The 284,416-nt window shown below is 53.7% G+C and overlaps 3 protein-coding genes across 5 annotated transcripts; 1 reads left to right on the forward strand and 2 right to left on the reverse strand.

The window, feature by feature from the left end:
• Nucleotides 1–501: 501 nt before the first annotated feature.
• On the reverse strand, nt 502–41,752 carry UBTD2 (ubiquitin domain containing 2). Of its 2 annotated transcripts, XM_079771351.1 has the most exons (4): nt 41,629–41,752; nt 39,342–39,424; nt 10,189–10,425; nt 502–3,510 (listed from the first exon to the last, which is right to left on the reverse strand). In XM_079771351.1, the coding sequence occupies exons 2-4, from the start codon at nt 39,364–39,366 to the stop codon at nt 3,113–3,115; spliced, it is 660 nt and encodes a 219-aa protein (XP_079627477.1). In that variant the 5' UTR covers nt 39,367–39,424; nt 41,629–41,752; the 3' UTR covers nt 502–3,112. The 2 variants fall into 2 exon arrangements, with proteins under 2 accessions (XP_079627477.1, XP_079627476.1); XM_079771350.1 differs by lacking the exons at nt 39,342–39,424; nt 41,629–41,752 and adding an exon at nt 32,584–33,003.
• A 9,045-nt stretch (nt 41,753–50,797) lies between these two features.
• Nucleotides 50,798–142,941, reverse strand: SH3PXD2B (SH3 and PX domains 2B). Of its 2 annotated transcripts, XM_079771946.1 has the most exons (13): nt 142,734–142,941; nt 112,450–112,530; nt 99,487–99,562; nt 95,071–95,147; nt 82,676–82,767; nt 80,574–80,599; nt 73,916–74,050; nt 71,234–71,338; nt 67,158–67,275; nt 63,858–64,084; nt 61,035–61,084; nt 59,996–60,121; nt 50,798–57,041 (listed from the first exon to the last, which is right to left on the reverse strand). In XM_079771946.1, exons 1-13 carry the CDS (start codon nt 142,806–142,808, stop codon nt 55,494–55,496), a joined length of 2,736 nt encoding a protein of 911 aa, XP_079628072.1. In that variant the 5' UTR covers nt 142,809–142,941; the 3' UTR covers nt 50,798–55,493. The 2 variants fall into 2 exon arrangements, with proteins under 2 accessions (XP_079628072.1, XP_079628073.1); XM_079771947.1 differs by lacking the exons at nt 82,676–82,767; nt 95,071–95,147; nt 99,487–99,562; nt 112,450–112,530; nt 142,734–142,941 and adding an exon at nt 82,012–82,669 and having other exon boundaries at nt 80,574–81,976.
• Nucleotides 142,942–259,102: 116,161 nt separating this feature from the next.
• On the forward strand, nt 259,103–282,511 carry NEURL1B (neuralized E3 ubiquitin protein ligase 1B). Its single transcript, XM_079771016.1, has 5 exons — nt 259,103–259,296; nt 276,064–276,609; nt 279,360–280,073; nt 281,492–281,617; nt 281,971–282,511. The coding sequence occupies exons 1-5, from the start codon at nt 259,266–259,268 to the stop codon at nt 282,213–282,215; spliced, it is 1,662 nt and encodes a 553-aa protein (XP_079627142.1). The 5' UTR covers nt 259,103–259,265; the 3' UTR covers nt 282,216–282,511.
• The last annotated feature ends 1,905 nt before the right edge of the window (nt 282,512–284,416 follow it).

The raw sequence follows: 284,416 nt of genomic DNA on the forward strand, positions 1-284,416 counted from the left end.
TAATCAATTTATCAGTCATTGTTTTTATCAATGTTTTTGTTTTTATGTCATGTCTTTGTTGCTTTTATTGTTTATTAAATCAATTTATATATTATTTTCATATACATTTTACTAATTTTCTTTCATCTCTGACACTTCCATTATAGAGAAAGGGCAAATAGCGATATTAAAATATTTCTTCTAATTAATTACCTTTCAATGTGCACGAATCTACATTGACTTTGTGCCACTAGCTTTACATAAAAATTTGTCAAAACCTGCCAATTTGTTCCAAAATGGGTAAGAAATGAGCGCAGTGCTTCTGAAAAACTGAATTAGAAGTTTTGATTTACAGCACGATTCTTAAAACAACCTATTTTAGACCAAGATTTCAATGCTGAAGATAAAGCATACCTATAAATGACCACATATGGTTTGGCACAGCAGATTCTAAGTCTGATGATAATAAAGTTATTTATTGAATTGAAGTTTTAAAAAAGAGAAAAAGCTTTTTAGAGGTTTTATTAGAATGAGGCAAATCACCCTTATTGTAGAGAGTAACAATAATAATAAAAAAAACACACACAGAAAAAAGGCAAAGACAAAGAGAAAATTTGAACTTTTTTTTTTTTAAAAAAAGCACAAAATCCTACATACTAAAATTGTACACATCAAGTATTGGTCCAATCTTATATCGATCTATTTACAATTAAACAGCACCATAGTTTTCTCACCTAGGTTAGTTAAACATGCCCAGTATTTGTTATTCAAAGTATACGTTCCTTTAAAATAAACTTTTGAGAGCTTAAATCTTCAACAAACAAAAAAGACCTTCCACCAACCATAGACTATTAATATCACCAAATTTACTTAAGAAAAATAGGTTTGAACATTTTTTTCCCAATTGACAAACTTTGAGAGATGTTGCTAATTCAATGTGTTACACAAATGAACGAAAACTATTTGATGATGGGGCACTGTACTGAAAGACCTTCACATACCTCCAACTCCATATATAAAGACTCCTTTGGAATTAATGCTGCTGTATCCTGTTGGATTTATATTCAATTATCAACAAACTCAAATTAAATGTAGCCACAATCATTCAAATAATTTCATTAAAAAGGGAAGTAGTTAAAGCTCTCAGAAATAGGTGTTACAATGATAAATATTATACTAGAGGCCTGGTGCACGAATTCATGCACCAGTGGGGTTCCTCAGCCTGGCCTGCAGGATCGGCCTGAAACCAGCTCTCCAACATCCCGAGGGGTCCCGGATTGCGAGAGGGTGCAGGCCAGGCTGAGGGCTGGGGAGGGACGCAGGAGAGCTTCAGGGCGTGTCCAGCCCGTCTTGCTCAGTCCCAATTGGCTGGACCCCAGCAGCAAGCCAACCTACCAGTCGAAGCCTCTGCCCCCTAGTGGTCAGTGCACGTCATAGTGACTGGTCGACTGTCTGCCCCCTGGTGGCCAGTGCATGTCATAGCGAGTGGTTGAGCGGCCTTAGCATATCATTAGCATATTATGCTTTGATTGGTTGAATGGCTGACCGGTCAACTGGATGCTTAGCATATTAGGCTTTTATTATATAGAATCTAGCAGGCTATAGGAAGTTTAATGCCATTTTGAACAGTACCTTTAGACTAATTAGCAGTTTTATTTTGCCACTGAAATGAATAATGGTGGTTCACATCCAAATAGGTGTGGAGGTTTGATTATTTCCCTGCTGCAAACAGCGTAAGTGCCTTCTTCCTCTAATTTTCCATCTCATGGATTCTCAGGGGTTCAGTGATCATGTGGTGGCCCCTTCTCTCACTAATGGAACCAACCTTGAAAAGGCTCCAAGTTAAATATAATCCTTGGCAGCTTTATTCAGTCACAGTACAAAAGAATCAGGTTATCTCACTGGATTTTTCAGTCCTCTATAATCGAGTCTGCGGATGGTTCTCAATTTGCCTCTTTGCTAGGCAAGAGGAGAGAGGAAAACGCTCATCCAGCATAACTAAGGTAAGAGTGAACAGGAAAGCACTAAAGTATAGAGCAATGTTTCATCATTTGGTCTCACTGCTGATGTTAAAGTGACATCAGTAAATCTTTCATATTAGTAATTTATGCGTTGAAATTTTCTCTAAAAGACTTGAAAATAGGCACAAATCTCCCAGGCACACATGGAATGGGTTTCCTTACACCCTTCCTGCAAACTGGGGGAGAAAGAGAATGACTTTATTATCCTACAGTGGGAATAGCTGTACTTGATTCCTGGCATTCTCTGGCCCAGTACCCATGCATTTGGGGACACAGTTAGTTCTGAAAAATTCCAAGCAGAGTAGAGAGAACAATTTAAGGTATTATATAGTGGTGATCTTCTAAGCCTGGATATGAAAACCACTTTGTTATAAACACATTTCAAAATACCTATGTAGCAAGAGAACAAGAGACTTTTCAACTGAGTATCAGTTGAAAATCAGAGATCTGATTGCACTGACTAAATTATTGCCTAGTGTTCCAGAGGGCGCCTGCCACCAATGTGCTGGAAGGCACCAAAATTTAGTGTGAATGTAATAAAAAGCTGAACATATGGGGATGAGGAAAGCAATACTGAGACACAATTTGCCAGTCTCTAATCCTTAATGACCAAATATTAATTAAGCAAAGAATTAAGACCAGAATAGAAGTAAACCTCAAATACTGCTCTTTCCAGTTTCCATGCTAAGAAGCTCAAGTTTTATCATTGTTATTGATGATTTTTGGAAGTTATAGTTTATTTATTTTTATAAAAACTCTGTATTCACAAGGTGCTTGGTGCTGTTCATTGATGCAATGTTCTATGTACAGTCCAAATCATTTAAATACAGCCATTACATAGTTGCTGAGTGTTTTAAAATAAATGGTTATCTATTTCTAACTGCCCCTCAAATTAGAAATTGTAATTACATGAGTCTCAAATGCTAGCTCTTTGTGTTTTATTAATTATTTTTGTTGGTCTCCATCACAGATGGAATTTTTCACTGGTAATTCCTCAGAACTAAATCCATTATACGGAATTCAGAGCAGTGAAAATAAATTTCACGCCATAGAGTAGGAAACAACAATACAAAGGAGCGGGAGGGATCTGGGGACCAGCCAATAGCACCAGATCAGTTCTCAACTGGTGTTGGGTTTTGCAAAGGTTGGCTCATTATAACCTGTACAACATAGTCCTTTGGGATCTTCAGCTCTTCTAACTTCATTTTGTCGGTGAGAGGTCTGCCAGAAAAGAACCACCGCTGACTGCTCGGTTCCACGCCCTCTGCTGCGTGGAGCCGCCTCTTCATGTGGTACACTGTGTCTGTGCTGCGGACTACAAGTTTGAGGTCTTTGCCAGTGGAAAGGCGCAAACGGAGCTGACATTCATATCCAGAATTAGGAGGTGGCTCAGGAATATCTAGAGTCTCTATGTCGCTCTTTTCCTCTATCATGTTGATAGGTGGTGCCAGGCAATAGACTGGAAGCTGGTATCTGTTTCCCAGTTCATCGTAGCACTCTGTAAGTGAACCTTCACGAAAAAGATATGAATAAGAATTTAATCTAAACAAATGCTCTAGCATCTCCTGCCATTATAGGGAAAAATATTAAAATAATGTCAGTCACTGTCAACTGACCATCAATAATAATGTCCCATCACCAATTATTTGAATGTTTATCTAATTTTACATTAACCAGGGCTCTAGCTCCCTACCCTCATCTCTTTTAAGTCATTTCATACCTAATTCACACATTCATTAAATAAAGGAAAAGAGAGCACACACAATTCAAATTTACTAATATCATTAATGCTTAGACCAAATTAAGGCGAGATTCAAATTGCACTAGGATATCTTTTCAAGAAAGAATCAACTACCTTAAAAAAGAAAAAGCAAAAAAAGGATATCTAAACCTAATTCACTGCAACACAGTAGTATTCTAGAGTGGTTTTCTTATTGCCTAGACCAGTGGTCAGCAAACTCATTAGTCAACAGAGCCAAATATCAACAGTACAACGATTGAAATTTCTTTTGAGAGCCGAAAACCGACTTCTGTGCATGGGCCACGAAGTTTCAATCGCACTGTACGTGCGCGCCTGCACGTGGTATTTTGTGGTAGAGCCACACTCAAGGGGCCAAAGAGCCACATGTGGCTCGTGAGCCGCAATTTGCCAACCACTGGCCTAGACTTTCTAAATCAAAGTACTTGGCCAGAGCCCTTACAGTCCAAGGAGACTACCAACTTGAGATGCCACTGGCTCATGGCTTATATATTAATCTCATTAGCACAATTACCACAGGGATAACGGAGGTGTTTTATTAACCCCAATTAGTCAATGTTACAGAGAAGCTATAGGTTAAAAAGGAAGAACAAAAGGGGTATTAAATTTATAACCAGCTGGCACTCAGAAGAAGGAAAAAAGCATTTATGGTTTAAAAGAAAGTATTAATGACTAATTTTTAAATAAAGCATGAACTGCATTATAATTACTAGAACTTATCCTTAGGGGAAGCTTGAAAGCATACTTAATAAATGTTTTATTGTAAGGTTACTCATAATGTGTCCTTTACACAAACTGAAACATTAATGTTAGCTGATTTTCAATTTGGGTAAAAAACATCTACCATACTCAAAACACTTATATACAAGCTAATAAATATGGTGAGTGGGTCACTGAGAAATGGTTATCAATGAACAAATGAGTTAATAAGCTGATCTTTATGGTCACTATCAACAGGCTGAAAATACAAAGCATCGGAAATGAGACCTCAACAGTCACCAACCCACCATGGGTTCGATCAGGTCTGTCTTCTAGTTATATAATACTAGAGGCCTAGTGCACGAAATTCGGGTGTGTGTGTGTGTGTGTGTGTGTGTGTGTGTGTGTCCCTCAGCCGAGCCTGCACCCTCTCCAATCTGGGACCCCACAATTGCTGCTCCTCTCACAATCCAGGACTGCTGGCTCCCAACTGCTCACCTGCCTGTCTTCCTGATTGCCCCTAACCGCTTCTGCCTGCCAGCCTGATCACCCCCTAACCACTCCCCTGCCAGCCTGATTGATGCCTAACTGCTCCCCTGCCAGCCTGATTGCCCCTAACTGCCCTCCCCTGCAGGCCTGGTCACCCCTAACTGCCCTCCCCTGAAGGCCTGGTCACCCCTAACTGCCCTCCCCTGCAGGCCTGGTGCCGAGAACCAATTCCAGCATGTAATAATTACAAGAGTTCTGTCAAAAGGTTGATGGGACTTGGTTGGCTCAACAAAGGTGAGCCACATATGTAGTTTACCTGTTGGAAATAGCTAAACGGCATTTCCACCAAACCTGAATAGGACAATTGTTAACTGCCAGACAGCTCAGGGCATTTTATTGCCTCCTGTTGGCCAAACACCTGAACAGCTGTAGGCTATTCCCCAAACTGATAATGCTTCTGTGTTCTACCCTTTGAAGTGTATTATCTCCACCTTGCCTTAGGATAAACCGTGTGAATAAAAGCACGGGTCCTTGGTCAAGGAAGGGTCTTCTAGCTCCTTCAGCTGAAGCTCCTCTGACCCCCAATGCCTTTCAAAAATATCTTTCGTCTTTGGACTCCTCCTTAATCATCTACGCGCAGCCCCTTTCTCCAGAATGCTGAACCCTTTGTAAGGCTGGGAAAAGAACCCCGGCATTATGATGCCCTAACGAGGGACACCAACACCTGGTCCCCCCCAACTACCCTCCCCTGAAGGCCTGGTACCTCCCAACTACCATCCCCTGCTGGCCATCTTGTGGCAGCCATCTTGTGTGTTGGAGTGATGGTCAATTTGCATATTACTCTTTTATTAGATAGGATGAGCTGGGGTGAGAGCTAAGTCACCAAGCATAACATACATGTTTGTCCCCTCCCTTTCCTCTTTTTTAACGATATTGTTCAGCCTGTGCTGTTCACTAATGAATCTGAACACTGCTATTACACTGTAGAAATGGATATACTCCAAGCACAGTTGTGATCACTAGCAGTTTCCCACACTAGTAACTAGTAACCATCACATTGCAGTAACAACCTATATATATAAAAGGCTAAGTGTCCGTTCGTCCAACCGGTAGCTATGATGCGCGCTGACCACCAGGGGGCAGAAGCTTAACACAGGAGCTGCCATGACGTGCGCTGACCACCAGGGGGCAGATGCTCAATGCAGGAGCTGCCGTGACACACACTGACCATTTAAAAATAAATGGCACCACGGACCTGGCACCCACAAACCAACACTCGGCTTCCCCCAAGTGGGACACAAGCCCTGCCACCACCCTGGAGTGACAACCCATCAAATCGTAGCCAATGCTGCCAAGACCCCATGGCACAAAATGTAGCCCACAGCCCAGCCCGGAAATGGTTGCTGTGGGCGCTGGGTAATGACATCACATAGCAACGCCCAGCTTCCTCTCCCTAGTGACTAGCTTCCTTGGAGTTTCTTCAGCCCAGGAACCCAACTTGCTTTATAGCCAGCTGCAAACATTTTACAGTTTAACCAAATGTCTGTGAAGCATTTTCCCGTGCCTCATCTCATTTGATCCTCACAGAAGTCCTGGAGTAGGTAGATAGGAGACTCAGTAGAATTCTATTTTCTTTTCATTAGCCGGAAAACAGAAATTTAGAAAGTTTAGAAACTTGACCCAACTGAAAAGAAGAAATGGTAGATCTTGAAAATGACTTCACGTTTTCTCACTGCGCAGAATATAGTCAAACACTGCTGCAGTTAAATATTTTACCCTTTGTTCTCCCTGCATGATCTACAATAATAATCTGCTTCATGTTGATACTTACTGCTGTGTAGCTGACAATTACCTAAAAGAGAAATTGGGGTGCTTCACTGGGCTGGAAAAAGTTTAGCTAAGTCAAAAAGCAGGTCTAATTAAGTAAGTTTACCTATACACATAAAAGGCTAAGTTGACTCACACATGCGTGATACACATAAAGCTCTCACTGGCACCAATCGCACGTGTGTGTTTTGATCTGTTATTGTCAATTGTGAATTTGGTTGACACTTCTATTATAGAGAAAGGGTAAAGAGCGATATTAAAATATTTCTTCTAATTTATTTCCTTTCAATGTGCACAAATCCGTGCACTGGGACACTAGTGTTATTTATAAATGGAGGTATGGTCAGTTATGCAAACTTCACTGTTTATATACTTTATGTAGCCTAGTCCTAGCGCAAAGAAACCTACCAGTGTTTTTCAGATGGGCTGGCTATCAGAAGAATAAAGAAAGGAGAGAGTTCACTAAAAGACCCACCACTTCTATTAAGTAAACACCTTCAGATACATATCCCAATGATTTTGGAGGATCAGTCACAAATGTAATATTTGTGTAATATTACATTTGGAATCAGGAAACCAAGATGAAGTTCCTAGCCTAACATATTAACTAGCTAAACAGCCTTGAGCAACATTCTTTAACCTGAAATACCTTTCTCAATCAGCAAAATGAAGCAGGATCAAATTGGCCTCTAAAGTGGTTTCCAGGTTCCCACACATGCTTCTCTATCTTCATGCACCACAACAGATAGAAAACAGCAGGACTGCAAACTAAAGCCGACAAAGGGCAACATTTTTAGGCTCCCTGGAAACTAGGACAAGAGGTGTCAGGGCAGCCGTTTGTACCATGCTAAAACAGCAGTGTGTGCCAACCTCAACACAACGTTCAATCTAACAGGCACTTGATCTCTTCCTAGATCTGAATACTCAACTACTCATCCATCACAATGGAAAGCTGAGTCTTTTCCCTTCTGCTCTTCAGCATAACAAGTTGGGTTCAATTTTCAGACCTCAAATGGGTGAAAATAAAATTCCATGGAAGTACAAGGTAGACAGCACATATTGGTGATGCTGGAAATAAGTTATCCAGACTCTGTATTGCTCAGAACCTCCAACATTTCAATATTTTTAGGAAAGGTAACTTGCAGTTTACTAGTATTTAAATACAGTTTTCTGATTTACTTTTTCTTACAAAGTATAAACTGAATTATAAGTATGTTCTAGAGTTTTAAAGTAAAACTAAAGAGGGGAAAATCCAGACCATAAAGTCAAATATGATTTCATTTCATGGTTATCCTCTCCCCAAATTAAATATCCGGGATCATAAATTATCAATAAAAATAATCTGTGAAATTGGACAAGCAACCTTTCAATGCATGGGACCCAACCAACTGAGCCACACCAGCCAGGGCAAAAAGTTTCTTGGAAGCAGAGTTCATTCAGAAAATTAATGGAAATTTAGAAAATTGGGACAGACAGTTAAATACCTTTTATTTTAAACAGAGTCAAAGGACATAAAGTAGATGATTAAACAGTAAAAGGCACTGTTCCTCTGAAAATATAGACAAAGGAAGATAATGAAAAAGGAACAATGAAGGTATAATAAAAGTAGGAAACAATGCTTACAGCTGAATATGTATATATTAGAGGCCCGGTGCACTGGAGCGGGGTAAGGGGGGTGTCCCTCAGCCTGACCTGTGCCTTCTTGCAGTCCGGGAGCCCTCGGGGGATGTCCGACTGCAGTCCAGGATCCCTTGCTCCTTACCACCCGCCTGCTTGCTGCTCCTTAGCTCTGGCTGAGCGGTGCTCACCCTGTGGGAGCGCACTGACCACCAGGGGGCAGCTCCTGTGTTGAGTGTCTGCCCCATGGTGATGAGTGAGCATCATAGCGACTGGTTGTTCCGCCATGATGGTCATTTATTATCTACTAGAGGCCCAGTGCTTTAAATTTGTGCATGGGGGTGGGGTGGGGAAGGCCTCAGCCCGGCCTGCACCCTCTCGCAATCCACAACCCCTCAGGGGATGTCCAACTGCTAGTTTAGGCCCACAGGGATCGGGCCTAAACTGGCAGTCAGACATCCCTCTCCCAATCTGGGACTGCTGGCTCCTAACTGCTCGCCTGCTTGCCTGCTCACCCCTAACCACTCTGCCTGCTTGCCTGATCGCCCCTAACCACTTCTGCCATGGCCCCGGCCGCCACGGCTTTGTCCGGAAAGTTGTTCGGCTGTCCGGTCTAATTAGCATATTAATAAAAGCATAATATGCTAGACTGGACGTCCTTCTGTATGACCTTCGGATGAAGCCGGGGCTGCAAGGGAAGCCTGGGTCCTGGGTGCCAGTGGGGAGCTGGTGCCTGCAGCTGGAGAAGGAAGGCCTACTCTTGCACCAATTTAGTGCATCGGGCCTCTAGTATACATATATGTGTATATATATATGGCTAAAGGAACTTAGAAAAATATTAACTTGAAAAACCGAAGGGAAAAATAAATTTATAAATATAGAAATAAAAAACCAAAAAGATAAAATTAACACCTAAATCTTATATAGCATATAGCATGAGCATTTTTGCATGTGTCTAATCAAGGAGACCGAGCAAAAGGATGTGCATGGGTCCAGTATATATGTGTCCCTGGAAAATATTCAAAGCTTTCACATTCCATGTCCGGTTGGTGTGGCTCAGTGGCTGAGCATCAACCCAGAAACCAAGAGGTCACCGGTTCAATTCCAGGTCAGGGTACATGCCCGGGTTGCAGGCTCGATCTCCAGCAGGGGTGTGTACAGGAGGCAGCCAATAGATAATGTTCCTCTCTTATCCAATATTTCTCTCTCTCTAACCCTCTCCCTTCCCCTCTCTAAAAATCAATAAAAACGTATTAAAAAAAACAACAACAAAAAACGGCTTTCACATTCCTAAGCAAAGGCTTCTAATAATGCTCAGAACTACAATCACAGAAACTGTCCTTAGGATCACATAAGATTCACTTCTAAGTATATGCTAAAAATAGTCTTGATGAGAAGGTATAATGACTAAAGGAGCATCCACGGAGTCTCTATGACTTCTGAGATCTACATTTGAGACTACCACTTTCGTGCAGGTGAAAACCAGTGAAGTAGAAGCTCTAGGAAATTGGGACCTTGATGGAGGACTAGGTTGTATGAAAGCTAGAAAATACAAGTTAACAAGGGAACAACAGTTCTATTTCTTGAGATTAAAAATATTTTCAAAATTAGAATACAAACATATCAAGTAAACCTATCTCTAGTTAAACATATACAAAGAAGCAAAGAGAAATACTCCCTTTTAGGAAAAAAAAAAAAGGTAGAATAATGCATAGCAAGTAAATGAACACTTCCCATTTGGTTTGTTACTATTAGATAGGAGCCCACAGGTCCCTGTTGTCCTTGAGGACCACCTACCATGTGGTAACGTTATGTTTGCACCATCAATGATTGCTTGTGCCAGTTCATGATCATTGCTCTCAAAAGCATGTGCTGCAGCCTTCAAGGCATCCCAAATCTCTTTACGGCCTTCAAAAGCTGGTGCAGTATCCCAAAATTCATCCCTTTTGCTGCGCAGCTGTCCATCTGTCATGGGATAATCGCTTTTCCATTTGGGTTTCTCCTTTTTCAAAGGCTGGTTGCGACCTAAAGCAACTGAGAATAAAAGGCTAACATCAAAACCAAAATTTACAAAAGATGTGTTAAAAATGATCTGTCATTCCTCTTTGATTCTTTTATCAAATTATAGTTAGAAATTTGCCTACTAGATAATTCTTGCATTCTGAAATTCCCCTAACCTAATTTAGAACTATAAGAGCAAATGGAGACATTAGATGACTCGACCCAAAACTTCCAGTGACAAGTTAAGAGTTCTTTTCTACTTGGTATACCTTCTCCAAAGGATGTTTAAAAAATTACCTAGAAAAATAGTATTAAGTGTTTCACGGGACAGTAACGACAGGATTTAAAAAGAGTTTAGCTGGTTGGCTCAGTAGATAAAACGTTGGCCTGCGGACTTCGGGGGGGGGGGGGGGGGTCCCAGGTTTGATTCCGGTCAAGGGCATATGCCTGGGTTGCCGGCTCGATCCCAAGTAGGGGGCGTGCAGGAGGCAGCCAATACATGATTCTCTCTCATCGTTGATGTTTCTCTCTCTCTCTCTCTCTCTCTCTCTCTCTCTCTCTCTCTCTCTCTCTCCCTCCCTCCCTCCCTCTCCCTCTCCCTCTCCCTCTCCCTCTCCCTTCCTCTCTGAAATCAATAAAAATATATTTTTAAAAATAAAAAGAGTCAAAGGGTTCCACAAAAGAGAGAGACCTTAAGATGTAAGATACTAGGGAAAACCAAATGGCAACAGTAGCTTGAATCTCAGGACCCCTGGACTTGTGAAGCCAGTAAGTAGGAACTTCTGAGAAATGGCACAGAGGGAAAAGACTGCTTTGTGGTGAGAGAACAGCTAAACTACCAGTTCCACGAGGAAACCCCTCTCTGGACTTCATTCAAGGAACTGTTGAGTGCCCTGCTCTGAAATTCATACAGGAGCTAATTTAGAAAGGGGTAATAAAAGAGGACAGAACCAGTGCTTCACTCTTTGGAGGAACTAGGACTGGAACAGGTGAGACACACCAACCACAGGAACAGAAGAACTACAAAACCCTACTCTAGTTTCCATCCAAGAAGAAAAACAGAGGACAAGAGTCCACTCCTGTTTTGCCCTAAGTGGCAGCATAGCTCCTTAGAGAATGTTACAGAGCAGAAGTGCTAGAACAAGTCCCATGCCACTTCTCTGCACTCAGATACTTACCTGACCCATAATCACCGATCTCACACTGACGTAGAGAACCCATCTTCCCTCATGCAGTGCCATACATAAGAAATAGCTTGATAGATGGAAGAATAGGTAAAAAGACTGAAGCTCACTAAAGTGTTGGCTAAGAGTGGGTGGGACATAAATGACAGAGCAGGTGGGAAGGAGAGGGTGTACGTCAAAATTCAATGCTCTATATTTAATTGTAGGAAGAACACTAATTTAGAAGAAATTACTGCCAAAATGGTTCTAAGGAATCCATGAAATTAACCACTCCCTCACTGGCCTAGGGCCAAATTAAATTTGGGCTATTCATTACAGAAACAAAACAAAATTACTCCAGCCTGGCCAATCTCTACATCCTATACCAGACTGTTTCTGGATGACAGGACCAATTAATGCTGCAAGGCATATCTAGTTCAAAACTAGAATTAAACCATGCTCCCTTTACCCCATCTAGCCACTTTATTTCCAGGCAGCACACATCAGTTCTCATCCTCTCACCGTCACAGTGGTACACCATGCTACTGGCCAGCTGTTTTTCTCTTAAAACACTCAATACTTCGACTCACTGTACTTTTTGGCCCTCTAACTTGTCCTGGTGAAATGCAAACCAGTTGAGTTCTAAAAGGGTGTACATAGCAGAGAAGGAAAATTATTTAGTAGCAGGTTTAATTAAAATGTGAGAAACACAATCTGCTAAGACTTTTCACTGCATCTTACAAAAAATACAGATAAATGCAGGTCGAGGATTATTCGCCAAAAGGTGTCTCAAATGTGTTAGAGAATCACAATTCACCTCCTACTGATCCCACCAAGAAGGTAAAATGAAAGGTAAATTTTATTTTCTGCTAATTTAATCTTTGGATGACTCAAATAGTTTGCAGAGTACAGTGAACATTAGTTTACTGAGTAGGAAGTGGGAGACAGGACGTGATGGGTAGATATGTATTTTAATAAAGTTTCAGGTCTATCTGAGTAGTTCCACAGAATTGTCTAGCCTCATCTGTATGAAATCTATTGGAGAGATAACCTGGTATAAGTCTGTCACTGTGAGAATCACAGGGAAAAAACAGCAGCAAAACCTACACAACCTCAGTACTTAAACCACAGAAACTTGAAAGAGGCCCTCAAACAGAGGAACCCAACAGAAAAACTATCCTATCCTATATAATAAAAGGCTAATATGCAAATCGACTGAACAGCAGAAAGACCGGTCGCTATGACGCACACTGAACACCAGGGGGCAGACGCTCAACGCAGGAGCTGCCTCCTGGTGGTCAGTGCACTCCCACAGGGAGAGTGCCACTCAGCCAGAAGCCAGGCTCACGGCTGGCGAGCACAGCGGAGGTGGCAGGAGTCTCTCCCACCTCCACAGCAGCGCTAAGGATGTCCGACTGACAGCTTAGGCCTGCTCCCCGCATCAGTCGGACATACCCCAAGGGCTCCCAGACTGAGAGAAGGTGCAGGCTGGGCTGAAGGACCCCCCTGAGAGCAGGAATTTCATGTACCGGGCCTCTAGTCTCATAATAAAGGTAGAAAATACTTTGTAAAAGTAAAAGCACCCTCCTTACAAATATGAGGTAGCTTTATTGCACATCCCTGGATCTGTAAAACCATAAGAATAAAGTTCCATCAAAAGAATACATGATACATTATGCTGCATAAGGATAATGATAATTCCACATCCATTTTCAAATCTATATGCTGTCAAAAGTTCCAAAGTAATTACTTTGTGCAAAAGTAAATAAAAATAAGTTTGTGACATGAAGTAATCTTGCTTTTATCTGTCTGGATCTTCATTATTTTTACCTATAGAACAAACATATGTAATACAGAATATCTATCAAATGTCCATTACTAAAATACTTTAAAAACTCTGCAACATAAAATATTATTTTAGAGAAATCAATGAGCAGTGCAGAATTTTCATTGAGGCTAAAAGCTTCATGTTAAAGAAACTAAATATAGTTTATTACCTAACTTACCTTATGTTAAATGAACTAACTGTAAAAAAAAAAACCCCACAATGTTTAGCAAAAGCATTTAAACTTTTGCTCCCATGAACCCTGGCCAGTGTGGCTCAGTTGGTTCAGTGTTGTCCCATGCACAGAGAGCTTGTTACAGGCTCAATTCCCAGTAGGGGGCGTGGAGGAAGCAGCAAATTGGTGGTTCTCTTTTTTCATCAATGTTCCTCTCTTTCTCTCTCTCCTCTAAAATCAATAAAAACATATATAAAAAAAAGACTATGCTCCTATTAAAACATAAATATTTAGGGTTGTTATGAGGACTTAATAAGTTAGTATTTGTAAAGCACATTAATAATGATGATTGGTATATAATAAAACTACAAGTAAATATTTCAGTAAACCTTCCTAATCTTAAAAAGAATTGTTCTGAATGTCATGCACTTCCTGTGCATTTATCAGAGTACATTTTCTAATAATTTGCTCACTGAATCTTGTGTTTTGATTTTAGCTGATATCACAAACCTGTATTTCTGCAAATAGTTGGACACAGAAATCAGCCCAAGGAGCTAAGTAGCTCTATTTGTACCAAATAAACCATTTTTAATTATGCAAAGACAGCTATAAAATATGTATACTCATTTAGATATTTTATGCTCTGAAACTTTCAGATGTACCTGCTTCACACAACTGACTCCTGACACTAAAACATATGTTCAATATTACTCATATAAATAGGACTAAGTACTATGCTCTGATAATGAATTTAAAGACAGAAAACAGCTCTTATTCACCATATTTGTTTCTAAACCTTTAAATTGCAGGCAAGCAACCATATTTGGTTTTATTGCATGCATGTAAGAAACAAAAGATTGGCCCTAGAATGTTTGGCTCATTTGGACAGAGTGTCGGCCTGCGGACTGAAGCGTCCCAGGTTCGATTCCCGTCAAGGGCACATGCCCAGGTTGCAGGCTCCCCAGTAGGGGACATGCAGGAGGCAGCTGATCAGTGATTCTCTGTCATCATTTTTGTTTCTCTCTCTCCCTCTCCCTTCCTCTCTGAAATCAATAAAAATTATTTAAAAAGAAACAAAAGATTAAAGAAACATAAATTTTTTTGTTAATTCTCACCCGTGTATTTTTTCCATTGATTTTTTTTTTTTTTGAGTGAGTGGAAGGGAGGAGGAGAGACAGAGAGAAACATCTATGTGAAAGAGATACATTGATTAGCTGCCTCCCGCATGTGCCCTTATCAGGGATTGGTGATAGAGCCTGCAATTGAGGTATGTGCCCTTGACTGGAATCCAACTCGATACCCTTCAGTCACTTGGGCTGACACTCTAACCATTGAGCAAACTGGCTAAGGCAGAAATCTAATTTTTAAAAAATATGTATTTTATTGATTTTAGAGAGGAAGGGAGAGGGAGAGAGAGAGAGAGAAACATCAATGATGAGAGAGGATCATTGACTGGCTGCCTTCTGCACGCCCTCTACTTGGGATGGAGCCCACAACCCAGGCATGTGCCTTTGGCCAGAATCGAACCTGGTACCCTTCAGCCTGCAGGCCAACGCTCTATCCATTAAGCCAAACCAGCTAGGGCAGAAATCTAATTTTTAAAAAGACATCTAAGAAAATACCTGTTTTTATCAAGACACATTGCCAAAAACTCATCTTCTCAGAAGCCTCTTAAGTCACATTCATCTACTCCTTACCTTTCCTATAACCTTTCAACACTTCTTCCCACTCTGACAAAGAGCTTTAACATGGAATAAAAACAAGAAAGGCTTGCTTCTCAGATTTAAATAGCAACATAATCTTAAATATTTTTACTCCACAATTGAATGCACTTTGCAAGAAACTAATTTTGACACTTTATTGATTAAAAACAATGATTTCCAAAGTGAAATGTGTTTACAGTTATTTTCCTGCTTTTGTCCCTGCTTTGAAAAATCCTGATTTAAGAATCAATTTCTTCAAATGAAGAAACAAGAAGTCATAATGTATAGATAAGGTAAATATCAAGATATAACTCAAGGCAAAATAGCTTCAGCAGACTTTCCCTAACACAATAGCCGACAGGGGGTTAAAAAAAAAAAAAAAAGAGGATATTTAAAGAGATCACCGTCAAAGACAAAATGTTGTTTCAAAGAATTCTGAAGACTTTAAAGCAGCAAAGACTAGGACTGAGATGATGCTCCCACTTTAGAAAATGAGTCTTAAAATCATGAAAATAAAAGGGAAATTTTCCTGTCACTCTTAAGAGGTAAGAATAGATCCTACAGAACCATTCCATAGCAGATTGTGCTAGCTTAAAAAGATACTCGTAAAATATTTTATTCTCATATAAATTCAGAATGCAGTATTTATACAGACATACATAAAACATATATTCCCTTAATCTAGAGCAGCAAACTGCCAAAATAAAAATAGGATATGGAGATTAAAATGCCTAAAATAAGAACATTAACATGCCAACAGTTATTATCATAACCACTACAGGCCTGGTACATGAGATTTGTGCATGGGTAGGGTCCCTAGGCCTGGCTGGTGATCAGGGCTGATCTGTGGGGCAACCGGCGGGGCGATCGGGGGGCTCCCGCTGGCACCTGCCTTAATGGCCTGGGGCCTGCGGGCTGGGGTCAGCTCCTGCGTTGAGCGTCTGCCCCTGGTGGTCAGTGCATGTCATAGCAACCGGTTGTTCTGCCATTCGATCATTTTGCATATTAGGCTTTTATTATATAGGATAGCCTCTCTACTTTCTGAGAATTTAGAGGCGGAGGAAACCTTAGATGGTACAAGCCACCTTTACTATTTTACAGGAAGTAATGTAAGAGCTATCAAGGATAAAAGACTTGCTCAAGATCAAGAAGTGCCAGGACTATGACCCTATAACTAGATTCAAAGTCCAGGCCTCTCTTATCCTTATACCAGGGGCTTGGTGCACAAAATTTGTGCAGGGGGGGGGGGCGGTTCCCTCAGCTCAGCCTGCACCCTCTCCAATCGGGAACCCCTTGGGGGATGTCCGTCCGCCAGTTTAGGCCCGATCCCACAGGCGGTCAGACATCCCTCTTGCAATCTGGGACTGCTGGCTTCAAATCGCTCACCTGCCTGACTGCCTGATCGCCCCTAACTGCCCTCCCCTGCCGACCTGTTCTTGCCCCCAACTGCCCTCCCCTGCAGGCCTGGTTGCCCCCACTGCCCTCCCCCTGCAGGCCAGTTTGGTTCTGACTGGTCGGTTTCTATGCCAGTCAGCGTCAAAAGCTCCGCCTCCTAGGCAGCCATTGGCTCCTCACAGTTGACCCAGATTTGGTTCTGATTGGTCGGTTTCTATGCCAGTCCACGTCTCTGGGCCTATCAATGGGGCCTGATCAGAAAGATGGGGCTGATCAGCCCAGATCCCGGTGGAGGCCTGGAGAGAAATGGAGGCCCAGCTGCTGGCCAGACTGGGAGAGAAAGAGAGGCAAGTGCTGATCTAAAGCTGCCACAGAGGCAACGAATCAGTCCCTGCTTCTCTTCAGGCCTCTCTCTGGCCCTGATTCACAGCCCCCTCAGCAGTCAGTGCTGGGGCACAGCACCTGCAGTGGAAGCAGTCAGGACTGACTGCAGGACTGACTTCCAGTTGGTCGAGCCTCAGTTGTTACGGGTCGTTATGACCCAGGGTTTTTATATATTAGGATTTTGGAACAACTGGATAAAACTGAATACGACTAGATTAGAGTGTCAATATGCCAAGGTTGCAGGTTCAATCCCTGGTCAGGGCACTTAAAAGCATCAACCAATGAATGCATAAATAAATGGAAAAACACATTGGTGTTTCTCTCTCACCCCCACCTCTCTCTAAAATCAATAAATTAAAAAATATACTATTTTTTAAAAGGCTAGATAATAGTCATTGAATTAAAAATAAAAAAGGACCTGTAACCCTCTAATAATCCCTTGGATATAGATTTGGGTTTGGGAGAGCAATTATGATATTAACCTAGATCCAATTTGGCCCCAAAGATCCAGGACACCATAAGGGTGTCTGGTCAGAATTAGATCTTTTGAGACTTATAACTCCATCATAAAATGAAGAGACAAACTTAAAAAGGTAAAGTACTTAGCTGGGGAAGAGGATAAGGGAGATGACAATAATATCTATTTCACAGGATTGGTACAAGTATTTAATGAAGTAATACTTCTCATACAATTAGGTCAGTGCCTATATAAAAAAAAACAATACCTAAATGTCTATTAAATAAATAGAATTTCTAAAAAATCTCCCAAATATCATACAGCTAAGTAGGATAGCTGAGATTCAAACATAGACTGACTGACTCCAAGGTTCATATTCTTAGCCACTAAGACTACCTCATGGCATTAAGAGTTACTAGAATAGTCCAGCCGGTGTGGCTCAGCAGTTGGTTGCAGGCTCGATCCCTGGTGGGGTGCAGGAGACAGCCAATCGATGATTCTCTCTCATCATTGATGTTTCTATCTCTCTCTCCTCCCTTCCTCTCTGAAATCAATAAACATATATTAAAAAAATAAAAATAAACTGTTCCCTGAGGTTTGTAAAAGACCACATTAAAAATAAAAGTTACTAGGCCCTAACCGGTTTGGCTCGGATAGAGCATCAGCCTGCGGACTGAAGGGTCCCAGGTTCGATTCTGGTCAAGGGCACATGCCTGGGTTGCAGGCTCGGTACCTGCAGAAGGCAGCCAATCAATGATTCTCTCTCATCATTGATGTTTCTCTCTCTCTCTTCCTCTCCCTTCCTCTCTGAAATCAATAAAAATATATATTTTTAAAGTTACTAGAATAAATTTTCAACATACTCCCAGACTTTGACCTACCCTCCCAAAGTCAAACTACATGATCAATCCATCTGTAAGGTCTTGGGTCTCCATGAGGTTTCAAAGATATGAACCAGTGCTTAGGATGGCATACCAAGTTGGTACTGATCCTAAATGCCCAAACAACACAGTATTTCCCAGCATACACCAATTACCAAAAGTATGTTGGTGCCAGTCCCAATCCCACTGCCAAGGGAGTACTAAGTGTTTCTTAGACAGACATTAGCAGTCCATAAGTTTCTTTTTTCAAGGTGGTCTCCCTTATCAATCTGAAAAGTCTCCATTGCTTGAGAAATTCTAAGGTTTGTTAAAGAGCCTGGCAAAAATGTGGGTAAGCACACTTTACTTAAAAATTTTGTTCACTTGCCAAGTCCTTCTCCTTGAATGGGTTTCTAAGTGCAGTCAAAACACTCTTGCTTTTTTCAGAGCAGGTAAGAATCAGAGTAGGTTCAATAGAACCATAAAACATAATAGTATTTTGGTCTGTCCAAGATTTTGATACAAAATCCATAGAGCAGAAATGGGACTTAAACATCAAATTCACTACCTCCCTATCAAGTTTTGGAGAAAGTGATGTTTGCTGCAAACATCACAACAGAAAAACTACCAGAAACTGCACTGCCCTTGGGTTAGATTCATGGGAAAGGAGAGAGGTATCTTGGATGTAATTTAATACTTCTCAATTTCATCTTTGGTTATCACCATTACAAAATCCCAAGCCTAACTTTTAGGTTATTTAACTGCCCCTTTCAGAAGGAAGTACTACCAGTAAGAAACACTATATTCTTGCAAACTGCCAACATAAAGCATTGGGAATCTTGCCCAATTACAGCAGGGATTCCCCTCACTCTAGTTGACACCATATTCATCAGATTAAGTCCTGGGATGTGCATCTCTCACATCATTGTGGTGTCTCTACTAATTCCTAACTGTAAAACAGATAGCCAAGCCAATTAAAAAAAAAAAAAATACAGGGGGTAAACCAACCCTCCAAGAATGAAAAGCTAACAATGACATTCCCATTACAGTTCAAAGTGAGAACATCAGTAAAAGTCAAACTGCTCTGGAAGCTGTGGCTGCAATGACCTCAAAAAGCACTTCCCATTTTGCTGACCATACGAGCCCATTTTGCTCTCTATCTTATACATATAGCTATACACCCTGAGTCTAGAAGGTGTACACCAAAATGTTTGTTAGGTAGTGGGAGAAGTACTTTTTCTTAAATATGCTTTTTTGAATTTTTTTCAAAGAGTTTTTAAAATGTATTTTTATTGATTTCAGAGAGCTTGCTCTATGCAGTTACATTCTCACTTCTAGTCAGTACATTGTAATGATTGTATGTAGAAAACATACACACTGAAAAACCTGTTTTGTATCTCATGATTGACCAATTCAGATTGCTTCCAAGAGTATTACCTTTTATTCAGTAACAGATAAGCAGCCTTGGCCAGTGTGGCTCAGTTAGTTGGAGTATCATCCCAAAAGGTTGCGGGTTTGATTCCTAGCCAAGGCATATACCCAGGTTTCGGGTTTGATATCCAGTCCCCCGTCAGGACAGGTATGGGAGGCAATCAATAGTTTCTCGCCCCCCCCCCCCTCCATTCCTCTCTCTATAAAAAATAAAAAATAAGTAAGTAAAAAACAAAAGCCATATAAGCAATCCCCCTTCTTAGAGCTCTTGTTACAGCTTAAATGTTTTAAAAATTCAATGTTCATTCCAGAAGTATTAGATATCATTTTATTGTTTCTCAAGTTACTTTTCAATATGTCCTACTTATTAAATGTAGTAGCACATCTCATTTTTTCAGTTCAAAATGATGAGAATTAAAAGGCATCTAAACTACTCTGAGTCAATTAGGAAGAGAGTAATTATCTGTGACAGGGTACAACCATCACAAACCTAGAGCAGCAAAAGCCAAATTCACGGAAGGGTTTGTTCCACAGGCTTTCTGTGTTAATTTTGGGGAACACAACAATGATCAAAGGCCCAAAAGCTTTTAATCACCACCAAGTTAAAATTAATTTTTTCCAGGATAACTAAAATCCAAGGCAGAAATTTATTGGTGATTGCCAGAAAAGCACAAGCTATTATAATAAAACCATATTATAGAACCACCATAGGATTCCCACCCCACTTCTGAATAAGACACTCCAGGAGAGGGATGGTGTCTGCTCCTTTAATCCTATCTAATAAAGAGGGAATATGCTAATTGACCCTCACACCATTGCAAAGATGGCAGCACCCACAGCCACAAGATGATGATGCTCAGTCTCCTCAGCCCCGCCAGAGAGGCAGGCATGGGGCAAGGCTGGGGTGGGCCCAGCCTTGCCAAGCGCCTGCCTCCGGAGTCCCCCAGTCCCCTCAGCCTCCCAGCCGCCCAGGGCCAGCCTGAGGCGCAGGCAAGCCTCGGGTGTCAGCTGCCCAGCCGCCCAGGGCTGCCCGAGGCTCAGGTAACCAGGGCTGGTCGAGGCTTGCGCCGCTGCCGGCAGTGGCAGCAGCAGAGGTGTGATGGGGCATCACCTTCCCCGGATCACCAGGTCACCTCCCTCCCCTGAGGGCTCCCGGACTGTGAGAGGGGGCAGGCCGGGCTGAGGGACCCCCCTCCAGTGTATGAATTTTCATGCACCGGGCCTCTAGTCTACTATAAAACAGGAGGTGGTTCTAAATGTCCATATGTTGATATTCTAAGTACAGACACTCCTTCACTTCCAAGTTCTAGTCCCCATCCTTTAACTGCTGGCTACACCAATCAGAGAGGACTTCCATGTAACCTCCTTCAACTCACCCCTTGTGACAATCATCACTTTATGATTCGAGGCAGATGGATTTTTCTAATATTCCACTAAGTGTGGTTTATGAGCACAGGCCTAGAAAAACTTTATTAAGCTTCCTCCAGATTAGACAAAGCCTTCTTTTCTTGTACTTCAAGAAAACTTGTTTCCCCAACACAGTTCAACTACTAAATTCAAGTCAGGCTTGAATAAACTGAGTTTTAAGCTGAAAACATTCAGTCTGGGAGAGGCAGCAGAGGCAATGACAAGAAGAAGATAACTGAGTAAAGGGACACAAAAAAAGATGAACATTATTACTTTTCCCCATTTGCTCCAGTTACATGATTAAGAACTCAGTTCAAAATTTCTATCTTGTGAGATGCAATATAATTTGTTGACTAAGATCGAATACAATTACCCACTTCATTTTTTTATTGCTGCCATCTCCACTTTGGAGTATGAACACAAAGAATCCTTAAGAACCACACTCCATTAACTTCAACTCAACTGTGTTTACTGCCATGAAGGGAAACACCCATGCACATTTCTGCTGCAAGGAAAGAAAAGTCAACCAAAATCCCTCACCATCTGTGGAGAGAATACTGAATTAGAAAACAGAAGAGAGAGCTTACAGTTTGGGCTACTCTTTTTATTCCTTACTTAGATTAAAACTTCTCTATGCCTCAGTTTCATTCTCTGTAATATGAAGATATTAATATCAGCCTTAAGGTCAGAGTCCTCATAAGAATCAAGAAAAAGTATGTGAAGACGTTTTAAAAACAAAAATTTACAACAAAAAGCCTATCACAATCATCGTTCTTCTCACGTGTTCATCCTATATAATACAGGTAATATGCAAATTGACTGTCACACCCTCACAAGATGGCTGCCTACAACCAGGCCGGCAAGAGGGTTAGTGAGGGACGACCAACGACTGAACAAGCAGGCTGTGTGGGGCAACCAGACTGGCAGGGGGATTAGTGAGGGACGACCAAACGACTGAACAGCAGGCTGCGTGGGGTGACCAGGCCGGCGGGGGGGCTGTGAGGGGCAACAAGGCCAGCAGGGGGGGCAGTTGGGGGCGACCAGGTCGGCAGAGGGGGGTAGCTGGAGGCTGGGGGTGACCAGGCCAGCAGGAGGGGCAGTAAGAGGCGACCAGGCTGGCGGGGGCAGGGGGGGGGGAGAAGGGGAGTTAGGGGCGACCAGGCAGGCAGGCGAGCGATTAGGAGCCAGTGGTCCAGGATTGTGAGAGGGATCCCAGACTGAAAAGGGTACAGGCTGGGTTGAGGGTACCCCCCCAATGCACGAATTTCGTGCACTGGGCCTCTAGTTAATTATATTTGTAAACCTTAAATGACCGAAAAGCTATTATCAAATCATGATGCTGTACACTTTAATATAAATTATATTTGTCAATTATTCCTCAATAAAGGAAACTGTCGTTTGACAGTTGGGGGGAAATGGGAGAAGGGAAATAGTACTCGAAGAATAGTTCTATGAAAGTTTAGCAGGGGTAGAGAATCTTTTTTCTGCCAAGGGCCACTTGGATATTTATAACATCATTTGAGGGTCTATACAAAATTGTCAACTTAAAAATTAGCCTGCTATATTTGGTCAAACATTTAACTCACCCCTAATGGCTGGCTGGGCCAGACCAAATGATTTTTCAGGCTCAGGCTTATTCACTAATGAAAGGCTATCCTAGTGTGAAAGTTAGCAGAAAAGAACTGGATAAAGTTTGGATTTTGGGACCATTGTAACCTAGAAATAATCATATTCTATTAGAATTAGATCTACCTGATTTCCAGTTTAAAGAAAATACAGAGGCTAGAGGAATACACTAAATGATCCCACAGAGAAACAATCAAACAAATCCAGAATGTGGTACATTCCACAAGACTCTTCATAAAATCAATGTTGGGGGTGGAAGAGTCAATGTCATAGGGAAGGAAAGGGAGAGGAGTTGTTTTAGATTTTAAAAGATTAAAGAGACAAACAGATGCAATGTCTAAATGCTGATTAGATCCTAGTTTGAAAAAAAAGCTATAAAACACTTTTGGGATGACTGGGGGATTCTGCTTATGGACTAGAAATCAGGAAATAATAGTTAATCTTCTTAGGAGCAATAATGGTATTTAGCTGTTATGCAGGAGACAGCGGTTATGTAGGAGAACCCTAATTTTCAGAGATGCATGTTGAAGTGTCATGATGTCTGTGCTCACTTTCAGTTAAGCAAATGTATATGTGTATGTACACACACATTTGTTCAATCTAGGGGACAGATATTCAAGTGTTTATTGTACTAGTCTTTCAACTTCTCAATATACTTGAAAATTATTTTAAAATGTGTCAAACAAGAATTAGATATAGCCGTGATAAAGATTATCTATTTTTCCCTGGCCGGTGTAGCTCAGTTGGTTGAGTGTCGTCCCTTGCACTGAGAGGTCACTGGTGACCATGTGCACTGGTCAGGGCACATGCCCAGGTTGTGGGCTCGATCCCCAGTAGAGGGCTTTTGGGGGGCAGCCAATCAATGTTTCTCTCTCATCAATGTTTCACTCTCTTTCTCTTCCTCTACCTCTAAAAAAATAAAAAGAAACGTATTTTTTTTAAAAAAAGATCTAATTCTCTTTTTTTCAACAATGGAAGGAACAGAGTCCAAAGGACCACTGCTAATAAAGGCCTTTTCTCAATAGAGATTAAAACTCAGGCAAGCTGCAAAACTTAACCCAAACTCTTTCCATGTGCCAGAAAACTGGGACCCAAGAGACAAAGACTGATCTGGAGCAAACACATATATGTACACGTAAAAAAAAAAAAACCTAACAATTTTTATGCTTAATATGTGACAATCCATTAAAATTACAAGATCTGTTAAAGACCATGACAACCTAGTACATCAGAAACTTGTATAAAATAACCTCAGAATGTAGCAGTGAATGGAAATTAGTATAACTGTTAGATGTACAAAAAGAAAACAAAAATTTAAAGCATTTAACCAGTATTACCTTCTAGAGGCCCGGTATACAGATTTGTGCACCAGTGGGGTCCCTCGGCCTAGTCTGCGGGGATCGGGCCGAAACCTGCTCTCCAACATCCCCTGAAGGGTTCCGGATGGTAAGAGGGTGGTTCTCAGGTGACGGACCCTGGAATCGGGCTTCCTCCTCTCCCGTTCCGGGTACATCACCCGAGAACCGCAGATGCCAAGTCACTGCAGCTGCCAAGTCATCACAGCTTGGCAGCCCCTGCATTGAGCATCTGCCCCCTGGTGGTCAGTGCACGTCATAGCTACCAGTCAGATGGTTGAATAGTCACTTAGGCTTTTATATAGAGAGAAGGCTTTTATATATATACTAGAGGCCTGGCGCACGGATTCATGCACCAGTGGGGTCCCTCACACTGGTGCACGATCGGGGCTGGGAAGGGACTGTGGGAGGGCTCCAGGGCGTGTCTGGCCCATCTTACCTAGTCCTGATCAGTCCGACCCCAGCAGCAAGCTAACCTATCGGTCGGAGCGTCTGCCCCCTGGTGGTCAGTGCATGTCATAACGGCCAGTCAAACGGTTGGACATTTAGCATATTAGGCTTTTATTATATAGGCTAGGATAGATAATATTATCTCACGACTTGGTCCAATTATCCTAACTATGCCTTCCAAGGTTGACAACATACCTTAATAACTTCAAATTTCACCTATCCACTCCCCAAGCTACTTGCCAGTCCCCCCAAATGCCATGTGTTGTTTTTTTTCATATTTCTATACAAGTTATTTCCTCTGCATACAGAATTCCCTTCTGCCTTTTCTACATCTGCTCCTCTTTCAAGACCAACTTCTTATGCCACCTCTTTAGCTAAGTTTTCTGGCCCTGCTCCCTTACTACTCCTTGAACTTCCCAATACTACTTTTTGCATCTATAGTGACTTAAAACTTTTCCTAATTATTTAAATGTATGATTCCTCCATTAGACCACAAACTATTTGCTTTCACAGAGCAGAAATCAGAAATAATGGAGGCTGGCTATTTTTTAAGTTTCAGAAGAACCATCTTAATTCACCTAAAAAATAAAGTGTCTGCCCCAAGTTGAACATGAGTTTATCATGAAGCAGATTTGTAACTTAAATGTTCTGGACTATTTGTTACTCTGTCCCTTTGATATAGAAACAAAGCACTATCTGAACCAATGCAAAAAAGCAGTCTGACTTGCTTATACCTACAAGCCAATTACATTAAATGCAAAAAATTATCTGTAGGGTTTCCTGTGAGGGTAAGAATTTAATCAGAGAAGCCCCAAACTCACTAATTCATTTCCTAGTGAAGTCTTCAGCAAATATATACCATTAAGACCCCACACAAGTAAAATTCATTTTAAATAATTTTCACACATATTTTTTCTTTGATATCTAACTTCAACAGAAATTTCATGTCTGAAAACAGAACTACAATGGAAACTTCTACAAGTTCTATTGCAAACATGCAAAAATATGGTATAATACCCAATGTATACTCAGCAATATTTAACCTCTCAGCTCAATATATGGATGGAATATATTCAGAAACAAACTTGATTCTTGCTGACTGCAAGTTAAAGTAGCTGATGCAAGATGAATACATGCTGATTGTTTTTGGCCAACACACATGCATTTTTAAGTACATACGCGTTAGTAAAGTCTGAACCTATGGTCCTTGAACTACCAGTGAATCATGAGGAGCTTACTGGTAGCCTAGTACTGCCCGATAAGTAGAAGCAGAAAGCTGGGTAAGGATGGTGAGGGGCGACGGGAGAATCAGGTGCAGTGGTCCACCAAATGAAGATAAACCATTCAGGTGGTCTGCAGTAAGGAAAAATGAGAGAATCACTAAATCAGCAAATTGATCACCATGCCCAATTAACATGATCATGCTGCTTACCAAAACCAACCTACTGCTTTCTTGCAATGAGAGAAGAATGTGTTTTGGTCAAAAGCCACAAGAGAGATAACTAACCATTAACATAAAGGCAAAAGTTCCTTATTGATTAACACTCAATAATCATTCTCATTAGGAGACTCACCTGAGTACAGTACTACTCAAAATTTGCTGCCTAAGTTTTGCATTTACAGTAAGAGAATAGGATTTTAAAATAAAATCTATTAAAATTTCTCCATAAGAAAGAGAGGTGTTATAGACTAAAGCTATCAAAAATCAGAGGAATGAAGACTCCTAACATTTCTAAAGGCTTAAAGCTTCTGCCTAAGCACTAGCAACTGATTCCTAAATAAAATCAGAAGTAAAAAAAAAACACACCCCCAAAACAGTACATTTAATATCCATAGTAAGAATCTTCTTTAATAATGAATGCCTTTCCAGCTCAGCCAGCGTGGCTCAGTGGTTGAGCGTCAACCTAAGAACCAGGAGGTATGGTTTGATTCCTAGTCAGGGCACATGCTCAGGTTGCAGGCTCCGTGCCCAGTAGGGGGTGTGCAGGAGGCAGCCTATGATTCTCTCATCATTGATGTTTCTATCTCTCTCTCCCTCTCCTTTCCTCTCTGAAATCCCTTCTAACATAAATTCCAATATAATCTTAACTGGGGGTGGAGTGGGTGGGAGAAATCTCAACCCTTTGTGTTAAAAATATAAAACAGAGTGGAAAATATAGAAATCCATATATATAAAAGGCTAAGTGACCAACCATCCGTCTGACCGACCAGCCGGTACATATGACGCGCACTGGCAATTTAAAAATAAACATTGACTAGTACATGCGTGATACATATAAAGCTCTCGCTGGTGCCAATCGCATGCGTGTTTCGACCTGTCATTGTTGATCGTGAATTTGGTTGTTTTTGTTGACATTCTGAAAAGAAGCCGGCGTCATCGACAGAATGTATCTGAAGACCAACTATTGGCACAACTATTGGCACAATTAATTTCCTTTCAGTGTGCCAGATCCGTGCACTGGGCCACTAGTATAGTTATAAAAATATATTATCCTACCTAATAATAGAGTAATATGCAAATTGACCATGCCTTCGCTATATCCACAAGCCACGCCCACCAGGAAACCGTTGCAGGGACGTTGGGGTGTGGCGGAGCCCAAGGCCGGGAAAGCCTCGGGCACCAGCAGGGAGCCTGCACGGATTGAAGGCAACGACCAGGGGGTCGGCTCCTACGATCCATAGCAGGGACGCTGGGTGCGGCCGAGCCCAAGGCCGGGAAGGCCTCGGGCGGAGGCCTTCCCGGCCTTGGGCACCAGCGGGGAGCCTGCATGGATCACAGGCAACCACGGGGGGGTCGGCTCCTATGATCCGTAGCAGGGAGGCTGGGGTGCAGCAGAGCCAAGGCCGCCGCCCCGGGCCAAGCCCCGACCCTGAAAGAAGGCAGAAGGCGGTGGCCACAGCCAAGGCCTGGGTCCCTGGTGCCGGCAGAAAACTGGTGCAGGCAGCCAGGTGAATGAAGGTCTATTGCACGAATCTTCGTGCAAACGGGCTGCTAGTACTTTATATAAGTAGAAAATATAAGAGTACCAATTTGGGGGTAAAAATTAAAAAGAGTGGGACTAGCCCAATGGAAGGTAGCTTATTAAGCAGGGGCACAATATCCTATGGCAATTTGCAATGTAAACTCGAATGCTTTAATCTCTTCCCAAAGAAGATTCAGCTTTTCACATATCCCAATATTTTCCAACTCAGGTTTCCCTGACCTAAATTCAGTTCTCATACTACCACATCTACTCACCCAGGATATCATTGTATTTCCAACCTACACCTACTTGCTGCCTATTTTCCTTCTGGTCTGCTCTTCACAACTCCACTCCTACTAGTAAAATCAGCCACCCTCTGCTTTACATCAAATAAATGCCTCCGATTTCACAGGATGTCTCTCTCCAAATGGTACGAAATTTTATGCCATCAACTCTCATAAAGCCCCAGAGCTCAACAATCCAGAAAATACGAAATAATTTTACTTCTCTTGTCACACTAGGGATAGAAGGAGACCAAATCTTCAGCCCTCCTCCTTCTCAAAACTGCTTTCTTTTTTTATTATAGGCACAGCCCTAAGAATAGAAGCATAAGAAAAGTCAATAAACAACCAAGTGAGGTAATGTGTAGAAGTAATATATGGGACACCGAAAATATATAAGGAAGAGATAAGCAAGATATTCTTGGTGAAGAAAGTAGCTCATGTCTCACAGAGAATGTGTTTCTCTAAAGGACACCAACCTCAATATACAAGGGCTATTGGTATATTCTGGGGCTGGATGTCCAAGAAGTCTAGTATTATTAGACCATGAGTAACAAACCATGGCTAGAATTTCTGCAAATACCCATTAGAATGAAAAGTTAACAAATCATCTTCTGAAATTATAAGAATGATCTTTTCAAATACAATCAGATCTATCAGTTTCAGAGTCAGACCTATTTTCCTGTTTCCCGATATTTCAACAAAATTCAGTTTACTAAGGCACTTACCATGGTCAGGCCCTGAGAGGCGATTTCTCATTTCTCCACCTTTTATGAAATTTTCATGACTAAATTCTTAGCACTTTCCTTTTTTCACTTACTTATAGCAGTCATTCACTTTTACACCTTCAGTTAACCTCCCCCAGATGACTGTGTGCAAGAATCATTGGGAAACTTGTTAAAACGCGGATTCTGATGCATTAGGCCAGGGTTGGGGCCTGACATTCTGCAGGTCTAACATGCTCCCAGGTGATGCTAATGCTGCTAGTTGAAGAACCATACCTCACACCTTTGAGCAGCTGAGATAATTTTGTTTTCCTTTACACCTTCAGCACTTTCACAGTTTATCCTATGGTATATTTATATGTTTATATAGTGCTTTATAGTTGTTTCACGTGTGCATATTCTATTATGCTTTCCTAAAAAGTGATTTTTATATACTCAAGAAATTGGATCATGATTTCCATTTTTAGAACAGCAACCAATACAACGTTAGGCATACTGTGGGTAGTCAATGCTTGCTGAGAGTAAAATGCATCCCTAGGAAACACACCATCATCTCTGGATTAAGAAAAAGTTGAAGTGGGTTTATAAATTACCTTTGTCAACTTTTTAAAAACCATTTCAATGCTAATCAACCTTTTTACCAGATTAGACAGAGGAAATAAACTTAAAATAACTTTCTATTCATAGTTAAGAATGTTAGTTAAAAGATTTGTGAATTACTGACTACAGAGTTATTCTTTCCCAATAAGCAAAGGATTAAATATATACAAAACTAAAGCTAGAAGCACAGGTAACAAAAGGAAAAATATATTGGACTTCATTTTAGAAAGTAAGACTACAACCTACAAAATGAGAGAAAATATTTGCAAATCGTATTTCTGACGAGGGCTTAATATGGCAAATTTTATGTGTCTTTACTACCATTAAAAAATGAAACTAGCGCCCAGCCTCAGTTGTTGAGTGTCGACCTATGAACCAGGAGATCATGGTTCAATTCCCAGTCAGGGCACATGCCTAGGTTTCGGGCTTGATCCCCAGAGGGGGCGGGGGGAAAGGGGTGCGCGTGCAGGAGACAGCCTACCTATGATTCTCTCATCATTGATGTTTCCATCCCTCTCCCTCTCTCCCTTCCTCTACGAAATCAATAAAAATATATTTTATAAATTAAAAAATGAATGTCCATTATTCTGTTATCCTCCTGTAAACCTGGAAACTTGTGACCACCAAGGTCAGTCCTTTTGGAATATCACAATGTATGAAATAAATGACACACCCAGCAAGTAAAAATCTTTGTACATCACTATGGTCATTAAAGAGAACAAAGAAGCGAGTTGGCTGTCTCCAATTAATTTCATTTTATTATTCCCCCACCCCATAGTTCTTATTTTTAAAAATCGTACGAGATTTAATTCCTTAGCAAATGCCATGAGCTAAAACCTAATCTAGAGGTCCTAAACATCACAATGTCATCATAATAAGGCAGACAACCATACAGAACGTGCTATCTAAAAATGTCAAAACAATAGAAAATCCTAGGAGCATGAAATCGTGGAGAGAACTGTTAAATAACTATCAAAATATACCTGTCTTGACTAACATTAGGCATTAAAAGATGGTCAAAGTAGCTAAAACTCAAAAACTGAATTCTAGGCAAGGTATGCCAAAGTAAGATGCTAGAAATGATTTCAGATAACACAAATCTTTCATGAATTAAATCATTTCTACATTCTACAGTCTTTTGCAAAAATTTCTCAAATTCCTTCAAACAAGTAATGCACCTAGTAAGGAAGTTTTTCTCGGTATACACACAATTATTTGCCATTCTATGATGTTTGCATGACACTGTGAATGTAATTATATCTGTCATGAAAATCTTAAATCTGTCATGAAAAGCATCAGAAGACTGTACTTTATCCCATGTTGATAAAGGACATTTTCATAACCAATATGTCCAGATTACAACTACTAACCACTACTAAATGTCTGAAATGCAAAGGGTGTGCCAACACCCTTAGGAAAAATAGTCTTTCCCTTCCCACCAAAAACTTACTGTAATCAGCAAGAACTATTTAATTTGTTAACCTGAAACACTCACCTGAACTAATTCCTTTAAACCACAATTAACTCTTAACTATCAGGACAATAATGGAAAATAGAGGCTTCCATAATTAAATTCCAGAAATAATCCTTTATCCCACACAGCTCCTTCCTCCACCCCAAGGCCATGCCTTCTCTCCAGAAGAAAATAAAGGTTTATGTTCCTTTTTTCCTAAACTTTAATTTGGAAAAATATGGCACTGCTTAAGGTCCAGGGAACTCAGTTTTCAAAGAAACTGATACTATAGCTATCTAACTAGATACCACTGGTAATAAGTAGCCAAAACCCAAGACTTCATGCTCTTAAAAGCCCACACTAGCATGCATGGCTGGTCATTAAGTCACACTATCACAAGAAATAAACTAGCTCAAGTTTATTACCAAGAAGAGGAAAAAATGTTTATTTGAATTTCAACGTAAGTGTAAAACAATTTAATTAAAACTAAACAGCACCTATAACAAGTACCACTTTAAAGGCAAGAAGAATCACTGTGACCCCCAATTTGACCTTAACCCAAGGCTGTTTTGTGGTTTAAATCATACACTTTTTATCTTCCTGCTTTGTTGTCGCTGAGGATCTCTGTTAATATGCCACCAAAAAAGACTGGTATGACTTTAAATGCACTCTAAAGTAGTTTTCCTGGACAATTTTTTCAGAAACGCTCCACTGACCTTTCCAACTATTTGCCCAAGATTTAGCCATCATACAGGATACCCACAGACTTTAATGAAGTGGCAAGGCTAAGCATCATGCAATTCAGGAAACTCATTAACGGAAAGTGAGGTGTGTGCACGGTTTATAGATGGAGCTGAAGTGACAGGGCAAGCAACAACTTTTAGTCTAAGAAAAAGTTGTAAACTCTTTTATCCCCCAACGATTTAATTTAGTAACTTATACATATGCCCCACATGTGAGACATCTAACATAAGGTCGCACCAAAACCAACACTGTCCTTCGTTATTCCTAGATGTTTCCTCTTTAAGTAAAACATTCTAACCTGCACACAAGCTATAGCATGAATTCGGTAGAAGGTCACTTAAGTAAAGGCAGAATTAATTTTATTATTACACTGCTGTACTACAAGACCGACTGAATTAAAATACCTTTCCTCAGCAAACTGTTTAGGATACAAGCAAGTAGAAGTGCGTTCCGTGTTAGAAAACTTTTGAGGTACCGGTCCTACCGGGAAGTCGGACACTTATGCATTTGTACTTCCATCCTACATGTTTCCCTTTACGTAAGCGGGATAGGAATTTGACTAGCCCACCCCGAAGGCAAGCTGGCCCAGCACCCCGAGCGGCAGCCGGATCCCCACCCGCGTTAAAGTAATGCCTGTGGCCACTGGAGGCTCCCCCAGCCGGGCTCCAGAAACTTGCAGGTTTAAATGGCCAAACTGGAACCAACCAGGCAGCTGTCATCTGAAACTCGGGAAAGCTGAGCCCGGCCAGCTCGGCCGCACAGGGCAGGGTGCGGAGCCGCGGCGGGGCCCGCGGAGGGAGTGCAGGAGCTCCCCTCCCCGCCCCCCGCGCCGCGCTCCTGCAGCCCCGGCGCCGCCATCCCGCTCCTGAATAATTGAACGGGCCGGAGAGGCAGGAGGTGGCCAGGGAGGCAGTTTCTTGGCCGAGTTTCCCGGCCGAGGCGGGAGGGTCGGGAGGCCGAGGGCGACATGCCCGGCGCGCGGAGGACTTTCCTCGCGGGGCGGGGAGCGAAGGGGGCGACCCCGCGGCCTGCGGGCGGCCGGAAGCGGGGCGCGGAGTGACGTGGAGGAGGGGATGACAAAGGGGCGCGGGGACCCCGGCCGCGCTCCCCGCGGGCTCGCAGGGGCCGGGACAGGTGGCCGGGCCTGGGCCGGGAACAATGGGGGGCCGAGGCTGCCCCCTGGCGCTCACCTACCTCCGGTGCCCTCCGAGTTCTCGTTGAGGCTGCCCGAGGAGTCGTGCTGGGCGCCCACACACCCGCCCATGGGGGCCCCCGGCGCCTCGTCCGCCACCTCCGGGCGCTCGTCAGGGCCCGCCGCCGCCTCCGCCTCCGCCTCCTCAGGCGCCGCTGCCGCCGCCGCCGCCGAGCTCCGGACAGGCGCGCCGCTCCGCTCGCCCGCTGCGGCCCAGCCTCCGCCCCCCTCGCCGCTCCACCCACCGTCTTGGCTCGGCCCCTTCCTCCGCGCCCACTTCTACCTCAGCCCCCGGGCGGGCCGCCCGCCCCGCAGGCCTGGCCCCGCGCCGCTCTCCCCTCCGGCTCTGCCCCGCCAGGCCGGGGCTGGCCCATGCCGGGCAGGCCGCAGCGCCCGCCTCGCCCTCACAGCCCCGGACACCGGCGTCCCGGCGAGCCCCGCGCCCGCGCCCCCCGCCCGCCAGGCCCCATCGGCCCCCGCCCCGCGGCGCCGCCCTCCGCACCCGCGGCCTGGGCTCAGCCAGGCCCGCCCGGAACCACCGGGGGGCGGGGCCGCGGGCCGCTGCGCGCTGATTGGCCGAGAGCGGGCCGCGAGCGGAGAGAGGGAGGAGGAAGGCGGTGGGGAGGGGAGAGGGGGCTCCGCAGCGAGGAAAGAGGGCGGAGGGGGAGGGTCGGTCCGGGGGCAGGGGCAGGGGAAGGAGGTGAGGAGGGGGGAGAAGGGGAGACGCAAGGAGAAAAGGAAGGGAGGGAGAGGGAGCAGGAAAGGAGGAACGAAGTGAGAAAGTGAAAAGGGGCGCAGTCGAGTTCCGGCTCCCCTCGGGAGTCCGCTCTTCCCGGCGGGGGCACAGAAGTCACGGAAGACTCGCAGGCAGGGACCGGGCGGTTCCCAAGTAGCTGGCAAAGGGGGATCCTGGCTGAAGGTTGAGGCCCCAGCACCGTAAGAGTTCGTGTAGAATTCGGTGGGCTGGTACCCCGAGTCTGGGCTTTCCCTTGCCTGCCCCACCCGCATGCCCCCCAAAATCGCTGTGCCCCATTATTAGAAGCGGCGATCACTGGTTGCAAACTGAACTCAGGATTTACCGGGGCGAGGCACGGCCCGCAGGAGAGATAAGACTTGACAGTAGTTCTAGGGGCGTGGGTTTGTTTCACTTGCACGGGATTGATTATTCATACACAATGCTCCTTCTCCTGCCTTTCGGTATCTTAAAAATTGTCTTTGGAACAACGTGAAGTGTAAATAAATAAAATACACTCCTTTTTCTAAACTGGAATTTGGTACATTGACCACACCCGACTTTCTTGGCGGCTGCTATCCCAATCCAAGCCAAATTGTTAATGGTCCCTTCAGAACTGTGCTTCTTGTGATGATGCCTTAAAATTTTTATCATCCTGCTTGGGCCTTTCTAAAGCTTATTTCTGCCTAAGAGCTGTTTTAACTATCTGCTCCCCTTTTATATCAGACTTCCTTTTTTAACACCCGAGGTCAGGTTTTGCTTAGCAATAAACAAAATTTTAAGTGAGATACCCAAGAAGGAGCCTCTCTGCAGTTTGGAATTTGCATTTAAATATATTTTCATACACTGCTGGTGGGAGTGTAAATGGGTTCCATCTTTTTGCAAAGCAATTTGGCAATGAGGTTCAAGAACCTTTATAAATGCTCACACCCTTTGACTTGGGATTATTTCATATATGGGAATCTATCACACAGAAATAATCCAAAATGCAGACAGAGATTTTGGTCCTTCTCTTCATTTGATGATCAGATAAAAATGAGGGCTCAACAAACAAACAAATCCGTATACTTAAAGCACAGAAATATCTTGTGAGAGAAAAGTATGCTCTATTAAATCTATCCTGATGAATTAGTGTTGCCCTGGATAGTCATGAACATTCAGAAGAGCTTACATGTGGCTGTTCTCCTGAGTTTGCACAGGTTGCTCTGACATCCAGGCACTATGTCACACAGCCTTCTATCTTATTCTCAGCTGAGTATTCCTGTAGGCAGACATCACTTCCCTGGAGGAGAGAAGCTGCATGCTGAATATCTTCAAAGGGATTGCTTTGTCCTGATTTTTGCTCTAGAAATTGCTGAAACCAAGACTTCTGGGATGTCTATTAAACAGATGGTAGGCACCCAAGTGATGAGTGCTTTCTGATGAGCACTGGAGTTGGCGGCAGGGAGAGAGAGCTAGCTCACTGAGATTCACAGCCATGGATGTTCTCCATTCTGCCGTTAGCTGAGAGCAGGGACACAAACTCTGGCATCTAGCTCCTAGCTTGGACTCTGTCTTCCATCCTGTACTAGCTATGTGACCTTAAATTTCCGCGTAGCTGTTTCTCCTGTAAAATTCGGCCATGACAATGATCCAAACTCTGTGGGGGCTCTTTACGTCGAGCTTCACTTATCTACACTTATGGTGAGGCCTAATCCACTTAAAACCTTCCACAGAAAGCGCCTTCATGGTGTGTGTGCACTTTTCTATTATTTGTAACATCTTTATTGAGATACCAGGGGCCCAGTGCACAAATTGGTGCACCTTAAAAGGAACTGTGGGCCTCAAGGCTGCAGTGGGCACAGGGGCGGGTCTCAGCCCATCCTCTGCACCCCTACCCGGGCCCCTCCTGCCACAGCCCCGGTCCCCTGTCTGCCCCCCTGTCTGCCGGCAGCCCCACTCCCACTGCCACCACTTCCATGCGCTGACCGCTCAGGCCCCGCTCGCACTGCTGACCGCGCCAGCCCCAATTGCTCCACTCCGTCAGCAAGCAGCAGCTGCCAGCCCTGATCGGCCCTGAGGGCTTCTCTACCTCCCCCTACCCCTGAGGGGCCATCCAGGCTGGCAGCAGGTGCAAGCACCGTGCGGGACCATGGGGCGGGACCCTGGCACGTGGGAGCAAAGAATTTTCAGTAACCACCAGAGGCTCGCCCCGATGACAGTGACCGGCGCCCTGCCTTGATCTGGCGCCCCCACTCACCTGCTCCACCATCCTGCCATGGCCGACGCCCACCATGTTCTGTGCGAGCTCCCTGGTGGTCAGCACACGTCATAGCGACCGGTTGTTCTGCCGTTTGGTCTATTTGTATATTAGCCTTTTATTATAGAGGATCAGTCATGTGCCATATATTCCACCAATTTAAAGTGTATACTTTGATGGTTTTTAGTATATGCACAATCTGTCATTTTCAGAACATTTCATTACCCCAAGAAGAAATCCCATACCTATTAGCAGTCACTCCCCACTTCCTACCAACACCCAGCCCAGCCCTAATCTATTTTTTGTCTCTACAGATCTGCCTATTCTGGACATTTTGTCTAAACAGAATCTTTTGTGACTGGTTATAATGTTTATGGCATAATGTTTTCAAGGTTCAAACATTTTGCAGCATCAGTACTTCATCCTTTTCATGGCTGAATAATATTCCACTGTGTGGCTAGACTACATTTTTTTAATCCATTCATCAGTTGATGGGCATTTGGGTGGTTTCTACCTTTTCACTATTGTATAATAGTGCTGTTATAAACATTTGTGTACAGATTTTTGTTTGAATACCTGCTTCCAATTCTTTTGGGAGTAGAAATGATGGGTCATGTGGTAATTCGATGTTTGATTTATGGAAAAACCACCAAACTGTTTTCCACAGGAGCTATATCACTTTACCTTTCCATTAGCAATGTGTGAGGGTTCAAATTTCTCCATATTTTCTTTCTTTTTTTTCTCTCTATTTTCGAAAACACTTGGTATTTTCTGAATTGTTATTGTTCTTGCTACTATGGCCACCTTATTGAGTATGCAGTGGTACTTCACTGGTGTTGATTTGCATTTCCTAGTGACTAATGATGTTGAGCCTCTTTACGTGTGCTTGTTGGTCTTTTGCATATCTTCTTTGGGGAAATGTCTATTTAAGACCCTTTGCCCATTTTTAATTGGCTTTTCTTTTTTTGTTTTATTGTAAGAGTTAGATGTAGGTCTTTATAGATGTCCTTTATTAGATTGAGGAATTTCTCTTTCTTTCCTAGTTTATTGAGTTGTTTAAAAAATCAAGAATAGGCCCTAACAAGTTTGGCTCAGTGGATAGAGCGTCGGCCTGCGGACTGAGGGGTCCTGGGTTCGATTCCGGTCAAGGGCATGTACCTTGGTTGCGGGCACATCCCCAGTAGGGGGTGCGCAGGAGGCAGCTCATTGATGTTTCTCTCTCATCGATGTTTCTAACTCTCTATCCCTCTCCCTTCTTCTCTGTAAAAAATCAATAAAATATATATTTTAAAAAAAATCAAGAATGGATTTGGATTTTGCCAATGCCTTTTTGCATCAATAAGATGAAATGTTCTGAAAATGACTGACTGTGCATATACTAAGGTGATATGGCCTTTCCATTTTAGTTTGTTATTATGATGAATTACACTGATGGATTTTCAAATATTACACTAATCTTGAATTCCTTGGATAAATCTGACTTGACCATGTTTGTCCTTTTTAATATGCTGTTGTATTCAATTTGCCAAAAATTTGTTCAGAATTTTTGCATGTACATTTATGAGGGATATTTGTCTATAGTTGTTTTTCTTTAAAGTTCTTTCTTTAGTTTTGATATTTCAATTTCATGGAAGGGAAAAGGAACTCTGAAGTATAGAAGGTGCTGACTAAGCAGCAGCCATGCCCCCAGGGCTGAGACGGTACACTAAGGGAGGCGTCCTCAAACTACGGCCCGCGGGCCACATGCAGGTGTTTTTGCCGTTTTTTGTTTTTTTACTTCAAAATAAGATATGTGCAGTGTGCATAGGAATTTGTTCATAGTTTTTTTAAAACTATAGTCTGGCCCTCCAACAGTCTGAGGGACAGTGAACTGGCCCCCTGTTTAAAAAGTTCGAGGACCCCTGCTCTAGAGCAAGCATGTCAAACTTGGGGCCCGCGGATCACATTTGGCCCACAAGGAATATTTTTGCGGCCCAGCCAATATAATGGTGTGTAAGAAACATTTTAATAAAATTTCGTAACTTAATTTTTACAATATCCTGTTATACATAATTATTAATAACAAACTACAACATTCACTAATGACTGATGACTATAATCGTGTTGCATTAATTTCCCTTACGCGCAGGCGCACCATTTCTCTCCACTAATACCAGCAGCGAATATTTTAGCAGCCGGTTGCCACGTCATTAATCTTGTAGTGACTTGTTTGGTGTGCGCAACAGGAAATATTTTGCTTTTGGAGAACAAGAATAATAGGTTTATTTGCATTACGCTTATTAATTTGTGCAGTTATTCAGTGTCTGGTAAGTGAATGTTCAAGAAAAAATATTGTTATTAAAATGTTCTATTATTTTATGCTAATGATGACTCATTTATTTCAGCCTTTTGTATTCAGCACGTCTCTATCAGAACAAACCTATGTTTCTATGAAAATTGAAGCTTTTGTTTTTTTTTGCGGCCCACATACACCTAAACCTTTTTATTTGGCTCATGTTAGCCTTTGAGTTTGACATGCTTGCTCTAGACCAGTGGTCGGTAAACTCATTAGTCAACAGAGCCAAATATCAACAGTACAACGATTGAAATTTCTTTTGAGAGCCACATTTTCTAAACTTAAACTTCTTCTAACGCCACTTCTTCAAAATAGACTCGCCCAGGCCGTGGTATTTTGTGGAAGAGCCACACTCAAGGGGCCAAAGAGCTGCATGTGGCTCGCGAGCCGCAGTTTGCCAACCACGGCTCTAGGGTTAAGAGCCAGACCTCCTCAAAGAGGACATGGCCCTGCTTTGGTGAATAGTAGCGAGACATCAGTGAAATTGCTGGAAATCCACCCTGTAGGGCGCTGGAAAGATATCATAGGCGCTATCGCACCAGAGCTATTATGCCGTAAAACTACCTGAGGGGCTCTTGTGTCTTGCAGGAGCTGGGCCTTGGAGAAGCCGCTGCCGCTGCAGGAGCCTGCTGCTAGAGCAGCCCTGTGTCCTGAAGTTGCTGCACAAGAGACGCCGTCTGCGCTGCAGAAGATGGGCGGACAGGCTGCACACGTCCCAGGAGCCTGGCCCTGGAGAAGCTACCCATGCTGTGGGAGCCTACTGAGCGAGCAAATGGGAATTCCTCGGGCAGTGTCTCTCCGGTGCCCTCTACTGTCAAAGCTAAACACTGTGCCAACTGGCAAAGGCACAATATTTAAAGGGCCCATGTCCATTTTCACAGAGCAGGCAATGAAGAGTGGGTTTGGATCTGAAGGAAGTGCTGGAGTGGGAAAATCATCATTTGTCAACCATAGTAGTTGCTATGAACTGAATGTTTAGGCCCCTCCCCCCATTCATATATTGAAACCCTGACGTGATAGTATTTGGAGGCGGTGCTGTTGGGAGGTAATTGGGTCATGAGAGTGGAGCTCCCATGATGTTATTAGTGCCCTTATAAGAGGAAGAGAGCCTGTCCTTTCCCCCTCTCTCTCTGTCCTGTGAGAATACAAAGAGGAAAGGTTTTTTTACCAGAACCTGACCATGCTGGCACGCTGATCTCAGATTTCCAGCCTCCAGAAGTATGACAAATAAATGTTTGCTGTTTAAACCACACAGTCTATGATATTCTGTTATAGCAGCCTGATCTGACTAATACATTAGTAAAGACTGGTTCAGGCAAAAATCCCCAATGAATGTGAAATACATGAAGGAATTCTGATGAGGCAAAAATGGATATTTGCATTATTTTAAACAATCACCCCACAGACGTCACAAGCAGAAAATAGTAATAACACAAGAAAAAATGCACAGTACCTTGACCAAATGACCAAGTGGACATTGTTTGACTCCAAATGGGATTCCTTGAGAATGACAGCGCTTCTTCTGTAGAACTCTGACTGGAGATGAATGGAATCATGAGGAAATGTCAGTCAAATACAAATGGAGGACATATGATCATAAAAAGAGAGAGGCTGCATTTAAAAAAACACACACACATCAATGTCATTAAAGCCAAAGAACAGCTGAGAAACTGCTCCAGATTACAGGAGACCAAAGAGACATGATTCTATAAAGGACATTATTGGGCCAATTGATAAAATTGGAATGTGAATGGTAGAATAGATAAAATTATCAATGTCCAATTTCCTGCAGTGAAAAATTGCTCTGTGATTATGAAAGAGAACGTTTTTATGCTTAGGCAAAACACAGTGGTGGATTTAGGGGCAAAACACGATATAGCCCTGGCCGGGTGGCTCAGTTGGCCAGAGTGATGTCCCATGCTCCAAAAGTTTTTGAGGTCAATGCCTGATCAGGTTGTGGGTTCCATCCCCAGATGGAGGCAACCAATTGATGTTTCTCTTCCACATCAATGTTTCTCTCTTCCTTCCTTCCTCTCTCTAAAAATCAAAAGAACATATCCTCAGGTGAGGATTAAAAAAAAAAAGATACGGTACAGTACACATAACTTACCTTCAAATGTTTCAGGAAAAATTACATATAAGGAGGGCAAATATAAAGTAAATGGGGAAAAATGTTAACAACAGGTACATCCACATAAAGATGCTCTTTGGCCTACTCTTGCAACTTTTCTGCAGGTTTGAAAATCATCCTATATAATAAAGAGGGAATATGCTAATTGACCCTCACATCATCGCAAAGATGGCGGCACCCACAGCCAATAAGGAGGGAATATGCTAATTGACTGCCATGCCCTCTAAGATGGCAGTGCCCACAGCCACAAGATGGCGGCACCCAGTCCCCTTAGCCCTGTCGGGGTGCCTGTCTCCCGGAGTCCCCCAGTCCCCTCAGCCCCCAAGCTGCCCAGGGCTGACCCGAGGCGCAGGCAAGCCTCAAATGTCAGCTGCCCAGCTGCCCAGGGCTGCCGGAGGCTCAGGTAACCAGGGCCGGCCAAGGCTTGTGCTGCTGGCAGTGACAGCAGCAGAGTTGTGATGGGGCATTGCCTTCCCTTGATCCCTGGGTCACCTCCCACCCCTGAGGGATCCCAGACTGTGAAAAGGGGCAGGCTGGGCTGAGGGACCCCCCTCTCCAGTGCATGAATCTTCATGCACTGGGCCTCTAGTTTCCAAATAATTGGTGGTTCCCCCTGTGTCTTTGGGTCAGCTGGGGCTAGCTGATACAGCTGGGGTCAACTCGTCTTCACTCCTGGCTGAGGGCTGAGTCAAGGGTTGTCTCAGACGTCTCTCATTCTCCTCCGAGCAATATGCTAAACAGGGTACATTCTTTTCATGGCTAAGGCAGTGGTGCAAGAAGACAGCCAACTGCACCAACACAGGTTGAGCCCTTTGCTTGCATCATGCTTCAGTCCATATGATTCTGATGGAGCCCACTCCATCCCCTATTCCAGGTGGTCCAAACACATGATGGGTTTAGGATGCGCATGTGACCAATCACTGTCAGATTCAGATTCCTTTTTTTTTTTTACTTTTTAGAAGAAAGTATCCTTTTTTTTTTTTTCTGAACATGAATTGGAGGGGGGTGTTGTAAATTTGGAGTTTTTGAGAGCCCTCAGGAGGGGGAAAAATTGGGGCCACTTTGCAAAGGGAGAGAGCCTGTCCAAAGGGGAAGTCAACACGGAGGGAAATATAGCTGAGAAAGAGGAAACAAGCAAGTCCTGAGGATCATCTGAGCTGGATCCAGCGACGCCTGAGTCTGCTCCCTGGGAATTTTCAGTTCCCTAAATCAATGCATTTCCGTTTCAATTCCTGTACGCCTGTTGGAGTTGGGTTTCTCTTGCTTGCGGGGGTAGGAAGCAGGTTTTACTTAATTTTGTCTCCCAAGAGCCTATAGAACAATGCTTGGCGCACTCGCTGAGGGCCCGTGAGCCGGGGAACGGGCTTAGCCTTCATGCCCCGCAGGTGAGGCCTGGCTGCAGGGCTTCGAGCAGCAGGGACCCGCCAGGCACCTGTGTCCCAGAGCTCCAGGGGGTGCAGCTGGGCATTTCTAGCTGCATTTTAAAGCAAGCGGTGCTGACCGCTACACCCTCACCTTCTAGCCCACCTAGCTGAAATGCACATTCCTTCAGGGGGGAGGGAGTATGATGTAATACTTTCAACAATAAAGATTCAAAAGACAAACATACCTTCTGCCGACAGGAAGACGGAGCCAGAACGGCTCCCTCTGCAGGTACGTGAGCGATAGGGCCTCGGTCTGGTTAGTCCCCGGAAATGCCGCCCCACCCAAAACGGCACCTGGGAGAGGGCTGTGCCCAGAGGGGAGGCCGCAAGACCTCCAGGCAGAGAAGAGTTCCTCTTCCTCAAAATGTCCGGCAAAGCTCCTGAGGGGGCGGCTCATTGGCTTGGCTTTGAGCCAATGGGAGCCAGAAGCCTGGGCTGTCCTGATTGGCCAGGCCTGGATCACGTGCCTATCGTTCTCAGCCAATGAGCGAAGCCCATCCCTTTCCAATCACGAGGATGGAGAGGAAGGGAGAATTGGTTCCCGGAAAAAAATGAAGAAAGGAAAGTGGGTTACAGGCAGCTGCACCTCACAATGTCCACTCCATTCAAGCAAGAAAATTGGGCCCGGGCTGGCGTGGCTCAGAGGTTGAGCTCCGACTGAAGAACCAGGAGGTCACGGTTTGATTGATTCCGGGTCAGGGCACATGCCCAGGTTGCGGGCTCCATCCCCAGTAGGGGGCGTGCAGGAGGCTGCCGATCACTGGTTCTCATCATTGATGTTTCTCTCTCTCCCTCTCCCTTCCTCTCTGAAATCAATGAAAATATGTTAAAAAAAACAAAACACCCACAAACAACCATGATAATTTGTGTGTGTGATTATATGAATAACAACAAAATAATGATAGTTACCAACAACGGAGTGTTTACTATGTGCTAGCACTGTGCTAATGGCTCCACGCCTATCAGCTCATTTAATCCTTACACCAACCCTGTGAGGCAGGTGCTATTCTTCTCACTTTATAGGTGAGAATTTAGTTCTGTCTAAACTCAAATTAATTACCATACTACATTGTCTCACATTACACTGGAGTACTTGTTTGATTTTTTTTTTCTTCGCCTCCCACTACCCTAACTGGGTGGGCGCATTCAGACAGCTGACACTGAGCACTATAATAATGCACCCCCACTCCCATCTTTACCACATACTCAGGAGACAGAAAAGTAACAGATCCCTTGCCCACAGGGGTGCCAGCCTGGTGGGGAGACAGACACATAAACACAGGATTACTGTGCAATGTGGTGTTATAGCAACATTCTCTATAAAAGAATTCTTGCTTTTGTTTCCTTCCACACAAAGGGTTTAAACAATTTTACTATAATTCAGTAGTGTCGTGAAAAGAGGCTCAAAGAGTGGTAGGCAGTTAGACAACGTGAGCATAGTGAGGACAACAGGCCAGGTATGGAAGGTTACCAGCGTGGAAAGCCCTGGGTACCTAGCAATGGGCAAAACTGGGCTGGAACCTTGCCCCCAGGGTGACCTTTCCTCCCCTAGCATATCCCTGGTCATGCTTATACCCCGAGACCTGTCCTATGGATGGTCATGTGGTTCAGACCCTCCCCTGACCTTTCCTCCCCTGCCATGTTGCTAGTCATGCAGGTTATACCCCCTTAAAGGGGAAATGAACATGTGGACCAGGCGGAACATAGCCCTTAAGTATTAAGCCCCCAGGACATGAGGTTCTGACCAGAATCAAATACATCTAGGCCCCAGTTGTTTTAGCTCCAGGCCTAGAAAAACTCTCTCTCTCTCTCTTCCCCCCCCCCCCCCCCTCTCTCTCTCTCTGCTCTCCTCTCTTCTCCTTTCCTTCCTCACCCTCCTCTCTCTCTGCCTATCTCTTGCCTTTCTAAATTAACTTCTCTTATAGTTTGAGTCTGGCCTCTGAATTCTTTCTTAGCCAGAACTCAAGTACTGAGGTTGCTGAACTGAGGTCCGGGCTGACTCCACCCGTCTAATGCCTGATGCCGTTATCACTGCCAACAAAAGACTTTTTTTATATTTTATTGATTTTTTTACAGAGAGGAAGGGAGAGGGAGAGAGAGTTAGAAACATAGATGAGAGAGAAACATCAATCAGCTGCCTCCTGCACACCCCCTACTTGGGATGTGCCCACAACCAAGGTACATGCCCTTGACCGGAATCGAACCTGGGATCCTTGAGTCCGCAGGCCGACGCTCTATCCACTGAGCCAAACCGGTTTCAGCCAACAAAAGACTTTTAATTAAAATCAAAATTATTTCTAGCATTATGAAAGCATTATTAGATCCTGAAAAGGGTAATCAGATGGGGTGGTCCTGTTCAGATTTCACTTTGCAGCTATGAAAACGTACTGCTTCCCAGCGCCCAGAGTGCCGCCATTACCCTTCACATTTCTCCATCACAGCTGGTCTATGCTTGGCTTAAATTGTCTCCTGCCCCCTAGACCTAACAAAAGCATTCAGATGAATCCAGTGTGGGAAAGGCGATTTGGGTGGTATTTTCACATGCATGAAATGACATCAAATTACAGTGTACAAGTTAGTGCCATTTTTTGTACTGCAATTCTTTTCCTTTTAGAACTATAAAATCTCAGTTTGGTGTTAGCTTGTCTTTGACACCTCCTTAACACATGCTAATCTCCTTTTGAGAGAGAGAGAGAGAGAGAGGGAGGGAGAGAACTCAAGGTCAGAACTTTCTATAGGTAACTAACTGGACCTCGCTGACACCATTTCACTTCCACTCATTACTTTCAGAGCTACCAACTAATAATGGAAAACTATACAACTTTTCAATTTTCAATGGAAAACTATACAACTTTTCAAAAAACTATACAAGTTATCATGATAGAATGCTTCCCTTCAAAGAACTATATTTAACTTTTGAGTTAGTAAATTTATTTATTTATTTTTTAATATATGTTTATTGATTTCAGAGAGGAAAGGAGAGGGAGAGAGAGATAGAAACATCCATGATAAGAGAGAATCATTAATCAGCTGCCTCCTGCACGCCCCACACTGGGGATCAATCCTGCAACCTGGGCATGTGCCCTGACCGGGAATCAAACCGTGACCTCCTGGCTCATAGGTGGACGCTCAACCACTGAGCCGCACTGGCTGGGCTGAGTTAATCAACTTAAAGAAAAATATTAAGTAAATGCTGAAACAGGTGGGATGTGGACATGGCAACATTTGCGAGGGTGCTACTCAAACCGCTCAAGCTTTGAAAACACTGCCCTCACCTTGAGGGTCCCCGATTTTGGGCCTTTCAGGAAGCTTTTCCTCATCCTCACCCCGAGGCGAGTTTCCCTTCCAACATTTTGTGTAGCTGCTCTCTTAGGAGTCTCCCCAGTTTCCTGCAGTTGTTTGTAGGTCAGCCTTTGTGGCTAGACGATACTTCTCTTAGTCATATCTCCATCCTCCGCTCCCAGCACCACGCCTGGCCCAGAGCAGGCCCCAGGACTCCGGTGGCCGTTCCCGTGCTCTCACGCAGGAAGATAGTTTCAGGACGTCCATACGGGCTCTAGACTCAGTCGTCTTGTGCCAAGGCAGTTCTGTCCCTTGGAAGTCTGTCTGTCGTGGGTCTGCTGGGGGCCGCAGGGATGCCTGTGCAGGCACCTCAGCCAGGGCACGTTGCGTTCATAACTGACGTGAGCGGCGAGTGTGTGTGTTCTTTGCCGATGTTACTGACCCACTGTTGGGGTGACGGGCGGACTTTGGCTCTGCAGGGAACATACTGCCCCTCCAGGCTGAAGGAGAGCAACAGTCTGAGGGGATGCTAGCTCTCTTCTCCCTGCCCCCAAAGCCACTTGCTAGCCTACCACAGGGCAGCTGTCTTTCAGCCCACACAGAAGGGACATTTTAGTTATTGTTGGACTACCCAGCTTTCGATGATGAGTGATAAGCACAGAGGTGGGAACCCTTATCCTTTTCCCTGAACTCGGGCCTGTGAGCGGGTGAGGATAGGCAGGGGATGGCGAGGTAGCACCTGAACGTCACTTGGTCTTACATGAGTCCCAGGTCCTGATGCTAAATGTTGGAGGGGCACTGTGGGCATTCAGGTCTTCCCTTTCCGCCCCACCCCACCCCACCCCACCCCACCCCATCCCACCCCACCCCACCCTCAAACTGGTACTCCTTAGCTGAAAAATTAACAAGTTGTTTTCTTTCTTTTTAATAAATTGCATGTTATATTCTTTTTTTAAAAAATATATATATTTTATTGATTTCTTACAGAGAGGAAGGGAGAGGGACAGAGAGCCAGAAACATCGATGAGAGAGAAACATCGATCAGCTGCCTCTTGCACACCCCCTACTGGGGATGTGCCTGCAACCAGGGTACATGCCCTTGACTGGAATCAAACCTGGGACCTTTCAGTTCGCAGGCCGACACTCTATCCACTGAGCCAAACCGGTATTGGCCAAGTTTTTTTTTTTTTTTTATAAATATATTTTTATTGATTTCAGAGAGGAAGGGAGAGGGAGAGAGGTATAGAAACATCAATGAGGAGAGAGAATCATTGATTGGCTGCCTCCTGCATGCCCCACCCTGGGGATCAAGCCCGCAACCCGGGGAAAAGGCCGAGACTGGAATCGAACCGTGTCCCCCTGGTTCACAGGTCAACACTCAACCACTGAGCCACGCCAGCTGGGCCCACGTTGTTCTCTTTAAGGTAATTAAATAGAGGTAACTAGACACTCCCCATGAAGTGACCAGAAGAACTGAAAGTTTTGAAAAGCAGGAAGTTCTCAAAAGCATCTGCTTTGAGAAGCAATAAGCACTGACATGGAGTGTCCTGTTTCCTGGGGACACTCTAAGCTCCTCCCCCCTCCGTGGGGCATCTGGTTTGGATGGAAATTAAGACCTTCATGGAAGGAGGTCTAAAGGGCTCTGCGCTCCTTGCTGATGAATCACGTAGCTTCTCAAACTTGACCTGCTCAAGTTCCCTCAGGGGCTTGGGGCCTGGGGCCTGGGGCTGACCCCGAGCAGCCCGGTGAAACCATTTCTTCACAGTCTGCAGTTTTCTCTTAAAAGCGCAGGCAAGCTTTATATTCTATTGCACAACATATCCCTGTTTAGTATAAACATGTGTCAAATAACTTGCTGGTCAAATTGCTTAAATCTTGACTCCCAATTCCCTCCCCGACCCCCTAACGAATGTTGGGGTAGAAATGCAGTTTCAGAAGCGGCTTTGGGTATCTCTCAACACACTGCTGCCCTGTGCTCCCCAGGAGCCAGCCCCGGCGTGGAAGTGAGGCACTGGGTGATCCCGGCACTTCTGAGTGCCTTCCAGAACAAACCCAGCGCTTCTGTGCTCCCTCCTCCACACGCCCAGGGTGCTGACGGGAAGTGGAGAGGCTGGTGGCGAAAAGACTTTCCAACCGAGAATGTCTGTCTGCTCAGCCCCAGGGCCTGGTCCAATGACGAGGAGGGTTATGATGAAACAGGGAACCAGTGTTTCTTAACTTGGGTATAAAACTTCTCTGTGGGAACATTTACGCTCTGCATTTCCATTTTGGTGATTTTTTTTTTTTTTTTTTTAAAGAGGAATAGGCACATGAATGCCAACCTCCACCACTGCGTTCTATAAACAAGTGAACTGGCGCCCCGGCTTGTGCTCCCAATATCATGGGCTGATGAGAAGAGAACCAAGTTGGACTGAACACATGTTATGGACTGAATGTCTGTGTCCCTTCAAAATCCATACGGTGAAATCTAATCCCCAATGTGGTATTTGGAGGCAAGGCCCTCAGGAGGTGATTGGGCCATGAGGGTGGGGCCCTGATAGATGGGAATAGTGCTCTTATAAGAAGAGGCCAGAGAGCCAATTTGGTCTCTTCCCACCACGTGAAGATACAACAAGAACTGAGCAGTTTGCAACCCACAGGAGGGCCCTCCCCAAAACCCGACCATGCTGGCGTCCTGGTCTCAGACTTCCAACCTCCGGAAGGGTGAGAAATCAGTTTTCGTTGTGTGTAAGCCACCCAGTCGATGGCACTTTGTTAGAGCAGCCCGAACGGACTAAGATGGTACGGAAGCAGTGTATTTGACCACAGTAAAAAAAAAAAAAATACATGGAAAGCAGCTTAGCAAGTCCATGTTCACAACTGCAAGGACAGGACCTGGCTCTCCAATCTCCTCCAAGGACACTCAGTGGCTGCTGCTTACTTCCCACGGTGCCCACGTGCCCTCTCAGGCACCTTGACCCTTCGCAGAGGGACCTCCCGATGCCCTCCACGTGATCCCGAGATACACCCAGGGAGAAAGGTGCAGTTCCTGCCAAAGGAAGACCGAGTTGGCCCGGTTACTCCGCGGAAGATCCTAAGACACACCGCCCAGGTCACAGTCCTCAGATGCTCGCTTTATGGGGCCTGGACTCAGTTGTACACCGTGACATTCTGAATAACGATTACATTCTGGGATCTACAACGGCATTTTCCCAAGTACGTTCTGTGGGATGCTCCTCAGCGTTAGGTGGAAAAAAAGAATTCCGTTGTCAAATACAATTTGGAAACGCTGGGTCAGCGCGGGGTCACCGGGTTCGCGATGGCAGCTTCTCAGGGCCTTTCACACGCGGCGTGTGACACGGATCCCCAAGGAGGAGGCTTGGAAGACGCTCGCACGGTGGTTGCCAAGTGGATTTGGCCACACGAAGCTCTGCCACGATCATGTGAGGGGCCGATGTTCCATAAACACGCGGTGGAAAAACTTGCATTTAGAGAAAAGTAATAAAGTAGGAGATGAAGCTACCCTGGGCCAGGCGGGTTGGCAAACTACCGCCCCGGGGCCTCATCCCGCCAGCCGCCTGTTTTTGTACGGAGCTAAGAATGGTTTTCACAGGCTAAATGGCTACATTTTAAGTAGTTATGTAAGTCCTTGCATAACATTCTGGTTTTGCCTCCTGGCTCCCAAAGCCCAAAATATTTACTATCTGACTCTTTAAGCAGCTTGCCAACTCCTGCACGGGGCAGTGAAAGCGTTTGAAGACTATTAATTCTGCGTGTGAGGCGCACATGACTTCCAGTCCCCTTCCCAGCTCCGTGGGAAAGGCCTTCTGGTCCCCGTTTTACAGATGAGGATGCGAGGCCTCACAGAGGCGGTGTTTACGAGAGCCAGCCCTCACGCCGAGCTCTGTCTAACCCCAGCGCCCATCACCGTTCCTTTGCCAGTGGTGTACAAAGCGGGGTCCGTGCGCCCTAGGCGGACGCCTGAGACTGGCCACTGAAGCACAGTGGAAAATTAGATCTTTTCATTATAAGTGTTTTTTAGCTTATCCTTTAGACACTCTTAATTTTGTATATCTATTTTGTTATAATGAATCAGCTGAAACGAGCCTAGTCAGCAGCCAACAGACAACGGGGAAATCCATTCGGATTTCTCTGAGTCAGACCAATAGCAAATAGACTTCCACGTTCATGTGCAGCTGTCCATTCGAAGTACAGTGTCCTGTGATGCTGTGAATGTTAGTATTAAAGACAGGATTGCCCTGAGTGGGGAGAGTGACGGCTGGACTTAGGGGGAGGGATTGGCTAAGGGTTGTGGTTCAGAGAGAATTCAAGGTAGAGTTGAAAAGTAAAAGGTGACGTTTTCCAGCTTTTACATTGCATGAAACACTGCTCCTGTGAATGGCTTCACGGTCAAGTACGTCTGAGCAACCAGGTAGAAACTGCTTGCTATTATATAATAGGCTTCGAGAAGCCCTGCAGTAAAGAAACCGTTTATTTCCTAAACGAACATGTCCACGGAACACTGCCTTCAAAGTATTCATTGGCATTTATTCTGGGAAACACACTTTGGAAAGTGCCGAGTGAAGGGGATAGACTTGGGAGATTCCAGGTCTTTTCATGTGAGGGGTTTTGGAGTTAGACTATCTGAGTTCATCCTCAGATTAGCTATGACCATGGGTAAACTTAGTCTTGGACTATCAATTTCCATCCATAAAATGGGTATAAGAATTCCTACCTAGAACTGTTGTGAAGATTAAATAGATATATCTACAGGGTCCCCAGCCAATAGCATGTGCTCAACGAAAGCTTTTCCTTTTTACGGACTTGGGTTTTTGGAAAAGGAAGTATTTCTTGAGGACAATCTTGAACCCAGGAACTAATCGCATCAGGGTGAGATCGTGCTTCGATTAGCACGTGGGAGGGGCACCGTGTGCGGTACGAGAGCTTGCATTGAACCATATGCCACCCACTAGTTCTGGGAGACCTTGACCCAGGCCTTCTTCACGTGTCAAATGCAGGTATCGACTTCACGGAGCACTTTGAGGATGAAGTGCAAGTGTACGCAGTGTGCCCCACAGGCCTGGAACACAGCAAGTGCTCAGGGAATTACGGGGGACGTTGGTAAGAATTGGACAAAGCACCCTCTTTGAACACTCTCGATGCCGCCAGGCAAGGTGCTGAGCCTGGCGGTTCCTCAGCAGGAGCGCTCGGACTACTTCCTCACAATGTGCTTTTTAAAGGGTACAGAGTCCTGCGGATTCAGACTTGGAGGGGTGCAGCCCAGGAGCGGGCTCTTGGACAAGCTCCCTGGCTCATCCTAGGGTCACTAAAATCCGAGAATCACTGGCTGGGAAGCCTGGGCGGCAAGAATGTGAGGACCAGGTGGACACGGAACCGGAGAAGGGATGGACGTTAAGGACCCTGGACTCAGAGGAACAGCCCCACGGTGGGCGCTGGTTCCAAGTGAGACCTGCCGGAGGTGGGGGATGAGCGTCCTCGGAGCATAGGTCAGGCCTGGTTCCTGGCCATGGTCCAGTTCCCATCCCAGGAGGCCCGGTGCCCCCCTACACCTGTCAGGGGCGCCCAGGCTGCTTGTATCCTAATGGCTAAGCACTCCTGGTTTGGACGATTTGGGAGAAAATGCTTCCAAGGGGGACCTGAACCACCTAATGCTTTTCCTCCTCATGGGAACAGAGGTAACACCGCAATGAATGACCACTACCCCTAAGCAAGGTCTGCCAGCGGGCCCCGATCTCTCTGCAATGTTTCCCCCGAGGAGGATGGACATTGTATGTAAACCCCGCTGGCAGTTCTGTTCAGGAGGACTCCGCCGGTCCTACTCTTCTCGCCCTAGGAAGGTGGGTGTCATTTAGTTTAAAGACTTACCTGGAAGCAAGAAGGCTGCACACCGGGGTTGGTTTTGTCTTGGCTCTGCCTCTGGGAAGTCACAGAAGCTCAGGCAATGCCCTCCACCTCCTGGGAGCAGATGACCTGGGCAGTCCCTGCAGACCCCCCCGCCTGCACCACACACACCTGCCCGGCAGGCAACACGAGAGCTTGACTCCCTGGCCATGCCACGTGCTCCAGCTTAGGCGGAGCTAACATGTGGGAGACACAGTTTTCCCTTGGTTTCTGGACAATGCTGTTGGAAGAATCAAGGTGCACCAGGGCCCAGAGAGAGGTCAGCCCTACTTCTGGGCAATGCCCACACAGAAACGCTCACATTCACTTCTATTCTCGGACCTCAAAACTGCAGGCCAAGATGCCAGGGCAAAAGCTATGCACCCGTTCCGCAGCCCAATAAATCCACAGACACGGCATCTTCACAATGAAGCTTGAAACCAGTCAAGCACTATTTTTTTTATTAAAAAAAAAAAGAAAGAAAAAAGTCTAATGGTAAGTATAGTCTATACATGCTACAGCTAATTGTTCACCACCACCCCCCTCACATTATATATCCTCACATATTTTTTTTGTGTTAAAAGGAAACAAAAACCGCCACCAGAATTTGTCCATTTGCCGAGAGGGGACAGGAGTGCTGAGTGTCCAGAGATCGCCAGCATCATCCTGGGAGCGGACACGAGGTGGCGGGCAACAGCGCCGGAGCCCGCTGCTCCTGGAGGGACGCAGGAATGGCCTACTGACGTGGCGGCTCCCTGATGCAGGACACGTGGGCTGTGGCTAAGGTGACCATTGCTCCTCACCACCCCCGGAAGTGAAGGAGGCGCCATGAACAGTGAGATGGGCACAAAGGCATGGGCAGGCACACAGAGGGGTGAGGTATGGACACCCCTGTGGCCTCAGAATTGCTTATTGCTCTCACAAGCCTGGCGGGGCACCTCGAGTCTATAGAAGACCCGAAAAGTGCTGGCTGTGGCCCTGGGTTTGGCTTCTTCCAGGAAAGAGATCGAGCCCCCTTGTCCCTGGCCGGAACTAGGGAGGCCTCCTCCGGAGCACAGGGTAGAAATGGGAAGGAGGATGGAATGTGGAAACATGAGGCGGGGCTCAGGGTAGCGCCAGAAACAGACATCACCCCGCGGAGCCGGAGGGTCGCGGCGGTGGGAAGGGTCCTCAGCAGGTGGCCTCCTGGCTTTAACTGTGCAAAGTCAGAACAGTGTCTACGTTTGGAGCAATTCCTCCAGGCCAGGGGAGGGCGCCCTGCCCCCTCAGGCCTCCGCGTGAGCCAATGACCACTCATTCGGGCCACAACTTGACACTAGGTCATCTTTGGTCTATGGCAGGGTATGGCTGCTTGCAGCAAAAGCCCTGAAGGATGGGCCTGGATAACTCAGGGGGCGCAAGATGGCCCATGGATGGCTAAGGCTGTTCTGTGCCCACTGTCACAGTCCCAGGACAAGGGCAAGACCTCCCAGGAGTAGGTGGACCCAACAGCTGGAGACCTGGCACAATGGAAGGATGAAGGCCACGCCCTGGTCCTGCTCTTTCTTGATGTCCAGTTCCGCTATGTGAGGGTGGGAGCTCTCAAGCTCTCAGTGCTGGTACCTGGTACAGGCTGAGTACACACTAGACGCCCATCCCTAAGGCCTTCCAGACCCTGGGAGAGCCGGCACCTGCCCTTTAATGTGGCCTTTGCTCTCCTCTTCCACCCGGGAATGAAATCTCCCGTGGGCTCAGGAATGTTTTAAGGCCGAGAACGCAGCCTGAGAAACCGTGGCGGAGGCTCACGAAGGCTGGAAGCCTGATGGGGCCCTCGGGTTCCGCAGAAGGCGAGGGTAGTAGAAGCGGTTCCAGCCCTCCCCACGCCTCAACCCGGGACAAGGACATAACCCCACCAAATGGCAAAGACATTTTGAGCGGAAAAATTTCAGCAAAGGCCTATTTCATCAAGTGGTAGCCCTAAAACTCGGATTTTCCAAAGATTTGGTGGCACCACGAGCTGTAGTTTTACCCTAAGATGCGAGATGAAATACAGGAAGTAAGCAGGGGAGGCGGTGTCACTGTCTGCCTTCAGAGGGGCATTGACCTGTGACCCACTGACCTGTAATCGTGGGGCAGGCGGAGGAGAAACTCAAAGTCACAGGGAGGGACCCCCGTTTCCCGGGGGCAGAGGAGGTCCCGGGCGTGGGGAGACAAATCCCGGGATCCCAGTCTCAGCTTGGCCACTGCCGCTATTTGGATGGAGACAGGAATGTGACCTCATGCCCTGAACCCCGATTTTCTCACTACAGACCGGGACTGACCTCACGCACCTCCCAGGGCTATCTCGAGGACCACGCTAAAGGGGGGAGCGTGTCTGAGCCCCGGGGGCCTGCCGGAGCTTGGTGTGGGGGCCATTCCTACAGCCCGAGGCCGATCCCCACGGCAGAAACTCCAGGCGAGCTCTGCATTTGCTCTGTCAATTGCTCACAGGATAGAGGCCACCGTCCTGGATGGTGTGAACCTAAGTCCACAGTCAAGGACAGCTAGGGAGAGCCACTGCCACCAAGACCCCCACTTCCAGGTGCCAGGGGAAGTGTCCGCCCCTGGGGCAAAAGATGCTGAGAGAGGGGGCCTCAGGGCACAAGTGTATCCTGAGGAAAGAACAGTGAACTAGAGGAATGTGGCTTCAGTACCTTCAGTTCCCATCAGAATAATAACAATAACAACAATAACAATAATAATAATAAAGGCAAGTTCTTTCATTTGCAGAAAAACTTTCTGCCCAGAGAAAGAACGAGTCCCTCCCCACCCGGCTGATCCCCCGGAGGAGGGTAATGAGGTCAAAGACAAGCACCTTCAGTGGAATCAGCAAACGGAAAGCGAAGCTCCTACACCCAGGCAGGGGGCAGCGCGCAGCCTGGCTGCCCAGCGCCTGGCGCGGTAGGAACTCAGGCAGAACTTGAAAAGGTCCATGAAAGTGAATCAGGAAAAAAAAAAATTTAGAGTTCTGTCTTGAAATGTAGTCAAATCCTGCATAACAGCCTCATCACAGGGGTGTAGACCAAAGTGGATCAAACACTCAGGAAAACATGCTACGGGGCCTCCTCCCAAGTGTGGGGACCGGGAAGAGTGGGCAGCCCTCTTCCAGCCGCCTCCCTTCTCCCCCCAGGGGCCAGGGGGCGAGCAGGGGCAGCGAGGAGTACCTCGGGGCCCTGCCCCCGGGTTTGCGGGGATGGGACTTACAGGCGGACTGAAGGGACGAGATGGTCTGGGGTCTGAGGAGGCTCCTTCTCCCGCAGACTCAGCCAGAGCCCAGGTGGTGGTGGTGGTGGTGGTGGGGCGCCCTTTGGCACTGCAGGTGGACAGCGAGCACCCCCAGGAAGCTGGCTTTGTGGTTCCAAAGGCATGGCAGCCAATGAACACCGACTCGGAGCCTCTGGGGCAGGACAGGGCCTCGTCCTCTCCTGCAGGGTGGGGGTGGGGGTGGGGTGGGGAGGATACTGCTCTCTCACCCCCAGGCAGCCCGGCCCACAGGCAGGAGCTCTGGGCCAGGAGCTGGAAACCCTGGGTCCTGGTTCTAGTCCCGTATGTGGCCGTGACTCCATGTGAACCAAACCATCAAAATGGGTGGGAGGGCTGCCCTGGGTTCCTCCCAGTGAGACAGACAGGGAGCGTGCGGTGGGGGAAGGGAGGGGAAGGAACTTTGAGAGCCAGAGAGGAGTGAGAAGCAGCAGCAGAGAGCGACAGGAGGCGCTGCCCGGCCCTTGGGTCCCTGTCATCTGAGGGGGCCACTGCTTGCTATGCTCAGCCTGATGGAGAACCAGCTGCTGGTCTCTGAGCCACCTGGGCCCCTCCAGGCTGGCATGGGAGACCACCCCAGCTCCCTCTGCTCCATACGCTCTCTCCCTCCGGGACACCAGCTCGGGAGCAAAGAGCAGGGCTCCGGCACCCGAGGCTCTCCCTCCCCCTGCCTGGATTCAAGGCCTCTTCCCCCTCTTCCTAGCTAATGTGCCTCGGGCACACTGCGCCCAAGTTTCCTCATCTGTAAAACGGGTATAATATTACAAGAGAGGGTTGCTGTGAGGGTTAAACACGAATGCAAAGTGCCGCGTACAGTTTGGCACCGACTAGCTACTCAGCAAAGGGGCGCTCAGCACGGAGCATGGCTTGTTAATGGTCCTCTTCTTTCCAACAAACGTGGAGATTCTCGGTCTAAGTGGACAGAAGCGACGTGCCCCAGGGCGGGGCGGGGATCGTCCGGAGGCTGGCACTTGCTCCAGGCTGGACCCGCCCCTTTAGGACGGATCAGGTTCAAAGACAGAAGCTGGGAGGCCCACTCCCTCGTGGGGCAGTTGCATCTGGTCAAACCTGAGAGGCCCAGGGGCCTGAGGCCTCGGACAGAAGGACAGCCCCCCGGGATTGGCCACGGAGCCCCCTTCTGTAGAGTGAAGTCCTTTCTGGTACCGGGCATCTGGGAAACGGGGTGAATCAAGTCACTGGGCTTTTCGACATGGAGCAAGCTGTCACGGGCTGCGGGCTGCCAGCGACTGCCCCTCACTGCGCCGGGTCCAAGCAGCGGGAAATCCTTCTGCAGGTTCTCCCCGCGGCGGGTCCCGGTCCCGGAGGCCTGGAGGGTCACGGTCCGGCTGCCGGGCGGGCAGGGAAGTGCGGGCAGGGAAGTGCGTGGCGATGCCACTGGCCTTAAGGCAGGGATACCGAGGGGAGAGAAAGCAAGGGCGTGGCCGCGGCGCCCCCAGGGCTGGCTCCACCCACGGGAGGGAGGAAACCACAGCCCCCCAGAGCCTGCCTTCCTTGGAAGCCGCGTGGAGGATGATAAATTAAGAGGCATATTAAATACGTGGGTGAAACCAGGGGGGCACGCGGGGCCTCCACACGGGGAGGCGGGAGGCTAGGGCTTCTTGCGGAGATAGTTGGAGGGAATCCAGCCTTCCCAGGAGGGCGCCCCGCTGAGGACCTGGCAGAACCACCAGCCGCTGCTGTTCTTCTCCCGGACCTCGAACACCGTCCCCTCCTGGAAGCTGCTGGTGTCTTCGTCCCCTTCGAAGTTGGCCATGGCCACGTACAGGTCCTTCGGGCTGTCGGCGCCGGGGCAGGGGGCCGCGGCCGCCTTCTCCCTGTTCTCTCCCATCTTGCCCGCCATCCGTGGGCCCAGCCCGCCTCTCCCTCGGAGGTCTTCCAGGCCCCCCGAGGAGTTGGCCAGAAAAGGCTTGGCTTTCGGAGGGACCAGCAGGGCCCGGCCGGGGGCAGGAGCTGCCCTGCCCTCGCTGGCCTCTCGCTGCGGCCCCATGGGCTCCGGGAGGGGCCTGGGTGAGGAGGAGGTTTTCTTGGGGGGAGGCGGTCGGCGGGGCGGGATCACGGGTCTCTGCTGGGGAGCCTCTTGGGGAGCCTCTCGGAGAGGCGCGGGCACGTTCTTAGGCGCAGGATCCGTGGTCTTGGCTGGCTTCGGAGGGGGTCTGCAGGGGATCTCCTTGGGGCTGAGCCCGTCCTGTTTGCCCGTCCTGTCCGGAGCGCGACCAGGCCCCTCCCCCGGGAGGAAGCTGCGGCTGAAGGCCGCGTCTTGGCCCCCAACAGCCTGGAGGCTGCTCTCTCCGTCCGGCAAGGGCTTCTCGTGGGGCTTGGCGGGCCTGAGCTTGCTCCTGAGGTTGCAGATGTCCACCTGCTCTTCGCCCTGAGGTGCCTCGATCCTGGGGGAGGAAGCTGGTTTTGGCCTCACCTGAGGTTTGGACTTCAGGAAGGGGTTCTGGGGTATGGCTTCCGGCTTCTCCTCCGGCGGGTCGGCTTTGGATTTGGAGATGGGCCGGAGGTTGGGCTTCTTCACTTCCTTGGCCAGTACTTTATGGCCACACTCCAGCCCCATCTCATTTTTCAGCTGGAATACCTTGCTTTTGTCAGGTTTGGGCTCTGGCTTCTTGCCGTCCCGGGTCGGGGGGCTGTGTTTAGCTGGAATCATTGGCAAAATCACGCCCGGAGGCTTGGGCGAGGAGCCCCTGAGCTGCTCCAGCCTCTGCCGCTCGCGCTCCTGCAGCTCCCCTTCCGACTTGATGATGGATTCTTTCCGGGGAGGGAGGCTGGGCTTCTCCTCCTGGAGGAGGTCGGAGATCTCCTCGTAGCCTGTGCACGGCACGTCGGGAGGCGCCCTTCTCAGGACCTCCTTACCGCCCTTCCAGTCTCTGGACCTCGGCATCCCAGAGTCCACGGCACCGAGCGGCGCATCGGGCAGGGGCCGAGAGGGGCCGCCGGCTTCACCGCCCGTGCTGGTCTCCATCGCTGCGTCCCCCAGCCGGAGCTGGGCCATCTCACTGGGCAAGGGAGCCAGGAAGTTGGGCCTCGAGGCACTGCTGGTCTTCTTGTACTTGTCAATGAAGGTTGCTGGGGCCCACCCTTCCTTATCTTCAATCTGAATGTACCACCAGCCACTCAGGTTCTTCTCGATCACCTGGGCGGGAGGAAGAGGAGAGCACTTAGTAGGTGTGGTTCCTGAGCCAGTGGACCAGGGCGGTGTCCCTCCCCCTGCCTGGCGGGAGGAAGAGGAGAGCACTTAGTAGGTGTGGTTCCCGAGCCAGTGGACCAGGGCGGTGTCCCTCCCCCTGCCTGGCGGGAGGAAGAGGAGAGCACTTAGTAGGTGTGGTTCCAGAGCCAGTGGACCAGGGCGGTGTCGGAGACCTACGTGCACCTGAGTCCCGGAAGCGGGGATGGGCTCTCAGCAGGTTCCCAGACAACATCTATGGTGGATAGCAGCCTATGGAGACTACCGTGTGTCAGCAACATCTCCCATGCGGGTGGGTTCCAGTCTAACTCTGAATTTCCCCAGAAGCAGTCCCTGACCCATGGACATGGGCACAGGCGCTTAGTTTGGGCGATGACCTCAGGAAGTCACAGGTGAGGAAACAGGGAACGTGAGGGCCTATTACGAACAGGTTTTGCTCTGGGCCACCGGGGCTTCATCCACCAGGGACCCTCCGAGAGACCATGCAGAATCAGACCTCCCCATGGGGGATGGGGACAGTTACCCCGGGACTCACAGTCCTTTCCCCCAGGGGTTAACTCCCCTCTCTGCGGGTGGTGCTACATGGGAGGTAGGAAGCTGTCAGCTGCAGGGACCTGGATGCAGCTGCAAGTCAACTCAGGTGGTTGGGACGCAGGACGGGCCCCCCGTGGTGTCTGCTACAGTTCTAAAGTTCAAGGTGAAATGCATAGGCAGCCCCAAGGAGCCCTGGTCACTGCTCCTTTGGCTGAGCACAGATACAGTGGCTGACGGGTGATCACGGCCATGCTGCATGAGAAATGTGTATCCTTAGATGTGGGCACCTCACTCAGCTCACGGGTACACAGAGGGGAACTGGTGATGAAGGAGGCAAACACACTTTCATCTCACCGCCTTCCCCCTCTGGGATACACACTCACTGAGGGGAACGGTGGGTGGAACCCCCTCCGTATTTAAGATCTTCTGTTCAGTCCCATGGACCTAAATTGACACGGGCGAAAGGTACCCCATGCTGATTGCTAGGAGCGGAGTTGGATCTGCCCAAAACTCATGTCGAAGCCCCGGACCTTAGAATGTGACTCTACTTGGAGAGCGAACCTTTAAAAGGTAATTAAGTTAAATGGGGTCATTAGGGTGGGCCCTAGTCCCATACGACTGGTGTCCTTAGAACAAGAGATTAGGACACAGGAGAACATACAGAAGGAGGGACAAGCATGTGAGGACACGGTGAGAAGAGGGCCCCTGGCAGCGAAGGGGAGAAGCCCCAAGAGAAACCAGCCCTGCGGACACTGTGACCTTGGACTTCCAGCCTCCAGAACCGTGCGAAAATAAATCCGTTGTTTAAACCAGCGGTCGCCAACCTTCCGGACCTCACGGACCACCAGGGGTCCGCGGACCACCGGTTGGCGACCGCCGGTTTAAACCACCCCGACAGTGGTCTTCTGTGATGGCAGCCCAAGCTAATGAATACCCGGTTCTCTGGCAGGCTCTGTGCATGCCATCTGACTCATGCTCACAACTGCCCCACGAGATGGGGTTACGATCCCATTTCACAGATGCAGAACTGAGCCTCAGGAGAGCTGAGGACTCGCAGAGGGTCAAGAGAGCCCACAGTGGAGGCGGGAGTTCCAGGCAGGCTGAGCCTTTCCCACTATCTGGCCCTGTCCCGGAAAGGGGACCCTGCCTGGGAGGAGCTGTGCCTGGGGTAATAAAATGCGGGCAAAGCGGGCGGCGGGCATAGTCTGCTGCTGCACGCTGCGCCGAGCTCCGAGAGGGGGCAGAGGCTGGGCTCCGGGGCCTGCAGTCCTGGGTTCTAGTTCTGGCTTCACCACTTACTGACCAAATGGCCCTGCACAAACCACATTCCTGAGGTTCCACACCACGCAAAACAGATAATGGTAAGAACAATGACACCCACCGCAGGTTTTCACGATGGCCACATAAGCTAATGCATACAGCAGGTGGCTGGTGCTGAAAGGTAAACGTTACCTGTTATTAAATTACAGGAGGGATTACTGAGAGAGCAGGGTGCACGTGACAGGCATATACTTAAGTCCCATTGGACGCTCTCCAGAAAAGGGCGCTGATAAATGTGAGCCCTTCACCTGAGGGTGACTGGCATCTTTCCAACACTTGGTAGCTATGGTAACAATTAAAGGCGATTTTGGGCATACAAGTCATTGCGGGTGCATCCGTGAATTCAACAATCGTTCATACTAAGAATAATCAAAATGAAATACATCAGTGAGGATTTGCTAAGCTTACACTCTATACAAAGTACTATTGTGAAAGCGCTAAACATTTGTGTTCTTAATTATGGCTTGTGGGAGTTTTCACTTCCTAGAGAGAAGCTCAGAGCTATTATGAATAAAAGCAAATTCAAAATCAAAAGAATGAGGAGGAAAGAGAAGAGCCTGGTCTTCAAAACCAAAGACACCCAGGTTCAAATCCCCGCTTCACTACTTACTAGCTATGTACCCATGAGCAATGTACCTAGCCTCTCTTTGTCTCAGGTACATCTGTAAAATGGGCTGAAGATACTGACTTCTCTCGGAACTTCTGTGAAGATCAGTATGTAACGACCTGGCACAGAGAGGTGCCTGTATCATCATCATTACACACGTTAGGAAGAAACGTAGACCAGGCAAGGAGGTAGGAGCGCCTGGTCGCTCCACTGCTACCACAGTGTGGTTCTACTCATGAATTCTGAAGGCTAATGCGATACCGAAATGAACCAGGAAGCAAACGAGAGAAGAGGAAAACAGAGGATGTAGAATCTATCATAAGAAAAAAAAAACAAACTTGGTTAAGCCCAAAACTTTATATGATGTTATTAACCAATGTTACTACAATGAATTAAAAAGAAAGAGAAAAAGAATCACAGGTAGGACACCAGGTTCACTCACCTCGACCTTGAGGCCCGCCTGGAAGCTGATGCCATCAGGGATGGTTGTCTGGAACTCGGCAATGGTGTAATACTCTTCCTCCACTTGGGGTGGGATGGGAGGCTTGGGCAGGTTGAGACCCCGAGGCTGGTAGGATGAAACACAGTGCTAAGTCCCATGAAGCCCATCACCAGGGCGCTGAAGGAGGGGAGATGCTGTGTGTGTGTGGGTGTGCGCACGCTAAGGGACTCGGGCACACAATCATCCTCGAGGGGGCGCTGGTGGACCCACGGACCAAACAAAGAGGACCACTCCGATCATCATCTCCTAGATGGGCCACTGGCCCTTCGGCTTGAGAGCAACGAGAAGAAACATTGGCCAACAATCATGAAAATGTGAGGCAAGGCACTATTCCCTGAACTGAAGAGGCAGCGAGGGTGGTGGAAAGAACACAGGTTTGCAGATCAGACCCATCTGGGTTAGAATCTAATCCTGATTCTGTGTGTGACGGGGGACAAACCACACGCCCTCTGGAGCCTCAGTCTCATCTCCTGTGGAATGGAGATGATATCAGGGTCAACCTGGTGGGGCCACTGTCACCATCCCACAAGTGAATGGAGTGGAGTGCCCAGCGCACTGCATGGCACCCACCAGGTGCTCACTAAGTGGCAGACTTGAAAAAAGGATGGCCCGTTTTTCAATGTATTGGTTAGAAAGATACCTAAAGAATTAAAAAAAAATGTATGCAAGTCAAACATTAGAATGGCACCACAAATGATATTTGTGTCTCATCGCAGTTCCGGTCTCAAGTGACCTTGTTTGAGGAGACGGGTAAGACAAAGGGAGGTGGGCTCAGGAAGCAGAGGGCACATCCTGAGGCCTGTCACAAAGCCACGGGCAACCTGTCTTTCCACCCGTCGAGGGCACGTGCCACCTGCCCAGCCTGCTTCTCGAGGCCGCTGTGTGCACAGGAAGAAAGCATCTTGGGAAAGGGCGAGGTACGTGTGAGGGGCTAGTTCCAGGTCAGGGACTGTTTCCCCAGAAGCAAGGGGCCACTTACTATGGTCATATCCCGGCGAGGAGGGGGTCTCTGCCTCATCTTGGGCGATCCTATAAAGAGAGGAGATCTTATTTCACACACGTGCAGAATTCTACAGACAAAACTCCCGAGGGGGACACCAGGGAAGATCTGTTCCGTCCTACACAAGATAAGGCATAACGGTCTGCACCGGCGTTAGGGAGCCGCCTTGACCCTTCCCGTGAGAAGAGCTGGATTCGGAAGGGGCTCAGGACAGCCGTGTGCTGGAGCACTGGGAAGCTTTATAGGAAGGGCAAACGTGTAGGCTTCTGAATAACGCAGAGGCGGGCTGCAACAAGCTATATGACTCCCTGAGCCTCAGGACCCTCACCTGCCGAAGGGGAATAACGCCTACCTCCCAGGGGCAGTGGTGGGGGCTAAAGTAAACAGTACGTGTGAGGCTCCTGGCACATGGCAGACATGCCATACATGTTACTGCCCCTGGCTTTGTGCTCCAGAACCGTGGTCGGCAAACTGCGGCTCGCGAGCCACAGGTGGCTCTTTGGCCCCTTGAGTGTGGCTCTTCCACAAAATACCACGGCCTGGGCGAGTCTATTTTGGAGAAGTGGCATTAGAAGAAGTTTAAAAAAATTGGCTCTCAAAAGAAATTTTAATCGTCGTACTGTTGATATTTGGCTCCGTTGACTAATGAGTTTGCCGACCACTGACCTAGAACAAACCCACTTTAAACATGTAAACAGAACCAAACCAACTCAGGCTGAGGACTTCAGGAATTTTTACTCTGGAGTTGGTGTTGCCCTCCCTCTGGGCCTCAGGGTCAGGAAGAGGGTGACTTTGCAGTGGTCCAAGGCTCCTGGCTAAAGGCAGAATATTGAGAAAGGCACCTCATGCGTTGCCAGAGCTGGTTTAGCACGGGTCTACACAGAGGCGTAGTTTGACAGGTGGGTTGTGGAGATGACTGCTCATCTCTTAAATAACCATCTCCTCTGCCTTCTCTTAGAATAAACAGCAAGAGTTTTAGCCAGACACTTAGCTGACTATATAAAGACTACATTTCCCAGACTCCCTTGCAGCTAGGTATTGCCATGGGACTGAGTTCTGGTCAATAGAATGTGAGAGAATGGGAATAAGGCAGCTTCTGAGTCAAGTCTGCCACTTCTCTCTGCCTCTTTTTCACTGGTTGGACTAGTGGTGAACCATCCTAGACTAGAGGGATGAGGGCAACACACAATAGATGCAGTGTAATAAGATTCTTGACTTCACGCAGTTGTTATAGCAGCCCGTGACGTATATCTGAACTCTTTTTCAAGAAATAAATAAACATCCCCCCCCAAAAGAAAGAATAAAAAATATTTTTAAAAAAGAAACAAACATCTAGCCGAAACCGGTTTGGCTCAGTGGATAGAGCGTTGGTCTGAGGACTGAAAGGTCCCAGGTTCGATTCCGGTCAAGGGCATGTACATTGGTTGCGGGCACATCCCCGGTGTGGGGTGTGCAGGAGGCAGCTGGTCGATGTTTCTCTCTCATCGATGTTTCTCGCTCTCTATCCCTCTCCCTTCCTCTCTGTGGAAAATCAATAAAATATATTTTAAAAAAAGAAAAAAAAGAAACAAACATCTAAATTATTTGAGCCACTGTTACAGGGTGTATGTGGGTGGTGGGGGGTGTCTTTGTTTAAGCACCTGAACCAATCTCAACACGAGGTTTCAGGTTTCCATTTGCTCCTCTAGGTTCATGGGAATCCTCCTGTGCTCTTGGCCATGAAAGAACAGAATCACAGAAACTAGGTGCCGGACAGAACCCCTGCCATGGCTTGCCAGTGCTTTCTCAGAGCGGGGAAGCAGAGAATGTGAAACTCAAGAAGCTCTTGGACTAAAAGAGCCACTATAAACAGCTGGAGAAGCCCAGCCAGGGACAAGTGACTTCATCTCTACAACTAATTTCTGCTCTGGACACCCAGACAGAGCCTCGTGCGTGCGGAGGGAGTCCTAGGGATGCGGCAGACAGGAATGAGCCCTGGTCTCGGGCGTGCTGGGAATATTAAACGGTAAACTATACATGGGGAGGCTTCGGAGAGCAAGATGGATAAAGAAATGTTGTTGGAGTGAACCCAACTTAAAAGGGCCAGCTTTTTCTTCCTCTAGCTCAGAAATGGGGCTGTGTAGAGAGGGCACTGGTGCGGAGCCAGGTGGGCCTGGGTTCAAGTCCCAGCCCCACTGTTTACTAGCTGGGGGGGGGGGGGGGCTTGGACAAACCACTTCATTTCTCTGTTTTCTAATCTGTAAAATAAAAGCTAGTGCCCGGCTGGTGTTGCTCAGTGGTTGAGCGTCCGTTGACCCATGAACCAGGAGGTCACGGTTCAATTCCCGGTCAGGGCACAGATCCAGGTTGCAGGCTCGATTCCCAGTAGGGGGCATGCAAGACGAAACCAATCAATAATTCTCTCATGTTTCTCTTTCTCTCCCCCTCTCCCTTCCTCTCTCTGAAATCAATAAAAATATATTTAAAGAATTATTTAAAAATTAAAGTAGGAAGCCCCTCAGAGGTGGTTATGCGGAGTCCATGAGAATGATGGTAAGATCCCGGGCACACAGTAGGGGCTTGAGAAACAGTAGCTATCCCGACCATCGTGAGACAGTGGGGAAATAGGATCTGGAGCAGGAAACCAGTTTTCTCCACTCAGGTTCTGCACCTTGCTGGCGGAATGATCTGGAACAAGTTACCTGGGGTTTCTGAGCCTCTGCTTTCTTATCTACAGGAGGAGGGACAGTGCATGAGGAGCAGCGAGCCCAGAGCCTCGTCCCCCAGTCCCCCAGCCTCCGGGACCCGGTGGGTGTCACTCACTCTGCTTGACGTCGCCGTCTGGCAGCGGGCGGCCTTCAAAGCGGCCGTCCCTCTGGTTGCTGAGCGGCTCCTTCTCCCTGCCCACGGAGTTCGGCGGCCGGGAAACTCCATCCAGGTCCAGGACGCCCGTGTGGGCAGGTGAGCCGGGGCCCAGCTTCAGGGAGAAGGGCTCCCCGCTGCTCTTCTTTAGGTACGAGGCTGGGGCCCAGCCCTCTTTGCCCTGGTACCTGGGAGGAGGAGGGAGGATGCTGGTCAGGTTGCTCTGCCAGGCCCACGGGAAGCAGCCACACGCCTACTGTGAATCACATTTCCGGGCCCAGATGGCAGGGACGAAGGGTCGCAAGTGCCCAGGGCCAGAGGCTGGCACACTGCTTGCTGCCTCCTGGCAAAGCCTAAGCCCTCAGAGCTCGGCATTCAAGACCTTTCCAACTTGGCCTCTGCGTGCCTCCCAGCAACCCCCGTGTCCCACCCACCCTACTCGGCCTGCAGCCTCCCAAACGCGCTTTCAACTCCCATGCCCCCCCGTGCCCCCCCGTTCTTGGGAGACCCTCAGCCTGCAAAGCCCCTTCCCCCGCCCCTCCCTGCTTCTCTTTCCCAGCTCTGCTTAACACCATGTCCTCTCTCAAGCCTTCCCTGAGCCTCACGGAGAACGAAGCCCTCCCTCCATGGTGCCCAGTGGCCTGCACATGCCACAGTTCCAATGCCTGTAACACAACTGCACTCGGCCTGCCTCCCAGTTAGAACGCAAGGTCTGGGCAGGCCATGTTGGCTCCATCTCTGTGTGCCCAGGGTCTGAGTGCCAGTGAGGTGAATCAATAAAAGGGAAAACTGCCAATGGGCTTGGCAAGGGGAAGTGGCCTCCACTAACGTGGCTGTCCCCTCACAGCCATCGCTGCAGTGACAACAATAACGATAATGATAACTGGCACTCAGAGGGCCCTTGCTGTCCTGTTCTGTGTACTTCGGAGCTGTTGATGGATCTCATCCACCCGATGCCGGGAGGTGGCCGGCAGGCTCTCAGACCTAGGCGGCTGGCACCTGGCTGTGCCCCTAACCTCCATGCTCTGCTGCCTCTTCCCCGGCGGCTCCGGCTCCGGGCACAGGGAGGGCGGGGCTCTGTTCCCGCTGGTTACACACGCATTCCTGCATTCCGATGGGGATGAAGCAAGTGGGGGCTGGTTCCTGGTCACCAGGGGTCAGCCGGGTGTCACTGGACTGCGGCGTGACCGAGACCCGGACAGACCAGCTCACTGAATTCTCTTTAGAATCACGTAATTCTCTGCGTGGAACTCAGTTTAATGGCATGACCCACGGGGTTGGTCTGCATCCCAGGTGTCCTAGAGCCGCTCACACTGCTTGTGATGGTCGCCTGTGCCCGTCTCTTCTGAACTCCATGTTCAGTGACATCACACTGGTGCTTGAAATTGACCACGGTGGGAGTATTTGTACCATGGACATTAGCACGCAACTCCAGAGCATTTTCCCCTTGGAGAGCCAATGGTTAAACATCTACCTGCACGCGCTGGTCTGGTCAGTGGAAATTAGGTGCCCACACCTTTGGGGGAATTAACACACCTAACTGACCAGCAATGACAGATGATAGGGCCAAGTATCTTATTAAGAATTACTGTAAAAAAGAAAAAAATAATTACAGTAAGGCCCTAGTCAGTTTGGCTCAGCGGGTAGTGTGTCAGCCTGCGGACTGAAGGTCCCAGGTTCGATTCTGGTCAAGGGTACGCACCTCGGTTGGCCCTGGTCGGAGTGCATGCAGGAGGCAACCAATTGATGTGTCTCTCTCACATGGGTGTTTCTCTCTGTCTCTCCCTCTCCCTTCCAATCTCTCTAAAAAATCGACGAAAGAATATCCTCGAGTGAGGATTAACAACAACAACAACAACATTACTGAAAGAACTAAGCAGAACTGTGTTTCAGTGAAAAAAGGTCCTTGATAACTGAAAGCACATTTCTTTATAAGGAGATAGAAATCTGCAGAGTTTGGTGTCCGCCAATTTTAAAATACCCACCCTCTGCGCAGGAATAAATCTTGTCTGAGCTGGAAAATGTCAGCTACATACCATCCTCGCCCTCAGCAGGAGGCAGGCCATTTGAGGGCACGAAGCCCCAAGCAGAGAGGCAGCACACGCCGTGGCGCGTGGGCTCTGGGGAGAGGGAGGCACGGGTTCGAATCCTGACTCTGTCCCTTTCTAGCTCCGGTGGAACCTTCAGATGGCCGCAGCCCTCGCTGGCATCACGCTGCCGCCTCAGGAGGGACCCGGAGCCAAGGACGCCATCCCTGAGTCCCAGAGCCACCAGGTTTCAGGACGATGTGTCGTGCGATACGATCGCATATACGCTCAAGATGTTATGTACCGCTGCCATTACTCCTCCACAGACCTAATTTCCGGGGTTCCCCTTCCTCAGGAAGCCCCTGTGCGGTGCTCCCCCGCTCCCCCGTGCGCCTCTCCAGCACCCTGTGCGCCACTCTGGCCTGCGACTATGGATGCGTCTGTCCCCTGCGCCTGCCGGTGTGAAGCAGTGTCGTTCTCCCTGCCGACTCCCCAACGCCCAGGACGGCGCTTGGTGTGTGTCGTGGAATGAATGTATCAAGTGCCACACGCTCAGCCCCACATGAGCAGCCCTCATGTCCCGCCCCACAGCACAGCACGGATGCTGGGTCACAGGGACCCCAGGCTTCCTCTCTCGCCCACATTTCCTGCAGTCACAGCCTGGTTACTGGGGTGAGCAAGGAGGGGGCTCCCAGGACTCATTGCTGAACCTGGGAACGGAACCAGGCAGACCAGCACGAGCTGGCCGCTCTCCCTGCTCGTGGGTTCTGACGTGGTCACACCGGCGAAGGTGCTGGGCCGACGTGTTTGAAATGCCTCCCCCCGCCCCCTCCCCTGCCCCCGGACTCAGAGACGAGGGCTAACGATCGGCTCTAGGATGAGTTTCTGTCTGTGTGGGGTTATGCGCTGTACTGGCCGCAGGACGGGGCTGAGGTGGGAAACCCCCCACACGGCGGCTCAGCCTCCAGGGACTTGCGAAGAGGAACATCTGGAGGTGGAGACCAGTCTTGCTCAATAGGGTGATTGCTATCTGCGGTTCGTGGTATTTGGAGGAGGTTTTTGCTGATGATGGATTTTTAGAGAAGGATCTGAGGAGGGAGGGGAGCCAAATAGCGCAGAGGAGAAACATCCTCTCAGGCCTCAGGCCAAAACCTCACCCCATCTGCCCTGGCTTCCAGACCTCGGTGCAGCTGGAGCCCACGTGACCTGAAGCCCACCCAGCCGCCGCGGGTACCTGATCTTCCACCAGCCTTCCAGGTTTTTCTGAATGACCTCCACCACGGCCCCTCTCTCCAGGTTCATTTCATCCTGGTCACGCGCCGTGTACGGGTAGATGACCGAGTACTTCTCCTCTGCGGGGACAAAGGGGTAACGGGGTAAGTCAAGGACACGAAGGTCCCGGGACACTGATGGTCAAGGCTGTGATCCGTGAGATGTCCTTGCCCATCAGAGGGACAGATTTCCTCCCGAGGTTCCTGTGCACCCCCCAGGCCCTCACGTAGCCCCCGATGACCCTGCACATGCAGCAACAGGACCCAGGACCCAGGGCAGGTCCCAATCCCTTAGCGTCACACATTCACACATTCCTCTCGCCTTCTTCAAATCTGTGCTTCAAGGTCACCTCCCATGACCTTGCCTCATGCAATATTCAGTCCCACTGCATTCTCTTCCCTCTTACCCAGGTTTGTTTCCCCCCCACACAAGGAATTCCGTCCTAACACACCATAAACTTATTCTTTCTTGTGTTTTGGGTCTGTCTGCCCTGCTAGTATACGCATGCCCTTGAAGGCAGCGATCCGTGTGTCTGTCTTGCTCATTCCTCTGTCTCCAACACGGAGTCTGACACCAGGAATGCTTAGTACCTGGTGAGTGAGTGAACGGGTCCCGGAGGCCTGGCGGGAGCCACCTGCTCACGTCAGAGGGGGTTAAACCGCCAGTTCTCGCCGCGAAGGGTCAGGGGTGAGCCGCTCTGGCAGCTCCCGATCTCAGGCTGAAATCGCTACCAAGCAGACGGCTGGTCATTTTCATTACGAGGCTGGGAACTGATCTTCATTTCCCATCGAGGACGCTCAGCCTCTGGAACCGACCATGCCTGACGTTCCATTTCACTTTTTAAATTAACGTTTTTATTAAGATAAAATTGGCGTCTAACACTATCAGTTTCAGGTGTACATCATGATGATCAGATCTATACCTATAGACATACGTATCTCGCAAAATGACTGCCTGCTTCCATTTTCATTACTATGACAGGGGCGCCTTCCACCCCCCCTCTCTGGTTCCCCGCCCCCTCCCCCCAAGCCAAGGGAACATCCCTGGGGCCCCACCTTCCTCCTGCCTCCTCTAGAGCTGCCTCCAGCCGTGCCCTCCCACCCCTGCTGCAAGGGTGGCTGTTGTCACACTCGGGCAGGCCCTCCAGAGAGCGAGAGAACAGCTTCCTTCCCCAGCACTGCGGCTCCGGCTGCTGAGCCAGACGATGGCTGCTGAGCCAGGCGACAGCTGAGCCCCAGGGGAACCCCGGGGGAGAGGGCTTTCCGGTCTTGGTTACATCCCGGCCCCTGGGGAGTGGCGAGCCAGCTGTGGGCTGGTGGGGATGGTTGGCGTGCGGGCGCTGACTCTGCCTGTGGGAAAACACCGTGGTCTGCCCGGGGCCTGCCCAGCTGGTGCAGAGGGAGGCGGAAGACACACAGGGCGTTTATTTATTTATTGATCTAGCCCACTGACCTGCTCTGTGGGGCTGAGCTGACTCGAGTTGCACATATCCTGTGCGCAGCAGCGTCAGCTGTTCCCCTCGCTCCCGGCGGCTGCGGGTGGGGGCGGGGTAACTGAACCCTGTCTGTGCACAGACGTGCTGCTCGGTCGGGTCCCAGACTCAGTGCAGTTAGTCCTACGGGCCCTGGACTCCAGGGGCCAGCACCCAGAGTGAGCTGGATCACACCAGGGGGTTCTCTAGCACCCAGAGCCTCCGGGGGCCCTAACAACGCTTAAGGTAGACCTTCGAGACTGAATGGTGGCGCCCGATGGCACCGTGGCTGAGCGCCCACCCACCCTTCCTACCCACTCCACCCACAGGGTGTGGGTGAGGCTGACTTCACCACCTCCTGGAGGGAGCGGGGGGCTGTGACCCTGGCCTGGCATCCCCCGACCACCGTGACTGATACAAGGACGGTGTGGGACCCACGTGGGCCAGCGGGCACCCTTCCTGGGATCTGTGCTGAAGGAGAAGCACCTTCCGCAGTGGGTGTCCCTGGAGGGGCCCGGAACGACGCTCGCCGTGAGATAACGGTTCCGGCAAGGTAGAGAGCAGAGCAGAGAGGTGGCGAGAGTGAGTCTCAGGGCCCCAGGATGTTTTCCAGCCCCTGGATCCAGCCATGCCTGAAGCTAGTCCTACCCTGGGCTTTTCAGCGATGAGTCGATACACTTTCCTTTTTGTTTACGCCAGTGTGACGTGCGCTTCTTTTCCTTACCCTCAAATGTGCCCAAGGAAAGGAACAGGCCACCGGCTCGGTATCACAGAAGCCCCCAGACATCATTTCTTAACCCCAGGCTCCCTCCTCCCAAACCTACATGCCAACACACACACACGGCACAGACACGATCCCTTTCTCACATGCAAGCAGGCACAGGCTGCCCAGAGCAGGAGGCGCATGCAGACGCAAGGAACCGGGAAGAAAACTCCGCGGTGGACAACCTTGCCGCCAGCTGATGGCATACAAGTCCCCCAGGGTCCGGCGGCGGCCCATGGGCCGGGGCAAAGACCAGTACCTCCACGAGACTGGACGGGCAGCATGTGGAGGTGAAGGGCAGAAGGCAGAGGTGAGAAGAAAGCACTCCCAGCGTCTCCAGGCAAAAAGGGCACCAAGCGCGCCTTCCCGTTAAAGAGCACTTACTTCAGCGTCGACGCCAAGCCCAGGTGTCGCCCAAGGCCCAAGGCCCTGAGCATTAACCCTGAAGCTGAGCGAAGAGGCACCCAGCAGACATAATGCTAGCCCTGGCGTGATTACAATGAGGCCCTGAGAGAGGTCCTTATGGCAGAGGGAAGAAAAGGTACAAATCCCGGGGAAGCTGTGGTCTCTCTCCCCCCCACTTTCTAGCTGTGTGACCCCAGGCAGGCGTTTCTACCTTTCCGAGCCTGTTTTCTCATCTGTGAAATGGGGATAAGGACCAGCCCCTTCCAGAGGCATGCGGCGTGGCCGTCATGAACTGTTTAGGGGAGCTGAATTTCCACGCGGTGTACCCCTGCCCCCTACCCCGAGCTGATTCCGTAGTGTCCCCAGGTTAGCCTGGTCCCTAGTGCCTCCCGGGCCCGCAAACACAGGCCAACCTGACAGACATTTTAATTTTACTCTGAGGGCTGTGGGCCGTTACACAACTAATCGCAAAGCCACATGTCATTCTTGTTGCTGACCGCTGAGCACAGAAATATGCCGCTTCTTCTCACCCTGGGTTCTGACTAGTATATACTTACCAGGCTTTGCGCTTTCTCAAAAACAGTCAACTAAAGCCCCAAGCGTTCAACGCTTAGGTCAGGCATAGCTGTATGATAACTGGTCCTCGTTTTGTATTACTGGTTGAGGCTCTGGGTCAAGGGCTTTGCAGGTGGATCTCATTTAGTAATAAAAAGGAAAACCTCATGACGTAGACGTCACGTCCGCTTTTGGAAAAGGTGGTTGAGCTGCAGAGGTTAAGTCGCTGGCCCAAGTCCCCTCAGTCAGTAAGTGGGCAGCTGAGGTTCGAATTCCCGTCTGTCTGACCCTCCCATCCTCTGTTTACCAGCTAAGACGCACGCATCCTCTCGCTTTCGAAATGCTTTTGGGGGGAAGGGAGTCAGGGGGCCTCAGCATTTCTGACACGGCAGGAGCCCCGCTTCGGGACGCCCGTGGGCAAAGTTCTCGGGAAATGGAAGCGTGTGTGGGGGTGAGGGGAGGGGGTCAGCCCTAATCCTGACGCCCAGCCAGGGCTGTTCCGCCAGCAGAGAAGGCAGAGCGCTTGGCAGATGGCTTCAGACGGCCTGCAAATGAGCGGGAAGCGGCCCCAGGACCTTGGCCACCAGAATCATTCCAGGGAGGAAAAGTGACCCTGTGGACAGCAACCGGGCTGGGGCCTCCTGGGGTTCCACGGGGGGGTCAGGGCCCAGCTCCCACAGGCCCCCGAGGAAGGGCGGGCTTGCCCACCAACCCCGACCCCATGCCTGGCTTCAAGCCTTCTCGGGGGCAGACGTGAAGAGAAGGTTCTGGGGGCGGCGGCCCCCACGCGGTGACGGCCAGCACAGGGCTCCCCAGCAGGTGCGAGGCTCGAGCTCCCGCTTACCTTCCTCCGGCTCCAGGGAAAACTCATCCTGCCCGCCGTCCTGCCCTTCGAGGCAGGTTGCGGGCACCCAGCCTTGCTCTTCCGCGGTGCTGACGAACCACCAACCTGGGAACACAAGCGCAGACGGATGTAAGCGGGTCAGGTGTGAGGTGTGGGCGTCGGTCGGAGTAGGGTGACACATCCAGGCACTGTGTGCGTCACCCTCAGGCTAAGGCTCACAGGCACCCTCTTATTGGTGGACACAGCTAGCCGTGCCCTGTCAACTGACTGCTGCGGAGGGGCCGGGGAGGGCAAGGGCGTCCTGAATGGCGAGGGTCATTCACTAAGGTGCGCCCGGTACGATTCACTGTACTTGCATCGTCTTTTACCATCTTCACGCGATCGTCCTCACTGCACAGACGAGGAAACCGAGGCCCCGAGAGACGAACAGACTTGTCCAAGTTCTCACGGCGACGGCAGGGCTGCGATGTGCAGCGGGCTGTCTGATGCCGAAGCCACTGCCCTCGTAACGCACCGGGCTGTGCATCTGTTCACGTCAAGGTCAGGCCGGCTGCAGGTGTAACTGCTTGAGAGGCCTCTCACCCAGACCCAGGCCCTCCCTCTTCAGAGAAGTCTCAGGGAGCTTGTGGTGGGCGGAATAATGACCCACCAGAGAGAACCCACATAATCCCCGGAGCCTGTGACTACATTAAAGGTTGCAGATGGGATTAAGGTTGCTAATCAGATGACCTTCAAACAGGGAGATGATCCTGAATTATCTGGGTGGCCAATGTCATCGCCAGGGTGGGGAACGATGGAAGAGGGCGGCAGAAGAGGCAGGGCTGACACACACACACACACACACACACACACACACACACACACACAGGCACACCTCGCTTTGCGCTTCACTTTACTGCACTTTGCAGACAGTGCATTTTTTTTTTTTTTTTACAAATTGAAGATGAAGACCCTCCACCAGCAAAAATGTCACTTGCTCACTGAAGGCTCAGGTGCTGGTTAGCATTTTTTAGCAATAGATTGTTTTTAAATTGAGGCATGTGCATTTTTAAGACATAATGTTACCTATTGACTATAGTATAGTGTAAACATGACTTTCATATGCCTTGGGAAACCAATTTGTGTGATTCGCTTTACTGTTTTATTTGAGGTATTTACTGCGGTGGTGTAGAGCCAGACACGCAATATTGCGAAGGTGTGACCTTACGCACGCACATAGGCACACACACATATATGCGTGCTGTGTGTATACAATTACCAAGAAGAATTCATACCAAACAGATTAGGGTTAGGGCTATCTGTGGTTTGGAAAGGGACTAGGGTTGAAGCTAGTGGGAAAAATAGACTTTCACTTTATCAGGAATGCTTCCAGAAGAATGTGTCCATGTGATACTTGGATAAGTAATAAATCTTGCTTGAAGATTTGACTATCTGCCTTCCCCCCTCCCCTCGCTGCCCTCTGGACACACCAGGCTCGTCTCCGACCCCTTCCTGGCTCCCCCTCTCCTCCTGCAGTGCATTCGTTCTGACTTCACTCACGCAGGTGGCCCGGGGGAGTGGGTGTCCCCAGGAGCACCCAGACACACCAATAATCTGCATGAACTCATCCCCAGGGATTGGAAAGCCACATGGCTGTGGCCAGCTGGCACTGGGTAGGAATTCCAGCTCCGAGTCCTGCCGGGAGACTGTGGGTGAGCGACCAAGTCACCGGGAGTCTTGCCCCTTCAGCTGTGAGGCAGGGGTAGCCATCGCTAGACTGAGTCATTAGAACTTCTGGCTGGCTCACCCGATCTCATGCGAATGGGAATGGAATCCACATGCTGCGAGAAACGGAGCCTTTCCCTTATTTTTTGGACTTTAACGAGCCCTCAGGGTATCACAGAGACTGGTCTGCTATTGATATTACAGCCAATGTCACATTTTAGTCACCACAAAGCCAGCAGACTGATGTCACTTTTTCCTAGAGGGGATCCACTCGCCTCCTGCTCCCCACTCTTTGCCTTTAACTGTGCCAATGGCTGCTTTGTGGCTAAGGAAGGCAAAAGGGAAGGAAGCTCACTTTTTAAAGTACCTACTGTGTGCCCAACATATATTATCTCAACTATCCATATGTTATCTCATTTTCCCCTTTGCTTTACAGATGAGAGAACTGGTGGTGAGAGAGGAGCGGCCACCTGGACTGCTGTGAAACGCAGACTTCAGACGGAGGCCCAGGCCAAGTGTCTCGATCGTACCCCACCTGTCCCGGACCTGGCCAGGGCACATGACCCGTGGTCGCTGCGAAGGGCAGGTGCGCTGGGGAGACAGGCGGTGTGCCCAGTCCACACCAGAGCCCCCAGCTGATGGAGCCTTCGTGGAGACTCCCGTAGTCATCAAAGGAAATCAACAGGGCAAATTCTCAGCGGAACGCTAGACTCTGTGTCTCCAGGTGCTCCTAAGCCAGAAGGAATGTTCATGAAAGGTGAACCTCAAAACACATCGGTAACATCTGACCCGACAGGACGCTGGTGGGTTGGGACCCAGCAGGAGATCTGAGCACTGGGACCCAACAGGGGTCGTCCGCCAGACCTGCGGAAACGGACCAGCCTGACGGGCGACAGCCGCTGCTGCGCGTCCCAGTGTTCCTGACCGAGGGGCCTGGGGAGGGTGGAGGGCGGGGAAGGGGGTGGTCTGGGTGCCCACCTGACTCGTTCTTCTCGATGATGTCCACCACCTGCCCCACGCTGAGGCTGATCTCCGAGCTCTCCTGCTTCTGGTAGTCTGCCACCACCACGTACTGCTCCAGGACCATGGGGTCCGCCGAGGTCGGGTCGCTCCCTGTGGGTGTAAAACACCATCAGATGTCACATCTGGCCACCACTCGGTGTACAGGAGCAGGAGCTGGGGAGGAGGGGAGGTGAGGGGAGCATTCTAAATAGAGACAGAAGCTGTTAGAGGACTTGCCTCATCCATTCATTCTTTTATTCATTTGCTCACTCGACCACTACAATTTACCATGTGCCCGCCCTGTGCAGGCACTGTGCTAGGCACGGGAGGTTCAGAGCAAGATATGGTACTTGCCCTGAAGAAGCAGACAGCCTACTGGGAAAGTTCATTCATTCACATCTACCCATTCAGCATCAGCCACTATTCACCCATCCGTCATTCATCCAACCAAACATGTATCCATCTACCATCCATCCACTCATTTTCCCATACATTCACCAACCATTAAGCCATCCAAATTTACTCATCCATTAATTCATGAAATCACCAATGATATTCCAGACACTCTATTAGGTGCTATTTGGGGGTGCTAAAGTAGACGAAAGAGATATGACTCCTGGCATCCTTGAACCTAGTCTAGTTGTGGTGAGAGACACATATTCAGTATATGTGATCCATAAGCATATAGGGAAAAAGTATTCGTTTTGGATACGTGCGATTCGGGGAAACACAGAATAAACAAGATAGGGGGTGCTAGGTTAATGGGATGGTCAGCAGACCTCCCCGGGAAGTAACATAAAGCAGAGACCCGAGGCAAGGAGCCAGGAAGACAATGGGGAAAGAACGGGGCAGGCCGGCAGTGCGGGTGGGGGGGGGGGGGGGGGGAAGGCCTGGAGCCTTCCAGGGCCGGGAGGGAGGCCAGGGTGGCTGACGCCCAGAAGGGAGGACCTCAAACACTTTTTTTTTTTTTAACCCCTGAAGTAGAACCGAGAAACCGACTTAAGAAGGGAGTAACTCGTGAAGATTTGCATCTTTAAAAAGATTACTCTGGCTGCCTCATAGAGAATGGGTTAGAGGCTGGCAAGGAAGAAAGCAGACCAGCCCTCACCAGTTTGGCTCAGTGGACAGAGCATCGGCCTATGGACTGAAGGGTCCCGGGTTCAATTCCGGTCAAGGATACGTACCTTGGTTGTAGGTTTGATCCCCGGCCCTAACCAGGGCTAAGTGTGGGAGGCAACCAATCGATGTGTCTCTCTCTCTGTCTCTCACCCTCCCTTCTACTCTCTCTAAAAATCAATGGGAAAATATCCTTGAGTGAGGATTAACAAAAACAAACAAACAAACAAAAAAAAAAAAAAAAAAAAAAAAAAAAGGAAAAACGAAGAAGCAGACCAGATGGAGGTCACGGAGCTGTTAGGCCAGAGCTTTGTTCCAGGGCAGGGCGGGGGGGGGGGGGGGGGGGGAGGGGAGGAGCCCTAGGAGAGGCATTTCCCAGGCCGCAGTGACCAGTGTGGATGGTGAGCTGGGCAGCCCTGGGGAAGGTCTCAGACGACCTGATAAACACATGGAAAGAGACCACAGAATACGAGTGACGTGAAAGATCAGACGAGTCCAGACGCTCCCAGAGAAGCGACAGCACTTCGAGAGCAGCAGCTGGACGTGGTGGGAGGGCAGCGTGACATCTGTGGCCACCGGGCCCTCGTGCCCTGCACATTCTGACTCACAACATTCCCTCCTATTGTTTCCATAAACAACAGGAACCCCCACAGTTCTGTCCCAACACTCCCGCAGTGGAGGGGGGTGAGGGCCGGCTCACACCGAGCCGGTTTCGTGCTCCTCTTCCCGACTCTCTCAGGTGGCATCCCGTTGGTCGCCTGAAACGGGCCACGGTGGGAGCGTTTATACCACGGAGCTGGCACATGCTACAAAGCAGGGGTGACCGCCAGAAAGCTGCCTGTGAAGTCGCTCCCAGCATGCCCCTGCACTCCAGCCCCGGGGGCCAGAGCAGCACAAAAGCCCTCTGTTAGAGCCAGGCACTGCGGGCTCTTGATGTGGAAAACCAGAGCAGGGCGTGCTGGCCCGGTGAAGGGTCACCGCTCTTTCCTCCAGGGTGGGAGAAAACGTCCCACATCTCGTTCACCTTCACATTCCCAGGGGACCTAGAGTACCGTCAGGCACACAGTAGGTGCTTTATAAACATCCTATATAATAGCCTAAATGCAAATTGTCCCCTTGACCAGGAGTTCGACTGCTCACTATGACGAGTGCTGACCACCAGGGGGTGGCGCGGAACATGGTGGGCACAGGCGATGAGGCACCGGCAGCGGACAGCGGTGGAGGTGCTGCCGGCCCCAATGGGCTTCCGGGTGAGCCGGGCCGCAGCCGCCAGGACCGCAGGGGCCAGTCGGGCTCCCCGTGGGTTCACACAGGAGCTGGTCTGAGAAGCCGGCCGGGAGAGAGTGCGCTGCCTGCCCAGCTTCCGTGTGGCACCGCTGGGCGGCCCACGGCGTCCGGCTGCACTCACTGCATCTCTGCGTGGGGACTTGGGCGCCGTGACTCAGGCGGAGGGGGGCGCGTGGGGGTCCAGGAGCTGCCCAGGGTCCAGAGGTCAGCTGGGACCTGCCCTTCCAGGCCAGACACTCGCGCTTTGATCACCAGCCAGGCCTAGGGACCGCACTGTGCACGAATTTTGTGTACTGGGCCTCTAGTGGAATGAATAACCATGGTCGTCTTGTTCACTCAGCACTTAGCACAGACATATTCAATGGACATTTGTGAAGTGAATGAACAAAGGGCAAATGGAAACTTCTAGAAACTCTCCATTCTGCACCAACTCTCCTAAAGCGGCTGCCAATGGGATCTGGGATAACTACAAGCAGTGACAAAATCGGGGAATTATGGGACTCACTGTGAACAAGAGAGTCGTTCCCTGCCAAGGAGTGGTTCAGAAGAGGGTGCATGGGGTTGCTTTTTCTACACCAGCTCTTCCAGAACTGCTGCCTGCATTTCACCCACAGCGCTCAGCGTATCAAAACCAGGCACACCAGGATTTGAAATACCAGCTTCTCAAACTAGGCTCCAGGCCATTTAGGAGTTATGCAGAGACACCTGCTGGTGGACTGTGATACTGCAGCCAAGCTCTATAACGCACAGTAAGGGCAATGCCTAGAAGTTAATGTGGTAGCTCAGCCCTAGGAGCTAAGTGTGAGAGCAAGTATTCCTAGGTTAAGCAATGTCATTCTTGTGGTCCCGCAGGACATAGAGAGAAGGAAACGGCGAGCAGAAAGGAGGAGATCCCACAGAGGAAGGGTGATTTCATCATCGAGGAAGTGCTATAAAATATTCTCAAGAGGCAAGTGCCTAATCCCCAGAATTTTCTAGTTGGCCATGGTTTGTTTTGAAATATATTTTTATTGATTTCAGAGAGGGGGAGAGAGAGAGAAACATCAATGATGAGAGAGAATCATCAATTGGCTGCCGCCTGCACGTCCCACACTGGGGATTGAGCCCGCAACCCAGGCACGTGCCCTGACCGGGAATCGAACCGTGGTCTCCTGGTTCATAGGTTGACACTCAACCACTGAGCCACGCCGGCTGGGCCTAGTTGGCCATGTTTTGATTCAAGATGACATGTTTTGAAATTTAAAAATAACTGCTATGGATAAAACTGGACTCTTCCCCCCCTCCCCCCGTCCCCGCCCAAAGCCATCTGTTGAAGGTCTAACCACGATGTGATGGTCCAGGAGGTAATTAGGTTAAATGAGGTCATGAGGATGAAACCCTCATGCTGGGGTTTGTGCCCTTGTACGAAGAGACCCGGGAGCGTGCTCTCCGTCTCTACATGTGAGGACACGGCGAGAAGGCAGCAGGCTGCACGGCAGGAAGAGGCCTCTCTCAGACCCCAACCATACCCTCCACATCTGTGAGAGAGCAAGTTTCTGCCCTCTAAGCGGCCCCAGCAAACCAGTACAATGAGCAATAAATAGCAAAGCAGAATATTCTTTCCAGAACTGCAGCATAACACTGCCGGTCTTGCTCCGTGTCAGTGCATGAGAGAATACCTCAATAAGAAGAGGGTAGAGCCCCAGCCGGTCTGGCTCAGTGGATAGTGTTGGCCCGGGGACTGAAGTATCCTGGGTTCGATTCTGGTCAAGGGCATGTACCTCGGCTGCAGGCTCGATCCCCAGCCCTGGTCAGGCTCATGTGGGACACAACCAATTGATCTCTCTCTCCCATATCAATATTTCTCTCTCTCTGTCTCCCCCACTCCCTTCCACTCTCTCTAAAAATCAATGGAAAAATATCCTTGGGTGAGGATTGACCAAAAAATAAAAATAAGATAAATAAGAAGAGGGTAGGAAAATCAGGAAGCAAGACGCTCCTTAGATAATCACACGACCTGTTAAAAGTTGGTGGAGGATTTTTTCTGCAGGATGAGCGGAACTGGAGACCACGTTAGCCAAAGTCTGCAGGAGCCAGCCAAGCCAGCCAGGCCTGGGAAATTCTGGAGACAGATAAGCCTTCTCCAGCTCAGTTCTGGCCCAGAAATCTCAGGGCTTGGCTGTCAATCTTAAGTCCCTTTCAAATTCCAGCAAGAAGGCTGGGTCTCGCCCTAGCTGGTTTGGCTCAGTGGACAGAGCTTCGGCCTGTGGACTGAAGGGTCCCAGGTTTGATTCCAGTCAAGGGCACATGCCCGGGTTGCGGGCTCGATCCACAATAGGGGGCTTGCAGGAGGCAGCCGATCAATGATTCTCTCTCATCATTGATGTTTCTATTTCTCTCCCTCTCCCTTCCTCTCTGAAATCAATAAAAATACATTAAAAAAAGAAAAAAGAAAAAAGAAGGCTGGGTCTAACATCAAGGGCGAGTTCAAAGGTCAGCTGAAAAACAAGGCTAAGTCGAGCATGGGCTCTTCGTCTGAAGGAAGGAAGATGCTCTTTTCCACCCGGTGGGACTATAAATAAGCCCGGCCCCCATCATTGCAGGGGGGGGATGTCACAGCGGCTGCCGCAAATTAGAGCTTCTTCTCTGACTTCCAGACCAGTCCCCTCATCAAGCCTGCCTGACGGGGGAGACACTTGTGTTTTCACAGGCCGGAGCCGTCTCTTCTCTGCCTCCCGCCCGCCCTTCCAGGAAAGGCCTGCACGCCGGAAGCCAGAACCACTGTGACCAGCCCGAGAGCGGCCACTCTGCTCTTTTCTAGGAAACGTGTCATTACCCTCAGGCTCTGGGGCTATTTGCAGCCGGAGCAGATGCCACGGCGTGGGCCAGTGCCTATTAGACCAGACAGGAGCGGTAAACAGGCTGCTGGGGACGAGGCCAGAGTTCACGCCACTGCCAGACCTCGAGGCAAAGAGAACACCCTTCTCCACGCTCCCTGGCAAGAATGGCGTCGGGGCCTGCACGGGGGACCAGAGCTGTTGAAGCCGCTGATGCTGCTTTGAAGGACACCCGCGGACTCTGAATTAACAGCAGCAGAATAAAGACAGCAGCAAACATGTATCAGCTACAACATGCCGGGCACTGTTCTGAGTGCTTTAGAGGTGTTACTATCTATAATAATAATAATAAAAGCATAATATGCTAATTAGACTAGGCATCCTTCCAGACAAAGCTGGGGGAAGGAAGGCCTACTCTTGCATGGATTTCGTGCATTGGGCCTCTATTAGGTGGATCACTGTTATTATCCCCATTTTTCAGATGAGGAAACTGAGGCCCATGGAAGGAGGCATCCTTTTTTACTTTTAGGACCTCTGCCAGGCCCTCTTTCCCCATTTTTATCAACCTCCTCAAACTTCCTGGAGCCCCAGATAAACAAAAGAACTTAGAATTCTGGGAATTCTGAAGAACACGTTGGCTCAGGTGTGGGGTGGGCTGGGCCTTTGCAGAGGTGGGGCCGTTAACACACTACAGAATGCTTAGGAAGCTGTCTCCCCTTCACCTCCAAGGTGTTCTCTGGGAAAGATAGGTCTCATCCACTTTGTAATTTTTTTGTATAAGATGAAACCACCCTGGCTGGTGTGGCTCAGTTGATTGAGCATCGTTCCATGCTCAAAAGTTCGCTGGTTTGATCCTGGTTTGATGCCTGGGTTATAGGTTCAATCCCCAGTAAGGGGCGTGCAGGAGATAGCCAGTCGACATTTCTCTCTCACATCAGTTTCTCTCTCTCGCCCTCTCCTGTCTAAAATCAGTAAAAATAAATACATAAAAACCTCCCAAAGATGAAACACCTTCCAATCATTACTTTTTTTTGGGGGGGAAACAGGATAAGGTATCAACCAATCAATCAGGCAATCAAGTATCCAACCATCCATCTAACATCCATTCATCCATCCATCCATCCATCCATCCAGCATCCACTCATCCATCCATCCATCCATCCATCCAGCATCCACTCATCCATCCATCCATCCATCCATCCATATGACCGCATCCCCAATGTGAAGCGCATCATCCATCCATATGGCTGCATCCCCAATGTGAAGCGCATCATCCATCCATCCATCCATCCATCCATCCATCCATGTGGCCGCATCCCCAGTGTGGAGCCCAGGGCCTGGCACACACATCACAGGTGCTCAGTAGGGGTTCGCTGAACATTGGATGAATAGGAGAAAATGGAAAACATTCTTACCAGATTTCTTTTTCCCAACATGCTCCCTGTGCAGGAAAGAATGGGGTGAGAAAGAGTCAGAGTCAGTACCTGTTGTGTATTGACATAAGTTAGTCTGTTAGAAAACTGAGATTCTCCAGCTCACAATATCTCCAGGGAATGAATAAAATTTAAGCCAGCCCCAGGGACCCAGATTCCTTTAAAAAAAAAAAAAAAGAATTCCTCTTAATTTTCTCCCTTTCTTGGAGAAGTGCTCTGGTGCCCTGGGGAGGAGCTGATGGGTGGAGGGGACTCAGCCTGAAACAGGAGCCAGGCCTCCCTTTACCCCGAGCTGGTGCCCACCTCGCCAGGCGCAGTGAGGCCCTGCCCCGGTGCTCGGCCCCCTGAGACAGAGACGTGGAGGGAAAGCGCTCGGTGGTAAGTGGCACACAGAACACGCTAAGACTGGGTAGCAGCCTGGGTAGCAGCGAATGCAGCACATCTCCCTCAGGGTGACGGGGGCACGCCTGCGGGCGAGGATTCACACGGAATCTGAGCGATGGTGACTCCCTCACCCCGTCAAGCATGTCAGAGTTTATGCACACAACTGCCTCACAGATGCGGGATCACAGACCAGGGTTTGCAGAGTACTTTTCGGTAACACGTCCCGTCAGTAAAAAGGTTTCCAGAGTTATAAAGAGACAAAGCAAGGTGACAGGAGGTCTGGTTGAGACAGGTGTTGTGGTAACAGTGACATTAACTAGCAATTACTTAATATTACCCTACGCCAGTACCCCGCTCGGTACTTTCAATTCACCCAGGTCTACTCAGAAGAACCCTAGGGAATGGCTACTATTTTTATGCCAGTTTTACAGATGAGGAAAATAAGGCACAGAGAGGTTAAGTAGCTTGCTCTAGGCCACACAGACAGCCAGGGTCCGAACCCGGGGCTCTCTTTTTTAAAAGTTGAGATATAACTCACACAGCATAAAATTCATTCTTGTAAAGAGTACAACTCACTGGTGGTTAGTATAGTCACAAGATTGTACAAACACCACCACCATCTAATTCCAGAAAATTATCATCACCCCCAAAAGAAGCCCCCACACCTACACGCAGTCACTCCCCAGGCCCTTTCCTCCCAGCCCGCCGCAACCACGAATTGGCATGCTGTCTATCATGACTTGTCGATTCTGGACAGCTTAGAGGAATGCCATCACACAATAGGCGGCCTTCGTGCCTGGCTCCTGTCACGCAGTGGAATGTTTTCGAGGGTCACCATGCTGTGGCCTGTGTCAGCCTGCATTCCTTCGGGGCGGGGCTTCCCTGGGCTTTCAGCATGGGTGGCCGCTGTGGGGAGATAGCTGGGGAAGGAGGCAGCTGAATGAGCTGACGCCGTCTTTGTTGGGGGAAGGGAGGGGCATGGGAGGCCTGGGAAGGTGCATCTCCATGTGGGCCCCTCCTTCCAGAGACTTACAACTACGGAACGGGCCCATCAGCTTCTCTGTCCCCATCTGTGAGAGACTGCAAAACCTAAACATCTTGGCCCCGACAGCCGAGGAGCTGCGAAAACTGGCTGCGTGCCTACTATGTGCCAGGCCCTGTGCCGAGGACATCACACACACAGACCCACGCCTCACCGTGACCCTGTGAAGTACGTATTACGATTATTCCCACTTACCAAGTGAGGACGCGGGCTCTCCGGAAAAGTATCAGAACAAAGCCCCACCGCCAGGAAGCGGAATTATCAAACATGACAGCCGGGGTGGGAAGTCACCACCATGTCCGCTGCAAACTCAGAAATCCCTAATTCTCTCCTTACAGCCTCCAATAACCCCATGATGTGTGTGTGTGTGTGTGTGTGTGTATGTGTGTGTGTGTGGGGGGGACAAGGGACGTGATCTCGTTGCACAGATGAAGCAACTGAGGCAGGAAGGGAGGGAGGGGTAGGGGCCCAGGGGCCGGCAGCCAGCGTCCTTCCCGTGAACCCTGACTGTCACTACCCACCGAGTGTGCGTGAAGGCTGCGCGGAGTGAGGGCCAGGGGGGCTCAGACCACAGCATCAGTCTGATTTTCCCTTTGCTTTCCTCGTTCCGCCTGGGGCTGGCTGGGCACGCTCCGGGGAGGTCCACAAGCCAACTTACTCTTTGGGGGGATTCAGGTCCTCAGGTCTTGTCTCAAAGAACTGCAGCACCTCGTCACACTGGGAGATGTAGGGGGGCAGCTGGATCAGGGCCTGGAGAAGAGACAGGGGTGAGTGAGAAGGAAGGAGGGGTGTCAGGCCTGCTCTAGGCCAGGGGACTCCACCTTGGCAGGCAGCAGAAGCAGGGAGGAAGGGGGTGCTGGTTAAAGCACAGATCACGAGGGCTTCACCCCCAGATGTCCTGATCCAGGGCCTGAGAACGTGCATTTCTAACGGTACCTGGTGCTGCTGCTGCTGGTTTGGGGACCCCCCCACCCCCACACACAGTGGATGTACAGGGTGGGGGCAAAGTAGGCTTACAGTTGTGACCACGCAAAAACAGTTTATTCTTCTACTATCATTATTATTTTCATTTTTTCTATTATTATTTATTAATTACTAGAGGCCCGGTGCATGAAAATTTACGCACTGGGGGGTGGGGTGTCCCTCAGCCCGGCCTGCCCCCTTTCACAGTCTGGGAGCCCTCAGGGGCAGGAGGTGACCCGGCGATCAGGGGAAGGTGATGCCCCCATCACACCTCTGCTGCTGCCACTGCCGGCAGCGCAAGCCTTGGCTGGCCCTGGTTACCTGAGCCTCGGGCGGCCCTGGGCGGCTGAGGGGACTGGGCGCCGCCATCTTGTGGCTGTGGGCACCACCATCTTTGTGAGGGTGTGATGGTCAATTAGCATATTTCCTCTTTATTAGATAGGATTGTATTATGTTCCATCCTAACAACTGTACACCTACTGTTGCTCCACCCCATGTATGCACATGTACATTACAGGCATGTTTGTAACACACAATGCGCACATATTTAGACAAAACAAACCGTGAACGTTATGCCATGTCATTGTTCTTCCCCCACCCCAGCTTCCCTGGGTGGTGGGAGTCTACTGCTTAGACAGTACCACACTTGACTCAGCTCACTGCCCACCGAGACCATTCCGATTGTTTCCGACGTGCCGGCATGTCCGTCCCAACGCCCGGGTCTGCAGTGCTAACCTGCAGGGGCTGTTTTGCGAGTTAGGCAGAGGCTAGAAGGTCCCAGGTTAATGAGGTTGAAACCCCCAGGACCTCCCACTGCCCAAGTCCCTGCTATTTGGCCACCTCGGCTCATCGGTGGAGGGAGCCTCGACCACCTCTGCCAGCAGGAGGGTGAGGAGGTGGGTGGGGGGCACAGAGCGGGACCAGCCATTCCCTGTGCTGTTGATCTTCCAACGGGTATTCGTTCACTCGGCGACTCAGGGGTCCATTCCCTGACGCCCAGCACCGCACGGTTTCTGTGCCAAATGGGAGAAGCACAGGTGACCACGAGAGGACGGGAGACGCCGGCACGGCTCCATCACGAACCCACAGCTCGGGTTAACCAACGTCCCCCGAGGGCCCCGAGGGCCCGGGTCCCTCGGGCCCAGATCTGAGCGCAGCAGAGTTGTCTCACGCACACACTTTATTACACACGTCTGTGCAGGGACGGCGCCTGTGCGTGTGCACACATTTAAGCAGCAGGGCGGCTCTGCCAGCCGTGTCCCCCACCGGCCGGTGCTCGGTGCTCGGGAGTGAGGTGGGACCCTGCTCTCTCTCTCTGTCTCTGTCTCTGCAGAAGGCCTCAGTCCCTGGCACCTCCCACGTGCCTTCCTGCCACGCTCAGTGTGAGCCTGGGACCGAAAAGGCAAGGCCTGTATTTTCTATATAAAAGCTCCGCTCCCCTCCCCTCCCCTCCCTGCAGAGTGATGCTCCAACCCTGCTACTGGGCGATGATGGACCAACGGAGAGATGGAGGGGTCTCCAATGTGGCACCTTCTACAGGACTCGGGTGTTCTGACCCTATACAATTTACTTTCCCGTTTTTAAATACATACACATTGTGCAGCCACCACCACCATTATCTCCAGAACTCTTTCCATCTGGCAAAACAGAAACGCTGTCCCCATTAAACAACTCTCCGTTCCCCTCCCCCAGCCCCTGGCACCCACCACCCCACTGTGTATAAATCTGACAACTCCAGGAACCTCAGAAGTGGAATCCTGCAGGGTTTGTCCTCTGGTGACCAGCCCATGCCACGGAGTGCCCTGTCCTCAGGGTTCGTCCATGTTGTAGCGTGCTGGAATTTCCTCTCTTTTCAGGGCTGAACAATATTCCATTGTATGGATGTAGCACACTTTGGGTTGCTGACCCCCATATGACCTTTGAGTTAGGCTCTGAAATTAAGCCCCTCCTACCCGACCCCCGTGTGATCTGGCCCAGACCTCAAGTGGGAAAACCTGTGAGCTGAGTGCACCTGTTTTAGGGGGGTGCCTTCCCTGGTCACTGCCGACTCACTCCGGGAGTGGAGGGCGCTGACCCGGTAGGTGTGGTTCATTCCCTTTTTTTATTAGCTTTGCCGTGACCCCTGTTCTGCAGCAAACCCCAGACACCGAGCTTTCCCAGGCCAGAGGCAGAGAGCCCAAGAGGGAGAGAGCTTCCACCCCCCTCCTCACTGCCCCCGCTTCTGACCGCCTCCCACTTCCGCCCCCCTCTCTTTCTGGCTCAGAGCAGCCTGGGTTCCCGCTCCCGCTCAGCGTCCCGGGCCGGGGGTGTCTGTCCTCGGAGATCCTGCAGCCCTTGCAGTCGGAGCCGCATAATGAAGGCGCCGATTACACGCTGGACGGGGTGCGTCCCGGCTGCTGTGTGGGCAGAAACCGTGCGGCTGCCCCCAGACGGCAGCAACATCCTTTACGTTGGCTCAGCACGCGGTGGCTCTGCACTGCGGTCGCCTGTGCTGCCTCATGAACTCCCGGGAGGGCTGGCCCCTTTTAGAGATGGGGAAATGGACGCTCTGGGGCCATGCCCAGGACTTCTACCCCAAACCCAGAGAGGGCAGGGGTATGTGGCTGCCCCTCGCACCTCCCCTACATGTCCAGACGCTGCTGGGGAGACCCGGATACCGGGTCGAACGAATTCACTGGGTAAGTGACGTGGGGGAGAGGCCCAGATGTGCCCACGCGGCCCTGTTTGGGGCCAGCTGGGTGGGCCCGGAGGTGGCCATGGTCTCCGCCCGGGGGTGTGGGGGAGCCTCCCAGGGTGCTCCTCGCTGAAACAGGCGGAGGCCCTGAACGGGACAGCGAGGCCCACGGAAACCGCCCCACAGTGCCAAGTTCTCCTTCGGTTTTGAGCGGTTCCTAGGAAGCAAAAGCCAAACCAAACCCCAAGCCATGCAAGGAGCCAAGTCACTAATGCCAGGCAGCCCTGAGCGCTGTGATGTGCGCCCCGCCGCGCTGGAAGGACAGGCCGACAGTGACAACATGGCCCGGGGCAGGGAGGGAATTCCGCTTCTGGGATGGTCCAGGACCGTCTGTGGTTGGTCAGCGATGTCCAACCACCGTTCCCCAGAAAACGCTCTGTCCTGGGTGGGATGCTGGCCCCGCGGGCAGAGGTGGCTGGTCGACGCAGGGAGGAGAGGAGAACAAGTCCCGCTGGCCGAGGGGGATCTGGAAGGTCAGACAGATCCAGCGCCTGATCCTGCTCTGGCCATTCCCGTCGCCTCTCTGACCCTCAGTGTGCTCATCCGTAAAATGGAAATAACTAACCCATCTCGGGGGCGGGGGGGGGGGGGTTGTGCTACAGAACAGGCGAGGAAGTGGCGGTAAGGATCCCATCGTACGCAGGCTGCTCGGCGCACAGTTCGTTAACCCTCTGGCTTTCTGTACTGTAGCAAGTACAACGCTGTGGTGATTTCCAGGGAGGACTCTTGAGTCAGCAAGATGATGGTGTTAAATAACGAGGCCTGGTTTCCCAGGGCTCTCTCGATCCTCTTTAACTTCAAAAAGAACGCCCCAGATGGTTAACACTTCTCTCTCTTTATAGCTGAAAACCTTCTTCTATTGGGGTCAGAACACTTAGCATGAGATCTTCCCCCTTAACAATTTTTTAAGTACACAGCACTGTGCTGTTGGCTGTTGTACTGAAAATCTCGAAGCTTATGCATCCTGCTGATGGAAACACTATGCCTGTTGGTTAGTAACTCCTGTTGTCCCCTCTCAGCCCCCAGCCACCATTCCACTCGTTCATTCTAGGAACCTGACTCTTTTAGAAGCCACAGACAAGCAGAACCCCACAGCATTGGTGTTTCTGTGACTGGCTCATTTCACTCAGCATAATGTCCTCAACGGCCACCCAGGTTGTCACATGTGGCGGGATTTCCTTCTCTTTTTTAAAAAAATTATTGTTATTATTTAATCCTCATCCAAGGATATGTTTCCATTGACTTTAGAGAGAGAGGAAGGGAGGAGGGAGAGGGAGAGAGAAACCTTGATGTGAGAGATAAACATGGATTGGATAGGCTGCTTCCCATCGGTGCCTCGACCAGGGATCATGGGACCGGAAGTCTGGGTATGTGCCCTGACCGGGGATCGAACCCGAGACCTTTTGGTGTACAGGACGATGCTCCAACCAACGGAGCCACCCGGCCAGGGTAGAATTTCCTTCTTTTCAAAGGCTGAGTAGTATTTGAGCGCATGCATATACCACGTTTAGGTTTCTCCCACATCCTGGCTGTAGGGAACAATGCTACAGAGAACACGCGCCGCGAGCTCACGGAAAGCCAGGCAGACGGGGGGACATGGCCGAGCCAGAATCAGGAGCTGGATCTGTCGGACCTTTTAGCATCGCCCTCAGCAAACAGTTTCTCCTCGAGACCCTGATTTCAGTTCTTTTGGAGAAACAGCCAGATGTGGGATGGCGGGGTTGTTGGCGGGAAGTTCTACTTTTAACTTTTGGAGGCGCCTCTGTGCTGTTTTTCATAGCAGCTGTACCACGGTGCCTTCCCCCCAACAGTGTGAGCAAGGGCTCCCATCTCCCCACGTGCTCACCAACACGGTAAGAAGACAGCCATTCTAACAGGTGTGAGGGCACAACTCACTGTACTATTGATTCACATTTCCCGGACGACCGGCGGCACGGAGCTGTCTCCTGTTCAGCTATAGGTACCTGCTGGTCACTTGCGTACCTTCTTAGTGAAAACGTCTGTTTGATTCTTTAGTCCATTTTTTAATCCAGTGGTTAGTGTTTTTGCTGTGGAGATGCAGGAGGAGTTCCTGAGACACCTTAGAGATGGACGCCTGATCAGATGTATAAGGACTCTCTCCCCTTCCACAGGCTGCCGCGAGACCCTGCTGGTGGTTTCCTTTGTTGTGCAGAGCCTGTTGGTTTGATGCAGTCCCACTTGTTTTTTTTTTATTTTATTTTTGTTGCCTGTACTGTTGATATCACATCCACAAAATCACCGCCAAGAGCCCAGAAGTAAATGCACGCATTTGCTCAGCTGACCGTTAACAACGGCGCCAGGAAGGCATATGGGGAAGGACAGTCTCTAACAAACGGTGCTGCGAACTGGATGTTCACACAGAGAGTAAAACTGGGCCCTCACTTTATACCACACACACAAAACCACCTCCACATGGACTACAGGCTTCAACGTAAGACCCGCAACTGTCCAATTCCCCGAAGGAAACCCCGCTCCAACTTGCTGCCCGCGAGCAGGACCAGGCTCTAGAGCGGCAGCAACAGCAGGGGGCTGGATTGGAAAACTTTTGTTCCTCTGGTTTCATTTTTATTTATTCCTACTTTTATGGCTCATGACACCAGTTTTCTCTTACGGACCTAATATAATATAAAATGTCCTCTAAAAGATACGTTTTATAAGAAGTTAAAAAAGTGAGTTCATGTAAAGAAAAATATTAGTAAGACAGGTGGTAGCATTTGGTAAAAATCTTGAAGGGCGGTCTCAAGTGCCCGGAGTCTGATAAACACTATGATATTGGCTATAGTTTCCTTTAAAATACTGTGACAGCCTGGCCAGTGTGGTCAGCAGTTGAGCGTTGCTGCTTGATTCCCAATCAGGGCACATGCCTAAGTTGTGGGCTCGATCCCTAGTGTGGGGCGTGCAGGAGGCAGCCGCCAATCAGTGATTCTCTCTCATACTGATGTTTCTATCTCTCTCTCTCTCTCCCTCTCCCTTCCTCTCTCTGAAATTAAAAAAAAAAAATCAAAATACTAAGGCATGGGCATACAGTCCTGTGTGTGTGTGTGTGTGTGTGTGTTAGCTTTAAGCTGCACCCTAGTGATGGCTGGTGAATGCTGCAGTCCCCTCATTGGGAATGAGCACGTTAGCAAGTAAGACGCTCACAAGTCCTCACTTCAGAAGAGTCTCCTTCAGAGCCTTTCTCCACCAGCATCACAGCTGTCAGAAGTGACGTCCTTCGCTGGGGAAAGGAGGGGTGTTCTGGAACTATTCTCGGAGGCCATGGCCCTGGCATGACCAGAACGTGGCGAGCCCAGCATCGCACGCCCTGCAGGATGCTGCCCCGGGTCTAGGACTCCACATCCTCTGAGTTCTGCCTCTGCGTGAGGTTTCCCTGTCGGACCCCGGTCAGGATCCCCTGATCCTGCCACAAGCATGTTGCTGCATCTGTCGCCAGGAAACGTCCATGCGAAGTGGTGTCCGACGGGCAGCTGGTCGGTCACGCGCGTACAGAGCCGCCGGAGGGCTGTTCAGGTTGCCGCTTGATAACAAATGCTTGCAGGTGCGGCGGGATCTTGTTCTCATGGCTTTTTGATGAACAGAAGTTCTTACATTTAATGGAGTCAGAGAAGTCAATCATTTTGTGGTGGGTGACTTTTGCGTCTTTAGAAATCCTTCTATACCTAGAGATTATGAAGCCACCTCCCTACTTTAAGCCTTCAGAACCTTTTATAGCACGGCCTCTCTCAGGCAGGTCTTTCATTTCCTTGGAATTACATGTGTGGGGTGAGGGAGAGGTTGGCTCTTTGTTTTTTTTGTTCTCATGTGGAGGCGGCCAACCTCTCCTCAGTGCTCTGCAAGGCTGCCTGGGTCAGTATCAAAGTGTCCAAACACACATGGGTCTCTCTCTGGGTTCCCCTTTGTAGAGGGGAAGGGAGAAGGAGAGAGAGATAGAAACATCAGCGATGAGAGAATCATGGATCGGCTGCCACTCGCATGCCCCATACCTCCTGGTTCATAGGTGGATGCTCAACCACTGAGCCACACCAGCTGAGCTGGGTTCTCCATTGTGTGCCATTGGTTTACCGATCCGTGTGCCAACAGCACGCTCTGTTAATTACCGTAACTTCCTAATAGGTCTGGTGGAGCAGCGAGCTTCTTCCATTGTGAGCTACACCTGGCAGCTGGCTCTTGGGCACCTACAGCCCTCATCCCTCCTGCCCTCCCGGAGACCGCCCACTTCTCGTGAATGAAGGCAGCGGTGACAGGCCGAGCTGGCTTACGTCAGCCAACAGCGAGGACATTAACAGCTACCAAATGCGATGGAAAAGCGGATGCAGACTGCGCAGACCTTGTGACCAAAGGGACAGTTTCAGCTCCGTCCAGGAGGGCAGTTCCCTTGCAGCCAAGCCCAGGGAATTTGGCCAAACCCAAATCCCAAAATATCGGCCCTGCCTCTTACCCAGCATCCTCAGCCGGGGGCGGTCACGTCCACGTGGCTCCCAGAACCAGCAGTTTCTTCCCTGCGCTTGGTCCGGGCGAATTCGTGATCTCTGTCGGGCCCCAGCATTGGTCCGATGCAGGCAGCTGCTGCTATCCCTCACCGCTTACGGATCCTACATTTCCTTTCCCAAATCAAATGCCCGGAGCTCCTGCCGCCCTGGGTGAGGGAACGGGGGCTCTGGAGAGAAGCTGGGTGGGCTGGGGGAGAAGCAGGAGTGTGCACGCTGGGCTCAGAGACCAGTTTCGGGGGAAGGTACCGGCTGGAGCTTCCCAGCTGGCCAAGGTGACCCAAGGTCCAAAGCAGAAAAGCTGGGAACTTGGCTCTGAGACTGGGGGACAGGAGTAGTGTCTGCACCTGAGTGCCTGTCCCTGTCCCTCTCCCCCACCCCCAGCCCCTTTCTAAGGAGAGTGGAGCCTGAGCGTATCTGCCTCTATGAAATTCATGCTTAAATATTCTGGCCTCTTGAATTTTTACTTTCTAGAGAGGCCACGAGTGGTATGTGAGGGCTAAGGCCTAAAAGGCCCGATTCATCGCCCAAACCCGCCAATACTGTTACTGTGCGTCACTGTGTTGGGCCTCCGTGTCCTCCTCTACGCAACGGAACAATAAAACCTACGGGTCAAGGTTCCGGAGAGAGGAAACGAGGTCGTGTCTGGCAAAGAGCAGACAGGCAATCGAGAGTGATTGTCTACCCTCCCACGACTCCTCTGGCCACGAGAGGGGCTCGATCCCCTCACGGCCCCCCTTCACATTTTTACATTTATTATTATTATTTATTTAAAAAATGTTTTTGGTAAGGGATTATAAATTTATTAGGTCGTCTGGGAAAGCAGATGGGCTGAGCCCCAATTTAAGTATAATTTATGTACCATAAAAATCAGCCGACATAAGCACACTAAATTCAGCGATCTTTAGTAAATTACAGAGTTGAGCAACCATCACCACAGTCTAGTTTTAGGTCCTTCCAGCACCTCAGAAACTTGCCCCAACCTCATTCGCATCGGGTCTCCACGTCCACCGCCCAGCCCAGGAAACCACTGGCCTGCTCTCAGCTCTCCCATTTTGCCTTCTCTGCACATTTCACACAAATGAAATCATGCACTATGCACTCTTCTGCATCTGGCTCTTTCCACAGAGCGTCATGTTTTGTGAGACCCACCCATGTTGCAACATTTATCAGTATTTCCCTGCGTTTTATCTAGTCACCTAATGATGGACATTCGAATTGCTTCCGATTGTGGGTTGTTAGGAATTAATACTGCTGTGAACATCTGCATCCGAGTCTCCTTGTGGAGATAAGCTTTTCATTCTCTTGACTATACACCTAGGAGTGGTCATGTGATAAATTTTCCTTTTGAAGGAACCGCCAAGCTGTTTTCCAAAGTGGCTTCCCACCGCGGTTCCAGCAGCACAAAGGCTCCGGGTTCTGCGCCTCCGTCCCTCTCGGTCTTGTCTGTCCTGCCGATTACGGCCGGTTAGTGGCGGTGCAGGTATCTCCTTACGGTTTTATGTTGCGTTGTCCTAATGATTAATGATGCTGAACACCTTTTCATGTGCTTATTCACCAATGGAGAGCATCCCTCTATTCAAATCTTTTGTCCGTTTGTAAGCTGGGTTGTCTTCTTACTACTGAGTTGCAAGAGTTCGTTATATAGTCTCAATGCAAGTCCCTTATCAGATCCAGGATTGATAAACATTTTCTCCTAACTTGTGGCACATCTTTTCATTTGCTTCCTGGTATCGAAGCACAGAAGTTTGTAAGTTTATCCATTTTTGTCTTTTGGTGTCACATCTAAGAACTCTTTGCCTAAACTAAGGTCACGAAGGTTTTCTCCTATGTTTCCTTCCAGAAGTTTTATAGTTTTAGCTCTTATGTTTAGGTCTGTGACCCACTTTGAGTTGATGCTGTCTGCATGATGTGAGGGAAGGGTCCAACTTACTGCTTTTTTGCATCTGGATATCGCATTAACCCACACTGTTAAGAAGATTATTCTTTCCTATTGAATTTCGTGGTACCTTTGCTGCAAACCAGTTGCCTATAAATTTGTAAGAATTTAGACTCTCAATTCTGTTCCACTGACCTGTATGCCTATCCTTCTGATAGCACCACACTGTCTTGATCACTATAGCTTTTTTTTAAAAAATATATTTTATTGATTTCTTACAGAGAGGAAGAGAGAGGGATAGAGAGTTAGAAACATCGATGAGAGAGAAACATCGATCAGCTGCCTCTTGCACACCCCCCACTGGGGATGTGCCCGCAACCAAGGTACATGCCCTTGACCGGAATCGAACCTGGGACCCTTGAGTCCGCAGGCCGACGCTCTATCCACTGAGCCAAACCGGTTTTGGCAGCTTTTTTTTTTTTTTTTAAATATCTTTATTGATTTCAGAGAGGAAGGGAGAGGGAAAGAGAGATAGAAACATCAATGATGAGGGAGAATCATTGACTGCCTGCCTCCTGCACGCCCCCCACTGGGGATCTAGCATGTGGCCCAGGCATGTGCCCTTGACTGGAATCGAACCCGGGACCCTTCAGCCCACAGGCTGATGCTCTATCCACTGAGCCAAACCAGCTAGGGCGATCATTATAGCTTTGTAGGACGTTTAGAAAATGGGTAGCACGAGCCCTCCAATTTTGTTCTTCTTTTTTCAAAATTGTTTCTGCTATTTTGGGTCCCTTGCATTTCCCCATACACTTTAGGGTCAATTTGTTAATTTCTACAAAAAATGTCTACTAGGATTTTTTTATAGAGATTGTATTGACTCTGTAGAGCAACTGGGGGAGAAATGCCATTTTAACACTACTGAGACTTCTATCTCATAATATGGCATGTCTCTCCATTCATTCAGAGCTTCTTTTGCTCAGCAATGTTCTATAATTTCATGTACAAACCTCGCACTTCTTTTGTTAATTTATTCCTAAGTAGTTTATTCTTTTCGATGTTATTGTGAGTAGAATTATTTTCTTTTAAAAAAATATATTTTTATTGATTTCAGAGAGGAAGGGAGAGGGAGAAAGGGATAGAAACATCAATGATGAGAGAGAATCAATGATTGGCTGTCTCCTGCTCACCCCCTACTGGGAATGAAGCCTGCAACCGAGGCATGTGCTCTGATCAGGAATCAAACCGTGACCTCCTGGTTCATGGGTCGACACTCAACCACTGAGCCACACCAGCTGGGCTAGAATTATTTCCTTAGTTTCATTTCTGGGTTGTTCGTTACTACTGTATAGACATACAATTGATTTTTGTATAGTGATCTTATATCCTGTGATCTTGCTAAGTGGGTTTATTAGTTCTGATAGCGTTTTAGTGGATCCCTTATAGTTTCCTACAACAGAATAATGCCATCTGTGGATCAGGGCATTTTTACTTCTTCCTTTCCAACCTGTATGCCTTTTATTTTTCTTTGTGTGTGTGTGTGCCCTTGACCAGTATCGAACCTGGGACCCTTCAGTCTGCAGGCCAATGCTCTATCCACTGAGCCAAACCAGCTAGGGCTATTTATTTTTCTTGCCTGCTCACCCGGGCTAGAACTTCAGAGTGGAACAGAAGTGACAAGAGCAAAAGCACTTATTTTATTCCTGATCTCAGGGGGAGAGAGCATTCGCTGCTCCATTTTCAAGACATTTCTTGCTGTTCCTACTTACCCTTTCCCCATCACAACTGCTAGTGATTTTAAGTTAGAGAAATAAATACTAAAGATAAGGGAAGCTAAGCAAGCTAAAAAAATATGCTTCTCTCCTGACCAAAGCCTCAATTCAAACAAAATATAACCAAAACCCAAACCCCTTGTTCTTTAAAACATTCAAGCGATTGGACGCCAGCTGCCATATGCAACAACAGGGGTTGGCTCAACAGCTTTTGGGATACTATGCAGCCACTAAATGTAGGCTCAAGAAGATTTTTAATTGCACGGGAAATTCTTATCCTATATAATAAAAGGCTAATATGCAAATTGTCCCCTTGACCAGGAGTTCGACTGGGAGTTCGACCAGAGGGTGGGGCTGGCCGGCCAACTGCGTGGGCCCCTCCCCTTGGCTGGCCCGGCCCGATCGGCCCCAATGGGGGCGGGCTGGCTGGACCCCACCCGTGCATGAATTCGTGCACCGGACCTCTAGTATTACAGTATTAAAGGAAAGAAAAAGAGCCCTGGCCGGTTTGGCTCAGTGGATAGAGCGTCGGCCTGTGGACTGAAGGGTCCCAGGTTCGATTCCGGTCAAGGGCATGTACCTTGGTTGCGGGCACATCCCCAGTGCGGGGTGTGCAGGAGGCAGCAGATCGATGTTTCTAGCTCTCTATCCCTCTCCCTTCCTCTCTGTAAAAAATCAATAAAATATATATAAAATAAATAAATAAATAAAATAAAAAATAAAGGAAAGAAAAAGAGCAACAAAAATAACACCGATAGGATGGTCTCAACACCATAACAGGCGTCCTCAAACTACGGCCCGTGGGCCACATGTGGGTGTTTTTGCCGCTTTGTTTTTTTACTTCAAAATAAGATATGTGCAGTGTGCACAGGAATTTGTTCATAGTTTTTTTTCAACTATAGTCCGGCCCTCCAACGGTCGGAGGGACAGTGAACTGGCTCCCTGTTTAAAAAGTTTGAGGACCCCTGCCATAAAGAAACACATGCAGGAGAGAAAAGAAAGAAAATATGTACAAACCTTCATCCTTGTTGCCTTTGAGTTGAAAGATCACGGATGGTTGTTTTTTTCTAATTTCTCTACATTTCTTGCAACTGTACAGATTTTCACAACAAGCATCTTACAGCCAGAAAAGAAAAGAAAAAAAGCTGCCCACAGGGCAGACGCAGGCAGGGGGACGTTGGCCGCTCTCAGGCTTACCTTGCAGTATTCATCGATGGGTATCAGGCGTTTGACGGCCACGTCCCGGATGTGGCTTCGTCGGAAGAGGATTTTGCCTGCAGAGAAGGAGAGCACACAGCATTGGCAGGGGGCGGCGACCAGCTCGCAGCACGGGAGGTGTGATGTGCACGCCTCTGGTAGGCCTGAGTGGTACCCAAATCCCTGGCTGTCATCACTACCCCCTGTTGGATACCCACGGGGCCTGATGACCCCAGGCGTGGTCCCCCAAAGCCCGGCTCACAGTTCTAGTGCAAAGGCTGGAGGGGTGGGGCCCGGGGGAACGTTCCGATGAGTTAAAGGAGGCAGGGACTGACTGGAAGGAAGGCGCTCCTGCCCGTGGAGAAGGAAGGTAGACCGGAGGGTCTGAGGTCCTCTGTCCAACGTCTCAGGCTGCCTGGGCAGTGCAGCGAACCGCAGCTAAGCCCTGACCCAACAGTTCAGGCCCCCTTCCTCCTCCTGCCTCCTCCACCTTCTTCCTGCTCTCGGCTGTGTGCCCAGCACGCCACGCTGTCTCACGATTCTGCCCCTTCCCTCTGCCTGGAATAGCCAACCTCACCCGCCATCCCCGGGGGGAAACTCGGCTCACTTCTCTGGGTGACAGCTCCTGCCATTTCTGCCTGCACACACCACGCTACTGATCTACTCGTCCTCCTCCCTACCAGGCACGGGCCCTGCACAAACAGGGACCGACGGGGCCTTTGTCCGTGTTGTGTCCTCACCGTGGGGCTGACAGCTAAGGACAGAGGCGCAGGCTCCGCCAGGGTCCCCGGGAGGGGGTGTGTGTGTGACACAATGACAAAGGCCTCCCCCCTCCCCCTGGGCAGCGGCCGAGGGACAGGCGTCTCTGGGCACCCGTCAGGTGTGCGGCCAACGAGGGGGACGGGGAGCCTCGCGTCCGTGGTGCTGCCGTGGGAGATGGGCAGCCGCATCGCTTCACGGAGACCATCTCCATTACAACCCCGCGCAGGGCTTGGCCCTCACGAGAGGGCCGTGACTTTCTGTTTTTCCCCCCAAACCGTTTAGATGATACTGTGTCACACTCTGCACCGAGCTCTGTTTCTTTTCTTCTGCTTTCTTGTGTGTTTTTTCTGTTACTCCTCACCTGAGGATCTTTTTCCATTGGTTTTTAAAGAGAGTGGAAGGGAGGGGGAGAGACACAGAGAGAGAAACATTGATCTGAGAAGAGACCCATGGATTGGTTGCCTCCCACATGAGCCCTGACCAGGGCCCGGGATGGAGCCTGCAACCTAGGTATGTGCCCTCGACTGGAATCGAACCTGGGACCCTTCCGTCCGCAGGTCGGCGCGCTATCCACTGAGCAAACGGGCCAGGGCCCCAGCTCTGTTTCTTCAGACGTGCCACCCGCTGGCTAAGTCGCCGTGGATGGGTGCAGGGCCGGGCCGTGAGCAGCAGCACGTCGTGGCCGGTACCTCCCGGGTGAAAGGCTGATGGGGCCGGAGCCCTTGTCTGCATCTGATGTGAAGCGTTTCTGGGCCGAGGGCTGAGTCACGGGGAAGAGGGCGAACGCGCGCCCCTCCCTCGCTGCGGGCCAGCCCGCCTGGGGCGGAGAACAGCCTTTTGTTTTCCGTGGTGGAGGAGGCCAGACTGTAATTTTTAATTTTCAAGCTGCGGCCTCTGCCAAGTTGGCTGGCCCAGCTCTGGCCGGGGAGGAGGCCTGAGCAGGCGGCTCCCCCTCCCCCTGCCTTTGTGCTCACAGGAGACTTGCTTTGTTCTGCTGACGTGGCGGGCTTGGCAGAAAAGTGACCCTAGGAGAGGGGACGCTCCCCCCCCACCCCCGCAGGACCCTGCCCTCGGCCTCCGCGTGGAGGAAGCGCTAAGAGGCGTCCTGGGCCCGGCGGGACCTCTCCAAGCTGCAGTGGGTGCCGTGAGCAGGGACGCTGGGCCGCGTCCCTGAGAACAGCATTTTCATGAATTCGTGGGTGGAAGAGAATTACGTAATCATGAAAGCTTCCAGGGGCTTGGGGGAGGGTGGGCTCAAGCTCTTCCCCGTCCTGGGAAGTTTTTCCAGAGCTGGGTTTGCCTTTCATCCGATAGTAAGACTTACACCTCACCGCTCTGGAGGAAAACCTACATTTAATTTTTGTTGTTGTTGTTGTTAATCCTCACCCGAGGATATTTTTCCATTGATTTTTAGAGAGAGTGGAAGGGAGGGGGAGAGACAGAGAGAGAGCAACATCAGTGGGAGAGACACATCGATTGGCTGCCTCCTGCGTGTGCCAGGACAGGGCCGGGGATCGAGCCTGCAACCAAGATACGTGCCCATGACCGGGATGGAACCTGGGATCCTTCAGTCCACGGGCCAACGCTCTCTCCACTGAGCCACACTGGCTAGGGCGAGAAAAACCCACATTTAGAGCCCAGTTCAATGTGAGTATTCAGGCTGAGCATTTAAGTAACGCCTCCAAGACATGAAATACCAAGAGATTCCAAAGGAATGTCACGGGACCCTGTTTCTGCCTTTACTGAGAACCTACTACGTGTCCGGGAGGGAAGCCTGTGAGGCAGGATCATGTCCCGTTTTATGGATGGGGACAGCGCGGCCCAGCGGGGACCGGGTGGGTGGCGTCCGCCTGTCACAGGGCTGGAGCCCGGACTCTTGGCTGCTGCAGCTGGCTCTCCGGGTTTTCTCCAATAGGAAAGAAAATTCCAGTGTGATTGCACACTCTCCCCATGGAAGAACTCAAACACTCGCTGTTTTAGGCAAATGATCCTCCCAGCGGACGGGGGTCTGGCAAACGCCTCTGCCCAGGCTCTAAACCCACTCACCGTGACGGCGTCTGGGAGAGCCCACTCCTGTGCCCACGGCAGGACCCTGGAGTGGGGGAGGGGCGCCTGGGCGCCTGAGTGACCCGGGAGCCTCCCCCACTGTGGGGCCTGCTCCCTCTTCTGCAAAATGAGAAAGGTCGGAAGGGTCCTTTCCGCTCGAAGTACTTGTGATTTGGGGTGGTGTCACCTTGCTGAAGATCTGTACATCAAAATGACGGTACGTGCCCGACTGCGGCCAGTCTGTGCCGGGCACTCGCCTACCCTCGCAACAACTCTCATTGCAGCGCCACGATCATCTCCTGAGTGCAAAGGAAACTTCGTGTGCTGAAGTCATTCACCCAAGATAGCACAGGGGAGGAGCCTCGATGTGTGCGGCTGAGAAACGGGCACGTAGTGCCCACCCTGCCAGGTTGTTCTGAGGACTAAGTGACGTAATGAATGGAAAGCGCTCAGCCCAGCGCCTGGCACACAGCAGACATCCAATCCGTGGTAGCTACAGAGACCGTGACACTGGCTTGGGTACAACCTACTTTCTTTTCTCTTGTCAATCCTCACCCGAGGACGTGTCCATCGATTTTTACAGAGAGTGGAAGAGAGAAGGAAAGACAGAGAGAAACATCGATGTGAGAGAGACACATCAATGGGTTGCCTCCTGCACATGCCCCGACCCGGGCCCGGGCCAGGGAGGAACCTGCAACCGAGGTACGTGCCCCTGTCCGGAATCGAACCCAAGGACCCTTCAGTCCGCAGGCCGACGCTCTATCCACTGAGCCAAACCAGCTAGGAATATAACCTACTTTCTGAGCTGAAGCAAGGAATGTTTTTAGGAGGGAAGGGACATGAACGCCTTTACTACATTAACTCCTCCACAGTGCCTGGAGTGGTGCCTGGCTCTCAGAAAGCCCGTGGCAGGTAGGCAGGTGGAATTTCTATAATACCCCCTCCTCCCAAGATGGCCCACCCGGACCCCTGAGCTGGTGGCTATGATGGGATCGCTTCAGGCCACGGTTTCTTTACAAGATTGCCCTGCATTAGCCAGGAGGGTACGACGCCATCACATGAGTCCCTCAAAGCAGGCAGATCCCTCTGCAGGGGGGGGGGGGGGGTCAGCGGGGCAGCTGGGGCAGCTGGAGGCATTTAAAGCCCAAGAAAGACTCGGTGCCTCACTGCTGGCCTGAGGATGGAGGGGCCACAGAGGGGGGATGCAGGCAGCCTGGCTGACGCGAGCAAGGAAACCGGCATCGCATCTCAGTCCTGGAGCGGCAGGAACTGCATTCTGCCCCAGATCCTCCGGATGAGAGCTGGGCCCAGCCACGACCTTGATGTTGCCCTGTGAGACCCTAAAACAGAGTACCCAGTGGAGGCCTCTGGAACTTCTGACCAAAAGAACTGGGAGATAATAAATGGGTGCCACTGTAAGCTGCTAAACGGGTGGCAATTTGTTACGGAGCAATAGAAAAATGATACAGTAGCCATAAGAGATGCCACGCGTTATAAAACTTGACGCGCTTAATCATTCCCATTTTAGAGGTAGGAGAAACTGAGGCTCCCAGAGGTGAAGTGTCTGGTCACGAGCCGAGAGATCCGGGAGCAATGAGTCCCACCCACCTGGCAGGAAGGGGATGATCCGCTGTTTGGGGTCCTTCTGTCCTCCTTCCATGGGAAATTTGTCCAACATCTGCATCTGTCAAGGGAGAAAAATACCGAAAGATATGACACGTGCACCGCTGACATTGGGGGGAATTACCTGACACGTGCGACCGGACATCCTAAAGCTCGCTTCGCTCAGCTCTTCAGAGGCCACACTAACGGTAAGTCCGTGTCCATGGGACCGAGGGTCTCCGTGAAGCAATTCCTCACGCCCACAGCTGCCCGACCGGTGAAGGCCCAGGGCTGGGAGTGGCCACTCTAGGTGCTCCCAGGGGTCTCCAGCCTCAGGGCCTGAACTGTGACAACACCCCCAGAGGTCCACGGATGGCAGGTCGTCCTGCTTCCTAAGAACGGCTGGGTGGTGGCAAGGACCGAACCATTGAGACCCAATCGTGACACCCCCGCCCCCGAGAGTTCCCCAGGCTGGCTGTGCAGACAGCTCTGTGCCCGGCCCGCTGGCCCGCGGCCTACAGCAATGAAAGAGGCGGCTGAGAAGAAACGGACCGTTCCAGGGTGGTGTCGGAAGCGCGGCGAGAGGAAGGCGTGGGCTGCCGTGGGACAGGGGAGGAGCGGGAACAGAGGTCCCGAAACGAAAACCTCTCAGAGTGCAAGAGACGCCTCTCTGACCTTGGGAGGACTGAACGGGAAAGATCGGATCTGATCCACAAAACCGCAGAGACCTGCTGCTCGGGGTCCCGGGGAAGTGATACCAATGTGCGGGGCGACTTTTATTTTAAGAAAAAAAAATATATATTTATTGATTTTTTTACAGAGAGGAAGGGAGAGGGATAGAGAGATAGAAACATCGATGAGAGAGAGAAGCATCGATCAGCGGCCTCCTGCACGGCCCCTACTGGGGATGTGCCCGCAACCAAGGTACATGCCCTTGACCGGAATCGAACCCGGGACCCTTCAGTCCACAGGCCGACGCTCTATCCACTGAGCCAAACCGGCTAGGGCTGCAGGGTGACTTTTAGATGAAAGCCGGGCTGCGGGGTCATGAGCGCTGCCGTCAGGTATCTGGTCCTTCTCCTGAGCACCTGGCAGATGTGAACGTCCCACCCCCTCGAAGTGGGATGTAGTCAAGTAAACGTGAGCAGCCGAGGCATGCCACTCGGGGTGGAAGAGCCATGAACGGAGCGTGACTCACCACGGTCCGTCTCCTCCTGCCCTGGTGACGGGCCACACTCCAGACAGCGGCTTCTCCGCCTGTGCGGGTCCTGGAGTTAGGATCCCAACAACCTTTGACGGACAGGTCGCCCGCGTGAGAAATAAACCCTCATTACACAGCGAGGCTGTTGATCGCAGCAGCCTATCCTAACCCAACCTGACCGGTCCACGCGCCCAGGGTTCCAGCCGAGGGGGAGCTGCCTGGCACTCCAGACGTGTCGCTGTGGCGGGATGGAAGGAGCTTCGAGGAGCCTGAGAGGGATAAGCACAGCTACCGTGCAGGCATCGGGGGGGCGGGGGGGAGGGCCTGAGGCACATGAGAAACATGTGTATGTGCCAGGCGGGGAGCAGACTCGGCAGACACGTTCTCGCACTAAATCTTCAGAACACTCCTTCGAGCTGGACATGGCTATCCAGGAACCCGAAGCCCAGAGAAGTGAGGAAACGTTCCGTGAGCCTGGAGCCAGGAGGCGGGGCCAGAGGCTGCACCATCTGCTTCCCTGCGGTCCCTCCACCTCGGAGATGCTACGAAGACACTCAATCAGGACCGCTCCTCCGCGGGGGAAGGGGCCATTTACCCAGGCTGGCGCCCCTGCCGCCCCCTCCTGGCATGTGCCGCCCCTGGGTAGGGGCTCGGGCTCAGCGTGGCCAGCACCGTGGAAGGCTGCCCGCCGCGGCTGTGGTTTCATTGGTGGCTTTCTGTCGGCCCCTCCTCTGTGCTGCGTGGTGATGGGGAAATGCTCGGTCCACGTCATCCAGCAACCGGTGATGCCACCGCGGGCCTGGCTGGAAAAGGCAGGCTTCCCTGTTCGAACCCGGGAGCTTTTCAACACCAGCACATAGTGGGCACTCACTAAAAACCGACTAAAGCAATGAATGCAGCGGAGTAAAATTGGGGTCGGGGGGGGGGGCAGCTTTAGGAGATGTTTGCCAAGGACCCCTGATGAATGACATTCGTGTTACTAATCTTGAATAATAATGAGCAATCCCTACTGACATGTGACTGGCAGCTGACTGTTCACAAGCCTTCTCCTACACGTGGCTCTACCTGACCGTCATCAGAACCCTGTGAAATAAATGTATGATCCCCAAGTCACAGACGGGGAGACTGGGGAGCAGAGGGGGGCAGTGAACCGCCTCAGGTCACACAGCCCAGGGGAATCTAGCCAGTTCGAGTACCTTAATCTAAACCCCATTCTCTTTCCCCAGCATCACTCCCTTAAACAGTTTTGGAGTCACGTGAACATGAAAAATTGGCTTGAAATAAGGCAAGCTTACTATTCCGCGCACAGGTGAGCAGCAGGGTGATTAAGCGGTCTCTGCTGGAGTGTCTGAAGGATTTGTCTAACACCATCTTCTTTCCCTTCTCAGTTTTATTGACAACGATGTTTGCCAACAGTGAGCATCATGAGAGCGAACTTTTGCCCTCACGCCTTGTCCTGACTTGCTTTCCCCCACAGAAGCGTGGCCCGAAGGGCGGAAGTGTTACTTGTTAATTTGAGGCCGCAGACCTGGGTTAATGCTGCAGCGTCTAACCACAGATACTCTACCCCTGGGGCCAGACAGCCCCGAGCTGCAGCCGGTGCCTCCTCATGCCAGCGTGCCCTTGGCCGGATCCCATCCGCAGAGGGCGGCACACAGCCCGCTGGCAGGGTGCGGTGGCAGTGAACGCTTGGGGGGGGGGAGGGGCTCTCCGGGACATCCTAGGTGAAGAAGAAAGAAATCCACCTTGCGCTCTGCCCACAATACATCTACATTTTTTAATTGAATGTATTGGGGTGACACTGGCTAATAAAATGGTATCGGTTTCAGGTGTACAATTCTATAATGCATCACCTGTATATAGTGCAGAATAAATTTCTTCTTCGGAAAGTTATTTGGGAACAAGTTTGAGTGGTTTGTGAGGGTTTTTTATTAAGTATATGAAACATAAAATTCATGACCTCAACCATCTTACGCGTTCAGTGATGTTAAGTCCACGCACATTGTTATGCAGCCATCGGCACCATCACCTCCAGAGCCTCTTCCTCACTCCAAACTGCAGCTCTATGTCCGTGAAACCCAGGCCCTGGCAGCCCCCATTCCACTCTGTCTCTCGACATCTGTTCTAGGTCGCGAGTGAGTGGGATCCCACAGCGTTTGTTCTTTGTGACTAGCCTGTTTCTCTTAGCGTGTTTTCAAGGCTCATCCACGTTGTATCACGTGTTGGGGTTCCCTTCCCTTTTAAGGCTGAAGAACATTCCACGATGAGGCTGTGTTTTAAGACTGGCAAAACTCAGGCCACCCGAGCCCCCTCCGTGGCTGTCCCATAGGACTGTCTGCCGTGACGGACATGTCCTCCATCGGCCGTCCCTGACGGCGCCACCAGTCCCCGGTGGCGACTGAGCACGTGAAATGCGGCTCCTGTGACTGAGGAACTCAACCGTTAATTTCACGTAATTTCACTGACTTTACACCTGCCTTCATTTAGCCTCCCGTGGTAGCCCTGGTGAGCAGGGCTGGGCTGGACGCTGACACTCATCCTCTCTCTGCGCCACACCCCGTCTTACTTCCTTTTCTTTATCATCCGACCACTGGGCCCACTGTTCGCACCAACGGGCGATCGGAGGCCTGGGAGCTACTGGGTCTTCGTGTGCCCAGGTTCACAGGCCACACGCTGCTTCTATCCGGGGGACTGTCACACTGGCAGCCACAGGCTTTACGGCAGACCAGGCAGCGTTCCAGCCCCTCCCCGGGGACCCCAGCCCCTCCCGGGGACCCCCGCCCCAGGCTGTGTGTAGCAGCAGGAACAGAGGCATGCATCGCCAAATCCGACCACAGACCCTGCCCGTGGAAACCAGAAACCCCACGCGCCTCTTCCTAGATGATAGCAGGAGGCGGTGCTCAGGGTGAGGAGGACTGGAGACCTGGGAGGAAAGTGAGTCAGTGTGGGGGCAGGGAGACGGAGCCACGTCCAATGGACACAGCCCAAGCCTCCAGCAGGAAGGAGAGAACACTCGTCAGCAGTTTCTAAGACCCCAGCCTGTGACATCTGTCCAAGGAAAATGCGTGGAGGCTGGCGTGGGGGCCGCACGTGGTTCATGCTAGTGGCGGACTGGACTTGGTACCCTCGGTCTCCCACAAGCCCCGTGTCCCAGGACAGCCAGAGCAGGCGGCGGAGAAGGCTGGGGGGACTCTGTCACACGCAGCTGCGGGCTGCTGGGGAGCCACGTGGTCCTCAGAGCAGGCGTGGCAATGCCCCTGGACCTGCTCTACATCCGTGGGGGGTTGTCTGTGGAAATTCCGTCCCCTCGAGGAGCTGATCTGCCTAACGGTGGGCATGCCCTGGTGTCCTGTGCCATGGTGCACCCCTCCAGTCTGTCCACTTCTCTCATCCTTCCTGCCCCGCCCCAGGCCAGGTCAGCATTTCCTCAGCCCGACCCCCTCCATCACCTCCTCATTGGTCCATGGTAGGTGCCTGGTAGATATCTGTGCAAAGAAGGAATGAGTCAATGAATGAGCAAATGAATGAAAAAAGGGGGTTCGCGGATGTAACCAGCCACTGTCTAAGAGCAGAGACATTACATCCCAGGAGGCGGCAACAGGACCTGGTTGGGGCTCAGACAGACCAGGCAGCATTCCTAGTTTACACATAAGGAACTGCTCACTGTGGGAAAAGACCACTACCATATTTTCTCAGCTACACGTCATCAACATGGCAACAGCCCTTCACTGGGGAGGGGAAAAACATTCCATTAAGCGTGTGTAACACCCCAATTTCAGAAGATCACGTCTGGCGAAAAGACTGTGTCGGAGGGTCCGGCAAAGGGAGTATTTGGAGAAATATGGTTGGTGCACCCTGAGCAGGGGTTGGCTAGGGTCTTCCTGGGAACCTGCGTGGGGGAGTGAGAGTCTTCAGTTCTGCCAGCCCTCTGCCTGCCTCCGGAAAAGATGGGGGGACACACTCCCTGCCCTTTGGCTCCTGCGGCGGAGCATGGGGGCTCCGGGCAGACAGTCCCCAAAGCTCACAAGTGCACTTGGGTTGTCAAAGTCGTGTGAGCGAGACAGGTCAGTCCTATCTCAATCAAAACAGGAAACAAATGATATTTACGGCGCAGCTTGGGACAGCCTCTCCCGTCTCCAGATCTCAGTCCCTCCTCCGGGGAGAAACGAAGGAGCAGATGAAAATGCTGCTGCAGCATGGCGTAGGCTCTGTGAACTGATGAGTCTAGGACAGCGACATTCGAGCGGCGTGCCCCAACAATTTTTAAAACATGCGATACCTGACTATTTAGTCAGGGACACTGACCTCTTTTCCCTTAGATTGTCCAATAAAAAAAAAATTATAACAGCCCGGCCCGTGTGGCTCAGTGGTTGAGCATCGACTGATGAACCAGGAGGTCACGGTTCGATTCTCAGTCAGGGCACATGCCTGGGTTGAGGGCCTGATCCCCAGTGGGGGATGTGCAGGAGGCAGCCAATCAGTAATTCTGTCTCATCATTGATATTTCTCTCTCTCTCTCCATCTCCCTTCCTCTCTGAAAATTATATATATATATATATATATATATATATATATATATATATATTTTACAAATAAGAAGTATATATACATATACATATGTATATACACTGAGTGGCCAGATTATTATAACCACCTGACGTTTGTAGGCAAATTAGCCGTACACTGCATCGTATGGGATATGGAAGCCGAAGGCCTGTTCGAACACCTTTGCTGTCTGCAGTTACCAAGATAAAACGTCTCCAATTCGCACAGGAACACAAGGATTGGACAGTCGAGCATTGGAAAAAAGTCATGTGGTCCGATGAATCACGTTTCCAGTGCATCATGCAGATGACAGAGTGAGAATTTGGTGGAAACAGCATGAAAGCATGCACCCCACATGCATGATACAACCCTTCAAGCTGGTGGGGGCAGTGTTATGGTTTGGGGCATGTTTTCCTGGCATGATTGGGGCCCTTTAATTCGTGTGGAACAACATCTGAATAGCACAACATACCTAAGTATCGTTGCTGATCAAGTTCATCCTATCATGTTGATGGCGTATCCCAATGGAGATGGCTTCTTCCAACAAGACAATGCGCCATGCCACGGTGCTCGTATTGTGCAGGAGTGGTTTCAAGAACATGAGGGAGACTTTACCTTGCTTAGGTGGCCCCCACAATCACCAGATCTCAATCCAATTGAGCATTTGTAGGACGAAGTTAAAAGAGCCATCAGGCAGCTGGTTCCACAACCATCCAATCTCACAGAACTGGACAGTGCTATTCATCATGCATGGTGTCAGATTCCTCGCATCACCTTTCAACATCTTGTGGAGTCAATGCCAAGAAGAATCGCCGCAGCATGGAAGGCAAAAGGTGGCCCAACGAAGTACTGATGGGGTGGTCATAATAATCTGGCCACTCAGTGTATATATAATAGCCAACACAACAACAGCCGTCTGGTATGAATTGATCAAAATTATACCTATTTTTTTTGTCAGATCAGCAAAAAATATATTTTTTGGTGTGCCTCGGAACTTTAGTAATTAGCCTATGTGTGCCAGGAGATGAAAAAGGTTGAAGAATCGCTGACCTAAGAACCAGCTCCTCCCAAAGGAAGTATCTCTCCGGGTCCCCACAGCACGCGGTGTTCCCACTTACAGGACACCCGGGCTGGCGCTTCTCCGCGGGCCCCCGGCCAGGCGCAGCGACCAGCTGGCTCCGTGCCCCGCTGTCGGAATTCTGCAAGAAGCCGAGCTGCCGTCCCGCTCCCTCACGCCCCGCACCTTCGCACACCTGGTGTTCTCCGTGTGGAATGCCCTCCCCCACCCTGTCTGCGGGTCAACTCCTTACTCATGGTCTAGACCCTGCTTAAATGTCACCTCCTCCAGGAAGCAAGCCGGGCCTGAGCTCCCTGGCCGGGACAGACGCCCCTTTCTGAACCCCTGGAGTCACTCGGGCTCAGCAAATGCTTACTAGTAGCTGTGCTTCCCCAGGGAAGCCCTGGCTCCGGCGGCGGCCATGACCCTCGGCCTGGGAGCACACGGAGCCCGTGGGAAAACTCAGAGGGCAAAGGTCGCCTGGCACAGAGTACAGGAGACCCCCGGACCCCTGCGGCCCCTTCGGGAAGGGATCGTGTACGGCCCAGGGCAGCCCTCTCTGCGGGGTAGACTGCCCGCATCTGACAGGGAGGTGCCACCTGGGCCTTCAAAGGGCAGCGCCAGGCAGAGCTCCAGGAGGCAAATCTATCTTAGAAAAGCGATTCGGGGGCAGTACTGGGCCTCAAGAGCGCAGCGGGGTGCAGCTTCCGACTCGGCCCCACGTGGGCTTAAATCCCAGCCATGCTGCTCTCTGGGCACGTGACTGCCCTCTGAGCGTCCGCTCCCCCGTCTGTGGCGTGGACACAATGCTCGCTTCCTGCAGGTGAGGACCAAACGAGAGGACGTAAAGCGGGCACCTGTGCGTGTCAGGAACCCGTCCTCCAGATCTTTAACGACATCCCTCAACCAGCCCACGTTACCTCCAGGCGTTGCCCTCAGCGCCACGGCATCCGACCATCTCCGGTGCCCCCTGCCACAGGCTGACGGAGCCAGGCGAGGGCAGACCGGGAGCGGCAGAGAGGCCTGCCCAAGGCCACACGGCCGCTAAGACAGCCGGCCGGGCCCTGACACCAGGGCTTCCCATTCCCAGCCCGGGCTCTGTGGCCTACACCCTGACACGCGTGGCCAGCTGCCAACCAGTAGTGACGGCTGACGATCGGGGTCCAGGTTTTCCAAGACAAGCGAGTCAGGAAGTCACGTCAGAAAGTGCACGGTCATAAAGGGGACATTTTCGCTAGTGTTTGATGTTAAGTCTCTTTGCCCACAAAGGAGCCTGAGCCCCGCTCCCTTCTTCCCCGAGGCGGCCTCTCTGCAGACCGTTCCCTCTGCCTGAACGCCCTGCCCCCACCGGAGGGCACAGTTACTGCCCTCTGTTCCCCACAAGCCCCTCGCCGTTCCGCGGAAGCGGTTCCCTGCTTTCTTCTGGGGAACCTTCTCTGTGGGTTACACACATTGGCGGGAGGCTGATTTCACTCATGCCTGGGATGGCCCTGACCGGCTGGCCACGGACCCACGATGAATCAATGAGGCTTTTGCTTAAACTGTTGGGTGTTCTCTTTTCCCGGAAGGCGCTGAACGGAACTCACGGATACAGCGTGGGCCTGTGGCCACCACGTGCCTGGACGTGAAGACAGCCAAGTGGAGAAAAGCAGGCCCTGATTGACACGGTGGCGCCTAGATCCAGCCAGACCTGACGCCAACTCCCCTTGGTCTCTCGGTTACATTTAGCTCATCCATGTTCTTTCCGAATAATCCACCTTCACCGGGTTTCTGTCATCTGCGACTAAAACAGTTCTGACTAAAACAAGATCTCCCGACCAGAAAGTGGACCCAAGCCCAGGGTCTTACCCACTCTATTCAACTGGCACCAGCCCCTGCTCGAAACCCTGCCAATTCCCGATAATCCCAACAGCTGACATTTGCTCGGGGCTCAACAGCCCAGAAACTGCTCTCACACACATCATCACTTCAAAAAAAAAATAAAAAAAATCCAGATACACTCCACATACCAGAAAATTCACCCTTTTAAAGTATACAATTCAGTGGTTTTTGGTATATTCAGAAGGTTGTGCAACCATCCCACGATCTAATTCCAGAACATTTTCCTCCACCCAGAGAGAAACCCTGTACCCATCCGCCTCTCCCACTCTCCCCTCCTCCCAGCGCCTGGCAACCGCTCATCTGCTCTGTCTCTGTGGGTTTGCCTCTTCCCAACACACATCATCGCTTTTAACTCCATAGGAACCTGGGGAAGTAGCCGCCAGGGGCCTGGACAGCAGAGAGGCCAAGACTGTGGTCCGTGCTGTCGCCCGCCCAGCTTCAAACCCTAGCTCCGATGCCCACTGGCGGTGTGACCTGGGGCAAACCCTGTGGCCTCTCCCAGCCGGGGTTCCTTCATCTGTGCGAGGTGATAAGCTCGATCCGAGGATTAAATGAGTCACGGCATCCAGATGCTGAGCAGTCAGTCCGACTCCAGAAAGCCAGCTGTTTCTGTTATCATCACCCCATGCCACCGATGAGAGCGGTCAGGCACAGAGGGGTTAAGGGGCGTGCCGAAGGCCACACAGCACAGGTGGCTGTGCCCCAAGTCTCCTGACTTTTTCCATTACACCCCACTGGCTTGGCTGTTCCTCGGCGAGAGCTCGGCCCTCCCCATGCTTTCTTTTTTTTTTGTGAAGTGATGATGTGTGTGAGCGCCAAGTTTCTTCTGAAAAAAACCGAGGCTACTCGCCAGACAGGAGGGAGGGGAAGGGAGGGCGGAATCGTGAAATCATCGCCCTTGAGGGTGTTGCAGCCCCACACGGGCTGGCCTCCTCGCCGGGGCCTCGGGAACAGCTGACTCCTGCCCTAACTCCTTCCGGCTGCCCGCTCTGGGCTGCGGGGGCAGGAGGCCGGCGGTGCCAGGAGAGGGGACCCTCTGGAACTCCACGCCTTTCCCGTCCAGCTGCCCATCTGGGACTCTTTAAAGGCGGCTGAAGCGCCGTCTTTCGATGACTTCCTTTCAGGAGGGCGGTCTGAGGCCGTTACTGACGCCACAGCAAACCCCCAATTATTACCAATCGTGCTGAGTGGGGCGGAAAAACTTCACTTTTAAATTCTGGTAGAAATCCGAAAGTTGAGTCACAGCAGGAGAGTGGAGCGAGCAGAGGCTTTGGGGCAGGGAGCCGGCATTCCCAGACAGGGTCCCCTCAGGCAAGTCCCGCTGAGCGGAGCGACAGCAGATGACAGCTGACACGCTTACAGAGCAGGGCACAGCTCTGTCATCCCCGATGCACGCGGAAAGTGCTTTCACTCTCCATGTGCAGGCGGGGAAACTGAGGCTCGGAAACATACAGCGGCGTCACCGAGCTGAAACCTAAAGAGGCAAAAAGCTGAGCTCTGAAGCCATCTGTCTAACCCTGACGTCAAGGTCCGAAGCCGGGGCTATCCTGGGACAGGAAGCCGACGACAGCCCACCTCCTCAGCCCCTGCCTTTGCCCCTTGCTTCGGGGCCTCCTCCCCACTCTGCTCCGCCCTACTTCTCCAGCTCCTGCTGCACCAACAACCCCACGCTCCCGCCGCAGCCCACAGGTCTCTGACAATCAGATTCTCAACCCTGGAGCCGGAATCGGCACCTGGAAACCCCAGTGCATCGACAACAGGAAGGACACCTCCACTCGGGGGCCGAAGGCGCTGTGTGGGGGATGTGGGCCACAGGCACGTGGAGGAAGCTGGGCTGGAGAGGTCGCTGGGGAAAGGAAGCAGGCTCCATGGCAGATCCTGCGGCCACAGCGACACGCGGCCGGGGAGCCGCCAGGCTGCGCAGGGTCACCCTGCTGCGGGTCCTGAGCCCCTGCAGCCAGGCTGCACTTCCTGCTGTTTCCACGGGGCACACCTGCCTCTCGCCATCAATCCGCCCCCTCCTCTCTGCCCGTCTGAGCTGGCTGAGCGGATGCTTGGGCTGTGGGTGTCAGTGATCCCTAAGCCAGCCATCATGCCTGGCCCTGTTCTCTGCCCCGTGTCCTTCCTTGGAGGCATCACACAGACAAGAGGCCTCTGGAAGCCAAATACAGGCGCCCTCGCCCTCCCTGTGCAGACCCTCAGGGCATGAGAAGTCAGTCAGCAACTTGCAAAATGTGGACTCAATTCTCACTCTCTGAAGACCTGCCGCAATGAATCTGCATAGACACCCATTGACCTGGAAATTGGGTACGAGGGTGTGGCTCTCGGTCATTATCACACAGGACCGTGCCTCCTGCTTCCGGCGCTGGGCATCACCGCCATCATCTGCCTTCCCTGCCCCGGGCTGCTCCTGCCAAGTCCATTGTAGATGGAATCCGGCCCTCTGGCACACACTTGTCTATTTACATTCAGAGCATGCTTGCTGCAGACCAGAAGAAACACATAACTTGTGTAGGATCCTGTTTGGTGTTGTTACACGGTAAACACAAAACCTCACCACATTCATTCCACGTTCAACACCGAGGTCACGGGTGTCTCAATTGCTTCACATCACACGTGACTCTGGCAGCTACGGAAACAGGCCAGGAGAGCTTTGCCATCCCCGCTCCCCCTTGGAAAGAATGAACACAGGCTCTGACTGTTCCGTTGGCCATGTTCAGGAACAGATTAGGTCCATACAACCGCGAATGCCTGTGGCTAACATCAGCCAACTCCCAGAGAACATGTGAGGCCAGGAGACGGGCTGGTGTGTGGAGGACAAGGGCTCTCTCCTGCCGGCCCGACAACGCCTACTTTACACCCGATCACAACTGTTCTCTCCGGCTCTCAGTCCCCGCCCCCGACTCCAGGGGCAGGGCAGGAACCCGACCACCCCACTGGCCATCACATTCTTTCACCATCGTGACAGGCTTAGAGATGAGCCTATGAAACACAACCCCGTGTTTGCTGGAACTCTGGGAAGTGACCTTTCCCTCTTTCCTGCTGATTGTGTGCCCAGAGCATTTTGCAACCACGTGGGAGCTGAGGATAAAGCCAACGCGATGGAAGCAGAAATGCAGAATGAGAGGAAAGAGCTGGGTGAAAAGACACAGATAAACCCTGGATCAAGCGGTGCCTGAAGCCCACACGGTTTCTTCTCCTAGGACCGTGGTCGGCAAACCGCGGCTCGAGAGCCACATGCGGCTCTTTGGCCCCTTGAGTGTGGCTCTTCCACAAAATACCAGGGCCTGGGCGAGTCTATTTTGAAGAAGTGGCGTTAGAAGACGTTTAAGTTTAAAAAATTTGGCTCTCAAAAGAAATTTCAATCTTTGTCCTGTTGATATTTGGCTCTGTTGACTAATGAGTTTGCCGACCACTGGCCTAGGACATGCACTTCCACCAGCCCCGAACTCCCCACTGACTTAAGCCCGTGTGAGTAGGGTTTCCTGCAACTGAGGCATCCTGACAGGCACAGAGGAAAGGGAGACAGCTCAGCATGGTCCCTCACTACGCAGCAGGGAGGACTTGCTGGTTCGGGAAGCCCCGTAAGTTCTGGAGGCCTGTGTTTTCTATAAAGAACTGTATTTGTCATATTGGGCCCTGTGACTTCTCATGCAGACACGCTTGCTTTGAGTTGCTGGCCTTTGGTGACATCAGGATAAAGCGACGGTCCCACAGACTGTAGTTCTTTTGCCCCCGTGGGGGTGAGCTGACACTGAGCGGTCCACACTGGCCGGGTGCCCTATGGGACTGGTGGCACTCGCGGCTGTCAGTTCATTTATTCATTCATTCATTCATTCACCAAAGGTGACCGGACACATCTGAGTCCTTGAAGGAAACACAAGTTCAAGATCTGCACGCCAAAGCCACACCAATTCCCAGGTCATGCTCCACTCTGGAGCCGTCCACACGCAGCCTTTCTTTCATTGGGGAAATACTGACGATCACAGCATAAAGCAGTAGGTCCCCAAAGTGATGGACATCTTTTTTCACTTTTTAATGCGGAATGTCCACAAATGTGCATGTCACCCTGTGCAGGAGCCATGCGCACCTTTTCCGGATTGTGCTAATTTCAGTGTACGTGCCGCTGAAGCGGGCACACGGACGGCGTTTTTAATTCTAGGGGTGAAAGAAGAGCACCGTCCGCCCACTGTGGGCGAGGGCCTGGGCTCTGAAGTCCAAACGGGAAGTGAGTCCAATGGAAGTCTTTCCTGCCCGCAGCTCCCTGGAGGCCCCGAGTCCTTACCTGGAGGTCAAAGAACTTGCTGTAGCGCCGATAGATGGCCTCGGTGGAGCCGCTGGACCACGTGACCCGGATGATGTAGACCTGCAGAGAGGAGCAGGGGAGACGGGCGTTAACACCAAGGGGCCCTTTCCAATGCCAGGGGGACTCGGGGGCGAAGCACAAGGTTCAGCGTCAGAAAGACCCGGGTTTGAATCTCAGCTCCACCACCGACCAGCTGGACGACTTGAAACAGGTCACTTGTTCTCTCTGAGCCTCTGCTTCCTCCTCAATGAAATGGGTGTGATGACCTCCACCCCTGAGAGTTGTGCACAGAGTTGAGTGAAACCAAGCATGGGAAAGCGTTAGCACCCTGCTCAACGCAGGAGGTGCTGTTATTGTTGGCAGCACGAGGATGCCTTGCTCCCCACTCGATTCAGAGAGCCGCGGGGCTGGCTCTTTTTGTCAGAGTCATTCTTTTATATTTTTAGATAGAGAGAGGAAGGGAGAGGGAGAGAGAGAGAGAGAGACATTGAAACACCAATGATGAAAGAGAATCATTGGTGGGCTGCCTCCTGCATGCCCCCTACTGGGGATCGAGCCTGCAACCCAGGCATGTGCCCTGACCAGGAATTGAACCCAGACCTTCTGATTCACAGGCCGACGTTCAATCACTGAGCCACGCCAGCCGGGCTATCAGAGTCATTCTTAAAACATTGGTTTTGACTGAAGTCCCAGGAGCCTTAGCCTCCTTATGTTTCTCGTCAGCTAAGCCATGACACCATTTCCTCCAGTTAGGGTTCGGTCATTTTCTCCCTCCGCCTGTCCGTGTCTCCATCTGTGAAGTGGGCCGCCAGCGCCTGCTCAGTGGGGCAGTGTGAGGACGGAGAAGGGGGAGCCACTCTGTAAACCGCCGGGCCACGTTCCCACCTTTGTCACGAGTCACGGCACTCCGAAAAAACACACTGACGACGCATTCGGGCAAAGCGAGGTGGCGGCAGGAAGCCAGGGGCACCTGGCTGGGACTCGGGTGGCCTGGACACTCACAGGCTAAGGGATCAGCACCCACCACCCAGTCCCGGCTCACACCAGTTATCTGTGGTCACCAGGCAGTTCTGACCATTACAGAGTACGTATCTATGTGAAAGCTCTTCGGAAACAGAGAAATGCTGTTTGAAAAGGAGGGGCTCAGGGTTGTTAGAGGCCACGGGGTGCACAGAGGGCCCTGGCCCTCCACGCGCCGAGGGTTGGCTGGGAAGACGACACATCCATGAGTGAAGATAAGTAACGTGCGTGCAGTGGGTATGTTGTTTTTTGCCCGGTAGGGATTAATTTTTCTTCCACGCAGAGCCCCGTTTCTTCCTCCCGGGAACCCCCTCCCCGACCTGGGCGATAGTTTCTTAGGTGCGGAGGTGGGTACTATTCCTTACCCCCGGGGAAGCAGTTGAAGAGTGAGCACGTGACCTGAGCTAGGCCAGGCAGAGCCAGGGAGACTCGGCCCTGGACTTCAGTTCCAACTCTCAAGACAGCAGCCCAGAAACTAGCATATCAAAGGCTGCCATCCCTGGGGATGTTTAGGCCAAGTTTGGATGACCCTCTGTCAAGAACAAAGCCCATGTGGATTCGTCCTGTACAGTAAAAAGGTTGTGGGTTCAATCCTAGGTCGGGGCATGTATGAGAGGCAACCCACGGGGGTCTGTCTGTCTGTCTGTCTCTCTCCCCTCCCCTCCCTTCCCCTCCCACTCCCTCTCCTTTTCCTTTAAGTCAATGAAAACATATCCTCGGGTAAGGATTTTAAAAATACATATTAAAAAACAAGGAAAAAAAAAGAGAAAATGTCATCAAAGATTTTTATTTTTTCTTAAAACCCATAAAAAGCATACACTCATAAACAGGGGGAAATTCTGCTTACACAGTTCATTCCTGATCCCCGTTTGCAAAGTTGAAGTCCTGCACGTACAGCGCAGGGCTCTGCACAGGCCTAATTGGTTTACTGGAGCCAACCGCTGAGCACAAGTGGATGGTCTGCGTTTTGAGGCTCAGACCTAATTGTTTTAACGAGAATTGTCCCGACCAGGGCTCTGGCTCTGCCCGGCGTGTGGGGGCTGGTGAAGGAGCACGCTCCCTGGTGCCAACGCCCGTTCTGCTGCTGGGCGAGACTCACAGGGCACAGTGTCCCTTTCTCTGAAACGGGGACAATGACCTCCCCTGACTCACCACCATGACGAATGTCCATGGGGCCGTGCCACACTCGCCCTGACAGCACTTGTTCCGGCTCACCTGGTCCCCCTTCCCTTCTGTTGGTCAGCGCGCCTGATTTCCTCGGGGGCCGCCCCTCTCCCTCTTCCCGTCTTTGCGAGAGGGGGTAGGGATGTGTCCCAGGGCTGGCCGGCCACGCGATGGAGAATAAGACAGGCCCCCCAGGGATGGGCCGAGGGGACTCCATTCTGGGACCTGGGATGGCCTGATCAGGGCAGAGACCCCTTTCCCACGGCAATGGCTGCTGGGAGGAGAACGCCCCCCAGGGGTTACTGTGTGGGAAGCACCTGCACCCCGAAGCAAGCAGGGTGAGAGGGACAGAGGGCCCGCGTCCTGGGACATCACGGGAGCCCCGATCCAGCATCATGGACATGTCGCAACACAAGCCAGAACCTCCCCCTTCTTTTTAAGCCGATCGGAGTCAGCGTCTGTTACTTGTAACCAAAGCCGTCGTAACACAGCGCCCTGGCTGTCAGATAACAGCTCCACCCAAGGTGATACGCAGGGGCCTGGTGTGAAGAAATGTAACCCAGACTTCTTCACGCCCAGTAGCCAAAGGGTGGGACTAACTGGTGTCCAGTGATGGATGGATGAGAAAGCACAATGTGGTGCATCCGTACAAGGGAATACGACCAAGTTCAAAAAGGAGGGAGATGCTGACACATGCTATGCCCTGAATGAACCCTGAGGGCACTGCGCTAAGGGAAACAGGCCCGTCTCAAAGAGACAAATTCTGTGTGAGCCCACTTACAGGAAGGACCCAGACTAGCCAGATTCACAGAGACAGAAATATACATAATCTTCTGGCAGATAGTGTCAACAAAATGTTTAACCTGAATCTCAAGCCTCTTGACCTAAGTTCCAATTTATTGGAAGTAAAGGAGTTAGAGGAATGGGCTAAATGGCACCAGAAAGAAACAACCAGACAAATCCAGAATGTGGGGCATTCCACAAGTCATAGCTTAGATGCTACTTCCTCCAGAAAGCCCTCCCGGACTGCTCCCTCCCCACCAACATTGCTGCACGTCTCCTTGGCACCCACTTCCCCATCACAAGGTCAAGTACACTTTGCCTGCAACCGCCCGAGAGCCTGCTTTCCACGAAGGCTTCAAGTTTCGTGAGAGCAGAAACCACGCCGGTCTTATTCACCGAGCGCTGTACGCCCAGCGCTGAGCACGGCGGAAAAATCTATGCTTTCTGAATGAATTCATGAGGAAGAAACCCAGACACCAGGTCAGGCCTGAGGTCTGTGGGAAGGGAGCCGGGCAGTGTCTCTCAGGTCGCCCCACCCCCGGCCTGTCCTCTCTGCCCACTGTCCTGCTTCCCCACCACCCCCACCTCCGCCCAGAGCAGCGAGTCCCAGGGAGCAGCGGGGACCTCCCCTGGGAATGAGGAAGCAGGGAGACCACAGGGTGTCTGCGGGCCTCGGAGGCTTCCCTCCTGCTCCCCCACAGGAGGCTTTGACAGGAATGAGCCACCGCTGAAACCCCTTCTTACACAACCTCGGCCGCGGGGCCTGTGTGATTTTCAAGGCCCAGACTCCCCAGCCCGCGTTCCCTTCTCGGGCTCAGTGCCACCAGGCCCAGAAGTCTGGGTTTCTTTCTCCTCCGAGTCCTGGAGAGGTGGACTGGTGGCGAGGGGCTGTGGGGCGGGGCTGAGCCCAAATCCCCAGGCCAGCCGAACACTCCCCACGTTTTCCTGGCAACAGATGGAGCCCCAGGAGAGCAGTGACGTGACCGAGGTTCCCTCGAACCTTGACGGCCTTGCTGCACCAGGCATCGTGCCCCTGCCCCAGCAGCTGGGCACAGCTGGACTGGGGCCAGCGAGAGGTGCCCGCTCATCCTCCTGTAGTTCAGGCACTGTAGCAGGTAAAAGGGACAGGCGAATACAGTGTGCCCTCAATCTCAAACAAATTACACGTGTGCAGTTATGTTCTATAGAGTCTGACAAACAACTGACTTAGCGAATACTGGACTACTGCTTCTAGGGGAAATAGAGTGTCAGGCGCCTGTTTAAAGACACCTCATTTAATGTATGTTAATTCAGTATCATTGACCTCATGGCCAGCGGTTGCTACAACTCACGCCTGAATGAAACTCATGGAACACACGTGTTTCTCCGTGAGGCCCAGCCAGCCCTCCTGGGCTTGGGAATAGACAGCACTTCAGGGCTACGTTGGGGGCCATTTACAACAGTGCAATGGCTGACAGAAAGCACAAACATGTCAAGATCAACGTGGCAGTGAAGAGAGCACGAAAAAGGCACTTGTTCGGAGCATAGGAGCTGAAACAGGAAGGCAGAGCGTCGCCTCCTCAGCCTCAGCTGGGAACACGCACAGCGGCCCACACCAGTGTTTTGCTGCTATGCACATGCCGTGTCCACAAGTGACAGTATTGATGTTGGATTACAAACAGATTCTAGCAAGCAGGCAAGTCCCCAAATACGGAATCGGCGAACAACGCAGATTGACCACACTGTATATACGTGTGTACGTATATAAATCACTGAGATCTATACACTAGAGGCCTTGCGCACAAAATCGGTGCGTGGGTATGGTCCCTAGGCCTGGCCTGCGATCAGGGCCATCTTCCCTGGCTGCCCGCAGCTGGCCCCGCCCTCCCCCCACCTCCCACCCCCCACCCCTGGTTCCCTGTTCGCCATTGGTTGATCAGAGCCTGCCGGCCGGGGAAAGGGACCGAGAAGTGGTCAGTGTGCCTCATAGTGACTGGTCGAGTGGTCGTTCTGGTCATTCTGCCGTTAGGGTCAATTTGCATATTACCCTTTTATTATATAGGATAGAGGCCCAGTGCATGAGTGGAGGCTGGCTGGCCTGCCCTGATGGGGGCCCCGGATCGGGGTGGGGGTCCCCGCTGGGGGGCAGGGCTGGCCAGGGCGAGGGGCTGTGGTCGTTCTGGTCTCTGGTCATTCTGCCGTTTCGGCTGCTGGGCTTTTATTATATAGGATGGTTTGCTCTGGGTTAGTAAGAATAAGTAGGACTTGAAAAAAAATTCTGTTCTTGAAGCTTTCTTGTATTTTCCAGATTTTCTACAATGTATTTCCTTTTATAATCAGGGGAAAAAAAGTCACTTTCCTAAGAGGACAGGAAGAAACATGTCTGTGGCCTTGAACCCCAGGCCACCTTCTCTCGCTGCCCCGGCTCATTCGAGGGACCGTCCCTCTGCACGATCCTTCCAGGTCACGGAGCACCTACTGGGCGCAGTCACAGCTGATGGCTGCACCGCCCTGTCTGCCCGCTGAGGACGAGGTGGGAGTGTGGGAGTGGGGCCTTGGCCCTGACCTCATTCTGAGTTGGGGTAAGTCCCCTGACTCTGAGCTTCTGCCTTCTCAGGAAAATGGGATGCCTGTCCTTTCTACCGCACTGGGGGTTGTAAACACAATGAGATTATTTTTAAAGCTCCAGAAATGGAATGCACATTGGTTAGGATCTCTGCTTATGGCCGGACTGCAGGGAGGATGTTCGATGAATGCGTCCTAACCCTTCATCCTCAGCTCCCTCGGCAGGGCCCACCCAGCCCAGTGGGATGGGGCTACCAGTGCCCTTAGGTTGGGTCCCCTTTTAAGCACGGGGGACCGTAAGTCCCATTTCCAAGTGACCACAGCCAAGGGGGCAGTTCATCCACAAATAAAGATTTGAACCAGAACGAAGCTCAAAGGCCCTTGAAAAACACCAGCACCAGGCCCGGGCACAGCTAAGCGGTGGATGGGCCGGAATTGGACCAAGGCCCGTGTGCCCCCAATAGCCCTGATAAACGAATATGCCCTGTGCCCGCAGACCCAGATCTCTGCCCACGGCCGCAGCTCTGGGACAGGCCCGAGAACTCCGCGGACACAGGCCCCAGGGCGGGAGACCATGACACAGCGGCGGCCCCACCTCTGGAGCGCTGTGATCTCCTATGCTTCCATCACGTGAACTTGAGAACATGAGAAGGTGTTTCTGCCCGTGCATAAAATCTCTGAGGCTCGGGGAACGCCCTCCCATCTCACTGGTTTGCAAATCGAGTTGGTGGGGTTTCTAGGGTTGGCAAAGGACCAGCTGAAATTCCCGGGTGGTGTTACCAAGAAGGGTCGCCGCGTGGGTCACATGACAACGGGTTACATTTTGGTCCCTACTGCAGTGGCCAGAGGTTTGATTTGGGGGGAGGGTTTGGGAGTGGGGGTGAGGAAGGATCTGGCCCAAGGGCTTTTCAGGGTGATGTTCTTTCCTTAATCCCTGGGTCTAGGAATGTGGGAGCTTGGAGTAAGGGAGCTGGTTTTAGGTGACACAGGGACTCAGCACTAAATGCAGGGAGTTCCATAGGGAGAGCTTCCGCCAGGCCCTTCTGTCCTCAGAAAGGTGACAAGAATGGCCTTTCCACACCCACTCCACCACTTGCTGGCCTCTTTTCTTAAAGGGACAGAAGGCCCGGCCGGCGTGGCTCAGTGGTTGAGCGTCAACCTATGAACCAGGAGGTCACGGTTTGATTCCTGGTCAGGACACATGCCTGGGTTGTGGGCTTGATCCCCAGTGTGGGGTGTGCAGGAGGCAGTCGATCAATGATTCTCTCTCAACACTGATGGTTCTCTCTCTCTCTCCCTCCCTCTCTGAAATCAATAAAAAATATATATATATATTTAAAAAAGGAATGAACAGAAGACCTCAGGGCAGGGAACACTAGCGAGGAAGAGCTTTAGCACACTGATTTTCTTTCTCCTTTGTATTTAGTTTCCTGCTGTTTCTAGCAAGGGCTATTGGTTTTCCATGTATGGTAGATGGCTCGTTTCCCTTTAAAAATAACCTAAGCTAAAAAAGCTAATCTATTGGAACAAAAACACTAAATTAAGAACATACAGTCCAGGGGGTTCCCAGATATACAAATGCCAAGATGCCGAGATGGCGCCGGGAGGAGGCCCGGGAGCCAGGACAGCGCTGTTTTAGTGGAATTCCTTGCCCTTCTCACTGCATCTGGAGTTCTGTTGTTTACAGGCCAACGAGCCCACAACCGTCTCAAGACGCAAGCCCTCTCCTGGCTCTACGGTGCTGGCGGCGGCCTGGAAGGACCTGGGAGACAGAAGAAAACACCTAGAGAGGGCACCAGTGGGGCGGCGGGGGCTGGGGCTGTGAGAAACAGCATCAGCAGGGCAGAGTTCTGTGATCCATTAGCCATGTCTGCCACGGGCAGCAGAATGGCAGGATGTGTGCTGAATACCCAGCAGCCCTGACCTAGATCAATCCCATTTTATTTATTTATTTAAAAATACATTTTATTGATTTGTTACAGCTAGAAACATCGATGGGAGAGAAACATCGATCAGCTGCCCCCTGCACACCCCCTACTGGGGAGGTGCCCGCCACCAAGGTACATGCCCTTGACCGGAATCGAACCTGGGACCCTTCAGTCCGCAGGCCGACGCTCCATCCACTGAACCAAACCGGCCAGGGCTTAAAAATATTTTTTAATTGATTTCAGAGAGGAAGGGAGAGGGAGTGATAGAGAGATCAATAATGAGAGAGAATCATTGATTGGCTGTCTCCTGCACGCCCTACACTGGAGATTGAGCTTGCAACCCGGGCATGTGCCCTGACTGGGGAATCAAACTGTGACCTCCTGGTTCATAGGTCGACGCTCAACTACTGAGCCACCGTGGCTGGGCAATCCCCCCATTTTACAAATGGGGAAGCAGAGGGGCCGAGAGGTACAGTGACCCACTCAGAGGTGCACTTCCCATGTCCACGACCGAGTCCACATTCCCTGGCAAGATCCTCTGCCCCTCCGCGCCTCCCGCACAAGGACGTGCCCACGTGACTTTAAACTGGGGGAGTTCTCGGGATGATCAGGCCGGCAGTCTAGCTGGCCTGCAGGCAGCCCCAGGAGCCTGGTGAGGCGGGTGGGGGGCTGGCCCTCTTCCCTGGTTTCCACCGGGCAGCACCACTCTGAGCTCTTCTGTATGTGGAAGAGGGTATCACCCAGCAGCCTGCAGGCCCCATCGCCTGACCTTGGGGGTCCCCATGGCCGTAGGCAGCCGTCGGCGGAGCCTTAAGACAGAGCCTGGTCTCCTCCATCGCCCACAGTCCTCCGCGGCCTGCACAGGCCGACAGCAGGGTTGCAGGACTTAAAAATATTTGAAAACCCTGCTCTAGCCCATTGCTCATTTTATAGATGGAATGACGAGGTCAGGGAGGCCACGCCGCAAGCAGGGAGCAGGCCTGGGACCGAGCTGAGGAACAGCAGAGCCCTTTGGATTCGGAGGGAGGAAAAGGGGCTCTCAGGCAGCACACGGAGGGGCGGCCGCCGCTCACAGGCCTCGCAGTTCCTGCAGCGAGACCCTAGCCCGGGACAACTCACGCCGTCCTTCGCCACAGCCACAGCGACGTACACACCACAGCACGGGCAGCCCCGAAGCCAGCAGCAGCCGCAAGATCCCGACGCACCCACTTCCTGCAGAGAAGGCTCCCAGGAACACGTCCCAGGGTGCCCAGGGGTTTAAAAAGAACCCCTTTCAACCGCAGGTGCGATCCCGCCCCATCCCCATCAGGGTCCTGGGCTGGCTGGGTTCCCGGTTGGCAGATCCTGGGAGCAGCCTGCGAATGACTGGCTGGGCTCCAGATCACCTCCCTGGCAATACGCTGCTCTGGCCGAAGGTCGCTGCTCTGGCCGAAGGTCGGGGAGAGCGGACTGAGGGGGTGGGAGGCGGGGAGGAAGGGAAAGAGCAGGGGGGAGGAGGAGAGAGAGAGGGGGAGCCGAGAGCACTGGCAGTTGGAAGGCTCTGCTGGCTTCACTAACGGGAAACATGATTGTGCTGGTCCCCGTGGAGCCCGCGAGCTCCCTTCGGTTTGATCTGTGGTCTCCCCAGCTGCCTGCCCACATCTGGCCCACGTAGGTCAGCGCTCCCAATCTCCTTTTGGAAATGCAACACCCCTGCTTCGTGAGTTCCCCCCGCCGCAGAGCCCGCCGCCACCGAAGTGCTGGAGAGCACGCGTTTCTCTCTTACAGATTTTCCCGGAGAAACGCGCCGAGTGCCAGGGTGCCGGGGAGACCTAGGAGGGAATCATGGGCGGCCAGAGTGAGGCGGGACCAAGGTGACTGAGGACCCAGGACAGAATCGGCGTGGAACGTGCGGCCACGCGGGCACTGTGCGGGTGCTTTACGGAGATAGAGTGCCATCCCCGTGGAAGGCCAGCCGGCCGGGGGGGCCCGCCCTCAGGGTGCAGAGGAGGAGACCCAGGCAGAGAGGGCGGCGAGGCCAGGCCTGAGGTCATGCAGCTGGGAAGCGGGTGACCTCAGACTCCATTCCAGCCCCTTCAGCCTCTGCGATCCCCGCTCCTCCGCCCAGCGCCCCGAGGCCCGGCCCTGGGTGCCCTGGCCCCGGCCAGACTCTCCTGCCCCGGCAGCCTCAGGAAGCACCCAGCTCCGGCGCCACAGCGAGTGCCACACGGGGGTGGCCAGCTGCCAACTGCTCTTTTTTCTCTCCATCTTTTCAATTAAGTGAGTGCTTGGAATGCGGCCCAAGCACAAGTGCTTGCGGTGCGAGTGGCCGAGGAGATGCCGTGGTTCAGGGCTGTGGTCTCGGCTCCTCGTCCGTGGGGCACGCAGGGAATGTGCAGGTGGACGGTGGAGCCGAGGGCTGACGTGCCTGCGTGCAGAGGGGAGCCAGGCGGGGAGAGGCAGGGGGAGCACTTTCTCTAAAGTGAACATCGAATTGAGTCTCGGTGCTCCATTGAGACATTCCACTCCTTCAGCCAATAGACTGAGTGCCTACTGCGTGCCCGGCTCCCTTCCGAGGGCTGGGGACATGGCTGTGAATGAGGAAGACAGAGGCCCTGCCCTTCTGGAGCTTTCAGCCTTGTCGGGGAAGACACAAAGGCCTCTTCCTGCCCCGAGCTGGCCAGGATCTCCCAGGCCACCGTGCCCTGCACACACCACCGTGCCCTGCACACAGCACCACACCACGCCGTGCCCTGCACACACCACCGTGCCCTGCACACACCGCCGTGCCCTGCACACACCACCGTGCCCTGCACACACCACCGTGCCCTGCACACACCACCGTGCCCTGCACACACCACCGTGCCCTGCACACACCACCGTGCCCTGCACACACCACCGTGCCCTGCACACACCACCGTGCCCTGCACACACCACCGTGCCCTGCACACACCACCGTGCCCTGCACACACCACGCCGTGCCCTGCACACACCACGCCGTGCCCTGCACACACCACCGTGCCCTGCACACACCACCGTGCCCTGCACACACCACGCCGTGCCCTGCACACACCACGCCGTGCCCTGCACACACCACGCCGTGCCCTGCACACAGCACCACACCACGCCGTGCCCTGCACACACCACCGTGCCCTGCACACACCACCACACCACGCCGTGCCCTGCACACAGCACCACACCACGCCGTGCCCTGCACACAGCACCACACCACGCCGTGCCCTGTACACACCACCACACCACGCCGTGCCCTGCACACACCACCACACCACGCCGTGCCCTGCACACAGCACCACACCACGCCGTGCCCTGCACACACCACCACACCACGCCGTGCCCTGCACACACCACCATACCACGCCGTGCCCTGCACACACCACCACACCACGCCGTGCCCTGTACACACCACCACACCACGCCGTGCCCTGTACACACCACCACACCACGCCGTGCCCTGCACACACCACGCCGTGCCCTGCACACAGCACCACACCACGCCGTGCCCTGCACACACCACCACACCACGCCGTGCCCTGCACACACCACCACACCACGCCGTGCCCTGCACACACCACCACACCACACCGTGCCCTGCACACACCACCACACCACGCCGTGCCCTGTACACACCACCACACCACGCCGTGCCCTGCACACACCACCACACCACGCCGTGCCCTGCACACACCACGCCGTGCCCTGCACACAGCACCACACCACGCCGTGCCCTGCACACACCACCACACCACGCCGTGCCCTGCACACACCACCACACCACGCCGTGCCCTGCACACACCACGCCGTGCCCTGCACACAGCACCACACCACGCCGTGCCCTGCACACACCACCACACCACGCCGTGCCCTGTACACACCACCACACCACGCCGTGCCCTGTACACACCACCACACCACGCCGTGCCCTGCACACACCACCATACCACGCCGTGCCCTGCACACACCACGCCTCGGGCGGGAATGCCTCCCTCTTGGCCGGCTTAGCAATTCCTTTCGCAGGTGTCAGCTTCCGTTCCTGGTTCCTTCCAGCGCGCATTCCTCTGGGTGCTGTTCTGTTTGGGTGACCGGCCCCCCTCCCCTGGGAGCCCGCACGGGGCAGGGACTAGGTCTGCCTAGCTTGCCGCCGTCCTCCCGGGGCCTGGTGACACTGGGCCCTCGGGAAATGTCTGGTGGAAAACACACTGGCAGATGGACAGACGGGCAGATGGACCAAAAGCCAAGACAGGGCCCGCAGCCAGAAGTCCAGGCGGCCTCCCGGGTCTCCGGGGTCCGGAGGGGCCACGCTCTTACACGGCTGAATGCACAGCTCGGCTGCTCAGGGCCCTGGAGACAGAACCGCGTTGTGACAGGCGGATGCAGGCCGGCCCGACCCTGGGAGACAAGTCCCCGCCCCCCGGGCTGCTCTGAACAGGCGAAGGAGAAAAGGACGGCCACTCGTTGGCCAGGCCGGCCCCGGGGACCCTTTGGGGGTGAGGGCACTGTCCCGCGTCCCGGCTGTGCTGTGGTCACAGAGCCTACGCCGCATAAAACCTCCTGCAACGCTGAACCGAAAAAGGGAATGTTCCCGAACGCGTGCCAATTAAAAATTTACATAATGCTCATTCTTAATGTCATTCAGGAGAAAGAAAAGGACAAGCACTAGCTTCAGGGCAGCTGGGCACCTCGGCTCTACAGCTTGAACAGCCTGTGTGACTTTGCAGGTCCCTTCACGGCCCCGAGCCTCCACTTTCTCATCGGTGCAATGGGCAGAACAAACAGAACCTGCGTTCTCGGGCTGGCTGAGGATGAAGTGAGCGAGTGCACAGCAGGCGACTGGCACTCTGTCCGACTCCAGGCAGCTGGCAGTGCCGTCACTGGTGACCCCGATTCACAGGGGGCGGGGGGCACCAGAGGCTCGGACGGCGTCTGTTTCCCCTGGGCCAACGCCAATCTTTCAAGATAAGCTGTGTTAACAGGCAAAGTCAGGAACGCCACGCTGTGACGCCCGATCGACTGCCCCCACCCGTGTACCCACACACACAGGGCTGCCCGCCCTTGGGCCCCTGCCTGCCAGAGTCTCAGAGTCTCATGCAGATGGCGGGCGGCGGGGACCACTTCCAGGGCGGGCCGGCCGAGCACGTCCATTCTCCTAAACATGGGACGGGTGGAAACACCCTGGTCCGGGCGTGCAGCTCCGCGGGGACCTCTGGCTGCCAACTCCTGTCCGCGCACACATCTGGCCCAGAGCGGCACGGGAACTTTCCGATGGCAAGCAGAGGTGCTGGCAGCAGGAACCCAGGCTCGGCCGAAACCAACCTGCAGGCTGGCTTTCTAGGAAAGCCTCCAGGGCAGGCGCTCAGGCCTCCCTCCCTCCCAGGAGCCCAGGACAACACAGGAAACAGCTGGGAGATTTCAAGTCGGGGCCTCGCCTGTGTTCACAGCGCTGCCTAGAGAGAACTGGGCAGCCAACAAGAGCACCCACTGTGTGCAAGGCAGACAGGTGGCAGGGGCACCGCTGTCCTAGCAATGAAACAGAATCAAAAGCGGTTAACGAGGGGGAAAGGAGGACCTATGTAATACTTTCAACAATAAATATTAAATAAAAAAAAAGAATCAAAATGGGCCACATCGATAGGGCTGATTGGGAACGACACTGAGGACTTCATTGATGTTATGTCACGGGATCTGGAGACGCAGAAAGGGTGGCTGGCTTACCCAAGGTCACACAGCCAGCATGGAACAGCCAAAAACTAGCCCAGGCTGCAACATGGTGGGAAAAGCCCAGGATACAGGGTCTTATGGGTCTCAGTTCTCACCTAAAGGGCCCAGCACAGTGCCTGGCGCATAGTAGGAACTCAAGAGAAGACATCAGAATTCTCTCACAGGCCGCAGGTCCCCTAACAGCACTTTACAGCCACCATGGGAGTCCGGGGGTGAGGGGGCTATTTCTGCAGGTGGAGCTCGGAGAGGCTCCAGAGGAAAATCAACACTCTGGGTCCTGAGGGGTGAGCAGGACGGTGCCCCTGCTGGGTGACAGGCAGAAAGAGTCCAACTAAGATGGTCTTGGATCCTCGCTAAACAGCCACCCCTCTCCCCAAGTCCAGCCTCAGCTTCCTGCCGACTGGGCTTGGGGACAGAAGGAGGAGAAAAGAAGTAGATGTGAACGTACCGGGACTGAGCCCCAAGATCCTAGGACAGCTGCCCAGTAGGGGCGTCATCAGGGGATAGGGATTCCTGCACCAGACAAAGCAGGGGGGCTGCACAAACGGGTCAGCCAAGGAGCCCCTTTTGCTGCAGGAAATCGTCCATGGCTCCAGGGGGTCAGGTTCTGTGGGGACCTTGGCCGCCCACCCCTGCACCCATAGCCCGCTGGGCTCCTCATCTGGCAGAGGCTGTTCCCCCCCGCCCCCCGCCCCGGCCCAATCCGAGCCCCCGTGTGGGCTTTCTGTTGGCGTCGCAAGCTCCAACCACAAGCCTGAGCAAGGCAAGCAGGCCCCTTCCTTCTCCTTCCCTCCTGGGCGTTCCTGACTCCGCCCCGGCACTGTCCCCTCTCCTGTAATCCATGAAAATACAAATCAATCAAAGCAATGCAACTGCTCACAACAACCGACCGACCGACCGACCGACCGACCGACCGCCCACATGGGCTTCCTGTCAGGCCACGCTGTTCCCGCTCTGCAGCCCAGGGAGGTTGGGGTAGGAGGTCAACCCAGCGGGTGACCAGCAGCACCCAAGGTTCGACCCACGGTCCACGTTTCCACCACCAGAGAAGGCGCTCTGGGCAGGTTTCTCCCCAGAACCCTTTTCGATATACACATAGGTCCTCGGGTTACTTACGTCGGAGACCCGTTCCTATGGCGACGTAACGCGATTTTCCCCGTAAGCGGGAACCCACCTACATAAGCACCTGCGTCACTCACACGGAGCACACACACAGCAGCAAGGAAGGGAAACAGTAAAAAACATTTAAAAGAAAGGTAACAATTCCTGACCTTTACTTGTGGTAAATAAATAATAAAAAACATAAAGCACATATGTACATACGTTGAAATGATGGAACTTTTAAAAAATAAATACTGTAAATGGGAGATGGCCATGTAACCATGAAACGTCGTACGTCGACTCCGACGTAACCCGAGGACTGCCTAGTGGTGAGGTGTTTTTCGAGATTAAGATCACATTGTACATACGATTTGTCTTTTTCACTTGTATGTCCTCATTTCATTAAACATTTCTTTGAACAAACCATTTTTAAAGAATCCTTAATAGTGCACTGTAAGACTATGTATCCTTTACTTTTAAAAAATGTGTTTTTATTGATTTCAGAGAGGAAGGGAAAGGGAGAGAGAAACATCAATGATGAGAGAGGGTCATTGATCAGCTGCCTCCTGCACGCCCCCTACTGGGGATCAAGCCTGCAACCGCAACCCGGGCACCTGCCCCGACCTGGAATCGAGCCCAGACCTTCTGGTTCAGGGGTCGATGCTCACCCACTGAGCCACACCGGTTGGGCTGTATATCATTTACTTAATCATGTCTCCAATAGCCTACACATATAGGCTATCTTCAACATTGTTTTAATCACCAAATATCCAAATATGTAAACCTTCGGTGGAAATAGCTTAAAATCTTAGGGGTGCATCCTGGGCCAGCCCCTTAGAGTCTGTTTCTCAACATGTGGTCATTCCAGACCGCCTGTGTCAGAACGTCTGGAGCTGCCTTTAAACACGCACATCATGCCTGGCCGGCGGGGCTCAGTGGTTGAACATCGACCTATGAACCAGGAGGTCACGGTTCGATTCCCGGTCAGGGCACATTGCCGGGTTGTGGGCTCGATCTCCAGTGTGGGATCTGCAGGAGGCAGCCGATCAATGATTCTCTCATCATTGATGTTTCTATCTCTCTCTCCCTCTTCCTTCCTCTCTGAAATCAATCAAAAAAAGATTTTTTTAAATGCACACCGTTAGTTGTGTAATGCTGTTGATGATGGTGAAGGTAGTACTAATAGGTAACATTTATTCAGCACTTTTATAAACATTTATTCGGCACTTTTATAACATTTATTCGGCACTGCTCTAAACCCTTTATGCGAAGTAACTCCAAGCAGGTACCATTCTTACCCTCATTTTACAGATGAAGAAACTGAGGCACAGAGAAGTGAAGTCACTTAATCAGGTCCCACACTCAGCCGGTAACTGGCAGAGCCAGGCCAAACCCCTGCCATCTGGCTTCCAAGCCCCAGTTCTGAACTTCTACCCAGAAGTCTCATCTATTTCTCTGCCGCACACCCTTCTGGCATCTGACGAACCCACGGACCCTTCCTCAGAATCATTTAAAATGGGCAAAATACAGCTCATGGGGTTTTAAGTGAAACTAATTACACTGAATTATAAAAAAAATGTTTCAAAAAACAAAATTACAAATATATGTACACCACCCTGGTCGGTGTGGCTTTCATTGGCTGGGCATTGTCCCATGCACCAAAAGGTTGCCGGGTCAATTCCCGGTCAGGGTACATACACAGATTGTGGGTTCAACCCCAGGGAGGCTGCATATGGGAAAGAGGCAGCCCATGGATATTTCTCTTGCACATCGATATTTCTCTCTCTCTCTCTCCCCCTCTCCCTCTCCTTCCTCTATAAAAATCAATAGAAACACATTTTAAAAATATGTACACATTTATTACTGCAATAAGTAACAAAATCTAGCCGTTGGTCAAGTAACATCACAATTCTGAAGTAACGATGAGTATAAATGATCTACTGGGATTTACGAAACAACCATAAAATGACATGAAAATATCGGTGAATTTCTATTGGTGACAAAGTCACAGGTCTCACTAGTATCACCGAGGGTGTTGCCTTCATTTATAACGAAGGCAATGCTCGGTTACTGTTGGAGGTTAGACTAAATATATACTTTCCCCTTCCAGTCCAAGGACCCTCTGAATTCTACCCATATTAGGAGGCCCTTTACCAGTCAGCTTTCCCACTCCCAGATCCACCATCTCCTTTGGAGCCCAGCTCAGTCCCAGCAGGGAATGCACAGTCCAGGGCTCAGACCCCTGCCCTGTCCCCACAGCCCGCTAGGCCCCGTCACAGCCTTATGCTATAGGTGACACATTCCAGATGGTGACCTCGATGAGGACAGACTTCCTGGTCATCACAGCCTCTCTGGCTTAGGGCCAGGCCTGGCCGAGGACAAAAACCCCACATCTGTGCAACTGACGGGCAGCCAAGGGTGGCCCGAAGCCACAGGCTGCTGATTCACACCTTGGCTGGGGAGCAGGAAATGGTGACGCCACTGCTGGGTTCCTCGTTTTCTTTGCCAGAGCCGTCAGCAGGGGTCCATGCAATTCTGCTTAATGAGGCAGCAGAGGAACTATTATCCTCATGTGCTTAAAGGCAATGTTTCCCTTCCAGTTTTGGGGTGGGCTGATTGCACCCTATTTAGAGTCAACAACAGGCAGCAGAGCCGAGTGTGATCCTGGGCAGATTACTTCACCTTTCTAAGCCTCAGTCTCCACATTTGTGAAATGGGCCAATAATGGTACCCATGTGGCAGGCATCTATTTTTTCCACCTGCCCAGGCTCCACGCCCTTCCCAACAACAGTGCCCTGAGTCTCCCGCAAGGACTACCCCTCCCTCCTGCGACGTGGACTGTCTATCAAAATGTCCCAGTCTTGCTGGGCCACACGGATTCCCTGTTTCTGGAAATGGACTCTTTTGTGAGTGGCCGTGGGGACTGAGGGATGGAGCAGCCGCCTGCCTCTGGGGGTGTCCCGATGCCCCCGGCACTTCCTACTCCCTGGATGGGGCCGGCTGCCCAGGCCCTTTCCGTGACGGGGCGCTGACTTCCCCCTTGATCCTGTCATCGCTGTAGCTCCAATACATCCCCCATGGCTTACGTTAACCAGGTCCGTTTCTGTCGCTTGCAACCCAAGAATCCTGGCGAGTATTTCTTATCTGAGAGCTGCTGCATGGATTCCGTGACATATGCATGAATGGCCTTGAGCACATAACACTCGGATGAAGAATAGCAAGTTAGTAGTATTAATAAAAAGTATTACTAAGCCTTCCTGGTCATCTCCGCCTCCCTCTGGCTTAGGGCCAGAAAACAAGTCTGGGGACATTCAATCCCTCCCACATGTGAGAATTCCTACTGGATGTCATAGTCCCCTCTTTCTTTCGAATCCTGATTTTCTCTGTCCCCACACGGACAGGTGCTCTCTACCTCCAGTGTCCCGGGTTGGTCTGTGCCCTGCCCCCTCCACTTCCCTGTGAGAGGCCTTCTTACCCACCCATGGGGGTGGGGGGTGGGTGTACCCTGAGAGTAGGCTCCTCCCAACTATTCCAGGGACTTCCATCTTGGACACCTCTGGTCCTGAGCCCAGTCCCCACGTGTACTGGGGCCACGGTCCTCCTGAGGGTGGGGTCCGTGCTTTGTATTCTTTTGTGGTTCTTGGCCCAGTCAGGAGCCCCCAGACCCTTCAGGCCCCCCCCCCCCCCCACCTACCTAGCAAGCTTCACCTCTGCCACTCAAATCTCTTCGGCTTGTTTCCAACAGGCCACAGGCCACAGTTTCCGCTTCTCTGCCCTCATGTTCTCTCTCCGTGAAATTCCTTCACTTTTCTCCACTTGGCAACATCCCTCCCGGGATCTGTGATCCGCCCGGGGTCACCGCTGTGTGCCACCTTCTCCAAGTCCTACGCCCCAGAAGCCAAGGGCACAGGCCTCAGCTCCCATCACAAGTTCCAGACCAGCCCTGCAACTGACGCCCCGTCTACCTGTCTCCTTCAGACCACGGACCCTGAGGTCTGAACCCCCGGCGTGCACACCTCTGGATCACCCCTCTGCTTAACAGCGCCTGGGCCCGGAGGGACTTCTGTTTGTGCAGTGAACTCTCCTGGAACATGGCTGATGTTAAAAAGTACAAAGGTTCTTGGTTACTGTTGATGTTTTGAAAGCGGTGGTTCTGGGAGTCTAGGATGTCCAGTAGAATCTGAATTTCAGCCCTGGCCAGTTTGGCTCAGTGGATAGAGCGTCGGCCTGCGGACTGAAAGGTCCCAGGTTCGATTCCGGCCAAAGGCACATGCCCGGGGTTTCGGGCTCGATCCCCAGTAGGGGGCGTGCATGGGGCAGCTGATCAATGATTCTCTCTCATCATTGATGTTTCTATCTCTCTCTCCCTCTCCCTTCCTTTCTATAATCAATAAAAATATATTTAAAAAAACACACAAAAAAACCTGTTTCCTTTAAAAAAAAAAGATCTGAATTTCAGATAAACAATGACTACCTGTTTCTAGCGTACGTCCCCAATACTGCCTGCTCATCCGAAATTCAGATGTAACGGGGCTTCCTGCGTTTTCCTTTGGTGTCTGGCAACCCTGAGCCCCGCGGCAACCCTGGCCTACGACCCGCGGCAGAGGCAGGCGGCGGAGCGCTGCCCACACGCCCAGGACACGCACCTCCAGGCCCTCCTCCCCTCACTCCCTGAAGACGGCCCTGGGCTTGGGCTCACCGCCCGCGGGCTTGCATGTGGGCCCGCAGGTTCGGGGAGAGAACACCCTGCGGCTTGGAGCTCGGGGCGAGGATCAATGGCCTGCGGGCTCCCGGCAGGGGCAGCATGGGGAGCAGTGAGCCACACCAGCCCTGCCCACTGGCCAGCTGCGGGAACACTGCGCCTTCTGAGTCCATCACAGCGGCCGGTTCCCATGTCACGACAGGGGGCAGGGATGCCAGCGCCACCCAGGCTCTGGCTGACCCCGCCACCGGGTCCCCGGGGCACTGCCCTCCTCCGGCACGCTGCACAAAAGCTCATTTACTGTCCCCACGAAAGCCACCCACTCCCCAGAGGAGAAGGCTCAGTGCCAACAGCGAGTGAATGACGGAACCAGAACAGAACCTGGTCTCTGAGGGCAGGAGCCACGCTCGCAACCCTGCGGCCACATGGCCTCCCTAATAAACCCGTCTCTCTCCCTCGGCCAGGCGGGTGCTCGCGACTCAGCTCGCACCCACCAGGCTGACGGGACGCTCGGCGGGCGGGCAGCTCCCTTCCCGAAGCTGCAGTGACCCACAGCTGCCCCCCCTCACCCTCCAGGGGAAGGAGGAAACTGAGTCACGCAAAGCAACGCCTCAGCCCACAGCGTCTTCTCCGAGGACAGAGCGCGCACCACGGCACCAGGATCTGCGCGTCCCGGACGTGAAGTGAGTGACTGCTGTGCCCTCGTCCTGCGGCAGGGTGTGCGGCTGGCTGACTCCCGCGCACCCCCGGGTGGGGGACACGAGGATGTACGAAACGCCCAGGGACGTGGGGTGTGGGACACAGCTCTAACCTGGACGACCTTCCCGGTGCCCCTCTGACCTTGGCGTTGAAGAGCATTGAACTTAGACAAGCAATTCTTTCCAACGCTACTGAGCCACAGGGGCTAAGAGACAGGGCCTGGGCCGCTGAGCGGGGAGCATTTGCACTGGAAAAGCATCTGCTCAGCCCTTCCCTCGTGGTATTTTAAACTCATTTCTTTCCACTCCTGGGGCTCGGAGATGGGAAAGCCACAGGCAGAGACCTCCCTCTGCGGCAGGAGTGGGGGAGGGCCCGGGAGGCGGGGCCTGGGAGGACTGGGCTCAGAGGAGCCGGACAAGCCCGCTTTAGGGCAGGCCTGGGGACAGGATGTGGCCCGGGCTGGGCCCCACCGCCTGACACTGCTGCTTTTTTCAGATGAGCACGCGGTTTTTTTTATTTTTATTTTTACTAAAAACAGGAATGTGTCTTCCCAGAACGTTTGGAAAACAGAAAAGCACAGACAAGCAAAAAACAAAAGTGACTTATTTTCGCAGCTATATTTCTGTGCTCACGGAGGCAGATTTCCACCCTTAATGTGGAATCAGGCGGGAATCAGCCTGTCTGGCGTTTTGCAGCCAGCTCTTACTATGACTATTCCCACGACAGGAGCCGGAAGCCATCTTCACCGTCGGATGGCATTCGAGCTGTGGGATAGGACGCAGTGGCATCCTTCATCTCTCTCATTCCCTACTGATGAGCGTGTCCGCGGTCACCCCCTCTTTACGAGCGCAGATGATACTGTGCTTGCACGCTACGTCAGCATGCAATTACACTGCCTTACAATAGCGCATAGTTACCGGCCCTTACCACACGCGAGCCTGCTTCACCCTCACATCAGCCCCATGAAACTGGCATTACAGGAAGCCCTCGATTTTGCGGGCCCCGGCTTAACGGACTTTGAATTTAATGGACAACATTTCTGCTCTGGTGTGTCGTATGTGAAAATTAACACCCTGTTAACTTTAAAGTGCTTTTAACCAAGATTTGCTTTTAATTAAATTAACAGGTTATTTTTTGTTACTAATTCACTGTTATTTTAAATAAATTTTAGCCAATAGGCCATACGTTGAAAAATAACACTGTAGTAATTTATTTTTATTTTTAATTGATTTCAGAGAGGAAGGGAGAGGGAGACAGAGTCAGAAACATCAATGATGAGAGAGAATCATTGATCGGCTGCCTCCTGCACGCCCCTGACTGGGGAATCGAGCCCGCAACCGGGCATGTGCCCTTGACGGGAATTGAACCCGGGACCCATGAGTCCACAGGCTGACGCTCTATCCACTGAGCCAAACCGGCTAGGGCGTGTAGTAATTTTGCTGAAATAAATAAATATTACACATCTCCGACGACAGCCTACATATTTAAATCCAAGAGTCGCCTCTTGTAAGCAATGTTCGGTGCGTGATTAGCACACGATCACGCCACATCGCGTGAGCTGACTGGTTCTGTGGTCGTGTGGTGTGACTTCCTGCAGCTGTTTTAACGCGTGCTGGCCGATGTCCCCACACACACTGAGCCACACTCCGCCATGTGCATTTGTTTACTTGCGGTGACTGGTGAATGAATGCATATACTATTCAGTATAAATTTAAAATTACAGCAATACATACAGAAAACTTTCCTGTGAAATTCAACTTTTCATATTCATACTTAATTTTAATGACACAAACGTGTCTACATAAGTAATTTGTCAACTTTTTAACATATGCGTTCAGAAACAGTACTTTAAAACAGACTTTTCGGCTTTAACAGACACCCCCCCCCCCACCCCCGCTCCTGAATTAGTCCCTTATATTGAGATTTTACTGTACTTTTATTCGCATTTTACAGGTGAGGAAACTGAGGCACAGAGAGGTGAGTAATCTGTCTGAGGTCACTGTCGGTAGGTAGCAGAGCCGGGGTTTGAACCCAGGCTGTCCGGTGTCCTTCCTCTGCTTATCAGAAGCAAGGAATGGCACACGAAAAGTTTGGACTAAAGTGACATTTTGGTAATGTGACGATATGAAAGGCCTACCCCATCCGATCGTGAGACAACTAACTGCAGGAGCCCGGAGTGTGAGAGAAGCAGGCTGGGACATCTGCTGGGACGGCCCGTCAGGTGGGGGCGGCCCTGGCTCCTCGCACCCACAGCCCAGGGACCAGGGCGGCATCTACTATTTTTCAAGCACAAAGAAGCAATAACTCTGTTAAAAAACCTGCCCGCAGGGCCTTCCCGTCCCCTGAGGGCACTATCCCTGTGACACAGCCCAGGACAGGAACACACCTGTGGGCGGGAGGACAGGCTCTGCCTTGCTCACGGCTTCTCAAACGGAAGCACATGGAAACCCCTAGCACACCCCCAAGACAGCCGGCAGGAAAGCGGCCGAGATGTGCATCATGGCTACTGCTGTCATTAATATTACTTTTCAGGACTACCACCACCGAGTGCCTTTATTTATTTATTTTTATATATTTATTGACTTCAGAGAGGGAGGGAGAGAAACATCAATGATGAGAGAGAATCATTAACCAGCTGCCTCTTGTACTACCCCCACTGGGGATCGAGCCTGCAACCCGGGCATGTGTCCTGACCGGGAATCGAACCGGGAATCGAACCGTGACCTCCTGGTTCATAGGTCCACGCTCAGCCATTGAGCCCCGGGCCCGAGTGCCTTTTACACAGGAGGCATCACGCGCGGTCCTGTGGGGCATGAGTCGACCCTCGCAGTGCCCGAGACTTGCGGGTAAGCGCCATGACCAGCCAGGTCAGCCGGCCGAGGAGCGCTGGAAGGAGAGGACCGCAGCCAGGCCTTCATCCGGAAGGTCCCGGTGGGTCCTAAGACCTGTGCTCGTGGCTGGCATCCACGCCCCAGCAGGAGGGACGGAGTACAGATTGAGGGCCCATGTTATAGAAGGAGAAGCACACAGCCCCAGCCGGTGTGGCTCAGTGGACAGAGTGTCGGCCTGCGGACTGAGGTACGATTCCCGATCAGGGCACATGCCCGGGTTGCAGGCTCGATCCCCAGGAGGGGGCGTGCAGGAGGCAGCCGATGAGTGATTCTCTCTCATCACTGATGTTTCTATCTCTCTCCCTCTCCCTTCCTCTCTGAAATCAAGAAAAATATACTAAAAACAAAAACAAAACAAAGCAGCACACAGTAGTGTTAGGAGGAAGACCCTGTCTGTACTCACGCTACAGACACGGAAACGAAGTCTGGGGGTTAAGTGCCCAGATATATTGGTCTCGAACGCCCAAGTTCTTTCCACTCGAGTTTGCTGCAAAAGGGGGTGCCGGGGCGGCTGGGAGAGGCAACTGGTGGCTGGGAAACAGAAGGCAGCAGATTCACAGCCTGTTCCAGACCCGCGAGCTCTCCAGCCAGAGGCCCCCAGCGAGAGGCCCCCCACCGACCAGTGGAGAATTCCAGCCTAAGAAGGTGTGACCGACCCTGCAAATCTCAGCTGCTCAGAGCCTGACCGAGGGAGGAGGGAGGCTTCAAGGTCGGCGATACAGGGCCTGCAACCCATCACTCCAGGGGCACAATCAACCCAGAGCTCCCCTGCAGCAAGAAGACTAAAGGATGGCGGCGGCTGGCGTTTCACCCATCCAGGCGCGGGGAACGGGGGAAGAGGGGAGGGCCAGGAGGGGGAAACTGGCGCCCAGAGCTTAAGTGACCCACGGAAGGTCACGTGGCTCAGAGGTGGGATCCCAGGGCTGCTGCCTCTCCCAGACACACTGCCGGTCCTTGCTGTGTGACCTCAGGCAGCCCTCCACCTCTCTGAGCCTCCAGTCACAGTGGGGAACGTGGGAATGCTAATGTAATGCCCTGAAGGGTCAGGGCCCCAATCTATAAATACATTGTACAAATTAAGAGAACACAAATAACTCAATATCCCCAAATAGGGGGCAAAAGAGAAAACACTCAAATGGCTGATAAAGGTGTGAAAAGCAAACACCCCCACGGGATCCTCTTCTGCACCCCCCAGATTGGCAAACACTGAAAAGTCCGACAATTCAAGAGTGTTCTTAGCAAGAACACAGCCAAGGCACCCACAGACCCTGTTCCTGGCGATGTAAATGAGAAGGTGAACACGCAAACCCCAGGGCCCAGCACCCCCCGCCCCCCCGCCATCACTGTGCACGGAAGCAGCTCCAAGGAAGTGAGCCGCTGAGAACACCCCAATAGGAGCGCCCATAAGTAGCCGCCGAGTCACGGGTGGAATATTAAACAGCAGATAAAAGGACCTGGAGCCACCGGAGCAACATCGACCTCAAAAGTGTAATGTTTTTATGTAGCTTAAAAACGTTCGCCACATGCTGAAACCGGTTTGGCTCAGTGGATAGAGCCTCGGCCTGCGGACTGAAAGGTCCCAGGTTCGATTCCGGTCAAGGGCATGTACCTTGGTTGCGGGCACATCCCCAGTAGGGGGTGTGCAGGAGGCAGCTGATCGATGTTTCTCTCTCATTGATGTTTCTAACTCTCTATCCCTCTCTTTTCCTCTCTGTAAAAAATAAAAAAACAAACAAACAAACAAAAAAAAAAACACGTTCGCCACAAGACTTTTGGAAGTGTTAAAAACATGAAAAGGTATGGGGTTGGGGTGGAGGGGATTGATTGCAAACAGACACAAGGGATCTTTTTTGGGGGGGAGGGTGAAGGAAATGTTATAAAACTGTGGTGATGGATGCACAGCTCTATAAATTTACTAAAATATTGGTAAACTGTACACTTAACAATGGATGAATTTTAAGTCATGGTAATTACGCCTCAATAAAGCTGTTAGAGAAAAAATCCTAGCTAATGGTCTATACTTTTAAAATATATTTTTAGTGATTTCAGAGAGGAGGGGAGAGGGAGAGAGAAACATCAATGATGAGAATCATTGATTGGCTGCTGCCTCCTGCACGTCCCCTACTGGGGATCGAGCCTGCAAACCAGGCATGTGCCCTTGACAGGAATCAAACTCGGGACCCTTTAGTCCCCAGGCCAACGCTCTAACCACTGGATCAAATCAGCCAGGGCTAATAGTTTATTTTAAAAAGTGCATGGACCCAGCCTGAATGGCTCAGCTGGTTGAGTGGGCATCGCAAGGTTGTGGGTTTGATTCTTAGTCAGGACAGCATACCTGGGTTGTAGGTTGGATCCCCGGTCTCTCTCTCTCTCTCTCTCTCTCTCTCTCTCTCTCTCTCTCTCTCTTTTTCCCTAAGCATGTCATCTGGTGAGGATTTTAAAAAAATGCATGGGACTGATAAACAGCAAAGGCAGGACATTGTTGTTGTGGTTTTTTTTTTTGGGGGGGGTAGTGTTGTGGAGGGTACACAACACTTTGCATCTGCAATGTTTTATTTCTTAAAAAATAAAAATGATCTGAAACAAATAAGGCAAAATGTAAAAGATCTTACAGCTGGATGATGAGTAGGTATTTATTCTATGTATCCATATATTTAAAATAGTGTATTGCCCTAGCTAGTTTGACTCATTGGATAGGGCAGTCGGCCTATGGAGTAAAGGGTCCCGGGTTTTATTCCAGTCAAGGGCATGTACCTTGGTTGCAGGCTCCTCCCTGACCCGGGGCCCTCAGGGCTCATGCAGGAGGCAACCAATCGCTGTGTTTCTCTCACATTCATATTTCTCTGTCTTTCCCTCTCCCTCCACCCTCTCTAAAAATCAATGGAAAAAATATCCTTGGGTGAGGATTAAAAATCTAGATATATAAAAGGCTAATATGCAAAGTGTCCCCGCAGGAGTTCAGCTGGGAGACCGGGAGTTCTATCACTCACTATAACATGCGCTGACCACTAGGGGGCGGTGCGGAACGAAGGAAGGCCCTGGCCAGCAGCCAGCAGCTGGGGAAGGGAGGCCCCGGCTGGCTGCTGGAAGGCCCCAATTGGCCCTGATCACCGGCCAGGCCTAGGGACCCTATCCGTGCACCGGGCCTCTAGTGTGTGTGTGTGTGTGTGTGTGTGTGTGTGTGTGTGTGTGTGTATTTTTTTTTTTCCAAAAAAATAAAAATAAAATAGTGTATCAATATAACTAAAGGGCTGTTGTGATGACTAAATACACAGAGAGCTTGATCCAGGGCCTGGCCACAACTGATTCGCTTTCAGCTATTATAAATATTGCTGCTCTAACTACAACCATCATGCTCTTCTTCTTCTTTTCAATTAAATATGTTTTTATTGATTTTTTAGAGAGAGAGGAAGGGAGAGAGACAGAAACATCAATGAGAGAGAAGTATTGATCGGCTGCCTCCTGCAGGATCCCCCACAGGGGATCGAGCCCGCACATGCCCTAACCCGGAAATGAACCAGTGACCTCCTGGTTGCTGGGTCGAAGCTCCACAGAGGAGCTCCACAGGTGGGGCCATCATGCTCTTCTTAACATCTAAGGAACTCATGACAGGGCAAGCCAGCACCTGGGGCCCTGATGATTAAGCCTCTTCTAAACCCAAGGCTTCGGCTACCCCACTCCAGTGCAGGAAATGGGGCAATCAAATAAACCCGCAAAACCCACAGGGGGCACTTCCCCCTCCCCTCAAGCCAGAAGATAACCCAGCCACGAGGTTCTCTATGGCGAGGGGCGGAGGGGGGGGCGGGTGGGGTAGCGGGGGAGGCACCCTTGCAGAGCCCTGGCTCCGGGCAGGAAAGGTGCCTGCGGAGAAAGGCAGGGGCTCCAGGGAGCCTCCCCAAATAATATCATTGACTTTATCACCAAGAGTAACGCTACCCAACCTCTGGGATCTCAGAGGCCGAGGATCTTCTGCCCCTGCGACCTTCAGGCCTGGCCTGTGGCTCTGCCCACAGGTGAAGAGGCTGGGGCAGGGCATGGGAAGGAGGCCGCCCCGATCGTGGCAGAGATGCCATTGCAGGAGGAAGAGGTGGCCCAGCCCTGGTGGGCAGCCCCACGCTCCAGGCGCAGTTCCCCAATGATTATCTCCAGCACCAGTGACCAGTCCCCTCCAAGCAACCGAGTGATGAGCAGGAGGCGGCCGGACCAGCTACAACGCAGGACAGGGCTGGAGGGGATGGAGGGTCTCGGTGACTGGAGCCTCCCTAACCGAGCCGTACGCTCTAATGCAGTGGCTGGAGGTAGGGATGAGTGTGGTCTGGACCCCCTGGGGAGCATGAATCCTGGACACATTTCTGGTTGTCCCAACTGGGGAGGGCGACGCTTCTACCATCTAGTGGGTAGAAGCCAGAGATGCTACTAAACACCCCGAGAGGGGCAGAGACAGGACACTGGGGACCGGCTGTCATTGTAAGCAGTATTCATCATGCTCTGTTAACTGCGACTGCTTTGTGCTGATTAAAAAGGCACATTCTGGTCTGGCTGGGACCTGGGAGCTCACCTGGAAATGCAGCCATCCTCCCCATCAGGGAGCTGCCTATTAGGGTGGACAGATTAACCACCTTGGTGCAGAAACCAGAGCCGCCAGCCCTGTGAAGACCCCCAGCCCTTGCATACCTGCAGGCCACGGCAAGTCTCCAACCCCCATTACCTATAAACTTTCCATTTGGCATACCCTTCCCCATGGGACAAAGATGTTTGTCCTTCTACCCAATATAAGCAGCTGGCTCATGGTGGGGGGCAGAGCAGATTTTGTGGGTGACCCACTGCTCTCCCACACTGTCGGCGTATTGGAATAAACGCTCATGTATGATTCAACCCTGTCTCTGCTGAATGGGCTCAAGCAGTGACAGGCAGCCCGGACCCAGTGATTGTCCGGTTATAACCCCACAGCGCACAGGACGGCCGCACAGCAAAAAAATCACCTGGTCCACCCGTCAGCAGCGTCGAGGTCCAGACATTCTGCCCTTGAGGCAAGTGGCCGTGTTTACAATTTACAGATTACCGGCGACGGGGCCAAGGAAGGTACATGATGTCACCAGCCCAGGTCACACAGCAGGAGGCAGGGGAGCCGGGGACTGCTCAGCGCCCCAGCTCACACCCTCTCCAGGCGGCTGGTCCAGGCTCAGAAAGGAGGCTACCGAATGGAATGGAAGTGCAGACCCAGGCCAACAGCTGCCTCCACACCCATTCCTCCCGGGGCGGGGGGGTGGGTACGGCCTGAGAACAGGAGTGGGGGCGGCGGCGGTTTCTGGTGGGTTCCAACCCCCTGCCGCCGTCCCGGCATTAAATCTGCCCCATTCTTGCGGGTGACTCAAACTGCAGTTCAACCCATCTCCCTCTGAGGAACCCAAAGGCTGCACAGAAGGGAGGGGAGGCCACCTTGAATCACAAGCGTGACTAAACCCACACACAGAAAAACAAGCTCCCTCCTCATGTGACTTTAGCATGTTCCCAATCAGAGTTACATGGACACCACGGGGCAGGGAGGCAGGCATCTCCGTGTTACGGAAAGCCAGCCGTGCCAGTCACATGGTCCCTCCCCCTAGGAAGGGGGCACCCTCACCCCACCGAGCTGACAGGGGAGGAAACTGAGGCTCTGAGAGGCCACACAGCTAGCAAGTTGCGAGGCCAAGATTGGAGCCCAAATCCACATTTGAACATTTAGAGACTTGTCCTGAGAGGCTCCTAAAAAGTGGTTGAAAGCTTAGAAAGACGCCTCTCATAGCTGCAGAACCCTCAAAAAAAAAAAAAAAAAAAAAAAAAAACCTGGCAGGAAGGGATCTGACTAAGCAGAGACGGAAAGCCTCAGGGTGGTCACAGAAGACGGCAGGCTTCCCGGCGTTTTAGGGGACTCGGCTTAGGGGAACTCTGGGGGTGTGGGGTCTAGGAAGTGCTGTCACCTGGTGGAATATCACTTTTGGGGCCCGGCAGACTGGGATTTATATACCTGCTCTGCCCCCGACTGTGAGCCCAGGCGCAGGACCTCACCTTTCCGAGCCTCAGTTTCTTCATCTGTAAAAGGGGCTCAAGGCCCTCTGTCTGACATGCCCGTGGCGGGAAAGAGCGGGAGAGAGTGCGTGGCCGCTGGTGCCCGTTCCCGGTGGCTGCTTCTACTCTGGTTTTGCCAGCTCACAGGTCTGGTGGGAGGCAGCATGGGCATCTCTGACTTCCGCCTGTTGCCATGTTGGCGAATCTGTCGCCTACCGAAGAGGCCCGGCGGGTTATACACTTAACAGGCTCCAACAAGAAGCCCAAGGTTTGGCAGCACTTGAAACCGTTCACACACAGAAAGGGGGAGGGGGAAGCAGGCCATTGAGCTCGGTTCTGGGATCTGGGGAAACTTTACTCTATTTAAAGATGCCACAGGTCCAGGAAATAGCTCCCCACCGCCTGGCGAAGGGCTGAGTAACGAGCTGCCCAGCCAATAACAATACGGACTCCCACAGCACAGCCTTCCCCGCAGCGTGGACCCAGCTATCTCCTTTCAGAATTTTACAGGCTGCGCGCGGAGGGCACGCCGATCTGCGGTGCAGGAATGAGCCTCTGAAGAAAGCGGATCCAAAGACGGCTTGACTTTCGGGGAGGCCAGGGAGCCGAATTTGGCCAGCCAACGCCCTTTGCTATTCATTGTTCTACTCTTCTTTGTTAGGGCTTTTTCCCTCCCTCTCGCTCTTTTTCCCTTCCTGGTGAACTTCTCTGCAGCTAGGCGCTGCCACTGCCCCCTTCTCACCACCAGAGACACCACAGCCCCCTTCTCTCCACTAGGGAGGCCTCCCCAAAGCCTCAGGGGAGGCCCAGCCTCCCACAGCCCCATTAGCCCTCTACCCCAAACCTCTGGGGTGGTCCCAGGGCCCCTTGGGCCCCCCAGATTCAGCCCCTAGGCTGCTCTGAGAGCCATTTCCCACCTGCGGGTCACTGTCTGCCCCAGGCGCACCTCCCTGCGGCAGGGAAGACCTGAATTCAGCACCACCTTCCAGAAGGTCCATTCTGCAGATGGGAATGCGGCCTCTTAGAGCCTCAGCCTTCCCATCTGCAGAATGGACCTACTGGCCCCTTCCCGCAAGTCCTCACCAGCCCTACACAAGAGTCCCACTGCACAGAGGGAGACACGAGGAGGAAACTTTCGTACATTTTAAAACTGAAGTTATTGGAGAGAGGGGGCAGGGGCTGCTTTCTTTTTTAACCTTCTTAGGGTGCAGGCGCTCCAAGCACCCCTTCTCAGAGACCCCCTGCGTCGCTGAGGCTGGCTCCTCCGAAAGGGCGCAGCCGGACCTGGCGATGCCGGGCGGGGCTACCTGTGGCTGGTCCCCGCGGTCCGAGAGCCTGCGGCCGAGGAGGGGCCCGAGGGCAGGCGCCCCTCTCCGTCCCGCCGCCGGCTGGGGCCGGGCCACACTCCCGCGGACGGGCAGGACCCGAGTGGAGGGGGCCGGGGGGAGAGGGAGAGGGGGAGAGAAGCGGCGCAGAGGCGAGGAGGGAGGATGGGACGCCGGACGGGAACCCGGCAAAGGCGAGGGGGGAGGGGAGAGGGAGGAGCCGGAGACCCGGGCGGCCGGCGAGGTGGGGAGCGCCGGGGGCAGAAGTTCCCGGGGCCGGGGGCCGGGGGCCCCCGCCGCCCCGGGGCACGGGCTCGCGGGGCGTGCGGGCCGCGGCACTCACATAATGCTTGTTGGGCACCCGCCGCTTCTGCACGTCCAGCACCTTCACCTCCACGATGCTGCGCCGCGGCGGCATGGCTGCTGCTGCGCGGGGCCGAGCGCGCGGGCGGGGCGCGGGGGGCCGGGGCTGCGGGGGGCGCGCCGCCGCCGCGGGTCGGAAGCCGGGGGCCGAGTGCGAACCGGAGCCCGGGCCGAGCACGAGTGCCCGCCGCCGCCGCCGCCCTGAGCTCAGCGCGCCCTCCGGCCGGCCCGGCCCGCCCCCCGCCCCCGGCCCGCCCCCCGCGCCGCCGGCCCGCCCCCCGCCCCCGGCCCGCCCCCCGCGCCGCCGGCCCGCCCCGCTTAAAGGGCCCGGCCCCGCCGCGGGCCCGGCTGCCCCACGTCCGGCCCTCCGCCGGGCGGGCCTTTGTCCCCGCGCCCAGCCGCCGCGGCGGGGAGGGGCCGGGCGCGCACCCACCGCGCGTTCGCCGGGTGACGCCTGGGTTCCCGGCGCTCAGCTGGCTCCCGGAGCCGCGGTCCAGCGCCGATGGAAGCGCCGGGCTTCCCGGCTCGAATTCCGGCTCTGGAACCTTGGGCCCGTCGCTTAGCCTCTCTGGGTTCCGGTCCTCATCCATAAAATGGGCCTGGTGGTACTGCCCACCAACCAGGGCTGTCCTGGCCTTGAACCTCAGCCTTCCCATCTGCAGAATGGACCTACTGGCCCATTTCCGTATGTGAAGCCAGTGGCAATGCATGCATGTTGACATTGTTAAACCCAGCCCAAGCCCTAGGGATTCGGGGGGCAGCTGGGGATGGAGGGGGAGGGGGTTCTTCTGGGCTTACAGTCAGAGAGAGGGGGAGACAGGGAGAGAAAAACCGCAACAAAGGCAAGAACAAAATAACTGCAACAACAGTGCGAAGCAGGGAAAGGTGTGTGTGTGTGTGTGTGTGAATGAATGAGGGGCCAGGGGTGTGTGTGTGTGTGTGTGTGTGTGTGTGTGTGTGAATGAATGAGGGGCCAGGGGTGTGTGTGTGTGTGTGTGTGTGTGTGAATGAATGAGGGGCCAGGGGTGTGTGTGTGTGTGTGTGTGTGTGTGTGAATGAATGAGGGGCCAGGGGTGTGTGTGTGTGTGTGTGTGTGTGAATGAATGAGGGGCCAGGGGTGTGTGTGTGTGTGTGTGAGTGTGTGAGTGTGAATGAATGAGGGGCCAGGGGTGTGTGTGTGTGTGTGTGTGTGTGTGTGAATGAATGAGGGGCCAGTGGGAGGGTGTGTGTGTGTGTGTGTGTGTGTGAGAATGAATGAGGGGCCAGTGGGAGGGTGTGTGTGTGTGTGTGTGTGTGTGAGAATGAATGAGGGGCCAGTGGGAGGGTGTGTGTGTGTGTGTGTGTGTGAGAATGAATGAGGGGCCAGTGGGAGGGTGTGTGTGTGTGTGTGTGTGTGAGAATGAATGAGGGGCCAGTGGGAGGGTGTGTGTGTGTGTGTGAGTGTGTGAATGAATGAGGGGCCAGGGGTGTGTGTGTGTGTGTGTGTGTGTGTGTGTGAATGAATGAGGGGCCAGGGGTGTGTGTGTGTGTGTGTGTGTGTGTGAATGAATGAGGGGCCAGTGGGAGGGTGTGTGTGTGTGTGTGTGTGTGTGAATGAATGAGGGGCCAGGGGTGTGTGTGTGTGTGTGTGTGTGAGAATGAATGAGGGGCCAGTGGGAGGGTGTGTGTGTGTGTGTGAATGAATGAGGGGCCAGGGGTGTGTGTGTGTGTGTGTGTGTGTGTGTGTGTGAATGAATGAGGGGCCAGGGGTGTGTGTGTGTGTGTGTGTGTGTGTGTGTGTGTGTGTGTGTGAATGAATGAGGGGCCAGTGGGAGGGTGTGTGTGTGTGTGTGTGTGTGTGTGTGAATGAATGAGGGGCCAGTGGGAGGGTGTGTGTGTGTGTGTGTGAGTGTGTGAGTGTGTGAATGAATGAGGGGCCAGTGGGAGGGTGTGTGTGTGTGTGTGTGTGTGTGTGTGAATGAATGAGGGGCCAGTGGGAGGGTGTGTGTGTGTGTGTGTGTGTGTGTGAATGAATGAGGGGCCAGTGGGAGGGTGTGTGTGTGTGTGTGTGAGTGTGTGAGTGTGTGAATGAATGAGGGGCCAGTGGGAGGGTGTGTGTGTGTGTGTGTGTGTGTGTGTGTGAATGAATGAGGGGCCAGGGGTGCTTGTTAGCCAAGCCGTCAATCCGGGCCAGGTGCAGTGCCTCCCTCTTTCAGAAATGTTCTGTGAATCCTCAGGGCAACTCTTGGAGGGAAAGGGTGCTGACCCACCCAACGTACAGAGGACGGGACCTCCAGGCTGTGAGCGGGGCCTCCGGAGTCCCAGAGCGATGGAGGCATGTTTCACAAGCTGCAGTTCGGGGTGCTGGGCTGCTCCCCACTCCATCCAGCGCCTCCTAGTCCTGGCGTGGCCGGAGTCAGTTTCAGGAGAGGGTAGCTGAGCCCAGGGGTGAATGAAGGTACACGTCACCAGGCGGACAGGAGGGTTGGGCCCCTGGCGGAGGCTCTCACACTAGTAAGCAGGGGTCTTTCCAACAAATCACATAGCTCTCCTCCCTGCCTGAAAGAGGTGGGGCGGGGGGGCTCCCTCTTATCCTGGGTCCAAGGTCAGCCTTTGGAAGAGGGTGGGGGTCATGGCCAGGCCCAGGCATAGTTTGGTTGGATTCTCTTTGGATGAGTTCCTCCATTTGCCCCTCTAGCGTCATCCAAGTCTTACCGTTGGCGGCAGCGGCGGGAACGGCACCAGCTGTTAGACCGGAGGGGTGAGGCCGGACCTGGGTTCAGCAGCCTCGGTACTTGAGGAAAGAATTCAGAGCTCAGCTTCAAACCATAAGAGAACATCTATTTGGAAAATCACGGAGGTAGAAGGAGTAATTTGTAGGGAAATAAAAATGGGCTTAGGAGACAAATTATGGAGGTAAAGGAAGGTCACGGTGATGCGCCTGCGGGGAGGCAGAGGAGGAGGGGAAAGGTGAGCCCTGCTCCCAGGAAGGAGAGCTCGCTGGGCCCCGGGTCCTGTGGCTTTAAGGGTGGGGACCCCACGGGGAAGTTTTCATCGACTCTGTAGCAGTAATGGACTATTCAGCAGCTTTCCAGGTGTGTCCTTCAGGGCCTAGGTCTCCACTGACTGGCTGGTGCCAGGGCAGGGGGTCACGATTCCGTGCAGCCGGTCCTGAGGGCAGCCATGGCATTGCTTGTCTGGTTTTGCAGCTTCTCCGGGCCCGGAGCGGAACCACGACCGAGGCCTAGATGTTATCGTAGGGAGGGAAGGCCAGGGGGCCCACCTGCAGGACCCGCGATCTGCTAGGGGAGGAAGACTCACCCTGGGGGCGAGGCCCCCCTACAACTGTGCTTTGCCAGGCACCCGGGGGCTTTCTGCCCTGGTGACCTTCTGGACCCGGCCCCTGGCCCTTGCTCGGCTCCTGTCTGTCTTCGCGCCTACCCGTCACCCCCCTGTCCTGATTCGCGGCTGGCCCGTGTGGGTTTCATTGATGGGCCCCCTGTTCTCTGGGGGCCCGCTGGGTTTGGCCAGTGGCAGGAGAGAGGTCTGGGTATTTGTTTCCCCAGCTCCCTTCCTGCAGGGACACCCTTACCAACGGCACTTCCCCACGCTGGCTCCCTCGGGGTTCCCTCACCCACTTTCCCCGCTGCGGGTGGGGGCAGTCCTGCTGGGCCTGCTCCCTGGGCCCTTTGGGTGCCCCAGCCCTGCCTGCACCTTTGTAAATAGCCTCTCAGGGACGTTTCCTTGGTGGCCAGTGGGAGCGCGGTGTCTGTCCCTCGCCGGGACCCTCGCGGATAGACTTCCGGTACCGCACGTTCTCCTGGCGCCCAGGGGTTAGTCACAGGATTGGGAATGTCCGGGGTGACAAAGGCCTGGCTCCTCTGTGCCCGTTACCTCACCCTCTCTCTGCACGAGCCCCGCCTTCCTAATAAGGCAGGGCCGCAGCAGGCAGACGCTGGAGGAAATCTGTGAAGCAGCCGGCTTCCTCGGTTTTCCCAGAAAGGCGGAGACCTGCCCCCAGCGGCACGCGGAGCAGCACAGCCCGTCCTGGGCCCCGAGGTGCTCGCCTCCTCCCTGCAGCAGGCCTGGCCTGCGAAGTCCAACTGCCCTCCCCCACCGGCCGTCGGTGAAGATGCAATAGCTACGCGTGTCCAGACCCTTCCTTTGTCTTTCTTTTTACTTTTTGAAATATATTTTTATTGATTTCAGAGAGAAAGGGAGAGGGAGAGAGAGAGAGAGAAACATCAATGATGAGAATCATTCATCTGCTGCCTCCTGCACGCCCCCTACTGGGGAATCAAGCCCGCAACCCGGGTATGTGCCCTTGGCCGGAATGGAACCTGGGATCCTTCAGTCCGCAGGCCGACGCTCTATCCACTGAGCCACACCGGCTAGGGCTGTCTTTCTTTTTAAATTGCAATAAAATATACATGACTTAAACGTTACTGTTTTAGCCACTTTTTCAGTCTACAGTTCAGTGGCATGAAGTACATTCACATCATTGTGCAACCATCACTACCATCCATCTCCGGAACCTTTTGGATCTTCTCAAATGAAAACTCTGTACCCATTAAACATTAACAGCCCTTCCCACCATCCTGCCCCTGGCAACTGCCGCCTGCCAAGTGTGTGCCCTTGGCCAAGTCACTGACCGCTCTGCACCTCCCCCTCCCCATCGGGAAGATGGGGTAAGAATAGTCCCGACCTCTTAGGCTTGTTCTGAGGTCTAAGTGAGATAATACAGGGAAAGCACATGCATTTTTATGTTTTCTTATTATTGTTGGTTTTTTAAAAAAAATCCTCACCCAAGGATATATGTCTGTTGATTTTTAAAGAGAGAGGAATGGAGAGAGATAGAGAGAGAGAATGAAGACAGAAATATTGATCGTCTGCCTCCAGCATGTGCCCTGACCGGGGATCGAACCCCCAACCTACCTATGTGCCCTGATGGGAATTGAACCTGCAGCCTTCTGGTTTATGGGACGACCCTCCAATTAACTGAGCCACCCAGCCAGGGCACATGTTTGTTATTCTGCTATTAGTCAATCTAATATAGTTAAATGTTTTCTTTAACTGCATTCAAATTCCAAACCGAATTTAATCCTAACTCTGCCTCGAAGTACAGCCACTCTCTCTGAGTGCTGACCATTTTAGCCCTCGCTGGCGTGTGCCGCCTCATCTCCCATCAGTTGCCTCCACTTTCCTCACGTACCAACGATAGAAATGCCTTGCCATAAGCTACTAGTATTCATTTCCCTGCATTGCCTGCCGGTGACCTCCTATTCAGCCGTCAAAGCCCAGCTTGGATGTCACTCCCTCCAGGAAGCCCTCAGCCCAGGTATGCTTCCTCCCTGGCTATCACCCTGCCTCATCACAGCCATTATTGCCTTTTTATTTGAGCTGGCTCCTCTGCCGGGCTCTGAGCTCCCAGGAGCTTGAATGGGTCTTACTTGTCTCAAATCCCCTGGCGTGTGGCACAGACCAGCAGGGAGAGGCCCCAGGGAAATGCTTGTGAGAGGGCTGAGCCCATCTGCATCTCCATTACTCGGACCTAAGTCCTCACGGGTGGGCTTGTGCTTGTCCCTCCCCCTCCCCCAGGGATCTCGTCACACCAAGCTTTGCCGCGTCCAAAATGCTTCTGAGAGTAAATATGGCCTTCTCCACGATGGGGTGTGGAGCAGACCGGGCAGAGGAGGAGGCAAGTCTCTGCCTTCGCTGCTTCATTCTAAAGTCCTCTTCTAGAAGTGCATTGTGCACGCCGGAGAGCGGCTGACCCTAGGAAATCAGTCCCGGAGTTGACACAGCGCAGCCTCCCACGCGGCAGGACTAGCTGGGAGGAGGTCTGCGCTGTGTCCGAGGGGCCCCGCATCCGTCAACCTGGTTAGGTCCTGGTCTTTTTGTGATTCCTGGTGTCTGCCCGGCTGGCCGGCTGCACTTCTCCCAAACCCCAAGTTCGCAGGACGATGGCCAAGCCCAGCAAGCCGAGGCCTGCTCCTTCCCTGCCGCTCCCCGCCCACTGCCTCCAGAAGGAAGCAGGCTGCCGTCCAGGACGAAGGCAGGGGACTTGGAAAGAGACGCGTTCCCTCCAAGACGGCTGTCTGGTCGGCTGGCTTGGCAAGATGCTCGTAATTAGCACGGCCAGACCTGGAAACGCTTAGTGGCCAGGCACACCGGGTCCTGGGAAATAGATCACGGCTGGAAGCAAGCAGGCCTTCAAGCGAGGCTCCAGGTGCCCGGGCTGCAGGACAGAGCTCAGGGGCGGCGCGGAGGATGAGAGAAGCGGCATCTCAGAGGCGGGAAGGAGGGGATCACACTTTTCTTCCTTCTAGCTTCTCCCCTTTCCTGGCTGCCAGCAGGGTCTTCCTCCTAAAAGGGAGCTCTGTTCACGCTAGCCGGTTTGGCTCAGTGGATAGAGTGTCGGCCTGTGGACCAAAGGGTCCCGGGTTCGATTCCGGTCAAGGGCATGTACCTTGGTTGCAGGCTCCTCCCTGGCCCAGGTCCTGGTTGGGGCTCGTGCAGGAGGCAACCAGTCAATGTGTTTCTCTCACATGGATGTTTCTCTCTGTCCTTCCCTCTCTCTCCCACTCTCCCTAAAAATCAATGGAAAAAATATGCTCAGGTGAGGATTAAAAATGAAAAGGAAGCTGTGTTCATGATCCTTCCCTGCTCAGAAACCCTCACTGGCTCCCACTGCTCACAGAGGCTCATGTGCTTTAGGTCGGCATTCAAGGCCACCACACCCGGTCCCTCCGGTACTGATTCCATCTCTACTTGATGTTTATCACCTGGGGATACATCTATCTTTCTCCTCCTTTGTAAAGGGATGCGTGTGTGTGTGTGTGTGTGTGTGTGTGTGTGTGTGTGCATGTGTTATAATATGACTTCTATTGAGCACCTACCATGTACAGCACCAGACATTCCATATTTATTTCTCTATCTAATTTGCCCAACACATCTGCAATGTATTATTTTTCCCCTTTTTTAAGTGAGAAAAGCAAAGCTTGGAGAAGTTGCCCAGGGTCATGATACGGGAAAGTGGTGAAGCCAGGATTTGAACTCGGACTGGGCTGCCTGACCCATGACCTTCCCACTGGAGCAAGAGCCCCCTTGAGGACTGGACTATTGTCTTCTAAATGTTTGCATTCGCTCCCCTCCATACGTAGGGGCTCCTCTGCTATAGGCGGAATGTTGGCATCGTCCCAAGTTTCATGTTAAAATCTACCCCCCCGATGTGATGGTGTTAGGAGGAGGGGGCCTCTGGGAGGTGACTAGGTCGTGAGGGTGCAGACCTCATGGATGGGATTAGTGCCCTTATAAGAGAGACTCCACAGGGCTCCCTTGCCCCTCCTTGGAATTCCTAGCCTCCAGAACTGTGGGAAATAAGTTTCTGTTGTTTATAAGCCAGCTGGTCTGTAACATTCTGTGATGGCAGCCCAAACGGGCTAAGCTACCCTCTGAAGCCATTCCCTGCCTCCAGCTAGATGGGTCTTTAGGAAAGGCAGGTTAGGTCATATCTATGAAGGCCAAGTCCTCTCCACAGCCCTCAGGCTCAGCAGGATCCGGCCTCTGCTGACCTCTTGACCTCACCCTGCCCTCCTCCCCCAGGCACACTGCCCTCCAGCCACTCTGGCCTCTCCATTCCTAGAAAACTCAGCGCTTAGCACCTCTGCTTCCTCTCCCCGGGGTGCTGCTCTCTCACCTGGCCCACTCCTACCTATCCAGGCCTTCGTGTAAATGTCACCTCTTCGGAGGCCTCTCTAAAGCGGAAACGTCATCTCTCTCCCAGGTGTATTTCTTCACACCTGTGTTGCCATCCTCTTATTTATCTGCCAGCTAGCACGTCAGCTCCATGCGGGCAGTCCTATCTGTCGCTTTAATTATCATCCCCAAGGCCAGCTCAGTGCAGTGGGCTCTTAGGAAATAGTTGTTGAATCAATGGGTGCTGTTTTTTCCATCCCTCCAAGAGGCAGGGCCTCGTCCTTCTCAGAATGTCTGGCCCCCTTGTAACTGCTGGGCAAATGTTTGTTGGGGGAATGAGTGGCTGCGTGAGTCTATGAAAGATCATGCCGGTCACAAAAATGTTCGGGTTACATTTCAGGTCAATGGGCACGTGCTCGACAGGACTCTGAGAGGGCCACACTGGTGACTCCCATCTTGTTCACAGAAGCCTGGAGAGGCTTGCAGAAAGACTCAGTGTGTCAAAAGGTAGAGGATACTGTCAATGAACAGTATCCTGGTTAGATTGGGTGCATTTCCTCATTAAACCACAAGGTGGCAGCCTGTCTTGGCTGCCCCCTATACACCTCCGTACTCCGTCCCCAAGGAGCCACAATTATTGTTTAATCATCTCCAGTGCCTCCCACTGCCCACATTCCCAAGTGAGGCTAACTGCTTAGTTATCCCGTCAGTTTGTTCTGTTGGATATGAAGGTCATGGCTCATTCAGCCTTGCCTACTCAGATAAAGTCTATCAGAGTGTAATCCCGAAGTGCAGGGAGCCGTTAGGTGTTCACTAGTATCTATTTACCTAAGTAGTGATCACTTGTATACATAAGTGTTTATTGAGCAACTACCAGGGACTGTACGAAGTGCTTGGGATACATCAGTGAACTAAACAGTAAAGATCCTTTTCCTGTGGCTCACATTCCAGTGGGGAAGTAGACAATAAGCAAAAACATAGGATATAAGGAAACTGTACAGCACATTAGAAGGCAAAAAGTGTTATGAACAAAATAAAAGTAACAGAAGCTAATGGGGACTGGGAGGTGGGATGGGAGGAGCAGAGGCAATTTTATTTATCTATCTATCTATTTATTTATTAATTATTATTTTTAATCCTCATCTGAGGATATTTTTCCATTGATTTTTAGAGAGAGTGGAAGAGAGAGGGAAAGACAGAGAGAAACATTGATGTGAGAGAAACACATTGATTGGTTGCCTCCTGCACACCCCTGACCAGGGCCCTGGCTGGGAGGAACCTGCAACCAAGGTACATGCCCTTGACTGGAATCAAACCCGGGACCCTTCAGTCCCCAGGCCTATGCTCTGTCCACTGAGCCAAACCGGCTAGGGTGGGATGGCAATCTATATATATAAAAGCCTAAGCGACTGTCCGACCAGTAGCTATGATGCACAATGACCACCAGGGGGCAGATGCTCAACGCAGGGGCTGTCGAGCTGTGGTGACTTGGCAGCTGTAGTTCTCGGGTGACGCACCCAGAACCAGAGAGGAGGGAGCCCGATTCCAGGGTGCGTCACCTGAGAACAGCTTTCTTGCAATCCGGGACACCTCGGGGGATGTCAGAGAGCCAGTTTCGGCTTGATCCCTGAGGGACCTCACCTATACATGAATCTGTGCACCAGGCCTCTAGTTTTAAGGAAGGTGGTACAGGTAGGCTTCACTGAGAAGGTGACTTTGAGTCAAGACTTGAAGGAGGTGAGGCAGTGAGCCGCGGGTGCCTGGGGGAAGAACCCTCCAGGACGGAGCAGCAGTGCGAAGGTGGGAGCGGGATTGGCCTGTCTGAGAACAGAAGGGAGGTCAGTGTGGCTGGAGGGGAGCAGGGAAAGGGAAGAGAAGCAGGACAGGTGGGATCAGAGAGGTGATGGTCCCCAGGGTGCACAGGGCCTCGTAGGAACCATGGAAGCTCTGGCTTTGGCCCTGAGAAAATGCACAGGGGCAGCGTGAGCTGACGTATGTTTTCACAGACATCACCCTGTCCGCTGGGCTGAGATTAATTTCTAGCTCCGGGGCACCTGCTTGGATTGCAGCCTTCCCCCCGCTAGAGTTCAGAGTGGGTCATGTGACTTGCTTGGCCATCGAAATGTGAACAGAAGTGAAGTTTCGCTTCGGCAGAAGGCCCAAAGGGCAATCGGGCCCCTGCTCTGCCTGGCAACGCTCCAGGCTGCTCTGCCAGCCTGGGTCCTGGAACCGTCATGATGATGCTGTGGTCTGAATTTCTCCAATTCACATGTTGAAACCTACCCCCAGGGCGATGGTATTAGGAGGTGGGCCTTTGCAAGGTGATGAGTCATGAGGGCAGAGTTCTCAGGATTAGGATTAGAGCCAAATCACAGAGGCTCAAGGGAGTTCCCTCGTCCCCTTCTACCATGTGAGGACACAAGTCTCCTGACCATGCCGGCCCCCCGATCTTGGACTCCCCAGTCTCTAGGGCTGTGAGAGATAAATTTCTGTTATTTATCAGCTGACCATGCCGGCCCCCCGATCTTGGACTCCCCAGTCTCTAGGGCTGTGAGAGATAAATTTCTGTTATTTATCAGCTCAGGCCAATTGGACTGAGATAAGCAGAGCCCCTCTCCAGGCCTGTGTTGGAGGTGAGTGTGGGGCAAAACCTTTGCTGGTTAAGTGACTAAGCAGTGGTTCTCAACCTTTCTAATGCCGCGACCCTTTAACACAGTTCCTCATGTTGTGGTGACCCCCAACCATAAAATTATTTTCGTTGCTACTTCATAACTGTAATTTTGCTACTGTTAATGAATCATAATGTAAATATCTGTGTTTTCCGATGGTCTTAGGCTCTACAGCAGCGGTTCTCAACCTGTGGGTCGCAAACAGTATTAAAGGGTCGCGGCATTAGAAAGGTTGAGAACCACTGGACTAGGGTTTTTGGCATTATTTGTTATTGCAGCACAGCCTGTCCTGTCCTGACTGCTAGGAGCAAGGAGAGAAGGAGAAGACCGACTGTAAGTGTTACTGTAATCAAGATGAGAGATGATGGTGGCCCAGATGGGGTGTTAGCAGTGGGGGTGCTGAGGATGGTGTGTTCTGGATATGATGAATGTTACCTTGTTGGGTGCTGGAAATTGTCAAGTTCATTAAAATGTTCTTCAGCAGCCTGGCCGACGTGGCTCAGTGATTGAGCATCGACCTATGAACCAGGAGGTCACAGTTCAATTCCCGGTCAGGGAATATGCCTGGGTTTCGGGCTTGATCCCCAGTGTGGGGCATGCAGGAGGCAGCTGATCCATGATTCTCTCTCATCATTGATGTTTCTATCTCTCTCTCTCTCTCTTCCTTCCTCTCTGAAATCAATAAAAAACGACTTAAAAAATAAAATGTTTTTGAGCTTTGTTCTGGGATACAGTTGTTTGGAACAGTTTGATGCTTTAGATCTTGTCTTTATGTGTCTTAGGCAGTACCAGGCTGCATTTAATGTGGGTTAATTTCCCCCACGACTGAGGCAAGAGCCCTCTTAGACATTCCCATGATGCTCCGGGCGTTATGAGGGTTTCCACTCTTGCTGTGGAAATGGGCACCATTCCCAGGCCTGTGTGAGCTCTGTGCCCGTTCCCCGGGCACCTTTCAAGGTGATTCTTCCCCCAGCCGTGGGGGGCTTCGTGTGCATGTGCTGATAACATCCAACCGCATACCCCTCTGCAGGTCTCCGGAGTTCCCTCTGAGAGTCTTCCTCCTCTCCGACTCTTCGCCCTGCAAGCTGCAGCTGTCCCGGCTCCTCCCCTCCTCCCAGCTTCTCTCTGCGCCTCGGAAAGGCGGCCAGGGCGTCTCCTCCCCCAACTGCGGGCCGGGCCTTGGAGGGCTCCTCTCGTTTGTTTCTTGTCCCTTAAGAGCCACTGTCCTTTGTTGTTTGTGTTCATTGTCTTGACTGCCACGGTTTCCTGCATTTTGGCCTATTTCTTAAATTGCTGCAGATGGGAGGGTGAATCTGGTCTCTGGGGTTGTGTCTTGGCTGGAGGCCCTGCATTACAGTTTGATACTGAGATCATGTGAGGGATTGCCCACCATTCACCAAGCAATGCAGCGGGAAGCAGGGGAAAGTGAGATACATGTCAAAGCAGCGAGAGGCTAATGTGACTATGGCAGCCTGATTTAGTAGAGCATCGAATGATGTCTTTTTTTTTTTTTTTTTTTTTTTTACAATGAATGGCACTTTGGAGTTGATAAAATACAGTATTTCGCAGCCTGTGTCTGAGAACTCCAGCATCTGGAAATCATTGGGTCTATTTCTGTGGTCTGTTGTTTCTGCTGTTTCTAGTTCATTCTGTCTTGTCTCCTCCTATGTTTGATTTACTTCCTCTCTACACCTTATTTGAGGAAGTAATTGTAGAAATAGTTTGAGGCCTACCATGACATTATCTTCCTTCGTGTAGGATTGTGGGGTCGTTTAGCCTAAGTTCCAGGCTTGATGCTACAGAACCGGGCCGCAGTCTATCCCATAGCTGGCTTCCTTCTGATTCACCCTGGTTCCTAGAAGGCAGCCTGTCAGAGTCTCAGACCGAAGGTGGCTTACTCAACTCCCTGCCCGAGGCAGACCGATTCTCCGGTATGCAAGCCTAGCACGTTGTGGCTGACAAAAGGGCAATTCAGCCTCCCAGCTACTCAGATTAGCAAACGCCTCCAGGTAAAGCTCCTCCTGAGTTGTTTAGTCACCTGGGCCTGGGGACACTTCCACTGTTAGATCTTTGATGCTTTTGGGGATGATTTAAAATATTTCTAGCTTTTTATTTATTTACTAGAGGCCCGATGCACGAAATTAGTGCAAGAGTAAGCCTTCCTTCCCCCGGCTGCCAGCACCGGCTTCCCTCTGGCACCCAGGACTCAGAAGGACATCTGGTCTAATTAGCATACTATGCTTTTATTATTATAGATTTTTTTAAAAAAACATATTTTATTGATTTTTTACAGAGAGGAAGGGAGAGGGAAAGAGAGTTAGAAACATCGATGAGAGAGAAACATCAATCAGCTGCCTCCTGCAGATCCCCTACTGGGGATGTGCCCGCAACCAAGGTACATGCCCTTGACCAGAATCGAACCTGGGACCCTTGAGTCCACAGGCTGATGCTCTACCCACTGAGCCAAACCGGTGAGGGCATAGATTTTATTTTTAAAAATATTCTTATTGATTTTTAGAGAGAGGGGAAGGGAGAGGGAGAGAAACATCACGTGAGAGCAAAACATTGATTGGCTGCCTCCTGAACACCCTACTAGGGACTGAGCCTGCAACCTGGGCCTGTGCCCCGACCAGGAATCGAACTGGCAACCTTTTGGTGCATAGGACTGTGCCCAACCACTGAGCCATTCATGTCACAATTGTATTTTTATTTGTTTGCTTATTTACACAAACATTATATTGCACTTCTAAACACTGCACATAACAAGTCAACCCTTACAACAGGCTATGGGATAGGTACTCTTTTTGTTCCCATTTGGCAGACAAGGAAACTGAAGTACAGAGAGTTTCAATGACTCATCCAAGGTCTCACAGCCAGTAGTGGCAGAACCAGGATTAGACCGGAAACAGCCTGCCTACGGAGTTGACGCTGTTATGTCCATGGCTGTGCAGGAACTCAGGGCAATGTAAGTGGCTCATGCATGAAGGAGTATGATGTGACCAGTCTAACCTGCTGGCTATCCCAGGAGGTCATGTTTAAGTGGAGAACTGACAGATAAGTGGGCGTTACTTCATCATGAAATTGAGTGGCAGGCTGAGGAATGGCATTGCAAAGGTGCAGAGGCGGGACAGTCAAGGAATGGCGAGAAGTCCGTTGAAGAGGAGAGTAACATCAGATATTGCAGGGGAGATGGTAGGGGTGGGCTGTGTCAACCAACCGATGGTCCTTGGCGCCAATTCACCACCGATAGGAATCCCCAATCTGGGGTGTGGTGAAGATGGAAACTTTCAGAGCCAACGGGTCTATTGTGATACAGTATGGCTACCAGGCCTTCTGGGAGGCCAGGAGGCCTCGGAGTGAGGCTGCCCCCAGGCAAGGACCCTCTCCTGCAAGACCTCTGCTCTGCTCTCCTCAGGTCTGCTCCTCTCTGGTAGACAACACACTTCAGGGGTCTGTGCAAAGGCAAAAAGCAGCCCTGGGAGGGAGCTGACTTATAGAGAGAGAACTCCCCGCCCCTGGTCCCTGATTGGTCTGTACTCACAGTTTGATTGGTCCAAAACCCACTGTCCTGATTGGTTGAAATGAAGCTGCTCTGATTGGTCAGTGAAGATGCTAATGAAGCTATAGCTACCATGCTTCTCAGATTGGAAAGTCTCCCTCCTATTGGTTCAAACGGGATTCCAGAAACTCCTTTATAAGGGTTGGCTCAGCATGCAGGCAGGCAGTTCAGTACAGGCTTCTCCCGGAAGGGAAGGTTGCGGGAGGAGCACCCGCTTATCCGTGGCTTCTAGGCTCTGTTTAGACCCGGGGCCCTCAAACTTTTTAAACGGGGGGCCAGTTCACTGTCCCTCAGACGGTTGGAGGGCCAGACTATAGTTTTAAAAAAACACCTATGAACAAATTCCTATGCACACTGCACATATCTTATTTTGAAGTAAAAAAACAAAACGGCAAAAACACCCGCATGTGACCCGCGGGCCGTGGTTTGGGGACGCCTGGTTTAGACATTTGAGCTCAGTTAGCCGCTGGGAGCCCTTCTTGTTAGGTCTCTTCTTTCTTGGGGTCGGCAGTGGTGTTCAGCATTTTGGGTTTTATCCAGAGGAACCCGAGAAGCCTTTGGAGGGTCCTTAAGGAGAGGGACATGGTCAGATAAACATGCCAGTGCTTTGGCGGAGTAGAGCAACCATGTATGCCTGGGGTCTGGGGAAGAAATAAATGCCCGCGGATAAAAGGGGGTCCATCATCACCCCAGGTCACACCAGAGAGGGAGGACCTCTTTAAAGGAAGTTGTTTGGGGGTTATGTTTCCCTTTTCTTCTCTGGTTCTCTTTCTACCCGTAAACCAAGCAAGGGGGTAGCCTTCAAGACAACTGCTTATAGAGAGTGGGGGTGTCAACCAGGGGGAGACTGATCTCTCTTTCATCGCCTCCCAACAGCCTCACGTTTGCTGAGTTGCTGGCCCTGGACGTCCCTGGTAGGATGGGGTAGGAGTCCCCTGGAGAACACAGCCTGGGCCTCCTGGAACAGGTGGGGCCCAGAGCCACTGAAGCCGGTCTCTCTTCTAGAAAATGCCAAGGGCTATGGCTGGTTGGAGCAGCTCACAAGGCAGAGCCATGCAAGGGGGCTCATGAGGCAACAGCATCCACTTCCGGAACCAGGCAGGGCACACACTGGGAAGGGAGCGGGGCTAGAGCCTCCCTACAGCCCCCTGCCCAGGGTCAAAGGTCTCTGAGGGCTCTGTGCCCGGTCACTCCCACTGGATAGAGGCTGAGGGGTAGGTAGGCCTTCAGAGCAGGGTTCCCAGGGGAGTCATAACGAGACCAACGCCCGGGACGGGCAGAAAGGGGCCTCGGTAGGGGAGGGAACCTTGGAAGACCCTGCCAAGCTCACGCCGAGAGAAATAGCTACAGATCTTCCGGAGATATGGCTGGGCGGCGGGTCGGAGGCCAGACGGTGGGTTTGAAGACCGAAGTGGGAGGAAATCGGGTTGCATCCTGCTCGCCTCCTAATGAGTCCGGCTCCTTTAATATCCCAGGTGAAGCGGCCAGCTCCAGTCGAGCCAGAAATGAGGCAGCCACAGCCAGCTGCCTCCCGCCCCCTCGTTGGAGTAAATTTCCAGGCCTCACTTTCCTCCTCTCTACTCACGCCCCTTGGGGAGAGAAGGTCTTTGGGAAATTTCTGCTCGGGGGCCCCCAGGTTTCTAACTACATCTGCAATCTCATTTTCCACTAGAAACGTTCAGTTCAAGGGTATTGAAATACCTTCTGAGTCTGATAAGTATTGAACCTATTGCAGGAACTGCCGGCTATTTTCCAGAGTGGCAGCTATATCCTTTTGCATTTTCACCAGTAATGAATGAGCGATCCAATTTCTCTGCATCTTCTCCAGCATTCTATTGCCACTATTTTAAATTTCTGCCGTTCTAATAGGTGTCCCCGGTATCCCAATGGCATGGGCATATAAGAATGAATGTTTAATCGCTCATCAGGTGATGGGCATTGGTTGTTTTCACCTTTTGGCTGTTGCGAGTATGCCGCTATGAACACAGGAGTAGACGTTTTTGTCTGAGCGCCTGTTTTTAATTCTGCTGGCCGCTGAACTGTTTTTCCCAGGGGCTGTGCCATTTTGCATTTATTTCCATCACAAAGCATGAGATCTCCACTTTCTCCATATCTTTGCTAACATCTATTCTTTTCCACTGAAAAAAGTTATGATCGCCCGGCCAGTGTGGCTCAGTTGATTACGCGTTGTCTCATGCACCAAGAGGTCACTGGTTCGATTCCAAGTCGGGGCACATGCCCAGGTTGGGGGCTCAATCACCAGTGGGGGGCATGCAGGAGGCGACCCATCGGTGTTTCTCATTGATGTTTCTATCTCTCTCTCCGTCTCCCTTGAAAAGCAATAAAAAATATTTTTTAAAACTTTATGATTTGCCCTAGCTGGTTTGGCTCAGTGGATAGAGCGTCGGCCTACGGACTGAAGGGTCCCAGTTTCCATTCTGGTCAAGGGCACATGCCCAGGTTTCGGGCTCAATCCCCAGTAGGGGGCGTGCAGGAGGCAGCTGATCAATGATTCTCTCTCATCATTGATGTTTCTATCTCCCTCTCCCTCTCCCTTCCTCTCTGAAATCAATCCTATATAATAAAAGGCTAATATGCAAATCGACTGAATGGCGGAATAACCGGTCACTATGATGCACACTGACCACCAGGGGGCAGACACTCAATGCAGGAGCTGCCTTCTGGTGGTCAGTGTGCTCCCACCGGGGGAGCGCTGCTCAGCCAGAAGCGACAGTGGCAGGAGCCTCTCCCGCTTCTGTGGCAGCGCTAAGTCTGTCTGACTGCCATCCTGCGGACATCCCCTGAGGGCTCCTGGACTGAGAGAGATGCAGGCTGGGCTGAGAGACACCCCCCCGCCACCCCCCCCCCCCCCCAGCGCACAAATGTTGTGCACTGGGCCTCTAGTATAATGAACAACATAAACTGATGAACAAAAATAGAGCCAGAGGAAAAAATATTTTAAAAAAAGTTATAATCATAGAGGATGTGTCATGGTATCTTTGTGGTTTTGATTTGCATTTTCCTAAGGATGAGTGATGTGGAGCATCTTTTCATGGGCTTGTGTAGTGTGTGTGTTCATATTCTTTGTCCATTTAAAATTTGCTTTGTTGGTCTTTTGTTGTTGAATTGTAGGTTTGTGTTTTTTTTTAATCTGTTCTAGATATAAGCCCCTTCTCATCTACATGATTTGCTAATGCCTTCTCACATTCTGGAACAACAACAACCAGAAAACAAAAGCCATCCTCTTACATAGATTTTGGACCCAGGAGGAAATCAATCAGTGGGCTATTACGTGATTAAGAAGCTGTCGACGTTCCTGCCTCCTGTCCCTGGGCTCGGGGTGCCTCCGTTTCCCAGTGCCCGGCACCCCCAGGGCCATCTCCTTTTCTCAGGAGGGTTAAGGACAGGTGTTCGTCACCCCCAGGGCCATCTCCTTTTCTCAGGAGGGTTAAGGACAGGTGCCCGGCACCCCCAGGGCCATCTCCTTTTCTCCGCAGGGTTAAGGACAGGTGGTGGAGGTTCCAGCAGCCCTGAGAGGCACAGAAGGACCCGGGGACCAAGGCCAGGGTAGAAGAGCCACCTGGGAGTGGAGCCAGGAGCAGGATGGCTGGGACCGTGGCAACGGGCCCTTATTGTGAAGTTAATCAGAAGGGAAATGGATTCAGGAAGACAGAAGCTTTACAAATGGATGCACTAAATGGCGCTGGGGACAACTGGGAAGTACTACGTGGCATGGAGATCAATATTTGTTGCTTTCAATTGAATAGGCCAGGAAGCAAGAGTGGAATTGGGCCTAGATCATCAAGATTCTGCATGAGAAGCAAATAGAAATAAGATAGAAAATGGGGCGGTTGGGGGGTGGGGGGGGTAATTAGAAAGGAAAAAGGAACACTTCAATTAGGGAAAGATTAATAATTGAGCTGTATTTAAAAGCCAGCATAGGAAGGGGCTGGAACAACGGAAAGAACGTTGAAATAAGGATGGCTATGGGTTGAAAGAGACCGGACTGGAAGAATGAAATGGCATCAAACCAGTGTAAACGTGCCCGAGGCATTCCGAATATCAGCTTGGCACCGCTCACACGAGGGGTCACCCTCGGCTGTTCCCTGCAAGGCTTGCATTCTGCCTGGGCTGTTCCTGGGGTCGTGGGCCTGCAGCGCCTGTGGTCCTGAGTGTAGCGCCCAGAAAGGGGCGGGGGGAGGGGAGGGATGTGGCCATGCGCTGGGCAGGCTGGGCTATGGGACTGAGCCTAACGCCTCTGCTCTCAGACACAGCCAGTGGGACCTTTTGTGCACGATAGTGGATTTTACTGGACACTTCATTGTTTGAGCAAATTCTTTTTCCTATTTGCTTCTTTTCATAATTTTTTGGAAGGGGGGGGGGCACATAACTCTATTTCTGTCTCCTGACATTCTATGAAGCAGAGGTATCCCTTACATTTAAATATTTTTCTTGCATAGGTATTATGTGATACAAAATTTAAGAAGTACAGAAAATGTATATTGTGAAAGTTAAGTCCCAGTACTCAATTCTCTTCCTGGAGGCAACAACAGTTACCAGTGTTACATATATTCTTGTAGAAATAGTACTTTTGGTAATAAAATGGTAATATGCAAATTAACCATCACTCTGCTACATAAGCCACACCCATCAACCAAGGCACGCCCACCAGCCAATCAGGGCGAGTATGCAAATTAACCCCAATCCAAGATGGCTACAGCCACAGAGAGCAAGGTTTCCCAGGTAACAGAGCAAGCCAAGCTTTCCATAGCCGTTGCAGGCCTAAGCCTCCACTCAAGCTACAAAGTTTCAATTATAGAAGGTAAACAAATTCAAACAAATGGTGGCAGAATGGAGCTTGAGAGAGCAGGCCAGGGTTGCCGGCGGCAACAGGGGAAGCAAAGCTTTCCGCACACCCTGGCCGGGCTCACCTGCTTAAGGCTACAAAGTTTCAATTGTAGAAGGTGAATTAACTGCCACAGAAATGGCTGCCGCCCCAGGCTACAAAGTTTCAATTGTAGAAGGAAAATAAATTCCAGATACCAGGGCCTCTGCTTGGGTTGCCAGGAGGCGTGGCCGGCCTGCAAACCACCACAGGCCCCTTGCTCAGGCCGCCCCACACCCCAAGGGAACCCCCACCCTTATCTGTGACACCCTTCAGGGCAAACCAGCTGGCCCCCACCCGTGCACCAGGCCTCTATCCTATCTAATAAAAGAGTAATATACAGATTGATCATCACTGCAACACACAATATAGCTGCCCCCATGTGGTCAAAGATCCTGCCCCCATGTGGACACAAGATGGCCACTACAAGATGGCCATCAGGAGAGGGCAGTTGGGAGGCACCTGGCCTGCAAGGGAGGGCAGTTGTGAGGGACCAGGCCTGCAAGGGAGGGCAGTTGAGAGGGACCAGGCTTGCAAGGGAGGGCAGTTGGAGGTGATCAACCCTGCAGGAGAGGGCAGTTAGGGGTGACCAGGCTGGCAGAGGAGGGAAGTTGGGGGCAAACAGGCTGGCAGGGGAGCAGTTAAGTTTCAACCAGGCTGGCAGCAGAGTGGTTAGGGGGTGATCAGGCTGGCAGGCAGAAGCGGTTAGGGGCAATCAGGAAGGCAGGCAGGCAAGCAGTTGGGAGCCAGCAGTCCTGGATTGTGAGAGGGATGTCCGACTGCCCGTTTAGGCCCGATCCCACCAGGATCGGGCCTAAACGGGCAGTCGGACATCCCTCCAGGAGTCCCAGATTGGAGAGGGTACAGGCTGGGCTGAGGGACAACCCCCCCACTGTGCACGAATTTCGTGCACTGGGCTTCTAGTATAGTATATATAGCCTATAATGTATCTATACATAATATATATATATATCTATGTATATAAAAGGCTAACATGCTAAGTGTCCGAACGTCCAACCAGTTGCTGTGACATGCACTGAACACCAAGGGGCAGATGTTCAATGCAGGAGCTGCCGTGATGCGCACTGACTGGCGCCGGCCCCGCTCGCACTCGCTGACTGTGCAGAGCTATTGGGGCCGGCACCAGCAGCGGGTGCGAGCGGCGGCTGCTGCCCCGATCGTGCCTCAGGAGCAGGGGGAGATAGAGAAGCCCTCAGGGCAATCAGGGCTGGCAGCCACCGCTCGTACCTGCTGATGGTGCTGAATGATCGGGACTGGCACCGGGCACCGGCAGCGGGTGCGAGCGGCGGCTCCAGTGCTGGCTGCGGGTGCGAGTGGGGCCGGCACTGGCAGCAGGTGTGAGCACCGGGCAGAACTGCATCGCGTGGGAGCAAAAAATTTTCAGTAACCACCAGAGGCTCGCCCCGATGACAGCGACCAGAGCCCTGCCTTGGTCTGGTGCCCCTGCTCACCTGCTCCACCATCCCGCTGCGGCCAACGGCCGCCATGTTCCATGCACATACCCTGGTGGTCAGCACACGTGATAGCGACCGGTTGTTCAGTTGTTCTGCTGTTTGGTCTATTTGCATATTAGCCTTTTATTATATAGGATAAAATGATACATGATATACATATATATACAAATATACATATATGAAATATATATTACACAAATATACGTATATGAAATATACATTAAATACTGTATACTTTTTTTCACATAAGAGAGGCACCAAATATGTAAAGCAAATACTAACAGAACTAAGAGGAGAAATAAACAGCAGCGCAGTAATAGTTGGGATGTTACTCCTCTCGCAGTGTAGATAGGCCACCAGACAGAGTGTCGATAGGGAAGCAGAGGGTTTGGTCAACACATTCCAGCAAATGAACCCGGCAGAAGACAGAACATTCCACCCCACAGCAGCGGAATACTCCTTTTCCTCAGGCACACACAGAACGCTCTCTAAGCTACATCATACAGCAGGCCACAAAGCACGTCTCGACAAATTCTAAAAGATAGACATTATATCAAGCATCTTTTCTGATCATAATAGTAAGAAACTAGGAATTAGTAACAGAAGGAAAGGTGAGAATGTCACAAACACATGGAAGTTAAACAGCACGTCAATGAACAACCAATGGATCAAAGAAGAAATCAAAAGGAATATTAAAAAAAATATCTTGAGACACATGAAAATGGAAACACTCCATACCAAAACTTATGAGGTGCAGCAAAAACTGTTTTAAGAGGATAGTTTATAGAAATAAAATGTATACATTAAATAAACAACCTAACATCACACCTCAAAGATCTAGAAAAAGAAGAACAAACTAAGACCAAAGTTAGCAGAAGAAAGAAAATAATATGATTAGAGCAGATATAAATGAAATAGGGAACAAAAAACAATAGAAAAGATGAACAAAACAAAGAGGTGGTTCCTTGAAAAGATAAACAAAATTGACAAATTTTTAGTTAGAGAAAAAGAGACTCAAATAAATAAAATTATAAATGAAAGAGGAGACATTACAACTAATACCACAGATACACAAAGTATCATAAAAGACTACAATGAATAATTATATGCCAACAAATTGGACAACCTAGAAGAAATTAATAAATTTTTAGAATCAGACAACCTACCAATATTGAATAATGGTGAAATAGAAAATGGGAACAGACTAATGATGACTACGAATATTGAAATGTAATAATAATGACAAAAAACTTCTAACAAGGAAAGTCCAGGGCAGATGGTTTCACTGGTGAATTATACCAAACATTTAACGTATAACACCAATCTTTCTCAAATTATCCCCCAAAAATTGAAGAGGAGGGGACACTCCCAAACTCATTTTGTGAGGCAGCATTACCTCGATACTCAAGCCAGACGAGGACACCACAAGGAAAGAACTACAGGCAATGTCCCTGATAAATACAGTTGAAAAAATTCTGAACAAAATACCAGCAAACCGAATTAAACGGCACACTCAATGGATCACACACCATGATCAAGTGGGGTTAATCTCCGAGATGCAAGGATGGTTCAACATGCAGAAATCAATCAATGTGCTACATCACATTAATAGAATCTATAATAATAAAAGCGTAATATGCTAATTAGACCAGACAGCCAAAGGACCTTCCGGACGTTCTTCCGGACGACCTTCTGGACGAAGCTGGGGCTGTGAGGGAAGCCCGGGTCCTGGGTGCCTGCTGGCAGCCGGAGGGAAGCCTGGGTCCCAGGTGCCGGAGGGAAGCCTGGGTCCCGGGTGCCAGAGGGAAGCCGGTGCAGGCAGCCGGGGGAAGGAAGGCCTACTCTTGCACGAATTTCGTGCATCCGGCCTCTAGTGAAACATAAAACGCATATGATCATCTCAGTAGATCTAGAAGCAGCATTTGACAAAATTCAACATCCTTTCATGATAAAAGCTCTCAACAAATTGGGTGCATAAGGAACGTAGCTCAACCTAACAAAGGTCATCCATGACAAGCCCAAACTCATATTATGCTCGGGGTGAAAAGTGAGAAGCCTGGGCTTTGGGACTCTCAGGTCTGGGTTTGACCCTGCTTCTGCTACTGAATGACTGAGTGACCTTGGCCACCGTAGCAAACCCCTCGGAGCCTCACGTTCTCGTCCGTAGAATGGACCCTCACAGGGTTCTTCGGAGGATGAAATGCGATGGTCGATGAAGAGAGCCTGGCCCGGGGTGGTGGTCCTTCAAAGGTGGCTTCACTAGCTCGTGTGCCCGCTTGGGGCTGTTCGGTTGGGGCTCTTGGCTCTTTACCGAACCCTACATTCCTGATTCCTGCCAGATGAGGGCAGCCTCTGCTTTCTTATTCCCCGCGAGCTGGGGCACACCTCCTCCAGCAGCGGGCTAACTTGCCACCAGAGGGCTGGTCACCTCTCTTAAAAGCATCCTTGGGTGGACGGACGGACAGACAGCGTCCCAAATACCAGGCGAGCCTATCAGATTCTAATTTGCTTCTCAATCAACTGCTTCCTCACCTGCTAAGCGGGGTCAGAGGGCCCATCACTTTAAGGTCCCCGTGGTGGGGACTGGCACCCCCACTCCAGGCCCCCTGCTCCCCCAGATACCCCATGCCAAAGGGAAGTCAGCTGGCGGCAGCGCGGAGCAGGGAGCTGCACAAAGATGCGCACTCAGCCCGTTCATCTGCCTCCCGCTCCCTGCGCCCCGCGGATGCGGAAGGTGCAGGGGGAGGACTCAGCTCCAGCCTCAGCGAGTCATTCACAATTTATGATGGTGCCGCGCAGGGCCAGTGTGCCTGCAGCATGCTGGGTGAGCAAGGCCTGGCTGCAAGGTGAGATCGGAAGCATCATGGGCCAAGGCCAGATCCCGGGGGGGTGGGGCGGTGAGGCCAGGGGGGAATTGGGAGCTTACTGTTAGTGCCAGAAGAAACCACCGCATGATTTCAGAGCAAGCGGGGTCACGAGGTGACCCGAACTTGCCACTGTCCAGAGTGAAGTCCCTCTCCGAGCTCTCAGGGGTGGGGACCTTGGTGTGGCCCTGGTGCTCGTGGGCCTGACTTCTGGTCTGGACGGCGCGTCCATCCTGCCCACTGCCTCCTCTGCACCCTCCATGCTGCCTCGAGGGGTCCTTGTGAAAAGTAGCGGCGCCCCCCACCCTGCGGCTCCCATCACCCCCTGGATAAAGTCCCGCCACGTTAGCCTGGTCGGTGGGGCCCCCATGACCCAGGCCCTGCTCACCCCCCAGCATCGCTCCTTGCCCCTGCCACTTACTCTCACGTGCCTCCTGGTCCCGGAACCAAGGGACCCTGTCCTGTCAGACCTCCGGGCCTTTGTCCTGCTCTCACCACTCTGGAATGCTTTCTCCCTCTGGCTGGTCAAGTGAACTCCTAATCATTCACTGAGGCCCCGCTTAAAGCACCTCCTCTCAGAAGCCTGCCCTGATTTCCCAATGTTGGCCAAGGTGCCCGTTTCTGTGAGTGTACGCTCGGCAGAACGTAACCGAACACGCAGCTAAAAGCAGGCGAAGCAATGAGAAATGTATGTTACGGAGCTAGCGGCAGTCTGGAAACAGGGCAGTCCTACAATTGGTCCTTTCTCAAGCCCCTGAGGTCCCCTCGGCCAGGATTGGGTCATCTGCATGTCCCAAAACAATTCCAGCCCGGCCGGTGTTCCTCAGTGGTTAGGTGTCGACCTATGAACCAGGAGGTCATGGGTCTATTCCCGGTCGGGGCCTGGGCTGTGGGCTCAGTCCCCAGTGTGGAGCGTGCGGGAGGCGGCCGATCAGTGATTCTCTCTCATCACTGATGTTTCTATCTCTCTCTCTCTCTCTCTCTCCCTTTCTCTCTGAAATCAATAAAAATATATTTTTTTAAAAATAAAACAATTCCAGGTAAGGGATATGGGATTACCTGACGCACTCCAATCAGTCAGACTCTCTTGCTGGAGTCCGTGAGGAATCGTCGGATGGAAAATGGGTTTTTATCAGCAAGGGAGGAGGAGAGGTTACCCCTGAGTGTGGAGTGGGCCCCTGAGGTGGCCCCAGAGACCCCGCCTGCTGGCATTCACCCCTGAGTATATGTAAACGCCCCCTCTCACGTTGTCCTGGTTGGCCCACGTGACAATACCGTAGGGCAGAAGCGATGGCCTGTCTGCCTCTCCCTCCCCTCCCCCCACAGGCTGTGAATGCCGGGGTTTCCCACTGGCCCAGGCTCAGGGGTCTAGCGTGTGAGCGGAGTCGCCAACCTTCTCCCGCAAGGCTCCTGGGACTCAGGAGTGTCCCGTGTCCTCCGTGGGTCCGGGCTGGCACGGCCTCCGCACAAAGTGACCTCAGAGAACACGGAGGGAGTCCATGAAATTAACAGGATGCGGGGTGGGTGACACCCACTTGGCTGCCATGGCAACTGCAGCGTAGAGAACGCTGAGCAGCCTGGCCCTTCTGAGGCGCCGGGCGGCGTGGAAGTGATTTTTCTGTGAAATGACTCAGGAAGGGAGGGGACGGCAGTTTCTGTGCTCAGCATCTTGGAAAGAGGGCGCCGGAAGCACGGGGGCGGCTGGGGGGCGGCAGACGAGGGCCCCTGCCAGCTCGATGCACTCCCAGGCAGCCAGCCCGCTCCTCGCCATGGGCTCAGCTGCACCTCCAAATCTGACTTTTGTTTACTGAGCACCTACTATGTGCCGGTCTCTTAGCTGACGGTTCTCTGCCCATCTCTGGTCTATAAGCCTCATGAGGGCAGATGCTGAGTCTGTCTTGTCGATAACATTATGCCTGGCGCATAGCAGTTATGTGCATTTTACATAAAAGATAAAAGGAACCCAACAGTGTGGCTCAGTGGTGGAGCAACACAGTTCCATTCCTGGTCAGGGCACATGCCTGGGTTGTGGGCTTGATCCCCAGTAGGGGGCGTGCAGGAGGCAGCCAATCAATGATTCTCTCTCATCATTGATGTTTCTATCTCTCCCCCTCCCTTCTTCTCTGAAAACAATAAAAATGTATTTTTTTAAAAAAGATAAAAGGAGGTTAGCCATGGGAAGAATTAGGCACCAGGGGGAAAGGCGGAAGGGTGGGTAGGATGGGAGAAATATTCCAGGCACAGCATGTGCAAAGGTCCTGGGGTGAGAAAAAGCTTGTGACCGGAGCCCATGCCTCTTAGGCTTCATAAATGGCTCTTCGCTTATGCCCCGTGGTCCTGTGGGGTAAGTCCTCTTGCTAGCATCACTCTCAATATGAAAAGTTCTTCCGTCCCCTCCAAGGGGTGCTCATGGGGAGTGTAGACTGTCGTGGTTTGTAGAACCGCCTGCCTGGTCCTGGTTCTGCCACCAAGTAGCTGTGCTCACCTGGGGCCTTACTTCAGGCTCCTCATCTGCCAAATGGGGAAAACAGCAGAAGCCACCCCATAGGGTCTCTGTGTCATAAACGAACTTGTGGGTGTAAAACACTTAGACCACGTCAGGAGTTACCCTGTGGGGGATGGAGCTGTGCACAGGCAAACCACACTGGGTACCTGGGAAGGCAGCCCTGTGGGGGGCAGCCGGGACGGGGGGAGGGGTGACCGCCCCCTGTGGAGGTGGGAGCATGCAGTCAGGCCTCCCTCTCCTGCCTGAGTCCCCCTCCTCGGCACGGATCAGAAGGGACTTTTAGCACCTGTCCTTCGGCGTGAGAGCCCTAGTTCCTGAGAGTTGGAAACGGTGTGCAGGGCCCATTGTCTCCCTTTCCAGACAGTTCCAGACAAAACCAAGCGTGACTGCTTCATGCGAGTGACACAAAGCTACTATTTTAAGGCCACTGAGGAGCTCCGGGGTGCTGCGTGTTCTCTTGTCACAGGCTTGTGGGAGGAGCTGGGGCGGCCAACGGGCTGGGGGAGGGGTGGGGGGAGAGCCCTCCGCTGGGCTGATTCTCACAAAGACCCCAGGAAAGCCCAAGTTGGAGAGGAAACTGGGGGGACCCCCCGCGGGGCATGCTCACAGCGCAGAGGAAATGTTTAAAATCACCAAAGCCCACAGGATGCTCATCAAGTCAAGCAGGATGGGCTCGCTCCCAAGGGCACTAGAGGGGGACTGCGGGGCAGAACCTCAGTGTCATCAGAACCGTTTGAAACTCTAAGTGAATCTTTTCATATATTACTTGTGTAATTAAAACACAGAATAAAAACATCTTTAAAATAATATGTTTCTTTACTGATTTCAGAGAGGCAGGGAGAGGGAGAGAGAGAGAGAAACATCAATGATGAGAGAGAATCACTGATCAGCTGCCTCCTCCACGCTCCCTACTGAGGATCGAGCTCGAAACCCGGGCCTGTGCCCTTGGCCGGAATTGAACCTGGGACCCTTCAGTCCCCAGGCCGACGCTCTATCCACTGAGCCAGGCTGGCTAGGGCCAGAATAAAAATGTTTTTAAAAATATTACGAAAGTTTTCTTTGACCCTGGGGTTGGATTTGTCTAAAAAACATTTCTCTTTTGGGTATCAGACCTCATAAAACCCGACCTCTCTTCTCTGGGGCTTCCTCTCCCTACCCCCACCATGTGTTGTTGAATTTTGTGAAAAAAAAAAAAAAAAAGATGAAAATGCTAATGAAGACACCCACACACTCCCTTTGCCCAAAGGCCGTGAGAAGATGCTGGTTCTCATGATGTCTCGTCTCCAGGAAATTCCCCAGCCCTGGAGGCAAGGCTGATGGGAGCCCCGCCCCCAGCGGTGATGAGAGGTAGAGCCCCATGGGGGTGGGGAGGTGGATAAATGCTCCTAAGTGGGGGTGAGTGGGGTGTGTGCCCCGTGGGATCACCCTGGGATGTCTTTTCATTGTCCTGGTGGGCTGGGGAGGGTTTGGGGAGCAGGCCGGGTCCTCTCTAGTCTGATGTGGCCCCAGGCCCTGGCCACCAGACTTCCGGTGACTCCCCCGTGGGCAGCCCCATAAACTTTCTCCGAATTCTTGGTGCTGTCTATCTGGTGTCATAGAAAGGACGAGGAAGTAGAGCCAGACAGATCTGCTGCTTGCTGCCTCCTGAGCTGGATAAGGAGACCACCCACCCCTACCTCTCCAGGGGGCAGGGAGGAAGGAATGAGATAAGAGGTGTGAAGTGTCCGGCACGATGCCCGCCCATGGCCAGTACCCAGTCACTGTGCGTGGCTTCCAGGGGGGGTAACAGAGGGACCATCCCCGGGCACAGGTGTGCACTCAGGGCCGCCCCAGGCTTCCTCCTAGGGGGGAATGTGGGTCCTGCCTGGCCTCTGCAGGTGGGCTGGAATTGTTTCTAGAATGATCCAGGCCAGCCTGGGCACACCACTCCTGAGGCTCGGTCTGCCCACTGGCCACCCACACTCCGGGCAGACTCTTCCCGGCCCTGCCTCTGGGGCTCCGAGGGGAGGCCTTAGGCTGCCCGCCGAGATGAGCGGCAGGATAAAGACTGGGTGACTCATGGCAGAGAGGGAGGCCAAGACTGGGGATCCAAACAAGAGGGAGAAAGACTTCTTTCCCCCCAGGGATCGTGAGAAGCTCCCAAAGAGACCCACGCTTCATTCATTATTCATGGGGCCTGAAGGAACCCCGCGGAGAGCCCAGCTGGGGAGCAGGGTGGAGCGATGGGGTAAGAAGCGGGAGAGGCCTCGGGCCGTGGCAGCCCCTCCCCGGACTGGGATAAGCTAAGCTAAGGCTCTGAGGTGACTCGTGTCACCCATTCCAGAGGATTTGCATGGGGAGGGGCAAGCAGTAGCAGGTCCACAGAGCAGCAGGCCTCTCCACAACCGTTGTGCTGTGGCCATCCCCCTGCATGGGTATGATGGACGGTTAGCCCCATTGTATGGATGAGAAAACTGAGGGGCAGAGAGAAGTGACTTGCCCGAGGTCACACTGCTATGAAACGGCCAAACCAGGAATGAATGAAAGGAAATCAAATATGAAAGGGGATCAATATTTGTTGAGCATCTACTATACTGGGTGCTTTTTATTTGCGTGGTGACACGCAATAAACAATCAATAAAGAAATGTGTGAAATAATTTTGAGTAAAGATATGTGCTATGAAGTAAAACAAATGGGATTGAGGGGATAGAGAATGAGAGACAGGATGGTGTGCAGGGATAGGCTGCCATTTTAGAGGGAGAGACCTGGAAGGCCTGAGGAGGTGGCATTTGAGTTGAACCTGGTAAAGATCCAGAAAAGCATTCCTGTTGGGGAGAACAGCACGTGCAAAGGCCCTGGGGCTGGCGGGTACTTGATGTGTTCAAAGCATTGAAAGAAGGCTAGTGTTGTGCAGGGAGGGCAGGGTGGTAGGAGACAGGGTCAGAGTGGGAGACAGGGTCAGAACGTGGGGGACCTTGAGAGCCATGGCAAGGACAGATATTTATGGATGAAGACCATGGAATTCTACTGCCCACAATGAGCCCTCCTCCCGAGCACCATGAGGGAAGCAGGAACGCTCAGCCTGCAGAAGAACATCAGGCGTTCACAAGTCTCTTCACCACCATAAGAGCCGCTGCCACCATCCTCCGCCTGGCCCCTACCATTTCCTCAGCGTGGCTGCCAGGACCCGGCCTGGGGCGTAAGCACATTGTCTACTTGAGTGTGTGTTTCGAGGCAAGAGGCACCCCTATGTTACAGATGGGAAACTGAGGTTCATCGGGGCGGACTTCCCCAAGCCACGCAGCTGGAAGTGGAGCCGATCTGAGCCCAGATAGGAGAGATGATGCCTTTAACTCAGGCAGGTCTTTGAGGACCCTGACCCGGCTGCTTCTGGCCCCCCACCCCCACCCCGACCCAGACCAGGGGCTCCACGCCCCCTCCCTGCCCTGGCAGAGCACCGGATGCTCCCATCTCCAGCTTCCCCTTCTCACACTTCTGCAGCGACCTCCCACCCCATGAGCCATTAGCATTATCAGCTCCGATAGGGCACCGCCAGGCCTGCCGCCCAGGGAGCTTCTGGTGAGGAATTCCGTCCCAGCGCCTTCCTGGCCCGCCACGATGGGAGGATGGAACCCGGGGTCCCTTAGAGGGAGAGAGAGGCTGCAGCCATTTAGAAGCAGGTGTCCAAAGTCTTCAAATGCCCGCTTATCCTTTGGGCCACCCAGAAATCCCGCCTCTTGGAACTTCGCCAGGGGAAATCTCAGGTGTGTGCAAAGGCGGATGGACACGCAGTGGGGTCACATGCTGTGGCCACATGCCCTGTGTGACCGCTTCCCATTCCACGTCCAGACCGTCCAGGTGTTACAGAGTTTGAAAGTCACCTCTGCATCTAACGATGCTCCTTGCGTCCCTGACGTCCATAGGGAGGAGCCGGAAACAACCTAAGTGTCCAACTCGAGGGGATCGGCTAAATGAGTGGTTTGTGCATGATTTCAAATGCATAGCGATGAAAAACGACGCTCCTGAAGAATGTATAGGGTCCTGGGGAAATCATTATCATCTATTATTAAATGAAAAGGGGTTACAAAACAGCACGCGCCCAATCTTGAAGAAACCGTGTCCATTTTTCTGATCCTGACAACACAGCACACTGAGCTGACAACCAAAGTATTAAAAACACGGTGCTCCACTTCAATACAGGGAAATCCCCTTTGGGACCCGAGACATGGCTTGACACGCGTGTGGTGTGTGAGGGTGGGGGTCGGGGAGGGGTACTGAGAGGCCTTGACGAAGTAGGGACCTCAGCGAGGCGTTGCCTTTGCACTGGTCGCTCATATTGCTCAGCAGATCTTTCCAGAGCATCTAAATGCCTGTGCAGAGCGTGGCTGTTCCATCCACCCGGGGCCCCTGCATGAGGACACGTGGAGCAGAATTCCCACCTCCCTGACAGACACGGAGAGGAAGTAAGAAATAAAGCTGTGAAGTTTGGGCTTGTTTATTACCCCAGTATAACCTCGCCTGTCCTGAGGCCACAGCCCTCCGGGGGGCGGGAGGGGGCTTGGGAAACCTCACTCCAAATATGGCCTCAACTCCAGGCTCTGGGTAAAAATAAAAAAGCATTCCTGAGAAAGTGAAATCGCAGGCCTGTGCCGTGTGAGCGAGTGAAGACTGAACTAAACTACCCGACGGAGGCAGGAAGCCGGGACCAAGACAGCACTGTGAAAATGGGTCTCGTGAAAGCCCGGCAGCTCCAGAAAGAGCAAATGGAAAAGTGGCTTTCGAAGACATTTCTCCAGCCCGGGGCGCACGCGACTCCCCTAGAAATCACAGCCCTGGGGACCGACGAGCTTCCAGCAAAAAAACTACACACTGCACAGGGAAAGCGGCCAACCGTAGGGGAGGGGAGAGTCAGCCCAGAGAGCAAGCTAGGAAGACGGATGTCACAGGTGGTAGGACGCTAGGACAATCCGAGAGAGGCTCACATACATGTTGTTGCTGTTTTCCAAAGAAGTTGGAAAAACGTAGCCTTAAATTTCTGTATGTAATGAAGTTAAAAGCATGATGCCAAAGGCACGGTAAACTCCTGTGGTCAACTTTGGGCCTAAAAATACCAATGCGCTCACCTTAGGATTTATACATACGATTTATAGATCGATGACTTCCTGGCATTTCTATGTAAGGTTTCAGATTTGTCCTATTCCTAATATGTCATTTTTGTCATATCCATTAAAGAGATATGAGTATCTCTTGATGTTGAGAACAAATAAAATAATATGCCTGAGTGTTTATAAGTGTGTAAATGCCTAGCAAACATTTAGATATATGAATACACGACTATACACTGAGTGGCCAGATTATTATGATCTCTGGATGCATAATAATCTGGCCACTCAGTGTGTGTGTGTGTGTGTATATATATATATATATATATATATATATATATTAGAGGCCCAGTGCATGAATTCGTGCATGGGTGGGGTCCGGCCAGCCTGGCCAGGGGGAGGGGACATGGGTGGTTGGCTGGCCTGCCTGCTGGTCGAACTCCTGGTCGAGGGGACAATTTGCATATTAGCCTTTTATTATATAGGATATACACTGAGTGGCCAGATTATTATGCATTCAGAGCTCATAATAATCTGGCCACTCAGTATATATTTCATAATGGTGTATGTGCATGTGTATAGGCTGGTAAATAATACTTATACAACAATGGATGCATAATAATCTGGCCACTCAGTGTGTGTGTGTGTGTGTATATATATATATATATATATATATATATATATATATATATATATATACTAGAAGCCCAGTGCACGAAATTCGTGCACGGCAGGGGGTTGTCCCTCAGCCCAGCCTGTACCCTCTCCAATCTGGGACTCCTGGAGGGATGTCCGACTGCCCGTTTAAACGGGCAGTCGGATATCCCTCTCACAATCCAGGACTGCTGGCTCCCAACTGCTTGCCTGTCTGCCTTCCTGATTGCCCCTAACCACTTCTGCCTGCCAGCCTGATCACCCCCTAACCACTCTGCTGCCAGCCTGGTTGATGCTTAACTGCTCCCCTGCCAGCCTGTTTGCCCCCAACTTCCCTCCTCTGCCAGCCTGGTCACCCCTAACTGCCCTCTCCTGCAGGGTTGATCACCTCCAACTGCCCTCCCTTGCAAGCCTGGTCCCTCTCAACTGCCCTCCCTTGCAGGCCTGGTCCCTCACAACTGCCCTCCCTTGCAGGCCGGGTGTCTCCCAACTGCCCTCTCCTGATGGCCATCTTGTAGTGGCCATCTTGTGTCCACATGGGGGCAGGATCTTTGACCACATGGGGGCAGCTATATTGTGTGTTGCAGTGATGATCAATCTGTATATTACTCTTTTATTAGATAGGATAGAGGCCTGGTGCATGGGTGGGGGCCAGCTGGTTTGCCCTGAAGGGTGTCCCAGATCAGGGTGGGGTTCCCTTGGGGCGTGGGGCGGCCTGAGCGAGGGGCCTGTGGTGGTTTGCAGGCCAGTCACGCCCCCTGGCAACCCAAGTGGAGGCCTGGTATCTGGAATTTATTTTCCTTCTACAATTGAAACTTTGTAGCCTGGAGCGGAGCCAAGCCTGGGGCTCCCTCGGGGGTGGGGGCGGCAGCCATTTCTGTGGCAGTTAACTCACCTTCTACAATTGAAACTTTGTAGCCTTAAGCGGGTGAGCCCAGCCAGGGTGTGGGGAAAGCTTTGCTTCCCCTGTTGCCGCCAGCAACCCTGGCCTGCTCTCTCAAGCTCCATTCTGCCGCCATTTGTTTGAATTTGTTTACCTTCTAAAATTGAAACTTTGTAGCTTGAGTGGAGGCTTAGGCCTGCAACGGCTATGGAAAGCTTGGCTTCCTCTGTTACCTGGGAAACCTTGCTCTCTGTGGCTGTAGCCATCTTGGATTGGGGTTAATTTGCATACTTGCCCTAATTGGCTGGTGGGCGTGGCTTGGCTGGTGGGTGTGGCTTATGTAGCGGAGTGATGGTTAATTTGCATATTACCATTTTATTAGAGAGGATATTAGAGGCCCAGTGCATGAATTCGTGCATGGGTGGGGTCCGGCCAGCCTGGCCAGGGGGAGGGGACATGGGTGGTTGGCTGACATTTTTATAATTGTAAATGTGCAGATCATACATATTTTTAAAGTGACTTAAGATGGCAGCTTTCAGAATAAAAGAGGAATCGTGAGAAAAAAACACAAGAGACCCTGATAGCACAGCCATCTGCATAGAAAAAAGACTGGAAGGAAGTACCTTCTCATTCGCATTCTAATATTACTTCTGGGTGACTTTCATTTCCTTCCTTATGTTGTTCTGTGTTCAAAATTTCCATTACGACTAAAAACAATGTGTGTTTTTTTCCAGTTTGTATTAAAAATTGGCTTTGTTTAACCACGCAGGTAATGCATATGTACAATTAAAAGAAGTAATACAATGAAAAAGAAGTTAGAGTAAAATATAAGGAAGCAAATTGTATTACTTTTTCAAGCCAAGGTTTCTTTTCTTTAAAAATATATATTTTTATTAATTTCTGAGAGGAAGGGAGAGGGAAAGAGAGAAACATAAATTATGGATTGAATTCTCTCCATCAATTATGGAGAGAATTATGGATTGGCTGCCTCTTACACGTCCCCTACGAGGGATCAAGCTGGCAACCCAGGCATGTGTCCTTGACCGGAATTGAACCCAGGACCCTTCAGTCCGCAGGCCGACGCTCTATCCATTGAGCCAAAGCGGCTAGGGCTCAAGCCAAGGTTTCCATTTTCCAGTGGGTGCATTGTTATTCTGGGGAGGGGTTGAAGGTGATTCTTGTTGCTGAAGCCAGCCACAGCTTCCCACACCAAGAGCTGTGCTGCTTTCCGGGGCAGTTAGTGACCTCAGGGGGGAATTGCCCGTGGAACCCCACCCCTCCTGAGTGTTCCAACAGAAACAGAGGATCTGGGAATCAATGGTCACTTCATGGTACTTTTTGAGGCTTCTTAGCTTATTTCTTTAGAAAAAAATGAAGCCATACAAGTCAATTGTAGAAAATGTGGAAATGGACCAAAAATGCAAAGGCAATAATGTCCTGGCCTCAAGGGTCTTATCATCAGCTTGAGAGAAGCGGTCGGTTCTTCTGGTTGCCACAACAGAAACAGACTGCCCAACTTCAGCCCAAAGGAATGTGCTGGAAGAATACGGTGTGGTCCCCAGACTCCACGGAGCAGCCGGAGCCTTCAGAAGGGACAGGAGCTCTAGGGATCCAGGCAGCAGGAATAAGTGGGTTCTCTCCCAGGAATGAATCAGCAACAACTATCATCTGTGGGGTGTCCCTCTGCTAGGGATGCGGGGTCAGGGGAGGGGGAGGCACCTTGATTGACAGCCCCGCTGGACTGCGTGTTGGCGGTGGGTGACCCCACAGGAAACCAGGCTGCAGGAACCGGGAGGAGGGTAGTAGGTGCAGGAAGGTCACCCCACGGCTTCCTCGACCGGGCTCCGAATCCAGGCTCTGATTCCTAGTAACCACATGGGACCAGCAGGTTGCTCAGCCCGGGGATACTTCTGCTCTCGTATCTCTAAGACGGAACGACAGCGCCAGTTTTCTGGTTGGGAGGGGGATGACCTGAAGGTCACATAAGGATTCTGTGCAATGAGATGAGCAGGCAGAGGAGTCTTGCATTACATCCCAGAAACCAGGGAGGGAGGAGCAATGAAGAACCCTTGAACCCAGGCTGAGTTGCAAACTCGGGCTCCAAAGACCCAGGTGCCTCAGGAACTGGCCGTTTCTCAGCCGTGGGAGCTCCGGCAAGTCCCATCCCCTCGGGGCGGGGGGGGGGGTCGGTTTCTGTATCCAAGGTGGCTGTGAGGATCCAAAGAGAAGCCCGGTCAGTGTGGCTCAGTGGTTGAGCATCGACCTATGAACCAGGAGGTCACAGTTCAATTCCCGGTCAGGGCACATGCCCGGGTTGCCGGCTCGATCCCCAGTAGGGGGAATGCAAGAGGCAGAAAATCAATGATTCTCTCTCATCATTGATGTTTCTATCTCTCACTCCTTCTCCCTTCCTCTCTGAAATCAATAAAAACATATTAAAAAAACAAAGTTGTCAGAGCAGATACCTATAATAATAAAAGCGTAATATGCTAATTAGACCAGATGTCCTTCCAGAAGCCAGGGCTGAGGAAGCCACAGCGGCTGCGATGGAGGGATCCAGGCAGCCGCCGCGGCTGCAAAGGCTTACTCTTGCGCGAATTTCATGCATCGGGCCTCTAGTTATTATACATTAAAAAAAGGTCCAAAGAGATCCAAAGCCTTGTAAATGGTACCAAATGGGGTGTGCGTCTTAGGGAAGAGGAAAGAGAAGGACATGCACTGTAGGGGCCCTGGCAGGAGCAAAGGATGGAGGGGAGAACGCCCCAGCTACTCCTCCCAGGCTTGGGGGTGTGTGCTAATCCTTCAGCTCCTGCCCTGTGCCAGGCTGGGTACAAAGTTCTGGGGCCACAGAGGCAATACAAGGGACACCGTTCCTGGCCGCATAGAGAGAGCCTAGGAGTGGGACTGGAGCTCAGATAATCTGAGAGGCGCTCTGAGGAGGCTTGTCTGAAGTCAGGGAAGGCTTCCTGGAGGAGGCAATTCTAAACTGACAGCTGGGCATGACGGTGGTCACTGAGCCTGGAGGTGGAGGAAGAGCACTCTGAGCAGGGGCGGGGTGGGGGGAGAGGGGGAGGGGGGCCAGGAAGGAGGGTGGCGTGCTGGAAACCAGCGCAGACTGGGAAAGTGCGGGCTGGGATGGCCAGAGGGAGAGCGGCTGCCGCGAGGCCCGGCAGGAAGCACAGTTTGTTGTTAGGATCAGGACAAGCCAATGAAGTGGAGGCTCTTGCCCTCCCAGGGCCCGGTCCTCAGGGAGGCTGCGTGCCTTGCCTGGAGGCATTCGGCTGAGGGAGGATTCTGATTGAGGGGGGCATGTGGCAGCGGAGACCCCTGGGGGCGACGAGGATGTTGGAGATGAGGTGGCCGTGCTCGTCTGGGGAACAGGGAGCCATAGAGGTCGCAGAGCACAGCAGTTTCCTGGGCCTCACAGCAGCCATTTCCTGGGGTCAGAAGGCTTATGACGGTTGCCAGGGACGACAGGACGCGGCCTGCCACGCCACATGCCACGTTTCGTCACGGGCAGCAGTAACCTCAGCGCCCCCTCAGCAGTCAGCGGTGCTGGGGAGGGAGCGGAGTTTAATTGGAGGTTGCTGCTGCGGCCGCTGTGCCCTGGGGGATGTCTGTTCCGGGCAGGGGGGCCGGGGCGGAGCTCAGGGTTCGAGCACCCACTGTGCACCAGCCCAGGATGTCGCTCTGTGCTCCAAAGGAGGTGGCAGGATGCCCAGAGCTCCCCGGACCTGGCCTTAGATACCCCAACCTGAGGTCAGGAAGGGGTGAGTGCGCGTGAGGCCGGCCAGCGAAAGTGGGTCTTGAACACGCAGTTGCAGGAGTCACTGTGCAAATACCTTCCCTTTATGGCAGGCGTGCCTGGCTTTCTTTGGAAGGCCGAGCTAGGAGCTTAGGTTCAATATATTTCCAATGAGTAGATTTGAATGTTAAACCGGGATCCCTTTAAAGAAAAACACCACCAGCGAACAACGCAGAGGAGACGTGGGGGTGCTGAATCCTGGCCTGTGACAGGGGCATGGCGGGGGTCCGGGAAGCGTACCCCCTGATAGCTCTGGAGTGGGGACTGCCACCCCATTTTATAGCCAGGAAATCTGAGTCCCGAGAAATAAACTTCCCCTTGCCCCACCCCTGGCAAGGGCCAAGCCAGTTCTGGAACTTGGGCGACCCCTGACACCTGACCCTCCCCTCCCCCAACCCCCAGGTTGGGCTTGTCTGGGCTGTAGGAAGCCTTCCCACCTCTCGGCCGCTCTAGGGCAGTTCAGAGCCCTCCTGACCACGAGCTCTCACCCAGGCCCCGGCTCCACCGTTTAACCTTGGCCTTGGACAGCTATCGCACTCTCTCTGCGCCTGGTTGCTCCTCTGTAAGAGGGGGACCATGCTCGCACCTCAGAGACTGTTAAAAGGATGTCATGAGATGATGTCTGTTCTTTTCCCGGCTTAATAGTGAGACAGGAGAATGGGTCAATACGCCGTGGTCCTGAACATGGATGTTGATGGCAGTAGAATCTAAGTGCACGGGAAGCTACGTGCCCCAGACCACGCAGGAGGCGAGACGCGGAGCAGGACATGACTTTGGGTCGGTCAGGTTCCCAACCTGCTGGGCTGGGAGAAGCCGGGAGGGAGGGCCTGCCGTGGATTAAAAAAGGTACCTGAATGGCGTGTTCATGGGGAGTCCGGGGACTCTGCCAAGACCCCCAGGAGAGAGGAGGGCGCTTTCCTGTGGGAAAATGTCAGGCGTTTCCACTTATAGCCTGAACACAGGGCCCCGAGGTCCTGAGCGCCGATGATGTCATCCATCCTCCGTGGCCTTTGGGGTTAGGGAGCCTCTGGGGACAGCGGTCAGGAGGAAGGGCTGGAGGGCGGAGAGCCTGCAGAGACAGATAGAAACGCGCCTGGACGGTGGCCGAGGGCGCACAGGAAGGCGGATGCTGGGGTGACAGAAGGAAGGGGTGGCCCCTGCGTGCATGGGTGGCTATTCTGCAAAGCCGAGGAGTGGAGACAGAGTCCTTTAAAAAACTGTAATTAGGACTAAGTTAGAAAATATAAGGTGTCCCCAAAAATGTATACACCCTTTGTATAATTATTAATTCCAGTGGGTTAAAGCTGAAAAGAAATAGCAATTGAGCGATCAGAAAAAACTGTGTGTGTATTTTTTGGGACACCCTGTGTATGTAAAACGCAAAGCACCCAGTAGGTGCTCAAAAGTGGTAGCTGGTTGTCTTTTCACCATGAACTTTAGGGGTGTTCCCCGGAGAGGGGGAGGTGGTCGGAAGACTAGCTCCACTTCCCACTGTGGCACCCACTGTGTAGGTCCTGCTGGATGCGGTGCCTGGGGCTGGGGAGAAAATACACCAGGCCTTCGCTCTCCAGGATTTAATAATCCACCCCAGGAACCGGGCTACCACCATGGACGATGCAGCATCACCGTTCACGCATCACATGGGGAAGGGGAGCCGCTCACTCCGTGCGGGAGGGGATGCGAAATGGTACAGCCGCGTTGGAGGTTTCTTATAAAACGAAACATACTCTTAGCGCATGATCCAGCAATCATGCTCCTTGGAATTTATCCAAATGAATTGAGAACTATGTCCCCACAAAAACCTGAACATGGATGTTGATGGCAGCTTTATTTGTAACTAGAGGCCTGCTGCACAAAATTTGTGCACAGGGGTGGGGAGATGGGGGTGGGGGGGCATCCCTCAGCCCAGCCTGCACTCTCTCCAACCTGGGACCCCCTAGGGGGATGTCCAACTGGCCTGCGGGATGGGGCTTAAACCAGCAGTTGGACATCCCTCTTGCGGTCCGGGACCGCTGGCTCCTAACTGCTCACCTGCCTGCCTGATTGCCCCTAACTGCCGCTGCTTGCGAGCCTGATCGCCCCCTAACTGGTCCCCTGCTGGCCTGGTCGCCCCTAATTGCCCCCTGCTGGTCTGGTGGCCCCCTAACTGTCCGGAAGGAAGTCGGATGCCCAGAAGATGGCCAGTCGACCTGGTCTAATTAGCCTATTACCCTTTTATTAGTATAGATTGCCAAAACTTGGAAGCAGCTGAGATGTCCTGCAGGAGGTGAATGGATAAACACACTGTGGCACATCTGGAATACTATTCAGTGCAGAAAAGAAATGAGCTATCAAGTCATGAAAAGCCGTGTAGGAACCTTCAATGCACGTGGCTGAGTGACAGGGTTAGCCTGAGCAGTGTCCACACGGGAACATTCCAGCGGCATGGCACCCTGGAAAAGGCAAAAGCGCGGAGACAGTGAAAGATCAGCGTGGCCAGGGCTGGGTGTGGGGCTGGGGAGTGCAGCACGGGCAGAGCACAGAGGATGTTTGGGGTAGTGAAGGTATTATGTAAGACTAGTGGCCTGGTGCACGGAATTCGTGCATGGGGGGGGGGGGTGTCCCTCAGCCCAGCCTGCACCCTCTCCAATCTCAGACCCCTCAGAGGATGTCCAACTGCTGGTTTAGGCTGCAGAGATCGGGCCTAAACCGGCAGTTGGACATCCCTCTTACAATCCGGGACTGCTGGCTCCTAACCGCTTGCCTGCCTGCCTGATCGCCCCCTAACCACTCCCCTGCTGGCCTGATTGCCCCCAAGGCTTTTCTTAGTATAGATATTATCATGATGGATGGATGTCATATATTTGTCCAAGCCCCTCTTGTATACAGCACCCACAGTGAACCCTAAGGGAAACTCCAGGCTTTTGGTGATAATGACGTGTCAATGTAGGTTCATCCTTGGTGAAAAATGTATCATTCTGGTGATATTGATAATGGGGGAGGCTGTGCACGTATCGGGAAGGAGGTACATGGGAAATCTCTGTACCTCCCTCTCAATTTTGTTGTAAACCTAAAACTGCTCTAAAAAAATAAAATAAAATATTTAGCCCTGGCTGGCGTGGCTTAATGGTTGGAGTGTCGGCTCACGCACCGAAGGGTCTCAGGTTTGATTCCCGGTCAAGGGCATGTACCTGGGTTGCAGGTTCGCTATCCGGCCCCTGTCCGGGCACGGCAGGAGATAACCAATCGATGTCTCTCTTTCTCTCTCTCTCCTTTTCCCTCCCACTCTTTCTAAAAGTCAATGGAAAAAATATCCACAGTTGAGGATTAAAAACAATAAATAAAGTACTTAAAAAAAAGATTCAAAGGCAGGGAAAGCAGGGTCACTGGGCGGCAAGAGGAGGGGCTTTCTGGGGTGGGAACAAGTGTTCACTGGCCTGCACCGGGCATGCCCACACGGGTTTCTCCTGCAACCTCCTACCAACCCTGCGAGGAATGGTGCCTGCTTCCATTTCATAGGAGAGAAAACGGAGGCTCGGAGGCCTCTCCACGAACACACAGCTAGACCTATGTCTTACCCATGTCTCCCTAATCGCAAAGCTCCTTGTCTCCCCTACTCCACCATGCCTGGCAGGACCTAGAAGGACCTGTGTGGTTGACTAAGTGAAACAGGGTAAGTGGGGGGGTGGGGGTGGGTCAGGACAGGAGTAGCAGCATGAGAGTGACCCCTTTACACGTGACAACCAGCCCCTGGTGGTCATGTGACTAGTTCCCACCAATGCAATGTGATGCTCTGCACTTCCAGGGCTAGGTGCTAAGTGGTGGCAAAGCCATCCTCTCCTTCTCCCAGGGTGGTGTGTGGATGACACCAGGCCGACCTTGCAACCACACGGTGGCCTAGGAGCCACGGAAGGAAGGAAGGAAGGAAGGAAGGAAGGAAGGAAGGAAGGAAGGAAGGAAGGAAGGAGGGGGCCTGTGTCCTGGAACCACCATTGGAGAAAGGCCCCCCAGGGGTGCAGGGACCAGGAGCGTGAGCACTGGACGTTGTGTGAGTGAGAAACAAACATTCGTCCATGTTTCAAATTCACCAAAGAAGTGGGGGGCGTAGTACATCAGCCCACTTTATCCACCCACGGTTCAGCTTTGATGTTACCATCTCCCAGTCTTCTTTCATTCCCGACTCTCGCCTTATCTCTAAAATTGTTTGCTGGAGTTTGTGTGTTTTTTTTTTTAACATTTTTATTGAATTTTAGAGAGAGAGGAAAGGAGAGGGGTAGAGAGAGAGAAACATCGATGAGAGAGGAACATCACCGATCCGCTGCCTCCTGCACGCACCCCCGCTGGGGATGGAGCCCGCCACCCCGGCATGTGCCCTCCCCAGGCATCCAGCCGGTGACCTCTTGGTTCCTGGGCCGACGTTCAACTGCTGAGCCACACCAGCCGGACGGTTGCTGGAGTTTTGACAGTAATTCCGAGACTTGCAAAAAGATACAACAAAACAAAATTCCACACACCCTCTGGCCCTGACTCACGCGGTGGACACGCGGTCCCGGGCTGTGGAATTGAGCGTAACGGACCTGTTTTTCCGCCTGCAGCGCAGACGAATGTGTCTGGGCCTGGAGCGGCAGGAAACCAGGTCTTCTCTCTCTCCGAGAAGTGGTTCTCTTTGTTCCCTGGCCCAGCCGCACCCAGCCGCACCCACCCACCGTGGCCCCTGCCTCCCACTTCCTCCTCCCTCCAGGCCCGGGCTGCCCAGAGGACCAGCAGACCGCAGGAGGGATCAGGATTTGAGGGCTTTCCGGCCATTCCCCCGCCTGGGCGAGGCCGGGTGCGGCGGGGCGAGGCTGGGACCGAGCAGGCAGAGGATGGATGCTGGGAACCCAGAGCTTAGCAGCAGGGGCTGGGGCCAGGGGAGCGAAGCCTTGGGGCCTTTCGGGTTGGCCTGTGTTCATGACCCTGAAGCACAGAGGCAGGACGGAGGTTTGTGGTCAGACCTGGGGGTGGGGGTGAGTCCACTCAGAACGTCTTTGTGGTTGAGCCCCGGTGGGCCAGTCCCGTGCCTGGCGCGGGATGCGTGGTGGGCCGGATCCCGGCTTAGCCACTGCCGGCTGTGGCCTGGGCATCGTCCCTTACCCCTCTGAGCCTCAGACTCCCATATCGACAACGAGGATGGAAATGCCAACCTCCCCCGGCCCCGGGGGACACGGGCTGTGATGGGAGCCTGGCACCCAGACTGGATGACTCACAGAGGTGACTATTGATTTCTGTTAACAACAGCGATAAGTACGGGGAGCGGGCGCCCATCCAGGGAGTGGGTCTGGGCGGGAGGACGCTGAGCCCCACCCTCGTGGGAGCAGTTTGCAGACGGGGAGAAGGCGGGAGCCAAATGGCTCTCTCCGGGAGTGGCCAGATCTAACGCTGGGCGTCAGAGGTTCAAGAGCGAGAGTGGGTGGGATCCTGCCACTCAGGGGCTCTTTCCTGGGAGGGGCTGGGTCGGCCACAGCGTGCTTCCTCCCTTGGAGACCGCCCCTCAGCTGTCGGGGTGGGGGTGGGGGGGAACAGCTGCGTGGCTTCCCGTCAGAGAGGCGAGCCCTCGGTCCCGTGGGGAGAAGGGCAGGGCATGACGCAGACAGGGACCCCCAGGCAGGTTCTCTCGGGAGGGATAGGCGGGGCTCAGAAGTCTGGGTTCCTGGCTGTGTGACCAGAGGGGTAGTGATGCTCATCTCACAAGGCCGTGGCGAGAAGAAGAAAAGATAATGGTCCAACGGCCTTGCACAGTGCCTGACGCAGGAAGCAGCCACCGAAAGGTCATTGCCAGCGACTCGCTGAGACTCCCTCCCTCCTCTCGGCCACTGCGAAGGGTTGGAGGTGCCCGTGGTCTCTTCCCTTCCCCGCGTTGACTCTCTGCACGGGTCCTCCGCCTACACATTAACCCCCTTCCGGACGTCGCCTCTGTAGGTGGCGTTCAAAGCTGTGGTGCCACGCTATTGTTGGCCACGGATTCTTCTTTTTTTTAATTAAATATATTTTTATTGATTTCAGAGAGGAAGGGGAGGGGGAGAGAGAGAGAGAGAGAGAGAGAGAGAGAGAGAGAGAGAGAGAGAGAGAGAGAACATCAATGATGAGAGAGCATCACGGATCAGCTGCCTCCTGCACGCCCCACACTGGGGATGGAGCCCACATCCCGGGCACGTGCCCTGACTGGGAATCGAACCGTGACCTCCTGGTTCATAGGTTGATGCTCAACCACTGAGCCACGCCAGCCGGGCGGTCATGGATTCTTGATGTCCCCCTAAGCTGCACCCCCACCCCCAGCCTTTCCCATCCTGGGGAAGAACCTCCATGCAGCTTGATTATTCTCTCCCTCAGCCCCCAAGTCCTTGCCATCTCCCCCCACCTTCCCTGCCACCTCCGTGGTCCGCGCCACCTCTCCCTCCCGCTCTGCTGCGCAGCCCCTCCCCACGCTCCCTGCCCCTGCCTGGCCTCTCCTGCAGCCGGCTCTCCTTTTTCTTTTACCTCTGTATTTGGACATAAATCCTAGGTTTACAGGAAAATTGTAAGAACAATACAAAGGTTTCCCGTATGCTCTCAGTTCCCCACATTTATTCACCATTCTTGTCACACACACACACACACACACACACACACACACACACACACTTTTTTTCCTTAAAAATATGAGGGTACGTTGCAGACACAGTGCCCCTTTGTTGTAGGAAGTGGGAGCAGCCCTGGGTGTCAGCCCAGTGGGAGCAGGCCGGACCGGGGGTCAGCAACCTCGGGACCTAGGAAAGAATTCAGAGCCAAGACTCAAACCATCAGAGAACGTTTATTTAGAAAATCTCGGAGGTAGAAGAAGCAATTCCTGGAAGAAATGGGCTGAGGAGACAAGTTATAGAGGTAAAGGGCCCTTGGAAATGGGAGTGAGGGAGCTGATGGTAACGTGCCGGGGGAGGGGGGAGGGGAAGAGAAAGGCGCTGAGGGTGGGCTCTGGGCGGGAGAGGCCCTGGGCCCTCCATCCTAAGGGTTTTAAGGCAGGAGCCGTGAGGGGAGGTCCCAGGGGAAGATCTTTACAGACTATTCAGCAGCTTTCCAGGTGTGTCCTTCAGGGCCTAGGTCTCCACTGACTGGCTGGTGCCAGGGCAGGGGGTCACGATTCCGTGCAGCCGGTCCTGAGGGCAGCCATGGCATTGCTTGTCTGGTTTTGCAGCTTCTCCTGGCCCGGAGCAGAACCACGACCGAGGCCTAGATGTTACCGTAGGGAGGGAAGGCCAGGGGGTCCACATGCAGGACCCGCGATCTGCTAGGGGAGGAAGACTCACCCTGGGGGCGAGGTCCCCCCTACAACTGTGCTTTGCAAGGCACCCGGGGCTTTCTGCCCTGGTGACCTTCTGGGCCCGGCCCGTGGCCCTTGCTCGGTTCATGGGTCTACCGCACCTTTACCCCTAAGCATTCCAGTGGGCATCTCCTATAAATCGGGGCTCCCTCTCACATCACTGCAGGATGATGGTCAAAAGCTACCGCCACAGTACTGCTATGGCATCTATAGACCTCATGCACATCCTGCCAACCGTCTCAGAAGAAAAGTCTGGAACATGCATTGCATTCCGTGGTCATGTCCCCTTAGTCCCCTTTCACTTGGACCACTCGTAGTCTGTCTTTGTCCGCCACGACCTTGGCGTTCCTCAGAAGTCTAGTCCCGTGATTTCGGGGCAGGTCCCTCAGGTGGGGCTTGTCGTATATTCCCTCCCACAGGGAGCTTTGACACAGCGCATGTCTCCCCGCTCTGGGCTCCCCGTGGCTGTCCTTGCACCGGAGGAAAAGCACCCTCCCCGCCAGGCCTCTACGCCGCCGCCGCCGCCGCCGCCGCTGCCTGCCTTCCCCAGCGCGCCCTCTGCCCGTCAGTCCGTCCGCTCCAGCATCCTGACTCCATCCTCAGACGCATCTCCCTGTTTGCATCCTGCCTCCCCAACCCAGCACGCTCCTCTCTGCCCCTCTTCCTGCTATGCTTCTCTCCACGGTCCCACTGGCCAGTGGGTTATACACCGCGTCTCTGCCACTAGCACGTGGGCCCTGGGAGGGCAGGGATTAGGCTCGTCTGGGCTGCCTCGGTATACCCAGCACCATGGCAGCTCCCCAGGCCTGGCACTCCTCCCTGGGGGCTGATGGATGGTTTGGCGGCGAGAGTCGGGTGCCTACGGCTTACAGGGCTTGTCTCGGAGGCTGACGGCCAGCGCCAGGGACCCGGGGCCTTGGAGGCCGGTGGGACGTTGCAGCTCCTCTCGGTGGAACCGGGGCGGGGGAGCGCTAGCTGGTGGGAGCAGGCGGCCCTCGACAGCCCATTGCTCAGACAATGCAGAGCGAGGTCGTGGGCCCTTCAGACGGCTCTGCCTGCTGCAGCAGCCTGTCTCCCAGCCCACACCATTCCCACCGCACACCACGCGTCCCGGAGAACTGGCATCTTCCGCCTGAAACTGACGTGTGGCGGCGGCTCCTGCCGGCTCCTGCTGCGGCTCCTGCCACGGCTCGGTGATTTCTGTGGCAGCTCAGGAGGCAGGCAGGCAGCACGGAGCCCCGGGTCCTCGTGTGGCCTGACGCCAGGCTTAGGCGGACTCTCATCCCGAGTCTCTGCAGCTCCCAAAGGAAGGCCACGCGTGCGAGTGGGTCCCGGGCAAGGCAGAGCTCGCCGTAACACTTCTTTCAAAAAATATATAATTTTATTGATTTCAGAGAGGCAGGGAGAGGCAGAGAGAGATAGAAATATCAATGATGAGAGAGAACCATTGATCGGCTGCCTCCTACACGCCCCCTACTGAGGATCGAGCCTGCAACCTGGGCATGTGCCCTGACCAGGAATCGAACCGTGACCTCCTGGTTCATAAGTCGATACTCAGCCACTGAGCCACACCAGTCGAGATCAATGACACTTCTTTGCGAGATTCCCTGCCTGCCTGAGCTTTCTTCTGGGAAAAGCCACCTCCCAGGCCAGCTGCATGCTCTCCCCATTGCCCCTCCAGCTCTGGGGCACATAATGATGCTCCTGGTGGCTCCTGCACGGGGCAGGCAGAGGCAAGCTGCTCTGGGCATAGCGGACCCCAGGGAGCTCGGACCCCTGGGGCACGTGGGGAGTCAGCGGAGGCGGCTGCCTCACACCCGGTCACAATGGAGGTGGCAGTTTCCTTTTTGGGGACTGGCGATGTGACCTACTTCCTGCTACAGGATGCTACCTCAGCACGGGGATGAAACAGGCAGGCGAGGGAGCGTTCCCCCCCAGACAGAGCAGAAAAGGGAAGGTCCCTGCTCCGGCGTGTTCCACACATTTCCCCCCTAAAACTCCCTTCAGCTTGTCATCTGGAAACCCCTCCCAGCTGGGGGGGTGTGGTCCCCTGGGCAGCCCTCCACCAGCCCCCATGCTGAGCCGCCCTTGCTGGGGTGAGGTCGCAGCCTTTCCAGTTGGGCACAGGCTTCTATATCTGGACGGGCCGAGGCTCTGCCCATGGTAATGAGGGGCCAGGGCAAGGAGGGGAGCTTCCGAGGCCAGGACGGGCCTCAATTTGAGGCTTCCCTGACCACTCCTTGCCAAGGGCGGGCCAGGGCCCAAGGGATGGGGTGATGAGGTCGGAGCAAGAAAGGAGAGGACAGGGCCCTCCCCGCCTCCCGGCCTGGACTGTCTGGCCCGATGTGTCAGTGCTGGGGACCTCCTTGGGCCGTCCCGTGGGCTGGGTGGCCATGTCCCGTGTCACATGGCCCTTACTCCCAGCTGGCCGACACACTGCAGGCTCGGGGCCCTGCAGTCCACAGGCCGCGGAACTGAGGGTGCTGAGGACAGTTTCCGCTCAAGTGCTTGGAGTAAGGGGGCTCCATTAACACCTGCAATGAGGTGATGTAATTAAGTCAACGTGGAACTGGGGTTTTGATGGGACCTGGATCTCCCATCAGTAGCTCCAACTCAGTCCCCCAGAGCGGCCGCACGCACCCTCTCCCGGGTCCGCTGGGGCCACATCTGCGCAGGTTAGGGGTTCGCACCGGTGAGCGCGTGCACGCAGACCACGGCCGGCCACTTGCTGACGCTGCGCGTGGTACGAGTGGAAGTGGCTGCGGCGTTTTACGTGACCTGGTGGCTCTTGCAGAATGAAGGTGGGGCATGAATTTCCTCCCTCCCGTAGTTTGAGGACGCCTGGATTAGAGCGTGGCTGCTGCCCTGACTGCACGGGGCGCTGGGCTGCCGGGCTCTCAACTCCAGGCCACTGCCGCCCAGCACTCCAGTCCCCGGCGCCACCACCCTGGTCATGAGGTGACGTCTGAAGGACTTCTCGTCTCTGTCCCTCACTCAGCCCTTTGCTCCAGGTGGGGTCACCGGACAGGCTGGTGGAGCTGTAGGGGGCGGGAAACACATGGGGGGGGGGCTTTCGGCTTCTGTAGAGAGAGGTGGGGCTCACGGGACCCCACGGTGGCCATGTCTCCAAACCCAGGAAGGAGACTCAGGTGCCGGGCAGCCGACAACGTGATGAAGACACGCTGCAGGGACACCCGTCCGGTGCTGGGCACTGACGGGAGGGGAGGCTCAGGCCCGGCGCCTGCCATCAGAGGAGACAACAGAGGCATGAAAAATGGCAACACAGGGATCACAGGGCCACAGGGTTAGCATGAAGGAGGAAACGGTGGACCTGGCCTCAGTTTCCCCATCCGTGAAATGGGAGTGGTAATGATAGGGTTTGTCTCATGTGGCTGTTTGAGGTTAAAAATAGTGAATGTAAAAATAGATCCAGGGACATAGAAACTTCGAACAGACCGTCCAACCTCGGAGGGAAGGCAGGGGACGGGGGTGGGGGTAAGAGATCCACCAAAGGACTTGTGTGCACGCACATAAGCATAACCAATGGACACAGACAGTAGTGGGGTGAGGGCATGTGCTGGGGGTGGGAGCAGCCGGGGAGAGGTCAATGGGGGGAAAAGGAGACTCCTGTAATACTTTCAACAATAAGGAATTTAAGCTAAAAAAAAAAATAGTGTATGTAGCCCGGCTGGTGTGGCTTATTGGTTGAGGGTCGACCTATAAAGCAAGAGGTCATGATTTGATTCCTGGTCAGGGCACATGCCTGGGTTGCGGGCTCGATCCCCAGTAGGGGGCGTGCAGGAGGCAGCAGATCAGTGATTCTCATTATTGATGTTTCTATCTCTCTCTCTCCCTCTCCCTTCCTCTCTGAAATCAATTATATATATATATATATATTAAAGTGAACGTGAAACACCTTCTGTTGTACCGGCACCTGCAGAGCCCTGGACTAATTAACGGAAAGTGTCCTCATTAAAGAGGCAGTGCAGCAAAGTGGCCAATGGTGTTGTCACTCCTGCTCTGGGGTTCCAGCAGTCCCCCCGGTATCCTTCAGATGCAGGTTCTGAAGCCAGATTGAGCCTGAACACAGTGTGACACGTATTAGGTAGGGGGCCTTGGGGGGCGTCCTTTATTGTCCCGTGCCTCAGTTTCCCCATCTGTGCCATGGGCATGGACATAACCTCACAGGGTTGCTGTGAAGGTGACGAAAGTAGCACATAAAGGTTCCTAATGAGCAGGGCCTGGCACAGCGCTCCCATCGTAATAAGTGTTAGTGATTTTTATTAGTCAGAGGGCCTGGTGGCACCGAGCCCTGACGAACGCCAGAGCCGGTTTCCGACGGAGACAGACTCACCTGTGACAGCTGAGTAACCAGGCGGTGCAGCTATTAGAGGCTCGGGGAGCTGTTCAGACTCTGCTCCAGCACCCCCCAACGCCACGGGCCCAGAGCCTCACGTTCACGGGCTGGGCGAGTTGAGCGCTCCCGCGATGTTGCCATCTCTCGGCCGAGTTCCTGCTGGTCCCCACATCCCTGTTCCTGCATCCAGCCTGCATCCTTTGGCCTCATCACAATTTCCCCAGGTACGTCCAGGCTCGCTCAGGACTTTGAACCCCATGGAAGCCCTTTGGGGGAGCAGATGGGAGTGTGGGCAGTGTCTCCTGCTCTCCCTCCCAAGTCTTCCCTCGGAGCGCCGCTACCCACCCCGCCTCCTGTCAACGGTTCCCAACCGGGCGTGATCCCGCCTCCCAGGGGACCTTTGGCCGGGGGGGTCTGGGCCACATCCGGGAGGGGCAGGGGGCTCGCTCCTGGCAACCGGCGGGCAGAGGTCAGGGTGCGGCTACACAGCCTACAATGCACAGCACCGTTCTGCACTTCCCAAAACTTTCCAGCCCCATGAGGAATTTTCCAGTGCCGAGGCACAAGGTTCCAGTCTAGGGATTTTGCCCAATAAAATGGTCTATATCTTGTACAAAAACACAAAGAGGAAAGCAAAACCCCCCCAAATATCACTCCCCGGAGACAACGGCAGTCTGCGTTTCGGGGATCTCCCGGCTGCGTTCTCTCGCTGCAGGTTTTGGGGTAGATGTATGGGCGTGTGCCATCTGACCGAACGCCGCCACGGCTCTACGTGCTGGTCTGCAGCCGCCACCCCCCTCCTCCCCCTCAGCAGCACACCCCGGGCACCGTCCCCCCTGTCAGCGCATGCAGATTTGCAGCATCCTTTTTAGACGTCGGCGTGGCATTCCGTAGTAGGGAGGTAACACTTTATTTAGACAACCCCTTATTGATGGGGTATTTAGATCATTTCCAGTATTTTGCTCTTATAAACACGACCGTGATGAATGGCGTTGTATATACATCTTAGTGTGCCTGTCTGAGCAAATCCGTAAGATAAATTCGCAGAGTGGCGTTGCTGGCCGAAGAATAACATGCCCTTTTAGGACGCTGGATGCTCAGTGCCACTTGAAGAGGAACATTCATTTACACAACGTCTAACAGGGCCCAGGCGTGCCCATTGCACTGCCCCTTCGCCCACTCTGGGTGTTATTAATGGCCGGCACCTGCAGGAGGGTGGTTGTCAGCGCCGGCAGAGAACAGCCAGGCGCGCTCACAGCTAAGCGTGGACGTTTCTCCTCGGCAGTTGAATGCTGGGAGTTGATGTAACCCTTCTGGAGCTCAATGTTGTCCCCTCTCTCGGGCCCCCTTGTCCGCCCTCCCCGCCCCCCCCGTCCCTGTGGAGTCCTCCGATGGGCCAGGGCAGGTGAGGGGAACTTGGGGAACAGACAGGGGCTCCCCCACCCTGTGGTTCTCTCCACTTGGCTGGAAACGTTCCTTGGTCTCCCTTTCGCCTCGCTCCCTGATTTTTAAGGACTCGGGAGTGTGATCCCATCTGGGCGGCCTTTATCTACGGCCTTGACCTAAAGCCACGCGCCCTGGATGCTCTAACTGGGGCATTCTCTACCCCTAGTGAGGGCGAACCCAGGAATAGCTCACAAGGACGGAGTGGTTCCGCATTTAGAGTGTGTGGGTTTCTGTTCGGGGTTCACATTATTCCTCCAAACAACCCCTCGAAGAAGCAGTTTTTATTGACCTCATCCCGAATCTTCTCGCTGCAGCAACTGAGGCTCAGAAAGAGAACATGCCTGCCCAGGCCCCACTGCCCGTGAGTGGCAGGGCTGGGATTTGAACCCGGGCCTGCTAGCCTCAAATGTACCCGGGATTTGTCTCCACCAGGCGTAGTGAGAAATGCAAACACAGAGACCGTTGTCGTGAAAGGAGCAGCTTACAGAACCAGCAGGGCCTCCCGCCATGCCGGGCGGCCTGGGGACGCACGGGGTGGCCAGAGGCAGAAGGAGCAGGGGAACGGCGGGGCGGAGCCTCCACTCCCCAGCAAACCCCCGGAGCGAAAGGCTGTAGCACGTATGTTCCGCATTTTAGAACGGCGTGGGGCTTCACGTTTCTGAAATCAGGGTGCTCCTTGCACTGGAATGCATATTGCATGTTACCAGGCATAGAGCGCATTGGTTAAAAGAGTGGTCTCTTATGGGGTGACTGTAGTTCAAATCTTGGTCCCGCCAGTTCTTAGCGGGATGATCACATGACGGCACCTTGCTGCAAAGAGGTGCTGGTCACGGTATCCAGGCTCACCCGGTGGTTCTGAGGAATCAACGAGAAAATGGCTCCGATTGTGCCCAGGGCCTGAAACATAGAAAAGGCTCAGTACATACCACCTGTTTTTTCCTTTGCAACTCCTAAAGCCAAATCCAATGTCTGGTGGTCGAGTCAGGGGTCTGGACTGGAAGCCACAGAAATGGGCTTTTATTGAGAAAGGGGGCTCTCGGGAGAAGAATTAGGGCTCACAGAGGTGATGGGAGACTGTCCTCCTGACATGCCCATCCAATCCCAGGGCGGGCGGTGGCAGCAGCTGGCAGGTGAGAAAGGGGGTGAGCGGGAAGGGCAGAGAATGGCCTGCCTCGCCTCCTCACAGAAGGCAGGCAGCTTCCCTGCAGCGAGCCCTGGCCTCCCGCCAAGCACCCTACAAACATGTGCAGGGCCCCAGCTTGAAACCGGGCTCTGGGTGGGGGTCGTGGTGAAATGCAAGGGCGGCCGGGAGAAGGCTTGCCATGCAGAAGCTCAGATTCCCTGCGAGAGCCAGGCAGCCGAAAACGAGCTACACAGTGAAGGGAGGCAGAGAGTGGAAAGACGGATCGTTATTGAGCACCCTGTGTAGGGGGCTTGGCCTAAATGATCTCACTGGATTCTCTTAACAACCCGGGAGAGGGGTATTGTGACGCCCATTTTACAAAGGAAGACGTTGGAGCTCAAAGCCGTTAAGTGGATTTGAACTTGGGCCTTTGCTATGCAAGGGCACACAGAGGAGGCAGCCGCCAGGGCTGACGTGTGGAAAGCGGGGTTTGAGGCGATGTGCCGATAAGAGAAGGACATTCCAGAAACATGAGCCAGCGTTTTTAACGGCTGCGTATCTGAGTGGGTGCAAGACACCACTGTTTGTATAGCTGCTAATTAGCACGCACTTTACATGTATGTAATCCTCACAGCTTGTTTTATATTATTGTTTGGATTTTTATGGAGGGCCCTGAGGCTCAGGGAGGGGTGGCCCTCAGACCCACCGACAGTAGAGAAGCCAGAACTAGAACCCCGGTCTGGCTCATCCCCCAGATGGTGTTCTTCCCACTACGCCAGCCCCATGGCCAGAAATGAACGGCAATGGGACCCGCCCACCCCCTGCTCACAACCTGCCAGTCAATACACTGACCCTCCCTCCCACAACGATTGGCTCAGATGTGGGCATGTGACCCACGCTAGTCCAATCAGAGTGAGATCTGGGCTTTGAAAAGGTGCTTCTTTGGAAAGAGGCTCTATTCCTGCCCGCCCTGAACTGGGAGGGCTGGGGCTGAAGCTCTGGTCGGGGAGGAAATGGCTTGGGCTGTGGTGATGGTCAGGGCTGCAGATGTGGGGGTGGGAGAACCAATGGGCCCAACGCATGGGAAGAGTTGGGGGGGCTAACTTGGCATCTGGTGGCCCCCGGGCCCCTGCCTGAGCCTGGCCAGCAGAGCCCATCTGTGTGTGGGGAGACCAAGCGTTCTGTTTCCCGAGGACCATGCAATAAGCGACCGGGAAAAACAGCCCTGCCCGCACTTTCCCTAACAACCGCCAGCCAGAGTCCCACGTGGGGCATCAGGCAACTGCGTTTAATGTCAAACAGGAGACTGGGATTGCGGCCAAAAGGCGGTGTGGGTCCTCGAGGGACGGCGCCGGGCCTGCTCCCTCCATCACCACGCGTTCTTCCCGTGTGGCCAGCCTGCCAGGCTCGCTCCAGCCTCCCACCGCGGCACCCCCAGTTCTCCCCCTGGCGTGCTCTCGCCACTGCACCATCCAGGTCTCAGCGGAAGTGCCTCTTGTCTGGGAGGCCTCCCTTGGACCCCAAGGCTGGACTGGAAGTCTCCACCCACATCCCATGGGTCCCCTCTACCAAGCAGAGGTCAGCCTGCCTGTCGCCCGGCTGGAGCTGCTCAAGGTCAAGGACGCCTGCCTTGGAGGTCTCGCCTATGACCATCACAGTCACATGGGACTCTGTGCTCGGAAGAGCCCTGCGCTGCGGCTTTAATGCTCTGTTGTCGCCATCTTGGAATTCTTATTGATTGTTATCTTTGTTTTTCTTAATATCAATCAATCTATCTATATTGATTTCAGAGGGGAAGGGAGAGGAAGAAATAGAAATATCGATGGTGAGAATCATTGATAGCTGCCTCTTGCACGCCCCCTACTGAGGATCGAGCCTGCAACCTAGACATGTGCCCTTGACCGGAATCGAACCCAGGACCCTTCAGTCCGCAGGCAGAGGCTCTATCCACTGAGCCAAACCGGCGAGGGCTGATTGTATCTTGGAATGTGTGGTTTGTAAGTGAAGTGCAGGGGACGGTGGGGCATGCACAGGGGGCGGGAACCTGAGCTCACGTGCAGTCCCACCTTCTGTCGCCTCCTCAGGAGGGGTTCTTGGGCACTTCCTCCTCAGCCCCATGGTGCCCAGGACACTGCCCAGCCTCCCCCTCCCACCCCTGCCCCCTCATCGCTGCTGCCCTCTTGGTAGTATCTTGCAGTGGGCATGGTCTCCACCCTGGGTTAAGCACAACAGTAGTCTGGTCAGTGGCTGTGTCTCAACAAGGTTAGCCTGATCCTCAAGGATTGCCCACCTGTTGTGGGGTCGGGCAGTGGACGGGGAGAAGGAGAGATGCCCGGCCGGATGTCACCAGTCCCAAATAAGGGTGCAGGTGCATGTGAGTTCCTGTGCTCGTCCTACTGGTACCCCGACCCCGAGCGCTCCCGCCGCCGGCTCAGTGCCTGGGGGAGCAGAGGGTGTGTTAGGGTGGGGAGGGTTCAGAATCCTCTCTTTCTGTTTTCAGCCCCCCGTGTGTGACTTGTTGATCTCTGTGGCTCGCTCCAGGCACCCTCCTGGGATGAGCCACAAAATACAAATGATGGAAGTTCAGTTATTTTATCTATACGTCAATGCCCTGGTGTATACATTTAAAACCGGAGGCACACACTGTAAAGATGAACAGCAAATTCATGCTAATAATTTAAAATTTGCATTTCTTAAAAATTTGCATATTTCTTCACTGAGGGTGACACCAAAGAGCAAATGAAAAGCACCGTGATTTGTCAAGAGGGAGACCGTGAAGAAAGAGGAGACTTTCTAGGTGCCTGTCTTTAACAGGACCTTTTCCTGCTCTTTAAACAAGGAGCTGTGTGTTTTCGTCTTGCACTGGCGCAGCCTGCCCCAGCTCATGAATGAAAGGCTAAATAAATAAGCATTTTTATTAAAAAGTGGGACACACTCATTATTTCCTATTTCCGACGAGGCAGGGTGCCCGCGGGCTTGCCGGCAGGTTGTGCGATGCGAGAATCCCTGAATAATAGGCGTGCTCCGGAGTCCTCGCTGCCTATTGTTGGCTACATCTGCCACCTGTCTGCCGTCGTCCCGGTTTTCTCAACGGCCACGTTCTAATCTCGCTGCAGGCCCGGCTCTGGTCCAGCCGGCGTAGCTTGTATCGGACGAATCCTTCCACTCACGGCTATGATGAACTCCGGACAAATTTCCGAGCCACTATTCAAAGATGCCAGAGAGTAAACAAAAGCAGACAAAAACTAGAGGGACCTCAACCCATGGAAATGGCAAACCTACTGCTCGCGACCCACATGTGCGCGCGCACACGCCTGCGCTGCAGAGGGACACAGCTCTGTGGCAGGAAGACACTTGTCTGTCCTGTTGAGTAGACGCCCAATGCACGTTGTCAAATGAATGTTTTGTTTGGTTACATCTTTAAGTCAGGTTTATTAAAGCACAATTTGTAGAAAGTAAAATCCACACTTTTTAATTGCACCATTTGCTGAGTTTTGATAGGCGTATATGGTTGTGTAACCTCTGCTACACAGCTTCCCTCACCCCCAAAACCTCAGGGGCTGGTGTTGTCCAGTGAGAGCAGGCTCCAGGTTAGAACAGGGTTAACACCAGGGTGCTCTGGCTGTGTGGCTGTCTGCCTTCTGTGCACACAGTAGGACTGCGTGCTCGGCCTCCCTGTGATTGGATGGGGCCACATGACTCGTGGTGGCTGTTGAGCTGGGAACTGCTGAAGAAGTGTCCCGTGTCACCTTCAGGCACTTAATTACTCGAATCCAATCTAACCTCTTTGTGTCTTGGCCGTCTCGCCCCTGATTCCCACATTTGCTCCGTACCCAGAGCTGGGGTGCTCTCCCCAGGGCCAGGACTAGGGTGACTTAAGGGAGGTGCTGAGGTCCTTCTCCCCCTACTTCACAGAGAGGGGAAGCAAGACGCAGCCAAGGGGTTGCAAACTGGTTTGTCTCCACACCCCTCGCTGCCCACCCCAGCGGAGAGGCCACGGGCCTGCTGGCGTTCGGGCCCGCTGCTCCCCGCCTGTGCTTTGCGGCAGGACGGTGAGGGCGGCAGCTGCGCTCCGCGGGCAGGTGGCTGCGGGGCGAGCTGTCCCCTGGGCATTGGCAGCCACTCTGGTTACCCTCTTGGATTTCCTCGCTCACCAGGCTCTGCCCTGGGTGGGCGTCGGGGGCTGGAGACCCGTGCAGAGCCTGCACTGCGCCCTGCGGCTCCCAGGCCCGGGGTGCGGCTCCCAGGCCCGGGGTGCGGCCGCGCTGGGGGGCCCTGACCAAGGCCACCATGGAGAGAGCGTGTCTCCAGAGACCCTGCATCCAGAGACCCTGCATCCAGAGGCCACGGGCGGGGTTCGAGGCCCTGGCCCTGAGGAGTGGGCTGAAGGCCAGGAGCGGCCATCGGCTGCAAGGTAGGAGCGGCCTCCCCGGCCCAGCGAGCACACGCCCGGGGGAGGGTGGGTGGGGGCTCTCTGGGGGCCAAGAGAGGAACCGCTTGTTTAACTCAGCCTCCCCCCGCCGCCCGTGGAGCCGGCCCTGCCCCGGCCTGGCCTGTGCTGAAGCCTCTGCCCATCTCAACGGAGTCGCCATCCGGGTCCCGGGGCTGAGCAGGAAACAGGGGATGCTGAGGAGGAGGCCAGCCAGCAGGGGTTAGGACAGTCAGACCCTCTTTTTAGAAACAGGAGCACCGAACACTAAAAGAAAAAAAATTAAAAACAAACAGGTGCCCCGAACCAGACGTGTGTTCCACCATTAAAGGGCACCGCGCCTGCCTCAGCCTGCGGGGGCTGCCGTAGCCAGCACCGCGGCCGGGAGTTCAGAAACGGGTTTCTCCCAGTCCCAGAGGCTGGAAGCACCAGGTCCAGGCCCATTTCTGGGGTGAGCCCGCTGTCTGGCTGTGTCCCCCTCTCCCCGCCTGCCGCCCCCGCCCCCCACGGTCTCTTCTCTGTGCACATGGAGAGACGGCGTGGACTCTCTCGTGTCTCTTATAAGGACGCCAACCCTGTGGGCTCAGGGCTCCGCCCTATGACCTCATTTGACCTGCGGCCCCTCGGCAGAGGCTAACGAGAGGGGGTGACAGAGGCAGAAAGGCCGGTCCAGAGGCATTTCAATCATCCCTCGGAAAGACGTGGGCGCTTGGGCCAGGGTGGTGGACATGAAGAGGGGGGGAAGGTGGCCGGATTCTGGACACATCTGGAAGGGAATTAGATGTGGGTTGGAGAGAAAAATCAAGGCTTGTCTCCAGAGTGTTGGCCCCAGTGGGAGTCCAGGTACCGTTTGTTGACCGGGATGGGGAAGGGTGTAGGAGGGGGGCAGGGCGGGGTGCGGTGGGAGTGGGGGTGAAACTGAGAGCTGAGCCTGGTGTATATCAAGTGTGAGTTGCTTATTAAACAGCCAAGGAGGAATGTCCAGGGAAGGATTGGACAGATGAGCCATGTTCAGGGGAGAGGCCCAGCCCAGAGGGCTAAGTGTGAGGGTCTCCATCCCGCGTCCTTTCTGTCCACCTGGGACAAGGGTGTCCTCTCCACCCAGGAGGGCTTAGGGTGGCCGTCTTAAAGAGCGGGGTCTCTCAAATGACTGTCCTGCTCCAGGCCCGGGCTCAGCCCTTTGCATACATTCTGTCTGGTGTCCCCCACGCACCCCTGAGCCCCCACTGTCCCCATCCCCATTCTGTAGAAGGAGACAGGGAGGCTCAGCAAAGAGAACTGAGCTGCCCAAGGTCATCAGGGGAGAAAAGGCCTCGCTGGGATTTGAACCCAGGTCTGCAGGGCCACCAGGGAACCTTCACGGGTTACGCTGGAGACTGACCGGCCAGTTACAGTCTCACCCCTTCGGGCCAGGAAGGTGGGTGCTATCCTTTTCACAGAACCCTGGCAGCAGATGCTCCTGCCGAATGGAGCCCGGCTCAGGGCGTTTGCCAGGAACCACCAGGTGGGGGATCGATAGCCCGTGGCCAGGAAACCTTGAACTTGCTTTGGGCATCCCCAAGGCTGATCACTGTAGGGAAACCGAGGCAGCACACCCACTGTGCTCCTTGGAAAGTGGGTCCTGCTCAGCTCTCTCTGCCGCCCTCCTAGCACTTAACGCAAGTCCCATACCCGTGCGCGGGCGGGACGGGGCTCTGGTCTGTGGGGCTGACTGCGAACATGGGAAGGCAGCCACTGCTCTGGCCTGGCACCTTTGCTCTCTGGGCCTTGCCAGGCGCCAGGCTGCTGCACTGCCTGCTCTCTGAAGCTCTCACCTCCGAGCAGGACATGCCGGGGGTCGGGGGAGGGGGAGGGGAGGTTGTGCAATGAGAACTTCTCTGTCTGGATCCTGTGTCTGGAACAGATGTGCGAGCCGGGGCTGTCCACCAAGAATACCTGTTCCCCCCACCCCCCCTCCCCGAGCGCAGGGCTGCCTTCTCCCTGCACGGCAGGAAGGCCTTGATTGCCTATTTGTTCCGCTAATCGTGGGCCATGAAGAAAGGCCCCTGTTTGGATTTCACACGTATATTTGAATTCCCAAGTCTTCCAGGGCATTCCAGGAGCAAACACAAGCCCACACGTTCAGAACTCGCACTCTGGCGGGACACAGGCAGGATTAAACCGGAAGCTGCTAGGGACGGAAGTGTACAGAGCAAGCACCTGGCACGCAGCGAGGACCTACTGTGTGTTGGGGAAGTTGGCCAGAGCCCTGCTGTGGAGTCAGATAGAACTGTGCGCTGCTGACGGGCTGTGTGATTTGGGGCCAGGGACTCACCTTTTCTGAGCCTGTTTCCTCATGGGCACCGAATCGCTAATTGCATGAATCGTGTGGTGTAATGCGTGCGGAGTGGCTGCATGGTCACCCCGTTCCGTCCTCCCTCTGTGCGGTAGGGATTAGACCTCCCCACTAGACAGATGAGAATGCTGAGGCTCAGAGGTGAAGCCATGCAGCCAGGAAATGAGCGCAGCCGTGACCCAAAGTCCCTGCTAACGGCTCATCTCTGCCGGGGACATCAGCCAGGGGAGCTGTGGGCCCTCACAGCTGCTCAGGGATGGGAGCTGAGGGCGTGGTATAACCGCCCCCTCCTTGTTGGCCGGGCTGGTGATTGCTGGCGGGCTGGATAAGGGAGGCGGGTCTTCTCCGTGGACTCGGGGCCTACCCCAAAGTGCAGGTGTAGGCCTGGTGGCAGCCCGGCCCCTGTGTCAGCACCGCTTGCTGCTCTCGGCCTCAGGCTGGGCTTGGGTGGCTCAGTTCCTCCTGACACCCGGGGCGCCGCCGGGCCCTCGCCTGCCTCCCGGGCGGCCTGTGCTGGTGGATGGGATTTCCATGTATGGACTGGCCACGGCTCATCCCGACCGTGGGCTGACTCTGCACACAGATGTCTTTTCCCTCTCTCCTCTAGCTTCCTGGAAGACGGCCCATCTGATCTTTATAGGTGCTGTCACTGTAATTAACCTCCACCGAGTTCTGACTCGGGCTCCGTGCGGGAGGGAATCGAGAAGAGATTCCTCCTTTCTGCCACTCGCTGGCCTACCTGAAGGGGTTTCACTCCCCCCATCCTCAGTTTCCTCCTCTGTGAAATGAGCAAGGAGTCCAGGAGATGACATTTCACTTCATCCTGGGGGGCGGGGGGGATTAAAGGGGGTAACACACATGGCCCTGGCACCGTCTGGGGCGCATCTGTGAGTGAGTGAGTGAGTGAGTGAGAGCGAACCCCACGAGGGCAGGCCCGGATCGGCCTCGTTCTCTGCCGTTCCCCAGCGCCTCCAACGGGTCCTCACGGGCTTGGTGAGCACGCCTTTAATAAACAGTTACAGCGATCGCCTGCCTCTGGGGGCTTCCACTCAGAGCTTCCCAGCCCTGGGAGAGCTTCCCGGGAGAAAAGACAGACAGAGCAGCTCACACGTGCGGGTGCCTGCCGGGGGGAACGTGTCGTTAAGTCAGCAGCCGCCTTTAGGAGCGTCCTTGCTCCGGACGCGGGATTCCCTGCCTGGGATGGGGGGTCCAAAGCTTGGTGCCTCGGTGTGCCAGGCTCTGCACAAGGCTTCTAATGTACCTCAACTTCCTCACTCCGCTCAAGCGTTCCTCAGAGTGAGGGTGTCACCCCCACTTTGTCAACGAGGAAATTGAGAACCAGGAGAGGTCATGCGTGACGTGTCCAAGGTCACACAGCGGAGACGAGGGTGGAAGCCGGTGAAGGCCTGGAGAGCGCCTCTCCTGTCTTCCCACCCAGTCTCTGCCCTCTTCCTCGGGCGAAAGGACCCCCATTGGCCTTTGGGGGGGGGGGTCCTGTCCTCTGCGCTCAAAGTGCCCGCCCCTGGTGGCTGGTTCAGGAGTGGACACTGGAGATAAGCAGGGCCTGGAGAAGACCAGCTCTGTCTGCTGGGGGAGCAGGGTGGCCCGGGTGCGGGTGGCCGTCTTACCCCGGGGGTGGCTCCTGAGGCTGGAGCCAGCACGGAGGCCAGCAGAGCTCCGGTGCCGTTTCAGACGCGGTCGAGCCCCTGAGGCCAGCTCCACCCGGGGCTTTTCGGTCTGGGGAGCCAATGGATGCCGCTTCGGGTGAAGCCAGCCTGAGTCGGGTTTCTGTCACTTGCAACCCAAACCATTTTGGCTGGTCTGATCTAGTGTGGGAGCCCAGATGCGCCTGAGAAATGACAACCCGGGAGGAGGGCGCGGCTGGCATGGCTGAGTGGAGAAAGGCCTTCCTGGGGGAGAGGGAATCAGAACTGTGCTCCCAGGGTCAGGGGAGTTCAGCCAGACACAGAGGTGCTGCTTTGATCTGCTCTCTTCCCTTCCCCCTCCTTCTCTCTCCCCCTCCCCTCCCCTTCTTCCCTTCCTTTCCCTCTCCCTCTCCCTCTCCTTCTCCCTCTCCTTCTCCCCCTCCCCTCCCCCTTCTCTCCCCTTCTTCCCTCCCCCTCCCCCTCTCCCTCCTCATCCTGCCTCCCCTTTTCCCTCCCCCTCCTCCTCCCCCTCTCCCTCATCCTCTCCATCTCTCTCTTACTTTCTCATTGGGGCAGAGCCTGATGGTCACAGACAGTGGGGCAAAGGTCTTTTCCTTGCCTCACTATGTAGCCCACCGAGATAACGCCCTATGAGTTGACTCGGAGCTGTGGGAGAAAAACTGGTGTTTCTGTCCCAAGGAAGGGACCTGAGTGCATTCTGAGGACCAAGAGGTGAGCGGGGTATAGTGTCAGCAAGACACTATACTTGCCTTTGGCTATTGTAAGGCTGAAACGAAAACATCGGACAAAAAGCCAATTACTTGTTATTTATTTAAACCCGATACTCATTTTGGGGGTAGATATTATCCAGCCCATTTTATGGATGAGGAAACGGAGGCTCAGACAAGGCTCATGACCCATAAAGATGGTCTCATTTTCAGATCCACCCTCAAAGGAAGTGTGGGGAGCCTGGCTTCCGTTCCAGGACCCCTGTGAGGACAGGGCCGTGGGCTGCAGCTGGGGCTCCAGTGAGCCAGGACCTCGCCGATTTGCCGATTTGCCGGCTTCCTCTGCCCCCTGCTCGCCGGGGACTGCTCGCTCTCTAAGAAGAGGCTGGGCTGAGCTGCCTCCCTGTGACGGCCCAGGATCCCCAGCTGGGAGGTCTGATGGATTTGCAGAGACTCCCACCCCAACCGTTCCTCCCTAGCTCCCCAGCAAAGAGCAGGGAGAGTTAGTAACCGCTCAGAACACATCGGCAAGTTCCGGCCTCATACCTGCCGGGACGCTCTCTTCTGGGGCCCAGGACGTGCCAGGGCAGTGGTCGTGGCCAGCAATCCCCCCTCCCCGCTCCCGTCCTCCCTCGTTCTCCAGTCGCTCCCTTCCCATCACTCAGAGACCAGACAGCAGCTCTCACGGAGGGTGGTTCCTGCACCAACCTGTGGCAGCAGTGTCACCTGGATGCTTATAAAAAATGCCAAACTCGCCCTGGCCGTGGTTAGAGCATTGGCCTGTGGACCAAAGGGTCAGAAGTTTGCTTCCCGGTCAAGGGCATGTACCTGGGTTGGGGGTTTGATCCCCAGCCCTGGTCGGGGCATGTGCAAGAGGTAACCAATCTGTGTCTCTCTTACATTGATGTTTCTCTCTCTCCCTCCCTCCCTCCCACCCTCCCTCCCTCTCCCTCCACCTCCACCGTTTCTCATAGCTGGGGAACTTGGGCAACCTCTCAACCTCTCAGCCCAACTTCCCGGAGCCTCCATTTTCATGGCTGTGAAATGGGCATATGGCAGTGTTCACAGGGTTGTGGGGATAGACAAGTATTGGTCATGCATTTAACAAAGTGGAGGCCAGGCCCAGAATGCTGTGCGGTCTCTAGTCTTGAGGGCCTCCTGTCTGGACAGGGGAGGGAAGTGCCAGGTGTTGAAGGTGTTTGAGCAGGAGAGGAGCGCCATCAGATCCGGGCTTTAAAGAGGAGCCTGGCTTCTCTCGGGAGGAGGATGCGGAGGCGGCAAGAGAGCCGCTCCAACTCACTTCACCAAGCCTCGGTGCTCTCGGAGCCGCAGCCCGGTGGGGTGGTGGAAAAACACGTCCCGGAGGCCCACAGCCCTGCTTCAAGTTCCATCTCCTCTCTGATCCGCGGTGTGATCGTGGTTACAGTGTTTACCTCTCTGCGCCTGGCGTCCTCCCCTGTACAATGCGCGTCGTAACAGCCCATCACGGGGCTGTGGGGCCGATGGAACAAGGTCATGCCAGAAAGGACGGCGAGCAGGGCCCTGCACAGGGAAACCCTCCATGCTGCCAGCTATCATTACTGTGTTGGTGTCTGCGCCATTTGCCCGCGTGCACCTCCAGGACCGGACACTCGTCTGTTCTGCGCTGGGCCTCCCGCAGCCTGGAGCCACCTCGCCGAGGGCCCGGAGGCAGGGCCCTTCGCTGCCAGGGGCCAGCGCAGCCGCACTGATGCTTCGGAGCCTGGTCCCTCCTTGTGCAAACGTGGCTCAGCTCCGCGGTTTCGCCCTGGGGTTCTGTGGGGATGCTCCTGGGAGGACCATACTGAGTGCCTTTATTTTCGTTTGCCTTATAGACCAGGATAACTTTGCCATTTCATCCGAAGAAGGAATCCGGCGCCTTAACAAAAGCTTTAAAAAGGCTCAAGTCCAAGTGGACGAGACGTTCTCTCGGGCCTCCCAGGCCCGGACAGGATGAATCTTGTTGCAGAACCCTAATGGGCGAGCAGTTGAAGTCGTCCATTATAAATGTCTCCCTCGCGTTGCCCGTGGGTAATCCCTGCCCCCGTTAGGCCCGTAATGCCCGCGCCCAGGATATACGATGCCTCCCCGCCGGGGGGGCGGCCGTCCCCCGGGATTTATGAGTGGCTCCTGCTTTCCCTCACCCACGCGCTGCCCCTCGGTTCCTTCCATCTTTCCTAATAAGTCATCTTCCTCCTCCTTGGTAATCTCTCTTGCTTTTCCCTGGACCGCCTCCAGCTGGCCTGTGTGTGTGCAGCCGGCAGATGCCCGTCGGGAGAGTGCGGGCTCCGTGGGAGACGGCCTCAGCTCAGAGGGAATCTGAGCTCACCTTAGAGCTGCGGCTCTCAAAGCTCTGGGGAGCGTCGGCATCCGCTGGGAAATGTGTTAAAAACACGGTTTCTGACTCAGGGGCTGCCGGGGGTCCAGGAATCTGAAGATTTAAAGAGTACCACACGGGCCCCTGAAGGAGCAGAGACATTGCCCCAAGCTTTAGATCAGCTGGAATCCACTCTCCCTTTCACTTCATTCATTCGTTCGTTCATTCATTCATTCATTCATCGAGCCAGCCAGTAAGTGCTTACTGAGCACCACCCCTGCTAGGCATCATGCTGAGAATAACAAGATAAGCCCGATTCGGACTCCCCCCTCGCCAAGTGCGTGGTACGATCTGGGAGCTTCCGGCTGGATGTCTAACAGGATGAGTCGGTATTAGAGGCAGCAGGTTAAAGAGGAGATGACCCAGACTTTGGAACGAGACAGACAAGTGGCTTGATAACTCCGCGACCCCCCGTAAATGACTTCGCCTCTCTCAGTCGTGTTTTCCTCAACTGTAAATGGTAACAAACCGGGAGGGCCGTGAGGGGGTGCCGGGAAGATTAAACAGGGTCACGTATGTGAAGCTCTTAGCGGACGCCCGGCACACGGTGGCCCTGTCAGCGGCAATGATTTCGTTTTAGGTGGAATCTGCTTTTGAGATTTATTTTCCCTTTAATCACCCAAGTCATTTCACTTCCAGAAAAACATATTCCTAAATTTCGGTTTCTGTATTTCTTTTCAGATCAAAGTCCCTTTCCCCCAGGATGCCCTGGGCTGGGGTGTGGTTAGTTCTTCTCAAAACCAGTCCATGGCCAAATCCACCATGGAGGATGGCTGAGAGCGCGGGCTCTGGCCCCAGGTGGGTTTGAATGCCGATTCCAGCTGTGTGACCACGGGCGGGCGAGCTGTTTCACCTCTCTGAGCCCGAAGACAGTATCTACCTCATAGTCGTACTGAGGCATTCAATACAAGTAGATATGCAATGCACGCATGAAGCCATCATGAGATATTAGTTTCCATCACTAGCCATTCACTGACCAGGCATTTAATGAGCGCTTGCAATGTGTCACATGTTGGATCCGACACTAGGCATAGAGCAGTGAATCCCAAACAGGTCTAACAATAAGGGAATAGATAAATGGGGAGATATGGTGGCATTCATTACTTTGGAGACAAAGCAGGGTTGAATGGGGTCCTAGGGAGGGGCGCTGGTCTAACTAGGATTCTCCAGGAAGTCCTTATTGAACATATAGTTGTGCCCGGCTGGTGTGGCTCAGTGGGTGAGCATCGACCCATGAACCAAGAGGTCCCTGCCAGCATGTTAAACTTGCGGGCCGCATGCGGCTCACAACGAATATTTTTGCGGTCCAGCCCATTTAACGGTATGTAAGAAGACGTTAATTTTATCATTGCTCTTGTTCTATTTCATACTGTACTTTTCAAAATAATCCTGCGTTTCTATGGAAATTGAAGCTTGTGTTTTCTTGCGGCCCGCATAAACTTAAACCTTGTTTATTTGGCCTGTGTTAGCCTTGGAGCTTGACATGCTTGGGTCACTGGTTCAATTCCCAGTCAGGGCACATGCCCAGGTCGCGGGCTCAATCCCCAGTAGTGGGGGTGAAGGAGGCAGCTGATGGATGTTTCTCTCTCATCAATGTTCCTATCTGTCTATCCGCTCGCTTCCTCTAAAATCAATAAAGACATATAAAAAGATAATAAAACTAGACTTGTCTCAACAGACTTTGCTAGTAAAATCTCTCTCTCTCTCTCTCTCTCTCTCTCTCTCTCTCTATATATATATATATATATATATATATATATATATATGGAGAGACTTGAGGATGAGGAGAAGCAAGCCTACCTATCTGGAAGAGCATCCCCAGCAGAGGGAACAGCATGTGCAAAGGTCCTGAGGTGCATGTGTGCTTGGCTAGGAGGCCAGCGTGGCTGGAGCACCGTGAGCGAGGGGGAGAGAATAGACCAGAGAATGAAGGGGTGGGGGCCGCTGGGGGCTACGTTAAACCTTGCCAGAATGCTGTGAGTGGGATGCAGGTAGTAGGCATATAAAATACTAGATTTTGTTATTGAAAGTCGCTGAAATGTTAAGAGTCTGAGCTGAGGCAGGGGACCCAAACGGGGCAGGTTTGGGGGCGTTCACTGCACTTGGGACTGTATTCCGGGCAAGATGGGTGGGAGCAGGGAGACCCGTCTGACGTTACATTCCGGGGAGCTGGGTGGTCATCTGCCCAAGGAGGGAGTGGGGACAGGGACTGGACGGTGGTCCCGATCTGGCAGCAGGTCTTCTTCCAGCGTGGTTCCTCTTCCCGCCCCTCCGCCTCCCTGGCTGCACTTCCCTGCGGCACCTCGGGAGCTGAGGGTGTCCCTGGGCGGGGCTGTCTCCCCAAGAAGGATCCCAGCCGGCCCAGCCTTCTAGTCGCCAAGGGGCTCACAGCGGCGCCCCCTAAGAGCACGGGAATGAAGACACCCCAGGAGTTCACTGAGGCGCTGCGCTCCTGTCTCCACTCAAGCCCCACGTGTAGCTTCATCTCCGACTGCTCTCTCTTGACCCCTCCTTCAACCACGTAGATAAATGGCCTCGCTCTGCTGCGCGCTGGGTCTGGCCACCATAAACTAGCGGCTGCGCACGCATGCAGCTCCCCCGGCACCCCCCTCTCCCCCCCCCCCCGCCCCACGCCGAGCGCACCTTCCTGCGATAAACCACCGTATTTATCCCGCCTGTCCCGCGCGTCCTGGAGACAGGACCGATGGGGTGTTCTCAGGACGGTGGTCTGTTCTTCTCACCCCCGAGTTTGACAGGCCGAAGCCAAGCCGGGGTTACGTTGACACAAACCGACGTGGTCTAAATCGGGAGCCCTCCAAGGACCGCGAGTGCCATCCCTGACCCCAGGGCTCACTCCCCCCTCCTCCCCCCTCCTCCCCCTCCCCTCCCCCACCCCTCCTACCCCGCCCCCCGCCCCAGGGAGGAGACCCACAGTGGGCCAGGTGATGCACAGGGACAAAAGCCCCCTCCTGCCCTAACAGAGCTGGCAGGCTAGTAGGAAGCTGACCACTTGAACCCAGGACAAAGGTTGCTATAGTAACGACAAGGAGCCCTCCCTAGGAGCTGGGGCTGCTCTGAGTACTGTGAGCATTGACACATTTACACCTCAGAGCAGCCCAACGAGGTAGGGCTGTGGCCACAGAGCGGGTATGACCCCGCGGCCCGGGGCCCGCGGCTTTCCAGAAAGAAAACACTCCATTGAGCCTCATGGGGCTGAACAGCCGCTAGGCCGGTGGGAAGGGATTCTGGGCAGAAGGACAGCTGCCAAGAAAGGCACATGCGAGTCCCCCTGAATCCGTCACCCCGGTCCCGTTACGGTGCCTGTTCCCGAGATCAGGGAGGTGAGTGCGTTGCCCCAGGACACGCGGGAGACTGTTCAGGATTCCTGCTCTCACGGTCACTCCGGGGCTGCTGCCTCCAGACAGCACGTCCCACAGCCACACTCCACAGGGCCTCCCCAGGGCCAGTTCCGGGCGCCGCCGTCGGGGATTTGCTCAGCAGCTTGGACGAGGTCGGGCGGATGAGCTGTAAGCCGGGTGTGCAGGGCAGACTCCGGGCGGCTCGCTCGGGAGGTTACGGCCCCAGTGGCCCCCACTCCCCGCAGGAAGCCTGACTCTCCCACCACGCCCCACGCCCTGCCACGCTCACGTCACACTCCGCACCCGCCTCCCTGCGGCCAGAAATCCCCACACCCTGCCCTTCCTCCTCGAGGACCTCCGTCGGGAGGGGTGTTTGTGAGAGAAGGGTGCTGCCTCAGGAGGTGGTCGGCCAGCCTGGGGGGGCTTGGAGCCCAGCCCGGCCTGGTCACGCTGCTGCACCGGGAAAGGTGGGGGGCATCGGGGACAGGCGGGTTTGAGGAGAGGGAGCTTAGAGACTGTTGGGAGGAGGTGGGCCCGGGGCTGGGGTGAGAGGGAGGGGGTCTGGCAGCTCCAGATTCCTGCCCGGTGGGCCATGCACTTCTCCGAGCCTCAGTTTCCCCACCTGTCACTTGGGCATGGCAGGGGGAGAAAGGCAGTGGAACGTGGAAAGAGCCTAGCACTGTGCCTGGCGCACAGGGAAGCCTGTGACCAGTGTGAGCCGCCACGATGCTGAGACCCTCCTGGACTCCTTCAGGGGCGGGACCCCGAAGGCCAGGCCAAGCCCGGGAGGAGAAAGGCAGCCCCCAGCGTGCTCCGCCCACAGGCTGTTTCCCTCGGCCGTGGCCGTGGCTGTGGCCGTGGCTGTGGCTGTGGCCGTGGCCGTGGCTGAGGCTGGGGGGCGGGGCGGGGCGGGGAGGGGGAGCTGAGCTCAGCTCTTAGCCCCAGACGTCTTGGCATGTGATAGGACACGGCTGTTGCTTTTGGCTCCATAGCCGAGACTCCTGCGCGGCTCATTCCTGTGTCTTGGACGAGGCAAGTGCTGGGTGCTGTTTTTCTCCCTGTTAAGGAGGCAGCCGGGATGGGACAGACGGGTTAAGTCTTTCGCACGCTCTCAGCTTTACTGGGAAGTAATGCACATGCAATAACATGTGTAAGTTTTAAGAGGGCGGTTCATTTGGTTTGCATAAACCCCCGTAAACTGATAAAACCACCAAACCCATGAGGATATAGGACATTTCCTTCTCCGGATGGAGTTGCCCGCTGCCCCCTGTCAATACCCCCGCTCTGCTGTGAGTAACCGCTAGCCCCCCTCAGCCGCTCAGAGCTAGTCGCGCCTTTTCTAAAATGTCACAGAAATGGACTTCTCCAGCTCGGACCTGCTTTCACGTGACCAAGTGGCTCCGAGCTTCACCGGCCTCGTGACGTGGGTCAGGGTCCACTCGCTCCGCGTGCTGAGCTGTGTCCCATGGTGTGGGCCCGACACGTTTGATCCGCCGTTCACTTGCTGTTGAACACGTGGGGTGGCTTCCAGCTTGGGGCTTTCGGGAACATGGCCGCTGTGAAGGTTGTACAAGTCTGCCGATGAAGGCTTGTTTCCATTGCTCTGGAGCAGACACCGGGAAGTGGAGATGCTGGGTCCTAGGGGAAGTGTATGTGCAGTTCTGTAAGAAACGTCCCGACCTTTCCTCAAAACGGCCGCACCCCTTTACATGCCCATCAGCTACGTCTCCCCGTTCCATTTCCTCGCCAACACTTGATCTTGGCCATCTGTTACATTTTAGCCATCGGGGTAGTAGGTAGTGGTTTCACATGTGTATTTCTCTGGGGATTTAATCATGTGGAGCAGCCCTAGCTGGTGTGGCTCAGTGGATAGCGTGTCAGCCTGTGGACTGAAGGGTCCCGGGTTCGATTCTGGTCAAAGGCACATGCCCAGGTTGTGTGCAGGAGGCAGCTGATCAATGATTCTCTCTCATCACTGTTGTTTCTCTCTCTTTCTATCTCTCTCCCTTCCTCTCTGAAATCAATAAACATACATTTTAAAAAATATATATTTTATTGATTTTTTTACAGAGAGGAAGGGAGAGGGATAGAGAGTTAGAAACATCGATCAGCCGCCTCCTGCACACCCCCTACTGGGGATGTACCCGCAACCAAGGTACATGCCCTTGACCGGAATTGAACCTGGGACCCTTCAGTCCGCAGGCCGACGCTCTAGCCACTGAGCCAAACCGGCTAGGGCTAAACATACATTTTAAAAAAGAATGTGAGGCACCTGCTCACGGGCGTACATCTTCCAATGGGATTTTGAAAAGGAAACGTGGGGAGTCCTGAGTCAGGCCTTTACCGTCTCACGCGGAGACGCTGGACCGTGGGGAGGGGTCGGAGGACCATGCCCCTCATCCTGATGTCTCCTGGCCTAACGCTTTAAACGTGAATTGTTCTCACACGAGTAATCCACGTGCTAAGAATAGCAATACGCTTTGTGTCAGACTTCAGACCCCCTCGACGGCACCAAGGCCTCCTCCCTCGGCCCCTGGGCCCTCCTCAGAGGTCAGCCTTTGTATTTTCAGACAGGCTCCCACAGGAAGGAGCCGGCGTTTATGTTTATGTGTGCTCTCTCATGAACGGCACAATGCTCCGCCACCCTTCTCAGCTCGCGTTTTCCAGCCGTAAAGCTGTCGTAGAGGCCGTGGGATGTCACCGCGCGGGCATCCGCCCTGTTCCGCTTCGTTGCCTGGAATTCCGCCGTAAGGACGCGTCGTGGTTTACAAGTCCATTTCCGTGCTGCTGGGTATCTCCGTTTGCGCGCGCTGCCTTGCTGTTACAAACAGCGGAACGAAGCCCACCCTGTCCTTGCCCCTTGTGTGGCTGGCGAGCGCCTCTGAAGGCAGGTTCCCAGGGGGAGCCACCAGGTGCTGTATCAGCTATCCATGGCTGCGGTCACGCCGCCTAACAAACAACTCCGTGGCTTCACACCACAATCACGTCTCTCTCCTCGCTCACCAGCCAGCCGTGGGGCTGGGCCGGGCCGCCGATCCGGTCCCGGCTCCGCCGATGGCGCTGCGGTGACTTACGTGTCCAAGGTGGGCTGGCGGGGCCCTTTGAGGTTTGTTTTGGGGCTGCTGCTGGCAGACAGCGCCTGGGAGGGGCCACGCCACGCCCGAGAGATAAGCCGGATCCCTTCCCTAACCTCTCCCCTGAGCGAACACGGCACTTGCCACAGTGGCGGGTGACCCCAAATGAGCTGGGCCCGAGGATGGCGTCACCTGGGCACCCGCGGGCACGTGCAACGCCGACACAGCACTCGTCTGAGCGAACGCGCGGCTTGTCTGTTCAGGTTCCAGGCGCTCTGAGCACCTGCCAGGTGCCGGCCTCTCCCGCATTGTTCCCTTGGATACGTTGCTCCGTGGAAGTTGGGGAGCAGCTTGGCAGCGGGACACACTCTTTGTTTATTCATTCCAGCCAGCCACCGGGCAGCTTCATACACGTTCGCTCAGCCAGTGCCTCCTCCCCGTCGAGGCGAGGGTTTCTAGCCCCGCCGTACCGAGGACACCGGCTCGGAGCGCTGGGGGCTTGTCCAGAGTCACCCAGAGCTGGGCTCGGGCCCTGGTGTGTGATCTTGTCCTTCTCCGTCTGTCTCTGCCACCCGGGTGGGTGCTGATCACAAACAGGGTAACGGTGATGATGATGGGCCGGGCCGGCAACAGCACCTCTCCCCGGGGGGGAGGCCCAGGTTGCGGGCAAGCAAGGACCGTGCCTCACAGGGGAGGTGGCGGAGCGGTTTGCTGGGGCTGCCGTCACGAAGGACCACGCACGGGGGTTTCAGCCACAGAAAGGTGCTGTCCCGCAGGGGAAGTCCGAGACGGGGGTGTGGCCAGGGCTGGCCCGTGAGGACTGGGAGCGAGAGGCTGACCCAGGCCTCCCCCCTCGGTCCTGGTGCTTTGCTGGCGATCTCGGGGTTCCTCCGCTTGTGGGGTCTCACCCCGCCGCTGCCTGCACCTCCACGGGGCGTCTTCCCCGTGTGTGTGTGTGTGTGTGTGTGTGTGTGTGTGTATGAGTGTGTGTACGTGTGTGTGTGGATGTGTGTGCGTGTGTGTTTTTCCTCTGCAAGTGTCTGTACCTGTGTCCAAATGCCCCCTTTCTGTAAGGATGCCAGTCCTATTGGAATAGGGCTCACCCTAACGACCTCATTTTATCTCAATTTCCTTTGCAAAGACCCTTTCTCCAAATGAGGTCACATTTTGAGGTAGTGGGGGTGAGGACCCCCACAAACGCGTTTTGGAGGGACACAATTTCACCCGGAACATCCAGGGAGGAAAGGGAGAGTGCCGGACTCTACCATCCGCTATGGACAGGAACCCTCAGCCAGGCCGGGCCCGCCCTTCAGCACCATCGCCCAAGGCACCCTTGTCCCCACTGGAGTGCGAGGACGGGCCCTCGGAGAGGTCCGAGGAGCTGCCCATCCGGCGAGCGCCGTGGGGCGAGCAGGCCCAGACCCTCCGCCGCTCTGAGCATCTGGCTCTGCAGGCCTGGAGGTGTAGGGGAAGGGGTGGCCACGCTGAGCTTTCTGGAACACCTTCCAGGAAGAAGGCCTCCACATTCTCCCAGAAGCACCTGGGAGGCAGGCCCTAGACGCTGGTCAAGTCTGTCTGGCACAGGGCCTGGCTGTGAGCGTGAGGCGCTCTGGCCTCCACGTCCTGGTCCTACCTCTTCATCGCTGTGTGGCTTTGGGCAAGTGCTTTAACCTCTCTGGACCTCAGTTCATGACGGATAAAATGGAGATAAGAATTGTCCCTACCTCTTCATCGCTGTGTGGCTTTGGGCAAGTGGTTTAACCTCTCTGGACCTCAGTTCATGACTGATAAAATGGAGGTAAGAATTGTCCCTACTTTCCAACGCTGGGCAGGTTATGAGCATCCTGACCCTCAGCTTCCCATCTATAAAATGGGGAGAAGGAGAGGGTGCCCCCTAGAGTTGGTGCGAGAATAAGACGGTGAACACCTCTGTAAGGAGCTGAGCGTGGTGCCTGGCCCACAGGCGCTCTCAGGAAACCACGCCGGCTCTTTCTTGGCGCTCGGATGCGGGCAGCCTGCACGGCACTGGGGAGGCAAGCGCGTTTCCATGGCAGGTTTCTATTTTCAGACGACACGCAGTGACATCTTAACAATGCTGGAATGAGATAGGACCCGGCGAAACCACCCTTTCCTCCCAAGGATCCAAGGACTGATGGGCCGGGAAGGCGGGGTCCCTGACCCAGCGTGCCCTGAGCTGGGCTCTGGCTGAAAATGGAACAGGGCCTGCGGAGGGGGCCCTGGGGCTCTCGGGCTCACCTCCTTGCGCTCCATGCCCCCTTGGCCACTCTGGCCCCCTCTCCCCGCTCCGCCCCGGAGCCGGCCCCAGGAGGCCACCTGCGTGGACTCCATCAGCAGCCCCTCCGAAGGCTTCCCGCAGGGTCCAGCCCACAGGAGCCTGGCAGGGTCGGTTCTGCTTCCCCAGCTGCCTCCCTGCAGCGCTTCCACCCAGGCAGCCTCTCGCACAGCACCCCGTCCCCTAACTCCTCCAGCCTGGCTGCTGCCCCCTGGCCAGGGCCCGGCCAGCTGACTTCTACACGGGCCCACGCCGTTGGAAACATCCTCAATCACCCAGCTGGAGTGGATCTTAGGTTCCCTCCTGGATCTTTTCTGGTACACCACCTTCAATCCCATCTCCTCCCTCCTTCCCTTTCCCCCTCCCTCCTCCCTCTCCCTCCCCCTCCCTTCCTTTCCTACCTGCCACGCTCCCCCCATCCCTCTTTAACAAGCATTTACTGAGCGCCTGCCATGTGCTCAGGCAGCACAGACACAGCAGAGAATAGACAAGGCCCCCGTGCAGTTTACATTTCAGGGGGAGACAGACTAGAACCCTGCAAATACATAAATAGTTTCAGAGAGAGCGAGGTGAGGCAGAGAGGTGCTGTAGCGGGGGCCGGGAAGGCCTCTCTGAGCAGGGGGTGCAGGCCGGACGATGAGAAGCATCCGGCCATGGGGGCTCTTGCAGGCAGGGGAACGGTGATGCTGAGATGCTGAGGCACGGTGAGCTCGGTGAGGCTGAGGAACAGAGTCAAGGTCAGTGTGACCTTCACAAAGAGCTGTGTCGCTTCCTCCCCTGGGCCTTGGCCTCAGTTGTCCCCTCACCTTTCCTCTCTTCCAGGCGGCGAATGGCAAGCCTCCCCTACCCAGGTCACATGCCAGCCCCTGAGAGGCGGGGGCTCTTTCCTCTCAGCCTCCAAGCATCTGGGTCCCCGTCCCCCGAGCCCTGGCTCTGCGCTGTCACATTCTGTAGAGGAGATGCCTGTCTCCCCCAGGGGGCAGGATGAGAGCTCCCGCCAGTCCAGCCCAGGACCGAGTCACCTTGAGCTCAACACAGGGCTTGACCCAGGGTGGATTGTGGTCAACTCGTTGCCGGATTCAATGAGTGTCCAGATGCCAAGTGTCCAGGGAGTTCAAAGGAAAGGGTGATCAGAGGGAGCCAAAGCAGTCAGGGTGGGCTTCCTGGAGGAGGTGGGACTTGACCTTGGCCTGAAAGCAGTGGATGGAAGGGGATTCCTGGCACGTGCAAAGGCCCAGAGGTGGGACTGCCAGAGTGTCAGGACCTGTTGGACTAAAAGAGAAGCCAGGGATAAGGATGGACGGGTACGCGTGTTCTGAGCCTTTGTTTCCCGTCGGGAAGCGGCGATAGCAATCACAGAATGAGATCATGCACAGGCGGCACTCGGTGTGGCCCAGACCTGGCCCACAGGAGGCTGTTGACAAACGAGAGCTGGCGTCACCGGGCATGTGCAGGGCCCTGGTCCTGGGCCCATCCCTCTCCACGTGTGGCTGAGCCAGGTGTGTGGGTCTCAGGAACACACGCTGCCTGGCTTCTGGGGTCTAACGGGGCTGAACGTGAGCAGCCCCTGTTTCGCCCGACTTCATCCAGCCCCCTCCATACGCTGCCCAGCTGTGGGCAATGCTGGCACCCATAGGGCTCCCCCAGAAATAGGGAAGGGGTGTTCTCTCAGGTGTGTGAAGCTTGATTCAATAGCGGAGGTGAAGTCTTGCACCTGCATGTTAGAAACATCACGGGACCCAGGGCTGACCTCCCGGACATGTAGGTACAGTGCCTGGGGCCCACCGGGCCTGCAGGGGCCCACAAAACGTGTTCTCATTTCCTGTAAAATCGTGTATATATCTACTCTGGATCCATTCATCGTTATACCAACGCAGTCATAAATACATTTTTGAACACATGTTTATGGAGTAAAGGGTCATGAAGACAAAAGTCATGATGTGGCCCGGACCACGGAGGGCACAGGCCAGTTGTGGGAGGGAAAACGAACACGGAGGCTCAGCCCTGAGCCGCCCAAAGCCATACAGGAACGGGGTGCTGGGGCTGGGATTTGAACACGGGACCACCTGGCCCCAAAGTCCTTGTTTGTGGGTGGGTAGCTTTCTCCAAGGGGCTTATCAGACCTCCATGTTCCAGTCTTTTAAAAAATATATATATTTGTTACTGATTTCAGAGAGGAAGGGAGAGGGAGTTAGACACATCAATGATGAGAGAGAATCAGTGATTGGCTGCCTCCTGCATGTCCCCTAGTGGGGATCAAGCCCGAAACCCGGGCATGTGCCCTGACCGGGAATTAAACCGTGACCTCCTGGTTCATAGTTGACACTCACCCACTGAGCCGCACCGGCCGGGCCGTGTTTCAGTCTTCGTCGAAGTCTCAGATGCCTGGGCCCCCGTGGTCTGGAATTGATAGACAGCCCCCTTCTCTACCTCCTTCTCTACCCGCCTCTCACAATGAGGTCACCCTCGTCACACCACGGGCAGGCTGATGGGCAGCACTGGGAGGCACCTTCCCCAGGGAGTATATGGTCCACGGGCTCCCTTCACAGATGGGCCTCGGGGCTCAGCATGGGGCGTGCTGCTCGGGGTGCAGGGGTGGAGGACGGGGCTGAGACGAGCCCTCCCCCAGCCCCCGATGCATCCTTGGGCTCCCACTCCCACTCCACCGCCTCCACGCCGGGCCTGAACCAGACAAGAACCTGACATTGTCCAGATGGAAAAGTCCCCCTGTTCTTGGCTGCCGCGCTCCTTGCTCAGGGAGCTATCGGAGGCAGGCGCACTGCAGCCAGGCCCCGCCGGGAACACTCCCCCGGGGTCAGGGATCTGCTTTCTCTCCTGCTCCCCCCCCCAGCCCCCTCCCACCCGTCCTGCTCACACAGCTGCAGCCAGGCCCCCTCCTGCTGTGTCCGTGCCAGGGGGGGCTCTCCTGGGTGCGGGGATGGGGAGATTCTCAGAGGCACCCTGACCTGAAGACATCCACCTCCAGAGCCTAAAACCCCACCAGGCTGCTCCGTCAGAAAGCCGCTTCCAGGGCGTTTCCTTTAAAGGCAAAGAGTGCCTGGCTGGGTCCGATCGGCTTTCACGGTGGCCCAGCGCCTGGGCAGCATGGGGACGCCGAGGCTCAGAGAGTTTGTACCGGGAGGGGGAGGGGGTGCAATCGCCGCCTTAGCCCTACATGGCCCTTTAGAGTCCACATCCTTGACCAGAGCCAGGTGCCAGGGATTCGGCCCTGGGCTAAGGACCAGGCAGGTGTGTATTGGGGCGGGGCATGTTGGGAGTCACGGAAAACTGAGGTGAGAGAGGTGAGGTGCCAGCTGAATTGGTGGACAAAGAGGGGAGGGCCCTCCAGGCAGAAGGAACAGCATAGCAGAGGCAATCAGAGAGTGTGTTTGGGGAACTGTGGCTGCAGGGGTGTGGGTGGGGTTAGGGGGTGTGGGTGAGGTAAGGGGGTGTGGGGGGGTTAGGGGTGTGGGTGGGGTTAGGTGGTGTGGGTGGGGTGAAGGGGTGTGGGTGGGGTTAGGGGTGTGGGTGGGGTTAGGGGTATGGGTGGGGTTAGGGGTGTGGGTGGGATTAGGGGGTGTGGGGGAGGTTAGGGGGTGTGGGTGGAGTTAGGGGGTGTGGGTGGGGTGTGGGGGTGTGGGTGGGGTGTGGGGGTGTGGGTGGGGTTAGGGTGTGTGGGTGGGGTGAAGGGGTATGGGTGGGGTTAGGGGATGTGGGTGGAGTTAGGGGGTGTGGGTGGGGTTAGGGGTGTGGGTGGGGTTAGGGGTGTGGGTGGGATTAGGGGGTGTGGGGGAGGTTAGGGGGTGTGGGTGGAGTTAGGGGGTGTGGGTGGGGTGTGGGGGTGTGGGTGGGGTTAGGGTGTGTGGGTGGGGTTAGGGGTGTGGGTGGGGTTAGGGGTGTGGGTGGGGTTAGGGGGTGTGGGTGGGGTTAAGGGGTGTGGGTGGAGTTAGGGGGTGTGGGTGGGGTTAGGGGGTGTGGGTGGGGTTAAGGGGTGTGGGTGGAGTTAGGGGGTGTGGGTGGGGTTAGGGGGTGTGGGTGGGGTTAAGGGGTGTGGGTGGGGTTAGGGGGTGTTGGGTGGGTTAGGGGGTGTGGGGGGTAGGGGGGCAGAGGGATGCTGGAGAGACTGGCTTCTGCCTCAGGAAGTCTGGGACACAGAGCACCCCAGTCTGTTTCAAGTCAGCGCCCAGGTGCTTCCCAGGGGGGCTGTCCATGGCTTACACGTGGGAAGTCACAGGCCATATTCAGACACCTGGCCCCGGGGCCCTGGTCAGGGGCTGGGGAGAAAGACGGTGTAGCTCCATCTGGAGCCAGTCCCGCGGTGGCACTGGCTGGCTGTGTGCCCTCGGGCCCCTTGCTTTGTCTCTCTGTGCCCAGGCTCCGTGCAGGTAATACTCATGTTTCGTTTCCAAGGTGGTTGCAAGCTCGGGAAGACATCACCAGTTGCGATGCCTGATACGTAAGAAGCACAAGTAACATCGCTCCTGCCTTTCTCCCTCCACCAGGTGCTTTGTCCCCTTTGTTAGCGAAATCACAATGACCAGATGGATTAGTCAGGGTGGCTCAATCATCAGAGACAGAAGCCAACTCAACTAGCCTGTCCTTACACGGAAGAGGCTAATGCCAACGGCCCAGCTGCTGTGGCATCTCCCAGAGGCCAGGACTGAGGGTCTCGGAAGCCCCTGCTCAACCTCCTGGGGAGGGAAAGCCATTTTCTCCCTGGTGACTGTAGCTCAGTCCCAGGGGAGGGCTCTGATTGGTCGTGCTTGGGTCAGGTGCCCATTCCTTGGCCAATCACACTGGCCTGGGGTAGAGTATTTTAAATGGCCAGAACTATGGCCATAGCGGTACTGAGTATGATCAGAAGAATAAGGAGCCCTCACTGGACAGGAAAAAAACAACCAATACAGGGTAATTTTACGAGAGAGGTGCCCAAGCTATTCAGCGGGACACCTGGTAAAGCCGTCCCTGCTGTATGCAGCTAATCATCGCCAATTCTCCCTTCCATAACCAGCTCAGGTGTCCCTCTATCTCTGGGCACCCTTTGCCACGGACAGCACCTTTCACACTGAGCCTGCCCCTCCTCCGAGATCCGCGAGGCAGGACCGAACTCTGCACCCGCATGGCCCTGATGCCCGGCCTGGGGCTGGACATAGGGCGGCATCTGAATCCGTCTCCACAGCCAGCATCCTGTATCCCTCCATGGCCTCCCTCTGAACCCACCCCTTTCTCCGCCCACCCCCGCCCTGCCTTCTCCTTGGGGGTGTCTGAGCGCTGTGTCCTCGGGATCGGGATCGGGGTCGGGATCGGGGCAGACCGCCCAGCCCTTCCTTCCTCCTGCTTCCCGAGGATCTGCCTGGAGGCCTCGAGGGGCTGGCATCCCAGGTCACATGGTCACCTCGCCTGCCTGGTGACGCGTTTTCTTTTTTCCGCTCGTCTGGGAAGCTGGAGGCTGAGGCCCTTCACCGAGCGACGGGGCTCTGTATGTGCTGTGCCCCACTCTGGCCACGAAGCCACGCCGGGGGGCGGTGGGGGGGAGCGGAGGGGGGAAACTGCAGCTGTTTCCATCGGGTTAGGCTGACCTGGCTGGCAACCCCAGCACTGACTTTCCCGCTGGGCGGTCACTGCCCCCCCCCGCCCTGCCCCCCAGGGGCTCATACCGCCTTACAAAGAGTCGCTTTCTTCTTTCTTTCCTTTTTTTGGGTGCTGTTTAAAAGAGAGTAATGTAAGTCTCAGATCCCCTCACATCGTGTTGATGTTAAAGTGGGACTAAAAATAAATCGTGGGTTGCCATGGGAACCCTGACTGTTGCTAGGTTTAGTCTGTGGGGGATTGGGAGCCCTGCTTTTCCTGGCCCTGCTGGAAGGAGGCCTTTGTGACTGTGCAGAGCACCTGGGAGGGGTCCCCAGGGCCTCGCTGCCCCCCCCCCAAAAAAAAACACCCCACTAACGGGGGCCTGGGAGTCAGCTCTCCGATGGGTGTCCTTCGGGGCTTTGGGATCCACCCTGGAAGGGGAACTGGGGCTCTGAGGAGCCTCAGAAGAGCCGTTTCCAAGAAGGGGGTGGGGAGGGAGAAAATAAAGGCAGGAAGGGAGAGAGATAAGGGGAGGGAGGGAGGGCAGGCAGACATAGAGAGGGTGAGTGCCGAGCTCTCCTCCCTCTTCCTGCGCCCCCAGCCCTCGCCCCGGCTGGGCCTGCGCCCCCTCTGTGGACCACGGGCCACTCTGGTCCTGCCACCCCGGGCCCCCGGGTTCTTCCCAGCCTCTCTCTCCTGACGTGGGCTCGCCAAGGCCACGTGTGCCAACCCACCGGGTCCCGTGCCTGTGGCAGTGCCCGTGTCCTGCTCGGGCACCTCGTTTGCTGCAAAGCACGTGGTCAAGGGGAGAGGCTTGAGAGTCAGGCAGACGGGAGTTCAAATCCAGCCTCAGCACTTACTGCTGTGTGCCTGCCGCCGTCCCCACCCCTGGGAGGCCGGCTCCCGCCCTGCCCATCGCCGCCGTGGGAGTGAGTGAGCAGGTGTGTGGCCTTTCCCATGACCTCTGAGAACTGTGGAGGCGACACGGCACGGCCCAGGCCCACTTTAGGGTCACGTTTAGCGTGAGGGGGTTCCATTCTGGTAGCAGCGGGATAAACAGATGCAGGGTTCAGAGACTCAGCCACTCCCGAGAGGTCAGAGGGGTTTCGAGCTGCGCCCACACGCACCAGACAGGACGCTCGGAGTAGCTGAACTTCTTGACTCGTGTTTCTCAAACCCCCTAAAGGGCGTTGCTCGTGTGTAATTTTGAGGATTTCTCCAATCCTCTTTCCTCTGTTCCCTGTCTCCTCCATGCCGCACAGACCCTCTGGGTCTCCTCTCTCTCCCCCTTTCTCCCAAGTTGGCATCACGAACCCCCTGGAACTGACAGCAGCAGGTCCTTCCCGGGAGGGGCCGGGAGGGGAGAGGAAGAGGGTGGGCGGGAGGGGACAGCTGAGTGGCCCTATCAGCACAGGCCTAGGAAACAGATGGTACAAGGAAAGGGGTCCCCGAAGAGGAGTGAACCCAGTCCCTGTTTGCAATGGTGCGGGCGAGATGCCGGACTCCACGGGGAGGGTCTGAGCCTTCAGGCCGAGAGGAGGGAGCACCGGAGCGGAGCTCAGAGGTTGTGTGGAGAAGGGCCACCAGGAGGGGGTGTGACCTTCGGCCAGGAGAGAACCGAGGCAACCATCCCCGACCTCACGCTCCTGCCCCCTGACAGCGCTGCCCATTGGACCACCCAACTGGAAGTCCAAGGGCGTGAAGGGCCCTTGATGAGGTCCAGACCGGCCAGCACAGTGCAGCGCCCAGCTGGGTAGGGAGGGAAGGGGGCCCTGGAGAGACGGAGACCAGACGTGCAAACCAGGACACTCTAGTGACCGGGACACTCAGACCTTCATCATTTTTTGCTTGCGCAAATGGTCACGAACCAATGAGCACAAAGAAACAATTTTTAATAATAACAGATTTAATTCTTTATAATAACCTATGCGCTTTAGAAAAAAAAAAACACCACAAAAAATAGCCAAGTCCAGAACATGCCCTGGAAGGTTCTGGAAGATGATGCCATGGATCAGACCGCTGAGAGGGACCCAGAAAAGGCTTTGAGGATGTCATCTGCAGAGCACGGAGCCGGGCACTGAAGGAAGCCCTGACGGGGCAGCGGCTGGCTCGCTGTCACTCATTTACATGGCCCTGCCCAAGGCCCCGACCTCCAGATTCCCAACTCGAGACGAAGACCATGCGCGCCCTCTCCTGCCATCGACCTCCAGCTTCGTCTTCTGCCTGGAACCTGCTCAGGGAAAGGTGATTGCACTGAAGCCACAGCGTGACAGAAGGCGAGGCCGGATGGCTCGAGTGCGGGCAGAAGCGCCATCTCCCCGACCCGTGGTCGGCAAACTGCGGCTCGCGAGCCACATGCGGCTCTTTGGCCCCTTGAGTGTGGCTTTTCCACAAAATACCACGGCCTGGGTGAGTCTTTGTTGAAGAAGTGGCGTTAGAAGAAGTTTAAGTTTAAAAAATGTGGCTCTCAAAAGGAATTTCAATCGTTGTCCTGTTGCTATTTGGCTCTGCTGACTAAGGAGTTTGCCGACCACTGTCCTAGACCTTTGCCAAATATTTGCAGGTAAAAAGGGGAGACCACAGAAGAGCATACGGCTAGAAATAACCGTAACGAGGGTGGGCAACCCAGCGAGGCCCTTCTGAACCCAGAGGAGCGGGGAGACCCCGAGGCTGCACCCCCGTGCACACAGCAGGGACTCCGGTATGTTCAGTGAGCTCCATGCAACAACACGGACTGCAATTTCACTTCCCACAGCACAGTGCTCACCCTGCAGCCCCCCGAGGTGCTTTCGGAAAAGATGGCAGTGCGGTCAGACACTGAGGGAAGAACCGCCTGCAGGTCACGGGGCTCCGTCGGTGGCCAGAGACCCCGAGAAGAAACAGGCCTAGTCTCATTTAACGCCGGTGGTCCGGTCCGTGCGCCCTATGGAGCACAGGGCCCGTGCCTCGATGGCTGTGACCATCCTGCGGCACAGCCTGGAGCAGACTCCCAGGCGGATGTTCCCGGACTGGACCCAGGAGGCCCCTGCAGAGGGTGAGGTGGTCCTACACGGCCCTCCGAAGGCTCCGTCTAACGCCACCTCTTCATCCGGCGAGGACATGCCCAGATGCTGGGGCCCGTTCCTCCCCCAAGCAGCCCCCGGGTGCCTGCTGGGTGCCAGGTGCTGTTCTAGGCCTGGGATGGCCCAGAGCACAAAGCAGACGAAAGCCCTGCCCTGGAGGAGCCTCTGTTCCAGCGAGAGCCGGTCCGCGCCTCCTTCCGCAGCCCCGGGTGCTGTGTGAGCCCTCCCCACCCTGTGCCATCGCTCGCCCGGCCAGGCAGGGTCGCCTGGTCCACGGGAAGCAATCCGGAAGCTGAGCGGGGCCATTTTCAGGCCTTGGAACTGGGCTGCCTGAGGGCAAATCCTGACTTCTCCACTACTTACTAGTAATCACTCAGAGCTCCTATTCCCGTCTATGATGAGCATAACAAACACCCCTGCCGTGTAGGGTTATTTTGAGAATTAAAGGAGAAAACCCACGTAAAGACCTTCGGCCCACGGGTGCACATGTGTGCTGTCGGTGGTCATTCTTGCTCCCCGGTCTGAAGAGCCTGGGCTGGCTGCTGGGCCTGGGGGCTGGGTGAGGTTTGAGAACAGAGGCTGCCATGGGGGTCCTGAGGGGCAGAGAGAGGAGATCCCCATAGCACGTCGGAGAAACAGCGCTAGTGGGCTGGGAGGGCGGGCCGGGTGGAGAGACAGAGAGCGGTACCTTTGTGTGGGACAGGTCCCTCTGGGGGCTTAGTGACCCGTGTCCCACGCTGCTCCCCACCTTCCTACTAGTTTTCATGATCTCGACTGAGCTTTCTACTCCTGAGAAGCAAGCCATTCCTGACCAAGCAGAGTGTCCTGAAAACCCTGCTCAACATTGTGATCCCTCGCCCGGCTGGTGTGGCTCAGTGGTTGAGCATCGACCTATAGACCAGGAGGTCACAGTTCGATTCCCGCCAGGGCACATGCCTGGATTGTGGGCTCCATCCCCAGTGAGGGGCGTGCAGGAGGCAGCCGATCAATGATTCTATCTCATCATTGATGTTTCTCTCTGAAATCAATAAAAATATATTTAAAAAAAATACGACCCAGCTGGATAAAGGGAGGAGCAAACCCCAAAGAGGGGGAAATGGGGCTCCTCTGCCGGCCTCCCCCCCCCGCCCCCCCCCCATACCTGGGGCCTTGTCGCCCCGCGTCCCGCTCCTGGAAAAGGAAGGGAGGAGGCCCTTGGAAGGCAGAAGAAGGGCCACGGTGTCTATCCAAGGGGGACCCAAGGGCGCCAGTCCGCGGCCAGGCCTGAGGGAAGACGCCCAAAGCTAATCAGCGGATCCCGGAGCCGCTTCCTGCGATTCTTCCAGGTTGTCGGGGTCACTCAGAGGAGCAGAAGACACGGATGTTGCTCCCCTGCTGGAGACAGAGTCCCATCGGCCCAGAAGCCCGGACACGTCCCAGGAAAGCCCCCACTCCGTTCCCTGATCCTGGAAGGAGAGCTGAGCAAGACTCGCCCTCCGGGGCCCCTGCCGGTCATCTGAGGCTCAGAGAGGCTGGGCTGCGGCTGGGCGGCGGCTGGGCGGCGGCTGGGCCCGCACGGAGGTGCGGCCGTGTGTGCGGGAGTGTGCGGGAGTGTGTGCTAGTGTGTGCGAGTGTGCGGGAGTGGGCTGCAGGGCTCGCTGGGTGAGACGAGGGGATAAGCCGGAAACTGGCTGCACTGGAGAGTGGCCTTGAAGGCGTGCCAGGGGCCTGGGCGCCGCTGGCGATCTGTAAGGGGCGGGGCGGGTCTGCCCCGTGTGTTAGAAATGGTGCTGGAAGCAGCAGGAAGGACCTACCCATGGCCATGGGGGGTGGTCACAGGCAGAGGGCATGGAGACGGTGACCTCCGGGTCCTGCAGCTCCCCCCACCCCAACCCTGCAGGTGGGGCTGGCTCCAGGCGCTGCCCCCGCTAGGGGGCTCCTTCACAGTTTCCAGCTGACTCGTGGGACGGGGAGACAGGACAGGGGGAAGGACCATCGCACAGAGGGAACACAGGGGCACGAAGGAGACATCTATGTCTGTCCGCATATCTGGGCTGAGCCCTGCGCAGACAGACACACGTCAAGCTTCTCCTCCCCCTCCTTTTAAAGACTCTTTTGTGAGACAAGTCCAAGAGCGGCCGTAACAAATTACCAAGAACCCGGTGGCTCAAAACAGCAGGAAGACATCTTCTCACAGATGCAGAGGCTGGAAGTCTGAGCTCAGGGTGTCACCGGCCGTGCTCGCCCTGGAGGCTCTGGGGGAAACTCGCCTTGCCCCCCTCTAGTTCCTGGCAATCCTGGGAGCTCCCTGGCTGTACGCCCCAATCCCAGCCGCCACCGCCACATGGCATTCTCCGTGTGTCTCCTCTCTTCTAATAAGGACGCCTGTCACGTTGGATTAGGGTCCACCCTCATCCAGTATGGCTCGTCTTAACTTTCAGTTACATCTGAAAGCACAACTATTTCCAAATAAGATCACATTCACACACCCCCGGCAGGGGGTTAGGACGTCAACATATCTTTTAGGGCAGTGGTCGGCAAACTCATTAGTCAACGGAGCCAACTATCAACAGGACAACGATTGAAATTTCTTTTGAGAGCCAAATTTTTTAAACTTAAACTTCTTCTACCGCCACTTCTTCAAAATAGACTCGCCCAGGCCGTGGTATTTTGTGGAAGAGCCACACTCAAGGGGCCAAAGAGCCGCATGTGGCTCGCGAGCCGCAGTTTGCCTTCCAAGGTTTTAGGGGAATGCAATTCAACCCACAATACTCATTATAGGAAAAAATATAGAAAATATAGGTAAGTAGCAAATAAAGTCACTAAACATAGGTAAGTAGTAAATAAATAAAATCATTAAAAATGGGCACTACACGGAGATAACCATTCTAATATTTTGGGATGCCTCCTTCTAGATGTTCTCCCCCCATCAAAAATATGTTATTGTGCCGAGACCAGTTTGGCTCAGTGGATAGAGCGTTGGCCTACGGACTGAAAGGTCCCAGGTTCGATTCCGGTCAAGGGCATGTATCTTGGTTGTGGGCACATCCCCAGTGTGGGTTGTGTAGGAGGCAGCTGCTCGATGTTTCTAACTCTCTGTCCCTCTCTCTTCCTCTCTGTGAAAAATCAATAAAATATATTTTTAAAAAAATATGTTATTGTGCCATAGCTGGTTTGGCTTACTGGGTAGAAATGCTGGCCTGTAAACTGAAGGGTCTCAGGTTTGATTCCGGTCAAGAGCATATGCCCGGGGTCGCAGGCTCGATCCCCAGTGGGGGGCGTGCAGGAGGCAGCCGATCAATGATTAACTTTCATCATTGATGTTTCGCTCTCTCTCTCCCTTCCTCTCTGAAATAAATAAAAATATATTAAAAATATGTTATTGTAGCTTGGTGGGTGTGGCTCAGTGGTTGAGTGTTGACCCATGAACCAAGAATTCACCAGTTTGATTCCTGGACAAGGCACATGCCTGGGTTGCAGGCTCGATCCCTAGTAGGGGGCATGCAGGAAGCAGCTGATTGATGTTTCTCTCTCACCAATGTTTCTATCTCTCTATAAAACCTTAAAAATATGTTATTGTTTCTTGGAAAATTCCGTTATTCTGGGCACAGCATTGGGATTTACTGATTGCACCTGATGTGAAAATAGTGTCTGCTCTCACCACTGTCTTTCACACCCTGTGACGTGGAGGAATCCACCACGTATGTTTCCCCCTGGGTGCAGAAAATAACACTGATGTGGTCAGAGCTACAGCTTTCCAGCTTGTGGGGCCATTGCCATGGCAGGAGGGTCAAGTCCATGCATGGCTCAGGTCAGTGTAAATTTCATGACCACTCGTGTGAGTCAATATCATTGGCCTCACTTTGTAGATGAAGGAACAGATTCAGAGAGGTTAAGTACCTTGGCCTTAGGTCACACAGCCAATAATCAGTACTCTTGGGTTATGCACCGAGGCCCATCTGAGAGCAGATCACACTCGCAGCTGCCTCCTTTAGGGGAGCACACGCATGCCGACGTCAGGGGTGCTGCTGAGATTCACCTTGCGGGTTTCAATGGAGGCGCAGGAAGGAGAACCTTCCAGGTGGAAAAGCAGGTGAAGGCTATGATAGATGCCAGGGCACGTGAGCACGGCCAGCTCTCCAGGGACGGAGCACGTGCTGATGGCTGTTGGTTAGTGGGTGGGGCAGGCAGTGGCCGGGAGAGGTCAGCTGGGGCCGTGGCCGGCTGGCGGGAAACCCAGGCGTTGTCCAAAGAGCAGTAGGAGCCCCTGAAGATGTGTCAGCGGGGAGCGAGCCGGCGCTTTGGAAAGCTCGCTCTGGCTGCGGGTGGAGGATGGGCCGGGAAGGCTGGCTGGGGCAGAGACACCAGGGAGGAAAGGGGGCAGGTCGACCAGTTGTACGAGAAGGCAGAGTCGGGACGGGAGGATCCACAGTTGCGCCCTCAGTCTGTGCAGGAAGCCGGCGTGTGAGCTGTCCCTTGGGTGGTCCCATCAGCCCAGCTGACAGCTGCCCGTGGGCATCTCCTGCCATTCGTTCTTCTTCTTGGCAGGAGGCCTCCTGGTGGGAAGCCTGGCTCCTGGCCGCGGGAAGGCACAGATAAGTGGTGTGATGAACGTTCTGAACACACAGGATTAAACACTTGGGAGCTGACAGGAAGCCGCCCTTCAGAGGCCAGGAGCTGGGACCAGCCCTGCCTCCTGCTCGCGAAGGTTGGGCAGCCGGGAATGCTGGAGGCGGGCCCACCCCATCTCTCAGGGAGGCTGCTGCCCCTCTTCTCTTCGCACCCCCATGTCATGACCCGCCTGCACTTCCAAGTTCTAAGCAATGCCCACCCCTCGGGCCTAGGGATGCACCCAGGCCAGCGGTCCAGCCCGCCCGCGGGAGGATGGACTCGGGCCATCTGCCTGGGCCCCGGGCATGTGGGCAGAGAGTTCTGGGTCCTGGATCTGGACTGAGGCCATAAGGAGCCCTGTGGCCTCGGGGTGTCTGACGTGGACAGCTGAAGGGACAGGGCCACTCCTGGGTACGGAAACCCCGGGGAAAAGGAAGAGGCAGCGGGTGGGAGATGAACTTGGCTTAATAGGCAGGCTGCCTTGAATGACTGGACAGAGGAGTCTGGGCCCGGAGCCGGGGTGGGGCAGTTCAATAGCCAGGCTTAGCTCAGACCTTGAGAAGGACCCCAGGCTGCTGACCCCCGCCCCCACCCCCCCAGAGAGATAAAGGGTTCCTTTACACTCCTGGGCTGAGTGGGTCCTCCCTTCCCCGGCTGCCGACCGTAGTTACAGGACGTGAAGTTCGGTGGCGGGTCAGCGTGCCTCCTCCGGTCCTTCCCGCCCCTGTGGAAGGTCAGGGCTAGGGGGAGGGCCTTTCAGGAAGAGGAAAAAACAAGTTGTCTTAGTCAGCTTCAAGGTCAGGGCAGTTTCCTAAGGAGCAGCTGGAAGAAGAGGAGGCAAAGGCATCCGATGATTGGAGCTGGACAGGCCGGAGAGAAAGACTGAGCAGCAGCTGGGAGGGAGCCACACAGACTGACCGATTGCGGTAAAACGCACATAAACACGGCCGTTTCACCCTTTTAGAGTGCGTAGCTCAGTGGCAGTAAGTACGTCCACGGGTGTTGTGCAACCGTCCCCCATCCAGTTCCAGAACTTTGCATCACCCCCCGTGGAAACCCCATAAGCTACCATTGATTGAGGGCCTACTGTGTGCTACGCTCGTTCTTGGACATTCACAGAGCAGCCCAAATGGGAGTCACCTGTGCGCGCGCACAGTCCTGCTGAGGACGAGCCAGGCGGTGCTCTGCCTCCCGGCTTGGCTCTCATGCTGTGAGCAGGTGTCCGTTTTGTGGCCTGTTCAGTGCCATGGATTCTACATTTTTGCGCTTTAGTGATTTTGCTGCTTGAAATGGCCCCACCCTAATCCTGAAATGCTGGCGCATGACCCTAAGCTCAGGAGGCTGGGCTGGGCCTGAAGGAGAAAACACAAGTGTTCCTGAGCTTCATTCAGGGGCCGCTGGCTGTTCGTTGTTAATGATTAACACCACCTATTAAATGAGGTGTCTTTAAACACATGGTAAGATGGGGTGACCAGCGGCTCGCAGGACCCTAACCCTGTATTTCCCAGGGAGCGAGGGGTCAATATTTGCTAATTCAGGATGTGTTCAGGGTGGCATCAAACCAGACCGTTGCGAATAAAGAGAGGTGACTGTATCCCACGGCTGTTTTTATGTTTTTGTGTGTTGTTTTTTTGTTAATCCTCACCTGAGGATATTTTTTTCATTGATTTTTAGATAGGGGAAGGGAAGGGGAGGGACAGAGAGAAACATTGATGTGAGAGAGACACGTATATTGGTTGCCTCCCACACACACCCCGACCAGGCCCGGGATTGAGCCTGAAACCAAAGTACGGGCCCTTGATAGGAATAGGATCTGGGGTCCTTCAGTTCGCGGGCCAGCGCTCTATCCACTGAGCCAAGCTCTCTAGGGCTGTATCCCATGACTGTGCTGTATGCATATCCTGAAAATGTGATGGTCGGCTCAGAGGGTGTGGTCCTTTTGAGGCCTGTCCCCCATCCTTATTGAGGCAACATGAACAAATACAACTTGTATATATTCAAGGTGTACACCTTGATGTTTTGATAGACATACACCGCAAAGCAATCACCGCCATCCAGCTAATGGCCACGCTCATCCCCTCACATGCTTCTCTGTACTAGTGAATGCTGACGATCCACTCTGGACATCTCAAGTATCCATATGCCTAGCTGAGTCCCCACGCTCACAGCAGCGCTCCAGAACGTACTCATTGTGCATTCCTGTGCTTGAAACATGGTGCCCCTTGACCGACATCTCCCCATTTCCCCTCCTCCCAGCCCCTGGCAGCCACCATTCCACTCTCCGCTTCTCCGAGTCCTGCTATTAGAGACCATACATGGGAGGGAGATCGTGCGGCGTTTGTCCTTCTGTGTCTGGTCCATGCCACTTAGCATTCCATCCTCCGGGATCATCCCTGTTGCAAACGGAAAGATTTCCTTCTTTGAAAATAACCTGGATAATCTGAATAACATCCCGTTGTATAAATACGCACCGTATTTTCTTTGCCCGTTTATCCACCGGCGGACTTGGAGGTTGTTTCCATGTGTTGGCTGCCAGCAACATGGGCGTGTAGATCGATATCTCTTTAAGATACTGGTTTCATTTCCTTCAGGTAAATACCCAGAAGTGGAATTGCTACACCAAAAGGCACTTCTATTTTTAACATTTTTAGGAACCTCCATACTGAGGTCCATAATAGCTGCACCAATTCACATTCCCGCCAGCGGGGCACAGGGCTTCCTTTCAACATCCTTGCCAGCACTTGTTATCTTTTGTCCTTGTGATAACAGTCATTCTAGCAGGATGAAAGGAGAAAACCACATGTTCATCTTAATAGATGTGGGAAATGAATTTGATAAAATTCAACAACCATTCGCCATAAAAAAACACACACAAAAAAAACTCCACAGAATAGAGCTGGAAGGAACACAATAAAGGGCATCTGTTAAAGCCACCGCTGATATTCACATCCATGAGGGAACACGAAAGGCTTTCGCCCTAAGACCCAGTACAAGCAAGAGGGCCCCTTCTCGCCACTTCTATGCAACACAGTCCTGGCAGCCCCAGCCAGAGGAGTCAGACAAGAAAAGGGAAATAAAAGGCATCCAAACAGGAAAAGAAGTGCAGTTTTCTCCGTTTGCTGATGACATGATCGTTCGTGTAGAAAGTGCTGAAGACTCAACTAGAAAAAAATTTGTAAATTTTCAGAATGCAACATCAACATACAGAAATCGGTCGTGTTTCTATATCCAAACAACCAACTTATTCAAAAAGGAAAGAAAAACAACCCCTTCACAATAGAAACTAAAAGAATAAAACACTTAGGAACAAAGTTAACCAAAGAGATGAATTACGTGTACACTGAAAATGATAAAGTATTGATGAAGGAACTTAAAGAAGATACAGATCAATGGAAAGACACCCCATGTTCACGGAAAGAATAGTGTAATAAAAGTGTCCCCCTCGTTGCCCCTGGCGAAGCTGATTCATTTTTTTTTTTTTTTTACAACCTTCATCTTTTTCTCAAAGGGACAATTGTTCACATCACCTTATTGCTAGTGCATGTCATCTCGGCACCTGTTGGTTCTGAACGCTACATCTACAGAGTGCACGTGTTAATGGTTACTTTAGAAGGCCTGTCTTCTTTATATTATGCGGCCTGCCTGGTTTTATTCTGTAACTGCTTTCTGTGAATGGGGCCTGGTCCGGTTTGGATAAGTCTCAAGCTTTTGGTTACTAAAGCTGCAACTTCTCTTCCTTATCCGCCACGGAGACGGGTGGCATTGGCACTAACCTAGGGGGGCACATCCGCCTTTATAGGGGCGCCCAGTGTCCTGTCCTGGGGATGTATTCCGTGTGACTGAACAGCTGCCTTATTGCTTGGCCTGTGTTGCTCTCTGGTCTTTCATGATTCTAGTCCGTGTTGCTGTGAGTATCCTCACACCCGCATCTTTGTGCATTCATCCACCCCTTTCCAGGAGTGAAATGTACCGGGTCTGATTTGGAAGCAACTGCCAACCATGAAGAAAACCCGATTTCTGGCTGTGATTGACAATCTGGCTGCCCGGCCCCCTCCTGGAGCCGATGCCAGCTGCCAGCTGCGTGGGCCGCTGCCTCCGGCAGCTGGGTCCTCCCGAGCCCCCCTGGTCTCCTCCCCTTTGTGAGACCCACCTGGCCTCCACGCGTTCTGAGTTTGCAAACTCTGGTTTTAATCGTTGCTGATTTGATGGGTTTAAAATGACAACGGCTTGAAAAGGTAATTAACCGCCACTCAATTTCCAGTGCAGTTGAGCCATCTTCATGCTTTTATTAGCCATTGGTGTGTCTTGTTTTGTGACTTCCCTGTTTATGTTCTTTGCTCCATTTTCGACTGGGTTGTCTAAAAGAGCTCTGTATCCATTTCAAGTTGGTTTAAAAAAAGAAAAAAGCATCTCTGCCCCCAGCTAGCCTGACTGGGACATCAGACAAACACCGCGGCCTCGTGCACACCGGGGGGCTGCTGAAGGGGCCCGAGCCCAGCTTTGAGGCAGCAGGACCTGACTGACAGGCCAGCAGGTGACGAGCCAGCCCTGGATGTGGCTTGGACTGGGAAGGAAACACAGACTGGAGGCAGCATCTAGGGAAAATGCTCTTTTAGGTCCACCTCCTCCCTTGATCTGAGCCTCATGGCAGAGTCCCTGGAAGGGCCCTGGAGTCCAGTGGGGGCTGTGTGGTCCTGGGCAAGTCACTTCACTTCTCTGAGCTGTGTTTCCTGCCCCATGCTGCCTCGGGGTCTTCCCAAGGCCAGGCGGCTTGGTGGGGCAGCCGGTCCTTGCAGCCACAGCCAGGGAAGAAAGGAAGGAGGAAGGAAAGAAAAGAAAAAGTCGTGGACTGGGAGAAACAGGTCCTAGGATGAAGTCTGAACTCGGATATTGAATATCTCTGGGCCTCAGTTTCCCCATCTGTAAACGAGGGGCTTGGATGCCATGAGGATCCAAAATGAGGATTAAAAACTGCCTTCTATTGCTTTCTCCTGGGGCCAATCACTGAGATTGGCTCATTGGGCTCAGTTCAATGTATTGCATCTGCTTTCAGATCAATAGCCGTGACCTGGGCCTCTCTGAGCGCCAGGCTTGTGCTGGGTCAGCAGCTTCAGAAAGAGGCAGAGAGGCGTCCCTGCCCCCCGGGACCACGGCGACCACAGGGAGGTGGACACACTGTTCATTGTCTGGGGGGTCCAGGAGCTATTCACTGAGCCGTGGGCTGAGAAAGGCTTCCTGGGTGGGAGTGTGTGGACCTGGGGCTAAGGAGGGGCTGGACGCCCGGGAAGGGGGCAGCGTGGCTGAGGCTCAGCGGCGAGATGGAACGGGCGTGGTGCTGGGGTGGACGCAGTGTGGGCCGGCTCGGGTGAGGGGAGGAGGGGGAAGGCCAGGAGAGCCGTTTCCTGCTCCCAGCGAGGGCGTGGGAGATCAGCTCTGGGGGAGGCAGAGGGCTGGAAAATGGGGTGGCCTCCTGTGGGGATGACGCCTGAAGCCCAGGAGGACGGACTAAGCAGCAGACAGACAGGCTCCCTCATTCACATCGTGCCCACCTGGGGCCAGGCTTGCGCTGGACCCAGGGGCGAATGCAATATCCCGAGCTCGCTGCCCTCAGGGCGCCTGTGCGCTGATGCGGGAGGAAGGCAGTGATGGGCGAGAAGGTCTGAGAGTCCCTTGGGGTGTGGATGGTGTAGGGAGGAAAGAGCAGAGGTGGGGGCCGCCAAGATGGGGGAGGTGCGGCAATTCCACTGGGGTGACCAGGGAAGTCCCCCTGGGAAGGGGGCTTGTGAGAAACCTGTCCCTCCGTCCTTGCGTCCAACCATCCGTTCACTCATATGTGCAGCGTATCCAGGGGGAGATCCCAGAGCGGGCAGCTCAGGAGCCCATGGCAGAACCTACCCTGGGACTCAGGGGACGTCCGTCCTCTGAGGCTGAGAGTAAAGAGAAGCCGGGTCCAGGCCCCTGGCCAGGAAGGGGCAGAGCAGGAGCCTCCAAAGCTGGGCGCGGCCCCCAGCAGCTTGCTTTTGGGAATCGCCAACACCCACACAGAAAAGCAGGGCGATTACTTGGGAATGTTTTCCATTTATAAACCAGGTCTTCTTTTCAGCTTCATTTCAAAGGCCCCTGGTGCATTGCTCCCCGGGGTCTCAGCCCGGCTCTGTCCCGCCCCCTCCCGGGGCCCGGCTGCCCTCACTTTCACGTGTTTCGAATGGCTTCGTGCACACCTGTCCCCTGCAGCGAGCAGGCTGGGACACAAGATCATGAAGCACAGTCGCCAGGAAACATCTGCTGATTTCAGGGGCTCAGGCCTGGATTCCCACCCCTGGCCCACCACATGGAATGGCCACCTCACTTCTCTAGGCCTCTCCTTTCCTCTCTGTAAAATGGGTCCAAGACTTCACGCCCACCTGCCTTGGAAAGTGTGGTGAGCCGGCACGGCCCTGGCATACTCAGCCCCACATTGGGCACCATATGTGCCGTGCCAGCTCAGCCAGGTTCGGTGAGCCTCAGAGGGGGTGGTGAAGGGTTGAGAAAAGACAGACAAGAGAAGAAAGCTGGGTCTGGGTGGGACGCTGTCCTCCCTGATGGAGAGCTAGCGACAGCACCTCGGCCTGCAAGCCGTGTCTTTATTTTATAGCCGTATTCCACGAGGCAAAGGAAGGGTGTGGTCAAGATGTTTACCACGTTCTCGTGGGGTTCGATCCTACTCAATTACATGCACCTGAACTCTGTCAAGCCCACATCACTCAGGCACGTGGGACGACATGTTCGGAGCATAGGTTCAAGCTGACAACTATAGCCTTTGGCTATAATTGTGCTGGGAGGGCTCTGGCCTCCAAGCTGGGACTTGCACGTGGCCATGAGAGGACTGTGCCCTCGCATTAGTCCGAGGCTATAGCCGCTCTCCACAGGAAAGTGACTGGGGGGAGGAGGGAAGAGTCAGATGAGGGAATGGCCTAGAGTAGCACAGATATTACGTATGCACCTACTATGCCCCACCCTCACGGGGCTAAGGGTCTGTGAAGGGACAGATACTAGTCAGACAAGGCCCAGGCTGGGCTCTGGGACAGGCAGAGACGCACACATTCGAGCCAGTGTGAAGCGAAGCGGGAAGCCATCGGTACGGCACAGAGGCAGAGTCCCAGGGGCACTGCCCCTGGAGAGGAACTCGGGCAGTGCAGCCGGCTGAGAGCGTGAGAACCAGCCAGGACCGGTGTTTTCAATGTAGGTTTTCTTGCTATTCAGGTGTGGTGCAGGCAGCAGACCAGGAGATGACCACCACTGAAAAGTAATTGCTGACCAGCCGAGGTGGTTCAGTGGTTGAGCGTTGACCTATGAACCAGGAGGTTACAGTTAGATTCCCAGTCAGGGCACATGCCTGGGTTGGGGGCTTGATCCCCAGTGTGGGGTGTGCAGGAGGCAACTGACCAATGATTCTCTCTCATTATTGATGTTTTTCTCTCTCTCTTCCTCTCCCTTCCTCTCTGAAATCAATAAAAATATATTCAATCAAAGAAAGAAAAGTAATTGCTAAGATTGGTCTGGCACAAAAATTCAAGGCTGATGTGATCCTGGTTCCTGGAGCTTCCCAGTAGCTGTTTTAAACATTAACTTGTGGGAGCATGAGTATAATACGATTCTATGTTTAAGAAAAAGGCCATACACGAGTTTGCTTGTGTGTGCATTAAATATCTCTGGAAAGATGTCGCCAACACACTGTCCTAGATGCTCTAAAGCAGTGGTTCTCAACCTTTCTAATGCCGCGACCCTTTAATACAGTTCCTCATGTGTGGTGACACCCCCCCAACCATGAAATTATTTTCGTTGCTACTTCATAGCTGTAATGTTGCTACTGTTATGAATCGTAATGTAAATATCTGTGTTTTCCGATGGTCTTAGGCTCTACAGCAGCAGGGTCGTCTAAGACCATCGGAAAACACAGATATTTACATTATGTGGGGTTCGTGGGGTTCGAGCCTACTCAATTACATGCACCTGAACTCTATCAAGCCCACATCACTCAGGCAAGTGGGACCACGTGTTCTGACCATAGGTTCAAGCTTACAACCATAACCTTTGGCTATAATTGTGCTGGGAGGGCTTTGCATTTTTCTAATGGGCCCTGGACTATCTCTGTCCACAAGGACGGGTCAAGGAGTCCTTCTCCCTGAGCCGGAAACAGATTTCCTGTTCAAAACCGAGTAAAGCGATTCTTTCTGGCTTCCTGGCCTATGAGAGGCGGGTCTGAGAGCTGACTGGGGTGCCACACCCAGGCTCCTGGGGTAGCGCGCCCCCCCACCCGCCCAGGGACCATCATCAGAGAAGCTCCCACCCCGGCTCCGAGCAGCCAAGGTGCCCCAGCCCAGGGAGGGGGATTCCAGGGGGCTCCTCTTGGAAGCTCAGAAGCAGGACTGGTCTGTACCCCAAGGGCTAGGGTCCCAGAGCAAGTAAGTCTGACACCATATTCTCCCAGCAGTCCAGTCTAACAGGGGGTGTTGTCACCACCTTACAGGTGGGGAAACTGAGGCTCAGAGATGGAAGTGACCCACCACAGATCTCCACCTGGAGCTAGGTCTCAATCTCAGGCTCTGCCTGACCCTCCCAGACCACACCCATCATTCAAAGCACAAATACTCAATTCAAGCTGGTGCAGACCAGCTGGGCCCCACAGAGCCCCTCCCAGCGGGGTGCGGGGTGGGGGTGAGGGGCTAGGGGAGATGGGGACAGATGAACTTTCCTGGCTCCTACTGGCTCCACGGAGAAGGCTTGAAACAGGAGGGGACAGCGAGGGGGGCAGGCAGGCCCTGGCCCAGCGGCCTCGGGGGCCAGCCGGGCAGGGTTTCCATGAGCAGTTCGCCACGCTCCCGAAAATAACCACAGTGTGTATCTTGTCGGCCTCTCACTGCACATGTTTAGAATAAACCCTCATAAATCTCTGTCCAGGGCCCGTTAGAAAAATGCTGAAAATCAGAGGAACGTGGCGATGGCCACAAACTCACAGCCTGCCTCTCTCTCTCTCTCTCTCCCCCTCTCTCCTCTACCTCTGTTTCTCTCTGTGTCCACGTCTCTCCAGAGTACACTGTCTGTGCTCTGTTTCTGAGTGTCCCCTTGTCTGTCTGTCCCTCCCACCTCTCCCCTCCTCAGCTCTTACCCACAGTTATTAAGCTGAGAGAGGCCCCAGCCTACCGCCCGCCCACGGAGCACGTATTCTAACGCGGCTTCCCAGTCTTCTTCCCAGAAAAACAGATGCAACATCTATGACTCTCTTCCTGCTCCCGGGAACAGCAATTAGAGCGGCTGGGGGGTTGCGGGGGGGCGAGGAGGGGGCACTGGGAGAGGCTCGGAGAGAGGAGACCAGAAGGCCTCCTTGTCAGGGCTGTTCCTCGCAGCAAAGGCAGGGACGGTGCAGGGGGGCGTGTGTGACCATCTAGCGCTGTGACATCTTCTCCGGATGCTAGCTTGGGGAGGGTGGCCTGATGATGGTGGCTCAGTGGGCAAAGCTGGCATGGGAGAGGCCGTCAGGGGACAGCAGGCGATCCAGCGGCCGGGCCAGACGGATACTAGAGGAGCTCAGGGTCTGGGTCCTGCATTCAAATCTGAGGCCTGCTACTTGAGCCAGTATGAACTCAGGCAACTTCAACCTACTCACTCATGCTTTGCTTCATTTCCGAACTCATTCATTCATTCATTCATTCAACAAGAGCGCTTGGAGCCCCCAGTGTGTGCAAGGCCTGTGTGTTGGCAGGACTGTGGATAAATAATTACAGAGCAACATGAGGGCATGTGAACCGGGTGCCCTGGGGATGCTGGCAGCCCACCCAGAGATGAGAGGGCTCAAGTCTGAAGGACAGGAAAGACTCGGGTGGGCAGGGTGGGGTGGAGATGGGTGTCCTAGGAGGGCGGGGGTGCCACAGAGGGGACTGCAACTTACAAACGGGAACACCCAGGCTCCCTAACAGGACAAGGACCCGCGAGGCCACACAGGGCGGCACAGGGTCTCTGAGGAGGCAAGAAAGGCTGCCCAGGTGCCAGCAGCATTGACGTCACCATCAACCAGGGCTCGGCCTCAGACCCCACAGGGGCAGGCAGAGGTCAGAGGTTGGTGAGGCAGCGGGGACCAGCTCAACACTCAGGGGTCTCTGCCCATCAGACGGTCGCCACGTGGGACTGGGAGCCCAGAGTTGCCCAACTGTCTAATTTTTCATGAGAAGACACAAAATATGTCACCTACGGCCTGTGCATCCAGAAAGAAGAGGGGACCCCGATGTTGGTGAGGGAGCCCGTTAGCCATTGGACTCTCCAGGAATCAAAACGGACCTGGGTTCCTCCTGTTGGCTGACCAGCTCCGAGCAGCTCCGGGACCACCCATCTCCCAGGCCCGGATGTCCACTCCCTGCAGACAGCCCGCCGCTCTCCGTGGCAGCCACGCCCAGGAAACCCCCTCACCGTCCCGGCCTTTCCCACAGGGGGTGGTTTTTAGGTTCACGGACATTTGCGAGAGCAGAGACCTCGGCTCCGCATGTCCTCGCTGAGGCTAAGGCAGGCAGCTCCTTTGAGCTCCTCGCCTTCCTGACGTCTCATCAGCCCAGCCCCTCAGCGTAGACCGAACGCGGGGAAGGGGAGGATTGGGTAGAGGCAGCCCCCGCTCTCAAGGGACCCAGCGTCTCACACAGGAGACAGCGGTGGCCGCCGGCGAGCAGGAGCGTCTCCTACAGGATACAGACCTCTCACTGGGAACGTGAAAGGCAGTTCCCAGGGCCACCTAAGTCAGAGCACGCTGCATGCACGGCTAGCAGAGTGGGGGAAGGAACAACCGACAGAGTTGGGGCATAAATGGAGCCACAGGTAAAACCTATTAACAAAAGCACTTGATGTCCTAGACCCATAGTCAGCAAACTGCGGCTCGCGAGCCACACGCGGCTCTTTGGCCTCTGAGTGTGGCTCTGCCACAAAATACCATGGCCTGGGCGAGTCTGTTTTGAAGAAGTGGCGTTAGAAGAAGTTTAAGTTTAAAAAATTTGGCTCTCAAAAGAAATTTCAATCGTTGTACTGTTGACATTTGGCTCTGTTGACTAATGAGTTTGCCGACCACTGTCCTAGACATTTGCTATGGTTGGGTCACAAGATCGATGCCGAGCTTCCTAGCAGTCAGTGTGGGAAGGGAAATTTGGTCAGTTACCTAAATCACCAGGATTCTGCCCTTTGAACAAACAAGTTACCCAGGAGAATTAGAACAGTAGCTAGTACCTATTGGTGTTTACTTAGACACCGATACAAGGGAGGCGCTAATATTAGCCTCACCAGTGACTGAGAGAGAAAAAGTTCACGCCCTGCCATGGTCAGACCCCTGGTGGAACAAGGATTGGGGTGCAGACCTTCAAAATTCAGTGCCTCAGCTCGAATCCACCCCATGGCGCTAAGATAAGAATCCCTCCCAAGTGTTCTCCCAGGTGTGGACACTGTGTAAGAACCAACAACCTGGCAGTGGACACCAGAGAGGTCTCATGTCTGAGTCCACCCCACGTCTGCTTTCCTGCCAACACGCATTTCGGGTCTGCAGCCCAAGCTCCGATGGTGAGTCTTCATTCCCAACCGGCTGCCATCTGGCCGCCTCCAGCAGAGACTGGGGAATATCTGGAAAGGAAGGTGAACAATCTGTCCTTTAAGCAATCCTTACTCAGTCCTGTTTCACTCACTGAGCTTTGGCTAAATATTGCCTCGTTCATTCAACAAATGTACCCTGAGTGTGCAGGCAGCCAGGCCCGATGCTCACCTCCGGCCCCAGCACCATGAACACAGCAGAAAGGATCCCCACCCTCAGGAACTACAGTCTTTCAGAAGAAACAAACATTACATGAGTCAACACACAAAGGAAACACACCTTCGTGTGTTATGTGAAACCTATGAAGGAAGCCTAATGAAGGGGCATCATTTGGGTCAGGGCGGGGCAATGTAAGTTCCCTTGGAGGAAAGACCATTTAATCTGGAGACAAAATGACGAAAAGGAAGGAGCTGGCCAGGCAAAGAGGAGAAAGGCAGCCTTCAAGGCCCAAGGAACCGCATGGTCCTGAAGGGGGAATAGCTTACAGTAGTGCGCAAGGAAAACCACAGGCTGACTGAGTTGCTCGTACACAGTAGGTGAGAGGGAGAGTGGCAACATGAAATCAGAGAGATGAGCAGGTCAGATTATGAAAGTCAGGGGGAGGAGGTTTGGTTTTTCTTTTTAAATTTGCTTGAAATTTGACTCCTTGGCAAGTGCATGATTTCTGTGATTCTGTGTGGTAGCTGAGAATGGACTGAAGCAATCAATGTGTTGGGTGAATGGATGGATGATGGATGGATGAATGATGGATAGATGGATGGATGGATGGATGATGGATGGATGGATAGATGGATGGATGATAGATGGATGGATGATAGATGGATGGATAATGGATGGATGGATGATGGATGGATGGGTGATGGATGATGGATGGATAGATAGATGGAGGGAGGGATGGATGATGGATGGATGATGGATGGATGGGTGAAAGGCTGTGTCCTAGAAGATTCATAAAGCCATCTTAGACAGAGAAAACTGGCTATGGGAGAGACAGGAGGCAGGAGCCCCATCATGACACTGTCCCCAGTTAAACAAAGCTGGAAAGGACCAGTTGGAGAACTTCTTGGAGAAGACTTTAGCTCCGTTCTGAGAAAAGTCACCGTGTTTGGTCAAATGAAGGCACTGGGTTCAAAGGGGCACGGTCCACCCCGAGAAGCTTGGCTTTGGAGCTGGATGTGTGAGGTCTATGGTGACCTTCCTGATCGGAGCAGAGGGGATGGAGGACACATTAATTCGCACTGGGAGAGAACACTGTGGTTTACAAAGCGTTCTGACGGTGTGATAACAGTGATGATCATGATGATGACGACTGTCACTTGTTGCACACCTACTATGTGACAGGCCCTGTGCTAAGCACTTACAATGCATTTGCTTATTTAATTATCACCATAATCTCACCTGGGCTATGCTATTACCACCCAACTCCCACCCCCATTTTGCAGATGAGGGCACTGAGGCTCAGAGAGGTGAAATGACTCATCCAGGGCCATCCAGCTTCTTCTCCAGGACACCCCCTTTATATGGAAAGCCCCTCAGATACTTCCCACTGCCCGGCTCGGCCTTCCCTAAGCACAGGCGATGGTTCTCACAGCATGCTAAGTGGATGCTCTGAATTCCCAGGTGTATTTGCCTGAGACAAAGGTAGGAGGGGGTGGTGGTGTAGGGAGTGGGGTGATTGGGACAAGGTGGGGTTGAGCAACACAGCAAGGTGCCTCCTGGGAAAAGCTGAGGTGCTGTTTGGTGGGTGACTGGATCTCCTACTTGATTTCATGGATAAGCAATGCCGTCACCAAAGCTAAGAGTCCCAAATTCATTCTTGGACACCTATAATCCCCAGAGGCCTCGCGAAAGTTGGCCAAATAAAATTTCAGTTGACTTATCAGTTTTTTTAATAAGTTATTCGCCAAAAGCAATGCAAATGGAAATAGCAATGAGCTTGCTATTGTCCTGCCATCAGATGGGCGAGATTAAAAGGTGCAACCCCAGCCGTTGCTGGAGGGGTGGGGTAGATAAGCAGGCGGGAGCATAGATTTGATAACATCTTTCTGAAAGGCAATTTGGAACTAATTGCTCATCAAAGCCTGTGCATATGTTGTAGCAGCCAAGTCACTTGGGGGAAGTTGTTCCTGGGAAAGAATGAGGGCCCAGATATCATCAGTGGGGTACGCTGTGCCTGTTCCCCGACTTCACGTCCCAGGAGCTTCAAGTCAGCCAGGTGGGGAAAATACCCCACGGAAACCTGGCCTCAGCTGTTGTGTCTAATCCTTGCGACCGTCCTGGGAACGACCCCCAGTTAACGGCTGGGGAAACTGGTGTCCAGGGGATGGGGTCCCTGCAGATGCCGGTTCTCTGTGAGGATCTCGAATGAGAGGAGGTGCCTTCCTTTTAGACTCGGGGCCTCCTGCCTGGGGGTCATGGCGAAGTGGGAACCTTCAGTCTTTGCAAATTCTCTCTTGGGTAGCAGACGTAGTGGCATTCAGGGGAGAGGGGAGGCCTGACATTATCAAGACCACATCACAGGCACCAAAGGGCCTTCTAGATCTGCCCACAGCCCCTCCGATGCACAGATGAATGAGGAGGCCCAGGGAGACAGGGCCTCCCTCCTTCTCCTATTGCAGCCATGCAGGCCCAGAAGGGGGAGGGGGAGGTGGGGGCAGGGGTAGCTGTCCCACAGCCCCTCAGACTGCCCTCACCCCTGCCTGTCACCTGCACTGGGCAGCCCTGGCCCACCTGCTGCGGCCCCGAGGGCTCCACTCCCGGCGCCCACACCACAGTTCAGCCTTCAGTCCCAGCCAGCCCAACGCTGGTGAATGTGAATCTTGGGGCTGCAAGCACAGGCCTGGCCCTTTGTCCCCCTGGTTCTTGGCCACTCCTGGTCCAGGCCAGCTCCCTGTCCAGAGCCAATGGAGAGAAGGGACTTTGTATCAGCCAAGCCTGGTGCTGACCCTGGCTCTGCTGAGAGGCTGGGACAGATGGAGTGGGGAAACCGAGGCAGAGAGCTGAGCAAACTGGCCGAGCAACTTACAGCAGGGACAGAAGGCCCCCTCCCCGGAGACAACTCCTAGGCCTCAGTTATATTTCAGCGCCAGGCCCAGAAAAGCAGCCAGAGCAGGTGGGCAATGCAGGGCCAGGTGCAGTGACTAATGACCCCCCACCCTGACGCCGACCCATCAGTGGAGACCAGGACCCTGAGCGGACACACCTGGCAAAGCTGCTGAGTCTTCTATTGAGATCCCCCCGCTGAACTCCCAGCCTTTAAAAACCCTCAAACCAACAACCCAGCATGCACTCTCCACCCTGAGATCCACCGTGCCTTTCCCTCCCCCCGGCCTCCCCCCAAACCTCCAAAACTCTACGAGGCCCCAGGAGACTTGCAACCAGGGGAGTACCGGGCAGTGGAGCTCACCCCGGGCTCACCCCCTGACCCTGTCTCCAGGGCCCCCTTTTCTCTGACTTCCCGCCTCGGCTCATTTCTTTCGTTCCTGTGACATTTTTAGAACCGAAGCCGCCCCGCCTAGGCTCTCTCCTGCCGCTTCCTCTATCCTAGGCTCCTCCTAATTTCCCTGTCCCACCTTCAGTAAACGTCCTCTAAAAGTCACCTGGACTCTTGCTGGGAAACTTTTCCTGCACCGAGTCAAGAACCCTTCCCCTAACCGGTTTGGCTCAGTGGATAGAGCGTCAGCCTGCGGACTGAAGGGTCCCAGGTTCGATTCCGGTCAAGGGCATGTACCTTGGTTGTGGGCACATCCCCAGTAGGGGGTGTGCAGGAGGCAGCTGATCGATGTTTCTCTCATCGATGTTTCTAACTCTCCCTCTCCCTTCCTCTCTGTAAAAAATCGATAAAATATATTTTTTTGAAAAAAAGAAAAAAAAGAACCCACACACCCCGGGGCCCCAGGCAGACCCACTGGGGGCTGGTCCCCTTTCCGCTAATGCCACCACTTCCTGGCTGTGCACCTGGGCAGGCACTTTACCTGTGTCTCACCTTCCCTAAGACCCTGGGCCCTGGGAACGGGGTAGAGCAGGGGGTAGTGACAGCCGTGAATCTGGCGAATGCAGGGACTTCTGCTGCTGACCACAACGGAGTACCAGCACCTGGGTTTACCCTCTTGCCTGAAACAACCCCAAGCCGCACACAATACACAAAAGAACGGTTTCCGAGACACTGGGCGGGCGTCGGGGAAGAACAGGGATCCTGAGGGTCAGGAAACGAAGGAGGCTGAGCTTGCCTGCCTTGAGCTCGCGCCCAGGCCACAGCCGGAGCCGGTGGGGGGAGGGAGCGGAGGGAGCCAGGCAGATCCCGATGGTCTGAGTTAAAGGGATGGAACGGAGAGGCCAGCGAGGCCCCTGTGGCTGAGTTTCCAGAACAGAGGATTGGACAGGAGCGAGCCGCGCAGAGAGAGCTCGGGGGTAACCCGGGGGTCCCCCTTAAGCACTCAGCTGAGCGTTGACCAGCGCACGCGTGCGGTAAACCGTCTCAGCTGGGGAAGAACCTCACGGAAGGGTTAGATGGAGCGGCCCCTGGGGCTCCGCGGGGCCGGGGCTGGTGCCGCTCTCCAGCCAGACCGGGGGACCCCGTGACTTGGTGTCAAGGAGGTACCCAGGGGGTCCGGCCTCAGGAGTGAATTACTAAGCACTACGAAAAGCAAGACTGGAAAGGAGTAAGCTGTTCCTAAGTCGTTTAATTTCATCCTAGAACACAGGACGACAAAAAAAAAAAAAAAAACCCAGTTCCCCACAAGGTCAAAGTCACAGTGTCTGGCATCCGATCAAAAATTTCCAGGCATGCAAAGAGGCAGGAAAATATGACCCGTAATAAGGAGAAGAATCAATCAATGGAAGCTGACCCAGAACTGACAGGAATGTTAGGATTAGCAGACAAGGACGTGAAAACAGTTGTTATAACGGCATTCCATACGTTGAAGAAGTTAAATGGAGCCACGGCAGGCACCTAGAGATGAAAAGGACGATGCGTGAGAAATGACTCGCATTGGGGTTCATGGCAGAGCACCGTGAACTTGGGCCTGGCAATAGAAATGATCCAAAACGAAACACAAAGAGAAAAGAGAATTTTAAAAATAGAGCATCGGTGAGCCGGGGCCAGCTTCCAGTGGCTTACTGTGCGTGTCTTCACACACAGAAAAAAACCTCTGAAGAAATAATGGCCCCAAATTTCCAAACCCTCCGACCCAACACTACCTGCCAGCTGTTTGTTGTGTCAGGTGCTGTCCTAAGTGCTTACACGTGGTAACCCATCGACGGGTTTCTCACAAAAGCTCTATCGTTCTTGATTCGTCTCCCTTTTAAAGAAACAGGCCCAGAGAGGTCATCAAGGGCCCAAGGTCACGCAGAGGACGCGTGGCTGAGCCACGACTAGAATGCAGGGACTTCGCAGACCGTGCAGATCTTGGCTCTTGCCCTTGAATGTTCTCAACACCAGTAAACAGTGTCCGTGCATTATTTTTAGCGGCTGCATCGTATTCCACCGCGAGAGTTTACTTAACGAATTCCCTGTGGTTGAGATGTGGCTGCTAGTTTTTTACCCTTATTAAGAATGCGCCCAGGCCACGCACAGCGCTTCTATTCCTGTTTCTAAAAGTGGAGCAACTGGGTCAAACGTAGACACGTTTTAAGGGCTTTTGCTGCCATGGTCACATTGTCCGAAGAAAGTTTGTAAGGGCCCCAGAGGTCTCCCCACTGATCCCCTGTGCTGCCTTAGGCCGCTGACTTGGCCTCTCTGAGCCCCGGTGTCCTCTGCCCCCGCCGCTCAGGGCTGCAGTGAGGATTCAATGAGACACCAGGCGCCCCGGAATGTCACTTACGCCGTGCAGCAGGCAGAGGCGAACCCTGTTTAATTACATGAACGTCGCAGCCGGGGGTGGGCGCTTCCTGTGAAGCCGCGTGGGGCTGGGAGGAGCACAGAGGGTGCCTGGCAGCTCCCCGAGAGCCGGCCCCATGAGTCTCCCTGAGAGAACCGTGGGCTGATGTGAGCGTCTCCAGCTGGAGCCGGCCCCCTCCTGATCCGCCCGCTGACGCACGGTCTCGCCCAAGCGGTGGAAAAACAAACCCTTGCTTGTTTCTTTGTGTGGCGGCCCCTCCCCCTTCCCTACACTTGACAGGTATAACACGAAATCCCCACGCCACACACACACACACACACACACACACACACACACACACGCAGACACACACACGCAGACACACAGGGTCTCCCCACCTCGCCTCACTCCCCTGGGACCCATTATGACCACAGAGATTTCTTTTCACAGAGGCTTCTGGAAGGCGCAGTTAATGCAAAGAGGGGACGCTAGTGGGGGACCTGTAGGTGCCGGGGGCGCCCCACGGGCATCTGTACTCGGAGCTGCAGGAGCTGGCCCTGGTCCACCCCCGCTCCCATCATGCCTCTTCCGCAGTTCATGGGATTGGACCCCAAACAAGAATCTTCCTAACTCAAACATCGTTCCCCACTGAATCAACTTCACAAGGCAATGTCCTCCCTCCCTCGCTCCTCCCTCGAACACAGCTTTTAAAAATATGGTGTTAATGTGGTTTTACAAGCCCACGAGCTAATCCAGAGACAAAACCCCCGTGAGAACCACGCTCTCCTGAGGAACGAAATTGCATGCTTGTTTGCAAAGACGAGGGACTAAACATGTATTGAGCACATACTGTGTGCCAGGTGGAGGGCCTGCGCTCTGCCCCCTGTCGCTCACCTCACCCTTCACCACGCAGACGGGGGCTATGATTACCTCCCAGAGGAGGGATCTGAGGCCCAGAGAGGCCAAGGGACTTGTCTAAGTCACACAGCTAGTTGTGTGTGGGCCGGGCAAGTGGATCCAGGCCGCCCTGACTCAGACACGGGGTAGCAGTCCCCTCCTCTCGGGGCTGCAGGGGGTGGAATGCGTCCTGCGTGGAAAGAGCCACGGTCGGTCTCTCCCCGCCCTCACCTCACTCATCCAGGTCCCTCTGCTGGACTCCGCTCTGCGCGCACAGTAGGTCCTTCTTCCCTAAGGACTTCTGTGCTTCATTCAGCCTTTCTTTTGTTCATTCAGCTACTTGTTGAGCCCCTATTCCTTGCTGGCCCTCTGCTAGAAGCCAGGGATGCAGCGGTGACCGGATGGCTATGGCAGCATCTGCCTGAACTCACAGACGAGGGGGATCAATGACTAAATAACCTGGGGCATAAATAAATGCACGGTCCTCTCTGAGCCCGAGGCCTTTGTGAGATCAGGCTCCTTCCAGGGGTCACCAGTTCTACAAGGCACGTTTGTTCACATTTCAGCGAGGTTGAAGTCAAATGCCTTTACTACCAACGGCATCTGAGGGTTTGATGGAGACTGTAAGGAAAGCACCTAGTGTGTGGCAATTGACACACAGTAGGAGCCCAGAACGTGTGAGCTCCTCTCTCTCGCTGAGCTTGTCAAAGGTTTTGGAAGTTGGCTTGAAAATTTCTACAAAGGCTCCTCCCCTCTCCCCTTCATTCCAGGGCACTTTATGGCAACAGCCAAGCCCTGTGAGAACCTGGCTTTCGGAGAGCAAGCTCAGGTGAGCAGCCTGTCAGAGCCGCTGACCTGGATGACACAATCGTCTTCCTGGGTGGCGCTCTGTCCTGTCACCTGTGGGCTGTGATCAAAGGCCTGTCCCCTCGGCCTGGCACCTGCACTGGTTAATGAGGCGAGCTTTGCTCAGCCGTTCACACATGCACCTCCAGTTTATTCCCGGGGGAATGAAAGAGGGTCGTGCTCCGTGCCAGGTTCTCAAACCCAGACCCACGGTGGGGCTCCTGGGGGCGGGGAAGGATCCCCACGGACAGGCTGTATGACTTTGGGCCAGTCACTTGACTTCTTGGAGTCTGTTCCTTCATCGGAAACAGGAAAAATAGCAACGGCATTGCTGAGGGCTGTTGTGAGGAACCAGTCATTCGCTTATCGAGCACCTGCTGCAGATCGCTGAAGACGCAGCCGGGAGCAAGGCAGGCGAGCTTCCTGCTCTCATGTTGCTGCCCTTCCAGTGGGACAGACAACAAACGAGTCACCCTACCAATACGTTCGCAGAAATTCCTTTTGTCACCCTCATTTATAATTTGAATCAAAGAATTATTTTTTTTTTCATATAAGCACCAAATTTTAATCATGTAAGTCAATTCATTCTGGGGGAAAGAAACACCATCCAGAACTCCCCCTCCAGAATAATTCAACGATGTTCACTCCTCCAAACAACCAAATTCCAAGTCTACTAAAACAAAAACAGCCCATACAGGAAAAAAAAGTAACGAAAGGTCACATTCTAGGGGTTCAGTGCATTTAGCAGCCTTTGCTATGCTAGCTAATCATCCTTCAGCTGACTGTCAAAAAATAACACCCGCCCGGCCGGTGTGGCTCAGTAATTGAGCATCGACCTATGAACCAGGAGGTCAGGGTTCAATTCCAGGTCAAGGGCACGTGTAGGGGTTGGGAGCTTGATCCCCAGTGGGGGTCGTGCAGGAGGCAGCCGATCACTGATGCTCTCTCATCATTGATGTTTCCCTCTCCCCCTTCCTTTCTGAAATCAATAACAATATTTATTTAAAAAAATAACACCTTAGTGCCGTGGTCAGCAAACTGAGGCTCGCGAGCCACATGCGGCTCTTTGACCCCTTGAGTGTGGCTCTTCCACAAAATACCACGTGCGGGCGCGCACATACAGTGCGATTGAAACTTCGTGGCCCATGCGCAGAAGTCGGTTTTCGGCTCTCAAAAGAAATTTCAATCGTTGTCCTGTTGATATTTGGCTCTGTTGACTAATGAGTTTGCCGACCACTACCCTCGTTCATCAAAATATACATTTCCACTTGCTTTTTTAAATTAAAAAATAATTTAAAAAAGAAAACTTGAAGGAATTCACAATGAATTGCCTGCCTCGCTCTGATGGCACGCACCGCTTGGGAAGGTCAGGAGCACACGTGATTCGGGGATATTGATCTTCAAGGTTTAGCTTTCTTCCAAACAGTGTGAAGTACCCACAATGCCAAGGATGAAGGGACACAGACGCTCTCCTTTGAGAATTCCACAGGACAACCCAGGTGCCCGAGCTGTTCTCCATAGAGTAACTGGGCTCCTGTTGGTACAGAAAACCGGAGAAGAACCAAGCAGCACTTAGAGAGATGGAGTTACATTTATTATTATTATTATTATTATTATTACGCGGGGGCCCAGAGGAAAATGTCCTCAAATTCTGGGCCCCAACATGGAGGAACTTTTCCTATTTATATGTTTTTACCTCTTTATCTCCCAAATATGGGGTGTTTCCAGCCCCCTTTGCAAGTTCTTAAAGAGCCCCTATGTGCTGGGGCCTTCAGACCTCAACCAAAGGCCTGGCCTGGTGCCAGCACTGATAATTTCATCTGGGGAAGGTTTAATGGCCTCTCTGAAGTGGGAGTAGTCTTGTTTTCCTTATTATTTAAGCAAGCAAGCATTTGCAGAAGCCAAATAGCAGGGTTAACATTTCAAACAGCAGTTTTTATATAAGATGGATGCTTCACTGTCAAATTGCCACCGTTCCCCTGTGTAAGGAATTTCCCGTCCTGCTTCAGGCCCTTCATGGAGAGGCGGGGAGCCAGTCTGAGTCACCCCCCGGGGGGGTCTTCTCCCGGAGATGTGGAGATCGGGACAGCTGTCAAATCACTCATCACATGACCCAACTCTCCGCCTTCCTTGGCGTACCGCTTCGGTGCTGGGATGCGTCCTCCACCGGACCCTGACCGCAGGCTCCTGTGAGGTTGTCTGAGACGTCGCCGCCCGCGTTTCCCATGTACTTACTACGTCCATCCGTCACCATTTGGTGACTCTGCCCCAGTGACCAGCTTGGGTTCCCGGTTGACTATTTCACATCCAATGCCCCATCCCGCCTCCCGGAATCAGCACGCCTCGACAGGGCACTCTCCTTTGCCACTGCCCACTGCCGGTGCCCGCCCGGTTACCATCCCCACTGAGGATGAGAACATTCCCAATGGCTTCGAGCGGGAATGTTAATGTTCTGATTGGAGCCTCTTCACCAGACACCACTGCGCCTACCTCGGACCCAGCCAGGCGGCCCGAAGCAGCGGGCCAGGCCCGGCCAAGGGTCGCTCCTCGAACTATGGGTGGAATCGCTTCACCCGCCCAGCGCTGTCCTGACTCAATTCTGTCCCTCTTTCTTCTGCTTTGTTCAAAAGACTGTCAACTTCTTTGCCTTCCGCATCTCCGTCGGAACTCTGACGGTCCGGCCACACCAGCCCATGTGGGTAAATTCTCAACGTGGCAAAGCTGCCGTTTTTGTGTATGGAGGTCGCTGGACAGTGGGCTGGAGGCCGTGTAGAATGGTCTCGCTGTCAGCTTTGGCGCCGAGCGTGAAGTCCAGCGCGCCGTGCCCTGCTGCTGCCACGGGGAGGCGAGGCCCTAGGCCATACCTGGGGGAGGAGGGGCAGGAAGGGTAAGTACAGCTAGTCTGGGTGGGCAGGATCACAGGAGCCTCCCTGAGGAGACAACACTGGAGCTGATACCCGAGTGATGAGATGGAGTCACTTCGGGGACCTGGGGCAAGAAGATCCCATGCTGAACAGTAGGTGCAAAGGCCCTGGGGCTACAGGAGGCTCAGTGTGCTTCACGAGCGGAAGGCTGGTGTGGCCAGGACCATGGCAAGCACAGGCCAGCCTGGTGGGAGATGGTGGGCGAGGTCACAGAAGCCGGGGCAGGGACGTCTAATGAGCAGGGCAGAAAGTGGGCTTTTAGCCACCGGAGGGGACAGCGTGGGAGGGGTTCAGCCAGGGGCATGCCCCGAGTGAGGACTCCGGCTGCTGTGAGTGCAGTGGATGCAGGAAGCCCAGCGCTGTAGCTGGTAGACCTTACGATGATGACTGTCCCTTCCCTGGGGACCAGGAGAACCCAGATCCCTCAGGAGACCACCAGGATTGCAGCCGGAGACCCCCACACACCCACTGAGCCCCCAATCTGTTCCCATTCTCCTGACACGCCAAACAGTGACTCACGGAATAAGACAGTGAGTGGCGGGTGCACTGGGTGAAGAGGATGCCGCCTGCACGTGACAATAAACACCCGAGGAGCACAGAATTTGAGCACAGGGGATGCCAGGAGGCAGCTGCTCTATTTAAGGCGTGAGCGGATGTGTGCCCGAGCTTTAGCTCCCAGTGTGGGGGAACAGGTACACGCAGCTCAGTTGCTAAAAATAGGGGGATCCTCAGTCTGTTTTCGTGTGATGGGCCCTGAAATATTGCCCCTGCCGTTCCCACCCCCACCTCGGGCTGAGGGTCGGAGCAGATTCGCAGAGACCTGGCCGCAGAGGAGCTTTGCCGGGAAAGGGTCTGTGGCCCCGGGGTGGATGCACACCCAGGGTCTCTGGTGTCCAGACCCGGGCTTGGTTCTGGCTCTGGCTCCCCTGTGCCAGCTCGTGCTGGGACGCCGGGTCCAAGTGGCTGCTTCTGCCCCGTGGAGACAGTGCAGCCCGTGGTGAGAGCTGTCGGGAGCTGGAAGGAGGCACACTCTGGGCTGGGGTCTGCATTTGAGCAGAGCCCCTCATCCCGGCTTCCCTCGGGTGCGTTCCAGGGGGGCCAGGGGCCCTCAGAGCCTGCCTTTGGCCACAGGCCAGAACCGAGCCAGACTGCCAGCAGAATCCACAGTGGGCCCATTTCGCAGATGGGCACATCAGCCCGGGAGGGGGAGTTAGAGGAAGCCCCGCGGAGTCTGGCCCTTCAGGGGAGAAGGCCACCTTCCCGGCGCCTTCTGCCAGCCAGCACTCTCCGTGCCACCTGTCCGCTTGGGCATTCCTTTCATTGTCGCTGCTCCTTCCTTCCTTCATTCCTTCACTCATGAATGTTTAGCAATGTCTCTTGGTCCATTTCACAGCTAGGTTCAAGTCCTCACGTGCATGCCTGAGGCCGGAGAGTGTCCTGAGTTGGCAAGCCTGGGGGCCAGAGAGGGCTTGCCCCTTAGCTGTCTGAGCCCAGCAGGCTGGGCAGGAGCCCCTCTGGCTGGGAGAGTGGCTGGGCTGAGCCAGTCTCTGTCCCCAGGCAGAGTGCTAGGGGGTAGCCTTTCACCTCCTTCCCCTCTTCCCCTGTGCCCCGCTCCCTCCTGCCCCCACCTGGCGAGGACAGGGCCAGTGTTGCTGGGAGACCCTGGCAATAGTGGGGGCTGGGGGCTGGTGGCAGATGGGTGGGCACACGACCTTTTCGAAGCAGCTGCCAGAGTATGGGGCCTGCTTGGTTGTCTTTTCAAGAGCTGTGGTGCCCTAGCCCATTTGGCTCAGTGGATAGAATGTCGGACTGCAGAACAAAGGGTCCTGGGTTCGATTCTGGTCAAGGGCGTGTACCTTGGTTGCAGGCTCCTCCCTGGCCCCGGCCCTGGCCCTGGTGCAGAGGCAACCAATCGATGTGTTTTTCTCACATCAATGTTTCTCTCTGTCTTTCCCTCTCTTTTCCACTCTCCCTAAAAATCAATGGAAAAATATCCTCAGTTGAGGATTAACAAAAAATAAAGTATTTTTTTAAAAGAAGAGCTGTGGCCACGCACAATGGTGGTGGGGGGGGGGTGCAGGGAGTCCCCTTTCCTTGCTACCTCTTTACACCTGATCCTCAGACGCTCTCAGCCCTGGCCTTCCCTCCCTGCCGCCTCCAGCCTCCTCCTGCTCCCCTCCCGCAGACCAGAGCCTGCTCAGGGCTCCCAGCAGGCGACACCCATCTCCCTCCTCCCCCGTCTCCCCTGCACAGCGGCCTTCCTTCGCCTGGGCTCCTCCACCCCAGGGCCCTCCTTGCCTCTCTCCACTGGCCATGAACTCCTAACACCTGGGAAGACAAGGCTCTTCAAATCTGGGGCGCACATAGCCCCTAAAATAATTTTGGAAACTACAGATGGTGCACATTTTTAGTTGGCATCTACGTGTGATCGTAAATGTAAACAGTTGCAAAGGATGCGGTTTCCAGCCATCCCTACCCCGAACAAGTGCTTTAAACCAGACCTCTCACCACCTCGGAGCTACCGAGTCTGCTCATTCCCGTCCTCAAACTCCGCCCGGTGGCCTGAAGGGCGAAGCCAGCCCTCTCCGCCCGGCTGCGAAGCCAGGTTGGCGGGACTTGCCGTCAAGAAACGATATGGGTTTATTTTCCACGTGTAAACCTCTCGCACCACCCTCTGTCTGAATTCTGCCTCCATTCTGGGCACGTGCAGAGGGCCGGGAGACGCATCCGGCGCCTGGATGACGTGGGCTTCGGTGCCCGGTGCTTACTGACACCCCGGCTTCTCCTGCCCCGGGAGCTCCCTCGGGAGCTGGACTCTCAGATGGCCTGCCCTCTGGCGCCTTGGATGCGCTTCCTTCTTTTCAATGTTTGATTGTGAAATGCAACACAGAGAAGCCCACTCTGTGGCTAACGCTCACATGAAAACGAAAATGCACAGCTTGACTGTTTATCAGAAAGCAAGCATCCAGGTCAAGAAATAGAACATTTCTAGCTCCCCACAACCCCTCCCCCCCCCCGGGCTCCTCCCCATCGGCACCCCTCCATCCTGTTCCCAGGCGACCACCATCACTTCTCCCTTTGCTGCATGATCTTATCCCCAACCCCTGCCGGTTTTGAACCTCGTGCCCCCTGGTGCCCGGCTTCTTTCACAGAACACGGTGTTGGGAGTCACCGGGTGGGCGTCTGCCGCTCTGCGTCCTTCCTTCTCATTACCGAGTGGTATTGGATCATAGAGGTATATCCCAATTTATCGATCCATCCTACTGGTGACGGACATTTGGGTTGCTCTCCGTTGGGGGCGGTTTCAGATCAACCTGCTATGAATATTCACAGGCAGGTCTCTAGGTTCATAAATGTATGCATTCCTTTGGGTCTATATCTAGGAGGTTTTGCTGGCCCGTGGGGGCAGATGTATGATTAACTATAAAAGATTCTGCCAGGGTGTTGTCCGGTGTGGGTGTGCCACTCTGTACTCCCGTCAGCAGCGTAGGAGCGTCCCCGCTGCCCCACATCCTTGCCAATTCTTGGTATTGTCAAATTTTAAAATTTTAGCCATTCCGGCTGGGGAGCTGTGGTTATCGCATTGTGACTTTAAATGTTCATTTCCCTTATTATTGATGAGACTTAGCACCATGTATATGTATTTATTGGCCATTGGAATATTCTTGTTGTGAAATGCCTGTTTTTTTGCCCATTTTTATATTGAGTTGTTAGTCTTTTTCTATCGATTTGTAGTGGTGGAAACAAGTAAGTCCTTTGTTGGTTATATGTTTCTGATAGATCTTTTTTTCACTCTGTAAATTGTCTTTTCATTTTCTTATCAATATCTTTGACAAAAGGGAATGCTGAATATTAATGAAGTCAATTTTATCAATCCTTTTTATGGGCAACACTTTCTGTGTCTTGTGAAAGAATCTTTTGACCACTCCAAGGTCATGAAGATATTCTCTTATGTTACTTCCTAGAATTTTTACTGTTTTAACATTTAGACCTACAATTCCCCTGAAATTGATGTTGCAAATGTTGTTAGGTAGGGATCAATTCCTTCCTTCCTTCCTTCCTTCCTTCCTTCCTTCCTTCCTTCCTTCCTTCCTTCCTGCCTGCCTGCCTTCCTTTTTCTATATAGCTATCCACTTGGTCAGACTAGTCATTGAAAAGATTGTCTCCCCCTACCCCACCCCCCAGCTTGGTAGTGTCACATTTGCCCTGAAACATGTATCCATCTGTGTCTGCATCTCTCTCCTACCCCATTGGTCTATGTGTCCATCCTTGTAGCAATGCCACAATCTTGCTTACTGAACTTTACAATAAGTATCTATATCCAGTAGAGGAAATGCTTCCACACCTGTTAGGGTTTTGATTAGGGTTGTATGCATTGAATCTATAAATCAGTTTTCAGGGAAATTATTTCTTGAAAATATTGAATCTTCCAATCCATGAATATGGTATATCCTTCCATTTAGGCTTTGGATTCCTCCCAATCACATCTTATCATTTCCTGAGTCGTTTTTTAGGGAAAGCCATTTTTTTTAAGTGAGTGTTAGTACAGGCAACATTTTGGAGATGGCCAAACCATGATGACAGCAACGTTCCCAGAATGTTTCTTTGGACCCTCAGCCAGCCAGCGTGGTACCAAAGGGACTTCACGCTGCGCCTGTGCCTACGCCCTCCCTCCATACCCACTTCCCCTGCACACTCAGAAGCTGGTCAGAGCTGGGACCTCATAAATATGGACGAAGTGAATATTCCCATCCCACAGCGTTCAACTCCTTGCTAGAAAATTGGCAATCCCATCCATGCCAACATGCTAAGAACAGATCAGACATCCTGTCCGCTTCCAGATAACGCTATTTTTTTAAAAAGTAGCTTATTGAGCTCTTTCCCATTAGAAAAGCTTCATACCTGCTCATTATAGAGCATTTCGAAACTGCCAATAGATAGAAAAGTGGAGGGGGCGGGGTGGAGAGAAACACGCCCATATTCCTCTTACTTAGAGATCATGAATGGCCATATCCCATGCATTTTCTTTCGTCTTGTTTCTATACACATTTTGTATTTGCTTGTGTTGTTTTTATAAGCCTGACCTCGTTCTGAGTTTAGAGTTCTCTGTTTGGCCTTTCTCACTTAACACTGAAACAAAAGCCTTCTCTCCTGTTACTCTAACGTCTTTGGGAGCAGCAGCCCAAGAGCTCTGTGAGGTTCTGCTGAGTGACACCTGTTTGCTGAACATTCCCCTGTGGTGGGAGGTGAGTGTGACTTCACGATGCTGTCCTACTATGTAACCAGCATCTCTGGGCATTTATTAGCTTAGTCCCTGCTTAGCTGGGATTCCGTCCTCAGGAGAGGTTCTTAGAAGTGGATTCCAGACTCAGAGAATGTGAACAGAAGCTTAGAAGGCCTTTAGAAGCAGGAGTTAGAACCTGCAACCACGGCTCTTCATGGGGCTTGTGTTTCTAGAGAACCATCGCCAGACACGTGTATAAACACTTCAGGACTATCGGCACATTCAGTCCTCACAACCCCCTCAGCCCAAGGTCACAGGCAGTGGGTGCCCAAGCTGGGATTCGAACCCAAGCACTCTGCCTCCAGGCCTCTCGATCTTAACCACCCCAGGAGGATGGAGGATACTGGTGGCTCTTTGAGACACCCGCGCCTTGCCGGAAGCCAGTTCCAGCATGTCATAATTGCAAGAGTTTCATCAAAAGGTTGATGGAACTTGGGGACTCAACAAGGGCTGAGTCACATACAGTATGTTATCACCTGTTGGAATGGCAAAGGCATTTCCCCAAACCTGAAAGGGATGCATTAAATTGATTGTTTGCTGCCAGACAGCTCAGGGCATCTCAGTCTACATGTTGTTGCCTCCTGTAGGCCAAACACCTGAACAGCTGTAGGCTATTCCCCAATCTGACAATGGATTCTGTATCTAACCCTGCCCTTTGAAGTGTATTATCTCCACCTTGCCTTAGGACAATTTGTGTTAATAAAAAGCAAGGGGTCCTGAGACAAAAAGAACTTGGTTTCTTCAGCCAGGCTCCTCTGACCCCCAATGCCTTTCAAAATTATGTTTCGTCTTCGGACTCTTACTTTAGTTACACACGGATCCTTTCTCCAGATTGATGAACCCTTCTCAATGCCGGAACAAGAACCCCGGCAGCGCCTCCTCTCATGGACTCCTTCCTCTGGGCCTAAGGGGCCTTTGCTGCCTGCAGGGGAGGGATTAGAGAGATGGGGGACCCAGCTGTGGGGTCCCCAGCATAGGCCTGAGTCCATGGCATCCAGCTGTGTGACCATGGGCACATCCTCCACCTCTCTGAGCTTGAGTGTTTCTTCATCAGTGAAATGGACAAAGAGGGTCCCACAAGGACAAAAAGAGGCCGTGGAAGGGAAATGTCTCTGAACCAGAAAGCACTCCCAGGTGTTGAGTTTCCATAGATGGTCCATCTGCAGGAGCTCCTGGGCCTGAGGGGGAAGGGGAGGGCTCCCTCCCAGGCACCGGCCCCTGGCTGGCCCAGGACCCCAGCTCTCTCCACCTCACCGGGACTGACTGATGCTCTCCGACGGGCTGGGGTGTGATGGGGACTGCTTGCTGGTGACTCAACAAGAGAGGCTGCTCATCCGTTGTCCCCTGGGCCTGGCAGAGTGAATGCTCCAGCAACAGTCCTGGGATGGAGTTTAAAGAGCCCTGCTGAGATCTCACCCAGTTAAGGGATCCGTGATGGCAGAGCAAGTGGGGGCCGGGAACGGTTGCGGGGAGGAGGGAGAAAGAAGAGGACACTTATCTTCACACCTGGGATTGGGGCATACATGGCCTTCTCCTGTGAACTTGGCAGTTCCTGCCTCTCTCTGCGCTTCGGTTTCCTCCCCTGCAAAATGGGAACTGCGTTAATCACATGCTGCTAGACCGTGAGGAAGATCACTCGGAGGGCACAGCCTGGTGCCGCTACGTGGTTGGCACTTTGTAACCAGGAACTGAAAACTATTGCTTGTTTGGGTGAAGACCGGCTGGGTTTGGAAATCGAGGGTTTGCTGAAAAGAAGAGCCCTCCTGTAGCAATTTTAAGACTGAGCTTTGTGGTTTGACTGCAGCCTGGATTCTCGGTTCTCGAGTTACAGGGAGGAGATGAGCAAACGCTTTTGGGTTCCCTGGTGCAGCATTTTCAACCGGTGTGTCCCAGCAGGCACCCTGGCGCCGCACGAACTTTTAAAACATGCAATACCTGACTCTTTAGTCAGGGCCACTGACCTTTTCCCTTGGATTATCACATGAAAGAATGATAATACCCAAGACAGTGACAGCTGTCCTGTACGAATGAATCAAAGGTACCTATTTTTTGTCAGATTGGCAAAAAAGATAATATATATAAATTTAATATATTTTTATTGATTTCAGAGAGGAAGGGAGAGGGAAAGAAATAGAAACATTATTGATGAGCGAGAATTATTGATTGGCTGCCTCCTGCACGCCCCCTACTGGGGATGGAGCCTGCAACCCGGGCATGTGCCCTGACTGGGAATTGACCATGACCTCCTGGTTCAGAGGTCAACACTCAACCACTGAGCCACGCCAGCCGGGCAGACAATATATTTTTTTTGGTGCGCCGCAAATGTTAGTAATTAACTTATGTGTGCCACGAGATGCAAAGGTTGAAAATCCCTGCCCTGGGGAAGGGTCTTTTCACCAGGTGTCAGCTGTGCTCATAGCCCTCAGCTCAGGGTGCCCCCTTTTTCCAAGGTGCACCTGACTGCCTGGTATTGCAGGGGCAGGGCCTGCCATGGCATGCCCCGAGAGAGCAGTGCCAGGGCGGCCTGCCAGCGCCCTTCCCTCTACCCACTGCCGTGGGAGACTGTGCCAACACGACACAATCAGGAGTCGGCCCCACCCAGGGGCCCCTGCCATCCAAACACGAGCCCTGGTGCCAAGGAAGGGTGGCACAGCCTGTGCAGGGCTGGATGTGGTTAAGGGTGGGGGTGGCGGACAAAGCTGGGAGAGGCTATCGCTGAAGGCCGCTGCCCGAGCCCCATGTGCCCCTGCTTCCACTCGCACACCTCCTGTGGCAGGGCTCCCCGCTCTCCCAAAGCCACCTGCACCCGGTTCTAGAGGCTGCCTTCCCGTTCAGGTGCTCCTGTTTGGTTGCTTCCTCCCAGCACATGTCACTATTGGCCCTACCAGAGTCCCAGGCGACTCTCAACGGAAACTCATTCCTTTCAACACTTTCCTCCCCCTTTCTTCTCCTCCCCCCGCCCTCCTCCCTCCTTTCCTGTCTTCTCCCAGTTCAGAGCAACTCATCTCCGTAGTCAGTTTATTCAAATGTGTGATGAGCCCCTGTGTCTGTCAGTCTTGTTCTGGGCACTGGGGATTTGTAAGTGAAAACAGCCTGGCCCTAGCTGGTTTGGCTCCGTGGATAAAGCGTTAGCCTGCGGACTGAAGGGTCCCGGGTTCAATTCCAGTGAAGGGCACATGCAGGGTTGTGGGCTCGATTCCCAGTTGGGGGTGTGCAGGAGGCAGCTGATCAGTGATTCAGTCTCATCATTGATGTTTCCATCTCTCTCTCTCCCCCCTCTCTCCCTTCCTCTCTAAAATCAATAAAAATATAAATTTTAAAAAAAGAAAGAAAACAGCCTCAGAGGTCTCCATGTGCCGGGGGAGAGCTCAGAGGGGTAACAGCTGCAGCACCTGCCCCGAGGGTGCCCTGGGACCGCAGGGGGAAAGCAACTTGTGTATATGCCCAAGTATTGGGCCATCCCAATAAAGGTTAAAGGCCATCCCTTACATATCAGACATATATGAGTTGGGACTTGGTGGGGAATACCGAGGGCTTCCTGGAGGTGGAGGCTTTGAGCTGATCTTAAAGAAGGAGAACCTTCTGGGCTGGCTCAGGCACTTCTGGCCGAAGACACCGGACAAACTGAGCTGAAGGTGGGGGGTGGGGCGGTCTCTCCCGATACCCCCCTTCATTCACACAGCTCCAGGCCAGCCGTTCCCCTTACCAGCTGGGGAGTCTGGGGCACCCCCTTTCTGCTCTGTGAGCCTCATTGCCTCTCTGGGCAGTGGGGGTAATGGCATTTCATAAGGTCTTCAGGGCTACAAGGGCATGGGAAGTGAGCCAAGGGGGAGGGGGACGGGTTTGGAATTGGGTCGCCTGTGTTCCCATCTGCAAAATGGAGCCCGGCGAGGGCAGGAGCCAGCTGGCCTCCCTCCCCCCCCCCCCCCCCCAACCCAGGGTGGTGTGGGCTCCCGCAGACAGGAGAGGTGCCCACAAAATACCTGTGGGGTGAATGAATGAAGCTCTTCCCATGCCCATTCCTTATGGTCCATCAGATGGAGCTGACACGCCCCCAGGTTCTCCCCGAGTCCCCCAAAGTCACCCCATCACTCTTGTGTGTTTTTTTGTTTTTGCTTTCTGGCTACGATCATTACATTGTGACCTTAATTGCTTGTTATTTCTGTCTTCACCACTAAGCATGCTTTGTTTGGGTCTGTAGTGACCAGTACAGAGCCTGGAACATAAGATGTGCTCAATAATTTTTATTTTTTTATTGATTTCAGAGAGGAAGGAGAGAGAGAGAGAGAGAGAAAGAAACATCAATGATGAGAGAGGATCATTGATCGGCTGCCTCCTGCACGCCCCCTCCTGGAGATTGAGCCCACAACCCAGGCATGTGCCCTTGACCAGAATCAAACCTGGGACCCTTCAGTCTGCAGGCCAAAGCTCTATCCACTGAGCCAAACCGGCCAGGGCTCGATAAATATTGTAATGAGAGCCGGGCAGGTGTGGTTCAGTGGTTGAGCATCGACCTATGAACCAGGAGGTCATGGTTGTGGGCTCGATCCATGGTGTGCAGGAGGCAGCCTATCAATGATTCTCTCTCATCATTGATGTGTCCATCTCTCTCCTTCTTCCTTCCTCTCTGAAATCAATAAAAATATAGTTTTAAAAAATATTTTAATAAGTGAGTGGAGTCATGAATGTGGGGTCCCTCCTCCCAACCTTTGGACTCTGCCGAAGCTCCTTCTAATTGTAGGAACGTGATCCCACTGCCCGGTCACCGGCTGGACTGTCCTGCCCAAGCCCGTTCGGACATTGCCCGCGGTGACCTTCTGCCTGGGTGCGTCCTGTCCCCGCCCCAGCCCCGCATCTGTCCTCCTTGGGGGCTAAGGCTTGGTCCCCTCTGGCCGGCGCCTGAAAGGGGGTCTGGCACACGGAAGGGCCTCTCAAAACACTGGACTAGATGAGTGAAAGGTCAGCAGGCTGACAAGCCCGGCACCCAGGGGGCACCCAGCTGCCCGGCGCGTCTTCCTGCCCGGGGCGCGCGGGAACGGCGAGGGCGGGAGTCCCGGCGGTTCGGCTCCCGCCACCCGGTGCAAACTTTCAAAAGATGCTGCGCCGCGGCCCCTCCCTCCCGCGCGGTTGGAGGCGGCAGGAGGCGAGGGCGGAGCTGGCGGGTCCGGGCCGGTGGCTCCGCCTTCTCCTGCCGCCGCCGCCGCCTCCCTCCCGGCGGTCGCCCCAGCTGCCGCCGGCAGGCTCGCCCGTGCAGCCGCGATGCCCCGCGGCCCGACCTCGGCCCGGGTCCCCGGCCCACCGCGCAATTAGCGTTCGTGCGCCCCGAGCGCGCCGCTGCCAACGCCGCGCCCCGAAGCCGCGATGGGCAACACGGTGCACAGGACCCTGCCAGGTACGCCGGGAGCCCTGCCCGGGAGGCGGGCGCTGGGGTGCTTCTCTCCCCGGGGGACCTGCCGGGTGACTTCCGGAGAGCCACCCCCGCCTTGGAATCCTCGGCGTCCAGCGGGTTGGAGTCTCTAGTGCTTTCTGGACCCCATATCCGCGTGCGCCTGGAGGGTGGCTTTGCGCTCCGGGAGGGCGGGTACCGCGTCCTGGTTACCTTGGGGACCCCCATCCTTGTTCTCCCGGCTTTGGCCAGATGAGCGAAGGGGCCGCTCGGGCGATGCTGTGCGCCCCCTCGCCTTTGTTCCAGCCTGGGGGCGCTGATGAGGGAGCTTGGGGCGCCCTGGGGGAGGGGGTGGGGACTGGAGCTGGGCTCCCCAGGGCTTCCGACGGCCAGACCCAACCTTTGTGTGGAGACTGCAGCTACTGAGAGTGGGGGGTGCTCTCAGGAGTACCCTAGCTTACAGCTGCCCAGCGCCCCCGCGGCACAAGCTGCCTGGGTTTGGCTGGGTTCCCACGCGCACCCCCGGCTGCGCCCCCCTCTGGTGTCCGTTCAACTAGGGACTCGAGCCCCTCGGAGTCGCCGCTGCAGAGCGCATTCCCCTGTAGTTAAAACCAGCACAGAACCGCGGGGGGCAGAGTAAGGGGATTCAGAGGGTGCGAGTGGGGGCGGTGGAGGTCTCACTGCAAGATACCGGTAACCGTGGAACAGATCAGCGCGCGCGCACGCGGAGGCTGTGCCCGGCACTTTGCATGCCCCGCCACTTTGCATGTGCTCGCCTTTGCAAAGAGGGTATGCAAAGAAGCTTCCCTGGAAGGGTGTGTGTTTCAGTTTCACAAGTGAAGAAACTGAGGCTGAGAGGAGGGGAAATGACTCGCCCAAGGTCACACCACTGGCAGGGGGAGAGTCTGGGTGGGGACCCCAGTCTGTCGGCCAGCCCTTCTCCCATCCCCCATGTCTTTAGAATGAGTCTTTATTCTGGTTGAAGGCTGGGCATTTGTAGCATCCTTTATGCAGAAGGTGAGAGGTGTGTGTGTGTGTTTTGAAAGTACAAAAGCACACACACACACGCGCGCGCACACACACACACACACACACACACACACACACACAGTACAAAAGCACAGCTCAGTGGGGAAGCCCGTCAGCTGTGGGTAACTGTGGTGTGAGGTCTCAGGAGGAGAGGGGCCATAGCCCATCTCTGCCCTAACACTCCCAGGAAGCCCCCCCCCTTCTAGGTGTTACCAACAATCATTGTTTCTTCCCCCGGAGGGGTCAGCAATGGACGGAGCTGAGCCGGGGATTCCCAAGGCCCGCTGACGGAGGAGGAGCCAGCTCCTCCTTTTCTAGCCTTTGGGCCGCTTTAGGGCCACTGCACTCAAACCTCCAAACCCTCAGAGAGCCCAGGTCACCAGTGCGTTAGTGGCAGATTGGGGACTTGAACCCAGGTCCGCTTACTGACAGGGCTGGTGCCCCGTGGGGGAGAATCCACCGCCCAATCAGGAGGTGTCCGGGGGTGTCGGCAAATACGGCAGCATCTCCCAGCCGGGAAGACACGGCGTGGAGGCACGGGCCCCTTTTAAGGGTTTCTTAATTAAGACATGTTCAGGCTGTTCTGGTGAAAAAGCCATCCTGCCGCCTGTGGGTCAGGTTTGGGTGAGCGAAGGCGCAGAGCTGCGAGGTGAGCTGAACATAGCGGGAGGTTCCTGTGGTCGCCGTCCACGGGGCCCGGCTCCGGCCCCGGCCACGCTGGGCTGGGAGCCGGGGGTTAGGCGGCTCACCCGCTGCAGGAGCTAAGTGTGGACAATGCAGAGTGTCCCCTGGGGCGGAAGCTGGCACTGAGTTTGAGAAAGGGGACAGAACTGGAATTCCTGGGCCACCACGAGGTCGCCTGCGGTTAGCTTCTCACATACACTGTGCCGTCTCAGTCTGCGGTGCTCCCCACACCTGGACTGTCCTTTCTCGCCTCGTCCAACTTTCAAAATCCAGCTTAGCCCTGGCCGGTTTGGCTCAGTGGATAGAGCATTGGCCTGCAGACTGAAGGGTCCCGGGTTCAATTCCGGTCAAGGGCACGTGCCCGGGTTGTGGGCTCAGTCCCCAGTGGAGGGCATGCAAGAGGCAGCCGATCAATGATTCTCTCTCATCATTGATATTTCTATCTCTCCCTTCCTCTCTGAAATCAATAAAAAAAATTTTTTTTTAAAAAAATCCAGCTTAGTTGCCACCTCCTCCAGGGAGCCTTTCCTGACCACCCCACCAGATCCCACCCTTCGGTCTGCTACCGGATCCCTTCTTAGGGCTCTGCTGGTACATCTGACCACATCGCGTGGTGGTCACCCATGTCCATGACTCGCCTTGGGGTGCGTGAGGACAGGGACCACCAGGTCTGGATCATCTGGTATCTCTGGTTGCCCAGCTCAGAACCTGGTGCCTGGCAGGGGCTCAGAAGCCGGCCTCTGAGGCTGAAGGAACACTTGGCTCAGTCCTGCCCTGTAGAAACCCTTGTTCCATTCTCAGGAAAAGGACGTGCGTGGGGTGTCTTCCACGGGTCTTGAAATAGAGAGCTGGCATTTGCCGAGCACCTGGATTCTGTGCCAGGCTTCCTGCATATGTGGCTTCATTTACATGCCAGGCACGCGTCTCCTGAAGGCTCCTGCACTTGCTGAACCCTCTGCCTGGAACCTTCTCCCCCCAGGCCCCCCATGGAACCCCCCCCCCCCACCCGCTTGCTTACTTCTGGTCTCTGCTCCGCTCCCCTCTCCCTCCACCCTGCTTCGCATTTCTCCTTAACCTGGGTCACACGTGCCGGCTGTGTGTGTAGTCAGCTGTCTATTGTCTAAGGAGGGAGGGTTTTGTCTATTTTTTCACTGCTCTGTGGTCAGCACCTGGGCCAGTGGCTAGTATACAGTGGATGCCCAGCAAACATTTGTTGAGTGAACGAATGCATTTAACTCGTGCGACCGCCCTGCAAGGTAGGGGTTATCATCTCCACCTTCTAGGGAAGGGAGCCACAGCTCACGCGGCTCCTCCAGCTGACAGACGAGGACTGAAATCCGGGTTTATTTAGCTTCAAAGTCCTGCATGCTTCCTCCCACATGTGGTCCCTCCCCACCCGTGGCTCAGATAACACTTATGGGCACCCACATCCCCCGGCATGCCGTTGTGTACAATAAGGAAACGAAACCCCGAAGGAAGGAATGTGCTTTATGATCGATTGCGGGGCCGTCCCTCGGCAGCCCGGCGGAGCGCACCAGCGATTCCGATTCCGACGGGCAGACGTGGGCCGGGCTCCGCGTGGGAACGCGCATTTGCTAAACTCCTGCGGTGGGCACCACCCATTCCTTTCTGGTTGCAACCCTGCCAGGTAAGGGGCCTGGCTCCATTTTACAGATGAGGAGACTGAGGCACAGAGAGGTTGAGGCACTTGCCCCAACTCACACGGTTAGGCCGTGGCAAAGCTGAGCTTAGAAGACCCAGGCCTGTCTTAGTGCTAATACCACGTGGGCCTTTTCCCCGGACTCCATCAGCCTTCCTTCCTCTGGATTTTGTAAGGGGAAAGCGTAAACACGTGGGGCCCGGGGGGGGGGGGGGGGCAGGATTCCCGGGGGGAGGAGAGGGGAGGGTTGAGGAGGAGGAGCTCTTCCCTGTCTTCTTACAATTCGCCCCTCCCTCAGCGCGCCTCTGGGGTCCCCGCGGCTGTTTGGAGAAGAGGCTGAACTTAAACTGTCTGTGGGGTTGGTTAATCATTTAGTCTGTCCATGCGTGAGCAAGTCAACCCCCTTTTTAGCGCTAGTTCCATCGCCGGCATCCTGGGGCTTCGGAGGGAGACAGGTGTTGGCCTGGTTTATGCCAAGCTCTGGCTTCCCCGTTTTAAATCCTCCGAACCCTTTTGAGGGGCCGTATCTGTCCCCATTTTACAGGGAGGCAAGTGGAGGCTCGGAGAGGTGTTGGACAAAGGCACCCGCTCTGGGGCCAGCGGGGAGCCAGTCTTCCTCATCTAGCGGGGCAGTCTGCGAATGCTGGCCAGAGCGGGAAGCCCCTGCTCCCCCCTGGCCCCTCGGATGCCATCCCTTGCCCGCAGAGCTGCTGGAAAAGGAGAGCGTGGGTGCTGGGCCCTCGGGGGTCAGGTCTGCTCCCTGGCAGTGGGCGATGATGCTCTGAGGGCCTGGCAGCCACTCCTTCCCCTGGATCTGGACTCTCAGCCCTGGGAAAGAGAGAGGCCTTGGTCACTCGCTTTACAGCCATCACGACGGCTGTATGGATGGCCCAACGGTGCCGCTCTCCGCTCTCCGCACCTCTCTTCCGCCGACACCCAGTCCCGCGTGGTTAGGCCAGGCCGGCCTGCCTTCCCCCGCCCGCCTGCCTCCCTCCCACCCGGTGGAGCAAGAGGCCTGAGCTGAGCCTCTGAAACCCACAGGCTGTGGACAGGTTGCCGGGGGCCTGAGGGGCACGGCCCCTTGGTGACGGCCCATGAGGAGGCTGCGGCTGGGGCGGGCTGGGAGGTGGCGGGGGCTGGCCCAGCGGTGCAAGTGAGGAAGAGGCAGTGGTTCTGTCCGGCGTGTGGGACAAGTGGAGAAGGTGCCCGGGGAGACGCGGAACCTGGAGGAACGAGGCCCGTCCTCCGTGTCTACCCTCTTCCTGCTCCCACCTCTGCTCCCTTCACTCTCTCCCCTGGGGCTGTGAGAGTCGGGGAAGGCTGCCTGGAGGAGGTGACATCTGAAGGAAAGTTCTAGATGTCTGCCTCCACCCTCACGCATCGTCTCCTTCGGTCTGCCTTTAGGTCTTCCTGTGGCTCTGACGCCCTGAGGTCATCCTGATTTCCACCTGTGCCGCGTGCTCAGGCTGGGGTGACCCTGTGTGTCCTGTGCTCATTCATTTCCCTGACACCTATGGGGCACCTGCCATGTGCCGGGCACGGGAGGTTCAGTGGTGAATGGGATAGTCAGGCGGTGCTCATGGGGCTGGCCGCTGGCGGAAGAGGAATAGAATGTTCTAGTAGAACGGGACAGCTTTGATTAGGTTACCAGAGGGCACGGGTGCCTAAACGAGGGAGGGGTCCGTGGCCACTGCCCCAAACAAGGCCTGGCCACCAGACCAAGTGCGCGGTGGGTCCTGCGCAACCAGCTTTAAAAAAAAATCTGTAACGATGTAGCACAGAATGAAGGTAAAAGATTGAGTGCATTTATGCAGTCAGAGTACTTTTGCTTCGTAAACGTTTTGTTTCAGGTGTGCGTGTACATACGTGTGTGTATGTGTGCGTGTGTCACGGTGTGAAATGCATTTCTCTCCACGGGTCGCAGTGACTGAGGGTCACGATAAGCCCACTCACTGGCCGACAGCAGCCGGACGTCTGGTGTCCTGGTCTGGAACATGGATCAGGCGGCCTGGGTTCCAATCTCGGCGCAGCCGTCTCTCAGTGGAGGGACTTTGGCCAAGGTACTTCCCTCCCTGCCTCAGTCTCCTCGCTGTGAAACGGGGAGGATGGGGGCTCCCGTGTGGGCGGGGGTGAGAGTGAACAGGAATGGAGCAGGCGGTCTTGAGCACATGCCCAGGGTGCTTGCCGTGCCCATGGGAAGGAGAGGCCTCGGGCCTGCCCTGGGGTGCCTGGCGGGGCTGGTGGACAGGAGCCCCCATTTCCTGCCTTGAGAGCCCAGGTGACCATGAACCCCAAACCAAGGGCCGGCCCGGGGGCATCCCTTTCACGGTGCTGACGGCCATCCCCGTGGGTTGTTGAGCTCTTTCCAGGACACCTGACCTCTGATGAGGAGAATCTTCTTGGCAGGTCACATTTTCCAGTTTTTATTCGTCCACCAGCCTTCCAGGCGGGGCTCTGTGCTGGGCCTGGGTCACAGCCTGGGTTCGGGGACTCGAGGTCTTCAGCTCATTTCAGGCGGTTACAGCAGTAGCTGGGAGAGGGGGAGGCTAGGGGGGTGAGAGCTTAGAGAATGCAGGAAGGCTTCCTGGAGGAGGTGCTGCCAGCTGAGCCCAGAAAGCAGAGGAGCTAGCCAAGAGGAGGAACCAAGGAGGGCTGTGCGAGGCAGAGGGGCTGGACGTGCAAAGGCCTGAGGGGAGGGAGAGCAGGCCGTATGTGGGGAGCTGTGGCATCCTGGGGGTCCCAGTGCAAGTGGGGGTAGCATGTGGAGTCGGAGGCCAGGCCAGCGCAGTCGGGAGGCGTAGGTTTCCGGCTGCCTCACTCCCTGGCTGGGGGATGAACCGTGTTCGCCAGCAGGGACGGAGCGTTCGCGTGGGGCGGCTACAAGGACCGCTCAGGACAGGCTGTAATCTACCCCACGGACAGGAGTCCGCTCCGCCCTCTTTGGGACCTAAGGCTTTCTGTACTGGGCGGTGCTCTACGCTGGCTGGAGATAGAAGCCCGAAGCCGGGCGTGTGCTGGCGTTTAAAGCAGCGGGAGAGGGGGCAGGCCTGGCTGCTCACCTGGGCCGGGGGCAGAGAGGTCAGGGCTTCAGCCTGCTTGCCCCACGCCAGACCTTGACCTGCTTCGCCCCACGCCAGACCTTGACCTGCTTTGCCCCACTTAAAGCAGCAGGGCCAGCCCTCCACCAGGAGTCTCCCATTTCACAGATGAGGAAGCTGAGCTCACGGGGGCGAGATCTGCCTGGGGTCAGGCGGCCAGGAGGGGGCAGAGCAGAATCTGCCCGCAGGCCTGCCCGGCTCCAAAGCCCCTTCCCCTCCGTCGCCAGGCGGCACTGCCCCTCGCCCTCCCCCCGAGCCCTGCGCCCCTCCAGTGCTCCCCACAGGCCCTCATCTTGTCCGTCCTGGGAAGGCAGATGCCATCTGTCCACAGCGGCCAGGATGAAGCTGCCCCCGGGGAAGGGGTCTGTCCCCTCAGGCCTCACCCTTAACCTGCAGCTCAGAAGGGGGCGTGGCCTCTGGGAAGCCTGCCCTGGAGGGGGGGCGAACCCCTTTTTCCTGCCCAACTGGGGCTCAGGCTTCTGAGGTGTCTGCCGGTAGAAACTGACCTGTGGCCAGCCACCCACACTCGCCCCTGCCAGGTGTCCCAGTGCGCCCTGCCACCCAGAGCTCCAGGCAGCTCCCACCAATCAGTGAGCAAGGCGCCGGCCGGGGAGACCCGCTGTCGTCCTGCACACAGGCTGTCCTGTAGGTGGGGCACGTGCTGCCCCATCAGTAGCGTTGGTAGGAGTTCCCCCCACCCGCCCATGGGGTCTTGGCCCTGCCCTTCATCAGCCAGATAAGCAGCGTGACCCCTCTAAGCTTCATCCCCTTTTCTGCAGAAAGGGGCGGTGATGTTACCTCCCAGGCATGCACGGCGTCCCACAGATAGTACATGTCCACACCGGCCGCCCGTTAGGACTGGATTCCCTGGGCAAAGGAGCCCCTGGTCCTCTGAGCCCTGCGCGCCCCAGGGAGACACACACAGAAGAACAGTAACAACCGCCAAGTTGTATCGCGCAGCCAGTCTGTGCCAGACACTGTTCCAAGCAGGTGCCTGCCTGTAACCCCCAGGACAAGCCCTGAGAGACGGCTACTGTGGTTAGTCCCGTGTAACGGTTGAGAGAGCAGAGAGAGGCACAGAGAGGGACAGTAACTTCCCAGGGGCACACAGCTCGGGGAGTCAGGCTAGAAGGAGGGGGGGTGGTGTGGGATGGAAAACTGCCAGGTTGGGGTGGGGGCTCGAGCTGGAAGCCCCCAGGGCAGGAATCTGTAAGCATTTAGAAATCCTGGCGGGCTTGCTCACCTACTTTTTTACTTGTTTGTCTCACACCCTGCCTCTCGGCATGGCAGGGGGGCAGTCTCCAGTGGCTTGTGGTTCCCGGTGGGGACCCCAGCTGATGTTCCCCAATGTCTGATGTGTAGATCTCTGACTGCCTTTCAAAGCAGATCAGGAGACAGCTGATGGTCCTGAAGTCTCTCTGGACAGCAAAGCGAGGGCCATGTCACCCCGAAGGGAGCAACGGATCCCCAGCAGCATGGCCTGGGGCCTGCAGCCCCGTGAGGCCAGCAAGCAGACAGGAGGGGGACCGAACGCAGAGGTGACCAGCGTGCGGGCCTCACATGGAGGCACATTTCAGCTTCGTCAAAGGAAGAAGTTTCTCATGTGGAAGCTGCCTGGGCGTGAAGAGGGGAGGGAGGAGGTGCCCTTTGCTGGAGTGGCATTGGTGTTTAGCTGGGGCTCGACATGGACACTGCAGTGGCAACTGGAGCATCGGATGGGTCTGGGATGGTTGTCCGTTGAGGCGCCTTTGACCCTGAGGTCTCATGGGGAGTGCTGTCCAGTGCTCACCTGCTGAACGCCTGCAGGGGCCCTCGCGAGCTCTCGCCTCTGTAATCCTCCCGCCAGCTCTGCATGTTGGGAGATTTTAGCCCCGTTTTATAGATCAAGAAACGGAGGCACAGAAAGATGAAGTCACGTGCCCTGCCCAGGTCTGTTCCCTCCCCGCAACCTCCCCTCCTCAGCATTTTTGCAGACTCGGCGACGGGTATTTCTGAGTGGGGTTTGGGACAGCCGTCCTTGGACGTCAGTCCCGGCTCACCCTCACGCCGTCTCTCTTCATCCTTATAACCAGGCTCGGGCAGCTCAGCCTCACCTCTGGGCGACCGGGGAAAGTTCTTTAATGAGTAAGCCATTTGGGGGAAATGGTGGGGTGGGGGTGTCTGGCACGCAGAACTGGCAGAGTGCCCATCGCTATTAACAAGTGTGTTTTGTTTACATCCTCAACATTACACATTGTTTACAACATAATTATATCCCTCAGGCACATGTCTTTTTTCCTTTTCGCCCAGGGATGATGGATTTATGAGATGGGTGGGCACACGCATACCCTGTGTCTCCATCGCCTGGTCGACGGGGTAACTTTCCACTAACCAGCGGAGAGCCTCCGTGCCCTCGAGGTCCGGGAGAGTCAAGGGCAGGAGGTGGGACGGTGGCATTTCCCTGCCTCTGGAGGTGGCGCAGCCCTTCGTCCCTGCACGCAGGTCACCAGGGGTTCTTTCCCCAGGACCAGGGAGCGCTCGGAATCGCCGCGCCCCACCTCCCATTTGGTGGCTGGGGGCTCTGTGCAGGGTCACACGGTTACAGATGTGCAGGGTCACACGGTTACAGATGTGCTCTATGGCTGGAACGCCAAGAGACATGGTTAGGAAAAGAACACTTCAAATCTCAGGTCTATATGGAAGCTGTGTGACCCTGGGTACGTCACTCCCCCTCTCTGAGCCTCCATCTCCTCGTCTGTAGGATGGGCATGACGACAGCCCCTCCCTCACGGGGCTGTGGTGAGGAATCAATGGGAGACTCTGTGAGAAGTCTGAGCCCAACACAGCCCGGAAGTGGCCACCAAAGGCAAGACAGCTGTGCTCCTGAAAGGGATGGGGGGAGGGACCGATCAGACCGGGTCTTCTTGCTGTGTCTGTGGCACCTCTCCAGGCCCTGGGAGAGATGACTGAAGGGCCCCCTGGTTGCCTAGGGAAGCAGTTCTGCGTTCAGGCACACCTCGGTTCCTTGCGCTCTGCTTTACCGCGGTGATCTGGACCTGACCCCGCAGGAGGCCCCAGGGGTGCCTGTGATGGTCAGCAGCTCACCTGGGCATTGGATTCAGATCTGAGCTGAATCCTGACCCAGCTGTTGACCTGCACCGTGATCTTGGACCAGACTCTCCCCGTCTGGGCTTAATGTCCTCATCTGTGCAATGGGTCCATCAGCCACAGAGAAATGCCAGGGAGCCACTCCTCTCAGATCATCAGAGCCTAGGATACGTGGATGGAGGTTCCTATCGGGGCTCAGAGTTTGCATTTCCAGCACACATCCTTGACTTCCTAGGGAAGGGGCCGGAGCCCACACAGACTTCCTGCACGCCTCCTCGGTCCACACCCTCATGCTCCCAGGAGCCCTCAGGCATCTGGAGGAAGGCCAGCGTGGAGCAGGAGGGGCGAGAAAAGCGAAAGCGGGGTCTTCCGAGAAGGGAGCGGGTGGAAGAGGCACCCTTCAGAGTCACTTCTCGGTGGGCCTCAGGGCCAAACGTGGCAGGGAAGGAGCGGACATTAGTTGAGGCCTGACTGTGTGCCAGGCCCCGGGCGCTCAGTCTTCCCTGCGGGGATGACTTCTACACTTTGCCCAAAGCATCCGTAGACCCTTCTTCCTAGCCCTGGAGCCAGGCTGGGTTCCAATACCAACTCCACCTCTTCTTGGCTGTGTGACCTTGGGCAGCTCTCCCAACCTCTCTGAGCCTCCCTTCCTCACCAGCAGTGGGTCTTCAGGAGGGTCACAGGAGGTCTGTGGATGGAGGGCTGGCTTCAGTCTCCGCATTGCCCCCTGGGACCATGCCCCACCCCGATTCCTTTTGCAGACCTCAGGGATGTAGGCGCTGGGGCTCCAGGCCCCGGCCCCTCCTAATCAGTCTCCGCTTCCCTTTTTAGATGCCTTGCTTATTGTTCATGCCAAGTTCCACCAAACCAAGGCCTTTGAACAGCTCAAAACAAGCTGATTGATGATCCCCACCCCGCCCCTGCCCCTCCCTGAGGCCAAGCCAGGGCCCGGCTCACCCCCTTCGCCAGCAGGTGGCTTAGACTACTGGTACAGAGTCTTGCTTTTTTCTTTGTGGGTCAGGGGGTGAGGCAGGGACCTTGGGGGGCAGGGAGGCATGAAAAAGGAAGGATGCAGCCTTCGGGATCCGACAGAACCAGAGGGACACAGGCCCTGGCTCCGCAGGCTGGGCGGCCTCTGGCAGGACATCCGCCTCTCGGGGCTCCTCGTCTGGAAGCCCCCTGGCAGGAGTGGCGACAGGGAGTGGGCTGTGCGGCGAGCACCTGGCACACACTGGCAGTGCCACAGAGGCGGGCTCCCGCCCCTCGGGGCCAGCAAACCGCCCAGCGGTGGGGCGTGGGAACACTTCCTGGGCTCCCGGAGTGAGGGCAGGGGGGTCCAGGGAGCTTTCTCTGTGCCAGCTGCTTCTGGCCCTGGCAGCAGGGGCCGTGGCTCTGTTGTTCCAGAATCGGGACAGGGCCTGCAGGTGCTCCCCGGGGGCGAGGTTAGTGAGCAGCCAGGCCTCTGGGCACCACCCAGGTAGGGGAGTGTGTGTGTGTGTGTGTGTGGGGGGGGGGGGTACTGGCTCCCCTCAAGGCAAAGAGAAGGAGAAAGCTGGCAGACTCCTTGGGCAGCTGCCCCGGCTGCCTGGAGGAGAAGCGGGTGCTGAGGGGCAGGGTGGGGCCTGGAGTGTGTTCCTCCCACTGTGCTGGGCCGTTTTGACAGGGGAGAAGGAAGGAACAGTTTCTGGGGAAGATGCGGGGCTTCATCTCATTCTTCAGACAGGTGGGTTCTCGAGGCTTCCTCTCCTGCTCCAGACACGTCAGTGGCCCTGAGAGCCTTCTTGAGGACCCTCACCTCTGCTGCATTGCCTCTAAGATCTTTTGTGATGCAACCCCTGACTCCCTGTCCACTCTCCCCTTTCCCTTCTGCCCTGAGAAGTCTGAGCCCAACACAATGCCCTCAGCTTGTCCTCGCCTCCAGGCCTTTGTCTGGGCTGTTCCCTCTGCCCGGAACACGCCTCCCCGTCTTTTATCTCGTCCCAGCCACTCCTTCCGTCTGCAGAGCAGCTTCTCTGAGAAGCGTCCCCTGGGCCCCCGGCCTTCGTGCTGACCACCCTGTGCGGCCTGAGTCCGCACTGTCCCCCTGCTGTGGGGACGGGACTGTGTGCGGCTCGGCGGGACCCGTGTGCCTGCAGCTCGCACAGGCCCCAGCACCGAGTGGATATCCCGTAAATGTCAGCTGAAGGAGGAAGTGATGTACTCGAGCAAGAATGAGGGCATGTTCCCAGCCCCCTCCCCCTGCATCCCTGGTGGCCCCCCCGCCCCCAACCCTGGGAGCTGGCGCCTCTGAGGTCGGAGTTTCCTGGGCCGGGTTATCAGGAGGGGCCCAGCAGGGGGTCCGACGGGCTTGGGAATCCCGGTGCCACTGAGCACTCTTTGGGGGGGTGTGGGATGACCTCACGCCCTGGGAACTCGCGCATCCAGCCCACTTGAGCAGAGAGCCCGCCGGCCTGGCCTGGCAGGGGCCGGCTTCTCCCAGCAGGCAGCGTGGCGCGACCTCTGGCCTCCCGCCCGGCCGCCCTGCAGCTGCCGACAGGAGTGTCACTGGCTGCACCGAGGTGACCGCACGGAGGGCTTTGTTTGCCGAGGGGAGGGGCGGGGCGCGGGGTGGCGGTTTCCAGGGCGGGCTGGCCCCTTTCCACGCTGGGTGCTGGCTGACCAGGCCTCTGGGGCAGAGAACAAAGTCCCATCGAGCTGGCGTCGGTCCCCGGGGCGCATGCCGCTGCCCGTTTGGCAGGGTGAGGAGCGCTGGTTACTCCTGTTCTAGCCCCGTTCAGACCCGCCAATGGGGAGCGCGCTCGGGGCCAACGGAGACCCACATCCTTGCCCTGCTTCAGGGGCTGGGGAGCCCTGCCCAGACCCAGCCTTGCCTTTCCTCTCCAATGCACATGCTCTCACACACACACACGCACACACACACGCACCATGTGGCTTCCTGCCGCCCACGCTGTTGGTTTGCATTGGGGACTTGGGCACATGTCGCTTGGATCACAGACTTCTCACGTGAGCTCAGTCTGAGGCTGAGCGTCAGGCAGGTCCCGGGAGCCCCCTGTCAAATGGTGTGCGTGGATTGCGGGTGCGTTTCCGGGAAAGAGGCCCGCACAGCGTTCACGGCCTGTGACGGGCCCCCGGGGCTGCCCGGGAGAAGGGCCGCACTGCCCCGTGCTGCTGCTCTCACAGCCTCAGGGTCTTCGTCTGGAAAACGAAGCGGGTACCCCCACCCTGAAGGGCTGTCCTGAAGACTGCACCCCACGCACGAGGCCCGCGCCCGGCGTGACGAGGGCTCTGTCCGAGGCTGGGTGCGGGGGGGTGCGGCGGCTCTCTCCCCCTGCGGAGCGGAATCTGCTGAGGATTTCAGCCGAACGCCATCTGCTCGAATGCCAGCGCTGGAAGCTGTCATCTCGGCGGCCAGAGGAGCAGGAGCTGTGGCTTCCTACCGGCCACGCTCTGGCGGTCAACACCATTTCCCGGCTCCTTTTGGAGCGCAGGAAGGCCGGCCGGGCAGGGGCGAGGAGCGGGATCCGTTCGAGGGGTGGCCCAGGGCACATTTGGGACGCTGCTGGGACGGCTTAAAAATAGGCCCGTGTCCTTGGCCATCAAGGGAAAGCAGCCCCAGGGTTTGCAAGGGGCCTTTCCCGGCCAAGGTCACGGGCCCTCCGTGGGAGAAACCTTCAGGACGTGTTCCCCAGGCCCACAGTCGGCATCTCTGACCCGGGAAGAAACCTTTTCTCTAATACGGTGGTTTAAAAGGGAGACCAAGTGTTTAGTGACCACCTACTATGTGCCACATGCTGACTGTCTGACGAGTGGGCCTCCTTTGTTCTCAGCAATCTTGCAGCATGCAGATGACGCTTACCAGTTTTCTAGGTCTGGTGGTGGTGGGGGGGGGGACCCAGAGACAGTAAGCATGTCCCTCAAGGTGACACAGCTAAGATATGACAAAACCAGGATTTAAACCGAGTCTGTCTGTCTCCAAGCCTGTGTTCTTTCTAACCGCCTCTCAAGCTGAGACTTAGAAAATCAAAAACATGGCAGAGAGATGGAGGTACGGGTCTCACCGAGGGCCAGACCTGATGTTCCCCAGGGGGGAGGCAATGGATGTTTAGTGAGCATCTACCGTGTGCCAGGACTCCCGCGGGGCTCTGTGCTCTCACGGGGACAACGAACATGCAGTGTGGGCTAGGCTGTGCGAGTGGGGAGACGGAGGCAATGTTTGTCCTTTCCAAACGTTCCATAGTGTGGCTGCAGCGTTGCCTGCAGTAATGCAAAGGCTAGAGTTCGGGTTTTCCGCGGACGTCTCCAAACGCGGGTGCCACTTCCCCTGGGCTGAGCTAAAAGCAGAGGTGGGCGTACCATTTGGAGGTTGCTAGTTGTTCTTTTTTTTTTAAGCATTTTCAATTTGTGTAAAGAACACATCTTCTTAGAAACTTTGTTCACTCTGTTTTCGTTAACTCAGGGCTCTGGCCTCAGAGGGGGGGGGGGGGGGGGGGAATGGTGTTTATCCCTCATTCCCTGGAGGAAGTTGGATCATATCATCAGGATTAAACAAATATGTAAACTTCGCTGGTGACTTGGCTGCAGTTCACCCGAACATATAGTTGGATTTGCAGGAAACTTCGCCTTATGGTAACAAAGCAGTATTTCTCCCGCCCCAGCATTCATTTCCATCATGAGGCCACTCTGAAGGAACATCTGCTTAGCATTCTCAAGTCCTTTAGTATAGACACTCTCCGATTAAGAGATAAGGTTGGAAAAGCAACAGTGATGTCAGGGGAGCTCAAAATAATCAAATAAGGGTGGCTTGTGGTCTCTGGGGCTCCGAAGGGCTTTGATCTGTAGTCATATTTAATGTTTCCTGGAGAGTGTGCCGGCTCCGGGGACCTTGGAGAGAATCCGGCCCGTGGGACGCAGGAGGAGGCTGCAGCCAGGAGCGGGTGGCATGCGTGTGCCGAGACCTTGGGCTGCCTCTCCTGGTGGTATTTCCCCACTCGTTTGGTTTTGTCTGAATGAACCAGCTCTCCCGCGGGCCCTTGCTTACCCTTGTGGTTCAGAGCTGGCCGCAGCCTGGCTCTGGGTCCCGGTCCTCGCTGCCTCGGGGCCCCTCCCTGGCGGGCAGTGCTGGCTGTGCCATCTGAGCCTCTCGGGCTGGCACTTAGGGCCTTCTTGTCTGGCCCCTGTGTTGTCAATGGCAACCTCACACCTCGCCCCTCTGAAGCAGGGGCTGCCCAGCCTCAGACAGCCTCTGCCACACACACCGTAGCAGTTACTCTCCCCGCCAAGTCTGGCTCCCCCCTCTCTGCCCTAGTGTTCCCTCAGCCTGGAATATTCCCTCTCCTCCCTCAAGACCTGGCTCTGTGGGCATCGCCTCTGTCCCCAGTCCCTGCTTGAGTCTGGGGCCTCTGGGCCCCGTCGTCGCCCAGGCCTAAGGGAGTCTGGAATGTCAGCACCACCGAGTGGGCACCTTATCTGCCGAGGTGACGGCTGTACTTCCAGTGCCTGGCTTGGTGCCTGGCACATACCAGGTGCTCCCTAATGTTTGACAAATGGATGAATGGCTCTTGTTCCTGAAGTTCCTGTTCTTGTGTGGGACCGTGGCTTTATTCCTCGTATTGTGTCTTCTATGGGTCAGTCGGTGGCTTCTGTTTGGAGAGCGTCTTCCCTGGGGCCTTCCCCGTGGGCCTGGGAGGGTCGGCCGTGGCGTGCCTGCCTCATCGCCTCTCCCTCCTCATTTTCTCCTGCCCTCGCTCCCATGAGCCTCAGTAGTAACTGAACCCCCTGATGTGCCCAGAGCACAGTGAACCCCGTGGCGGGGCGTGGGAGGCGTGGTCCCTGCAGTGGCCTGCCATGCCCTGGGGTGCCATTCTTCTCCCACCACAGACCATCGTGTGCCGGGAGCACCTGCAATTACTGAGCACCTGCCAGCAACACGCTGGCTGTGAACAAGCAGCACAGACTCATGCAGTCATCGCCCACCGGCCACCCCCAGGCTGCGGGGCCCCCAGGAACTGCCCCTGGATGGAGGAGGAGAGGTGGGAAGGATGAAGCTTTCACCTCAATCCCAGGCCACCTGGGTTCATGGCCAGCAACCAGATCCTTTAAGAGAGACCATCCCAGCCCAGCTGGTGTGGCTCAGTGGTTGAGCATCAATCTATGAACCAGGAGGTCACAGTTGGATTCTCGGTCAGGGCACATGCCCTGGTTGTGGGCTCCATCCCCAGTGGGGGGCATGCAGGAGGCAAACAATCAATGACTCTCTCTCTTATCATTGATGTTTCTATTTCTCCTTTCCTCTCTGAATCAATAAAAATATTTTTTAAAAAATAAGAGACCATCCTAAGATTCTCCAAGTCCTTTGGGGCAAAGTTCCCTGAGAAACGCATCCTGAAAGGTGTATGTCCTAGCAAACCCACCTGGCTGACAAAGACTGTCTTCCTTCTCTGTGGGAAGGGGAACGGCAGTCACAGAGCTGCAGCCTCGGTCTCCGTGGAACCTCAGATCAGGATATTGTTGGTTGCCTGGTAAGCACATACTTTGTGCCGGGCACTCTTCTAGAAACTGCAGCCACGGTCTTTGAGCAGCTGTGCGGGTTAAGTAATGTCCCCATTTCACAGGCGAGGAGACGGGCTAGAGAAGTGAGTGACAAGCGCTCCCACCAGGAAGGGCCGGCGCCTGGCTCCACACTGGACTCCATTGCCTTTCATTCTCTGGTCACGGATCCCAGGACCTCAGTCTTTCTGTTGCTGTTTCTGCTTTGCTTTTGAACAAAAATTGCAACCCCCCCCCCCCCCCAACACACACACACAGACACTTCTCCCCAAGAATCCAAGGCCCCTGTGGCCTTGGACAGACTGCTGCCCAAGAGTGACCTTGGAGGACCTGGAAGGACCTGATGGGGATGGAGAAGTGGGTTGACCCCAGCCTGGCTGCTGGGTGACGAGCTCATTGGTATTGGTCCATCTGGGGGTGAAACGGCTTTGAACAGTGCTTCAACCCCCCCCCCCCCCATACACACACAGTCTCATTTTGCTCATCTGTGAAGTGGGTATAGTGACTTTGCTGTGGGAGTGCTGGGCTGATTGGGGTGGCTGGAACCTTAAGTTCACCAAGTTCTGGTTTAATTAGGACGGAATTTAAGATGGAGGTTTTTATTAGAAGAGGAATCGGGGCCGCACAGTTGTGAGGGGCCCTAACCTTCCTGCCTGTCTCTTCCCGCAGACTCCAGCCCTCCCGCGCGCCTCCTGGCCACCCGGCCGTGCTGTGGGCCCGGCCCCGAGCGGCGCCAGGTCCTGGGTGAAGCCCCGCGTTTCCACGCGCAGGCCAAGGGCAAGAACGTGCGGCTGGACGGCCACTCGCGCCGGGCCACGCGGCGCAACAGCTTCTGCAACGGGGTCACGTTCACGCAGCGGCCCATCCGGCTGTACGAGCAGGTGCGGCTGCGCCTGGTGGCCGTGCGCCCGGGCTGGAGTGGCGCGCTGCGCTTTGGCTTCACGGTGCACGACCCGTCGCTCATGAGCCCGCAGGACATCCCCAAGTACGCCTGCCCGGACCTGGTCACGCGGCCCGGCTACTGGGCCAAGGCGCTGCCCGAGAACCTGGCGCTGCGCGACACCGTGCTGGCCTACTGGGTGGACCGCCACGGCCGCGTCTTCTACAGCGTCAACGACGGCGAGCCCGTGCTCTTCCACTGCGGCGTGGCCGTGGGCGGCCCGCTCTGGGCGCTCATCGACGTGTACGGCATCACCGACGAGGTCCAGCTCCTCGGTAGGTCCAGGCCGCCGTCCCTGCCGCAGGGCCAGGCAGTGGTCCTCCGTGCGCCTGGTGTGATTCTTCACACAACGCAGAGGGCTCACTTCGCTAGGCGAGGCGTAGTTCTACACCATCGATACATTTTAAATCGTTCTTCATGACAACCCATGATCCCTGCTCTACAGCTGAGAAAACTGAGGCATGGAGGGGTTAAATGACTTGAATTGCGAAGCCGGGTTGGTCCGGAGTCCATGGTCTGGCCCAGGTTCATTTGCTTACACCTTCATTCAATTATTTGCTCCTTCACTCACTGATTCTCTCATCCATTCTGTTGCTCATTCCGTCACTCCTTTGTCCACTTGCTCACTCATTTATTCACGTATTCACACATGTATTCATTCATTTGCTCATTTGTTCATTCACACATCCACTCACTCAGATTATAATCTATGCCCTAATCCTCGAGTGTCTACACTGTCAGGCAGTGAGCCTCCAACCCACTGGAAAGAGGCTGGAGGTCCACTGGGGAGGCAGGCAGGCAGGCGTGGCGCTGGCTCTAACAGGAGCAGTGGCTGATGCTGAAATCCTGGTGGTGAGAACTCATGGGGAGAGTTTGCTGCCCTTATCTTGAGAGACATTTCAGATGAAATGGCATGTCTAGCATTTGCTTCAACATATGGAGGAGGGAGAGTTGGTGGAGGTGTCAGTGAAACTAGATTGGCCATGAATTGTTGAATCTGGATAATCAGCATTCATTATACTATTTGTATAGGTTAGTTTTTCAAAAATAGAGTTAAAAGGGGGAAGAAAAAAACACACAAAACACCAGGAGGCCAACCAAAACAGGTCTGTGAGCCAGGGTCAGAACTTGGGTTGCCGGTTTGCCAAATCAGCGCTGCATGGAGGGGTAGGATTGCAGAGTAACATATCAGACTCTCACCAGGGGGCTCGGGCAGGCTTTTTGAAAAAGCATGTTCAAGATTATGACTTAATTTTATATTAGGAAAACTGAAGAGGAAGAAAATTTTATTCCATGGAATAAACTATAATTCTACATGGTAATATTTAACAAAATCTTAGCCAGAGGGATCTGGTTTTAAAGTTTGAGAAACACTTTTTTTTTTTGCTTTAATTATGGTTAATATTTTTATCACTTAAAAAACCTTCAAAGTATGTTAATGACCTTTTCTTTTAGATTTCTTTGTTATTAAGAGTCAGTCTATGCTAGAGACCTCATTCATTCACTCGTCCAATAAACCACATAATAATGAGGGCTACTTGCTAAGTGCTCTGCTGAGCCTGGGTGCACGGTGGTGAGCAGACTGGCACAGACCCTGCCCTCCAGGAAGTCACGTTCTAGCTGGGGAGACAGTCAACTATTCATCTACCCAAGTATAAAGACCTGTTACCTGAATGATCAATACCTTTATTTTACTTTTTTACTTAACTGTAATATGTAGTATCAAAACATATTTTCATATCACTAAAAATTATTCAAAAATAATTTCACGATTGTCTTAAAAAAACTCCTTAGTTTCTTGTTTTTTGAATGAGTCCATCTCTCTCTCTCTCTCTCTCTCTCTATATATATATATATATATATATATATATATACACACACACACATATACATATATGTATATATATTATTGATTTCAGAGAAGGAGAGACAGAAACATCAGTGATGAGAATCATTGATGGGACACCTCTTGCATGCCCCCTACTGGGGATCAAGTCCACAACCCCAGCACATGCCTTGACCAGGAATTGAACTGTGACCTCCTGGTTCATAGGTCAATACTCAACCCCTGAGCCACAGGGCGGGGCGGGATGAGTCCATCGCTTATTGAAACCTTCTCCCTTCAGTGTTTGGTGCCACCAGGCTCTGTGCTCCTGCTGCCCGCTTTCAGCCCGCACGTGCTGAAGAGCCTGGACTCTTGTCCTGCTTTGCTGCTTAGTGACCCTGTGACCTTGGTCATACTCTTGAACCCCGCTGTGCCTCAACTTCCTTTGCTAAATGGCGAGTAATGACAGACCACACCTCACAGGTTGTGTGAGGACTACCTGAGCTAACTCCTGAAAGGAGCTTAAAATAGCACCCGTCACATACTAAGGCCACAAGTAAAGAGCAGCTTATGTTCTAGTTGGGGAGGCAGAAAATAAAGGGTTTTCAAATGCCCTTTAAATCTTCACCAGTAGGAAAACCTCTGAGGGAAGGAAGGGAGAACGAAGGAAAAGAAAGAAGGGGGCGAGAAAAGTGAGGCCGGAGGAAGAGAGGGGAGGGAAGAACAGGAGGAGGGGCGGAGAAATAAAGGGTGAGGAAAGGGGTGGGGAGAAGGGAGGGGGGAGTGCAGAGGGAGCAAGGGTCTTATCTGCCATCCCAAAGGTGAGAAGGTGTCGTTATGCTTAATCCCATTCTGTGCATCTGTGATGATTATTTTTTCAATATGTCTTTATTGACTTCGGAGAGGAAGGGGGAGGGAGAGAGGAACGTCCATGATGAGAATCCTTGACCGGCTGCCTCCTGCACGCCCCCTACTGGGGATGGAGCCCGCAACCGTGACCTCCCGGTTCATCGGTCCAAGCTCAACCCCTGAGCCACGCCGGCCGGGCCTTCCGCGATTCCTAAACCAAATGACAAAAGAACCGGAAAGAGAATGGCGGGGGGGGGGGGGGGGGAGGGGGGGGCCCCGGAGGTGCGGGCAGGGCCGGCGGGCAGGGGGCCCCGGGCCGCGCCTCACCCCTCCCTCTCCCTCTGCCCGCAGAGAGCACCTTCGCCGACACGCTGCCGCCCGCGCGGCTCAGCCAGGCCCGCTTCAGCGCCTGCGCGCCGCCCGGCAGCCTGGACGCCGCCAACTTCAACAACAACGAGCTGGAGAACAACCAGGTGGTGGCCAAGCTGGGCCACCTGGGGCTGGGCCGCGCCCCCGGCCCGCCGCACGCCGACGCCCCCGCCATCCCGTGCGGGCCCCGCGACCGCCCGCGGCCCGCGTCCTCGCCGGCGCTGCTCGAGGCCGACCTGCGCTTCCACGCGACGCGCGGGCCCGACGTGAGCCTGTCCGCCGACCGCAAGGTGGCCTGCGCGCCGCGGCCCGACGCCGGCCGCACGCTCGTCTTCTCCGAGCGCCCGCTGCGGCCCGGCGAGAGCCTCTTCGTGGAGGTGGGCCGCCCGGGGCTGCCGGCGCCCGGCGCGCTGGCCTTCGGCATCACCTCGTGCGACCCGGGCGGCCTCCGGCCCGCCGAGCTGCCCGCCGACCCGGACGCGCTGCTCGACCGCAAGGAGTACTGGGTGGTGGCGCGCGCCGGGCCGGTGCCGAGCGGCGGCGACGCGCTCAGCTTCACGCTGCGGCCCGGCGGCGACGTGCACCTGGGCGTCAACGGGCGCCCGCGCGGCCGCCTGCTGTGCGTGGACACCACGCAGGCGCTCTGGACCTTCTTCGTGGTGCGCGGCGGCGCCGCCGGCCAGCTGCGCCTGCTCGGTGAGTCCCCCACTGCGCGTGCGCGGGGCTCCCGGGACCCAGAGGGCGCAGCGCGGGCGGGAGCCCAGCCCGCGGTTCCCAAACTTGAGCGCGCACCGTACCACCCACCTCCACCTAGAGTTTCCATGCTGGGCCCCGACAGGATGTCTTTCCAACAAGTGCCCCAGGGGTGCCCAGGTTGCAGGTCCCTGGGCCACATTTTGTCTGCACCGACCTAAGTACCCGCGGGGCCAGGGTGTGGCAGGCTTTATGCAGTCCTAGTCAATGATCAGTGCACTCTATTTCCATTGTTATGGTTACACGATTTATTACTTTTAACATAGTCGATGCTTGGTGAGTGTAGGAGAAACAGTAAGTACAGCTACCCTGAAAAGAAGAAGTAAGAACAACACCGTCCACAGAAAATGGAATGCAGGCTTGAACCATCCTATTTGGAGATGATTCTTGCCTTTATTCATGCCCCAGACACGGAGCACCCACCAGCTGGGCCAGGCCCTGGGCTCCAGGATGGGGCAGGGCAGAGAACCCGGCACAGAGGCGGAGTGCAGAGCTGCAGGGCGTGGTGTTTGCGGGGCAGAGGGGGTGGGGGAAGGTTCCCAGAGCGCAGCTCCCTTCTCATGGTTCAGGAAGTAGAGTCCCAGTGTAAACAGAAACGATGACCATATCCTCTCACCTCACTCACTTCTATCCTCCTGAGGATGGCGGGAAACCCATTTCATGATCCCATCTACAGAGAAGAAAACTGAAGCACAGAGAGAGTTCATGGCTGCCGCAGTCTTATGGCTGCTCAGCCATGAAGAGGTGGGGAAGTCGGAGCCTCCGTTTCCTTCTGTGTAAGGGCAGGGACCCCCGCATCCTGGGGTGTGAGGATGAAATGATGAGAGGTGCATACTTTCGGCAGGTGCTTTTCACTCCCGCGTGCTTAGTAAGTAGTGATCGTGACAACAGCGACTGTTGTTTGGTCCGGATGTTGAAAGGACGTCAGTAGGACTTCACCCTCTTTCCACCTCAGAGTGCACTTTCTCCGTGTCGGCTTCCCTCGGGCGGGGCCTGCAGGGCCAGGCTAACCGGCCAGGGAGCCTTCCTTCCCCGCAGTCTGAGGGAAAGCTCTCAGGAAGGCCTCATTGGCCTTGGCTGGGTTATGTGGCTTCCCCTAAACTGCCATTGAGACCAAGAGGTAGAAGTTCTTAGTGGCCTGGATCATGTGAAATAAAACCCCAGCTCTGTTTCCCAGAAATAAACAGGAATGATGGCTGGGCAGGCACATCACACGTCTGCCACGCACGCACGGCTCCATCAGAACCCTGTGAGGCAGCTCTTGCTCTCCCGTTAGACAGACTGGGAGGCTGAGGTGCCAAGCAGCGGAGAGCCAGGGATGAGCAGAGCAGCGCCATCTGATGGAGTCTCTTTGGTCCCAGGCACCCTGCAGTCCAGCCCTGTGATCCCGTCTCCGTCGGGGTCCCTCAGCGGCTCCCAGGACGATAGCGATTCCGATATGGCCTTCAGTGTCAACCAGTCCTCCTCGGCATCCGAGTCATCCCTGGGTAAGGAAATGCAGACCTGGGGTGGGGTGCAGGGGCAGGGGCTGGCCTGGCTCCTTCCCAGCGCTAAGCAGGGTGGTCACCCTACTCCCCCACCCCCCGTATCCTCCTTCCTCAGCTGTGCATTTAGCTGGAGGGAAAAGAAACATCTAGATATGGCACCCCAAAGGGTGATAATGGTGCCTGATGCTTGGGGGTAGGAAGGGCAAAACCCAGACAAAAAGCCAAAGTTGGTGTCTCCCAAAGTTGTTCCCCCATGGGTTCCGCCATAGAAGCTTTGCCTTCTTGGGGTTGCCCCAATGGAACCCACCTGAGAACCACCTTATTCAGGTCTGGCCTGGTCTTCCTCCCTGCAGTGACAGCCCCCAGCTCCCCGCTGAGCCCCCCGGTGTCCCCCGTGTTTCCCCCACCGGAACCAGCAGGCAGCAGGAATGGCGAGTGCACGGTGTGCTTCGATGGCGAAGTGGACACGGTCATCTACACGTGTGGACACATGTGCCTGTGCACCAGCTGCGGCCTGCGGCTCAAGAGGCAGGCCCGGGCCTGCTGCCCCATCTGCCGGCGGCCCATCAAGGACGTCATTAAGATCTACAGGCCGTAGCCTGGCCCGCGATGGGCCTTGGCCAGAGCAAGGTCACCTTTCCGAAGCCCCCTGGGCCGGGCAACCACCGTGGCCACCAGGGAGTCCAAGAGCATTGGCCATCTCGTCTGTCACTCTCCGTGGTGGGCGAGGCGTGACAGTCGTGGAGACGAGGCCCTGGGGGTCTGAGCCCAGGCGAGGGTGGCTTCTGGCTCAAGAGTGCTTTGCCCCCAAAGGCCGTCCCAAAAGCAAGCTCAGGAACTGCCTGGCAGACCGCCCGTCCCTCCGGTGACCTCTCGGCTGGGAAACAGCGTCCTCTGTGCAATGCTTTTTGCTGGGGGTGGGTTGAGGTGTGTGCGTGCATGTGTGCGTGCGTGTGTGGGGGGGGAGGGGTGCGGGGGAGACTGAGCAGGGAGAGGGCATGTGTGAGAGGATGAGAGAGAACGCATAGGTATTTATACAGGGATCTTGGCTCCAGGAGACTAAGGGATGTGCGACCTGGAGCCCAGGCACTAGCAGGCCTAGAAGTGGCTCACTTTCTGGGGCTGTGACGGCCGCTGGTTTTGAACGTGTGAAGCCTGCACCTGAACAGACTCCCTCGGATGGTATAGAAAAGGGACGCAGATTTCCTAAGAGCAGGAAAAAATAGCTCGTTGTTTACAGCTCCGAAGCAGCAGGTCCTTGGGGGTTAGGTGGGCGGAGAACATAAAAGAACAACTTGCTTCTTTGGTTTCTAACTCGGCCCCGGAGAGGCCTTGTGCTGGGCGCCGCAGCCATTTGAGGGCTCTGGGCAGGCCGCCCCCAGAATCCTTTACACCCCTTCACCTCCCGGCAGCCTGATCATAAGCACACTGCACTTGCCCCTGCCCTGGCTGCTTTTGGCCCGTACGGCCCACTGTGTACAAGACAGAGGTTATCTTTCCCTGGGGAGGGGGCGGCCTAGAGGCAGGGACTCGCCTGGAGTTGGAGAGGCCCCTGTGGGGCACAGACAGCTCTCCAGGCTTGCACCCGTGCCTGTGGGCATCACCGGGACAACCTGCTGGCGAAGTAGGACGGGGAAGCAGGGCTTTGCAACCTGTCTTTGTTCTGATTCTCGGCCTCCCCTGCTGATTCCTAGGATGTTCATGGACCTTAGAATGTTAGGGAAATGGAGGTCGTCACTGAAGATGCTGACGTTGGGACTGTCCCCCTTCCCGGGGCTATTTGCTGGGCATTTCCTGGGACCCCGGCCCTGCCCTCGCCCTCCTCCCTTCATGCCCCCAGGGCTGGGCCCCACATCTGCCCTGTCTGGTGCCCTGCCTTGAGGCACGCCCCTGGGCCTCTGGTTCTCAGTCCCCAGTGCGACCGAGAGGAAGCCTCGTCGCTGCCCACCGCAGAGCTCTGGGGAGGACCCACACAGCGTTCTAAAAGGCCTGAGACCCCTTGCGAAGAGCAGGTGTCACTTTTATTACAATTCCTAACCTGCTCATCTGTGAGGGCAGCGGGGGGAGGGGAACACTCAGACTCAGGTATTCATATAACAAGTGTTTGCCGGGTGTCAGGGGCTCAGGGTGCGGCGGGCCACGCCCCCGGCATATCCAGTCTCGGGAGACCAGCCGGGTGCCCTGGGGCTGCTGCAGGCCTCAGCCACCTGCCCCTCTGTCTGGAAGTGGTCCCAGCTTTCTGATCTCAACGGAAGAAACACTGCTCTTGCCCCTGCAAGAACCCCTGATTGGTCCTTTTTCCTAGTGAATTGGGAAACACGCCCACATTTTAATTTTGCAGCAGAAACTTTGGGGTGGGGGGGGCTACTGGAACCCCAGTGCTTGCCAAGGTAAGAGTTTGAGAATGCAGGCAGTGCTCAGTGGGAGCCTTCCGTCCTCCAGGTGCCGGGTGTGGGCACAGGCACTGAGAGGACTCGCCCCCCGCACCCCCCACCCCCGTCTGTGGTTCTCCAGGCAGCCGTCCTCCTGACTGGCCTGAGCCACAGGCACAGGCGGGGGTCTCAGCGGCCTGAGGAGCCAGCTCCGGTCTGCCCCCTGGGTTCCAGCCGAGCCACGTACAGACGCCACCAGGAAAGCAGTGACCTTGCTCCTGGCACCCGTTACCTGGGATGAAAGGAGCCAGGGGCCTGTCTGATGCGCTCGCGGTTGCTATAAATAGCCTCCTGCATCCAAGAGGAACGAAGGGGTGTTTGTCTTCTAGAAACCAGACGTTTCCTGACGCTCTAAACTGGTTTCTTC

The sequence above is a fragment of the Cnephaeus nilssonii genome, assembly GCF_951640355.1.
Source record: "Cnephaeus nilssonii genome assembly, chromosome: 5".
Lineage (NCBI taxonomy): Eukaryota > Metazoa > Chordata > Mammalia > Chiroptera > Vespertilionidae > Cnephaeus > Cnephaeus nilssonii.

Coding starts and splice junctions, on each gene's coding strand:
- SH3PXD2B (XM_079771946.1), bottom strand. CDS start 142,808: ATGCCGCCGCGGCGCAGCATCGTGGAGGTGAAGGTGCTGGACGTGCAG. Junction 95,148..99,486: donor GATCATCCCCTTCCTGCCAG/GTGGGTGGGACT, acceptor CCTTCTCTGCAG/GCAAAATCCTCTTCCGACGA. Junction 61,085..63,857: donor AGACGGCGACGTCAAGCAGA/GTGAGTGACACC, acceptor CTCTCTTTATAG/GATCGCCCAAGATGAGGCAG.
- NEURL1B (XM_079771016.1), top strand. CDS start 259,266: ATGGGCAACACGGTGCACAGGACCCTGCCAG. Junction 280,074..281,491: donor CGGCCAGCTGCGCCTGCTCG/GTGAGTCCCCCA, acceptor CTTTGGTCCCAG/GCACCCTGCAGTCCAGCCCT. Junction 281,618..281,970: donor GGCATCCGAGTCATCCCTGG/GTAAGGAAATGC, acceptor TCCTCCCTGCAG/TGACAGCCCCCAGCTCCCCG.
- UBTD2 (XM_079771350.1), bottom strand. CDS start 32,653: ATGGGCGGGTGTGTGGGCGCCCAGCACGACTCCTCGGGCAGCCTCAAC. Junction 10,426..32,583: donor GAACTCGGAGGGCACCGGAG/GTAGGTGAGCGC, acceptor TTTTATTCTCAG/TTGCTTTAGGTCGCAACCAG. Junction 3,511..10,188: donor AAACATAACGTTACCACATG/GTAGGTGGTCCT, acceptor TTTTTCGTGAAG/GTTCACTTACAGAGTGCTAC.